General features: G+C 43.0%; 4 protein-coding genes across 16 annotated transcripts in view; 3 read left to right on the forward strand and 1 right to left on the reverse strand.

The window, feature by feature from the left end:
• The first annotated feature begins 3602 nt into the window (after positions 1–3602).
• Positions 3603–158326, forward strand: KIAA1549 (KIAA1549 ortholog). Of its 3 annotated transcripts, XM_057549900.1 has the most exons (21): positions 3603–3964; positions 7845–7889; positions 69157–71862; positions 72955–73043; positions 74117–74294; positions 76170–76300; positions 78310–78493; positions 79640–79699; positions 80895–81043; positions 88416–88593; positions 91368–91552; positions 100653–100849; positions 102575–102690; positions 113753–113955; positions 116606–116829; positions 117810–117963; positions 123400–123717; positions 133917–133963; positions 139115–139275; positions 143958–144103; positions 152509–158326. In XM_057549900.1, exons 1-21 carry the CDS (start codon positions 3814–3816, stop codon positions 152758–152760), a joined length of 5874 nt encoding a protein of 1957 aa, XP_057405883.1. In that variant the 5' UTR covers positions 3603–3813; the 3' UTR covers positions 152761–158326. The 3 variants fall into 3 exon arrangements, with proteins under 3 accessions (XP_057405883.1, XP_057405885.1, XP_057405884.1); XM_057549902.1 differs by lacking the exon at positions 139115–139275 and having other exon boundaries at positions 152509–152648; XM_057549901.1 differs by lacking the exon at positions 7845–7889 and having other exon boundaries at positions 3617–3964.
• A 17061-nt stretch (positions 158327–175387) lies between these two features.
• On the reverse strand, positions 175388–182142 carry TMEM213 (transmembrane protein 213). Of its 2 annotated transcripts, none has more exons than XM_007177089.2 (3): positions 181946–182142; positions 178689–178757; positions 175388–177811 (listed from the first exon to the last, which is right to left on the reverse strand). In XM_007177089.2, the coding sequence occupies exons 1-3, from the start codon at positions 182088–182090 to the stop codon at positions 177642–177644; spliced, it is 384 nt and encodes a 127-aa protein (XP_007177151.1). In that variant the 5' UTR covers positions 182091–182142; the 3' UTR covers positions 175388–177641. The 2 variants fall into 2 exon arrangements, with proteins under 2 accessions (XP_007177151.1, XP_007177150.1); XM_007177088.2 differs by having other exon boundaries at positions 178689–178760.
• Positions 182066–255359, forward strand: ATP6V0A4 (ATPase H+ transporting V0 subunit a4). Of its 10 annotated transcripts, none has more exons than XM_007177082.2 (24): positions 182088–182142; positions 193923–194000; positions 195283–195340; positions 203949–204041; positions 207089–207222; positions 209250–209328; positions 209607–209701; positions 216378–216503; positions 217019–217113; positions 218321–218447; positions 220657–220739; positions 220948–221041; positions 223279–223491; positions 226705–226855; positions 227752–227891; positions 229915–230072; positions 233717–233810; positions 237602–237720; positions 239744–239960; positions 243046–243147; positions 247505–247633; positions 251247–251364; positions 252938–253109; positions 254946–255359. In XM_007177082.2, coding segments are annotated over exons 3-24 (2634 nt in total). In that variant the 5' UTR covers positions 182088–182142; positions 193923–194000; positions 195283–195339; the 3' UTR covers positions 255040–255359. The 10 variants fall into 10 exon arrangements, with proteins under 10 accessions (XP_007177149.1, XP_007177144.1, XP_007177141.2 ...); XM_057550524.1 differs by lacking the exon at positions 182088–182142 and adding an exon at positions 182300–182680; XM_057550526.1 differs by lacking the exon at positions 182088–182142 and adding an exon at positions 192665–192696.
• Positions 255360–256922: 1563 nt separating this feature from the next.
• The window catches only part of SVOPL (SVOP like), a 73296-nt gene continuing 41860 nt past the window's right edge, over positions 256923–288358 (forward strand). Inside the window, exons 1-9 of the mRNA XM_007177090.2 lie at positions 256923–257062; positions 265618–265733; positions 265911–266002; positions 267171–267269; positions 272326–272397; positions 273947–274071; positions 276266–276329; positions 280611–280736; positions 281790–281918. Coding sequence (XP_007177152.2) covers positions 265652–265733; positions 265911–266002; positions 267171–267269; positions 272326–272397; positions 273947–274071; positions 276266–276329; positions 280611–280736; positions 281790–281918 — 789 coding nt within the window. The 5' untranslated portion in view covers positions 256923–257062; positions 265618–265651. The remainder of the gene's footprint in view (positions 257063–265617; positions 265734–265910; positions 266003–267170; positions 267270–272325; positions 272398–273946; positions 274072–276265; positions 276330–280610; positions 280737–281789; positions 281919–288358) is intronic.

The following is a 288358-nucleotide window of genomic DNA, read 5'->3' on the forward strand; positions in this document are numbered from 1 at the left end:
ATACAAAAGCAGTATGCTTGTGTTAAAAATGCAAATGATGTAATATTATTATAGTCCGATGTATTCAGATATAGAGTAACAAATGAATGTTCCTCTCCATGAAAGTGAACATTTCTCTTCAAATGTTTACTCCTCAACCCCTCTCCGAATTCTATTTCTTTTTCCAGTGGGAAAGTGGATTTCCAATCCATACTTTTTTTTTCATTAATGGAATTACACTGTACTCTAATCTTGCTTTCTCCCCTCCCTCATGTGATAGATAGATCTTACAGGGAACAGAATAGAAAGTCCAAAAATAGACCCACATGTACGTTGTAATAAATTTTGAAAAAGTATAAAATTGATTCAATGGAGAAATGGTAGTCTTTTCAACAAATAGTGCTATAATAACTGGACACCTTATGCAAAAAGTTAACTGCAAACTTCATCTAGCAAAATATATAAAAGTTGACTCAGATGACTTGTAGAGCTAAAACATTACATTTCTAGAAGGAAACATAGGAGAAAATATTTGTGACCTTGGGTTAGATAAAAATTTTCTTAGATAGGACATAAAAAGCATAAGCCAAAAAAAAAAAAAAATTACAAATTGGACTCCATCAAAGTTAAAAACTTCTGCTTTTCAAAAGGTACTGTTAAGAGAATAAAAGATGGCTTCCCTGGTGGCGCAGTCGTTGAGAATCCGCCTGCCAATGCAGGGGACACGGGTTGGAGCCATGGTCCGGGAAGATTCCACATGCTGCGAAGCAAGTAAGCCCATGCACCACAACTACTGAGCCTGTGAGAGCCCGTGAGCCACAACTACTGAGCCCGCATGCTGCAACTGCTGAAGCCCACGCGCCTAGAACCCGTGCTCTGCAACAAGAGAAGCCATCGCAGTGAGAAGCCCGCGCTTCGCAACGAAATGTAGCCCCCGCTCGCTGCAACTAGAGAAAGCCCACACGCAGCAGCGAAGACCCAACACAGCCAAAAATAAATAAAATAATAATAAAAAAAATCTTAAAAAAAAAAGAGAATAAGAAGACAAGCTATGGGGACTTTCCTGGCAGTCCTGTGGTTAAGACTGTGCACTTCCACTGCAGGGGACACAGGTTCAATCCCTGGTTGGGGAAATAAGATACTGCCTGCTGCACGGTGCAGCTAAAAAAAAAAAAAACAAACCAAAGGACAAGCTATGGACTAGGAGAAAGTATTTGCAAAAATACTTATCTGAAAAAGAGTTTATATCCAGGATATGTAAAGATACCTACAACTTGATAATAAGAAAACAATGCAATTATAAAATTAGTAAAAGATTCAAACAGGCACTTCAAAAAAGAAATATTAATGGAAAATAAGCACATAAAATGTTGCTCAACATCGTTAGTCATCAGGAAAATGCAAACTAAAGACCACAACAAGATATCACTACATGGCTACTAGAATGATTCAAATTAAAATGACTGATAAAACCAAGAGCTAACAAAGACGTGGAACAACCATAACTCTCATACGTTGCTGGTGAGAATGTAAAATATTATATCCACTTCGGAAGACAGTTTGGCAGTTTCACGTAAAGTTAAATATACATTTGCCACATGACGTAGCAATTCGAATCCTAGGTTTTTAGTTAAGAGAAATGAAAATGTGCTCACACAAAGACCTGGAAGCAAATGTTTATAGCAGCTGTATTCATAACAGCCAAGACAAAACAGAATTGAAGACAACCCAAATGTCCATCAGTTGGTGAGTGGATAAACAAATGGTGGTATAGCCATTCAATGGGGTACTAGTTAGCAATAGAAAGGAACAAATTACTGATGTATGCAACAACTCGGATGAATCACAAGACATTATGCTAAGTAAAGGAAACTAGACACAAAAGGCTACATACTGTGTTATCCCATTTATATGAAATTCTGGGAAAGGCAAAGCTATAGAAACAGAAATCAGATTGGTGGTTGCCAGGGATTGGGGTAGGGGCAGGGGCTAGACTGTAGGCTGGCACAAGGGAACTTTTTTTTTTTTAAAGGGTTATTTATTTATTTATTTATTTATTTATTTATGGCTGTGTTGGGTCTTCGTTTCTGTGCGAGGGCTTTCTCTAGTTGTGGCAAGTGGGGGCCACTCTTCATCGCGGTGCGCGGGCCTCTCACTATCGCAGCCTCTCTTGTTGCGGAGCACAGGCTCCAGACGTGCAGGCTCAGTAATTGTGGCTCATGGGCCCAGTTGCTCCGTGGCATGTGGGATCTTCCCAGACTAGGGCTCGAACCTGTGTCCCCTGCATTGGCAGGCAGACTCTCAACCACTGCGCCATCAAGGAAGCCCCAAGGGAACTTTTTAGGGCAATAGAAATGTTCCATATCTTGAATGTGGTGGCAGTTACTCATGGCAAAACTCATTGAGCTGTATGTACACTTTAAAAACAGGTGAATTTTATCTGATTGAATTATTTGGCTGAATTTACCTGTCTGAATTAAGCCTGGCTGAAAAAAAAGAAAAGAAAGAAGAAAGGAAGGGAAAGAAAAGCAAAAGCAAAAACAAAACAAAGCAAAACAAAAAAAAAATATATATTTTGAAGTGGAATTTTCCGCACCAGATGGTGAGCTGATTTTAAATTCTGATAGATAAGGCTAAATCATCCACCCAAATGGCTATACCAATTTACACCTCCACCACTAGAATCTGAAAGTGCCCATTTTCCCATATTCTGGCACAAATGGATATAATCAATTTTTAAAAATGTCTGTCTATTTGATCGTGAAAAACCTTATGATTCTTGATACTTCAGTCATGCACTGCTAAGATCTTATCCTAATTGGTCTCTCCACTTGTAGTCTTTTCTCTCGCCAAATCATGTAATATATTGTTAATATAGGCCTTTCCCTAAAAGGGCCTAAACGTGTGTGGTTCTCTCCAGCTCTGCTTCAATTCGATTCTGCAGGCGCCTTCTGCAGGCCTACTACGTGCGCGGTTTGCGGGTTTCACAAACTCAGAGCATCCTGTATGTTCGTTTCCCAATGACCTAGACAGGAGGCAAGACCTCTAGACGGGAGACAGGATGGGTAAAGCTGTGTGAGCCTTTTCTCGCCTCCTCTACTGCACGTCGAGCTCCTGGGAAGGGAGCCCTACCTTTCCCTCGCTTTGTCCCCGAAGGCTGTCCTACCAACGCAGGCGCCCCACTCACACCTGCTGCCCCGCACAGACTCGAGCCAGAGGAGGAGCGAGAAGCCCGTCACGTTCGCGCCGGCCAGGTTTTCCGGCTCTGACCCCTCCTCGTGGGCCTCCCTCCGTGCGGGCGCCCCCGGGGGCGGGACGCGCCGGGCCATCAGGGCGGCGGACCCGGTGTTCCGTGCGGGTCGCGGCGGCGCCGGCCGCCGGCCGGGCCCAGGCCTCCAGCGTCCCGCGCGTCCCCTCCCAGGAGGCGGATCCCGGGGGCGGGCCGGGCTCTGACCCCGCGCCGCGCAGCCCCCGTGCGCCCGCGCCCCGCGCCTGCAGCCGGCAGCCCCGCAGGCAGGAGCCCGGCCGGCCGGGAGGTGGTGCTCGCCTGCCCGCGCCCGGGCCCGCGCGTTGCCGGGCAGCGGCTTGGAGGCTCCGAAGGGGGCGGAGCGGCGAGGCCGGCGTGCGGCTGGCGGCCCCCGTCCGTCCGCGGTTCCGGCCCCCGGCCAGCCCCCGCCTCGCCGGCCTCCCTCCGCGCCGGTGCGCGGCGCCCCGTCCCAGCAGCCGCCGCCGCAGCGGCCGCCCCTCCCGGGCCTGAGAGCGCTGAACCGCGAGGCCGGGCCGGGGCGCCGACCGGGACAGCCGGAGGCGCGGCGCCGACGCCGAGGCGCGGCCATGGAGGGGAAGACCCGCGCCGGGGTCGCGCTGGTCCCGGGGCCGAGCGGCCGCGGGCCTTCCGCCCGCCGCGCCCGCCGCCGCCGCTCGGGGCTGCTCCTCCCCGGCCTCTGGCTGCTGCTGCTGGCCCGGCCGGCCTCGTGTGCCCCAGGTAAGCACCGCGGAGACCCTCCGGCGCGACCCTGCCTTCCTTCATTGCTGCTATTTTCAAAATCCGGCTTTCCCCGCCCATCCTCTTTTATTCTCCAGCGCTCCCTCGCTCTCCTTTCTTGAGATGCTTTTCCATTCTTGTTGGGCCCAGCAAATAAAGACACGCAGAAAATAATACGAAAAAGCAAGCGGGTTCTGGCCAGTCTTGCTGAAGGTCTGCAAAGCTATTCTGTTATCCAGGGAGCCTGTGGCGGGTCTGGTGGCTTCATCTCAGAATGTGCCTTTATTTTCCCTGCAAAACGCAGGCACTGGAATTGTATTTGTGCGTGGCTATATGAATGTGGTTACATCAAATTTTTGGAAATACTTTATTGTCGGGGCGAAGGGGTACATTCGGTGTGTTTGCTTTAAAACAGTATTGCATTACTCTGGGTGGCCCTGCGTCCCCCCAGATGCAGGCAGCTGGCGGTGTCCCCCAGTGCACCAGGACACAAAGAACATTCAAAGAGTATCTCTTGGAAAGCGCCCTGGCCATGGATCTTTCCAGGGAAATAGCTATTGCTGTTACTTCTGCAAAGGCATTAATACAACAGAGTGTGAAAATATTGTGATTCTTAAGTGTCAGGGCATGAAAGGAGTAAGGGCTGTTTTTATAATAGATGCAGTTTACTGACTGTTAGCGTGGAATTAGGAGGCATGATTTATGAAGAAGCATGTGGGCGGGTTTTGTTGTTGAGGAAATGATTTAATTCATATTGCTTCTCTGAAATGTTTATTTGTCCACCCCGAGCCTACACACAGGATGGTCTGGAAACCATCTCTGAGATGACATGCTGCAAGCCAGTGATTGCCCCAGCACACACACACACTTGACCACTTTGGGGGCAGGAAAGGTGGAGTGAGCAGTGCGCAGAGCTGGTGCACACTGAACAAAACCAGAAAGCTGTGGAAGCAACTCCAAATCCTCCCTTCTCATGGGAGCAGTGCCAGAGGACTGGCAAGTGGCTTTGGAAGGAAATGGAACACATTTGAAGGTGTCCCTGGACCTCACTGTCGGAATTATAACCAGTGCCACGTAGAGGATGGGACAAAAAAGCATAGGAAGGGACTTAAGGGATCATAGAATGGAACTGCTCCTCTGACTGAAGAGGAAACTGACCGAGAAGTGACTTGCTCAAGGTCACAGGCTAGTTGGTGAAGACTCATCTCTTTTCCATTCTCCTTACGGCTCTTAACCCGTGGACTTAGGCACACCTGAGACCTCCTCAGAGCTTTCCTATAGCTGGGTAGAGCCCTGCTCAGGGAGTCACACCAGAGCTGGGGGGACAAAGTGGGTCTCTTTCAGGCAGTACACAGAGAGTGCAAACAGCTTTGTCTGACCTAGCCCCTCAGCTCTCAGTCCTGCCTCTGAGTGTTCTAGCCTGTGTGTCCAGAGGAGCAGAGACCCAGGGCTTTCCATGAGAAGAGGTAATCATGAAGAGGGCTCTTGGCGTTAGTCAACAAAGCAAGCCCATCTGATACTCATGGATTCATCTGCTGGGGGACACGGCAAGCTAATTGTTCCCATTTACTGAGTGCTTGCTGTGTGCCAGGTGCTGCATTTTACTTACATGATCCAATCACACTCATTTTACAGGTGAGAAAACTAAGGCTTCAGGAGTTTAGGTTAGTTTGACTCCAGACTCTACGCATGTAACCTCTCTTCAGCTTCCCCCTGTGAACATGGCCATCTGGATGTGCTGCAGATGTTGTGGATGATATAAGTAATTCTCTTGATAAATTTAGAATAAATGGAGCTGTTTGTACTGTCCCTCCATAACTTTCTCGTCGGGACAAGTCTGTTCCTGTTCCTCCTTAACCCCCAATACAAATATTCAACCTGGTGACTTGAAATTATATTTCCGCTCTAGAGCTGACAGCACGGAAGCAGAGACTTCATCATTTCACGGGTTGGTGTATTGGGCTCCCCTGGTTGAGGCATGCAGAAAATAAAAATAATAAAGCTGCTTCTAGGCTGGGTCATAGGATAGGAACTGAGAAGGGGAGGGACACAGCGCCTGTCCTCAAGGGTCCAGGTGGAGACCCAGAGCGGCGCATAAGCAGGTGCAGACCCCTGCACGGACTGTCCCCAGGCAGGAAAGGCAGTGAGTGAAAGGGCTCCTTAAGGAAGACCTCTTAAAGGTGGCCCCGATCCACTTGAAGGCTGAGAGGAGTGATATTGGTGGAGGGTGGCTTCCTGATGTAGGATAGCTGGGCATGGTGAGTGGCAGGTGATCCTGAAGAGATGCTGCATTTCAGTCCACGTCTTGTCTCTGTGCCACCAGGACCCTCTGGCTCCTCTTCCTGAGTGTTGTATTTTCACCATTGGAGTGGGGCTGGGGGAGGCTTTGCCGAACCTGCCGTGGTGGTTCTGTTTCTGAAGAGTAAGTGGTATTAGTCAGAAAGTGGCATGTCTTGCTCCTGCCTTGGGTCTCCTAGGTGAGGCTTTAGTCCCTTCTGTGGCTGCCTGCAAACTCGCCTCCTTCCGCAGGTTTGTCTTTCCTTGTTAACTTTTGTTAAATGGAGTCTACCCTCCAGTTGGTCCCCTTATTTTTTTATTTTTATTTTTTTTTATTTATTTTTTATTTTTAAATTTTATTTATTTATTTTTTGGCTGCGTTGGGTCTTCGTTGCTGCGCGCAGGCTTTCTCTAGTTGCAGCGAGCAGGGGCTACTCTTTGTTGCGGTGTGTGGGCTTCTTGTTCCGGTGGCTTCTCTTGTTCCGGAGCACGGGCTCTAGGCACGCGGGCCCAGCAGTAGCAGCACGTGGGCTCAGTAGTTGCGGCTCGCGGGCTCTAGAGCACAGGCTCAGTAGTTGTGGCGCACAGGCTTAGTTGCTCCGTGGCATGTGGGATCTTCCCGGACCAGGGCTCGAACCCATGTCCCCTGCATTGGCAGGTGGATTCTTAACCACTGCGCCACCAGGGAAGCCCGGTCCCCTTATTTCAGTCTTTATTTAAACTTCTATGTTTTATTGATTTCTTGTCTATTTCTATTTCATTCAGCATTTTGATTGTGCCCTTTTTTGTTTGCTTGTTTAAACATTTATAAGTTTGGTCTTGTGGAAACAAATTGTAGTATTTTGGACTTGTTTTTGAATGGAGTCCTTGTAGGAGATCCTACATCCACAATATTAAAAGAAAGGATTGTGCCCATTTCTTCATCTTATTCAGGGATAAGTCTTTCTTAAAATAAGAGTTATGAAATTGATAACTTAGGAAATTATTGGAAAGTACAGAAAACAGGTATCCATAATCCCATAACCTATAGCTAACACTGTAAATAATTTTCTTTCCTTTGTTAACATTAAAAAAAAGAAAACTGAATTATATGTATTTACTTTTTTCACTCAATATTTAACTTAAGCATTTCCCTACTCATTAAATATTGTTCAAAAACAGTTTCCAGGGCTTCCCTGGTGGCGCAATGGTTGAGAGTCTGCCTGCCGATGCAGGGGACACGGGTTCGAGCCCTGGTCTGGGAAGATCCCACATGCCGCGGAGCAACTGGGCCCGTGAGCCACAATTACTGAGCCTGCGCGTCTGGAGCCTGTGCTCCGCAGCAAGAGAGCCCGTGACAGTGAGAGGCCCGCGCACCGCGATGAAGAGTGGCCCCCGCTTGCCACGGCTAAGGAAAGCCCTCGCACAGAAACGAAGACCCAACACAGCCATAAACAAATAAACAAATAAATTAAAAAAAAAAAAAAAAGAGAGGACTTTGAAAAGCTCTCACATATTAAAAAAAAAAAAAAAATAAAAAAAAAAAATAAAAAAAAAAAAAAAAAAAAAAAAAAAACAGTTTCCATCCTAATAATTTACTTAATTATTCTCTTATTATTTCCAGCTTTTTCTGCTGTTATAAATAATGCTATGATGAATAGCTATGTAGGTAAGGCTTTGTCTATATTTCTTTGTGTGTGGGCTCTGCTGGGTGCCTAATACGTGTCTCAGTAGGTGGTTGTTGAATGAATCAACTTTTTATGTAAGGCTGTAATGCTGAAATTAACCCAAGCAGTTTATGCAGTTCACTGTTTCACTTCATCATAACCAGCATTGAATATTATTTTTAAAACTCTTGTTGCTTTAATTTTTTATTACTTTTGAGTTGAAATTTTTAATATAAATTTATTTATTTATTTATTTATTATTTTTGGCTGTGTTGGGTCTTTGTTGCTGCACGCGGGCTTTCTCTAGTTGTGGCGAGCAGGGGCTTCCCTTTGTTGCCGTGCGTGGGCTTTTCATTGTGGTGGCTTCTCTTGTTGTGGAGCACGGGCTTTCTGGGCTTTCGGTGCACGGGCTTCAGTAGCTGTGGCAGGTGGGCTCACTAGTTGTGGCTCACGGGCTCTAGAGCACAGGCTCAGTAGTTGTGGCGCACGGGTTTAGCTGCTCCGCGGCATGTGGGATCTTCCTGGATCAGGGCTCGAACCCGTGTCCCCTGCATTGCCAGGCGGATTTTTAACCACTGCGCCACGAGGGAAGTCCCTTGAGTTGAATATTTTTTGTGTATTTTGTATTTGTATTCTGCGAATTTTCTGTTTTTGCTTATTTACCTGTGATATATATATATATACACACACATATATATTTAAAATTTTTCTTTATATATTAAAGATAGCAACCTTTTTTTCTCCTTTTTGTTGTGTTCTCCCCCTCCAAATGGATTTTCTTTTAAATTTTATATAATCTTGAAATTTGATTATTTTGATTAGCAAAATCTGCCATTTTGTTTTTCTTTTTATTCATTGCATTTATGCTTCATGGCATGTTAAATTTTTATCTTACTTAATGCACTATTTTATTATTAGCTTTTCGAGGTGAATATTGTTATACTTTTTGAGTGGTTTAGTATCCTATAAACAAAGACTTAGATAAATGTTTCGAAGGTGTGATCCCTCGAGCCTCTTGGGGACGTGTGGGTGCTTGTTAAGAATTTAGATTTCTGCGGCTCACCCTTGACCTACATTAGAATCTTCCTTTTTAACAAGTTCACAGCTGATTTTTAGGCACTTTCACCTTGGAACCAATGATCCAGATACCATAAACCCCTAATTGAAAGTTAATGGCATTTTGAGGATATACCACTTAATATCTTGCAATTGTCTTTTAACTGTTAGAACAATTGATTTAAAATCGTGACATTGAAACTGTTTTTGGTTATAACTTGTTTGCTTGGTTGTCTTTGGGTTGAGAATCAAAGGGCATAGAGGACGTCATTTTAAATCCTCACCTCCTGGCCCCTTGGGAACAGCTGCTGCAGTCTTTGTCAGGAAATGCCTCATTTAATCCTGAAAACAGAACCCAGCCAGGGGTTGTGAAAAGTCACCGCGGACCTGGGAGCCACAGGTTTTCTCTCAGTGCCTTGGGTGCTAGAGGCAGCTAATTACTGTAATTATAATTACACTAGGTTGATTCTCCCAGATAGGAAGATGCTGTTCTCACTGATCTAATTTGTTTCCAAGTTGTGACCACCCACCTTTCATCTGCAGCTCACTGTGACATGATTTCTCTCTCATGTGCTTAGGCAGCATGATTTGTTGGAAAGCACATTGAACTGTGAGTTAACAAACCTGAACGTGCGCTTCTCAGCCAATGACTTGCTGTGTGACTGTGGATAGGTTACCGTGTCCTGGGTTATTTCATCAGTGTAATAAGGGGTCGCTGAGATGATCTCCAAGTTCCCTTTAGCTCTTATATTTCAGGTCCACAGGTTGGATACCTTGGAATGCACTTGTTATAGCAACTGTCCTGCTTCTACTGAATGTTTGTGAGTGTCACTGTCTCACTGTCCTGTAGATGTTATAGCCCAGTGACCTACTGAAGGCCATTGTGTTCAATTCTTTTTTTAAAACAATCCTCCTCCACTCTTCCCTCCTGCATCCCCCATGACACCCACCGTGCCCATTTTCTCCTGATCCCTTGCATCCTAGATCCCCACTCCCACCCCACCTCACAAACCTAGTACCGAGAGCACAGGCTGTGGAGTGAGACTCGGAGGCTCATGAGAACCATGGGAGCCCCTACAGGTGATTAAGCAAGAAGGAAGTGACGTGACCAGATTTGCCACCTGTAACTTCATAGTGGCGTGGGCTTGATGGAAATTTTGAAAACGTATAGACTTGGTCATGTTTATAGGCTTCAAGGAAGAATCAGTAAAGATACAGTGGTTGAAAATTTGAGAAAGAGTAGAAGTAACTGAAGGATAATTCCCCCAAAGTGAAGAAGTTCCTGTGGGCAGACTGGCTCACCATAGGGAGCGGGGGAGAAATAACAATGGGGGAAGGAATTGGAGGGGACCGGGGGAAGGTTGGGAGTGAAGCCTAAGGTGATGGGAGAAATCTGTAGTGTTGCCAGCGCACCTGTGATGCCGTTTGTCCTGTAGCGTCTGACTGGCCGTGTGTGGCCAGGGAAGGTGGGCGGTTGGCTGGAGTCAGGGTTGGGAATCTCGGGCAGGCGCGGTGAAGGGCCAAGGGGAGTGGAGGGATCTGTGGTGGGGCTGCCGCGGTGTGGGGTCTGGGCTGGATGGGGAAGGAGGGGAAGCAGTGGATAGAGCAGTGGGAGAAGGACTGAGAAAGGGGGTGCAGGTGAGATCGCAGAGCCAGGGGTGGTAGCAGTGAGGTGGCGGAGGGCTGGAGGGATTGAGGTTTCGGAAGTGGATCTAGTCTTGGTTAAGGAGCCCGGGTCGGTGTGGCTGCGGGAGGCCGTCGTTGGAGTGGACCGTGAATGCAGGCTTTGGGGGAATAACCTGTGGCTGCCGAATTTGGCGGGAGTGAGGTGAGAGGACCGCAGGCTGGGCGCTGAGTCCTCAGTGAATACAGGGAAGTGACCGCCGTGATGGGGAGGAAGCGGCTCTTTCTTTTGCCCACCCCTCTCTCCATCACCACTGCCGCCGCCCCCATTCAAGCTCCCACCATCTTTTCTTTTCTTTTTTTTTTTAATTTTTAGTTTCAAATCCTAGTTTTTTTTTTTTTTTAAGTTTTATTTATTTATTTATTTTTGACTGTGTTGGGTCCTCGTTTCTGTGCGAGGGCTTTCTCTAGTTGGGGCGAGCGGGGGCCACTCTTCATCGTGGTGCGCGGGCCTCTCACTATCGCGGCCTCTCTCGTTGCGGAGCACAGGCTCCAGACGCGCAGGCTCAGTAGTTGTGGCTCACGGGCCCAGTTGCTCCGCGGCATGTGGGATCCTCCCAGACCAGGGCTCGAACCCGTGTCCCCTGCCTTGGCAGGCAGACTCTCAACCATTGCGCCACCAGGGAAGGCCTGGAGGGATTCACTTTGGGGTGGAGGAGAGCAGAAGGAGAAATGGCGCTAGACCTGGGGGCAGAGATGGGCTGAGGGGCTGGTGACTGACCCCCCGTTCGTGGGGCTGGTGGACGAGGCCCTCTTCTGAGAAGAAGGCAGGTGTGAGAGGGGCTCGGGAGCTTGAGGAAACACCACTGGTCTCCGGAGGAGATCGAGAGGAGGTGAGTGCACGAATCGCCGGGCGGCGCACGGCCCGGCCGCAGTTGGGAGGCCTGTCTCGGCAGCAGGCTGGGCAGGCGCGCTCTGCTTGCCTTTCCTGCGGCCCTGGTGGCCCAGAGCCTCGGCGGAACGTGAGGGGGTGACAGCCGTCCTGGGCGGTGGGTGGCACGTCTCGGCGGGAGGTCAGGGCTCGGGGGCCTCCTCCTGGTGACGGGCAGGCGTTCGCGGCCCTGTGGAGCCATTGGGAAACTCTCCCCGCTCCTTTCTTTGTTCTCGTGTTGGGACCTGGGGAAGGAACCCTTCATCACCGTGGTTTTGGGTGCTGGGATTAACTTTGGAGCCAGACAGCCTGAAGGGCTGCTGTAAACGCTGGGGAAATCCTGCTGCGGAGCCTTCGAAGGGGGAAGACACACGCACAGGCACACAGACACACACCCAGACACACACACACAGACACACACACACAGACACACACAGACACAAAAAACTTTGGAGCCAGACAGCATGAAGGGCTGCTATAAACGCTGGGTAAATCCTGCTGGGGAGCCTTCAAATGGGGAAGACACACACACACACACAATCTTCCACAGCCAGCTTCTAGGGGAACTCGCACCGAGCCCAGGAGACAGGTGTGGACTTGGGGGGGGGCGCGGGGGGGGGAGGGGAGGTCGCTAGGCCTTTGCTTCTGCACGTGCTGCGCGGAGCAGCGTCAGGAGCACCCGCAGGAGCGCCTTAGAAAGGCACGCACCCAGGTCCCGCACCCAGGTCCCGCCCGGATCTACTGAATCTGCTTTTTAAGGGCCTGCCTTGGTGATTTGTCTGCACACTAAGGTTTGAAAAGCTCTGGCCTAGGCAGTGTCTCCTTGAGGTTGGGTGCATTGCCAAGACTTTTGGTGGTTGCCTGTTAGTGGGGAGTCTTTAGCTCGTAAAAATTCAGGTTTCAAGTTGGTTGGGAAAACTGAGGGAAGGGGCAGCCGTGGGTTCAGAACTGGGCTGGCGTCTGGTGGGACACGTCGCTCAGAGAACTGCTCCTGCTCCGTGTTTCCCCTCGGCTTGGGCGTGTTTGGAGGCCTTTCGTCCAGCCCTACATGGCCCTGCAGTGATCTTGGTGGTGACAGCTGAGGATTACAGAAGCACCTGGAGGCAGCTGAAGCAAACAGGTGTCAGAAGTGAGGTGAACGTGGAAGCAATTCAAGTGCCCATCAACAGACATGAACAAAATGTGGTCCGTCCATACAAGGGAGTTATTATTCCTTCTTACAAAAGAAGGAAGTTCTCACACAGGCTGCAACATGCATGAGCCTTGACATTAATGCTAGGTGAAGTAAGACAGTCACAAAAAGACAAAAACTGTATGACTCCAGTTTTGTGGTGTCTAGAGTTGTCAGAATCACAGAGACGGAAAGTAGAGGGGTGCCTGCCAGGGGCTGAGGGGAGGAGGGAAGGGGGAGTTAGTGTTCAGTGGGAGCAGAGTTTCAGTTTTGCAAGATGAAAAGAGTTCTGGAGATTGGTGGCACAACAATGTAAATGGACTTAATGCCACTGAACACTTAAAAATGGTTAAGTCAGTAAATTTTATGTTATGGGGGGTTTTTATTTTTTAAAAACATTTATTTATTTATTTTTGGCTGCGTTGGGTCTTTGTTGCTGTGCGCGGGCTTTCTCTAGTTACGGTGAGCGGGGGTTACTCTTCGTTGTGGTGCGCGGGCTTCTCATTGCCGTGGTTTCTCTTGTTGCGGAGCACGGGCTCTAGGCGTGTGGGCTTCAGTAGTAGTTGCGGCATGCGGGCTCAGTAGTTGCGGCACGCGGGCTCAGTAGTTGCGGCACGCGGGCTCAGTAGTGTGGCTCGCGGGCTCCAGAGCGCAGGCTCAGTAGTTGTGGCGCGTGGGCTTACTTGCTCCGCGGCATGTGGGATCTTCCCGGACCAGGGCTCGAACCCGTGTCCCCTGCATTGGCAGGCGGATTCCCAACCACTGCGCCACCAGGGAAGCCCCTTATGTGGGTTTTTAGAAACTACAGTTATTAAAAACCGAAGTGAGGCAGAGTAGGAACTAGCTGGTCGGGTATCGTCAGAGCTGGGAGCCACAGTGGCCTGGGGGCAGGGCAGGAACACAGGACAGGTGCTCGCGTGGGAACATGCCGGCTGAGGCAGCTGACAGGCTGGGTTGGGAAGGCCTCTGCAGACCATCAGAGGCCAGATCTGATGGGGGCAGGTCGGCAGCTGGTGGCTAGGACAGCAGCCACATTTCCGGCACTTGGCTCTGCGGCACCATCAGGGATCTCCAGGCCTCTCAGCCTCAGGACCACTTCACCTCACATCACCTCACATCACCTCATCCCTCATCCCTCACTTCTAACCTCACCTTTCACCTTACACTTTATCTCTCACCTCACCTTTCCCCTTATGCTTTATCTCTCACCTCACTTGCCTCATCCCTCATACATCACTTCTTACCTCACCTCTCACCTCACCTCACCTCACCTGTATTGTTGAGAAAGCCATTTGATGGAGGATGAGATGGGGATGGGGCTGGGGAAGGGGACTCTAGGAAGGGGTTGGAGTTTTCATCCTGGGCCTGAATAGAGTCTTAAGAATTTATAAAACTGAATTCTTCTTCCTCTCCCTTGGAATTGGGCTTTTAAATATTTGGATGCATTTTCAGACTTAACAATAGTTTTATTTTTTTTCTGATTGTAAAAATGGTATGTGTTCATTCCACTTGTGTGTACTTACTGTTCTCTCTGCCTAGAACATTCTTATCTCAGACATGATCTCCATGGTTTACTGCGCCCCTTCCTTCAGGTCTCTGCTCGAGTCTCGTCATCAGAGAGGCCTTCTCTAACTCTATTTTCAAGAAACAGCAGCCCCTCCATAATTCCTTGCACCTGACCCTGATTTGTCTCCACGGCGCTTATCACCATCTTACACGGGTCTGTTTATTCTCCGTCTCCCTCCACTAGACAGTCAGCTCCGCCAGGCCAGACTTGATCTGTTTGGTTCTGAGTTGTTTGTTTACCTGTGCAGCAAATCTTTCTGGAGCGCCTCCTCTGGGCCGACACTGTGCTGGGCCCTGGGGATGCATCAGTGAACAAAGGTAATTACATGATGTGTGACTAGGTGATAAATGCCGTGAAGAAATGGAGCAGTAAAGGGCTTGGGAGTGAGGGGCTGAAGTGTGAATCTGGGTGGTGAGGTAGGCCTCGTGGAGAGGGTGACTGTATTAGCTGCGGGGGCCTCCGTAACGAAGGGCCACAAACCCGGCGACTTAAACACCAGAAGTTTATTGCGGCACCGTTCTGGTCACTAGACGTCCCAGATCAAGGTCTGCAGGGCCGTGCTCCCTCTGAAGGGCAGGGGTGGGGAGGATCTGTCCGGGCCTCTCTGCTGGATTCTGGCAGGCCTTGGCTTGTGGCAGCGAAACTCCAGTCTTCACGTGGGGTTCTCCCTGTGTGCATGTTGGTATTCAAATTTCCCCTTTTTATAAGGACAGTCATTGGATTAGAGGCCCACCCTACACCGGTATGACCTCATCTTAGCTACTTACATCTGCAGTGACCTTATTTCCAAATAAGGTCACATTCTGGGGTATTTGGGGTTAGGACGTCAACCTATGAATTTGGTGGCGGGGACATGGTTCAAGCCATAACAGTGACATTTATTCTAAGACTTGAAGGAGACCAGAGGGTGAGCCAGACAGGTCTTTGGGGGGCGGTGTTCCCTGCAGATGAAGCAGCCAGCACAAAGGTGGGAGTGTACCTGTGTGGGGGGATGGGAAGGAGGCCAGTGCACCCAAAGTGGAGACATCGGGGTGGGGAGTGGGAGGAAGTGGGTGTTGGGTGGGAGTGTCATAGGTGTCACGGGACTGGTCATCACCCCAGGTAGGGTGGGAATTAGAATGAGAGGAGTGATGTGACGAGACTTAACACGTCAGATTTGTTGCACATTTAATGAATTCCGATGGTACAAAAGATGTGAGTTAGAAAGTGAAAATCACCCCAGATCCTTCCACTCCGAGATAACCACTATGACATTTGGTGTTTCTCCTTTCAGACTTTTTTTTTCACACATATAAGCACACACACATACACGTGAAGGAACAGTGCCATCTTCTACGTGTTGTTTGCTGACTCGCTTTTTGTCACTTCACAACTTTATCACAGAACCTTTCCCTTGTCAGGAAATATAGATCCACATCATGATTTTACTCAGCGTTGTGGATATTCTATCCTTTATTTACCCGGTTCTCTATTGATGGGTAATTATATTGCTTTCAACTTTTGCTGTGATAAAAAACACTGCTGGGCTTCCCTGGTGGTGCGGTGGTTAAGAATCCGCCTGCCAATGCAGGGGACACAGGTTCGAGCCCTGGTCCGGGAAGATCCCACATGCTGCGGAGCAACTAAGCCCGTGCGCCACAACTACTGAGCCTGCGCTGTAGAGACTGCGAGCCACAACTACTGAAGCCCGCGCACCTAGAGCCCGTGCTCTGCAACGAGAAGCCACCGCAATGAGAAGCCCACGCGCAGCAACGAAGACCCAGTGCAGCCAAAAATAAATAAATAAATAAATAAAATTAAATTAAAAAAAAACCAAACCAAAAAAACCCCACTTCTATGGGCATCTTTGTACATATATCTTGGCACACTTTTCCAATTATTTCCTTAGCATAAATTCCTGGAAATAGAACTATTGGACTAGGCAGTATTCATGTATTCCATCTTGGTATATATTGCCAAATTGCTCTCTAGAAAGATTGAAGCAATCAACATTCTTTCTAGCGATGAATCTGAGTGCCAGTTTTGCTTCTACCTTTCCATAATATAGGCTGTTACCAATCTGTATTATCTTTGCCAAACTCATAGGTAAAAAATATCTACTTTAAAAAATATCTCTTTTGCATTTCCTTGCTTGTTAGTAGGCACTCAGGCCTTTGATTGAGGTCCCCTTTGCCTTCCTTTCTCTGGTTTCCCTTGCAGAAATCTCAGGGCTGACCTGGGAATAATAATACCCAACAATTACAGAGCGCTAGCCGTGTGCCAAACATTGTGCTAGGCGCAATGTATCATGTTTAATCCATACAGCAACTCCATGAGGTAGGCACTATTGTTATCCCCATTTTACAGATGAGGAAAATAGAGGTTAGAGAGGCTCACAGACTTGCTTAAGGTCACACAACTAGTGCGAGTCCTCCTCACCCTGGGAGTTTCCTTCGCTCTGGGTCCATGTTAGAGAATGACTCTATGATCTCTGCCCTTGAAATGCCCACTCACAGGCTTTGCTTGCTTGGTAGAGTAAGCTCTGTGGATCCAGAGCTGCAGTCAGAGCCACCTGTGGCCCCTCGCCAGCCCCCTGCCTGTGTCAGAAGTCCTGGCTGTGAAGGCACACCCAAGGCCGGGCACAAAGAAGAAGGTGCTCATCAAATATTGGTTAAGAGAAATGAAGGAAGCAGGCTTTTGAAAGTTAGGGTATTATGTGAAGGTGCCATTTTGTTTTACTTCAGCAGATTAAAAATTAAAAATTTCAAAAATAGAAAATTTCAGAAAGTTAAAATTCATATTATGAGCCCATATTCCATATCCTCCAGCACAGAGGGTAATCGTTTTCCTAATACCAAGTGACATTATCTTACCGAATTTCCTCTGTCTTATCATGTCCTGGATCATATCCTTGTGGTTTTGATACTATTTCTACTTTGTTTCAACTGTACTATTTTTCTGTAGCTTGTTTCTGACAGCAGAGTGTGTGGTTGTGATACATCCTCTTTATTAATAAACTGGTGTATACCACCGGTTTAAAAATCAATTTCTCATTAACTTTGAAATTTTGGTGGAAGGAAGTCGATACCTTAAAATAAATACATTTAATCCCAACCAGTGCACCAAGCTGTCCTACTTCCATTGTTTTATATGCCCCTTGAGCCTTTTTAGTTCTTCATAAAACACAGCAGTCTTAACACCTTGAGTTCTTGCCTGGATCTGGTGTTAAAGTTTAACCTTCTAAATAATTTCCAGAAATCTTAGGCCTGAAACTGTTCTTTTTTTTTTTTTTTTTTAAATCACAGTGTATATAGACTTTGACCATTGACATCCTTCAAGTTCCTCTTCTCCCTCTTCCAATTTAGGGTTCAGCTCCTCATGAGAACAAAACAACATATAATTGTAGAATATGTATTCTATCAGTTAGGATAAACTAGTTGTGCTGCAGAAACAACCCTCAAATCTCAGTGGCTTTCAGTTTGTGGCTTCTGGCTTCACCATGCTGATCTTTCCCTTTATCTCTTTCCTGCATCTTTTGAATCCGGTTCTTGAAATTTTGCTTTCTTGGATCCTATGTTTTCTTCCATATTTGTCTTGGGTTTCCAGTGCCAGAATGCATGTCTGCAGGTAGACCAGATGTATGGAGGTCCCATTCATTCACACATGCATGCATTATTCAGCTAACACTTTTTTGAGCACTCACCACCACTTGCTGAGTGCGATGCTGGATGTGGGGATACTAAGATAAACATGGCAGTCAGTCATGGCCCTGAAGGAACTCAGTCCAGTAGGAGAGATAGTACTATACATAAATAACTATCCAGCAGTATGCTAAGTGTTATAATAGAGGACTGCAGTGGTGATATAAAGAAGTCAGTAACTGGTAGTAAATGTAGGATGGAAGAACTGTGTGGGATATTTTGTTTTAAGATGGGATGTACGAGGGAGCATTCTTTTAGTGCTGAAGGGGAGCATTTTTTCAATTATCTTTTACTGCATAACAAATCACATCAAGATTGAATGGCTTAAACCAATAATGGTATTTTATTTCTAGTGATTCTGTGGGTCAGGAATTTGGACAGGGCTCAGATGGGTGATTCTTCTGCTTCATGTAGCCTGGCCTGAGGTCACTGACTTGGCTGAGTGTGGTTGGTACTGGGACTGGGCTGGAAGGTCCACGAGGGTGTCCCTCACATGTCTAGTATCTTCGTGCTCTTCCATGTACCCTCCCTCTCTCTTCCCATGTAACTGTCTTGGGCTTTCTCAAAGAGAAGTGGTCTCAGGGTAGTAGGTTGTCATATTTGGTTTCCAAGAGGGACGCAGCAGAAGCTGCCGTCTGGGGCTTGAAAGTTCCCCTGCTGCATTGTCTTGGTCAGAGCAAGTCACAAGGCCAGCCCAGATTCAAGAGGTGGGAGGGAATAGGATCTACCCATTGGTGGATGGAAAAGCATGTGCTTATGAATTGATGGTGATCATCTTTGGAGATTATCTACCACAAGCACAAATTGGTTGAAGATAATGGGGAAAAAGGTGCAATTACCAGGGCAAGTTCTCAGAAGAGACAGAAATAAATGATAAAAGCAATAGGAATTATAATAGCTAACCAACATTTAATGTGCACTTACCATATGCCAGGCATTCTTCTAGCCACTCGACATGTATTAATTGCATTAACTTATTTAGTCCTGGCAACAACCCTATCAGCTACAATTATTAACTCCATTTTACAGATGAGGAAACTGATATACAAGGAGGTGAAGTAGCTCGCCTTAGGTCACACAACTAGTAACTGGGAGAGGAGGGATTCAGACTCCGGAGCATTCTTGGACAGGAAGAATGGTGCCTCTTCCGCTGAGACAGATGGGACAGAGGGAGTGATGGGTGCAGGTGTGGGTGGGTGCAGGTGAGGGTGGGTGCAGGTGTGGGTGGGTGCAGGTGAGGGGCGGGGGGATGATGCCATTGAGGAACTTAATGTCTGGTCGCCTCATTTCTTTTTTTTTTTTAATATTTATTTATTATTTATTTATTTATTTTTGGCTGTGTTGGGTCTTCGTTGCTGTGCGCGGACTTTCTCTAGTTGAGGCAAGCGGGGGCTACTCTTCGTTGCGGTGCGCGGGCTTCTCATTGCGGTGGCTTCTCTTGTTGCGGAGCACAGGTTCTAGGCGTGCGGGCTTCAGTAGTTGTGACACGTGGGCTCAGTAGTTGTGGCTCACGGGCTCTAGAGCGCAGGCTCAGTAGTTATGGCGCATGGGCTTAGTTGCTCCGCGGCATGTGGGATCTTCCTGGACCAGGGATTGAACCTGTATCCCCTGCATTGGCAGGCAGATTCTTATCCACTGCACCACCAGGGAAGCCCACCTCATTTCTTTTTGACAGTAGGATGGTCATCACTTCAGTGCGATGGGGCAGGAGCAGGTTGAGCTTTGTGCAAAAAGTGGTTTATAACTGTAGGGTCAGTGGACCATAGCAGAAGGAGTAGCGCAGGGAGCTGTAAAGTGATTGTGTGTGAATGGTCGAGGGCCCACGGAGGCGAGGGTCATTTGTGTACAGCAGCACCCACCCCCCCCCTCAGTCCTGTGGGGATTTCTGCGGCAGGGTTGTCAGGTAGAGAAGCTACATCTTGGGACTGGTTCTATAGTGGCTCTTTCAGCCCGTAAGAGTATAATAGATCTATTTTTTTTTTTAATTTTAACTTTATCTTGATGTATAGTTGATTTAATACATCTATTTTCTATCCAGCTGCTGCTATGATTGCTTCAGTCTTACAAGATTTCCCTGGTGGCTCTCAAAAAGCAGCATTTCCATCAATGATTTGAAAAAAATCCCCCTCCATTGACCCTATAGATGTTTCTTGCCCTTTAACTGGGTGCCTATTTAAAGTACCCTTCAAGTGCCAAACTTCAAGTCTTGAGACAGCTTTTAGGACAACTTAGAATTGGATTTCAGCCACCTGCTGTGCCCCCAGAAGAGACTCTGCTCTTTTTGGTGGGCTGAGGGGTGTGGGCATTGGCTGTCACCCAGGTCATAGGGAGGGGGAGATGGCTTTGGCTCTTGAGGTCATGCTGATGGCCTGCATGGGGCCCGTCTGGTTATGAAGGCACTGAGGGAGAGGCTGCATTGTGTGTCCATCCATTCCCTTTAATTGACCTTGTTGTATGGCGTCTGTAGTGCTCTTGCAGTTTCCCAGCACTCCGACCAATTATGTTCCTGGAGACTTTGACTGATTCATAGGAGTATATCTTCATAATAGTTTGATCGCTTTGGAAAGTCCGGAAGGCACCTCCACTTGTCTTCCTAGTTCTGCAGTGCCTTAGAAAGCATTTCTTGAGAAAAGCACAGTCCATACGGAAGAAACAGCTCTACCTCCAGGAGGGCTCTAGGTAAACTCCCGTGAGGTGCCTGCCACTGCTGCCTGGGCTGCAGCCTGAGTGTCTGGGAGGTTCAGCCTTCTGCTGGGATTGGAAACATTTTAGTGTGTATTTTCTGACACATCATCTGTACTATCTCCCATGCCACAGAGTTCCAGGGGTTAATTTCTGTTTCTCCTGGACCCTGGTAGCCCCCCTCAATTGGTCAGCCTTTGAGCAATTGAGCCTGGGACATCACTCTAATTCCTGCTTTGATTCACCCTATCTTGGATTAACTTTTTTTTTTTTTAAGAAATTCACGTTCTTTTATTTATTTATTTATTTATTTATGACTGTGTTGGGTCTTCATTTCTCTGCGAGGGCTTTCTCTAATTGTGGCAAGTGGGGACCACTCTTCATCGCGGTGCGCGGGCCTCTCACCATCGCAGCCTCTCTTGTTGCAGAGCACAGGCTCCAGACACGCAGGCTCAGTAGTTGTGGCTCACGGGCCCAGTTGCTCCGTGGCATGTGGGATCTTCCCAGACCAGGGCTCGAACCCGTGTCCCCTGCATTGGCAGGCAGATTCTCAACCACTGCGCCACCAGGGAAGCCCTTGGATTAACTTTTGAAGCTTCTGACCAGACCAGATTTTATCCATGTCAGGAAACTGGTAGTCTTTTCTATCTTTGTCCTCTAGTCCTGAGCACTGACCTGATACAACACAGCCATGACATTTGGAATTGAAAATTATTAGTCCTTGAGTGTTTAAAGACGGATCATGTCTGGCTCAGAGACACAGTTCTCTACACAGTTGCTCTGTGATCATCATATACACTTTGACCCTGCAGTTTAGCTCTTTGGAATTTACTAACTTGTAACTCTGACAGTAACATTTACATAATTTTATAAAGAGATTTGTTAATGGATCATCTAATCAAGAGAAAAATGTTTCTAATTTAACATAAATTTAAATAAATCTTATTTTGTAACCAAACATTCAAGACATATTTCATGCTGAAATAATTGATAGCCAATGTCAGCGTTAAAAATGATCATAACAATGATTACATTTTCTGCATTTATAAAATCTGGGTTCTAATTGCAGGCTTTTTATGGGAAATAAATACAAAGACTCTCTGCCCTGTGCAGTTTGGGCCCCTCGGCCACACACCTTCATTCCGTTTTCCTACGGTGGGGTCCCTGTTAGAGTCACGTGTATTCCACAGTGCCCAGCACTAGTAAATGAGTGAGTGAATGGATGGATCAATGGTACTTTTTCTAGTTGTTTATGGTCATGATTTCTGGTAGTCTTTTAGTTTTGATTGTTGGCTAATTGCCAAGAGGGAATACATTAATATACACCAGATTTTTATACTACTACTAAGGTTATTTGGTTAAAAAATTATGGGTTAGAACTTTTGGCCACAGTGCAAAAACAAATGTGTACTTCTCTAGTAGTGTAACTTATGTGCCTACCTGAACAGGAGCAGTTTCTGAGCTCTGCCACATTGTTTGGGTCATATTGGATTGTTGGTGAGTGATCCAGAAGTGTCTGCCGTCCACATTAGTTAAGGGTGACTAGGCAGAAGCCGGTCCTCTCTGGAGCTGGGAGAGGAAGAATAGCTGGTGGGAGAGTGAGGCAGCAAGAAACTGAACGGGGGAGGGAGAAACACAGTTTTAAAAATAATCCCGGGCAAAGCCGTTGTCATGGGAAGTGTGTGACAGGTTGTAAAATAGTTCCTGAATCACAGAACTTTACAGCTGGGAAGTTATGTAAATGTTCATGTGTGTGTCAATTCCTACTTCTGTGGCCCTGACAAGATGCCCCAGGGCCCATACCTTCAGGAACCAGGCTGTAGGAGTCGGAGACTGTTCCTTTAGGGCACAGCCAACAGGATGAATTTCAGCCTTTATTATAATTCTGTTCAAGATTCCAATTCTGGGGGGAGAGCCTGGGGCTTGGGTTAGGTGCCCATCCCTTGACCATGAGGGAATGGGCATCTTGGGTGACAATGGTACCTCGATCATGGTGGAGGGAGTGTTCCCCGAAGCAAGACTGGGGGAGTGGATGCCACGCAGGCTGAAGCTGCAGATGCCCACTCCTGTGGCCTGCGTGTGCGTCACATGCCCACTCATGCTCGGCACATCTGTTCAGCTGTATACACACGTACTCACAGGGAAACATGCGCGTACGTACACCCAGAGGAAGACATTCAGGCAAAGATGAGGAAGGACAGAAATATGTATTAACAGACATTTTCACAAATACAGCATACACAAAGACACGTGAGTACATAAAGAAGCCTCATGTGTACAGGTATACAGGTTAATAGCGGTACATACACCGATACACCTATAGATAGATACATGGAAATAAATGTTTAATTTTGTAGACAAACTCAGGAGTCCATGCCTTTAGCAGAGTGCCTGGGTGCTTGGAGATAAAATGCGCGGGGGAAGGAAGGCTGAATAGTAGAGGGTGGAAGAGGGAGAGAAAATAGAGGGACAGCAGAGATAAGGTCAGGGCAGCGAGTGATACAGGATGTGAATGGGGTTCAGAGTTACATGCGTTAACAACGTAGTTGGCTGAGATTTATCAGTTGACTTTGGGTTTCTGCTTGTGTTTTCGTTCATGGGCCTCTTGGCTCTGTTCCTAGTCAGCGTGTTCACTAAGTTCATTTGATCAGAAGGGCAGTGTGATGCCACAGATGGCAGTGTCCTTGGTTTGTTCAATCTTCATTTTTCTCGATCTGCCTATAATAGTGGAGCAGGCTTCCCCCCCTTTCCTGCCTCATTTTCTGCCTCTCCACCACACTGCTCTGGCCATATGGTCATTCCCCTAAGCGGAACTACACTGAGTTCTTTATGTCTCAGTGCCTTTGCACATGCTGTCCCTATGCTGTTCCTTCTGCTAGAATGCTTTTTCTCTTCCTCATTTGCCTGATTTTTCTCCCTCCTCAAAAATCTCAGCCCAGATATCACCTCCTTCAGGAAGCCTTCCAGAAATTCCAGAATGGTTTAGACGCCATCGGTCCACACGCACCCCTATAATGGCACTGACCACTCTGAGCAGTATTTGTTTCTAATTAGATTGGAAGCTTCTTGAGGGTAGAAAAATGGTGCATTTTTTTGTCTTTGTGTCCTCACTGCCTAGCACTATGCCTGGCCCTCAGTGAATGTTTGTTGACTACTTAAATGGGTGACTGAAGAAAAGAATGATCCTGTCAATGAATGATTGAATGGATATGTGATTGTATGAGCGATTGAGTGAACCAGAATAATGACTCAGTGAATGCAGTACCCTGGACTCATCAGCCGCTTCTTAAAGCTAGACTTTCTTTTATCTTTCACTGCTGCTCCCTCTTCCTGAATCCTAACTCAGAACTCTTTTCAGACCCTCTTTTCTTTCTTAAAGATTTTAATCAGTATCTTGGCCCTAGGAGTCACCTCTATACATTTGAGCCTCAAAACTGCGTCTTTGTCCCAGACCTAGTCCTTGAACTTAAACCCCTGTGGATGTTAAATGTCATTTTAAATTTAATACTGTCAATGTCCAAGTTTCCTGCATATCGTTGATTCCTTCTGTCTTGGGGTAAGAAAAGTATATTTGTCTCTGATGATAAATAATACTCATTTATATATTCTTTGGAAAATATGGAAATATATTTAGAAGAAAATAAACACCTTTATTTCTACCATCTAACAATAACTATAGTATTTCATGAACAGTTTGATATGCGTCTTTCTCATCTTTTAAAAAATGTACATACAGGTATATAAAATAGACTTTTTCATAAAATGGGATCATACTATCTATATAATTTTCCATATTGCAATTTTCATTTTCTTATAAACATTTTGCATGCTATTACATATTCCTTAAAATATTTCTTGATGGATGCATAGTAGTTCTTTGCAGAGCAGAATTTTTCAAGCCATTCTTGGTTTGGTATCTATATTGGCACTCATCCTTGCCATTTTATACAATGCTCTGATGAACCTTTTTGTACATAGATCTTTGAGCTTCTGGTTACTTCCTTTAGGATGGGTTTATAGAAGGAGAATAACTGGGTCAAAAAGGAAAAGCCATGTGTGTGTGTGTGTGTGTGTGTGTGTGTGTGTGTGTGTGTAAACCAGAATGCTTTCCAGAATAACTATTCCAAAATATGCCCTCTGTTTGGGGATTTTAGAAACAGATTTATAGTTTGTGTAGTTCAGCAATTTTCCAGAAGGAGAATACCTGGCCAGGACTATTGTTTCTTCCCAGCCGTGTTGTCTGGTTGTATTCTATTTCATCTCATCATGAACAGGTGTTCACCCATAACAGGGTCACTACCCTGTGCATACCTTTCAAGATCCAGAGCCCAGGAGTCAGAAGGTGTTTGGCGGTGGGAATCTTGGCCACACCGGGGATGATGTGATCCTGGGTGACTGAGGGTATGATCTGGGGGTGGGAGGATGGGAGCTGGAAGAACACAGGCTCTTTTCTTGAACATCCCCTCTGCTCAGCCTTCAGGGTCCAGCCCCAGCTGTCTTTCCTTTGTTAAGCACCTCTTTCCTGAGCCTTCTTTGTGCCACAGCTGTGTTCATTGTCTCTATTTGACTGTTCCCACCGGGTATTACAGTGATTGATTGGTTATCGTGGTAAGAATACATAAGATTTACTCTTTAACCATGGTTAAGGGTACAGTTTTTCAGGGTATTAGCGCTCCCGTTGTTGTGCAGCGATCGCCACTGTCTAGCTACAGAACTTCTCATCCTCTCACACAAACTCTTACAGCGGCTTATTTTTAATTTTGTTTTTACTGTCAGACTCGGAGCAACTCGGGGACAGGGACAGTGTCTCCAGATCCCAGAGGTCTGGTGCTGTCTCTGGCACATGGTGGGGGCCTGTCAGTGTTGGTATGAAGAGGTGGAGGGGCCACCCGAGGGCGCTTCAGAGGAGCGTGGAGTGGGTGGTGACTTAATGAGTCCTGGCTGATCTGTTTGGGGGTCTTTCCTGTGGCGTCATCAGCCTCTTGGGCATCGCAGCTCGAGTGCTCCATGGCTTTGTTGTCTCCCTGTTCTCGCCCTGGGTTGCTGGACCTGCCTTCCACCTGCGGCTTCTCCTTTTCCCCGCCTTAGTCCCCCATCTCCTGATCTAACACTGCTCAGTTTCTTCTGCACTACACGAATCTTCCTGTGGTTGGTTCTTGCTTTTCTTTTCCCCCAAAGTTCCTCTGCTGGAACTTGAAAGTTTGTTTATGATTTATTTATTTATGATTTATTATTATTATTTATTTTGGCTGTGCCAGGTCTTAGTTGTGGCACGCGGGATCTAGTTCTCTGACCAGGGATCGAACCCGGGCCCCCTGCATTGGGAGCGCCGAGTCTTACCCACTGGGCCACCAGGGAAGTCCCTGGTTCTTGCTTAAGGCCATCTCTTCCTGAAAATTGAGGAGCTCTGCCTGGTCCAAATCCCTTCCTGGAGAGGCAGAAGCTTTAGTGAGCCAGGAAGGGTGGTCTGGGACCACATCTGGAGGGGAAGCCGAAGTGGAAAACCCACTCTGGCATCCTTTGGGAATAGAGGGGCCCAGAGGCAGAGAAATTCCCTGAAAGACGTAGGGGAGGAAGCAGACCATTTTTGGCCAGAGGGCAGGCGCCCGGGGAATTTCCTTTGGCTGTTGCGGAGAGCCTGCGTCTTGGCAGGGGGTGGATGTTAAGGATGCCAGGCCAGCTTGTTCGATCAATTCCAAACTGCTTAGCCTGGCTGTTCAGGTTCTCAAGAGTCTCACCCCCTCTTCCACCCTGTCTCCCATTACATGAACGCCTGAACTGCCCACCTGACCCAGGTTAATTATGCCCCAGATGGGCCCTCTGCGTTCTGCGTTTAACATCTTACGCATGCTGTTTCCCCCAGAGGCAACACCTGCCCAGGCTTCCCCAGTTTGCTAAATTCTGACTATCTTCAGAGCAAAGTTCAGTGTTTATTTTTTACTGACAGAGTTCAATTGCACAAATGTCTTCTGCTTCATATTCTTTTAGCAGTTTCTGTTTATTACATCCATACTATATACAGGCCCTTGTTAAGAGCTAATTTTAATTATTATTAATCTAACTTTCTCTGCGTACATCCTATCTCTGTGATTAGATTATTGGCCCCTTGCTAGCATAAAGCCTTGCACATAGTAATATTATTTCTGATTCCTAGTATAATATTTCATTGAAGCTAAGATGCCATCAAGAGTGCGATGGACCAGTTATTTTCTGTACCTCTGAGGAAGAAGAATCATGAAGAAAAAACATTGCCACTTAAATGATGGTACACCCTTGGTCGCAAATGCATCCTAATTTCAGATATCTTAGAATGTGAAAAAAAACGCTCCTTTGAATGGATGAGTCATAATAGATGTGAAAAAAGTGTTTGTTTAGTTTATTTTGTTTCATGTGTGTGTATTTGTGTTGTGTGGAAGATAGATGAAATTACAGGAAGGTCTTGAAATTTTATTTCTTGAAAATTTAAAATTAAAGTCCCATGGATTCTCTTTTTGGGAGTGTGAATCACGTAACCTCCCCTTTTGAATGTAGCGCTACATTCTTTCCTAAGGTGGCTTTCCTCATTTTACTTCACTCATGTTTTCTTTCATTTTTTTTGTTTTTCACTATGGAGTTTTCAGCTTGTTTGTTGTGAGGTTTTTTTTTCGGCGGGGGCGAGGGCAGTGCTTCATGTAGGAAGGGTGATGCTTCTTCTTTTTTTTTAAAGCCTTATAGGACCTTTTAGAACTCTTCTTCAAGGAACCAAGAACCTTCTCAAGATTATCACAAAGTGACAGAAGTGATAAGAGTTAGTGTCTCTCAAAGTGAGAGAGTGGTAGTGTGTATATGGACATATATACACTACCAAATGTAAAATAGATAGCTAGTGGGAAGCAGTCGCATAGCACAGGGAGACCAGCTTGGTGTTTTGTGACCACCTAGAGGGGTGGGATAGGGAGGGTGGGAGGGAGGGAGATGCAAGAGGGAAGAGATATGGGGACATATGTATATGTATAACTGATTCACTTTGTTATAAAGCAGAAACTTAACACACCATTGTAAAGCAATTATACTCCAATAAAAATGTTAAGAAAATAAAAAATAAAAAAATAAATTACCAAAAAAAAAAAGTGTCTCTAATGCCAAGTGCAAATTTCAGTGGGTGAAACATACATTTCTAGACTAGCGTATAAATATTTTGCTAAAGTGGCCCATTAGGTGATTATTATATTAGTGGCTGGTTAGGGCTTCAGGCCCTGGGAGTTCACACCAACAACTTACGGTTCCTACTCCTTTACCCTGAGTGAGCTTCATGAACATCACTTGATATATAGAGTCCTTAACTTATTTCCGAGAATGACATTTTTCTGATTTTACTAGCTGAGAAGAGCAGAACAAACCTATTTCCCCCTTCAGGTTCCTGATGATTAAAATGCTCACTTGCCTTAGCCTGATTCTTTTATGTGCTTCATCTTTTTTTTAAAAAAATTAATTAATTAATTAATTAATTTTTGGCTGCGTCGGATCTTTGTTGCTGTGCGCGGGCTTTCTCTAGTTGCGGCGAGCGGGGGCCACTCTTCATCGCAGTGCGCAGGCTTCTCATTGCGGTGGCTTCTCTTGTTGCGGAGCACGGGCTCTAGGCGTGTGGGCTTCTGTAGTTGTGGCTCGTAGGCTTCTAGAGCGCAGGCTCAGTAGTTGTGGCGCACAGGGTTAGTTGCTCCGCGGCATGTGGGATGTTTCCAGACCAGAGATCGAACCCACGTCCCCTGCATTGGCAGGCGGATTCTTAACCACTGCACCACCAGGGGAGTCCCTATGTGCCTTCTCTTGTTTAGACCTAGAGCCCCGAATTCTTCTTTTCCCAAGCCATATTATGAATGATCATACTGATAGCTGGCATTTTGGCGGGATGGCTTGCCACGTGTTTGTTCATTGGTTCTTGACCTTGTGCACATTAGAATCATCTGCAAAGTTTCAAAATTCCAGTGTGTACCCAGAAAGTTCAGTCAGAACCTCTGGGAGTGGGGCCCAGGCATCAGTATTCTGTTCAGAGCCGCAGGCGATTCTGATATGCAGCTAAGGGTCCCCTGCGTTGTCTTAGTCTATTTAATGACACTCTGGAGCGTGTGTTCTTTTCCATATTTTATGGATGGAAACACTGAGGACAGGATTGATCAACCCAGCATTAGTGGAGATTCAAACCCAGTTTGTCTGATTCCAGAAACTGTTCTTTCAATACATATTAGTTAACGCTTTGGAGCCAGACTGTTTGATTAAAACAAAGCAGTGGGGCTTCCCTGGTGGCACAGTGGTTAAGAATCCGCCTGCCGGTGCAGGGGACACAGGTTTGAGCCCTTGTCTGGGAAGATCCCACATGCTGCGGAGCAACTAAGCCCATGCCCCACAACTACTGAGCCTGCGCTCTAGAGCCCGTGTGCCACAACTCCTGAAGCCCGCGCGCCTAGAACCCATGCTCCCCAACAAGAGAAGCCACCGCAATGAGAAGCCTGCGCACCGTAATGAAGAGTAGCCCCTGCTCCCAGCAACTAGAGAAAGCCCGTGCACAGCAACAAAGACCCAACACAGCCGAAAATAAATACATAAAATAAATGAAAATTAAATAAATAAATAAATAAAAGCAGTGGCATCCTGCAATATTTACAGAGGTAACTCTGTAACATCAGTTCATCAGTACTTTTAAATTCCTGGCTATTGTTCAGGCATCTATATTGTGTTCCTTTTTCCTGTAGTTTGCTCATCAGGAGGTATAGAATTTCTATCAGTTCAGGAGTGTTTTCCGATTAGCATTTGATTAACTCAGTCCCTGAATGATCCCAGAGGGATGATTTGTTCAGTTTTTGGTACTTTGTTAAAAGGTGTACTTATTTGGAGTCAGTTGTTCTGTGGAGAGAGCAGGTGTTATCTAACGAGTGGGTTTATAGCTTAAGCCCTTGCAGTTGCTCATTTGGGAGCTGCTTGAGAAACTGAGGAGATGGACGTAAACTGTCCCCTGGGCCAGCCTCGTGAGTGCAGAGCTAACAAAGAGGAAGTGCAGGGAGAGGAGGTCAACTGTGCGTTCCAGGAAATGCCCAGGGAAGGGAAGGGAAAAAGAGAAATAGTGCCTGGAGCAGCAACAGGGTTAAGGAGACAGTGTTCCAGGGAGAGAAGGCCTGTGATGGTAGAAGGCGAGAGAGAAGATCTGAGGAAAAGGGAGAGACGAAGAAGCCGGCGGAGGGAATGTCCTTCAGAGCCTGCATTCTGTGATGCCATGTTTGGGGTTCAGGTTATTCGGAGGAGAAGATGTGTAGGTGGGGGAGGGGAGAGGCACGCCTGACCTTGGGGATGAAGGAGTGATAGGGAGTAACTGTGGCGACCGAGTGGGCTGAGGTGAGGTTGAAGGTGGCAGGGACCTCGTGTGATATGCTGCTGATAGTTTCAGCAAAGTAGGAGAGATTATCTGATGGGGGTGTGAGGTTTCAGCCCCAAGGGAGGGCAGGAGCGCAGCAGCTGCGTTGGGGACCGGATCACCCAGCAGTGACATCAGCACAGTACTGGGCCTGAGCTGGGGCGCCGAGGCCTTCTCAGTGCAACTGGGGATGGGGAGTTCTGCACAGGAAGGTAAACTGGAAGAGATTATTCTTCCATAGTCTTTAAATGACAAGTCCCCCTACAGCGTTCAAATATAGTTCCGATCCCAGAGGTAGTTTTCATACAGCTTTTTGAGAATTCATCTCATAACCCAAATTTAAGCTCACAAAGTGTATTCTCTTTTCTTGAAGACTAGTAAAGCTAGACAGAGGGAAGACTGTAGGCAGCCTTTCCTTTTTCTAACAGTTTAGTTGAGTGGCTTTAACTAAGTGAGCGGCTTAGCGTGAGTGTTTGGATCTGTTAGAAGTGTTTTAAGGATTTTACAAATTTGATAGAAATTTAGCTTTTGAAATTGTTTGTATTTCTATCTCTACTTATCTATCTACACGTTTACTTGTAACTAAAAGTATACTGTATACACAGAAGTGCTCTTAAGTGTAGAGCCCGGCGAATTTGCACAAACAATACAGGCGTATACAGCGCTGAGCTCAAGCAACAGAGTACCGTCTGCCCTTCAGGAGCCCCCCATGTGTTCCCTTCCCTCAGGGTAATCCCTATCCTGGTCTAAGAGCTCAAACAGTAAATTAGCATGTGCACTCACGTCATACACAAATTTGGTCACAGCTTGTTTTGCCAGGGTAACTAGTTTCATGCAGATCTTGAAATAAGACGGCCTCAGCCGTCTTCCTGCAAATGTGGCGTCAGACAGGAGGCTTATGGCTAGCCGCAGGCCGTTGACTTCAGATCTGTTCCTTGCACTTGTGAACTTGTACAGGCTGTCCCCACGCCCCGCCGGGGGCTGGCTCAGCTGTGTTACTTGATGTGTGCGACATACCCATGGGTCTCTAGGAGCCTGGTGTGTTGCAGGCGGTTCTGGGATCTGTCCCAGGTCTTGGGCGCCCCTGGGCCTCTGCATTCATCGCAGGGGACACAGGCGATTCTTAGGTAACTTTAGGAACTCTTAACTTGATGCAAACATCTCCTGGTACTCTGCCTTCGAGCTTGAGCCTGGCAAAGTGGTTTCATTGGCTTGAAGATTTATTTATTTTTTCTAAATGTTGAAAGAATTGCCAACATTTAAAAATCGGGAGATTTCACATCAAAATGTAGATTTGTCTTCTCTTGGAATGACTGAAAACCTGGCCTCACCAAGCCTGCTTTCCTGAATTGCGGCGCTGGGCCCAGGATGAATCTCTGTGGTCCCCTTTCCTTGACCCTGTGCCCTTTATTTTGTGAGGTTCACTCCTGGACCTCTTCTCTCCCTTGCTTCTCTAGGCATTTGTGTTTAAGAGTCTCCTAAGATTGCAAAGGGAGAACTTTCAGAACCTCTGCAACTTTTTTTTTATAAATTTATTTATTTATTTATTTTTGGCTGTGTTGGGTCTTTGTTGCTGCGCACGGGCTTTCTCTAGTTACAGCAAGCGGGGAGCTACTCTTCGTTGCGGTGCGCGGGCTTCTCATTGCGGTGGCTTCTCTTGTTGCGGAGCACGGGCTCTGGGCCCGCGGGCTTCAGTAGTTGTAGCCCACAGGCTCAGTAGTTGTGGCTCACGGGCTCTAGAGCGCAGGCTTAGCAGTTGTGGCGCACGAGCTTAGTTGCTCCGCGGCATGTGGGATCTTCCCGGCCCAGGGCTCGAGCCCGTGTCCCCTGCATTAGCAGGCGGATTCTTAACCACTGCGCCACCAGGAAAGTTTTTGTATCTTTGACTGGGTTTTCTTAGTACCAGTGACTTAACTATTTTCCAGTAGGTATATTATCTAAAGCATGGATCCCAAGCTTCCAGCCAGAATCAGCAGGCATGCTATTGTGTTTTGTTTAAAAATTAAAAAAATTAATCTAGCTTTTATTATGTCATACTTTCACATGGTTCAGCATTTACCAATGGAGTGTGTCACCCCATCAGTTTGGAGACCACCGCCTGGACTGACCACAGGGATGAGAGGCACAGGGCTGGAGGCCCGCGTGCAAATCCCAGTTCCACGGCTGACCTAACAGCTGGCCTTTGCAGGTTCCCTGACCTCTCTAGCTTCAGTTTCCTCGTTTATAAAACGTGGTGTTGGGGAGATAAAGTGATACAATACCTGCAAGACACAGAGCGTGGCCCATAGCAGGCAGTCAACAGATATTAGCGCTCATTGATTCTCCAAGTGAACGCAGTGCTGTGGTTTTCTTACACTGGTTGGCAGTGGGGGTACCGCCGGGGGTGACTTGGGGGTTTACCACCCTCCCCAGGCCTCCCCAGTGAAGATGCAGCACATGGCAGTGGCTCTTAGCTGGGCCAGGATCACTGCAGGCGCATTTGTTGTCATTGTCAGAGTGGGGTGAAGATTACGGACAATGGGTGGGGTCAGGGATTCCAAAGAACTGGGGACCTCCAGGTGCCTCTCACAGGACTGCTGTAAAGCCTTTATTTTCATTTTTTTAAAGTTAAGATTCTGTCTTAGGGTATCTTTGGTCTATGAGAGACTTTTTGTCCCTATAGCCAAGCAAAAGAAGGAGTGATTGTATCATGACAGTAGAGTGGTTTAAAATTCTCACTGAGGATGCCCTGTGTTCCTTATTTAAATAGCATCAGTAATCAAGAGGCTTTTTCTCTTTAGAGGCCACTGATTCCTCTAGAGAAGTCGTCCAAGGCTTACATACAAGCAAAAAAAAGTTTTGTTTTGTTTTTTTAAAAGAACAAATTGTAACCAGTGTTTAAAAATGGAGAATAGAACCCTCCCTCAGTAAATGTAACAATGAATATACTTTATTATTTGGTTTCAAATTCTTATGTGAAACCAGTTGAGGAAGGGGAGAAGATGAGAGGCAGATAAGAACACAGGACTGGGGAGAGGCTGGCAAAGGATGGAGAGAGACTGGGGGAGGGGCGGAGTGTGGTGGGTTAGTGAGCTCAGAGAGGGGGGGACCAGCTTAAATGTGTTGTTTGCCACGTTTGCTGTTGAACTAGACTGTGGATATATTTTAAAACTGCCACTTACATATATTGAAAGAAACCCTTTATAATTTTATGTTAAGATTGGTGTGTTTTGAAGGATTTTAATATGCCTAGAAGAAAACATGTTAGCAATCTGGTTTTAAAGTGGGGATAGTCAGAAGTGAAACACAGTCTTTGGGTAAGATGGCATGTGTGAGTTCATGCTTTAAATATGGACAGTACTTCAAATACATAACATTGGTAGATGAAATACAAGCACAGAAAACCCAAAAGTCTCATCAGCCTCAAAAACAGGGTAGCCACCTCTGTGGACCAGAAGTGGAACAGAAAAAGAACTTCGAATAGTGGGGCTAAGGTCAGCTTCTGCCGGAGAAGGGGGGGGGTCTTGACCTGGAAAGTGCAGCTGAGCGCTAAACACAGCAGACGCTAATGGCTCAGAGGTGGTACCCAGACAGCAGCTGCCAGCAGGTGGGAAGGGGGTGATTAACACTTTCCTTTTGAGAAGCTTCAGCAACTGGCTTACTGGCTGGAGGGGCAGGGATGGGAGTCTTAGAGGTGGTGCTAAGGCACTGGGGCACGTGTTAAACTGTGCATTCCTGAGTCCCGCCCCCTTGGAGAGGCCTGGAAATCCATATTTTTAAAAGATCTTCAGGTGATTCTGAGAGCAGGACCGCTCTGAGAAACACTGCGCTGGTAGAAAGTAAAGACAGCTTGAGGATAATGAGAACTTACCAAAGGTAAGTCGGGATAAGAATGTTTACTTTGCACCTAGGAGTTTTTGTATTTGAGCCCTGGAATTGGTTGCCTTTTTAAAAAATGGTAGTAAAATACACATTACCTAAAATTACCATTTTAAACATTTTAAAGTGTGCAGTTCAGTGGCATTAAGTACACTTGCAGTATTGTGTGCGACCATCATCGCTGTCTAGCTCTGTTGCTCTCTCTCCAGCCCCGGCAACCGCTGATCTGCTTTGTGTCTGTCAGTTTGCCGATTCTGTATATTTCATGTAAATGGAATCATAACAATATGTGTTTTTGTGGGTGTGTCTGGCTGCCTTTCACTTAGCATAACATTTTCAAGGTTCGTCTGCGTTGAAGCGTGTATGAGTACTTCATTCTTTTTTTATGGCTGAATGATATTGCATTGTATGGATATACCACACTTTGTTTATCTGCTGATGGATATTTGGGTCGTTTCCACCTGTTGGCTATTGTCAGTAGTGCTGCTGTGAACATTCCTGTACAAGTTCGTGTTTGAACACCTGTTTCCAGTGCTTTTAAGTATATACCTCGGAGTGGAATTACTGGGTCCTATGGTAATTCTGTGTGTAACTGTGAAACTCTTTACCACAGTGGACGCACCAGCATTGTATGGAGTCCAGTTATTCCACATCCTCCCCAGCACTTGTTTTGCCTTTTCTTTCTTTCTTTTTTTTTTAATTCTGGCCATCCTAGTGGGTATGAATTGGTATCTCACTGTGCTTTTGATTTGCATTTTCCTAATGACGAATGACATTGAGCATCTTTTCTTGTGCTTTTTGGCAGCTCTATTGCTTTTAAGTTAAAATGTGTTCAGATGGGTGTTGCTTTCCTAATTCAGGGTCACAGTTTTGTGTGTCGCTGGTGCTGGAGGGTCCTAGTCAAAACTCTTGCCAGGCTTTGGGCAAACCAGAACTCTCCATGCCTGCCTTTGGTGAAACGGCAATGCTAACAGCACCTTCCCCGCCTGGGGCTTTGTGAGCGTCAGGAAGGACCCATTAAAGCATCCGGGCACACAGGGAGCCCTCTGGAGCTATTGTCCTCATCGTTGTCACAAGTGGGAAGATCTGTCATTATATCCCTGCTTCTTTCTCGTGGGTCTAGCAAGCTGCCTTAGCTTCCTCAACCTGGAGGATAGGCAACCTGGAGGGACACACTGTAGTTGCCCATCTGCTGTGTGAGGCCCCGGGGAGCCGTTTCTAGATTGCTGGGTGTAGCAGTCCTCTGTATTCATTGCTTGAGTTTTCCTGCTTCCAGCCCAACCTCCAGCTTACCCTGACAGGTAGGGGAGTGAATGTGTTACCAGCCCAAAGCCTAGGAAAGCCTGTCAGCGGGAAAGTTGCCGTGGACCTGAGCAACCTTGATCAGGTACAGGTCCTTCCGTGGCAGCACCTTCATGCAGTCCTGATGCAGAGCTGACCCAGGAGCTATCTTCATGCCCCTGTGGATTTTGTGTCGAGACGTTATTTTTCCTGTGTGGTTCTTTTAAATATTGTTGAACGCCCTCCAAGTTGATAGGGCTGTATTGGGATGCAGTGAGCATAGTTTTCTTTTCACATTGGGAAGCCATTTTTAATATATAGAATTCTTGTTTGCTGTGTAATTATGAAGATTTTTGTGTATAGCTATTCAAGAATGATGATTAGAAATGCCCCCTGAAAACTCTTGGGTGCAGTTCAACAGACCTCCCCAGAGAGGCAGCGTGGTGTTGTGAGACAGCAAGGGGCATAGGCGGCTTTCCGATCCAGGTTCAGATCCGAACCACGTACTAATTGTGGGCCTTGAACAAGTTAGTTCATCTTCTGGAGCCTCGGTTTCTTCACCAATAAGGTGAGAAGGATAAGATCCTAGCGGCTGTCACACAGTGGTGGTTATTGTTGACAAGAGCCTGTAAACCTCTCAGTTGACCATTGCAACATTTTGTTTTATTGTGGTAAAGTATACATAACATAACAGTTACCATTTTAATAGTTTTAAAGTATACAGCTCAGTGGCAGTCATTGCCACGTTTTTTTTTTTTTTCATGGCTGCGTTGGGTTTTCGTTGCTGTGTGTGGGTTTTCTCTAGTTGCAGCGAGCGGGGGCTACTCCTCATTGCGGCGCGTGGGCTTCTCATTGCGGTGGGTTCTCTTGTTGCAGAGCATGGGCTCTAGGCGCGTGGGCTTCAGTAGTTGTGGCACACGGGCTCAGCAGTTGTGGCTCCCGAGCTCCAGAGCACAGGCTCAGTAGTTGTGGCGCACGGGCTTAGTTGCCCCGTGACATGTGGGATCTTCCCGGACCAGGGCTCGAACCCGTGTCCCCTGAATTGGCAGGCGGATTCCTAACCACTGCACCACCAGGCAAGCCCCATTGCCATGTTTTTTAACGTTGCCTTATTTCTTCTCTTTGCAGAGATAAGCCTCTCTCTTCATCCTCCCTGGAGGTCACACCTGGGGACAGGGTGCCGTGTCCCCTCCCCTCCCGATCGCCCCAGGCTGGTGAAGTGCAGTGAACTGCACGTTCCATAGCGGAGGGAAACGCAGGCACCCTGGGAGGCTTGGCTGTTAATAGAGGCTTTCTCAGGGGCATTAAATGATTCTTCAGATGGTATTAACTCTCGTTGCCAGTTTTGGAGGTGGGGAGGGTTCCTGCTTCTGTCCACACAGGTATTACACTGTTTTATTAACACCTCTATGAGTATGGAATAGGGAAGAAAAAGATTCAGATTCTTTTTGGCTGTTTTCTAGAAACTCTAGTTAAGAGCTTTGGGAAGAAGTAGAAATTGAAACTGTTTAACCATCATGTCTTTTATGTTTTTTTAGATTAATTTAGTTTTGGCTGTGTTGGATCTTCGTTGCTGCACGCGGGCTTTCTCTAGTTGTGGCGAGCGGGGGCTACTCTTCATTGCGTTGTGCGGGCTTCTCATTGCGGTGGCTTCTCTTGTTGTGGAGCTCGGGCTCTAGGTGCGTGGGCTTCAGTAGTTGTGGCACGTGGGCTCAGTAGCGTACAGAACTACAACAACAGAACGCAACTACAGAAGCGTGTGGGCTTCTGTAGTTGTGGTGCGAGGGCTCAGTAGTTGTGGCTCGCAGGCTCTAGAGCGCAGGCTCAGCAGTTGTGGCACATGGGCCTAGTTGCTCTGCGGCATGTGGGATCTTCCCTGCCCAGGGCTCGAACCCATGTCCCCTGCATTGGCAGGCGGATTCTTAACCACTGTGCCACCGGGGAAGCCCAACCATCATGTCTTAAGGTTATTTTAGTACTCCATTAATCTCTCCTTTGGAAAGGGACTGAAATAAATGTACTGCTTTGGGAAATATTCTGCCATTTCTATTTCCTCCTCCCCTGCTCCTTCATAATTGGCGTAATTGCCAAGATTTCCTTTACTCCTTATTCGCTATCTTTTTGGAACTTTGAACTCTAGAGAGAGAGACAGACAGACATAGAGCTTTAGTCTGTGCAGTCAGTGATTTATAAGTAATCCTTCTAAAGAACAGTCTAGAAGTCAGCATGTTTGTATTGAATTCCTAATTAGGTGACTTAAGAAATGTTCTCAAACACACACAAATATGTTATTGTTTCAGATACCAAATAATAATTATTCTTTCTGTAATCGTATGTCTGAGCATTAGGAATATCTTTAATTAAGGCAGGGTTAAAAATCCCAACCTCCCTAATGAAATAATGGATTTAAGCAGTGATCACCTTGACTGCTTCATCATTAGGTAAGAAGATGATGGGAGCTTTAGAATGGCTAGAGCAGGCTGTCACCACCTAAAGCCCCAGATAAATGTTAGTATCACTCAAAGGGGGACAGCCAGGTATTAGGCACCTCCTGTGGTGATGCAGCGACAAGTACAGAGGACCACCTGGAAAGTATTCTTGCCAAAAACATTGATCCTGAATCTAATGAAGCCTCTTGATATAACATCCAGTTTATAGAAAATCCGAGGTTTGGAAGAACATGTTAAATGACACCATGAGAATACAGACAGCCAAATATAGAATGTGGGCTATCTACAGGGACAAAAGGCCTTTTTCTCTAGCAGGTAAACAGTGAGAGTTTAAAAAAAGAAAAAAAGGAGGGGAAAACTGTTACCGAGTAAAAGAGACTTGGGAGATACATCGACCAAAGAAATGTGTGTGCCTGTTTTGGATCCTGATCTGCAAAAAACAATTGTACAAAAATATTATGAGGCCATCAAGGACAACTAAGTGTGAAATGGATGATCTTAGGAATTACTTTTAATTTTGTTGGCTGTGATAATGATTGTAGTTACGATTTTTAAAAGTCCTGTAAGTGATACTGAAGTATTTACTAGTGAAATAAATGGTGTCTGGGATATGCTTTACTTTCATTTAAAAAAAAAAAAGCTGGGGGGTGGTGTAGATGAAGTGAGAATAGCAGAAAGCTGGTGTTCACACTGGGTAATGGGTTCCAGTCTTTCAGCTTTTGTGTATGTCTGAAAATTTCATAATAAAAAGTTAAAAATGCCAAAATTGGTTTATTGGTGGCATTTAAACACTTCACTTTAAATAGCAATAACAAATATAGAACTCTCCAGGCTGGTAGAAACCTCAGTTTTGGAAAATTGCCTTTTGGCTCATCTGCATATTTGATCTGGTTAGTTTCTTGGCAAATTAGTATTTGCATTAACTTCATGTTATTCCTCATCCTGAAGTCCCAAGGAGCCCTCAAACAAACCAAGAGTGGTCATAATTACAGAAACTTAGAGAGTTAACAATGTGGATAATTGCTAATCAGTAGGCTGTTCATACCAATAAACAGGCAGAAAAGGGGGTTTGGGGAAGACTGTCAGTGAATGGAAATAAATTAAGTCAGGATGAGAATAATTTGTGTGCTCGACTGAGTTAGCTTGTAGAGGTGTATGTAAATAGCGCTCTATTTGGTATGATTGCTAAAGGTGGCCCTTTCAGACTGCTGTAGAATACGGGGTTCTCCTGCCACCCCTTAAATGAACGTAGCACTGTAGAGTATGGCAGTCAAACTTTTGTCTCTCTCTGCCTTGATGGAGTCATTTGATTTCACTTATCATCTTTCTGCGGGTAATCCCCAAATCTGTATCCTTGGCCCCCATTACTCTGTTGGGCACCAGAATCACATTTCCACCCACCTGGACTTGGTTCCCTGCCTTCCACGCCAGCCTCGCCCGAGACAGGCCCCGCTTGCTGGCTGTGCACCATTTACAGCAGCTCTTTTCACATCTCTCCAGATCTTTCCCGCTTCAGGCCTTTTGTACATGCCATCCCCTCTGCCTGGAGCAGTCTCCCACTCTTCTTCTCCTGCCTCCTCGTTCTTCAGGTCTTGGCTCAGACATTACCTCCTCAAAGTCATCTTTCTTGACCTTCTTTGCCTGTCATCCTCAGCCATAGCACCTTGCTTGTTTCCTTAGCCGTCTTCTCAATTTATAATTATTGTCTCCCTTCTCCACTGTGAGGTCCGTGAGCAGGACACCTTTTTGTGTTGGTTGACACTTCACACCCAGCACTTAGCTTACATGACCAGTAGACATTTGTTGGATTTATGAATGAATGATTGATGAATGAATGGACACGTCAGGCTTTGGGCTAGACCTGGGAGGCAGACTGGTGAAAGATACAGTTTTTTCCTCCAAGCAGCTTATAGTCTACTAGGGGAGGGAGATGAACAAGCCAAGTGTTGCAATTTAAGTTTTATGAGAAAAGCACACACAGGGTTCTGGGAATGATGGAAAAATGAAGTCTGGGAGCCTGATAGGAGTTAGGGAAAGGAGGGATGGGTGTTTCCAGGAGAGGGAACAGCCTTTCTAAAAGCGTGGTGGTCAGAGAAAATGCTGAATGGTGGCAGTGTGGGCTGATTTGGGGGAGGTGACACCAGCAGGTCAGGCAGTGACCGGAAGATGAGGGCTCTTGTGTCCCAGCTGAGGACTCTGGATTTCTGAAGGCTCTTAGGAACCTGTGGAGGATCTTAAGACTGGAATGTCATGGAAGGATTATTTCTTTTCTTCCTTTAGATAAACCTCGGATATACAGAAATGGATTGATCGTTTCTGCATGTCAGAAAACTCTGGATGGGTTGGAGGCGCTAGAAGAGGCTTAGGGGTTTAGGGTGGGTTATGGCTTGTAGGGAGAGACCACAGCCTCGACTGATTTCCGTGGCCAGGAGCACACTTCTGATCAGGCAGAATTTCCTACAGTTACAGCATTTCCTAGCACAATTTCCCTTGGCCCTAGAGCCCTAGGGGCTGGGGCGCATGGGAGGGGGTAGTCACACAGCTCTAGGGATGCTCTGCACGAATAGAAAATTGTCATGTTGGAGGTGCCCAGCCCTTACTGGGCCACCACCCTTTGTACTGGGGTGTACCACACCATTCAAGAAGCACTTATCAACGCAGTCTCTTCTGTGTCATTGGGAGGACTGTTTACAGATGCTCTGGGTTCTCCTGGTTCTTGAACCAGCCTCAGGGTGAGCAAGGAAGCAGGGTCGGTGTCCAGGGTGTCAGAACGTCTCTACATCCTGTGCTGTGCAATACCTTGGAAAGCCCATCTCCTCACAGAGGCTATGAGCAAGCAGTGGTAGGGGCCCAGACTTTAGTAGTGGTGGGGATGAAAGGATTTGAGAGTTAACTATAAGAAGCTGACTGTGAGAAGGACTTACTAACTGGCACAGAGAGGGAGGATCAGGGTTTTTTAGGGGCCTGTTAGATACTCAAGTGGAATTGTCTATAGTGGGCAGTTGAATCTGTGACTCAGAATCTCCTTGGACTTTTTCTTCTTTTCTTGCCTCATCCATCTCATCAGTGGCTAATTTTATCACCGGCCTGCTGTGCAGTCTCTCTTGTAACATCTTTTCCATGCCCATCTGATCATACTCTCCTCATTCCTTGCCCCGTCGACCGTGTACCTGTGTGTGCGGTAGATCGATGTTTTGTGCCCCTCTGCGCTCTGCCAGGTTGATTTTTCTGCAGCGTAACTTTGATAAGAAGGCCACTTTGCCCCAAATATCCGGTGGCTCCCATTGTCCACCAACATTCTCACGCTCCTCAGCCAACTTTTCTAATATTCTCTCCAACCAAATGGAGACACTACTGTTTGTTATGCAAACACACTACGCATTGTCCAGACGTGGAGCCTTTGTCCACGCTGCTGCTTCCAGCCGGCATGGCCCCCCTTCTCTCTTTTAAGCCTCCTGCTCCCTTTGATATAAAATAAAAGCTTAATTTAGAGCTGAATTAAGGAATTGAGCCTGTAGCATAAGCTCCTGACTGTTTGTTGGGAGGAGAACCACCCAGGAGGCAGTGATGTCTCCTGGTCACTTGGCTTTGGGCTTGTGTGTTTGTGTGGAAACTACTGGCCTCGGGCTCCTGTGTCTGGGGGCGAAGTGCCTTCTCATGCTTAGTCACGGGACGTCATGTGCCATTCCAGCTCCGAGTGTAATTGGAGACGGAAGATTATCTTGAAGCTGGTGGTGTCCTTTTCCCTGTTGTTATGGGACTGTGTTTTGAATTAAATTATTTTAGAAACAGATGGCTGACTGAGAGTTTTTTCGCCTTTGTTCTTAGTGAATTGAGTATTTAGTTTAGTTTGTTTTGGTTACTTAAAGTGCTGACAGCCTTGCCTTCCAGGTTGGTGAAAGAGGATTGCATTTTATTTAGGAAAGAATGAAACAAAACAAAGCGCAACAGAACATCTTCCAATAAATACTCTGGAACATGCTTTGAATTAAACCAACATTTTAATATCCTTACCTCCTCAAATGAGAAAATCATGCAGAGATAGTGTCCCCAATCCCAATGGGAAGCCATCCTAGTGTTTTTAGCTATAATAGTATGAGTTGTTAAAAAGCTTCGTGGAACCATTATTTCAGTATTGTTTGGTTGCAGTTGTTGTTTTCTGAAGTTTGCTCATTAGTTCTCTTCATGGTTCAGTGAAGTCGCTAATCGTTATCTGTATCCCCATCTCTAGAGGAGGAAATGGAAGGTGTGACTAACTGCAAGAGATTTCTTCAGGGGAACCGAGCAAGTTTGATATAGAACAGGACCAGGACGCAGTTCTGTTATCTGTGGAAGGTTCTGGAGCTGTTGTCTCTCTCTCTCTGACTGGGATTGTATTATACCAGTGCTTTGCTTTTTATTAGCTTGGATTTTTCCAGCTAAAACTGAAGCCCCCCCGCCCCACTACTGATGTAATAGCCATTTGTCATTTTGGGGATCACTCTTTCCCTTTCTGGGGAATCCCTATCGTGTGAGGGTCATAAGGCTGCAGGGTTGACAGGCAGTGTGGCATGTGACCTGGGCGTGGCTAGCGGGACACTCCCAGCTGGACTTGGAACTTTGTGGGAGTGATGCTGTGAAGCAGGGGCCTGGAAGGTCTGCTGGCAGCTGTGCCGGCGGCAGTCCTGGCTCAGCGCGATCGGCAGTCCCAGCTCAGCGGATCGGCAGACGCTCCCTGCAGAGACCCTGCTGAGCCCCTCTGCTGCCCAGTCTCACTTGGTTCTCGACTCTCTTCTGAACCTGAACCACCTCGTCTGTTCTGTGGCCCCTCTGGTGTCCTCCCATTGAATCCCCTCCTGCGTATATAGCCAGAGTTGTTTATACTAAAGCAGAGAATCCTGACTGAGAAACCCTTACAGAATAAAGTAAGCATAGAGTCGCATGTCAGGCCTGTGCATGGAAAGTCCACACTTTAACACCCATTTTTCAGGTAGTAATTTTCAGTAACCCTGTATCTTATGAGCAGAAGAGGGACCTGAGGCCCAGGAATGGGCAATGAGTTACTCAGGGTCGGCAGTTAATGAACTTGTGGGAGAGCAGGGCTGGACCTGAGGCCCGCAGGCTCTTGTTTCCTGTAATCTCTAAGCCATCACAGAGCTTCTTGCTTGAACCAGGAATGAAAGATGTTGTCTTGGTCACTCGAGCTGCCATAGCAAAACGCCAGACTGTGTGACTTAAGCAGAAATTAATTTTCTTCGTTCTGGAGGCTGGAGGTCTACGATCAAGGTGCCAGCAGGGTTGGTTTCTGGGGAGGCTCCCCTCCTGTGCTTAGGGATGGTGTCTTCTCGCTGTGTTCTTTTTTTTTTTTTTTAAGATTGATTGATTGATTGATTGATTGATTGCTATGTTGGGTCTTCGTTTCTGTGCGAGGGCTTTCTCCAGTTCCAGCGAGCGGGGGCCGCTCTTCATCGCGGTGCGCGGGCCTCTCACTATCACGGCCTCTCTTGTTGCGGAGCACAGGCTCCAGACGCGCAGGCTCAGTAGTTGTGGCTCACGGGCCTAGTTGCTCCGCGGCATGTGGGATCTTCCCAGACCAGGGCTCGAACCCGTGTCCCCTGCATTAGCAGGCAGATTCTCAACCACTGCGCCACCAGGGAAGCCCCCTCGCTGTGTTCTTAGGTGGCCTTTTCTCTGTGCAAGTGCACCCGGGGCCAGCGAGCTCTGGTGTCCCTCTTCTTACGAGGGGGCAGGTCCTGTCGGATCAGGGCCCCGCCCTCACGACCACATTTAATCTTCATTACTTCCGTAAAGGCCCCATCTCCAAACACAGTCACAGTGTGGGTTAGAGCTTCAACATAGAATTCTGGGAGACACAATTCAGTTCATGCAGATGTGAACTGTGGCGATCCAGACAGTTTAATGTTGTCTGTGACTTAATAAAAGTTGAGAGACAAAGGACGTCAAAGGAAGATTTCTTTTTTTTTTTTTTTTTTTTGGCTGCGTGTAATGCGGGATCTTAGTTCCCTGATCAGGAATTGAACCTGTGCCCCCTGCAGTTGAAGCATGGAGTTTTAACCAGTGGACTGCCAGGGAAGTCCGCAAAGGAAGATTTCTAAAAGAAGTTTTTACATAGTGCTGTGGTCTTAAAATACTGGGGATAGGCCGTCGGTTACTCTTCATTCGCCGTGGGGTTGATTCTTTTCTGTGCGGAGAGCTCTTTAGTGATTGTTCTTTGGCTGAGTCCCTGTATCGAACTGCAGCTTAAAACACTGATTTGGGAACAACAGTTTTCCTTGCATGGGACCTGGGAAGCCTGCTCTCTGGTTTCAGACTGTAGCTCCCACTGTAGAGCCTGGCCATCTCATTTCATGTCTGGAGGCAGCCCCTCCCCTGTTTGTTTCACACATTCTCCACTGTCCTGGTCACTCTGCCGTCCCCACCCTGGACCAGAATTCCCTTAAGTTCTCCTCAGCAACTCTGTGCGGTGTGTCCTCTCTGCCCTCACCTTCTCCTCCAGGTGAGGATCAAAGGCCACTTCCCCTCTGGATCCCATTTCCTTCTTCCTTCCCTGCCGCCTGGGCTCATCACTCATCCTTTGTCTCTTCCACTTCTTCCTCTCTCCTGGATTGTTCCATCAGCATTGCTCCTAATCCGACCCTTTACAAAGAAAGGTCCTTGTACTCGGGTTAGAATTACCCGTGGCGTGGTTTAAAACACAGATTCCATGACAGTAGGAACAGCAGCAAACACAAATACACACACCGAGTCCTGAGCCCCAGGCCCAAGCTGCTGAATGAGAACCCAAGTTATCTTAGTTTGTATTTGGAAAGTGTTCCAGACATCTAGCAAAGTTGCAAAATTAACAGAGTTCTCATAAGCCGGTTACTCAGCTTCCCCTAATATTAACATCTTATAAAGTCATACTAGAGTTATTAAAACTAAGAAATTAACATTGGTACAATATTGTTAACCAGATTACAGACTTTACAGGATTTCACCCCTTTTTTCTCCACTTCTTCTGTGCTGGAATCCAGTCCAGAGCCCCATTGCATTTGGGTGTCCCATCTCATTAGTCTTCTCTAGACTCGTGACAGTTTCTCAGTCTTTCCTTGTCTTTTATGACCTTGAGATCTTTGAAGAGTCACATCTTTTTTTTTTTTAATTAATTTATTTTTGGGTGCGTTGGGTCTTCATTGCTGCGCGCGGGCTTTCTCTAGTTGCGGCAAGCGGAGGCTACTCTTCCTTGCCGTGGCTTCTCTTGTTGCGGACCATGGGCTCTAGGTGTGCGGGCTTCAGTAGTTGTGGTGTGCGGGCTCAGTAGTTGTGGCTCACGGGCTCTAGAGTGCAGGCTCAGTAGTTGTGGCGCATGGGCTCAGTTGCTCCGCGGCATGTGGGATCTTCCCGGACCATAGCTCGAACCCGTGTCCCCTACATTGACAGGCGAATTCTTAACCACTGTGCCACCAGGGAAGTCCAAGAGTCGGGTCTTTTATAAAACGTCTCTGGGTTTGTCTGATGTTTTCACTTGTTGAGGTTGACGTTTTGCATTTTTAGAAGCACCTTTCATGAGCTCCTCGGTGATTCTTATCTGTTGTCTGAGAACCAAACAACCTTCCCTGGACTCTCCACTTGCCATCTCTTCCCTCCCCTGTCCTACACAGCTAAACCACTCAAAAAGTTGTCTGCGCATAATCCCGTTTCCTCACCTGTCATTCACTCTTCAACCTGTGGCAACCTGGCTTCTGCCACCACAAGGCCAAAGAACCCTGCTGTCATATGTAGGGGGTGCTTCCTTTTCTCGACCTCTCAGGGCCATTCCGTACAGGTGACCCCGCCTGGCTCCTGAACACCTTTGCTCTTTTCTCGTCCTCGCACGTTCCTGGTTCCCCCACCTCTCGGACTTCCCCTTCTTACTTTTTTGCAGGTTTATCTCTAGGTGCAGATATTCGCTTGCAAACTTGATATTTCCACATGGATTTCTCTAAAATAAATCTCAGGCTAGTGCCTCCCACTGTAATGGGCGCATAAATCACCTGGAGCTCTTGTTAAAAGCATTTTTGACTCAGTGGGGTCTCGATGGGCCTAAGATGCTGCATGTCTAAACACTCCAGGTGATGCTGATGGTCTTCGGGCCACAGTCTGAGTAATAAAACTCTAAAGAAACCCACCGTAACCTAAGCCACCATCATCTGAAGCTTAAATTGCTGTGATCGCATAACTGATCTCTCCACATCTCCTTTTGGCCCTGGTTAACCCGTTCTTCACGCTGCAGCAGGAGGGACTTTTGGACCATTATTCTGATTGTGTCATTCTCATGCTTTTATTTATTTATTTATTTATTTATTTATTTTTAACATCTTTATTGGATTATAATTGCTTCACAATGGTGTGTTAGTTTCTGCTTTATAACAAAGTGAATCAGCTATACATATACATATATCCCCATATCTCCTTCCCCTTGCCTCTCCCTCCCACCCTCCCTATCCCACCCCTCTAGGTGGATACAAAGCACTGAGCTGATCTCCCTGTGCTATGCGGCTGCTTCCCACTAGCTATCTGTTTTACATTTGGTAGTGTATATATGTCCATGACACTCTCACACTTCGTCCCAGCTTCCCCTTCCCCCTCCCCGTGTCCTCAAGTCCATTCTCTACATCTGCATCTTTATTCCTGTCCCGCCCCTAGGTTCTTCAGAACCTTTTTTTTTTTTTTTTTTAGATTCCATATATGTGTGTTAGCATATGGTATTTGTTTTTCTCTTTCTGACTTACTTCACTCTGTATGACAAACTCTAGGTCCATCCACCTCACTACAAATAACTCAATTTCATTTCTTTTTATGACTGAGTAATATTCCACTGTATATATGTGCCACATCTTCTTTATTCATTCATCTGTCAGTGGACACTTAGGTTGCTTCCATGTCCTGGCTACTGTAAATAGAGCTGCAATGAACATTGTGGTACATGACTCTTTTTTTTTTTTTTTTTTTTACAAGAGATAAATAGACTGACACCAAGCATTGTACATGGATGACCACAACAAAAGCAACAACGATTGCAATTACCAAACGTGAAACACACTCATACTATGTCATAATATTGACATTCAGTCCAGTAATCCTCCACTGTAACAGCTCCTTTACTTTGCAGTGAAAATTGATTTGTATATTCTTTGCCTCTGAGTCCTTGTGGGATTTTTTTTTTTTAATTCAGACAGAAAGTCACAAAAATTATACTCATCCTCATCAGTTCACTCAGTCCCATGTAATTAATTTTTTTTTCATCTTGATCTTTTGTTAGCACTTTTATGAGTTCATCAGTTTTTCATTAGAGTTCTGAAAATGCTTATTCAGTTCAGCAGTACAGTCAGTTACCAGAAACCTGTACTTGTCAGAGTCTTTTCCATGAATTTCTTGAAGATGAAACCCTTTTATAGGAACATATTTGCAAAATCATCAGAGTACACCCAGAACTGTCTGTAAATGACAAAAGACTTAAAAATGACCATGGTTAAAGATTTGATGAAAGTTCATAATAATGCAGTTGACAAGAAAATTAGTTATTTCTGAGATATACATTTTAAAGTAATAACTAGGATTATTACTTATAACAATATACCAGAACATATAAGATTTTTAGAAGTTTCCTGTAGTGTCTGAAACATTTATATTAACATATTTCCATACATATTTCCATACAAATACAAATATAAGATTTTTAGAAATTTCATGTAATGTCTGAAACATTTATATTAACATATTTCCATACATATTTCCATACAAATACAAATATAAGATTTTTAGAAATTTCATGTAATGTCTGAAACATTTATATTAACATATTTCCATACAAATAACCCAATGAAAGTTTAGTATTAGTTGTTTTGTTTGTTTTTTTATACTGCAGGTTCTTATTAGGCATCAGTTTTATACACATCAGTGTATACATGTCAATCCCAATCGCCCAATTCAGCACACCACCATCCCCACCTCACCGCAGTTTTCCCCCCTTGGTGTCCATATGTCCATTCTCTACATCTGTGTCTCAACTTCTGCCCTGCAAACTGGCTCATCTGTACCATTTTTCTAGGTTCCACATACATGCATTAATATACGATATTTGTTTTTCTCTTTCTGACTTACTTCACTCTGTAGGACAGTCTCTAGGTCCATCCACGTCTCAACAAATGACTCCATTTCGTTCCTTTTTATGGCTGAGTAATATTCCATTGTATATATGTACCACATCTTCTTTATCCATTCGTCTGTTGATGGGCATTTAGGTTGCTTCCATGACCTGGCTATTGTAAATAGTGCTGCCATGAACATTGGGGTGCATGTGTCTTTTTGAATTACGGTTTTCTCTGGGTATATGCCCAGTAGTGGGATTGCTGGGTCATATGGTAATTCTATTTTTAGTTTTTTAAGGAACCTCCATATTGTTCTCCATAGTGGCTGTATCAATTTACATTCCCACCAACAGTGCAAGAGGGTTCCCTTTTCTCCACACCCTCTCCAGCATTTGTTGTTTGTAGATTTTCTGATGATGCCCATTCTAACAGGAGTGAGGTGATACCTCATTGTAGTTTTGATTTGCATTTCTCTAATAATTAGTGACGTTGAGCATCTTTTCATGTGCTTCGTGGCCGTCTGTATGTCTTCTTTGGAGAAATGTCTCTTTAGGTCTTCTGCCCATTTTTGGATTGGGGTGTTTGTTTCTTTGATATTGAGCTGAATGAGCTGTTTATATATTTTGGAGATTAATCCTTTGTCCGTTGATTCATTTGCAAATATTTTCTCCCATTCTGAGGGGTTGTCTTTTCGTCTTGTTTATGGTTTCCTTTGCTGTGCAAAAGCTTTGAAGTTTCATTAGGTCCCACTTGTTTATTTTTGTTTTTATTTCCATTACTCTAGGAGGTGGATCAAAAAAGATCTTGCTGTGATTTATGTCAAAGAGTGTTCTTCCTATGTTTTCCTTTAAGAGTTTTATAGTGTCCTGTCTTATATTTAGGTCTCTAATCCATTTTGAGTTTATTTTTGTGTATGGTGTTAGGGAGTATTCTAATTTCATTCTTTTACATGTAGCTGTCCAGTTTTCCCAGCACCACTTATTGAAGAGACTGTCTTTTCTCCATTGTATATCTTTGCCTCCTTTGTCATAGATTAGTTGACCATAGGTGCGTGGGTTAATCTCTGGGCTTTCTATCTTGTTCCATTGATCAATGTTTCTGTTTTTGTGCCAGTACCATATTGTCTTGATTACTGTAGCTTTGTAGTATAGTCTGAAGTCAGGGAGTCTGATTCCTCCAGCTCCATTTTTTTGCCTCAAGACTGCTTTGGCTATTCGGGGTCTTTTGTGTCTCCATACAAATTTTAAGATGATTTGTTCTAGCTCCGTAAAAAATGCCATTGGTAATTTGATAGGGATTGCATTGAATCTGTAGATTGCTTTGGGTAGTATACTCATTTTCACAATGTTGATTCTTCCAATCCAAGAACATGGTATATCTCTCCATCTGTTGGTATCATCTTTAATTTCTTTCATCAGTGTCTTATAGTTTTCTGCATACAGGTCTTTTGTCTCCCTAGGTAGGTTTATTCCTAGGTATTTTATTCTTTTTGTTGCAATGGTAAATGGGAGTGTTTCCATAATTTCTCTTTCAGATTTTTCATCATTAGTGTATAGGAATGCAAGAGATTTCTGTGCATTAATTTTGTAACCTGCAACTTTACCATATTCATTAATTAGCTCTAGCAGTTTTCTGGTGGCAGTTTTAGGATTCTCTATGTATAGTATCATGTCATCCGCAAACAGTGACAGTTTTACTTCTTCTTTTCCAATTTGTATTCCTTTTATTTCTTTTTCTTCTCTGATTGCCGTGGGTAGGACTTCCAGAACTGTGTTGAATAATAGTGGTGAGAGTGGACATCCTTGTCTCGTTCCTGATCTTAGAGGAAATGCTTTCAGTTTTTCACCATTGAGAATGATGTTTGCTGTGGGTTTGTCATATATGGTCTTTATTATGTTGAGGGAGGTTCCCTCTATGCCCACTTTCTGGAGAGTTTTTATCAGAAATGGGTGTTGAATTTTGTCAAAAGCTTTTTCTGCATCTATTGAGATGATCATATGGTTTTTCTTCTTCAATTTGTTAATATGGTGTATCACATTGATTGATTTGCGTATATTGAAGAATCCTTGCATCCCTGGGATAAATCCCACTTGATCGTGGTGTATGATCCTTTTAATGTGTTGTTGGATTCTGTTTGCTAGTATTTTGTTGAGGATTTTTGCATCTATATTCATCAGTGATATTGGTCTGTAATTTTCTTTTTTTGTAGTGTCTTTGTCTGGTTTTGGTATCAGGGTGATGGTGGCCTCATAGAATGAGTTTGGGATTGTCCCTTCCTCTGCACTTTTTTGGAAGAGTTTGAGAAGGATGGGTGTTAGCTCTTCTCTAAATGTTTGATAGAATTCACCTGTGAAGCCATCTGGTCCTGGACTTTTGTCTGTTGGAAGATTTTTAATCACAGATTCAATTTCATTACTTGTGATTGGTCTGTTCATATTTTCTGTTTCTTCCTGGTTCAGTCTTGGAAGGTTATACCTTTCTAAGAATTTGTCCATTTCTTCCAGGTTGTCCATTTTATTGGCATAAAGTTGCTTGTAGTAGTCTCTTAGGATGCTTTGTATTTCTGCGGTGTCTGTTGTAACTTCTCCTTTTTCATTGCTGATTTTATTGATTTGAGTCCTCTCCCTCTTTTTCTTGATGAGTCTGGCTAATGGCTTATCAATTTTGTTTATCTTCTCAAAGAACCAACTTTTAGTTTTATTGATCTTTGCTATTGTTTTCTTTGTTTCTATTTCATTTATTTCTGCTCTGATCTTTATGATTTCTTTCCTTCTGCTAACTTTGGGTTTTGTTTGTTCTTCTTTCTCTAGTTCCTTTAGGTGTAAGGTTAGATTGTTTACTTGAGATTTTTCTTGTTTCTTTAGGTAGGCTTGTATAGCTATAAACTTCCCTCTTAGAACCGCTTTTGCTGCATCCCACAGGTTTTGGGTCGTCGTGTTTTCATTGTCATTTGTCTCTAGGTATTTTTTTATTTCCTGTTTGATTTCTTCAGTGATCTCTTGGTTATTTAGTAACGTATTGTTTAGCCTCCATGTGTTTGTCTTTTTTACGTTTTTTTTCCCTGTAATTCATTTCTAATCTCATAGCATTGTGGTCAGAAAAGATGCTTGATATGATTTCAATTTTCTTAAATTTACTGAGGCTTGATTTGTGACCCAAGATGTGATCTATCCTGGAGAATGTTCCGTGCGCACTTGAGAAGAACGTGTACTCTGCTGTTTTTGGATGGAATGTCCTATATATATCAATTAAATCTATCTGGTCTATTGTGTCATTTAAAGCTTCTGTTTCCTTATTTATTTTCATTTTGGATGATCTGTCCATTGGTGTAAGTGAGGTGTTAAAATCCCCCACTATTATTGCGTTACTGTCGATTTCCTCTTTTATAGCTGTTAGCAGTTGCCTTATGTATTGAGGTGCTCCTATGTTGGGTGCATATATATTTATAATTGTTATATCTTCTTCTTGGATTGATCCCTGGATCATTATGTAGTGTCCTTCCTTGTCTCTTGTAACATTCTTTATTTTAAAGTCTATTTTATCTGATATGAGTATTGCTACTCCAGCTTTCTTTTGATTTCCATTTGCATGGAATATCTTTTTCCATCCCCTCACTTTCAGTCTGTATGTGTCCCTAGGTCTGAAGTGGGTCTCTTGTAGACGGCATATAGATGGGTCTTGTTTATGTATCCATTCAGCCAGTCTGTGTCTTTTGGTTGGGGCATTTAATCCATTCACGTTTAAGGTAATTATTGATATGTATGTTCCTATGACCATTTTCTTAATTGTTTTGGGTTTGTTTTTGTAGGTCCTTTTCTTCTCTTGTGTTTCCCACTTAGAGAAGTTCCTTTAGCATTTGTTGTAGAGCTGGTTTGTTGGTGCTGAATTCTCTTAGCTTTTGCTTGTCTGTAAAGCTTTTGATTTCTCCATCAAATCTAAATGAGATCCTTGCCGGTTAGAGTAATCTTGGTTGTAGGTTCTTCCCTTTCATCACTTTAAGTATATCATGCCACTCCCTTCTGGCTTGCAGAGTTTCTGCTGAGAAATCAGCTGTTAACCTTATGGGAGTTCCCTTGTATGTTATTTGTCGTTTTTCCCTTGCTGCTTTCAGTAATTTTTCTTTGTCTTTAATTCTTGCCACTTTGATTACTATGTGTCTCGGTGTGTTTCTCCTTGGGTTTATTCTGTATGGGACTCTCTGCGCTTCCTGGACTTGGGTGGGTATTTCCTTTCCCATGTTAGGGAAGTTTTTGACTATAATCTCTTCAAATATTTTCTCTGGTCCTTTCTCTCTCTCTTCTCCTTCTGGGACCCCTATAATGCGAATGTTGTTGCGTTTAATGTTGTCCCAGAGGTGTCTTAGGCTGTCTTCATTTCTTTTCATTCTTTTTTCTTTAGTCTGTTCCGCAGCAGTGAATTCCACCATTCTGTCTTCCAGGTCACTTATCCGTTCTTCTGCCTCAGTTATTCTGCTATTGATTCCTTCTAGTGTAGTTTTCATTTCAGTTATTGTATTGGTCATCTCTGTTTGTTTGTTCTTTAATTCTTCTAGGTCTTTGTTAATCATTTCTTGCATCTTCTCAATCTTTGCCTCCATTCTTATTCCGAGGTCCTGGATCATCTTCACTATCATTATTCTGAATTCTTTTTCTGGAAGGTTGCCCATCTCCACTTCATTTAGTTGTTTTTCTGGGGTTTTTTCTTGTTCTTTCATCTGGTACATAGCCCTCTGCCTTTTCATCTTCTCTGTCTTTCTGTAACTGTGGTTTTTGGTCCACCCATGACTCTTTTTGAATTATGGTTTTCTCAGGGTATATGCCCAGTAGTGGGATTGCTGGGTCATATGGTAGTTCTATTTTTAGTTTTTTAAGGACCCTCCGTACTGGTCTCCATAGTGGCTGTATCAATTTACATTCCCACCAACAGTGCAAGAGGGTTCCCTTTTCTCCACACCCTCTCCAGCATTTATTGTTTGTAGATTTCTTGATGATGGCCATTCTGACTGGTGTGAGGTGATACCTCACTGTGTTTTGATTTGCATTTCTCTAATGATTAGTGATGTTGAGCATCCTTTCATGGGTTTGTTGGCAATCTGTATATCTTCTTTGGGGAAATGTCTGTTTAGATCTTCTGCCCATTTTTGGATTGGGTTGTTTGTTTTTTTGATATTGAGCTGCATGAGCTGCTTGTATATTTTGGAGATTAATCCTTTGTCAGTTGCTTCATTTGCAAATATTTTCTCCCATTCTGAGGGTTGTCTTTTCATCTTGTTTATGGTTTCCTTTGCTGTGCAAAAGCTTTTAAGTTTCATTAGGTCCCATTTGTTTATTTTTGTTTTTATTTCCATTTCTCTAGGAGATGGGTCAAAAAGGATCTTGCTGTGATTTATGTCATAGAGTGTTCTGCTTATGTTTTCCTCTAAGAGTTTGGTAGTGTCTGGCCTTACATTTAGGTCTTTAATCCATTTTGAGTTTTTTTTTTGTATGGTGTTAGGGAGTGTTCTAATTTCATTCTTTTACTTATTGAAGAGGCTGTCTTTTCTCCATTGTATATTCTTGCCTCCTTTATCAAAAATAAGGTGCCCATATGTGCGTGGCTTTATCTCTGGGCTTTCTATCCTGTTCCATTGGTGTATATTTCTGTTTTTGTGCCAGTACCATACTGTTTTGATTACTGTAGCTTTGTAGTATAGTCTGAAGTCAGGGAGCCTGATTCCTCTGGCTCCGTTTTTCTTTCTCAATATTGCTTTGGCTATTCGGAGTCTTTTGTGTTTCCATACAAATTGTGATATTTTTTGTTCTAGTTCTATGAAAAATGCCATTGGTAATTTGATAGGGATTGCATTGAATCTGTAGATTGCTTTGTGTAGTATAGTCATTTACACAATGTTGATTCTTCCAATCCAAGAACATGGTATATCTCTCCATCTGTTTGTATCATCATTAATTTCTTTCATCACTGTCTTATAGTTTTCTGCATCAGGACTTTTGTCTCTTTAGGTGGGTTTATTCCTATGTATTTTATTCTTTTTATTGTAATGGTAAATGGGAGTGTTTCCTTAATTTCTCTTTCAGGTTTTTCATCATCTGTGTGTATAGGAATCCAAGAGATTTCTGTGCATTAATTTTGTATCCTGCTACTTTACCAAATTCATTGATTAGCTCTAGTAGTTTTCCGGTAGCGTCTTTAGGATTCTCTATGTATAGTATCATGTCATCTGCAAACAGTGACAGCTTTACTTCTTTTCCGATTTGAATTCCTTTTATTTCTTTTTCTTCTCTGATTGCTGTGGCTAAAACTTTCAAAACTATGTTGAATAATAGTGGTGAGAGTGGGCAACCTTTTCTTCTTCCTGATTTTAGTGGAAATGCTTTCAGTTTTTCACTACTGAGAACCATGTTGGCTGTGGGTTTGTCATATATGGCCTTTATTATGTTGAGGTAAGTTCCCTCTATGCCTACTTTCTGGAGGGTTTTTATAATAAATGGGTGTTGAATTTTGTCGAAAGCTTTTTCTGCATGTATTAAGATGATCGTATGGTTTTTCTCCTTCAATTTGTTGATATGGTGTATCACATTGATTGATTTACATATATTGAAGAATACTTGCATTCCTGGAATAAACTCCACTTGATCACGGTGTATGATCCTTTTAATGTGCTGTTGGATTGTGTTTGCTAGTATTTGGTTGAGGATTTCTGCATCTATGTTCATCAGTGATATTGGCCTGTAGTTTTCTTTCTTTGTGACATCTTTGTCTTGTTTTGGTATCAGGGTGATAGTGGCCTCGTAGAATGAGTTTGGGAGTGTTCCTCCCTCTGCTATATTTTGGAAGAGTTTGAGAAGGATAGGTGTTAGCTCTTCTCTAAATGTTTGATAGAATTCGCCTGTGAAGCCATCTGGTCCTGGGCTTTTGTTTGTTGGAAGATTTTTAATCACAGTCTCAATTTCAGTGCTTGTGATTGGTCTGTTTATATTTTCTATTTCTTCCTGGTTCAGTCTCCGACGGTTGTGCTTTTCTAAGAATTTGTCCATTTCCTCCAGGTTGTCCATTTTATCGGCATAGAGTTGCTTGTAGTAATCTCTCATGATCCTTTATATTTATACAGTGTCAGTTGTTATTTCTCCGTTTTCATTTCTAATTCTATTGATTTGAGTCTTCTCCTTTTTTTTCTTGAGGAGTCTGGCTAATGGTTTATGAATTTTGTTTATCTTCTCAAAGAACCAGCTTTTAGTTTTATTGATCTTTGCTGTTGTTTCCTTCATTTCTTTTTCATTTATTTCTGATCTGATCTTTATGATTTTTTTCCTTTTGCTAACTTTGGGGTTTTTTTTGTTCTTCTTTCTCTAATTGCTTTAGGTGTAAGGTTAGGTTGTTTATTTGAGATGTTTCTTGTTTCTTGAGGTAGGATTGTATTGCTATAAACTTCCCTCTTAGAACTGCTTTTGCTGCATCCCATAGGATTTGGGTCGTCGTGTTTTCAGTGTCATTTGTTTCTAGGTATTTTTTTATTTCCTCTTTGATTTCTTCAGTGATCTCTTGGTTATTAAATAGTGTATGGTTTAGCCTCCATGTGTTTGTATTTTTTACAGATTTTTCCTGTAATTGATACCTAGTCTCATAGTGTTGTGGTCAGAAAAAAAACTTGATGAGATTTCAATTTTTTAAATTTACCAAAGCTTGATTTGTGACCCAAGATATGATCTATCCTGGAGAATGTTCCATGAGCACTTGAGAAGAAAGTGTATTCTGTTGTTTTTGGATGGAATGTCCTATAAATATCAGTTAAGTCCATCTTGTTTAATATGTCATTTAAAGCTTGTGTTTCCTTATTTATTTTCATTTTGGATGATCATTGGTGAAAGTGAGGTGTTAAAGTCCCCTACTATGATTGTGTTACTGTCGATTTCCCCTTTTATGGCTGTTAGCATTTGCCTTATGTATTGAGGTGCTCCTATGTTGGGTGCATAAATATTTACGGTTGTTATATCTTCTTGGACTGATTCCTTGATCATTATGTAGTGTCCTTCTTTGTCTCTTGTAATAGTCTTTATTTTAAAGTCTATTTTGTCTGATATGAGAATTGCTACTCCTGCTTTTCTTCTGATTTCCATTTGCATGGAATATCTTTTTCCATCTCCTCACTTTCAGTCTGTATGTGTCCCTAGGTCTGAAGTGGGTATCTTTTAGACAGCATATATATGGGTCTTGTTTCTGTATCCATTCAGCCAGTCTGTGTCTTTTGATTGGAGCATTTAATCTATTTACTTTAAAGGTAATTATCGATATGTATGTTCGTATTACCATTTTCTTAATTGTTTTGGGTTTGTTTTTGTAGGTCTTTTCCTTCTCTTGTGTTTCCTGCATAGAGAAGTTCCTTTAGCATTTGTTGCAAAGCTGGTTTGGTGGTGCTGAATTCTCTGAGCTTTTGCTTGTCTATAAAGGTTTAATGTCTCAGTCGAATCTGAGATCCTTGCTGGGTAGAGTAATCTTGGTTGTAGGTTTTTCCCTTTCATCACTTTAAATATGTCCTGCCACTCCCTTCTGGCTTGCAGAGTTTCTGCTGAAAGATCAGCTGTTAACCTTATGGGGATTCCCTTGTATGTTATTCGTTGTTTTTCCCTTGCTGCTTTTAATATTTTTTCTTTGCATTTAATTTTTGATAGTTTGATTAATATGTGTCTTGGAGTGTTTCTCCTTGGATTTATCCTGTATGGTACTCTCTGTGCTTCCTGGACTTGATTAACTATTTCCTTTCCCATATTAGGGAAGTTTTCAACTATAATCTCTTCAAATATTTTCTCAGTCCCTTTCTTTTTCTCTTCTTCTTCTGGGATCCCTATAATTCGAAAGTTGGTGCGTTTAATATTGTTCCAGAGGTCTCTGAGACTGTCCTCAATTCTTTTCATTCTTTTTTCTTTATTCTGCTCTGCAGTAGTTATTGCCACTATTTTATCTTCCAGGTCACTTATCCACTCTTCTGCCTCAGTTATTCTGCTATTGATTCCTTCTAGCGAATTTTTAATTTCATTTATTGTGTTGTTCATCATTGTTTGTTTGCTCTTTAGTTTTTCTAGGTCCATGTTAAACGTTTCTTGTATTTTCTCCATTCTGTTTCCAAGATTTTGGATCATCTTTACTATCATTACTCTGAATTCTTTTTCAGGTAGACTGCCTGTTTCCTCTTCATTTGTTTGGTCTGGTGGGTTTTTACCTTGCTCCTTCATATGCTGTGTCTTTCTTTGTCTTCTCATTTTGCTTAATTTACTGTGTTTGGGGTCTCCTTTTCGCAGGCTGCAGGTTCGTCGTTCCTGTTGTTTTTGGTGTCTGCCTCCCGTGGCTAAGGTTGGTTCAGTGGGTTTTGTAGGCTTCCTGGTGGAGGGGCCTAGTTCCTGTGTTCTGGTGGATGAGGCTGTATCTTGTCTTTCTGGTGGGCAGGACCGCATCCGGTGGTGTGTTTTGGCGTGTCTGTGACCTTATTATGATTTTAGGCAGCCTCTCTGCCAATGGGTGGGGTTGTGTTCCTGTCTTGCTAGTTGTTTGGCATAGGGTGTCCAGCACTGTAGCTTGCTGTTCATTGAGTGGAGCTGGGTCTTTACTTTGAGATGGATATCTCTGGGAGTGCTTTTGCCGTTTGATATTATGTGGAACCAGGAGGTCTCTGGTGGACCAGTGTCCTGAACTCGGCTCTCCCACCTCAGAGGCACAGGCCTGACACCCGGCTGGAGCACCAAGACCCTGTCAGCTAACACGGTTCAGAAGAAAAGGGACCAAAAAAGAAACAAAAAAATAAATAATGTAATTAAATTAAAAAGTAAAAAGTAATTATTAAAAATAAAAAGATTAAAGTGTAATGAAAGAAAGAAAGAACAACCAAACCAAAAAACAAATCCTCCAGTGATAACAAGTGCTAAAAACTATACTAAGAAAAAAAAGAAAAAACAACGGACAGACAGAACCCTAGGACAAATGGTAAAAGCAAAGCTATACAGACAGAATCACACAAAGAAGCATACAGATACACACTCAGAAAAAGAGAAAAGGAAGAAAAAGATATATCATTGCTCCCAAGTCCACTGCCTCAATTTTGGGATGATTCGTTGTCTATTCAGGTATTCCACAGATGCAGGGTACATCAAGTTGATTGTGGAGATTTAATCCGCTGCTCCTGAGGCAGCTGGGAGAGATTTCCCTTTCTCTTCTTTGTTCGCACTGCTCCCGGGGTTCAGCTTTGGATTTGGTCCTGCCTCTGCGTGTAGGTCGCCTGAGGACGTCTGTTCTTTGCTCACACAGGACGGGGTTAAAGGAGCAGCTCATTCGGGGTCTCTGGCTCACTCAGGCCGGGGGAGAGGGAGGGGTACGGATGCGGGGTGAGCCTGCGGCGGCAGAGGCCGGCGTGACGTTGCAGCAGCCTGAGCCGCGCCGTGTGTTCTCCTGGGGAAGTTGTCCCTGGATCACAGGACCCTGGCAGTGGCGGGCTGCACAGGCTCCCGGGAGGGGAGGTGTGGAGAGTGACCTGTGCTCGCACACAGGCTTCTTGGTGGCAGCAGCAGCAGCCTTAGCGTCTCATGCCCGTCTCTGGGGTTCGCGCTGATCGCCGCGGCTCGCGCCCATCTCTGGAGCTCGTTTAGGCGGCGCTCTGAATCCCCTCTCCTCGCGCGCAGCGAAACAAAGAGGCAAGAAAAAGTCTCTTGCCTCTTCGGCAGCTCCAGACCTTTTCCCGGAGTCCCTCCCGGCTAGCTGTGGTGCGCCAACCCCTTCAGGCTGTGTTCACGCCGCCAACCCCAGTCCTGTCCCTGCGATCCGAAGCCTGAGCCTGAGCTCCCAGCCCCCGCCCGCCCTGGTGGGTTAGCAGACAAGCCTCTCGGGCTGGTGAGTGCTGGTCTGCGCCAAGCCTCTGTGCGGGAATCTCTCCGCTTTGCCCTCCGCACCCCTGTGGCTGCGCTCTCCTCCGTGGCTCTGAAGCTTCCCCCCCACCGGTCTCTGCCAGTGAAGGGTCTTCCTAGTGTGTGGAAGCTTTTCCTCCTTCACGTTCCCTCCTAGACATGCAGGTCCCGTCCCTATTATTTTGTCAATGTTTTTTCTTTTGCCCTACCCAGGTACGTGGGGAGTTTCTTGCCTTTTGGGAAGTCTGAGGTCTTCTGCCAGCGTTCAGTAGGTGTTCTGTAGGAGTTGTTCCACATGTAGATGTATTTCTGATGTATTTGTGGGGAGGAGGGTGATCTCCACGTCTTACTCTTCCGCCATCTTGAAGGTCTCGGCCATTCTCATGCTTTTAAATGGCTTTGATGGCTTCCTGTTGCAGTTATGTTATTGTTCATTATCTTCAGCATCGTGACTTCCAAGCCTTACATGTTCTGATCCCCTACCTCCCTCTGACCCCATCTTGGAGCTCTTTATCTTTCCTTCCCTTCCCTCCCAAATTCCTGCTCTTCTCTGTGTTCTTCAGTGGCAAGTACTGCCCCCACCTACCCCACCCCACCTGGGCCTCATGCAGATCCCACATCCTCTGCCCAGAAAATACTGTGCAGCGAGCTGGCCTGCAAACCCTTGTTTCCATCCAAGTCAAGATAAGGAGCTTAGACCAGAGCATGAATCGACCCCTCATGGAACATGCTGCCTGGTTCAGCTGGCATATTTTTGTAGCACGACCTCCTCTCTGAAGGAGCAGTGCACACATGCGCACACACACACACACGTGCGTGCGCGTGCATGCACACACCTTATACCTACAGGCATATTTGACTTTAAATGAGAGAGGCAAAACCTTAAAACTTTTAGGAGACAATATAGAAGAATACCATTCTGGCTTTTAGTGTAGGGAAGAATTTCTTAAACCTTCCATCTTAATATACACACAAATCTCAAACAATAATAGAAAAGATTGGTAAATTTGACCATATTAAAACTGAGAACTTCTTTTCATCGAAAGACCACATAAAGAGAATCAAATAAGCCACAAACTGGGAGAAGCTATAACTGACATAGGATTAGTACCTAAAACCTATCAAGAATGCCTTTGGATCAGAAAGAAAAAGATAGACAACCCCATAACAAAATGGGCAGTAGAATTGAAAAGACACTAGAAGAGACAACGTGAGTGGTCAGCAGATAGGAAAAGGTGATCAGTCTATTGTAATTAGGGATATGCAAGTTACAACCATAAGGTTTCATACTGGCCAGATTAGTAAAAATGTGAACATCTAGGAGTATTAAGTATTGGTGAGGATTTGCAGCAGTCAAACGGGAGGATAAATTTGTTCAACTACTTTGAAAGATTATTTGGTATTATTTAGAAAAGTTTCAGATAACCATATCCTCTGACTGGGCAGTTCTCATGGGTGCATACACACGTACATACATGCACACACATTGATAAACACTCATACACACACATACCCATACGTATGCACCCACACCCCTCATGCATACACATATACACAAATACACACATATACATGTATGTACTTGCATGACACACATGCATGTACACACATATATATACCAACATGCAAACACACACATAAATGCACATATATACACATGAACATACATAATACTTTATATATACGTATGTGTGCCAGGAGATGGGTGAGAAAGGTCATATAAGAAATGTCTGGAATAATGAAAATTGCCAGTAGTCCAGCTGTCCATCAACAATAGATAGATAAATAAATTTTGGTATATTCATATAATGGAATTCATGTTGAAGTGAAAATGAATGAATTATAGCTTCATGCCAAAAAAACCCACTCACAGGTGAAAAACAATATGGAGTGAAAAAAATAAGTTGCAGTAGAATATATGCAGTATAATTCCATCTTGATAAAGTTTGAAAACATACAAAGCTGAAGAATATACTCTTTAGGGATACATACATATGGTAAGACTATAAATAAAAGGATATGAGAGATGCATAGTTCCAAATGGTGGTTCCCTCAGTGGGAAGGGAAGAGATGGGAAAGGGTACATGGGGGATGCCAGAAGTAAGGGTAATATTGATTTTCTTAAACTGAGTGATGGGAACTCAGGTGTTCTTTATATTATTATATATACTGCCTGATAAATATATCTTTATAAATAGTAGCTCTTATCTACTCGATATTTGATAATAAAAACAGTACCAGTTGGAGGAGAGAGTAACCTGGTATAATGTATTTAGTATACAGTTAGGGTTGGAGAACGAATGAGAAGAGAGACACTCTTTTCTAAACCAGGGAGATAAAAATGAAAAGTAGGAAAAGGAGAAGGATGGTTTTAATAATGGCACTAAAATCCTACTTCGGACAACCTGAGAACTAGAAGGATAAAAGTTGCTGAAGATTTGCCAAATTGAGTATTGGTTTAATTATCTGATTACTTTTGTTTGTTTGTTTTAGTATTTATTTACTTATTTTGGCTGCCCTGGTTCTTAGTTGCCTCATGTGGGATCTTTGCTGCGGTGTGCAGGATCTTTTGTTGCGGCATGCAGACTTTTTTAGTTGCAGCATGTGGACTTCTTAGTTGCAGCATGCTGAGTTTTAGTTGCAGCATGCATGCAGGATCTAGTTCCCCAACCAGGGATCAAACCCAGGCCGCCTGCATTGGGAGCATGGAGTCTTACCCACTGGACCACCAGGGAAGTCCCTGACTACTTTTGTTTTTAAACACCTAGAAATTCAAGCGGGCTCTTGTTTTGTAGTAGACTTAATATCCACAGAGTTGAGATGACTCATCATGTTTTGAAAACGCCACAGTTTAGCAGAGAAGCAAAAGTAATGGTTCTATTTGGGTTAAAGCTCTTTAGAGGTTTTTGATGCTGCTGTCCCTTGGGTTTTCCAGCCCAGCCCTCAGAGGATGTTTTGTTTTCTGAGCGCCCGTGCCTGCAACTGTGAGCTATCCCATGTGGACGGTGGGCCCTCACAATTCAAAAAGCATGCCTTGCATAGGTTTTGGTAGCACAGAATTTAGCATATGCTTTCAACTCATTTATAACATAACTTAGCATGTTTTTCAATGTAATTTATTCACTAGCAGTCTTAATGAAATGGGCTGATGTGACTAAACATGGTGTGGTGTGAAGAGCATTCAACCACTGAGGACTTACGAACCTGCCTTTCTAGCCTGGCTCTGCCTTGATGCTATTTTGAGCAAGTCAGCTTAAACTCTGAGCCTCGTTTGCATTGCGAGGGGATTGCTGAGGTCTTAAAGGATCCATTCAGCTTGAAAAGTTCATGATTCCATGATCGACTACTATATTTAGGGAAGATTTCCAGATGGAAAAATATGACTTTCAAAAAGGGTAACTATCAGTAAAACACCGAATTCTGCTTTGGGAGTGAGACCAAAGCATTCCTAGAGACAGACATCTCCCTCGTGAGTTTTTTAAACAAGTTTTATGGGGTTTTTTTTTTGTTTTGTTTTTAAGATTTCATTTTTTTTAAAGAGCAGTTTTAGGTTCACAGCGAAAGTGAGAGGAAGGTACAGCGATTTCCCATATACTCCCTGCCCCCACCCATGCTTAGCCTCCCGCATTGTTAACATCCCCACCGGAGCAGTACGTTTGTTACAACGAATGAACCTGCGCTGACACAGCGTTGTCACCCACAGTTTGTAGGTCACTTTGGGGGTTCACCTTTGGTGTCGTACTGTCTGCGGTTTTTTTTTTTTTTTAAAGTTTTTAAATTTATTATTTATTTATTATTTTTATTTTTGGCTGTGTTGGGTCTTCGTTTCTGTGCGAGGGCTTTCTCTAGTCGCGGCGAGCGGGGGCCACTCTTCATCGCGGTGTGCGGGCCTCTCACTGTCGCGGCCTCTCTTGTTGCGGAGCACAGGCTCCAGACGCGCAGGCTCAGCAGTTGTGGCTCACGGGCCCAGTTGCTCCGCGGCATGTGGGATCTTCCCAGACCAGGGCTCGAACCCGTGTCCCCTGTATTGGCAGGCAGATTCTCAACCACTGCGCCACCCGGGAAGCCCCGTCTGCGGTTTTGTCTCGTGAATTTTTAATCACTGTGAATCTGCAAGGCACCAGGGCAGTTCCTGCTCTGTTACATATAGCATGGCAGGGACCTAGCAAAGGAGGAGGTACAAGGTCGGCACTGGATACGTATGTGTCGTACCGTCTGTACAGGAGAAAGTGGCTTAGTGCTTGCTACTCAGAGTGTGGTTAGGCCTGGCCCCCCCCGGGAGCCATGCAGAAGCTCAGCGGAGGCCACCCCCCAACCCCAGCCCTGCTGGACAGTGCCTGCATCTTAACAAGATCCCCCATCACGCTCGCATCATCCCCATTCCTTTCTCTCTGTCGTCAGAGAGAGAACCTTTCACTCTTGTCTGACCTAATGCTTGAGAGCTTGAAAATCGATCTCCAGGGCTTGAAATTAGAGTCTCCGAAGCCTTTTCTGCCGGGAGAGACTCACCTGGGTTTTCTAACCTCTTCTTGAATTAACTACAGAAGTGATTCCCATGGCATTTCAGCAGCTGTCTCTTTAGAGTTGATTTCTCTCTCCTGGGGCTTGGCCAAAAGGAGGGGGAAGAAAACCTTCACAGCTTGGCTCACCTCACAGTTCTTAATAGAGGTTTTTGTTTCTCAGTTTTACTAGCTAGGAGGATTTTTCATTCTTTTGATCACTTTGCCTTTCCTGTTCCTTGTCCTTTGTAGGCAGAATTGATTGAATTCTAATTTGCATCAGATACTTGGGCTCATAAATTAGCCACTAAACGCTCCTTTCTTTGCTATTTTATCTCTTGCAGTTTTCCAGTGCACTTACGAATATGTTTGTGATTCATTTTAAAAGGGATCTTGCTCTCTGTTCAGGTCTTGTATTTCAAAATAAATCATATCATAGCAGAGTTTTAAAACAGACACATAAAATAATTTATTCTTAGGAAAACTGTAAAATCTTTATGCTACATAGTTGTACATATTGTAATTTTATTACTTCTCAAATTTATAACTTTTTAACCTTTACTGTAGAGAAGAACAGCTACTTTACTGTAGTTGTAATAAGTATCATTTTTACTTTTACCCATGCTTGGAATGTGGCAGGTAAATAGTAAAAGCACATAGACAAGAAATCCTAGAGCCAGGTTGTATGGAAGACAACCAATGCCTAATAATATTGCTATGAAATAACCTAAAATCTCTGAGAAATGGTTTTCTTCTTTTATTGTCTATTCATTTTTAAAAGTCATGTTCCATATGAAGGAATGTGACCCTTTAAAGTAAGCAGCTTCTAACATCTACCCTTCTGAAACTCTTCCAAAAAATTTCAGAGGAAGGAACACTCCCAAGCTCATTTTCTGAGGCCAACATCACCCTGATACCAAAACCAGACAAAAATGTCACAAAAAAAAAAAACTACAGGCCAGTATCACTGATGAACATAGATGCAAAAATCCTCAACAAAATACTAGCAAACTGAATCCAACAACACATTAAAAGGATCATACACCATGATCAAGTGGGATTTATCCCAGGGATGCAAGGATTTTTCAATATCTGCAAATCAGTGTGATACACCACATCAACAAATTGAAGAATAAAAGGAATATGATCATCTCAATAGATGCAGAAAATGTTTGACAAAATTCAACACCCATTTATGATAAAAACTCTCCAGAAAGTGGGCATAGAGGGAACCTACCTCAACATAATAAAGGCCATATATGACAAACCCACAGCAAACATCATTTTCAGTGGTGAAAAACTGAAAGCATTTCCTCTAAGATCAGGAACAAGACAAGGATGTCCACGCTCGTCACTATTATTCAACATAGTTTTGGAAGTCGTAGCCACAGCAATCAGAGAAGAAAAAGATAAAAGGAATCCAAATTGAAAAAGAAGTAAAACTGTCACTGTTGACAGATGACATGATACTATACATAGAAAATCCTAAAGATGCTACCAGAAAACTACTAAAGCTCATCAATGAATTTGGTAAAGTTGCAGGATACAAAATTAATACGCAGAAATCTCTTGCATTCCTATATACTAACAATGAAAGATCAGAAAGAGAAATCAAGGACACAATCCCATTTACCATCGCATCAAAAAGAGTAAAATACCTAGGAATGAACCTACCTAAGGAGGCAAAAGACCTGTACTCAGAAAAGTACAAGATACTGATGAAAGAAACAAAAGATGACACAAAAATATGCAGAGATATACCATGTTCTCGGACTGGAAGAATCAATATTGTAAAAATGACTATACTACCCAAAGCAATCTACAGATTCAATGCAATCTCTATCAAATTACCAATGGCATTTTTCACAGAACTAGAACAAACAAATCTTAAAATTTGTATGGAGACACAGAACACCCCGAATAGCCAAATCAGTCTTGAGGAAGAAAAATGGAGCTGGAGGAATCAGGCTCCCTGACTTTAGACTATACTACAAAGCTACATTAATCAAGACAGTATGGTACTGGCACAAAATCAGAAATATAAATCAATGGAACAGGATAGAAAGCCCAGAGATAAACCCACACACCTATGGTCACCTAATCTATGACAAAGGAGGCAAGAATATACAATGGAGAAAAGACAGCCTCTTCAATAAGTGGTGCTGGGAAAACTGGACAACTACATGTAAATGAATGAAATTAGAACATTCCCTAAAACCATACACAAAAATAAACTCAAAATGGATTAAAGACCTAAATGTAAGACCGGATACTATAAAACTCTTAGGGGAAAACATAGGCAGAACACTCTGACATAAATTGCAGCAAGATCTTTTTAGATCCACCTCCTAGGATAATGAAATAAAAACAAAAATAAACAAATGGGACCTAATGAAACTTAAAAGCTTTTACACAGCAAAGAAAACCTATAAACAAAATGAAAAAACAACCCTCAGAATGGGAGAAAATATTTGCAAATGAAGCAACCAACAAGGAATTAATCTCCAAAATATACAAACCGCTCATGCAGCTCCATATCAAAAAAACAAACAACCCAATCAAAAAAATGGGCAGAAGATCTAAATAGACATTTCTCCAAAGAAGACATACTGACAGCTCAGAAGCACATGAAAAGATGCTCAACATCACTAGTTATTAGAGAAATGCAAATCAAAACTACAATGAGGTATTACCTCACGCCAGTTGGAATGGCCATCATCAAAAAAATTTACAAACAATAAATGCTGAAGAGGGTGTGGAGAAAAGGGAACCCTCCTACACTGTTGGTGGGGATGTAAATTGGTACAGCCACTATGGAGAACAGTATGGAGGTTCCTTAAAAAACTAAAAATAGAGTGCCATATGTTCCAGCAATCTCACTCCTGGGCATATATCCAGAGAAAACCATAATTTGAAAAGATACATGCACCCCAGCATTCACTGCAGCACTATTTACAATAGCCAGGACACGGAAGCAACCTAGATGTCTGTCAACAGAGGAATGGATAAAGAAGATGTGGTACATATATGCAATGGACTATTACTCAGCCATAAAAGAGAACGAAATAATGCCATTTGCACCAACATGGATGGACCTAGAGATTGTCATACTGAGTGAAGTAAGTCAGACAGAGAAAGACAAATATCATATGATATCACTTATATGTGGAACCTAAAAAAAGCATACAAATGAACTTATCTACAGAACAGAAATAGAGTTACAGGTGTAAAAAACAAACTTATGGTTACCAGGGGGGAGAGAGATAAATTGGGAGATTGGGATTGATACATACACAGTACTATATATAAAATAGACAATAAGGACCTACTGTATAGCACAGGGAACTCTACTGAATACTCTGTAAAGACCTATATGGGAAAAGAATCTAAAAAAAGGAGGATATATATATATATATATATATATATATATATATATATATATATATATGATTCACTTTGCTGTACACCTGAAACTAACACAACATTGTAAATCAACTATACGCCAATAAAAAATAAAGTAAGCAGCTTCTATCTGCTGTAAGTTTGTAACTTTCAGATGCTAATGGAACCAGCTAGAAATATTTCATCTATATAAATATATGACTAAATATCAGTTACAGATTTTGGTGTATACACACAAAATCTGTTCATAGAATTTTGTCTTAACTCTTGATTTTCATCTCTGCTAGTGAGTCACAGATTCCTCTGGACGCCCCCGTTTCAGCTTCTGTGCAATGTAACAAGCTATTTTAATTCTATATTATGTCTTTTGTAACCTTACAAATTACATAGTATTATTGTTCATTTATACCATCAATGTTTGTTTAGATTTAACCATATTTTTATCATTTGTTTATTCTCTGTTTCTTCTCAGATCTTCGCTCTGGGATAATTACCTTTTCTTTTGAAGTATCGATGTATCCTTGTTTAGAAAGACTTCTGTTGGTATAACCACTTTTTTTAAATCTGAAAATGTCCTTCTTTTAACAAATGGAGAGTATTGCTGTTTATTCAAATCTAGATGTCAGTATCTTCTCTCAGCACTTTGAAGATGTTATTTCATTGTGAATTGGCCCCTAGTTCTGTGAAGTAGTTATCTCATGGTGTAATTGCCATTCCTTTTCTCTGACTGCCTGTACAATTTCTCTTTGTCTTTGGTGTTCTGTGGTATCATCACGTGTATAGGTATGGGTTTTGAAAAAAAAAATTCACGTGGTTTGGGATTCTTTGTCTTCCTGAATTCAAGGATTCATGTCTCTTACTGTTTTGGACAGTTCTTAGCACTGTCTCTTTGAATATTGTCTCTGCCCAATTCCCTCCATTATTGTTTTTTAAAACTTTGATCAAATATGTGTTGGACTCATTCTGTGTTCATATCTCTTCTCTTTTTTACGTTTCTCCTCTTTTTGTTTCTCTGTGGTACATTCTGAGTAATTTCCAGGTCTGTCCCCCAGTTCACTAAATCTCTCTTCAGCTGTGTCTAAATTGCTGTTTATTGTTTATTACATATTGTATATTGAGTTTAAAAATTTTAATTATTATATTGTTTCACTTCCAAATATTCTTTTGGTTTTTCAAATCTTTCTGACCATTTTCATAGCCTCTTGCTCCTTACTCATGTTTTCAGTCCCTTCTTTATTATTTTAAATGAATTAAACACACTTTCAAAAATGTATCCTATAATTCCAATATCTGAAGTCTTTACAGATCTGATACTGTTTGTGTGGGTTTCTTCTTTTTACTTTTGGGGGCAGTTTCTCTTGACTCTTTTTCATAATACCTTATTTCTTATGTGTTTTGTAACTTTGCAGTCATGCTTGACCATCAGGCTGTCTGGTCCAGTGTCCCTCTAAGCTCTCTGTTTCAGTGTTCCTCTAGGACCTGTGCCCTGGGCCTTCATCAGGGGTCTGGGCCATCACATTTCCTGCCTCTCTATACAGTATACCTGAATTACAGATGGAGATACCTAAGCCACTTAAATGATAGTGACAGCTGTCACAAGGATGAAGAATATGAAAGCTTGAGAGGATGATGGGATGCTTTTGGCACATATCAGAACTTGGTCCTCAGACACCATTCATTCATTCATTGATTTATTCATTCACTTAACAGATGTTTATCGAGCTCTTAGTATATGTCACTCACTGTGCTAGGCACTGGGGTAACAGATCAACAGTTTCTGTCCTCAAGAATCTTGGAGTATAATGAGCAGACAGTTCATTTCAGTGGGGCATGATCAGGGATGTGACAGGTAGAACCTAGGGAGAGGCACTCATCCAGCTTTGGAGTATTGAGGAGGGAGGTAGTATCTGTGCTGCATCTTCAGGGCTGGTAGGAGTAATCCAGGTGGAGAGCCTGGGAAGGGCATCCCAGGCAGAGAGAGAAGAATGTGCAAAACACCAAGCCACAGAGAATCTGGGTAGCTAATTCGGCCAGAGCATCGTTGGGAAGGCGTGAGAGTGGAGCAGGGAATGGAGAGAGGTGAGCCTGGAGGTAGTCTGAGGTCTTTATGTGGAAGGTCCTATAACTAGGAAACTGCTGAACCCTCTTCCCTGGGTGGTGAGTGATGCTGTCAGAGTGGTCATGATCATTTCTCGTAAGAGCCAACTCTTATGGAAGAAAAAGGACATGGGCTTGGGAGTCAAGGCAGGCTTATGTGCAGATTCTAGCTCCACCTCTGTCCAGGTGATCATGTAATTGATTTAGTTACCTTCTCTGAACCTCTCTTTCTCATGTGATAAATGAGAGAGAACAGACAAGACAGGCCCGTAAGGCCTCTTCCATTTACAGTATTCTGTGGTGTTGTTAGAAAGTAAGAGAAACATGTCAGTGTGTACACACACACACACACACACACACAGGCTTAAGTAAAAGTGGTGCTCACATTTACGACTATTCGCAGGTATTATGCTGACAGTAACTGTGGCAATTTCTGACTTCCAGTTGGTTGTTTAACGTCTAATTGTGAATCGTGGCTGTTCACAGTGAGTGGATATCTGTTGATTGAGGATATTTTTATATCTGAAACAAAATGTTAGCAGTATGACTTTCATTGCCTTGCAGCTAAACTCAGCTGTTATTTTCTTTGTAGATGAGCTCCCTCTGGAACAGCACAACCTTTCTTTATCCTCCTTGGAGTTCACGCCAAGGGAAAGCGCCGTGCACAGCACCGCACACGTGGCCTTAACAGAAGCCGCTCCAGGGTCCCAGCAAAGCAGTTCTCTCCACGTCAGATCATCTCCATCCCCCAGTACTTTTGATACAAACTTTTTTAACCAAGGAAAATGGACCCAAAGTACAGCAGATCACAGCATCTTTGTGGCAAATTATGTGTCCGTGACGAGCAACGAGGTCATAGATGATGATGAAATGGATAACTTTTTGCCAGAGACTTCCTGGACCACTTCCCGCATGGTTTCTCCCGTACGATACGTCTCACACAGTCTGCCAGGGCTGCTCAAAGAAACGTTAGACTCCGTGCCGACTCCATCGTTACCCATCATTTCTTTACAAGATGAAGAAGTTTCATCAGCCTGGCAAAACACAGTGCAACAACCAACAATGTCTGCTGAATCCCCCAATCATTTCAGTGCTTTTCTGTCAGCTTTTCCCACTTCCAAGGGCATAATTCCAACTCCTAGTAGGAACTTGGTGTTTTATCCTACTGACACTTACGGGCACGTTTCAAGTAGGACTTTGCCGGAGATCATGGCTTCGGGAGTAGAGGGTGCAGAAACCTTCCTTCTCAGCTTGCAGTATTCTGAGCCTCGACCGCCACGTGATGGTGTCACTCGGCAGCCTCCTCCCCCGTCCGGGCAGGTCTCACCGCCTCCAGAGGATGCTCTGGCCGCAGGTACAGACAGATACTCTGACGTGACTGCTGCTTTGGGTGGAAGTCTGGATGAAACCGTCTCTCCAGGCACACACCGCTCTGCAGCTGTGTCCCAGATGGCCCTTGCCTTTGGCAGCAGCAGTGCACATTTGGCTTTGTTTTCAACTCCTCTTGCGTCTGGATTGTTCTCTACTCAATCAGCCGGTGTTTCACATAACCCCTGTCTTCCCGCCAGCTCCAGTGAGGCATCAGAATTGCCTGGCCATTCAGCGGCCCCAAGTCGTGCGGGTGACACTCACGTCTGGAGCCCAGTGTCTTCGTTCAGACCGTACACGTGGTGCGTGTCCTGCACTGCGGTGTCGCCTCGGTACGTGCTGTCATCGAGCCTCACGGAGAAGGACGTGGGCTCGGGGGATGGTGCTGAGACCCTGTCCCCGACCCTCTCAAGGCCCTCAGAAGTGGGCAGCATCTCTCCACTGAGCAGTGTCACAGTGGACTTCTCTGAATTTGACGAAGGCCCTCAAGAATTTCATACACTTTTCCCCTCAAGACCGATGGTTCCCCTCTCTTCTCCATCTGTGGAAATCTCAGCAACGAGCGTCGGTATTTCAGCTGAGGGGGAAATGAGTAGTGTTATGACCGCACAAGTGTCCCCTCCCCAGGGCCACCTCTCTGTGCCTGTGTCACTTGACGCTGCTGCTTTTTGCTCCTCCTCTGTTGCCGAAACTCAAATAATGCCATCCAGTGTGACAGCCGTGCTTTCCTCGGTCACCCCAGGTGCTCTCCTTGACTCTTCTTTCCCCATCACAGCAAACAAAAACACACCATCGCTTGCTGTCAGAGGCCCAGGTCTTCTTACGTCTTACAGTTTGGACCTGTCGGCACAGCCTTCGCTTTTCCCTGACCGAGAACCTGCCAGTTTTTCCCAGCGTGAAAGTGCAAGTATTTGGGATTTTACATCCAGCTTTTTCTCCACTCCACCACTGGAATTCAGCAGCTGGGTCTCTCCATCTTCAGAAGTACTTGCTTCTCCGTCTCCGAGGTCAAGTGATCTGTCCACCTTCATTTCTCAGGCATTTTCTACCTTGGTTGAGACACTTCCGTTGACCAACTCTATCAATTCTCGGTCACCTCAGCTTTCTGTTCCCAATTCCACAAACCTTGAGTTTTCTCAGCTCTGGCCAAGCTCAGACCTTCTTTTAAGCACCTTCACTTTTCTCCCTAGTTACTCTGAAATGTCACTACTCTCCAGCTTTCCCTCCAGTTCTCCAAAGTTTTCTGAAGCACCCACAGTGTCACCCACAGATGCCGGAGCTCATTTTACCTCAGCTTTCACTGCAGCTACCTCCTATTTTGAGTTTTCACTCATGTCCCATGAATCTGCAGTCCCCACACTGGTGCCCTCCAGTTCTGAGCCCATTTTGACTGCTGAAACTCACTTAACATCACTTTTGACTGCTGTTCCTACTACATCCGTTTTAACGGAATCTTCTGTCTTTTCAACCCTGACACCTTCTGATGGTGGTATCAGTGCTATGAACAATCCCACGTCCGTCTTACCCTCTTTCTCTGAAGTCATCCCTGTCACCACAGTGCTGGCCAGCACTGGGTACCTGCCATCAGCATCCTCGTTTCTTCCCGAGGTGATCCGCTCGCCTCTGCCTGCAGAGCCGGATGGTACGCGTGGCCCATCATTCACACCCACAGATTTACCGAGGAACACCTCCACTGAGCTGAGCACATCTGACACCGGTGCTGCCCCGGAGAATTCTGTTCACACCACCCTGAACAGCAGAACCGTGAGTCAGAATCACCATGAGGGCGGCACGGTTCTCCTCCCGCCATCCCTTCATCCCGCGACCACCCCGGCTCCCGAAGCGACGGTTCATACTCCAGCGCTGGTCACCACCAAGTCGCCGTATGTGTGTGATATTACGGTTCCCGATGCCTATTTGATCACAACTGGTAAGGCCCTGCTTCGCATCACTTCTCTTGGTTGGGGTGATCTTCCAAAGGTGTTGATACGAAATGCTCATGTGATGTGTAGCATCGTGGCAAAGAGTGTGGGCTTTGGACCCAGACGACTCCTGGGTTGTAGGCTTCACTGCCTTGCCAGCTCCCCTGAGTTCTCCGGACAGTTAGGCAGTTAGGCTTCTCTAAGCCTCAGTTTCCTCAACTATTAAACAGGGATGATGGTGGCACCTACTCCTTTGGGTTATTGTAAAGATTTAAATGCATTAATGCATATAAAATATTTAACCCAGTGCCCAGCATACAAGAAGCGCCCACAAGATATTACAAATTAGTAGCAATGAAAACAAAGGAAAGATTTAAAGGAGCCTTAGAAATGTGTGTTAGGATGTTTGTCTTTGGAGCTCATAACCCATTGGATGCGTAGATGACACGGTTAAAGCAAAACGCCTTCACGTTTCGTTCAAGCAGTTAGATGGGCAAATGTGTAAGGGCCACCGTTGCAATTTCTTACTAATGTACTGTTCTGACTTTTCCCGGAAAAGAGGGGGCACTTTGTTCTTATATAGTCCTGTAAATGTCACTTGGAGCGGAGGAACATGGAGTGGCTCAGTATCCTCTGAACTGGGTCACAGACTTCGACCTTCTCCCCAGCCTGCAGTCCGAGTCACCAGCCGACAGGCAGCAGCTTCCCTTGCAGCTGCCGGCTGCTTTAGTCACATGAAACTGGAATACCTTTGATGTCATGTCTGAACAAGTCTGGTGACTGTGGCCCCTTGATCAGACTCTCCCACTTGTTCCTCCTGAGAAGTGGCAAGTTGTGCATAAAGTCGGTGCCCTGTTAATATGTACAGCATGTGGTTGATCAGTAACCTGGCTCTCTGTATTGGTGTCGATGGGGATGGGGGACAGAAAGGAAGAAGGGGGAGAAGATGGCAGGAGAGGTGGAGCAGGAATGCAGCGGACGGACAGGGCAGGTGGAGGGGAGGAGGGAGGAGAATGCGCTGGGTCCTTTTTCTCCGCGCTGAGACCGAGGAGGGCCGTGGGTCCTCTGCCTGTTCATAATGACACTGAGCTAATTTGCAGTGCTGGCCCGCAGAGCTGTGCAGGAGTACATCATTATGTCCATCAAAGAGGTGTTGAGGAGCCACTTCAACCGTGTGGTGGAGCTCAAGGTGGGTGCCTGCGGCACGGAAGTCTGGTGGGGGAGTCCGAGTCGAATGCACATCATAATGGGAGTGGGACATGTGCTTTCCTCTCTCCCCTCCCTTCTCCTGGTGGACACCTACTCGTCCTTTGGATCTCTGCTCAAACATTGCTTCTCCAGGGAAGCCCCTTCTGACCCCAGATGAGGCCAGGTTTAGTCCATCACGGGGATGTGCTGGCAGAGCTGGAACAAAGGGCTCTAAGACCAAAGTTTGGGGTGATGACCTAATGATCTCGTTTCCCTTTATTTACACGGAAGGGCTTGGATTAGAGTTTAGAGTGAGTGCGTATGTATGTTTCTGTACATCGAGTGAGATAGAGATAGATTTCTACATGTTTTTTGCTGGACGTCTGCCGGTGCCTTCTCTCTCCTGATAAGCTCAGAAAGCCCCGCTCTAGGCCTGCACCATCCCGAACAGAGCCACGAGCCACGTGTGGCTGTTGAGCATGTGAAATGGGGCTTGTTCCAAGTGAGATGTGCTGTCAGTGCAAAATACACACCAGATTTCAAAGACTTAGTGCAAAAAGGAATGTAAAATAGCTCAATAATTTTTTGCATTGCCTACAATTGAAATGACATGTCAGATATATTGGCTTAAGTAAAATGTTTTTAAAATTAATTTCACCTGTTTCTTTTTATATTTTTTTAATGTGGCCACTAGAAATTTAAAAATCGCATATGTGGCTCACATGTTTCTCTTGGACAGCTTTACTTAGTAGAGTAAGTGCTCCTTTTTATGGGGGGTAAGTACAGTAAAACACCTTGAATTCTCCTTAATTCCTTATTCAGTTCATATTATTGACTCTTCTTCTTTTTCACTGTCCTTGCTCTTGTAATTTTGTGCTGTTTTTGAGAAAGTTGACAGATATGTAAGAGGCATAACTAAAATAAAATTTTAATTATCTCTGAAGCAATACCCCTTCATTTAAAACTATTTATTTTTTTAACTTTTTTTTCTACTCAGTATGATTTCCTTTAAGTTTGAATTATGGTACCCTCAAATTTGGTAATTATCATCTTTTGCATTTTTTATTTTCATAGGTTTATGAACTGTTCGCTGACTTCACTTTTCTGGTAACATCTGGTCCCTTCGTTTACACAGCAATATCAGTCATAAATGTACTTATAAATAGTAAACTTGTTCGTGACCAGACTCCTTTAATCTTGGCTGTGAAACCCTCCTTCCTTATGCCAGAGTCCAGGTTCCAAGTTCAAACGGGTAAGAAAATTGAGCATAGTTGTTTTGATTTGTAAATAGAATTTCACTTTATTTTTTGTGTTTCAAAATAATTTGGGGAGGATTATGTTAAAATTTGTTATTTAAATTTCAAAAAACTTTATAATTATGGAGAATTTCCAGCATATACAAAAGTACACAGAATAGTTTAGTGCACCCCCAGGTACTCATTGTATGGCTTCAACAATTTTCAACTCCTAGCCACTTTTGTTACATCTACACCCCCATTGACACTCCCTCCTCTCATGTTATTTTGATATGGCATCATGTCGTCTCATTCATAAATATTTCAGCCTATGCTTCTAAAAGATAAGACTATTAAACATATATATACACACACATAACATATACATAGACATGCATACATACACATACATCTGTCCACAGTATCATTATCACACCCCCTAAAATTAACAGTGATTCCTTAATGTCATTTAACTTTTTTTTTTGGCCGTGCTGCACGGCATGTGGCATCTTAGTTCCCCGACCAGGGGTCAAACCCATGCCCCCTGCAGTGGAAGCGTGGAGTCTTAACCACTGGACCGCCAGGGAAGTCCCCTCATTTAACTTTTTATTATGGACATTTTTAAACATATACAGAAGTAGAGAGAATACCATATTTAGCCCACCTATGCCCATACAAACTTTAAAAATTATCAACATTTTCCCAATTTTGTTTCATCTATCTCACACAAACTTTTTTTGAGGAAGCTAGGGTGTTTTAAAACAATACCAGGTATCATGTTGTTTCACCCATAAATACTTAAGAATTCATCTCTAATGAATTTATTTCTATTTGAAATGTTTCAGTGTTGCATCTTTTGATGCTCCAATTATTATCTTAGATATTTTTCCATTTTAAAGTGATACAAGTCACCTTCACCTTGCATGTAGTCATTTGGTACAGTTGGCTTTCTACATTTCCATGATATGATACATATAAATAACACATTATAGACCCTCGTACACTGTTGGTAGGAATGTAAATTGGTGCAGCCACTATGGAAAACAGAATGAAGGTTTCTCGAAAAACTAAAAATAGAACTACCATATGACCCAGCAGTTCCACTCTTGGGTATGTATCCAAAAAAAAAAAGAAAACACTAATTTGAAAAGATACATGCACCCCAGTGTTCATAGCAGCATTATTTATAGTTGGCAAGACATGGAAGCAAACCAAGTGCCCCTCAGCAGATGAATGGATAAAGATGTGGTACACACACACACACACACACACACACACACACACACACTCACACACACACACACACACACAATGGGATACTACTAAGCCATAAGAAAAGGATGAAAATTTTGCCATTTGTAGCAACATGGATGGACTTAGAGTGTATTATACTAAGTGAAATACGTCAGACAAAGACAAATACTGTATGATATCACTTATATGTGGAATCTAAAAAATAAAACAAGCTAGTGAATATAACAAAAAAGAAACAGACTCATAGATATAGAGAACAAACTAGTGGTTACCAGTGGAGAGAGGCAAGGGGGGAGGGGCAATATAGGGGTAGGGGATTAAGAGGTACAAACTACTATGTATAAAATAAATAAGCTTCAAGGATATATTGTACAATACAGGAAATATAGCCAATATTTTATAATAGCTATGGATGGAGTATAACCTTTAAAAATTGTGAATCACTGTGTTATACACCTGAAACTTATATAATAATGTACATCAACTATACCTCAGTTAAAAAATAATATCTCATAGTACTTAATCCTGTACTATGGATCAGAGTTCCTTGATTTACACACTATTTTGTCCCTCTCCTTGTTACTTAGTACTAAAGAAACACCTTGTTCATGGGACTGTGATACTGTCCTTCTTTTCAGTACTGCAGTTTGTGCCTCAGAGTGTGGATACGGGCTTCTGCAACTTCACCCAGCGCATCGAGAAAGGCCTGATGATAGCTCTCTCTGAAGTGAGAAAACACCACCAGGGGACGTATAACCTCACGGTGCAGGTGAGAATAGCATCGAATGCAGAACAAGATGCTTTCTCTTTTAAAGAGGAACTAGTTTCATAATGTTTTGTTTAAGACACACTTAACTCTTACTAATTCCCTCCAGCAGAGGAGATTTAGTTCACATGGATTAGAAATCATCTCTTTCCATGGCCATATCAAGTCCACAGAGCATGAATAGTCTAAGTATATTTGAACGTTGTAGAGGAGCCCAGTAACAAGGGAGTTCAGATACGGTGAGCTGAAGAGAGATGAGCCTATGTAGGAAATGCAAGAATGTTCCAGAAAAGAACTTAAATATCAACTTTAAGTATCAACTTAAATATCCAATGGGGGAAATGCCTAAATACACTAGTGTTTCATATTATGGAATTTTGTTTCATGGAATACCATGAAATGCAGTTCTTCACTCTAAAAACATAGCTACTAATCAAAGGATAGGTTTTGTATGTATTACGTGGAAACGGCTGATGTTTTTACATTTCTTTGGTATTTATCCCTCCATATTCTTTGTTCTCTCTTTCTCAAATTCATTTTAAGTAGATTTTGGTGATCCTGGATTCACCCTCCATATTTCTTATTTTTTCCATTTCTTTTTTAAATTCCCTATTTTTACAGATTTCTAAACCTTGTCCTCTAAGTTATTAATTTAGTCTTCAGCTGTGTTCATTATGTTATTCAGTCCCTCTACTGAATTTTCTTTTAGCCATCGTTGTTTTTTCATTTTTATTTGCTCTTTTTTCATTGCAGCCTTTCCTGTTATGATGCAGGCTTATCTTGAATGATGATACGATATTTCCTTGAAAGTTTCTGGAGACATTAATTAGTATTTTTAATATGTTGTCTTCCATGTACTAAGTTGTCTCTGTTTTCTCTGCATTCTTTGCCATTGCTCTGTGTTGATCTTGGTCCTTCACTTTCGTGCTGTTAGGTTTCTGTAATCACCTGTGGACCATTGCTGGCTGTCTCTAGGAATGAGGAAGCAGGTGGTTAGTTTTGGCACCTTGTTCATCTTTCCACTTCAGCTGTAGAGTCTGTGTCTACATATGCATAAGCCTTGTCTCCTAATGGGAGGACTCACTGGAGCCCTGGGTACCAGGCAACGTGTGGTCACGGACAGGCAGCGTGGGCACCCCTGCCCACCGTGTGAGATGAGGAGCTTGTACCCTGGGGATGGAGCGAGTTAGTGTGTTTTTCATGGCAGAGCTGCTCATTCTCTCACTCTCTTTCTTTCTTTGTCTCTTGTGTGCACTGCGGTTAACTCCACCCACCTTCCTGCCTAGGGGGCCACGCCACAGTGGGTCTTCGGTCCTCTCAGGCAGGGAGCTCATCTTCCTCAGGGAGCAGTTCTTCGGGCTCCTGGGGTGAAGGTGGAGCTGCTAGCGCTTCTGAGTTGGCCTGGGTGTGAAGTTGGAAGGGAGAAGGGAGGGAGACAACCGACTCAGCTCTTGGCACTCAGTGTTTAATTAGTGACCCGGATCACGGTCCCGCAGCCCACCCTAGTCTCAGCTCCTGCAGATCTCTGCCGTGGAGGCCTCCTGGGGCCCCTGGGGGAGACCACTCTCAGTCTACTGTGGTCTGTGCCTGTGTGTGTTTGGGGTCTCGGTTCCCTCCGTTCTGGTTTGTATCAACATGATCCCACCCTCTCTCCATCTTTCAGTAGTTTGACAGAATCTCTGGTTTTCTTCCGTTCTCAGTGCTGTTGTGGATTTATTCCCCTTTGTTCATCTTGTTGTTATTTCAGTGGGATTTGGGGTGGGAAAGAAAAGGGGAGGGACTATAAATACATGTGCTCAGTTCCCCACTTAATGTAAGAAACATTTTCAATAAACTAAGGGTTTAAGAGTATTACAAAAGGGAACCAGGTTGTGAAGCCAATTAGTCTTCCTTTAAAAATGCTCCTTTTAAAAAAACTTGGTGAGGGAAATTGTGAGAGCAAAATCATAGTCAGGCTTTTGCCTAGACATTTTAATTTATTTTAGAAGCTTATTCTGATTTCTTTCTTTCAGATCTTGAATATCACCGTGGGGTCTTCAAGGCTGGCTCCTCGCCGGGGCCCAGTGAACATCGTCTTTGCTGTCAGAGGCTCGCAGGGGTTTCTGAATGGGTCTGAAGTGAGCGAAATGCTAAGGAACTTGAGCGTGGTGGAGTTCAGTTTCTACCTGGGATACCCAGTGCTGCAGATTGCCGAACGTGAGTGCCGCTCTCCTGGGGACGTGGCTGCGAGTGCTCGTGTTGGCGGACCTCTTCTTTTCAAATAAAATAGCTAACAGAAATCTGGAATATAAATTGGAGCTTCTCAGATCATGCCAGGGTGGGCCTCCAGAACCCTCCTCTCCCACTGGGCTTGCTCTATTATTCTCTTTAGAGAGCCAAGGGCACTATCAAAGATTATACCGGTTCTGGAAAAGGTGAAACCAGAGAGACTGAGAACAGATTTTTGGTTTCCAGGGGTGAAGGATGCGAGGAAAGCAGTTTTCAGGGGGGGGTGGTGGTGATGGGAATGTCTTGTATTTTTATTTTGGTGGTGGTTCCACATGTCCATGCATTTGTCAAAACCCATAAAACTGTACACCAGAAAGAGTGAGGTTCACTGTGTGTACACTTAGAAAGAAAAAAGAAACAGAAATGAAAACAAACAAAACCTTCCTTCCTGGTGGAAGCGATTTAATTCACAGTACAAATGGAGTGGAGGTAGGGGAAACGTTTACTTCAAAACGTTTAAAATACAGTAGATTCCACCCCAAATACAGTAGATTCCAGAGTTGAAGTCAGGCAAGAAAGATACCAGATTCTTTTTCAGAACGGAGCAGCCAGAAGGTTTAATGATTCTTGTCGTATTTTCGTGTACTGTTAATTAAATGGAAAGGAATAACTGGTAAAATGCAAAAGTAGACAGGGGTAAAATTGTTATTTACAAATAGCAACTTTCAGTGATAGATAGAAGATTGTCACTTTACCCTGCCTGAGTCCTTGCTGGGAAATTCCAGGGCTCTGAGGAGCACAGTGTGAAAAATTCATTGCTCTGGAACAGTGACATTTCAAGGGGAACTTACGGGTGAGCTCTCTGTGAAGTAGTGCCCCATCGTGTTACTTGAGTAAGCCCTTTCTTTCTTTTTCTCCCTCTTCCTCCCGGAGACTAAGGTGCTCAAGACCCTCCCACTGACCCTGCCTTCCCGCCAGCCTGGCACTTTTTTCTTCCATAGGCAGAGCTGATTAGTGTAGAAGAGGCAGTGTGCTGTGACTTACCCAGCGCTCCCTAGAACACTCACCTTTCTGACTGTTGCAAACAGGTTTTTTACGTACCTTTCTCCCTTTCTCACCCTTTGTTTTTTATAGCCTTCCAGTACCCACAGCTTAACTTATCGCAGTTGTTGAAGTCCTCTTGGGTAAGAACAGGTATGTTTAACTTACATAATGTTTTTGGGAACGGTAAGAGTGAGAAGTCTGTGGGGGGGTATTGAGAAGGATACTGCCTTTCCTGTTTCTGAGTCCTAAATTCAGGGCAAAATGTACCATAGATTCTTGGCAAAGAATGAATGAGAAAGGGATTCAGATTTGGCTGTGGGAATGTGTCCCACTGAGTTACGGCACAAAAAGGATTGGCTTTCTTTAAAATTCATACATCAAGTCCAGGGCAAAGTCTAACAGGAATTGATGATCTTCTGACCAGAATAGGACAGGGTTCTGAAGCAAGGATCTCTTTTTTTCCTAAAAGCCTCATATGTCTGGTTTTATAAGGACAAATAAGGTAACTTGGTGAGCCAATAAGAAGCATGTTTTAAAGCCTTGTGGGCCTGGGTCAGATATTTACAGCTATGGCGTTGCAAATAAAGGCTTTCTAACTTGGTATGCAGAAGTGTAAAAGAGAGTTGGTTGCTCAGCGGCTACCCAGCATGTAAGCAGCACAGTGAGTAAGCAACTGGTCATGGGGAGGAAACTTGTAGAATGGGGATAGTCACCACTGACAGGTTCCCGGACCCTGCCAGCTCTCGTTGCTTCACATACAACATCCCATATAAAGGCCCCACCTCTTTGCATGGTACAGTGGCCTTATTTTCCAGATAATTTGCATAGTGGTTAAGTGACTTGCCCGTGGTCCTATCTCAAAGGGGATTTGAGCCAGTTCTGGCTGGAAAGCACAAGCTTTTTTCTCCTGTAAAGGCTGACAAGATGTTGTCTGTTTAGATAATCTAGATGTCTGAAGACAGGCCTCCTTATCTCAAGTCAGTTAATGAGTCTAAATTTTGAGTCAAGATAAGATATGAACTCAAACCATTTCCAGAAATTTTGAAATAAGTGCAGACAAAACGTTTGATCTTGTGTAGGAGCTCTGAGCTCCAAAGCTTCTGCACTGCTGAGCTCCTGGGACTTCTGGCCACCAGTCTTTGTAGACTTTAGAGATAAGACCTGTGGGCTACCCTCCCTGGACTCTCCTGCACCCCGTCCAGCTTGCCTCTTTCCCCTTTTAATGTCTCTTCTCTGGGAACCGGCATTTTATAGTAATCCTGTGTTCATTTCTCTTGTGCACACATCCTTTTCTCTCCACTGCCAACTTGTTTTGGGGCCTGTGCGTGCTTCACCTTAAATGTAGTCCTCCTGGGTGTTGATGAGAAGCACCTCCAGAATGAAGTGTTTCAAGCTGAGATGGAGCGCAAACTGGCCCAGCTGCTCAGCGAAGTTTCCACCAGAAGGCGGATGTGGAGAAGGGCTACCGTCGCTGCCGGGAACAGCATGGTACAGGTAAGAAGAAGAAGGCCAAAGGAGTGGGGAGGGGAAGGAGAGAGAGCCGTCTAAAAACGGGCCGTATTTTCACGCAGATGGAAAATGCCAGGAGAAGGTGCTGCTACGTAGACTGATTGCTGTCGTAGGCAGCCACGGACTGTGTCAGCATTTCAGTTCCACTGGAGTCTAGACAGATGTTTCCTGAGTCCTTAGTAAGGGTCCGTACAGCAAATGGCCTTGTGGGGACCACAGCAAAGGAATACATAAGTGGGTTGCCGTACCACTGGATGACCTGATTTTTCAAAGAGTAGTTTTTTTTTTTTTTTTTTTTTTTTAATGAGGATCTTGAATCAGATGCGTATGTTTGATTGATTGATTGATTTTGGCTGTGTTAGGTCTTCGTTTCTGTGCGAGGGCTTTCTCCAGTTGTGGCAAGCGGGGGCCACTCTTCATCGCGATGCGCGGGCCTCTCACCGTCGCGGCCTCTCTCGTTGCGGAGCACAGGCTCCAGACGCGCAGGCTCAGCAGTTGTGGCTCACGGGCCCAGCCGCTCCGCGGCATGTGGGATCTTCCCAGGCCAGGGCTCGAACCCGTGTCCCCTGCATTAGCAGGCAGACTCTCAACCACTGCGCCACCTGGGAAGCCCTCAAAGAGTAGTTTTTTAATTACCAAAAATGTAGTCAGTTCTATGGAATGGTAAGCATTATTGATAGCGTCATAGAGACAAATCATTCAGCTGGAAGAGACCTTGAGAGGCCGGAAAGAGGAAAATGTTCTGCCCTCTATTCCGGCACTCTGTCCTCTCTGCCTCCTGCCAGCCCTGCTTGTCTCATGTTACCCAAATTGCCTTCACTACGTAAAGTGGCAGAGTTACAAATGACAGATTCATTTGAATCCCAAAGTGACCCCTTTAAAAATGCACACACTCAGAGAGAGCTGGAGGTTGGGCTGTAATTTCTTCCCATCTCCATGTGAATTACGTTATTTTGGATTTTTTTCTTTACCAAATGTTGACTTGTAGAGCTAGGAAGAGGGGATGTTTTGAGCTATGGCGTTTCAGAGACAGGAAGCCAGGGTGAGACCCTGGTGTGCAGGGGTGGGGAGGTTGGTAGTGTAGAGGCTTTAGAGAGAGAGGCGTGATGCTGACACTGGGTAGGGGAGCTGGGCAGTTTGTGGAGAGCTGGCATCAGCATCATCCCTCAATCCTTTTACCAAGTTTTCCCCTGCAAGTGTTACTCTTTATTTTCCTTCCCAGAAAGGTGGTTGTTAGGTTTCTAAAATAGTTGCTTTGCCGGATGCAGTAGAATATAGAGAAATTTAAAAACTCATTAAAAAACTGAGAGCAATATTAAACAAGTAACTATAAAACTAAGAATAAAAATGAAAATGAATTATAAAAGCCTTGCTTTATTTAGCAGCTCTGGGTGGAGGTTAATTTATGCACATAAAACAGTTATAGAGTACCATAAAACTACAGAATGAGATGCTTGATTAGTTCTGCAAGTTCCCTGAGATGGAAATGCGGGATTCATGGAAGTTAACCAAGCCATCCCAGACTAACAGTGCCATCTGATGGATTGCTTAGAAACCGTGCCCTTCGTCTCTTCCCCTTTAGAATGACCAAACACGAAGATGTAGATAAGAATTTATTTACAACGGTACAGGACTCTTCATCAAAACATAATGTGTAAAAGTGAAAGTATTGGAACAACCTAAATGTCCAGCAATTGGAGAATGGGCAAAAAAATTGTAGTGAAATCTTTATATGTTGGAAAATCCCATTATCATTTTTTTTAAATTAGGGAATATAGAAAAAAGCTCAAGTGAAGAGAGGCTACAAAAGAATGTGTGCAATATATCCAAATATTAATATACAAATCATGAAAAAACAGGAGGAAATATGCCAAAATGCTTACAATGATTTTCTTTCTTTGATTGAATTTCAGGTGATTTTTGTTTTATTCTTTATAATTATTTTTCATGTTTTTCAAAATTTCTCTAATGAGCATATAGTTTGTATAGTGAACACGTGATTTTAATCAGAAAATATTTTAAAAAATGAAATTGAAAATGTTGCCCCAAATGATGACTCCATCATACCATGGTTTTATGGATTCTAGATATGAATCTGATAAGAAGTCATCTAGAAAGGATGCTGGGATTAGATTTTACTGACTGTTACTTTCAGATTGGAGAAGCTTATAGAATTAAAAAAAAAAAATTTATTTGGCTGTGTTGAGTCTTAGTTGCGGCATGTGGGATCTAGTTCCCTGACCAGGGATCTAACCCGGGCCCCCTGCTTTGGGAGCGTGGAGTCTTAGCCACTGAACCACCAGGGAAGTCCCTAGAATCTTTACTCGAGGTGGCTATCACTGGATATTTGGGTATGTGGTTTCTGCAAGAAGAAGCATTTCTAAAACTTATCAGAACTTTAAAATGGAATAAATAGGCATGTAGGTAGAGGGACAGGTGGATATAATCTATTGCTTTTCAGTAACCCTTTATAGTATTTCATTCTGAAGGCTAATAAAAATTAACCACTGCAGCACAGTTCCAGGGAAAGAAGTAGGTGGTTAGGGAGCAGAAGTGGTCAAGGAACTAGCCTAGAAACAGCAAACAGAGGGCTGGACAGGCCCTTGAGCCGTTCTCAAGATATAGAGTTGTAAAGAACAGATTTTCCAGGGATGAAAGTTTGGACCTATGTTAAGGATCTTTATACATGATCTGGAAGTAGGCATTCACAATGAAATCATGAAATAGTTGATTTGCCAAAAGTTTCCAGTGAGTGGTGAAGAAGGAGACCAGCAGCTGTGTCCAGAGCACAGGACACTATTACAGTTCTGTACATGTGGCTAGAAAAGTAGCAGCTGCATTTTGCCAATGGCAAATGTAGAGACCAAACATTCAAATTACATGTACAAAATAGAGGGGTTGGAGTTATCGTTGATCTTTCTCTCGGAACGTCAGTCCACCATTTTGCTGCAGTCTAAAAGGGGCCATAAAGTTGTTGCATATTACTAAGAGAAATAGCAACAAAATAGAAAGCTATATTTATGCAAAACTGTGATATATCGAGTGTACTAGATTCTAAAGTACTAATGTAAGAGTACTTCACTGTTAACACCAGAGAGATATAAATTTTGGGACAAATCAGAGTACTGTTTGACCCAGCAGATTATGAATTTATGAAATTTTTTCCAGCTTGATTGTGATGTAATTGACATATAACATTGTGTAAGTTTAAAGTGTACAGTGTGATGATTTGATATATGTATATATTGTGAAATGATTACCACAGTAAGATAACATATCCATCGCTCACATAGTTATCTTTTGTGTGTGTGTGTGGTGAGAACTTTTAAGATCTACTCTCAGCAGATTTCAAGTATGCAATACAGTATTGTTAACTACAGTCACCATGCTGTACTTTAGATCCCCAGAACTTTATGGCTGGAAGTGTACCCCCTTTGACCACCATCATCCATTTCCCTTACTCTCCACCCCTGGCAACCACCAGTACACTCTTTCTGTGAGTTTGGCTTTTTTAGATTCCACATATGTGTGAGATCATACAGTATTTGTCTTTTTCTGTTGGACTTATTTCACTTAACATAATGCCTTCAAGGTTCATCCTATGTAGTTGCAAATGACAGGATTTTCTTCTTTTTTATGGATGAATAATATTCCATTGTGTGTGTCATGTGGGTATGTATCATGTATCATATCACATTTTCTTTATCCATTTGTCCATAGATGGACAGTTAGGTTTTTTCCATGTCCTGTCTGTTGTAAATAATGCTACAGTGAACATGGGGTGCAGCTATCTTTTCAAGATAGTGATTTCATTTCCTTTGGAAATCCCAGAAGTGGAATTGTTGGTCCATATGCTAGTTCTAGTTTTAAATTTTTGAGGAACCTCCATACTATTTTCCACAGTGGCTGTACCAGTTTACATTTCCACCAACAGTGCATGAGGGTTCCCTTTTCTCTACATCCTCACCACCACTTATCTCCTGTCCTTTTGATAATAGCCATTCTAACAGGTGTGAGGTGATATCTCACTGTGGTTTTGATTTGCATTTCCCTGATGATTAGTGATGTTGAGTACCTTTTCATGTACCTGTTGGCCATTTCTGTATCTTTGGAAAAATGTCTGTTCAGATCCTATGCCCATATGTTACTCAGATTTTTTTGCTGTGGAGTTATATGAGTTCCTTAATATATTTTGGATATTAACCCCTCATCAAATAATGATTTGTAAGTATTTTCTCCCATTTCATAGGGAGAAATTCATCATTTTGTTGATTGTTTCTTTTGCTATACAGAAGCTTTTTAGTTTGATGTAGTCCCATTTGTTTATTTTTGCTTTGTTGCTTGTGCTTTGGGTGTCTTATCCAAAAAATCATTGCCAAGACGAATGTCAAGGAGCTTTTGCCGTATGTTTTCTTGTAGGAGTTTTACGGTTTTAGGTGTTTCCATTTGGAGTTAATTTTTGTGAGTAAGATGGTGTCCAATTTCATTCTTTCGGATGTGAATATCTAGTTTTCCCAACAACATTTATTGAAGAGACTATCTTTTCCCCATTAAGTATTCTTGGCTCCTTTGTCACCAGGGTCTTTTGTGGTTCCATATGAATTTTAGGATTGTTTATTTCTGTAAAAAAATGCCATTGGAATTTTGATAGGGATTGCATTGAATCTATAGATAGCTTTGGATAGTATGGACATTTTAACAGTATTAATTCTTTTGATCCATGAACATGGGATGTATTTTCATTTATTTGTGTGTTCTTCAGTTCCTTTCATCATGTCTTATAGATTTCAGTATACAGATCTTTATCTCCTTGGTTAAATTTATTTCTAAATAGTTTATTCTTTTTGAGGCTATTGGGAGTGGGACTGTTTGTTTCTTTTTCAGATACTTTGTTATTAGTATATAGAAATACAACTGATTTCTGTATGTTTATTTTATATCCTGCAACTTTACTGAATTCATTTATTCATTCTAATAGTTTTTTGGTGGAGTCTTTAGGGTTTTCTATATATAAGATCATGTCATCTGCAAACAGAGATGGTTTTACTTCTTCCTTTTCAGTTTGGATGCCTTTTATTTCTTTTTCTTGCCTGATTGCTCTGGCTAGGATTTCTAGTAATGTGTTGAATAGGAATAGTGAGAGTGGACAGTCTCATCTTATTCCTGATCATAAAGGAAAAGCTTTCAACCTTTCACCATTGAGTACAATGTTAGCTGTGGGTTTGTCATGTATGGCCTTTTCTATGTAGAGGTATGGTCCTTCTCTACTCAATTTGTTGAGAGTTTTTATCATGAATGGATGTTGAATTTTGTCAAATGCTTTTTTTGCATCTGTTGATATGATCATGTGGTTTTTATCTTTCATTTATTAATGTGATGTATCACATTTATTGATTTGCATATGTTGATGAATCTCACTTGATCATGGTACGTGATCCTTATAATATGCTGTTGAATTTGATTTGCTAATGTTTTGTTGAGAATTTTTGCATCTGTATTCCTTAGAGATATTGGCCTGTAGTTTTCTTTTTTTATAGTGTCTTTACCTGGCTTTGGTATTAAGGTAATGTTAGTGTCGTAAAATGAATTTGAGAGTGTTTCCGCCTCTTCAATTTTTAGGAAAATTTTGAGGATTGGCATTAATTCTTCTTTAAATGTTTGGTAGAATTCATCAGTGAAACCATCTGGTCCTGGGCTTTTCTTTGCTGGGAAGTTTGTGATTACTGATTTAATTTCCTTACTCATTATTGGTCTGTTCAGATTTTCTATTTCATCATGATCCAGTCTTGGTAGGGTGTATATGGCTAGGAATTTATCCATTTCTTCTAGGTTGTCAAATTTGTTGGCATGTAATGTTCATAGTAGTCTCTTTTGATCCTTTGTATTTCTGTGGTATCTGATGTAATGTCTTCTCTTTCATTTATAGTTTTTGAGTCCTATCTCTTTTTATTGGTTAGTCTAGCTAAATTGTCAATTTTGTTTATCTTTTCAAAGAACCAACTCTTAGTTTTGTTAATCTCTTCTATTGTTTTCCTATTCTCTATTTCATTTATTTCCATGCTAGTCTTTATTATTTCCTCCCTTCTGCTAACTTTGGGCTAAGTTTTTCTTTTTTCTAGTTTCTTGAGGTGTAATGTTAGGTTATTTATTTGAGATCTTTCTTTTTTCTTGATTTCATTTATAGCTGTAAACTTTCCTCTTATAAGTGCTTTTGCTGCATCCTGTAAGTTTTTATATGTTGTGTTTCCATTTTCATTTGTCTCAAGATATTTTTAAAATTTCCCATTTGATTTTTTTTTTTTTTGGTTCACTGGTTGTTCAGGAATGTGTTGTTTAATTTCCAAGTATTGGTGAATTTTCCAGCTTTCCTCCTATTATTGATTATAGTTTCATACCGTTGTGATCAGAAAAGATACTTGATATAATTTCTATCTTTTTGGAATTGTTGAGACTTGTTTTGTGGCCTAACATATGATCTGTCCTAGAAAATGTTCCATGTGCATGTGAGAAGAATGTGTATTGTGTTACTACTGGATAGAATGTTCTATATGTTTGTTAGGTTCATTTGGTCTATAGCATTGTTCAAATCTGCTGTTTCCTTATTGATTACTGTCTAGATGATCTATCCCTTTTTGAGAGTGGGATATTAAAGAATTTATGAGATTTATTATTTCAAGAGCAGTGGTTCTCACCTGGGGATGATTTTGCCCCCCCAGGGTACATTTGGCAATGTCTGAAGACATTTTTGGTTGTCACAGCTGGTGAGGAAGGACGTGGCATGGCTGTTGCTACTGGTCTTGAGGGAGTAGAGAGCAGAGATGCTGCTAAACATTCTACTATACTTGGGATAGTCCCCCACATCAAAGAATTATCTGGATCAAAAATGGCAATAGTACTAAGGTTGAGAAGCCCTGCCCTAGAAGAACAGGGAGAAAATGCTAATAGATTTGAGAAAGGATTGGCTAGAACCATCAATAGTTTCAGAGAACCAGGGATGTACCTAACCATTATGGTTGATGTTGTGAGGACAACAGTGCCCTCCCATGACCTGTTGGAGCTGGTTGATGGCTATTCTAGGCTGGACTTGGTATGTTTTGTGTACCCTGCCTGCCCCTTAGTCTCAGAGAAGACTTCGAGCAAGACAAAGCACATTTGTTATTCTGCACAGAGGAACTTTCATTTTGACTGTTCTTCCCATCAAGAGAGCATCTTGGGCATTCTGGGATCTGGAATGGTGTAATGACCTTATTAGGGATAGGAATAAATCCTGAGTAACACAGTCAAGATTGAGTGCCCCAAGAAAGGGCATCTGGAAACATGAGCTTCTAAAATGCTGATAGTTTCTGTTATCTTTCAGGTGGTAAATGTGTCGAGGCTCGAGGGAGATGATAATCCCGTGCAGCTCATCTACTTTGTGGAGGATCAAGATGGAGAAAGACTCAGTGCAGTCAAGTCTTCAGATCTGATTAACAAGATAGATATCCAGAGAGCAGCCATCATCTTGGGTTACCGAATTCAAGGAGATGTTGCCCAACGTAAGTGTGTGAGGCGTGGCCCCTCACAGTCATCTGTGCTGTGCTGGGGTTAAAAGCCAGTCTTTTTCTGACAATAAACTCTGAATTTAAAGCATTCTTATGTGTGCATAGTAGATATAAGAGGTCAGTCATTAAAATTAATTTGCCAAGACCTTCTTTATTTTGATTGCATGCAGTTGTAGCATTCGCTGTTCTTTTTCCTACCCAGCATTTTATATTCATAGTGTTATAGTGAGTTTTAGTAGCTTGAGTTAACTTTAATATTTTTCCCCTCCTCCTGTACTATTTTAAAAAATTTTTGTCTTAGGTAAAATAATGTGTTTTCTCTGTATATATTCCAAAATCTTACATGTCATATTTTGAATGTTGATGGGGAAAGTGAGTCACGCAGGAAGCTGGGAGGTGCCCTCTGCATTTATTGGCTTCCTTCTGGGTCTTTTAACACAAAGAAGTCCTTGATTCTTACTCTTTTCAATCCTGTTTCTCTCCCACCCTGTCCTCACATCACTCATAATTTAGAAAGAGGTATTTTGATATTTCTTTATTATTGTTGGAAGAGTCTAGGCTCCTACTCCCCTGGCAATGGCTACTCTCAGTGCCATTTTTCCCCAACTCACAGATTTTGGGTATTTAAAATTTAGAAAAGGAGAGGCATGGAAGAGTATATTTCTCTAAATATACCTTTATGAATCAGACTACTATTTTAATGTGGGTGTTTTTCCTTTATAATCCTGGGAGCAATCCTTGTAAGAGCTCAGAGAAACTTGCTCCCAACAGTAAAGGGATAACTAAATGTTTAGAATGAATTTAGCATAAGAGAGTGTTGAAAAACTCCCGAGAAACTTCGGCGATGAAGGCAGGTTTTAACAAATGACAGCTTTGAAATTATCCTCCATGATGGAATGTCCTTTGTAAGAGCTATACTTGACCCTGGAAACTAACCAGGATGAGGGCTTTGGGCACACTTTCTCCACTTTATAGGTGATGATGGGAGAGTTGAAGCAAATAACCATTCGTGCTTTGTGTTTGTGTGTTTGAGATATGATTGTATATTAGTGTGTTCTATTTCAAAGCAGTGAGAAAAAAAATAATGAAGCATTTACTTGTATTTCTTCATATATGACATTTCTGATTGTTGGAGGAGTGCCCCACTCCAGCTAAGCACTTCACTTTTTAGAAAAGATTCATTGCAGTAGGCTCTGGGCACCTTTCAAGACTACTTTCATCTGCTCTTGCACTCCTCTTGCCTCAGTTTCATGCTGAAAACCAACAGTCCTGGGATTGGGAGCCTAAGCCAACACCAGGGCCAGCCCCAAAACAGCTGCGGACTTGATGTCAGGCCCTCGTTTTGACGAGTCACAGGGTTTTACTAGGTTAGAACTAAGAAGAGTACCCAGTTGTCTCAGCTCCTCAGTTTGGTTGTGTCACTCCTATATTGTCAGCTGTTTTCATGCAAAGTGAACTCCATATACAAACTATATTCAGGTCAAATGAAAAAATGCAAAATTTTAACACTTTGCCACTTTCTCCATTTCCCGCATAGTCTTCGCTTTGTGATTTGTGCTTCTTTTCATAGTGCTTGTGCTTGAGAGGGCCTGCTCCCCTCCCTGGTCACTCTCTAAGGGGCCTAAACCCAAACTTAAACCAGCACTAAGCATCTTTTTATTGTTACATCTTTGAGTAAAAACGTTCTGATCCCGTAGCACGTGTTAACCATTACAGGATATGAAAAGAGCGTAAAAGTCTGTCTCTGCTCAGGAAGACTGATATATATTTGAAGAGACAAGGCTTAGAGTCATGACCATGTTAACGAGCAAAGTAGTACCGTATACCAGGATGGTACATTTATGTAATAAAGTGCATTGTAGAAGAATAACAAGGTGCCATTTACAAGACCAAGACAACCAAGGACAAAAGAACTTAGACAAGGGGAATCTAGCGTGGTCATGGAGAGGTCGTTGTGAAGTGGCCCTAACAGAGGAGAGAGTTGGGCAGGGAAGGGGGGCATTCTGGTTTTCAGAGCCTGGTGATTGGAACCTGAGCTTTAAGAGGACCAGGGAAGCAGTTTTAAGAAGAGCCGAATCTTGCGAGAGGATGAGTACGGAATGAAGAGGATGCGGGCCCAGAACTGGGAGGCCGGGTTAGGGAGAGGAGCTGGTGAAGGAAATTAAGGAGGACAGAGTAATTGAAGCATCATCGTCCAAGGCCGTGAAAGATGGGGGGCTGAGGCAGGGGTGGGAGTGGGGAGGTTGGGGAGTGGAGGATTCAAAATAAGTAAGTTGATTTAATGTCATTTAAAAATGGACAACTGGTACAGCAGTTTCAGTTAAAGGTCATGTTTTAATTGAAGGGTTGAGGGAGAGATCTGGGTAAGGAAGTGAAGGCAGTGCTCACAGACTGCTTACTGGGACATCTAGTTTTTGGTATGGCAACATTCCTGCAGTGAGAATTTAGAGAGGGACCTGGTAGAATAAACTGGACATCAGGAGACGTGGAATAAACCTCACTTTGCCGTTGAATTAGCCACGTTCCTTTAGACACGTCATGTATGTTACCGTGATCCCTACTCTATTGTAGGTGGAACGTGTTGTGTTTGTTTACTGTGTCCCATTCCCTGTCATCAGGAGACCATAGTCTCTCCCCAGTTGTCTTGAGCTGAAATGACAGGGACTTCCGGGGTTTCTCATGGAAGAGGACACATTTACCGCCCAGAAGGGCTGTCCAGTAAAGGAGTGCAGAGGACTCACTGAGAGGCCTTTCTTCCTTGTCTGCAGCTGTGGACAGGGTGAAGAGACCGTCCCCTGAGTCCCAGAGCAGCAACCTCTGGGTCATAGTGGGCGTGGTCGTGCCGGTGCTGGTGGTGATGGTGATCGTCATCATCCTCTACTGGAAACTCTGCCGCACGGACAAATTGGACTTTCAGCCTGACACCGTGGCCAACATTCAGCAGCGTCAGAAGGTAAGGGACAGACCCCTGCCCCCGCGTTCACGTGAGCGTCTTGTGGACTGGGGTAGGGCAGGTCAGGCTCCTGGTACTGAAGGACAGGGGAGAGAGCTGGTCAGGAAATCTTTTGGCTTTAGTGGTGGTGTCCCTTTGCCTCCATGTTTGCTTAGAAACCCAGGTCTTCTGTAGTATTAAATCCATGCCCAGAAGATGAAGCTGTGTAAAGGCTCAGCAATGCTGTGGGCTCTGAGTTCCACTGTGATTTTATTTTTGAGATGTTCAGTTAGAAGATCACATCCATTCTGTGTATGAATTCTGATCTATTTTAACCCTGGATATTTTCAGAGAACAAGAGCCAAGGAAGATTTTCTTTGATCTGTGTATCTATTTCTTTCATACGCAGCTCTGCTGGCTGGCTCCTTTATTTTCCGTCCAGCATATTGCAAGACTAGTTATCCACCTTGATCAAGACCACATAATCATTAAAAAATGGTAACACATGCCTTAAACATTTTAACTTTATAGATATATATACACAGACACACAGACATATATATATATATATATATATACACATACATACATATATATATATATATATATATATATAAAAAATTAGTCTTTATTTGACAATCTTTAAAAAAAATTTGGAGTGTCAGTCTACCAAAAGGAATTCTGTGTGGTCTTTCTTGTGAAGAAACAACACACATAAGGCATCAGCTGCAGTTTCCAGTTTGGGTTTCTTTACGAAAGAGCAAAGCAACCCTGAGTACAAAATTTTCTAGATTTTTTTCAGTATCCCCCCCTCCCACCCTACTCTGCAGTCTTTTAGAGTTAATTCTCGTATGCCTAATTTGACAGCAGTTTCTTTTTTCTTTCTTTTCTTTATTTTTTTTTAGCAGCTCCTTTTCCATGTTTTTCCAAGGCATTCAATTTAGTTTTTATGGTAACAGCAGTTCCCTTCTCACACTTAGGTTTCGACAGTGTCTGCAGTATTTGTCACATACAAATTTCAGAGCGAGGACATAGCCTCTTGGTTAGCATCCAGCTCCGCGGTGAGCAAGAACGTGCCAAGTAAGAGAAGAGCTCGTTAGGTGCAAACACTGAGCTCAGCACGCTCATCAGCCACACCCAGGGCGTGGGAAGTGGTGGTCGTGGACTCTGTTTATTAACATGTACCCACTATGGGTCTCACACATTTAGAGGACTCACTTGACTCTAAAAGTTTGCTAAGAAAAAGCAAGCCCGGGGCAGAAGAACAAGAAGTAAAGGATCGCCCTATTAACCTTTTAATTTTACTCTGATTTTCTGGGTATAAAAAAATTCTGCACATTATCAACCTAGACCTGATGGATGAAAAAAATGTGTTATTTTAAAATTCATTTTGTTTGTAAAAGTAAATGAAGAGCATTCTTTTTCTTACAAATTAAGAAATGCAAACTTTTTTAAAAAAATAAATTTATTTATTCATTTATGTAATTTTTTTTGGGCTGCATTGGGTCTTCGCTGCTGCACGTGGGTTTTCTGTAGTTGCTGAGAGCAGGGGCTACTCTTCGTTGCGGCGTGCGGACTTCTCATTGCAGTGGCTTCTCTTGTTGCGGAGCACAGGCTCTAGGCGCGTGGGCTTCAGTAGTTGTGGCACACAGGCTTCAGTAGTTGTGGCTCGCGGGCTCTAGAGCGCAGGCTCAGTAGTTGTGGCGCACGGGCTTAATTGCTCTGTGGCATGTGGGATCTTCCCAGACCAGGGCTCGAACCCATGTCCCCTGCATTGGCAGGTGGATTCTTAACCACTGCGCCACCAGGGAAGCCCCCAGAAATGCAAACTCTTGATTAAATTGCAAGCTTATGGTTACCCAGTATTTTGGAAGCAGTTTCTACTAAGGTTATATTTATTACCTATCTTCATTTATTATTTACATAGTCTGCTAAGGTCGTTTTGTTGTTAGACTGGTGAATAGCACGGAAAAAACCTGGAAAAAAGTCCTTACTATACTAAATGATTCACAGTGTGAATTTCATCGTAATGAGATCAACAGTAGGTTTGGAAATGCTTTTGTTCTGGTGAAAGAGTGTTGTTACAGAGAGATTTAACCAGTGTAGATGGTTATATATTTAGGTCAGTAACGTGCCGTGCTTCCTAACATAAACACTCCTGTGGAAGCCCATCCATTGTCTGTTACTTCAGTAAACTATCAGAGGACAGCATCCCTTGAGTTCACAGCAGACTATTCCACAAGCTTTCGCCTTCTCCCACTTTTACTTCTGAAAGAGTCTCACGTCCCAGATGTTGCTGTACATCGAAATGGACAGTTTCCAATAGAACTTCAAGCCTTTGGAGTCCCTCTTCTGCAAGAGCTGCCTGGATTTGTGCATTCCCTTTTACAGCATCTTTGCAGGAAAGGTCTTCTGCATGGAGGACTCCCTGAGAGAACAGGTGTTTTCTGACCCTGTTAGGAGCGTAGCAGGGTCTTTGTTTTGCTGGCAGAGGCACTCACCATATAGATCTTGTCAGGCTTTTATAGTAAGAAAATGATGATTTCTATTTAGTTTAAAAATAAATATCTCTACTTCATAAGCGTTTCTTCTAAGATTATCTGGCCATAGTGAAGGGCCTCCAGCCCGTTCCTTGGGGCACTTTGCAAAGATGCTGTCTTCCCTGTGACTGCGAGAGCTCTTTTTCCTTCTTGTGCGGCTCTGTGTTTTCTCTCTACGCTCTGCTCACCCCGCCCCCTGACAGCGCTTCACCACTGCTCTCTGAAATCTTCTAGCAAATCCCAGAGCTGCAAACATCTGGAAACGATAAATCTGCTGACCCAAAGTCCACACCCCCTTCTTCTTGTAAGCAGAAGGAAACCTCTTCATATTGTCTGGGAGTAGATTAGTTTTGAAATATGATGAGAGAGGCCATTCTGTCTTATTCTGAAGCAGGGTCTTTTAAAATTTCTAATGATAAAGAAAAAAACCCCTAACCCATGTCTTTCTTTTATCTGTATTCCCTTTAATCTGTAGCCCAAAGGCATCACTTTTTTACTGCTCCCAGTAAAATTGCAGCTTGGACCCGCCTCGCCCTGTTGAGGTTCTATTTAAAGACATGAACGGCATTGGCTAGATGCTGCCGGCCCTGCGGAAACTTGTTCCTTCTGCCGGGGACAGGCCACACCCCCTGGTTGGCCTAGGACCCTGGTTCCTAGCCGCCTGGCACTGGGGGCAGCCAGATGGAGCTGCCTCAGCCGCTGATGTTCATTCACCGGACGCTGAGCGTTCGCTCTCAGCCAAGCAGGGCTGGGCTGGGTGACGAGCACAGATAACACGCGGTCCCTGCCTTCGCGGGCTTTCACACGGGGGAAGGGCAAGCAGCTAAAAGCTGACACGCAGCAGCGGAAGTCTGTCCAGGGCGCTGAGGGAGTACGGGCAAGGGGCGGCCGCTCCTGCGTCTGGACGTTGAGGAGGTGACGTGGGCCCAGGCAGGAGGGACAGAGCAGAGGTGAGTGGGAGGACGGGCACAGCCAAAACCGAGGCCACAGAAGTAGGCAGAGCCATTCTTGGAGGGGTTTATGGGACACGTCAGGGGGCGGAGGTGACGCTGTAGGCCCTGGCAGCCACTGCGAGGGTCTCGGGGGCGGGGGGAGGAGCTTGGACACATCTGTGTTTGGAACCGCCACTGAAGGGGCTCAACGGGTTGAAGCGAAGCTCCAAGAGCGTTTCTTCCATCTGGGCCGAGTTCATCTCGTCCGTCCCCCTCTGCAAGGATCCTGGTAACAGCGAAAGTGTTGGTGGTTTCCGTGCACCCACGTGATTTGCTGCCGCCTGGGGGGCGGGAGAATCTTGGAGGCCTGCTCGCCACCTCCCGGACCTCAGGGTGACCAGCGGCGCCATGCTGGGCCGCCGTGGAGACCCGCAGATGGCAGTAGGTCCGCCTTGTCTTCACCTCCTGAACGGAAGCAGCGTGCTGGCTGTAGTGACTTTTCACACACCGCACCCATCAAACAGCAAGCGCTTGAACAATGGCTCTCTCGTCAAGGCTGCGCATTTTTATTCAGCCACTTTGGGGATTTGCTCTGTGGTTTCTCTTGTCATCTTAACTGCTCCTTCCCAGGGGTTCAGGCTAACCCGAGTACTGGGGACTTCACTCTTTCGTGTTCCATCTGGGTCGCATTTATATTTATGGCTTACGTGTTTTAAAATTCATCAGGCGTCTCTCCTGTTACTCGGCTGACCTGCTCTACCAGCCCACCCTGACTTGTCAGCGACATATTCCGAGGAGATACAGACAACGGGGTCTGGCCCTTCTGTGATATATTAAAGAAAGAAGGAACGAAAGAGCCATGTTTCCTCAGAAAACCTGGGTCCTAATGGGAATATTGAAGGCACTAATGAACTGTGACTCTTTTATAAAATGCTGACTGACGTTTATTCTGCACGTGGAGGCTGGAGGCACAATACAGCCACACTTAACTCTAGATTTTTTTTAAGACTTGGAAAAACTAGAAAAAGTGTTCCAGAAAATAAGGATGAAACCAAAGGAGCCAGTTCCGTAAGTGAGGAGGACAGTGTTTTCTCTAATTTTTTCCTTCTGTGTAGACGGCGTTTGTTTTGTGTGTAAGCAAAAAAACTTCTGTTGTTATAAAAGGAGGTGACTCACCCAGCCTGAGAGATGTCAGGGATCTAATGAACGTATTTAAAGATATTAGTCGGGGGGCTTCCCTGGTGGCACAGTGGTTAAGAATCCACCTGCCAAGGCAGGGGACATGGGATTGAGCCCTGGTCTGGGAAGACCCCACATGCCGCGGAGCAACTAAGCCCGTGTGCCACAACTACTGAGCCTGCGCTCTAGAGCCCGCGAGCCACAACTACTGAGCCCACGTGCTGCAACTACTGAAGCCCGCACACCTAGAGCCCGTGCTCTGCAACAAGAGAAGCCACCACAATGAGAAGCCCACGCACCGCAACAAAGAGTAGCCCCTGCTCACCGCAACTAGAGAAAGCCCATGTGCAGCAACGAAGGCCCAACGCAGCCAAAAATAAATACATAAAATAAATAAATTTATTTAAAAAAATAAATAAAATAAAGATTAGTCGGGGGGTTTCCCTGGTGGCGCAGTGGTTAAGAATCCGCCTGCCAAGGCAGGGGACACAGGTTCGAGCCCTGGTCTGGGAGGATCCCACATGCTGCAGAGCAACTAAGCCCGTGTGCCACAACTACTGAGCCTGTGCTCTAGAGCCTGCGAGCCACAATGACTGAGCCCACATACCACAACTATTGAAGCCCGTGGGCCTAGAGCCCGTGCTCCGCAACAAGAGAAGCCACCGCAATGAGAAGCCCATGCACCGCAATGAAGAGTAGCCCCCTCTCGCCGCAACTAGAAGAAAGCCCGTGCACAGCAATGCAGCCAAAAATAAAAAAATATAATAAATAAATAAAAAACATAAAAAAAACTAACCGCATTTCCATAAAGACAAGCCAAAAAGAAAAAAAAACTTACCAGAAAAAAAGATATTAGAATTAACGAAAGCCAGCAGGACTTTAAGGCTATAACGGATGTATATTTCATATGACATCTACCCTTTTCTTGGTTCCCCACAAAATCCAGTAAGTTTGATGCTTCAGCTGACCTTTTTGAAATTCATTCAGTCATCAGATATTTATTGAGGGTCTACCACGTGTCATGTCCTGTTGCTGAATTACAAAATTTTGTATCTAAATTTGTATCTATAGCTTTATCTGGTCTCTGAGAACTTTCAGCTGACTATATTAACTGCTTGATGTTTCATTGACCAACAGCAATAACATTGCTGTCAATCTCATTTGCATGGTGCCTTGGCATTTATGAAGCATTTTGACATTGTCAGGGAGGAAGAAATTTCTAGGTTTTCCTGGCTGGTCTACAAATTAAATTGACCTGAGACAGGTTAACAGGAGAAAATCACAGAAAGGTTTAATAACATGTATACATGGGAGAGACCCATGTATAGAACTGAGTAACTCACCAAAATGACCAAAACCCTCACCTTAAATATCTATCACCTTCAGCTAAAGACAAAAGAGGATGTTGGTGGTGGTTTGGGACTTCAGAGGGGAGGAAGGCAGTTCACATGGAGATGGAAAAGCAAATGTTTGCTAAACAAATGCCTGCTGGGCCAGTCAGAGACAGGGGACGCAGAGAGGAGTGGTGATAGCTCTCTTTCTGGAATAGGTCCTCTGTCTATATTCTGTTAGGCAGTTGGTGGGGGAAGGAAATATCAAACTTTCTTCCTGAGTCTTTTGGGCCTTGATTGTTTTCAGCTTGAAATAATCCGCATGCCAGAGAGACATTTGGGGGTAGCAAATTTTGTTTCCCTATGACGTATACATATGTACAATATGTTTCTTACATGAACCTGAGATCGTGTCAGGGAAGGCATTTAGTTCCTGGACTTGGGTACAGACTGCACCAAGAAAGCAGTGCTGTCCATCCATATTTTTCCCTTATCACTTTGGAGACCTTTGCTTAGAGGAGGCAGTCTGGGGCTCCTCCTTCAATTTTGGTAAAGCAAATCATCTAAGTTGCAAAAGAGGTGATGTTGATGAATAAATGACTATTGATTATATCTGTTATTCTTTCACTTACTTATTTAAATATTTATTTATTTATGTACTTTTGGCTGCGTCCAGTCTTATTAGTTGCAGCGCTCGGGCTTACTTGCCCCGTGGCATGTGGTATCTTAGTTCCCCAACCAGGGATCGAACATGCACCCCCCTGCATTGGAAGGTGGAGTCTTAACTACTGGACCACCAAGGACGTCCCTATTCGTTCATTTAGAGGCACCTTATGGAGCTAAAATGAGGTGCAGCTGGGGTAAAAGCAGACATGGATGACGGTGTGCTTCTATGAAGTAGAAGAAGGATTCTTCAGAAAGGAGAAACCAGAAGTTTATATACAGAAGTTGTCTGTTTGGAATTTGATTCCTTTAAAAGGGCTACATGCCCCTAGGAAGGTATACACCCCCAGAGATTTGGGGAGCCCAGCTGAAGATGGCTGGTAGGTTGTGGGGAGTCATGGAGCTGCAGGTTTGGGCTCATTGTTGGGAAACAGCGTTTGTGAGCCGAGGACTGCATGCCACTCACAATCTGCCCTTGTGTGGTGAAGTAGACTGCTGGTAACACGATATCATTAACTTAGAAAATAGAGGCACGCCAGTCTCTGCCTTTTGTTTCTGAGCAGTATCTTTGTGAACTCTATTTATAGTAAGTTCTGTCCCCCTCTGCTGGCATAAGCCATTATTGCAGGCTACTTTCCTTCTACCCATCCAGCCTAGATTTTTAGTGCTAAAAGACCTTAAGAGATCACAAATCGAAGCCATTGACGTTGTCACTCATCTGTGCATAAAGTTAGCACAAATACGCCAAAACCTTTCACTTCTACATGCAGTATATTGTCTAGAACAGCTCCTTAGATGGGTTAGCCTTTGTCTTTCGACTGATAGGACTCTCTGTGGGTGTGGAATTCAGCCCGATGGGACTGCATGTGGGGCTCCTCCCAAGGAGACCCTTGGTACAACTATTAATATGTGGTTTATTTTCCTCTACTTTGTAAGCTCGAATAAAGGAAACGGCTAACACCCACCCCTCGCACTTTCAGTGTCGCCAAAATAGTGCCTCACCTTTATTGCCCACGTTCCTGTACCTCTTCAGACCTCTTTCTGTCTTAGCAAAGGCCTAGAAGCTGACCCTGGACTCTGTGGTTGCAGGGCTCATAGGGTTTTTGTTGTGGGTTTGCTCTTGGTACCCTGTATCCCCTGGTAGGGCTTCTGCATCCACCAGTGTGAGGGGTGCACTTGAGAAGACTCCTCTCTCCTTCATCTCTGTGCCCCCATTACCTCCGTTGGCCACTCCTTTCTAGAAATTCTTTATTCCCTTGGCTTCTGTTACATTGAAGTGTCCACATTCTTCTGTTTCTTTGAAGTCACCTATTTTGTTCCTGGCTTCCTTTTCCTCCTCTTAGCCGCAAACTGTTAGATGTTCTCCAACGTTTTATCCATAGGCTCTGTTTTCATCTTGGAAAATCTCAACTCCCCTACGTGTCACCTTCTATACAGATGCTCTCAAGGTCACACCTCCAGCCTGAGAGTTCCCCCAACCTTGTCCTCTGTTTCCAGCTACGCTGAGCTACTTTTCTTCGGAGCTTTTCCTGCCATCTCAAACTAAGCATGTGTGGAGCGAAACCTGTCTTTTTACCTCTTTGTCATCATTCCTTCGCAACTCACCTTTTTCTCTTAATGTCACGTCTACCGTTCGGGATACCCCGAATGCAGCTGCATGTCAGCACTGGAGTCTTTCTCCCCTTTGCCTCTCGAGTCTGTGTTCAGCTTCCATGTCCTTCTGCCTGGTCTCTAGAGCTGTTCATTCCTTCCCATTTTCCAGAACTTTTCATTTCTTCCCATTTTCATTGCTGAGGTTTGGGCCCAGGCTTTTGTCATTTTGTGCACATAGTACTGTTGGGCCCTCTGACTGGTCTTCTTTTGTCCTAAATGCTTGCGTTTTAGAAATCTGCCTCTTTAGAAACATTTAGTGGTTTTCTGCTCTAGCAGCTGGCACGTGGAGTCGTCTACGTACAGCCTGGCCTTCTCTCATTCCCCTACATCCTGACCGTTCGAGTGCAGCTAATGTAATCTTCTCCCAAACCTCAAGTCTTCTCTGGTCCTTGACACAACTTAGAACAATCTCTGTGTAGCCACCTCTTTTTATTTCCAAGTTCGGCCTGTCCTCTGAGGCCTGGCACAAGTCCCCAGTCTCTAGGAAGAATATCTCACCCCACATCACCCTCTGGAATTGTGTAGCTGCTGTGACAGTGGTCAGGGATTGTCTTGTGATGTCTTTTGTATTATGGTCTAAATATTTAATCCTTGTACTTGAATCTGTAGCAAGTATCTGTCTTTTCTGCAAACTCTAGGTATAAACCTTGCACAGGTCAATGCTTTAGAGATGCATGTTGAGCCGGATGGGTAGAATTGCAAGCACAGTCTTGGGTCAGAAGCTGGCACTCACAATCTTGCCAGCCCTCACAATCTCATCTTACAGTCCTCGGATTCAGATTGATTTCCCGTGTGTGTGTGTGTCTGTGTGTGTCTGTTTCAGTTGCAGATCCCTAGTGTGAAGGGCTTCGACTTTGCTAAGCAGCATCTGGGTCAGCACAATAAAGATGATATACTGATCATTCACGAGCCAGCACCGCTGCCAGGACCTGTGAAGGACCACACCACACCCTCTGAGAATGGAGATGTGCCGAGCCCCAAGGCAAAGATCCCTTCCAAGAACGTCCGTCACAGAGGAAGGTTCTTACTGGGCTTTCTGTATTGTTCTCTATCGTGGCACGCGTTTCTGTTTTCCATATGTCAGTTTCCAGTAGCAGAAAGGCTGATGGTGAGTGTTGTCCGGGTCTGCAGCCTGGAAGACTGACAACATTTGCCCGAAGTCAACGAACCTGATGGCTCTTGATCCACTCTGATGGACTCTCAAAGGAGGCCTGTGTGCTTTCCTTCCCCAAAGTGTTCAAGATTATAAATCACTGTCCGTCATGGTTTGGTGGTCCGCCTGGAACTTCATTAGGGATTGACCAGCTCTAGGGTACATGCTGTGGGGTGACCATGCCAGCCCCTCTGGAGGTGATATTAGGAATAATGTATAAAAAAATGAATGGCATATGATACACACTCAGCCAGTATCAGCTTTGCCCTTGCCTGTTATGCCAGCCACTGCAGCTGTGGCTTCCTTGCTCGGTCTGCAGGTGACCTTCATCATATCCTTCTTTCCTTGCTTGGCTTTTCTCCATGTGCTCCTCTTGTCACCCTTGTTAGCATGTGTGCATGGATTCTTCATCGCCTCCCCCTGCCCAGCTCCCCATTCCCAGTTAATTCCCATTCCACTTATCAAAATTAAGCGCACAGAGAACTGCTTGCTAACAGACTACCTACCGTGGCCCTGTGACCCTGTGAGACGGGCTACAGTTGTGTGAAGACACGGTTCAGAATCAGGTTTTATTAACTTGACTTTAGATCAAAGCATGTTCAGGCTTTGGTGTTGAAGCCTCAGATTATCAGCTTTCCTTTGAGCTTTGGAACTCCAAATCCCGATTTTCTGCTGAGAAGGGGAAAGTGTGTGATCATACCAACATTCAAAATGATCTTATAATTTCTGACTTAACAAAAAACCTGCTCCAGGGTTTCTGGCCTAGTTTTAAGAATTTAATGAATGTTAGAACACACTCTTTACAAAAGAAGATGAATAATGTAGAGAGAGATCATTTGCTTCATTACTTTGCAGAGTGAGAGTAAATCAAATCCTTAAAGATGATTGAATATGCTAGTACAATATAGCAGGGTCTTTTTTTCTCCTCATCCTAAACATTTAGTCACAACATCTTAATGTTCTGCATGGTTAATATCATATTTTAGCATGTCTCTGGGGCACCAGAATGTCTCGGCATTTCAGGAAGCCCAAAGAGAAGGGGTGTTAACTGATTAAGGATTTTCACTAGCCTGGTGCAACCTGGGCTCTGTGACACCCTTGCTTTTTATATATAGAATCAAATCTCAGCGATAATCATTGCCTTTGTATTGTAAGTGTAGGCTTCTTCCAAAGATTTGGAGTTATATGGGGTGACTGCAGAACTACCCTGGCTTCCTAGGAATTCTGCAGACCCAGCTAACGCCTAACCAAGCTTGAACTCCAGATCCTCTAACCCAACCCACGCCAGCCCCAGACTGCAAGTCCAAGCCCAGGGAGCTGGGGGACCATCCTCCACTGGGTACCTGGTTTCCTACCATGTGTTGAAATCAGCCCACTGAGCCATTTAGTCAGCTGTATCAAGCTGTCTTCACAAGGTGACTGTGTGCTATTAATGTGGTCCTTGAAGATGCCATGCCACGAGACAATGTTTTGGACTGTTTGATTTCTCCCACTTTTGCCTGGAAGCCTGACTTCCACATCCAAATGAATGTGACCTTTCCCCCAGCCTTTCTTTCTTTTTCCTAATGTTTGTATTTGTTTTGTGTCTGCAGAGTTTCTCCCTCAGATGCTGACTCTACAGTAAGTGAAGAGTCCAGTGAGAGGGAAGCAGGGGACAAGACTCCAGGAGCGGTGACCGATGGCAAGTCCCACAGAGCCCTGCAGAGTGGTCTGTGACCCTTCTTGTTCTCCACTTTAAAAGTAGTAATTATGAGGGAATTCCCTGGTGGTCCAGTGGTTAGGACTCCGTGCTTTCACTGCTGAGGGCTGCAGGTTTGATCCCTGGTCAGGGAACTAAGATCCCACAAGCTGTGTGGTGTGGCCAAAAAAAAAAAAAAAAGAAGTAATTATGAGGTTCCAGTAGACTAGGGTTTTATACTACAAATGCAGAACATTAAAAAAAAAACAAAATCTGTGCAGTAGAATATTCATCGTTCGTTTAGTGAATTTCTCAGATTGACTGTCACCATCTAACACTGTTTTTGTGTCTGCATTGGGATGGGGCCATGCTAGAAGTTAGAGATTCACCGATATATTTTGAGGTTAATAGTCACCTTCTTTTTTTAAATTTTTATTTATTATTTATTTATTATTTATTTTTGACTGTGTTGGGTCCTCGTTTCTGTGCGAGGGCTTTCTCTAGTTGCAGCAAGTGGGGGCCACTCTTCGTCACGGTGCGCGGGCCTCTCACTATCGTGGCCTCTCTTGTTGCGGAGCACAGGCTCCAGACGCGCAGGCTCAGTAGTTGTGGCTCACGGGCCTAGTTGCTCCGCGGCATGTGGGATCTTCCCAGACCAGGGCTCGAACCCGTGTCCCCTGCATTGGCAGGCAGATTCTCAACCACTGCGCCACCAGGGAAGCCCTTAACAGTCACCTTCTACTCTAGTGGCGGCTCCTAATGATTTTCCTCTCTGAAGGACAAGGAGGAATCAAACTAAAACCAGAGTCTCAAAAACTGCATCCAGGATTCAGTGACCTTTTTGGGAGCCTGTTCAAGTGTCTCACAGTTGTCACTGTTAGAAAGTTGATTATTTCTCATAGGTCCAAGTGCATTTACATTTGGTCCTGGTCCTAGATCTGTCTTCCGGAAATAGTTGAGTGTGATTAGACGGTTTAGCATATATTTACATGTGTTGTCAGATGCTGTAACTCCTTAGGCCACGTATGAAATGTACTTCACTCCCCTTCTAAAGAGTATTGTCATAAAAGTTATGCCCTGCGGTAGAACTAAGCCCATAGGTCTTAGTAGACTTGGAGCATTTTTTGGCCTGATGACAAGGTAGCTTGGTTTTAGTTGAATAGATTCTGTTAAATGTGCTGGTACAGCTCTTATACTTGCTGGAGCTTTATTTATGCTTCAGGGTTGTGTTTTAGTAATGCAAAGAAAATTGGGGTGCCTCAGGATATCATTTTTATTTTTATTTATTTGGCTGCGCCACTTGCGGGATCTTAGCTCCCCTACCAGGGATTGAACCCAGGCCCTTAGCAGTGAAAGCGTGGAGTCCTAACCACTGGACTGCCAGGGAGTTCTCAGGATATCATTGTTAATAGTAATTTTTATACTTACATTTTCATCACAAATTTCTTTCTATAAAGATGCAGTAGAGAGTGAACCATATTCTGTAAATGAATAGATTCTGGTTGGAAGCTGGAGGGCCTGTTCTGTCACTGTCATGTTTGTGACTTTGTATGTCCCTTAGTCTTTGGGGCTCCTGTGGGACTAAACTAGCTGGTTTTTGAGATTCCTTCCAGTTTCTTCCAGTTGTTTCTTTTATAATGTTAAAAAAATACCCCTTAGAATAAGGGAAGAATAAAGAATTTTTTCTTTAGCTCTAATTTCATAGAATCTTAAAAATTATTTAGCACTATGGTAACAGGTGTACTGTTTCAGATAGACAGGATTAAAATCTAATTTTCATTCTGGGAAAGAAATATTTGGGGAAAAAAATCAGCTCTGGAGTTTCTTAATTTCTGTTAATTGCATATCTGAGAAAATCTTGCTTTTAGTTCCTGTTTTTAAGTCCTTACTGATAGTATTAGAACCAGTATATTCTACATGGCTAACAAAAATCAAATATCACTCTCAACATATATTTAAAATCCAAGTAGTAAGCATGTCAGTGTTGGGACTCGACTCAGAGTTGACCATGGAAGGAGACAAGAGGGCTAGATGTTCTCGTGGGTCCTAGAAGCTCAGATGCTGCTATTTTGACTTGAAAATGCACCAGAATTTGTACATTATTTTCATGCTTTAGAAAGATGGTTTTCTCACTACAAATATTGATTCACCTGTAAAACTTTGTTTACTTCTTTAAAATTTTAATGCTGCCATAAAGGTGTTTTATTGCTTGCCTAGAACTTAGTTAATTAAATACCCTATAAAAATATTCTGAATTTTTATTCATAGCTTTTAAATTATTTTGTAATTCACATAAAAATCCATCTTGTGTTGCAAATCCTAATGAAATACAAATTAATGGAGGCGGAAGATTGCTTGAGAACCATTCTGGGTCCCTCCTGCATGCTGCCCTGGGACCACTGTTGCCGCTCACGACAGCGGGTGGCGTGGCTGCTGGGTCTCTTTAGACTCCTTGGCAAGGCTGTCGATGGCTGTCACAAGTCATCCAGCATTTTCAGGGCCCACCTTGCAATGGAAGCTGAGAAAAGACCATTGTTTTGGTTTGGGGTCAATTCAGGGTTGTACTTTATTCCTTCCCAGCTAACCAGTTTTGGAAGGTGGCTAGACCATGTTGCATACCTTTACAACCTTCGAGACCCTTATGAGGTTATTCACTCTGTTTTCAGTGTCCCTGCGTTCACAGTTATTGAAGTTTTAGAATAAGTCACATCATTACCACTGCTTTCCCTTAGCAAAGTTGTGAAGACGGCTGAGGTTTGGAGTAACACACGTTCCTTAAGTGAAGGCAGCTACGTTCAGGCTACCAGTGCTGTGTCCAGGCATAATTCTAGTTTTCTCTGTCTCCTCTTTATCATCAGGAATAAACCACGTAGGTAAGGATGGCTAAATGCTGAGTATTTTCTTTATGCTCTCCGTAGGTTGCATGTATGCAAGGCTGTGATTTTTAAGTAGTTAGAACTTCATTAATTTGAATTCAGCAAATCCAGATTCTGGAATCTCACATAGGAACTAAGCTGACATTTACTTTTGCACATGCTAAAGAGTTTGCAAAGCAAATTAAAATTTTAACAACATTGTAGGGTGACTATTTTGACTACATATAACATCAGAGTTTTTCAAGTAATTGTGGAGGGCACATTTATAAAATGATTGAGACCATAAATTATAACTCTCCTCTTTTCATTATAGTGAATTCCCAGAGGCCTCTTCGAGGTAGAATTTTATAAACTTAGTTGAGATGGCTAGTCATTTACTCATCCAGTTAGCAAATGTTTACTAAGGGCCTGTGATGGGTTAGGTGCTGGGATAGGATGCAGACGAAAAGACAGATGTGATCCCTGCCTCACAGGATATTAATGTGGGTCACAGGCCTTAGTATTAATGCAGTGTGATGTATTTACCTATAGATAATGAAATTAATATTTCTTTAAAAATGTTCTGTTGCTTCGGTATTTCAGTAATTCAGATTGCCTTTTCCTGTGTCATTCTGCTTTGTGGGCATTATCCTATACTGTAATTTCTATCATTTTATATATATATATTTTTTTTGTTTGTTTTATAATATTTGAAGAGAAAGGACTTTAATCCAAAGTCCCTACTTGCCTTAAGGCAGGATTCACACAGTATTGATCTCTACGTAGCTCTTGTACTTTCCATTGGTCGTTATTATCCAGGTAGTTTTTTTAAAAAAAAATTGTGCAGTGCGTAGCAAACAATAAAAAAAACTGTGTTTATAATATGTATTATATATATATTTCTATATATAATAACCCAGTTTATTTATATATATGTATGGAGATATATGTATGTGTGTATATATAATATATGGATATGACAAATAAAAAACTGCTCTTTTCAGCTTTTTGGAAGGGCTGGGTTCCAGGCAGTATAGAAGTTGAGGGTTTTCTGCATGTCCCCTGCTTCTCCTGTTGCAGTTGGTGAATTATAGAGCGAGGATCCAGGTGGGGAGTGGGATGGGGCATGGACAGGAGTCACTCACAGGCCGGCAGCTCCCTGGACCCAGGCAGGCAGACAGCACGGGGGGAGAGGCCTTTCTTCCTGGTCACCTTTGCACCCTGATCTTGTTACCATCCTGGAGGAAAGCAGTCTCAGCCTTAGGTATCAGTAGCTTAATGGGACACCCTTTGTGACATTTGCTGTCACTTTAAAAGTTTGGGTTAGCAAGGCTAGCCTTATCTGGTGAAGCTAATTATCTCCTTCTAGGCTTCTTGCCTGTAATCTGAGTAGCTGCAAGGATGAATGGCGGTGTCTGGCTGTGCTTGTACTGTGCAAATGGTCAGGCTCCCTCCAGGCAGGGAGAGAAAGCTGGAGAATAGCCTGAATCCAGACAAGTAGGCCTCCTCGACAAGAGAGATGTCTTCATTCACAGAGCTATGCACATAATTTCTAATCACTTGGGATAGCAAATGCATATAATCCAAATTGAGAGGAAGTACAAAGATTTATGTGCCACTGATGTGCATTCCTTCTATACAATATCAACTACTACTCCTTACTGCTTTGCTCAACACTTTTAAAAAAAAATTTTTAATTTAAAATTTTTAATTTTTTTACACAGCAGGTTCTTATTAGTCATCCATTTTACACACATCAGTGTATACATGTCAATCCCAATCTCCCAATTCATCCCACCACCAATCCCACCCCCCCTCCGCTTTCCCCCCTTAGTGTCCATACGTTTGTTCTCTACATCTGTGTCTCTGTTTCTGCCCTGCAAACCGGTTCATCTGTACCATTTTTCTAGGTTCCACATATATGCGTTAATATATGATATTTGTTTTTCTCTTTCTGACTTGCTGCACTGTGTGTGACAGTCTCTAGATCCATCCACGTCTCAACAAATGACCCAATTTTGTTCCTTTTTATGGCTGAGTAATATTCCATTGTATATATGTACCACATCTTCATTTTCCATTTGTCTGTCAGTGGGCATTTAGGTTGCTTCCATGACCTGGCTATTGTAAATAGTGCTGCCATGAACATTGGGGTGCATGTGTCTTTTTGAATTACGGTTTTCTCAGGGTATATGCCCAGTAGTGGGATTGCTGGATCATATGGTAATTCTATTTTTAGTTTTTTAAGGAACCTCCATACTGTTCTCCATAGTGGCTGTATCAATTTATATTCCCACCAACAGTGCAAGAGGGTTCCCTTTTCTCCACACCCTCTCCAGCATTTGTTGTTTGCAGATTTTCTGATGATGCCCATTCTAACTGGTGTGAGGTGATACCTCACTGTAGTTTTGATTTGCATTTCTCTAATAATTAGTGATGTTGAGCAGCTTTTCATGTGCTTCTTGGCCATCTGTATGTCTTCTTTGGAGAAATGTCTATTTAGGTCTTCTGCCCATTTTTGGATTGGGTTGTTTGTTTTTTTAATATTGAGCTGCACGAGCTGTTTATATGTTTTGGAGATTAATCCTTTGTCCGTTGATTCATTTGCGGATATTTTCTCCCATTCTGAGGGTTGTCTTTTCGTCTTGTTTATGGTTTCCTTTGCTGTGCAAAAGCTTTGAAGTTTCATTAGGCCCCATTTGTTTATTTTTGTTTTTATTTCCATTTCTCTAGGAGGTGGATCAAAAAAGATCTTGTTGTGATTTATGTCAAAGAGTATTCTTCCAATGTTTTCCTCTCAGAATTTTATAGTGTCCGGTCTTACATTTAGGTCTCGAATCCATTCTGAGTTTATTTTTGTGTATGGTGTTAGTGAGTGTTCTAATTTCATTCTTTTACATGTAGCTGTCCAGTTTTCCCAGCACCACTTATTGAAGAGACTTTCTTTTCTCCATTGTAATTCCTTGCCTCCTTTGTCATAGATTAGTTGACCATAGGAGCGTGGTGGGTTTATCTCTGGGATTTCTATCTTGTTCCATTGATCTATGTTTCCGTTTTTTTGCCAGTACCATATTGTCTTGATTACTGTAGCTTTGTAGTATAGTCTGAAGTCAGGGAGTCTGATTCCTCCACTCCATTTTTTTCTCTCAAGACTGCTTTGGCTATTCGAGGTCTTTTGTGTCTGCATACAGATTTTAAGATTTTTTGTTCTAGTTCCATAAAAAATGCCATTGGTAATTTGATAGGGATTGCATTGAATCTGTAGATTGCTTTGGGTAGTATAGTCATTTTCACAATATTGATTCTTCCAATGCAAGAACATGGTATATCTCTCCATCTGTTGGTATCATCTTTAATTTCTTTCATCAGTGTCTTATAGTTTTCTGCATACAGGTCTTTTGTCTCCCTAGGTAGCTTTATTCCTAGGTATTTTGTTATTGTTGTTGCAGTGGTAAATGGGAGTGTTTCCTTAATTTCTCTTTCAGATTTTTCATCATTAGTGTATAGGAATGCAAGAGATTTCTGTGCATTAATTTTGTATCTTGCAACTTTACCAAATTCATTGATTAGCTCTAGTAGTTTTCTGCTGGCATCTTTAGGATTCTCTATGTATAGTATCATGTCATCTGCAAACAGTGACAGTTTTACTTCTTCTTTTCCAATTTGTATTCCTTTTATTTCTTTTTCTTCTCTGATTGCCATGACTAGGACTTCCAAAACTATGTTGAATAATAGTGGTGAGAGTGGACATCCTTGTTTTGTTCCTGATCTTAGAGAAAATGCTTTCAGTTTTCACCATTGAGAATGATGTTTGCTGTGGGTTTGTCGTATATGGCCTTTATTATGTTGAGGTAGGTTCCCTCTATGCCCACCTTCTGGAGAGTTTTTATCATAAATGGGTGTTGAATTTTGTCGAAAGCATTTTCTGCATTTATTGAGATGATCATATGGTTTTTATTCTTCAATTTGTTAATATGGTGTCACATTGATTGATTTGCATATATTGAAGAATCCTTGCATCCCTGGGATAAATCCCACTTGATCATGGTGTATGACCCTTTTAATGTGTTGTTGGATTCTGTTTGCTAGTATTTTGTGAGGATTTTTGCATCTGTATTCATCAGTGATATTGGTCTGTAATTTTCTTTTTTTGTAGTATCTTTGTCTGGTTTTACTATCAGGGTGATGGTGGCCTCATAGAATGAGTTTGGGATTGTCCCTTCCTCTGCAATTTTTTGGAAGAGTTTGAGAAGGATGGGTGTTAGCTCTTCTTTAAATGTTTGATAGAATTCACCTGTGAAGCCATCTGGTCCTGGACTCTTGTTTGTTGGAAGATTTTCAATCACAGTTTCAATTTCATTACTTGTGATTGGTCTGTTCATATTTTCTGTTTCTTCCTGGTTCAGTCTTGGAAGGTTATACCTTTGTAAGAATTTGTCCATTTCCTCCACGTTGTCCATTTTATTGGCATAGAGTTGCTTGTAGTAGTCTCTTAGGATGCTTTGTATTTCTGTGGTGTCTGTTGTAACTTCTCCTTTTTCATTTCTAATTTTATTGACTTGAGTCCTCTCTCTCTTTTTCTTGATGAGTCTGGCTAATGGTTTATCAATTTTGTTTATCTTCTCAAAGAACCACCTTTTAGTTTTATTGATCTTTGCTATTGTTTTCTTTGTTTCTATTTCATTTATTTCTGCTCTGATCTTTATGATTTCTTTCCTTCTGCTAACTTAGTTTTGTTTCTTCTTCTCTCTCTAGTTCCTTTAGGTGTAAGGTTAGATTGTTTATTTGAGATTTTTCTTTTTCCTTGAGGTAGGCTTGTGTAGCTATAAACTTCCCTCTTAGAACTGCTGTTGCTGCATCCCATAGGTTTTGGATCGTCGTGTGTTCATTGTCATTTGTCTGTAGGTATTTTTTGATTTCCTCTTTGATTTCTTCAGTGGTCTCTTGGTTATTTAGTAACGTATTGTTTAGCCTCCATGTGTTTGTGTTTTTTACATTTTTTTCCCTGTAATTCATTTCTAACCTCATAGTGTTTTGGTCAGAAAACATGCTTGATATGATTTCAATTTTCTTAAATTTACTGAGGCTTGATTTGTGACCCAAGATGTGATCTATCCTGGAGAATGTTCCGTGTGCACTTGAGAAGAACGTGTAATCTGCTGTTTTTGGATGGAATGTCCTATAAATATCAATTAAATCTCTCTGGTCTATTGTGTCATTTAAAACTTCTGTTTCCTTATTTATTTTCATTTTGGATGATCTGTCCATTGGTGTAAGGGAGGTGTTAAAGTCCACCACTATTATTGTGTTACTGTCGATTTCCTCTTTTATAGCTGTTAGCATTTGCTTTATGTATTGAGGTGCTCCTATGTTGGGTGCATATATATTTATAATTGTTATATCTTCTTCTTGGATTGATCCCTTGATCATTATGTAGTGTCCTTCCTTGTCTCGTGTAACATTCTTTATTTTAAAGTCTATTTTATCTGATATGAGTATTGCTACTCCATCTTTCTTTTGATTTCCATTTGCATGGAATATCTTTTTCCATCCCTTCACTTTCAGTCTGAATGTGTCCCTAGGTCTGAAGTGCGTCTCTTGTAGATAGCATATATATGGGTCTTGTTTTTGTATTCATTCAGCAAGCCTGTGTCTTTTGGTTGGAGCATTTAATCCATTCAAGTTTAAGGTAATTATCGATATGTATGTTCCTATGACCATTTTCTTAATTGTTTTGGGTTTGTTTTTGTAGGTCCTTTTCTTCTCTTGTGTTTCCCACCTAGAGAAGTTCCTTTAGCATTTATTGTAGAGCTGGTTTGTTGGTGCTGAATTCTCTTAGCTTTTGCTTGTCTGTAAATCTTTTGATTTCTCCATCGAATCTGAATGAGATCCTTGCCGGGTAGAGTAATCTTAGTTGTAGGTTCTTCCCTTTCATCACTTTAAGTATATCATGCCACTCCCTTCTGGCTTGTAGAGTTTCTGCTGATAAGTCAGCTGTTAACCTTATGGGAGTTCCCTTGTATGTTATTTGTTATTCTTCACTTGCTGCTTTTAATAATTTTTCTTTGTGTTTAATTTTTGCCAATTTGTTTACTATGTGTCCTGGCATGTTTCTCCTTGGGTTTATCCTGTATGGGACTCTCTGCGCTTCCTGGACTTGGGTGGCTATTTCCTTTCCCATGTTAGGGAAGTTTTCGACTATAATCTCTTCAAATATTTTCTCTGGTCCTTTCTCTCTCTCTTCTCCTTCTGGGACCCCTATAATGCAAATGTTGTTGTGTTTAATGTTGTCCCAGAGGTCTCTTAGGCTGTCTTCATTTCTTTTCATTCTTTTTTCTTTATTCTGTTCTGCAGCAGTGAATTCCACCATTCTGTCTTCCAGGTCACTTATCCGTTCTTCTGCCTCAGTTATTCTGCTATTGGTTCCTTCTAGTGTAGTTTTCATTTCACTTATTGTATTGTTCATCTCTGTTTGTTTGTTCTTTAATTTTTCTAGGTCTTTGTTAAACATTTCTTGCATATTTTCGATCTTTGCCTCCATTGTTTTCCCGAGGTCCTGGATCATCTTCACTATCATTATTGTGAATTCTTTTTCTGGAAGGTTGCCTATCTCCACTTCATTTAGTTGTTTTTCTGGGGTTTTATCTTGTTCCTTCATCTGGTACATAGCCCTCTGCCTTTTCATCTTGTCTATCTTTCTGTGAATGTGGTTTTTGCTCCACAGGCTGCAGGATTGTAGTTCTTCTTGCTTCTGCTGTCTGCCCTCTTGCTTAACACTTTTTTTACACTGAGGGGAAACCTGTATATTTTTCACTTATGCTCAAGGTTTCAAACCTTATGCTTTTGTTTAAAAACAGTTTCGGCATGCCTTCACTCCTTCTCTTGGCCTGTTGGCCATTTATTTTCAAGCAGTGTCCAGAGCGTCCAGAGGTGACCTGTGGCTTAGAGGGAGGGCATCAGGGATCTTAGTGTGTCTAACTGGAGAGTTCTTTCTATCCATTCAGCCCCTCTTCATCTCTTTCTTTGCCTTCAAAAAAAATTATTTTTTTAAAATTTATTTTTGGCTGCATTAGGTCTTCATTGCTGCATGCGGGCTTTCTTTAGTTGCGGTGAGTGGGGGCTACTCTTCGTTGTGGTTCGTGGGCTTCTCATTGCGGTGGCTTCTCTTGTTGCGGAGCACGGGCTCTAGGCGTGTGGGCTTCAGTAGTTGTGGCACGTGGGCTCAGTAGTTGTGGCATGCGGGCTCAGTAGTTGTGGCCTAGTTGCTCTGCGGCATGTGGGATCTTCCCCGACTAGGGCTCGAACCCGTGTCCCCTGCATTTGCAGGCGGAATCCCAACCACTGCACCACCAGGGAAGACCTTCTTTGCCTTTTTAAAATTAAAGTTTATTAGGATTATTTCTTTTATAAAAGTAATACTGACTAGAGAAAATCCACATTACAGAAAATAAGAAATTAGAGAACATTACTCATTATACCAAGATCCAGTCTCTGTTAATAGTGTTTTTCTATCTTTTTTTCTATAAATTTGAATATTTTTCTTCTTTGCAGGTCTGGTTACTTAAAATAATTCATTGTGGTAAAATATACATACTATACAATTTACCCTTTTAACCATTTTTCAGTGTTCTCTTCATCTGTTTTTAAAGTGGGAACTAATTCCGTGCAGGCAGCAGCTTTTTCTTCTCCTGACTCTTCATTTTCTTTCTTCATCAGAACTGAAAAGCCAGAAGCCTTAATCATTCACCGGTACTTGCCGGCAGGTCCACAATCCCCTGGTCTTTTGTTATCTCAACAGTATAATTGCCTTGCAACTAAATTTATATCACTTCAAATGAGCATGGACATTCAGAGCTGCCATAAGTGTTGTCCTCCAAGTTCTGTAAATTGCTACTGGCCTACCCACGTCAGGCTTCTCCTGTCCTTTACCCTGTCTTACTGAAGACTTTGAAACACCTTTAGACAAAACAGGACCCTTTCGGGCACAAAATGTCATAGTGGTTTTCATATCTTGCCTACGGATATTTGTAATTTGTAATAAGGCTGAAGGAGACACTACTTAACCCAGACAATTTAAGCTCGAATAGTGACGTTTCAAGTACTCTGCCATGGAGTTGGGGATATGTTTCTGGTCAGGGGCCCATCTGACGATTCTTTAAGAAATCCATAATTGTGATGATTTGCTCTTTCTTTACAATGACTTTTATTTCTTAACTTTGCTTTTCCTTCTGGTCCAGGGGCAGCACCCAGCTCGGGGAACGAGCAGCATTCGTCAGCCTCTATCTTCGAGCATGTGGACAGGATCTCCCGCTCCTCGGAGGCCAGTCGGCGGGTCCCCAATAAGATTCAGCTGATCGCCATGCAGCCCATCGCAGCACCTCCAGTTCCGCACCCCATACTGGCCGACCGAGTGGCAGAAACCAACAAAATTAACAAAGAGGTATTTGGTTTTATGAAAAAGTACATTAGTAAAAAAAAAAAAAAAAAAAAACCTTAGATCCTGATTTGGTGGTCACTGCTTAAAAATGAAAGTTAGTGTCAAAAATATGAGCTAAAGATATGAGCTGCTCACAGATGTTCTTAATTTTAAATCTGGTACTCAGTGTTTTTAGATCAGATACCATTCAAGGACACTAGTAGGCCCACTGGTGGATGTGCAGATTAAAGACCAGGGGCGGCTATCCGTAGAAAGTCCGCCTTAGCCCATGGCTGGGGTTTGGGGATTTGGATCTTGGAAAGATTCCCACCATTCCCAGAATGGAGTGGCTCGCCATGCCTAAACTGTTTGTACAAGCAACATGATTTATGCTGAACAACTCTTTCTTCTGGGAGTCTGGAATTTTGGTACCTGCTAGGCAGAGGGTGCCTATGTGACCGGCCTCCAGTAAACGTCCTGGGCACTGAGTCTCTAATGAGCTTCCCTGGTAGACGTTTCACATGTGTTGTCACAACTCGTTGCTGGAGGAATTCACATCCTGCGTGACTTTTCTGGGAAAGGACTCTTGGAAGCTGTGCCTGGTTTCCTCCAGACCTCACCCTATGTGCCATTCCTCTATGCTGATTTTGCTTTGTATCCTTTTGCTGTAATAAATTGGACTTAACATTCTGAGTCCGGAGAGTTCTCCTAGTGAATCGTTGAATGTGGGGTAATCTTGGGACCACAGTAGACTCTGTGATCCCTGATAGATCTGCTCTGGCCCCAAACATCTAGGTAAGTCTTGGGAAGAAACTGTTATTTCCAGTGACTCCTGGAACAGTGAGTTAGATCTGCTTTCCTCCTAAGATTTGGGGAACCAGAAGGCCAGGTCAGGTCACTGTTAACTTGAACTTGAGGAGTTTGACCTGGGCTGGACCATGAGTGGAATGAATGCTGTTCAGGGTTGCACACATGGTAGCATCATGACTGTCAGTTTCTTGCCTCTAAGAAATACCTGCTGCTCTTGTGAGTTCTGCCAGGTGAAGTAATAATGGATACAATTGAATCCTTAAAGTGGATCATCTTACAGAAGTCTTAGCAAGAGTTCTTACACATTCTCCTCTCCACACCTCATTGGCTCCTTGCCAAGGACGTGACCAGAAGAACGTGCGTCATGGGTTCAAGGTGACACGTGCTGTCCCTTCTCATGGATGCTCGGGAGCCCTGGCTCTGCAGGACCCCGGTCCTAGCCTAGACCTCTCCCCATCAGTCCTGCGTTGCATGTGCCTCACACGGCCGTGAGTAAGCACCCTGGAGTGGGTTCTCCGTGTGGCCAAAAAATAAGAGAATGAGCTCACCAGGCCTCACAACTGGATAGCACTCATCGCCCCTTTTTTCTTTTACTATCTTTAACATGTATTTGATGCATACATATGGTATAGGAAACATATATATTGATTATAAAGCATAAAGTGAAAACCCAAGTTAAGAACAAGAGGCATTATCAGTACTGGTGCACCTACCTATAGGCTCCATACATCCCAGTGGAAATGTTTTCTTATTAGGAGCTTCTGGTGCAGATTCCTAGCATGTCTTGGTCCTCCTATGGGGACCTCATGTATTTTAAAGAACAATTAGATCCTGATAGAGTAAGAGGGGCTTGCTGAATTCTCCTGCTGGGCAGTTGTCAAGAATCTCCTCCACCTGACCCTCCCTCTCAAGCAGTCTCAAGGAATACGTGGCTTCTCGTCCACTGTGGCGTGGCCAGGAGCCTTCCGCCTTGTCTTAGACGTTGGTCCTGCTCTCTTCTCCCAGTCGGGTTCCTAGTTTGGTTTCCCTTTTTTCCCACTGTCTCCATCTCGCTTGCTGTTAAGTCCTCTGAAGCAGGGCTAAGGGCTTAGAAAACGAGGGGATGCACCTCCATGAAGGAAAGCATTCCCCGTCTGCTCCCCCCGACAGCTCAGCCGACCTGCCGCTCCCGGAGCTGTGGCCTCGTTCCCCCAGACCTGCATCTGCATTCCTGCTTCTGGCCCTCAGCACCTTGGTGCCTGCCCTGCACACCCTCTGCCCACTTCCCTCCCTCCCCTGCTTCAGAACCAGCCAGCTCTTGGAGACCTAGGTCAGGCCCCTTGTAGCCAGCGAGGGTGTGTTTCCATACGTGTCGATTTTGCTCTTTGAAGAGGGGTGTCTCATGGCAAGGGGCTTGTTTTGGTAACACTAAACATCATTAGTAAATGGGTATTTCATTGTATAATGCAAATACCTTCTTTCACTCTGTCTTAATTTTAAAATCTCTAAAGTAGGGATATTATTGGGTGTGGAAAATATTTACTCTTTTCTCGGAGAGTATGACATACAGTTGTCACTGTTCCTCAGTATCTTCAGAGTTGCCACTGGCCTGTTTCCCGGGTTGGAGTTCTTTTGCCCTGTTTGGGGGCCGATACCACGGCTTCCGCCGTCACACCCACCACGTGGAGTGTGGGGATACAGCTCCGGATGATGGAGGTTCCCCGCGCTCTGTGTGGGTGTGCCTGTCCCTGTCACCCCTTCGGGGCCTCGTGGGAGCCTAGGGCAGCCGGGGGCAGGGGGAGGAGAGTCGCAGGAAGGCCTCCCAGCTGCTTTCTCTGCGTGGTCCCAGAGACCGTCAGAACGTTCCGTCTGTCTCGTTTCCCAGATCCAGACAGCGCTGCGGCACAAGTCGGAGATCGAGCACCATCGGAACAAGATCCGGCTCCGCGCCAAGCGCCGCGGGCACTACGAGTTCCCGGTGCTGGACGAGCTGTCGTCGGGAGACACGCGGGAGCGGCACCGCGTGTACCGCAGGGCGCAGATGCAGATCGACAAGATCCTGGACCCCACGGCCAGCGTGCCCTCCGTGTTCATAGAGCCCAGGAAGAGGTGGGCCCCGAGCCGGGCCGGGGGCCCCTGCTGCAGGGGTACAAGGGCTCGGCTGTGGAGGGGGCGGGGAGAAGTCCCTGGAAGGGACTCCAGGCTGTGTAGGCTGGGAGGCCGCCATCCCGCCTGGAGGTCACCTGTGGTGAAGGCTGCGTTCATTCCGCCCCAGTGGCGCCGGATCACTTCCCTGGGTTTCGTGTCTCCTGGAATTCAGACTTCTGAGAAGGTGGCGCCTTCCTTCTCAGAGGCTGCTCCACGGCTCCCTCCCCCTGCCTCTCTTCTTCAGCTCTCACCCCCAGCGTCTCCACCTCCTGTGCCTGGTCTCCAGTTCGGCCGGGCGAATCTCTCATTTCTTTTCTTTTTTTTTTTTTTTTTTTGAATCTCTCGTTCCTTATCGCACAGCCGCCCTCAGAGTCTCGGTCTCTTGGTCTCCCAGGCCCTTGCCCCCTAACGCAGAGGCATTTTCTGTGAGATCAGCTCTCGTTTGTGTCTTGCTCTGCTCACACCTGTGCTGGCTTGGGCTGCCTGCCGGCTGAACCCGGGGCTCCTGTACCTAGCGGGGCGCCGCCTTTCGCCCAGCTGCTCCCCACCGCCCAGCAGCACAGAGGAACTGCCGCCCCCTCGGCGGTGGCCTCATTGCCCCCCAAACATTCATCTGCATTCCTGTTTCTGGCCCTCCACACGGTCCCCACTTCCCTCCCCATCCGCAGATCCTACTCATTCCTCAAGACCTAGATCAGGCCACAGGTAGCCAGCGATGATATTATTCTCTGTTGTTCCCTGTGTTTAGTACAGTCTGCCCAGGTGGACCGTGAGCTTTCTTAGAGCAGAGACTGTGTCTTACACATTGTTTATATCCTGTGGGGTGCTTACTACAGTGGCTAGCGGGTCCTAGGTGCTCAGACAATACTTGGCGTTGAGTTGATGAGCCCATGGCCGGAAGGTTATTTCCTATGAAGATAACCTCTCTTTTCTCCCGGCAGCTCCAGGATAAAACGTTCTCCTAAACCACGCCGGAAACATCAGGTCAATGGCTGCCCCGGAGACGCTGAGAAGGACAGACTTATCACCACAGACAGCGACGGCACTTACAAACGGCCCCCTGGTGTCCACAACTCTGCCTATATTGGTTGCCCGGTGCGTAACGTCGAGCCTGGCTTCTGGTCGCTCTTAGGGAGAGGTGGCTGCTGCCCTGGGTGGTGGTGATGCCCAGCAGGTGATGCACCAGGGCCAGCTAGGCTGTGAGGCACGGAGGGTGGGGAAGGGGTGGGCAGTTCCTCTGAAGAGAGACTTGAGTCATAGAGACCAAGGGGCTGCTGGGGGAGCCCTCTGGAAACACACTCAGTGTTTTTGCTTCCTATAAGCAAACCCTGTCCTCTCAGGCTTCAGAATGGCAACTTCTCGAGGTTAATTGGAAAACAGAGAGAAGCGTCCAGAAAGTTTCTTTTTTCTTCCCTTCATCAGAGAGTTGTTTGGGTTTCATGGTGGTAGGAGGGACATTTAGGGTTTTGTCCCATCTTCTGTTCTTGGAGTGCTAAGAGGATATTACATTTGCTAATATATATATCTAGTTTTAAGATGGAAGAAAGAGTTTAATGGAAATTAAGAAATAGGGAGTTAAACAATTTTTTCTAAAGGAAAGGGGCACAGAGTTGCTTGTAGTGTTAAAGCAGACGTTGACAGCATTAAGACACATACAGACCTCACTGAGCAGGGAAGAAAGGGCCAGCCTCCCCAAGGGGCCGTGAGAAATACAGACACAAAGACACTCCAAGACAGAGCAGGAGCCCCACGTTCCCAGTGTGTCTGGCAGCACCAGGACACACAGTGCACGTCTGTAGCCCTGTGCCAGGGTGAAGCCCTTTCTCGTTGCACAAGACCACCTTTCTCCTTCTGGAGGCAGAGTTACAGACCCATCCTTCTTAGAGAGAAATTAGGAAAAACACATCCTTGGAGAAGGAGTTTGTGATGTACTTGATCACTTCAGTTAGAGCTTATGTAACCAGTGATTTCTTCTTTGAGTTTTATATTTTATCTCTCAAATTACACAAATAATTAACACTGAGAGACACTAAACATGATTACACATATGTGCCAAATACCATACTGACATTGGGGCTAAATATAATTGAGTCATGATCATCTGAAAGAACCAGGCTTTTCCTTTGGAGCTTACTGTGTTTCTGGTGTCCTGAGACTGACCATCCCTTCGTAACTGGCTCATGAGGATTGGTGTGATTCCCGCGGGTTGGAAGGTCTACAAATTAGGCTGCTTTGCTCCCCAACAGAATGAAGGAATCCTTTCTGAAGGCTGTGAATGAATTCCTCAGGTGGGGGAACCTCAGGCAGTTCTCACAGTAGATGGCGCTCCTGAGCCACTGCCGTGTTTTTGGACAGGTGTTTGGGCGTCTGTGGTGTTCGGCTTGATCTGGGGAGGGCTGTTCCCTTGGCTCCCCAGGATGGTCCCCTGGAGCTTTCGTTTTTGTCTCCTCTGGGATCTCAGAGATCCTGTTGTGTGAAACCAATGAGCAGAAGAAGGGGGAGCATTTCTCCTTCCCTCTTGGCTTCCAGAGCCCCAGGGCTCCTTCTTTGAGACGAATCTGTAGGAGAGCCTTTGCAGTCCCGCACGTTCTTTTGTCAGTAGCCCTGAGTTCCATCGTCCAGTGCCACTGAGTTTTGTGAGGGGATAACCTGTTCTCCCCTTGCCCCCTCAATGACCATAAATCAGGCCTCTTTCATGGTGGCCCAGACTGTCCTTTTTCTCCTTGCCTTTTTTCTTAGCAGAAAGCACAGAGGTTCCTCCCTCAGCTGGTGGGAAGAAGCCCTTCCCTGGAGAACACTGCCTCAATCAGCTGCTTCATCCCACGTGGCTCCGTTTTTCAAAGATTCCCTAATAGGAAATTCTTCCTCAGATGGACTTTCTACTTTCTCTCCCTAAAAATTCTGAAACATATATTTTCTTTTTTTTAATGCTTATATTGTATGATTTTTGTTTAGTATAGTTGATTTACAATATTGTGTTAGTTTCAGGTGTACAGCAAAGTGATTCAGTTATACATATATCTATTCTTTTTCAGATATTTTTTCCCATATAGGTTATTACAGAAGATGGAGTAGATTTCCCTGTGCTGTACAATAGGTCCTTGTTGTATATGTTAATCCCAACCTCCTAATTTATCCCTCCCCCCACCTTTCCCCTTTGGTAACCATAAATTTGTTTTCTAAGTCTGTGAGTCTGATGAAACATATACCTTCACAGATAATGCCTTTTTGGGAACTCACCTTTTCTTAGGTAGTATTTCATCTTGAAGGTTATACTAGACATACATGTTTTTGAACTATCTTGAATTTTATGCTTTCGCCTCAAAATATCTTCTTGAGAGCTCTGTTCTCCTGAGGTGAAAGAAATATTTCTGGATTTCTTGTAACTAGGGCTACTATTGTAATTCAAGCCTCAGCAGACATTGACCCTCAGGCAAATCCGGCCTGCTGTCTGCTTTTGTAAATAAAGTTTTATTGGAACACAGCCACACCCATCATTTTTGTGTTATCTATGGCTGCTCTTGCTACAGTGGCAGAGTTGAGTAGCTGTATGGCTCACAAAGCCTAAACTATTTACTCTCTGGCCCTTTATGGAAGTTTGTCAATGCCGATATAATTTATTATCCAAGCCAGACACTTGTGAGGGTGAAAGGAGATGCTGTTAATTATCCTAGGACAACAAGCATGAACTGAGCTTGTCCTGGGCCAACCATGGTGCATGATCACTCTCTTATAATACAAAGGATTGCAAAGAGGCACCAGAATACATCATCTCTGATGACTAAAGGTAAAAACGTTCTCCTGTATTTCTGAGGAGTGATAGGTGAACATGTATCTGTGCAAAGGAAACAAGTTGAATATCAAAGTCATCAAACTTGGGGGCTTCCCTGGTGGCACAGTGGTTAAGAATCTACCTGCCAATGCAGGGGACATGGGTTCGAGCCCTGGTCCGGGAAGATGCCACGTGCCATGGAGCAGCTAAGCCCGTGCGCCACAACTTCTGAGCCTGCGCTCTAGAGCCCGCGAGCCACAGCTACTGAAGCCTGCGCGCCTAGAGCCCGTGCTCTGCAACAAGAGAAGCCACCGCAACGAGAAGCCTGCGCACCACAAGGAAGAGTAGCCCCCACTCGCCGCAACTAGAGAAAGCCCGTGTGCAACAACGAAGACCCGATGCAGCCAAAAATAAGTAAATTAAATAAATTAAAACAAAGTCATCAAACTTGGATTCAAGAGAATGGAATTCAAATTCCAACTCAGGGATCCTGGGTAAATCTCAGCTTCTGAAGATCACAGTTATTCATTTCTTATTAATAAGTACCATCTACGTGTGAAACACTGTGCTGGATGTTGGGACATAGGAAAATGAACAAGACCCCTTCTTGGCCTGTAGGTTGCTAACAGTGTAGCCTGCAAAGTGTGGAGGCAGCAAGAAGACCAGAGAACGGGAAACTCTGACATCACGGCTCTGTAGTTCTTTGCCTTCTTGGCAGGATTCATGGGATCAGTGAGACTCCAAGGGGACCTCACTTCACACCTTCACAACATGTCTCTCTTGCTGTAAAAGTTAAACCTTCTTTAAAGTTATGACTACTGAGGGTGAGGCTGGCAGTGGCTATAGCTCTTAGGGACTCTCTTCAAGTGTATGTAGGGTTTGTCCCCACCTTGGAATCTCGGTTTAGGCTGCGGCCACACGGCTCTCTTCCTTGCAGCGCGGTTACCCTGTCAGCTACTGGAACCAGCGGCAGGAACATCGCTTCTGGCTTTGGAGAGACACTCTTACTTACCAGCAGGATGTTTTTACAGACATGCTTCTCTGCTTCTCCATGAAGTGTTAGGTTGGGGGCTCTCTACTGACTACATTCTTCCCCGTCCGCTCCTCGAGAAAACCAAGAACAGAAGAAGGGCATGCGTGTGGGCCCTTTTTTGCACCTTGTAAGGAGAGGAACACAGAGTCTTTCCAATGCTACGTCATAAACCAGAGACCTTTGGGGCCCCAAATCCTTACCTTGATGACGAAGTCATTTAGTAGAACTTTACTGGGATATTGTGTTCCGGAGAAACAGCCTCACAGGACTAAGTGTGGATTGTACCTTGGAGTGAGACCATCCACTCGCTGTTGTGAAGGGCAGAGCACCTGCCCGTCTCGGGGGGGGGGGCAGTCTCTACCTAATGGCACTTGTTTCTGTAGAGGGTGAGGGCCCAGTGATGCCAGGGCTTCCAGGTCTGCCAAGAGAATCCGGAACTCTGAGTTTTAGTAGGAAATTTTCAGATTTTTAAAATATTGGCCATCTGTTTTTTAAAGACTGGTGCGGGCTAAGCAGAACAGGTCTGTGAGCTGTTGGTGGGTTTGCCAGTCCGTTATCTAGTTTTCTCTCTGTTTGGAGTTAAGCAGCTGCTGCTGTTAAGTGTTTGACGCTGGTGTGAATAATAACGGATCATTGCTGGACAGACCATAGCCATTAGGAAGCATTTTAGACAGTTGGCTAAGAGGAAGGATGTGTCTCTGCAATAGAGATTTTCTTTGTAAGAGACTCACTGATCCAAACAGATATGGGAATGCCTTCCTTTGGCCCTCATGTAGAGTGATCCAATGAGCAAACCTAAACCGTGGACGAGTAGGGCAAGCAGAGCATTCCAGAAAAAGGCACCCACCCTTCTTCATGGAGGGCATGGGGTCACCAGCCCCTTGAGCAGAACCTCTTCTCTTTTCAGTGTGTCAGTTGTAGTCATTGTGATGTTTGGGCTTCTGGGGCCACTGAGACCAGAAAGGCCTCTTTTTCCATTGGTTCCTTGTTTTGTCTCTTACAGTTTACCGAGTGTATATTATGACAACATTTGGCTCAGAAGGTAGTATCAGGAAATAAGATTTTTAAAAAATCTTAATTGTTACTTATGTCCCTGCCTCTTAGACAGTGGGTATAGAATATAATTTAAACTTTTCTTGTTGACTCATGTTATCCAGGGATACCACCATTTAAAAGAAGTAGTTTCTGAACAAATAATTGACACTATTTACTGTTTGTAAAGAGTTGTCGTAATAGGTATTAAAATGGTTTATACACACATAGTTGTAATATTGTGGTGCCTTTGAACTCTTTTGTGGGTGTATAGGGCTATTCTTCCTATTATTAATAGTCAATAGACTGCTTTAGTTTTGGGTTTCTGTATCTAGGGAAAGTCAACTAGGTATTTTAGTATATAGACTCTGACACATCGTTTTTGGTTGCTAGGGGCTTTCAGGAAAAAATGTGCACTTCCAGGTACTGAGATACATTTCAGGGAGTTGATTGAGTTTTGCTGGACAAATGACTGTTGAATATTTTTACTTTTTTTTTTCTTCTGATTCAAACTTTTTGCCCCCCTGAAAGGTAATGCACATTCTTCAGCTGTGATTTGAAAAATTCTTACGGTAAACCCATTCCTCAACGTCAGTGAAAATTGTTAAATTCTTTTTTAGTCCTAGAGTTTTGTTTTTGGGTCTCCACAGAAGCTCGTGTCTGATTCTTCACTTTGCTTTTTCCCCCGCTGTAGTCTGATCCCGACCTCCCAGCAGATGTGCAGACGCCGTCTTCAGTTGAGCTGGGGAGGTATCCAGGCCTGCCCTTCCCAGCATCCCAGTACGTCCCACCCCAGCCGTCCATCGAGGAGGCGCGGCAGACCATGCACTCCCTCCTGGATGATGCTTTTGCCCTCGTGGCCCCCAGCAGCCAGCCCCCTAACACTGCGGCTGCAGGCCCTGGGGTCCCAGCTGGCCTGCCTGTGAACAGCACCCCTTCCCGGGAAGAGAGACGAGCCACCCAGTGGGGGTCCTTCTACAGCCCAGCCCAGACGGCCAACAACCCATGCAGTGTAAGTGTGGACCTTCTAGAATTCTCTTATGGGCAAGATGTCAGAGCTTTGTTGCCTGACTGCCTCGTTTTCAGGATCCCTGCAATACTCTTGTTGGATTTGATTGGAATTAAAGCTTGGATGATGAGTCTTAGTTTTTATTATCTTCTAGGTTAATTCTCAGTGTTGAAAGCATTCTTTTGTGCAACTCACGTGTTTTGTGGAGGTATCTTCCTAAGTTCCCTTCATTGCCATGAAATATAGGTGGAGTATGTGTCAAAATATATTCTCATTGATGTCTCCATAAGAGGTACAGTTAAGAATGTACTAGAATCATTAAACTTCTTTGTGTAGCCCATCTGGGACTGAAGAGGTGAGGGTCTGGGAATGTAGGCAGCTAGTCCACAGGTAGCCAAGCACAGTCATTTTCAAATACCAGATTTCCATCTTGGGAGTTGACATTTCAGTGTTTCATCTGTCTTTGTGATCCTTTATTTTTTTCATATTCAGTCAGACCTTTCAAATGTACCTTCTCAAGTCACGGAGAAGAAGTAGAACTCAAGGATGTAGCATTAAATATTATTTTTTGCTAATTTCAGATTAAACGATCAGACTGAAACATTTGACTCTGGAAAGATGTTAATAGGTTACAATTTAAATTTCTTCTTCAAGGAGTGTTTATACAGGGTGCCTCTAATTTTGTTAACCATATTAAGGTTAAATTGGGTGATAATAAACATATGTTAAAAGAATTTTCATCTCTGAAATTGGTATGAATTTTGAAAGTATGCTCTTCGCAATAGATTGTTTCCTTCAAGGCATGGTGGGCCTGAGGTATAGATAAAGGCTACCATGCAGGGGAAAAATATTCAATCTAGTCATTGTTGTCTTAAATATAAAAATATAGATTGTTTCAACAATAAATATTAAACTACTTCATATTTACAGTTGGTATATAATTGTGACTGGTAGTTTATAATCTTTAAGGAAATGGATGATACAGGACAAAACTCGGTGATAATATGAATTTGACTGTAGCTGCTATCTGTTTAAGCTTCTCTCATTTGTTTATTCATTCAAATATATTTATGGAGCACCTGCCATGTTCTGGGTGCTCGGGATACAGAGGTGCATGATGCACAACTCCAGCTCCTACATCCCAGTGCGGGTATGTGGACAATTGAAGCAGTGACTTAGTACAGCACAGTGTGGCAGGTGTCATGGCAAGAGGAAAGTATGTGGGGGGAGTACTTGACCGAAAGTGCTTGGGAAGGATTTTATAGACAAAATGAAATCTAAGTGGAAGTCTGAGGGTAATTAGTGGTTATCAATTAAAGAAGAGTATTTCAGGTAGTGGGGAAGCTATCAGAGACACAGAAGTGAAAGTGTCTGGTACAAACTCCCTCTTCTGGACAAGATGGAGGAAAGGATCTAGATTTACCTTCTCTCCAGAAACAGCTAAAATAACTGAACAAAATATATGGGTTTTCACAACATTGGACGTTAGAGATGAGTAGAACCCTACAGTCACCCCAACTGTCTTGAGAGAGTTTCTAGTCTTGAGAGAGTTTCTAGCTATGGTGCAGGGCGGAAGACCCCAGGCAGAGCTCAGTGGTCTCCCTGAGTTGAGAAAACAGAGTTGAGAGTCTGGGGAGGAAAAGGCAGCTAGAGTTCACAATGGACAGTGCAGGAAAGCAGAGAGATGCACAGAGAGATAATTCCAGAGAGCTGCATGGAATCTTCATTTGAGTACTGACCAGTTTTAAGTACAGAACTACCCCAGAAGATTAGTGGGAACAATCCTCAGAGCTCATATAAACGTGGGAATATGTTCCTGCTGTGGACTGAATTGTATTCCCCCCAAATTTGTATGTTGAAGCCTAAACCCCCATGCGAATATATTGGAGATAGAGTCCTGAAGGAGGAAATTAAGGTTAAATGAGGTCATAAGGTTGGAACCCTGATCTGATAGAACTGATGCCCTTAGAAGAGCAAGAGACGCCAGAGCTCTCTCTCCACCATGTGAGGACACAAGAAGGCAGCTGTCCACAAACCATGAAGAGAACTCTCACCAACAACTGAACCCTGCTGGAAACTTGATTGTGGATTTTCCAGCCTCCAAAACTGTGAAAAAGTAAATTTCTGTTGTTTAAGCCACCCAATCTGTGATATTTTGTTATGGCAGCCTGAGATGACTAATACAGTTTCTTTTGTACCAGTGTGAAAGACCTCATAATTCATGGAGCATCGATTAGAGTACTCAGAGCTGCTCTCATTCTACCTAACACAGAAAAAAGTAAGACCTGAACCTGAACAAAGCTCAAGAATATTTATAAAGAAAACAAAAAATATACAGTATCCAACAAGGTCAACTTAATAATCAAAGTCTGGCATCCAATCAAACTAACCAGACAAGCAGAGAAGCAAGAAAATGGCATAGATGGTACCATGAGTAGACAAAGATATTAAGAGAATTATAATGGAGTTCTGTATGTTCAAGAAACTAGAGGAAAGAGTGAACATATTAATTAGAAGCATTGAAAATATTAAAGGATACAAATCAAATTTTGAAATGAAAACTATAATGTCTGAGATGAAAAATATGTACTGGATGGGATAAATGGTAGATTAGATTTGCAGAAGAAAAGATTAGTAAGCTTGAATGCATAGTAATAAAAACTATCCAACATGAAACAAAGAGAGTAAATATTACACTAAAAGATGAATAGCTCATTAGTGAGCTGTGGGGCAACTTTAAGTAGACTAATATACATGTAATTGGAGTTCTTGAAGGAGCAGAGAGGGTGTCAGAAAAAAATAGAGGAATAATTTTTTCTGAATTTGATTGAAACTGTAAATCTGCAGATCCACAAAATTTGATGAACCATATGCACAAGAAATATGAGGGAAACTATACCAAAAATATGATGAAATTGCTTAAAATAAGTGATAAAGATCTTTATATTATCCAGAGAAAAAGGGCAGATATAACATACAGTGGAACAAAAGTAAGGATGACAGCAGAATTCTCATTGTCCAGAAAACAGTGGAACAAATATTTAAAGAACTGAAAGAAAAAACTGTCAACCTAGAATTCTATATCCAGTGAAAACCTCTTTCAAAAACTAAGGTGAAATAAAAACTTTTTCAGACACACAAAAGCTGAAAGAATGCATCGCTGGCAGACCTGCTTTATAAGAAATGTTACAGAAAGTCCTTTAGGCAGAAGTAAAATGATACCAGATAAAGATCTGGACCTTCATAAATGAATGAAAAGCACTAGAAATGTAAATATGTGGGTAATTATAGGAAACTTTTTTCTTCATTATTTAAATCTTTTAAAAAGGTAATTGACTATTTAAAGCAAAGTAGTAACAAAGTATTGTGGGGTAGAAGTAAAAATGTATGAAAACTATAGCACCCAGACCAAATGGGGAGAAGTAGAAGGGGACTGTTTTAATGTTCTTATACCATGCACAAAGTGGAATAATAGCACTTGAAGGTAGACTGTGATAAGTGAAAAATATATAAATATACCCTAAAGCAACCACTAAAAAAATAATAATTGTAGCTAATAAGCCAATGAAGGAGTGAAAATGAAATAAAAAAAAGTAGTCCAAAAGAAGGTGGAAAAAGAGGAAAAGGGGAACAAGGAACAGATGGGACAAACAGAAAGCAGATACCAAGATGGTAGATTTAAATCCAGACCTGTTGGTAATCATATTAAATGTGAACAGTTTAATATCCCTATTAAAGGGCAGAGATTGTCAGATTGGATAAAAAGCAAGATCCACTTATCCACTGCTTACAAGACACCCACATTAAATATAAAGGCACAAGTACGTTAAAAGTATGAAGAAGGATATACCATTGCTAATGCTAATCACAAAACCTGGAGTGGCTATACTAATATTAGCCAAAATAGTTCTCATAGTAAAGAATATTACCAAGGATAAAGAAGATTATTTCATAATAATAAAGTGGCCAATTCATCAAGAAATCATAAAAATCTTTGAAAAGACAACCCTCAGAATGGGAGAAAATATTTGCAACTGACAAAGGATTAATCTCCAAAATATTCAAACAGCTCATGTAGCTCAATATCAAAAAAACAAACAACCCAATCCAAAAATGGGTGGAAGACCTAAATAGACATTTCTCCAAAGAAGGTATGCAGATTGCCAACAAACACATGAAAGGATGCTCAACATCACTAATTATTAGAGAAATGCAAATCAAAACTACAATGAGGTATCACCTCACACCAGTCAGAATGGCCATCATCAAAATATCTACAAACAGTAAATGCTGGAGAGGGTGTGGAGAAAAGAACCTTCTTGCACTGTTGGTGGGAATGTAAATTGTTACAGCCACTATGGAGAACAGTATGGAAGTTCCTTAAAAAACTAAAACTAGAACTACCATATGACCCAGCAATCCCACTACTGGGCATATACCCTGAGAAAACCATAATTCAAAAAGACACATGTACCACAATGTTCATTGCAGCACTGTTTACAATAGCCAGGACATGGAAGCAACCTAAGTGTCCATCGACAGATGAATGGTTAAAGAAGATGTGGCACATATATACAATGGAATATTACTCAGCCATAAAAAGAAACAAAATTGAGTTATTTGTAGTGAGGTAGATGGACCTGGAGTCTGTCATACAGAGTGAAGTAAGTCAGAAAGAGAAAACCAAATACTGTATGCTAACACATATATATATAGAATCTAAAAAAAACAAAAAAACAAAGGTTGTGATGAACCTAGGGGCAGGACAGGAATAAAGATGCAGACATAGAGAATGGACCTGAGGACATGGGGAGGGGGAAGGGTAAGCTGGGACGAAGTGAGAGAGTAACATTGACATATATACACTACCAAATGTAAAAGAGATAGCTAGTGGGAAGCAGCCGCATAGCATAGGGAGAACAGCTCCGTGTTTTGTGACCACCTAGAGGGGTGGGATAGGGAGGGTGGGAGGGAGACGCAAGAGGGAGGGGATATGGGGATGTATGTATACATATAGCTGATTCACTTTGTTATACAGCAGAAACTAACACAACATTGTAAAGCAATTATACTCCAATAAAGATGTTTTTTAAAAAGTATAAATAAAAAGAATTTTAGAATAAATGGATCTTTTTAAACAAAACAAAAAAGAAGTCATAAAAATCTTAAATGTTTATGTGCCTAGTAATAGAGCTTCAAGATACATGAAGCAAAAACTGACAGAACTGCATGCACGTATAAACAAATCTACAATTCTGGTCAGAGATTTCAACACTCCTCTTTCAGTAATTGATAGCAGGGATGCAGTCAACCCTTGAAGTTAGTTCTGGGGAACTAAGGGGAAGTGGGAAGTAAAAGTGGTGAGATGTGAGGCAGGAGAGGGAAAGGAAGAAGCGGAGAGGTTAGGAGCCTAGACCTCATCCTGAGGGTAGTGCCTGGATACTGAAGGGTTTTGAGCAGGCTAGAGACATCATTAGGTGTGCCTTTTGGAAAGATTGCTCTCATTTTACACTGGAGAGTGGTTTGTCACAGTGCAAGAGAGGAAGAATCAACATGGCTTCAGCATGTTTAATTGCTGATGGCACTGAGCCAGTGTAGGAGGAGAGCTTGCTGATACAGGAAAGGGGGCCCAGAGTACCGGTGGAGGAATTATCTTTAGAAATGAAGGGATGTATTTCTTCCAGTTTAATGGGAGGGAGAAAGAATTGGGTGCAAGTACAATCAGGTTTGTAGTTGGGTGGCAGTACATTGCAGGACCACCCATCTCACGGTTTCTATTCTCATAGTAGAGAAAGCAGAGTCATCTGTTGAGAATGAGACAAGTGTGGCAAGGCAAGGCAGGAGGGTTGAGGGAGAGTAGAAACTTGAAATACTCTTTGTGGAGAATGAGAGAAAACAGATTAGGGACGTGGGAGTAATCACTTAGCATTGAGGCTGCTGTTCAGACTGACGATCGTGAATTTATAGTGGCACAGATTAAAGTTCTGTAGTTTTGTTTCTCAGCATTCAGATACCCAGGTGTAGACAAGGAGAAAACAGGCAGTTGGATTGATCTGGAGCTGGGGCTTTATCAGGCATATGTGATGAAAGGACAACTGGGAAGAGATGTGCAGATCAGAGGGTGCATTTGAGGTGATGATAGACCATACACTGAAAGGGAAAGTAGTGGGCAATTAAACGTGCTGGAGCTTTGTAGATTCTTCCTCTCAAATCTACCCACTGCATTACACTGGTTGGAGCCATCATCATCTCTCACCAAGATTATTGGAAGATTTCCTAATCATCTCCCTGCCTGTGGTCTTGAAAGTAGGATGTCAGGGTGGTGGCTGACAAGTAAAATGCCGTTTATTGGTGTTGAGCAGACCAAGAAGCTGAGAGGCTAACACAGTAGATGCATCCTATGGGTGACAGGAGGACTTGGAGTGAAGAGGGAGACCTTCCAGGCGCCTTTTTGCTTAGTCGCGTTCTTCCAAAAGGAGAGCTCTCATCTCACTTCCCGACATGAACTTGTTCGCTGCTGGCATCTACCTGTTGCTTGTTTGCTCCTTGAATTGTTCAGCGCAGAAATTTGTGGCCATCTTAATTTCTCCCTTTCTGATAGAAGATGTATATGTCCTGTCCTCGTAAATAGTTCTTGGCATTCAACCAGTTTTTCTGAATCATTTTCCGCCCTGAATAACCAACGTCCATTTTATCTTTGGATTCAATTCTTTCATTCACCTCAGGGAATTGTCTTACTCTGTTCTATTTATTGGAGTTGAAGGTACCAATTATTTTTATGTTGGCTCATCTTTGTCTCTTTTCTGTATCTATCATTTATCTCTAATTGCTTTGGCTACTTTGTTCTTTTTTCTCTGCCTTCGATTACGGTTATCCTGGGCCTTTTCTCTGTGGCATTGATTTGCTTTTAAACCATATCTATTCTTTACCCCATTAGTTGATCTCTTAAAGTCATACTGGCATTGTTTTGGTCCTCACATTATTTCCATAGTTCTGTGGTCTCTCATTTTGTTGTTTTATTACCACATCTTTGAAGTTAAAAAGAGGAATGGCTATTCTTACTAAGTTAGGGGTCACATTGTGCTGCCAGAGTCTTTCTTTCCCCCCCCCCCTTGGCCACTGCTTTTCTCAGTTTATGGCATATTTTACCCATTTATTTACTTGTTTGGTATCTGCTGATCAAGTGGAGCAGTAATTTTTGACAGATTTGTATTACTATTTTTTATTCTTTCCTCATTGTTCATGCGTGTTGCAGATTAACGATTCCGTGATAATGCCTTACTCCTCCATCTTAACCAAGAACTCAGACGCATAGCAAGATTTTTATAAATACTCTTATTGCATGGTTTTGATGTGAACTTTTGATGTTACCCTTCATATTTTGATGGGAGTGGTAGCAATTTAATTTAGTGGAAAATCAGAATCATTGGTTATATTTGGGCATATCTAATGTAACTTCAATGTGTTTATAAATTGGTTGTAAAGTTACTGTTTGTTGCCAGGAGGAACCTGATCACCTTTTATTTGCTCTTGCTGACTACGGTAAAAAACCACAGGAATGTGGATTTCAAGGTGCCTTCAGTTACCCCATGAACCTTTATTTACCATCTGATGACATTTTTATTTCTTTTTTGCCAGCGTAAAGATGTTAGTTATACATTGGTGAGTCAGGCCACTTAATAGGTGGTATTTCTGCTTTCCTGAGTCAAGTTAACCTCCGTGGAGTTGTCCTCTAAGTAGCAGGTGTGAATACCTGAGCTAAGATATTTTACGAGCAGACCTTACTGTCTGGTTGCTTTACCTCAGGCCCCTCCAGACTCCACTCACCACTTGCCTTTCTTGCTCTGTTGGCTTGTTTTATACTGTATAGAAAGAAAGGATGCATTAAAATGGGATTTTTATTCACCTAGCTGATTGAAACCTTGAAGTTCTCTTTTGTCCTCCAAACTTTTTTACACGTGTGACCCACTTAAAGGAAATGCCTGCCGTCTGTCTGCGATTTTTTTTAAAACCTTTTCACTGGGGCAAGTAGTCTCTAGAAAAATAGTATCCTTTTTCTGACTACAATAGATTGGAAATGCCTAGCACTACAATAATAAAACAGTTAAAGAGTAGATAGCTATTTTGCATTGATTTTCTTTTAGTTTATCACTTATTAGATCTTTTGAAATCCTGATAGGTAAACTGTGAAGCCTTGATCCTTGTTTTTGGTTTTATTTTGCATGTGACTATGTTTAAAAAGTCCAAACTGTGCTGAAAGCACAAGGGCCACTGTAAATAATCTTTATGCAGTCTCAGATTTCTATTTAATTATTTGGAAAAGGAACTGACACTCCTTTTTGTCCTATTTCTCTCTTCTTCCATAATCCCCTTTGGCTTTTTTACCTCAGTTGAGGAACTCTACAGGGTTCTAATCTCTCTCCCTTTGCCAAGGGAAGGGAAGCAGTGAGGGTCAGAGGTGAAGTAATTTGAGCACAGTTTCATGTGTATTAATCCCTTCAGAATTCTATGAGGTACAGAGATTGTTCTGTACTTCTTGGCCTAAGGAAATATTCCAAGGGAAGTGGAGTAGCTTGGTCAGTGTGTCTGACTCCAAAGCTCCTACTCCCCCCCAAACCCCGCAAAGTAGCGATTTATTCAAGAGGGAAAGTCTGGTTTTAGGAATTATGGGTGGTGCAGCCCAGTGGTTAAAAGCATGTCAGAAAGATAAATTAGGAGGAAATTGTTTAACTTCCTTGTGTGTTGGTTTCATCTGTAAACAGAGATAGTCAGCACTTTTTTGTGTTGCTGTGGGCCTGAGTTAGTGTTCATATAGTGAATAACAAAATAATCATTCAGTAAATGGCAGCTTAGAAAAATAAAGATCTAATATTAGAGCAGGTCCAGAAGCAAGGCTGACTTACTGACTTAACTTGGAGCTCCTGATCCTGGACAACCTATTGGTTTAAACTGACTGGAGTTGGACGGATGCTGTCCAGAGTTACTATCCTGCTAAAATACCTGATTCCAAAATAGTGATTCATAGTTGTTGAAAAGAAGTGTTAAAATCCGAGTCCCACGTATGCTAGGGTTAAGATATGTTGATTTCATGAGGAATGCAACATAGGTCTAGGTTTCTTTACATCTGGGAGACTTCCTTGGTGGCACAGTGGTTAAGAATCTGCCTGCCGATGCAGGGGACACGGGTTCGATCCCTGATCGGGGAAGATCCCACATGCCGTGGAGCAACTAAGCCCGGACGCCACAACTGCTGAGCCTGCGCTCTAGGGCCCAAGAGCCACAACTACTGAGCCCACACGCCACAACTACTGAAGCCCATGTGCCCTAGGGCCCATGTGCCGCAACTACTGAGACCGTGTGCTACAACTACTGAAGCCTGCGTGCCTAGAGCCTGTGCTCTGCAGTAAGAGAAGCCACCGCAATGAGAAGTCCGAGCACCGCAATGAAGAGTAGCCCCTGCTCACCGCAACTAGAGAAAGCCCGTGCGTAGCAATGAAGACCCAACGCAGCCAAAAAAAAAAAAATTCTGGTGCCATCTTGTTTCAGTCAAAGAACACTTGGTTAGTGCAAGTTAGTTCAAGTAAAAAGAGTTGATTGAAGGATACACGGACACCTTATGGAATTTAAGGGCAGGGAGTATTGGCTGGGCCTCCTTGGTACTAGAAAACTGTCAGAAACTGAAGGTTCACTTCACCTTTTAGGGTCTAACTTATGGTTCTCTTTATATTCTTTCTCTTTTTATAACATTCTACAACATGCTACAGCATTTGCATTGTTTAGTTTCTTGAGTGTATTTGAATTGCTATTGGGCACCCACTAGATCTGGTGACCATTGTGGCCCATGTTGATAGAGTCATTTGTACTAAATGTGGCCATTTAAGACCCACCATTTTAGCAGAAGATACAGGTTTGTAGAGGATAAGCCTACAGAGAAGAGCAGGTGCAGAAACCCTGTCTGTTATTAATATTTTCACAAAAGAAAGAAAGGTCTAGAAACTAGTTGTGTGTTTATTAGCCCAGTTCCCCAAACTGAAACTTCTAGCATTACTTGATGGCAGAATGCCCTGATAGCATGCTAACTTTTTATGAGAAAATAATTCTCTTGGAAGTTGATCCTGCAAATCTAAATTTGTAAGTTTGCTGTTGTCACTTTATAATAAATATTGAATGTTAATCTTCGTCTTGTTTTGAATTTCCTCCAGAGATATGAAGACTATGGAATGGCTCCCCCATCAGGCCCATTACCAAGGTAAGGTTTTTAGGAGAAAAGGTATCAGGACTTTCTCACATACGCTGTTTCTTATATTTTGCAAATTTGTTTCTTTTAGCTAATATGAGCAGATGAAAAACTCTTTTGAGTTGTGTGTTATTTTGATCTAACCAGAAGAGGAGGAAAAAAGTTGGAATTTAAGTCCTGCTTCCAGTAGTGACAGACTAGATAATTTGCTGATGATAAGTGGAAAAGCTAGACAAGATTTAAAAAATAAAAACAAAAAACCAGGTGGCTAACAGGGCAGTGAAGCAGTATGGGGCCAAGATCCAGCAAATCCAGAGAGATGAGCCCTGCCTTTCTCCCACGGATACCTGCTGATTCCAGAGGAGGTGACTGAGAAGCTGAGCAAAACTTTTGACAGGCTCATGAGGCTTGGAGTCTTGAAAATGCACCATATTGAAAGTTGTGTGGTACATCTAAAGCCATGTTAGTGGGGCACTTTGATGCCTTGAAAGACTCAAAATATATTTGAAAAGAAAAATGGCTGAAAATCAATAATCTAAGTGTCTGTCTCAATGTTAAAAAAAGATCTAATAAACCTAGGGAAGTAGAAGGAAGGAAATAATAAAAATAAGAATAGAAATTAATGAAGTAGAAAACAAATACCATACTAGAGAAGATCAACAAAGCTGAAAGTTATAGTTCTTTGAAAAATTCCTAGAAAGAGAAAACCTGAATAGTCCTATAACTATTGAGTTTAAAGTCATTATTAAAATTCTTCCCACAAAGGAAACTTCAGGGCCAGGTGGCTTCAACAGTGAATTCTACCAAACACTGAAGGAATTAAAGATACCAATGTCATACAAACTCTTCTAAAGAACAGAAAAGAGAAAACACTCCTCACCTCATTTTATGAGACCAGCATAACCTTTATACCAAAGACAAGAAGGACAAGGACATTGCAAGAAAGGAAACATTAAGGGCCAGTTTCACTCCTGAACATAGATGCCAAAAATTTGAAACTACATATTAGCAAGTATATCCAGCAATAAAATCAATAGGATATCTATCATATCATAATCAAACTGGATTTTTTTCCAGCAGTGCAAGAGTAATTTAAAATTTTTAAAAATCATTGTAATTCTCTACTTTGCAGTGAATAAAGGAGGAAAATGTTCTCATTTCAATAGATACAACATTTGATAAAGTTCAACATCCATACATGGTAAAAATCTTAGCAAACACAGGATAGAAGCAGACTGATAGTAATCTGATAAAAAGGTATCTTGGCAAATATTGCTTAATGGTGAAATGTTAAAAGCTTTCCCTTTGAGAGCAAGAGCAAAACAAAGATGCCTGCTTGCATTACTTCTATTCAGCATTGCCCTGTGGGGTCCTAGCCAGTATAATAAGGCAAGAAAAAGAAACAAAAGGATTAAGGAATTCGAAGAGAGAAATAATACTGTTATTATTCACAGATGATAGAATTTTGTAGTAGAAAAAACTAAAATGTCAACACATGAATTGTTAGAAGTAAGCGACTTTAGCAAGATGGCTAAATAGCAAGATAGTTAAATTACAGGGTAGCTGGATACGAAGATTACAAAGATCAGTATACAGCATTGTAAGACCGGTATACAAAAATCTGTTCTGTTTATGAGCAGTTACAGAAAATAAAAAATTTTAAAGATACTATATAAAATAGCATTCAAAAATATAAAATACCTCAGGATAAATCTAACTAAAGATATTCAAGCCTTCTAAAGAAAGATATTCATGGATTGTGCAACTCAATATTTTTTAAATGTCAATTCTCCCCAAGTGATCTATAGATTTATTGCAGTCCCATTCAAAATCCCAATAGTTTGTTGGGTTTTTTAATACATGGAAACTGACAAACTCACTCTGAAATGTATGTGGAAATGCAAAGGGCCAAGAACAGCCAAGACACTTTGAGAAAGAAGAATAAGATGTTAGCACTGTTCTAAATGTTATAAATTACTGTCAAGGAATTAAGAGTGTGGTATTGTTATAAAGCAAGACAAATAGACCATTAGAACAGAAGAGAGGGTTGGTAATTCAGGCCCACGTGTGAATAGACAGTTGATTTATTTCAATGAAGGAATTGTAGATAAACAGAGTCTCAGAAATTATATTCAACTATCCCTTTAATGATCGGAAGTCACACAGAGGTAAGAATGTTATCTGCTTCCTCCTTACTTTTTCTTTTTTTAAAATTTTATTATTTATTTATTTTTGGTTGCATTGGGTCTTTGTTGCTGTGTGTGGGCTTTCTCTAGTTGTGGCAAGCGGGGGCTACTCTTTGTTGCGGTGCGCAGCTTCTCACTGCAGTGGCTTCTCTTGTTGTGGAGCACGGGCTCTAGGTGCGTGGGCTTCAGTAGTTGTGGCACGTGGGCTCAGTAGTTGTGGCTCGCGGACTCTAGAGTGCAGGCTCAGTAGTTGTAGCGCACGGGCTTAGCCGCTCCGCGGCATGTGGGATCTTCCCAGACCAGGGCTCAAACCTGTATCCCCTGCATTGGCAGGTGGGTTCTTAACCACTGCGCCCCCAGGGAAACCCACTCTTTCTTTATTTTTCTTTATTTGCCCTCATTTTCAGCAGGGTTTCTTTTATTTTTCCCCAACCCTCCTCCCCCACCAAGGCAGTGCTTTGTGGTCCAAAAGCAACAAAGTAAAGGGAACAGGTGGAGACTAGGTGATCCCGGGCAGAAGCTAATGATAGGGGGACCAGGTGATCTGATTTGCCCAGTTCAGTCCTAATTTACACCTGTTGCTCAGCATAATTATTAATAAATTTCACTCTCAAAAGTGTTCTGGTTTGGATGATAAATTTTATGGTCACCCAAGATAAAAGATTCTAGAGTATTTGTAGTGCACTGAACTATCTGAGCACACAATTTAGGATTAAAAGGATGCAAGTGTAGGCAGGAGGGTGCTAAGTGACTGGGTAAAGCAGAAATAATTAAGTAAAGGGCAAGAGATAGTTCCTGGGTGGATGGTCCAGAGGTTATGATTAGGTTAGATGAGCTCCAGTTTACAGATCTGGAAGGAGTGTGCATTGGCTAAGCTCTTAGATATGTAAGGCCAGAGAGGTCAGACATCTGTTTCCGAGGTCAATCTAAAACAGCAGCAGTTATTTAAAGAGATTAATATAGGTAGACTGAGTTTCAGTTTATGAGCTGTACTCCAGAAATGACAGTATAGAATAAGGGTAAGTTGGTGTACTTCCTCATCGAACAGGTATAATCTATTAATTACTAGTTAACTGTCATTTGCAAGAAACTGTAATTAAATTATCATCTTTTTTTATTCTTAAATTTCTTTAGAAGAGTGGTTCTCAGGGTGAGATTCTTAGATCCCTAGAAGGTCCTTGAGAACCGTTCAGGGAGGTCTGTCAGGTCAAAACTATTTTTATAATAATATTAAGTTGTTATCTGACTTCTCTCATTCTGCTGACCCTTGCACCAAGGTGCGAAAGCAATGGTGGGTGAAACTGTGGTGCCTTAGCAGGACCCAGCCGGTGGCACCCAGCTGTTGAAGGACTTGCTCCAGTATTCTTCACCGCTGGGCAATCACAGCTTTTTTTTAAATGCCAGTTTTATGTTAGTATGTCATTGATGAAGTAGTAAAAATTAATTTTATTAAACCTAGACCCTTGAGTCTCTAACAGTCTGGGTGACAAAAGAGGAGATGCATATAAAGCACTTCTGCTGAATATGGCCTTTTGAAGAAAGGCACTTGTTCAGTTGTTTGAGTTGAGAATTGAACTAACTGGTGCTGTGATTTTTCTTGAACAAACAGCCAGCGGACTTGGGTGTTTGGCCTCGAAAAAGAACCTGTCACTTGAAGGAAAACAACTGGCAGCATTTGTTGCCAATAATAAAATTGAGCTTTCAGGTGAACATTAGAATTTTGGAAACTTGTCTGTCACCGTGCAATTGACAGCTTCCTAGTACTTAAAGCCTTCTCTGATGAGCTCAATGGTGATATTAATGAATGTGATTTGGGGTTACTGTAAAATAAAATGTGTCAGTAAAATAAAAGTCTGCATGACTCATTGAACCAATATTTTCCAAATGACCAATGTCATAAAACCATGCATAGGTCTATTCAGAGTGCAAGAAGGACCAGTGGTTTTAATGTAGCAGAGATGAAAAGTTCATTGATACTGTTTCAGAGTCTGTATTGCCACTCACCCTTAAGGAAGTATTGTTGAGTTCTGGTGTGGTTTCAAAGAAGAATATTTAACCGAAGTACTACTTGAATATTATCTGGAAAGGCTATTAAAATCTTCCTCCTTTTCTCAACTACATATTTATGTGAGGTGAGCTTTTCTTCTTAAAATAACTGATGGCAACTGATTGAATACAAAGTATATGAGAATCCAGATGTCTTCTCTTAAGGACATTTTTTTAAAATGTAGAATTCTTCTCATTTAATTTTTTTGGGGGGGGGGAAATATAGTTAATTTTATGAAAAATGTTGACATGTAATAGGTTTAATATTGCTATTTTTAAGTGAATTTTTCATTTTTTCAGTTTTAATTTTCAACATGAAAACTCTCTATCGATACGGTCCACATAAAACAAAAGCTCTTGGGAGCCCTCATTTTTATGAGTGCAAACGGGTCCTAGAACTAAATAGTTTGAGAACCACTGCTTTCGAGCACTGGTTTTTAGCCTTGATGAAGCTCAGGGTCATCAGTGGAGCTTTAGAAACTACCAGTGTCGGGTCCCACGTCTAAAGAGTCTGTTTTCACTGGTCTCGGGTGCAGCATGGGCTCCCCAGGTGACGCTACCGTGCAGCCAAGGTTGAGAACCACCCCTTTAGTTGGGCGCTGGAGGTGAACGGGCCCCGGAGCTTGAGCCACACCCTCTTTGGGTCTGTAAACTGGAGCATTTCTTCTTCAGTCATCCAGCGGATTGGACAAGCATCAGCTGTGTTCCAGCGTGTATACTGGACGGTATATATACTTTTCACAGCACTGGAGATCTGTCAGTGAGCACATAGAGTCCCTGCCCTCGGGGAGCCTGTGTTCTGGGAGAGGAGATGGATAATAAGCCAACAGACAAATAGGTCTTATTTTTCCTTAAGGGCTGAGGGTGGACCTAATAAAGTGCCAGAGTCAGGCAGGTGTGGTCCTGACGCTTGGGTGCGCTTCGCTTTCAGACCAGGTTTTGGCCCCGGTTTGCTGCAGTCTGCGGAGCTGCTGCCTGCCGAGCCCCAGCAGCCCCAGGCCTCGTCCGAAGCCACCTCGTTCGCTGCCCGAGGGATCTGCTCTGAGGAGGTGCCATCGGTGGCCCGGCCTCGGCCTGTCGGGGGCACCACAGGTACATGCGGCTATTTACCTTGCGTCTCCTCTTAGCTAACTTCCGCAGAGGTCATTTTCGACTTCCCGGAGTATCAGCATCCCGTTACTGGCCTCTTCCGCCGGTAAGAGCCGCGTCCCCTCGGATCCCGGTGAAGATGTAGGGCTGGGGAGGTAGGAAAGGAGAGAGTGGCTGAGATCCCAAGACTGACGGCCTCTGATTTGTTCCTGAGTAAGTGTCTCGAAAACAGTCCCTTCACATGGAATTCACACCCACACCTCTTCCAGGGAAAACGTTTCTGAAGTCTTACAGTGAACTGAAAGACCTATTTCTGAGTGCTTGCAATGGCACGAAAACAAGCGTTTATCTTAAAGAAGGCACTTTTCCAGTTTGTAATAAGCAACCTAAAAGTTGATGGAAAGTGACCAGAGGGAGATTTGTGTTGTATTTGGTCACTTCTGGGAGGGTATAACCACTGTTTTCTCCTCGAGCCTTACCTCCTTCATTTTTTCCCTTCTACCTTTATTAATAATCATCTTTTTCTCGTTCTAAAATGTCCTTGTCATTTTCCCATGCCTCTATGCCCGTCCCTTCCCTGCTGTCACACATGGGCAGAGTCGGCAGTGGAGGGCCTGGGGAAGCTGGTGGCCACATGGAACTGTTCTAGGTTTTTTTCCACCTCCTCTTTCAAGTCATCATTAAAAGAACAATCTTAGTGTCATTTGTGAGTAACCAGTGCAGTTCTTTACTTGGTAATTCAACAGTGAAAGGTCACATTTTCTGAAGTTGTCTTCTAATTCATTACTAAACTTTTAAGTCTTTGCACACTGCTTTTCTTTACTTTTAGTATTTAGGTTTGCTTTAATTACCTGTTGGAATTCAAATAAAAATCTATACCAGATTATCTCCACATAGGAAATAAAAGTTCTCAGTTTATGTTCTTGAAAGAACATAAAGTGCCCAATTTCTGGAGCTCTTGAAGCCAGAGAGAAAGTATGTTTTATTTTTAAAGGATTCTAAAATATATTTTGATTTGTTGTTTGAGAAACATTACACATAATGTGGTTTACTTGTAAAACTACAATATTTAGTATATTCAATGTAAAGACACAGGGAATTTTTTTTCAGACCAAAATTAAAATTTAGGGATTAAAATTTTTTCATATATTCAGTTTTGCTTTTTTAGAAAAAGAGCTAGAAATACCAGTATTTTAACAATCTTTTTTGTCACTTTTTGAGATGCATGTAGAGATTTGAGGAAGAGCCCTTAGAATTTTGGTAAAGCAAAAAAGGTATAATGGTTTCTGAATTGAGTATCCGCAATAATTATACAGATTAGGAATAAATTTATTTTCAGAAAATGAGAAGAAAAGAAAAAGGTCTTTCAGTTCACTGTAAGACTTCAGAAACGTTTTCAGAGTGTCCTGGGAATTTTGTGATAATAGTTGAACCCACAACAAATCCTCATCAAGTTCAGTAGATGCTTGACGTTTATGAGGGATTCATTCTGAGATCTTTGTAAATCCCCAAATTTTCAAACACTGCTAGACCTCATAGTTGATTTCCCTAATCAGTCCAATGGAAGTGTAAGTGGACCAGCTAAGAGACCCCTTCCAGACCCATAATGAGAGACACTGCTGGTCATTGACACACAGCATCCAGCATGGCTGAGCTGATATTCTGACAAGGCAGTTGGCTGGTCGGCCTCCACCAGGTTGCCTGAGACCCAGTATTGTGCCCCAGATTACAAATCACTGTTGTATGTCATGAAACTTCATCTCATGAATAGTTGATACTATGAACACTGGTTTGTGCATATCACTCAGTGTTCCCAAAACATCTGTGTACTTTAAGATCCTGAGCTCTTTCCATTTCTTTCTTTTTTTTTTTTCTTTCTGTTTCTTGTACAGCTACTCTAAAAAGTCCTCGAAGTTCATTATTACTCCGTCTTACTGCACTTTATTACCAGGGCTCAGAGCCCATCTTTTATTTTCCCTGTTCATTTCCTTCCTTTTGGAGGCTGATGCTTTAATAAGAGGAGCCATTACATGTTAAATAATTTATTTTGCTATTTTCTCATTTTCTGGAGAATATACAGTTTTATAATGTCATCAAGTAACTAGTTTAGGCCAATTCCAAATTTACAATAATTGATGGATAATTATCCAGTGTGGCAGTTCTTTTTGGCAGTTCTTGTATTTTGCATTGTCTGTCAAGCAACAAAGCAAAGAATGTATCCTGATAGCCTACACAATTTCCCATACCTTGCAGGTGCTGTGCTTTGCAGTGCGTCTTGTTTCCCTTATTAATTGTTTCGTATTTGAACCTTGTTGCATAGCACTTATACCAAACAGAATATTCAGACATATTCATTTTTAATCTGGAGGAATATAGAAATTATATGTATGAAATATTTGAAGAGGAAGTTATTTTCTAATAATTTGCCATAAGAGATTAAATGGAAAAAATACTAAGATATACTAGAAAAGTTACTTTTCTGACTATGTAGAATTATCAAATATGTTTATGTCTAAAAATTACCAAAAGCAAAAGGAAAGTAGTACCTAGGAAGATTTACAGCAGATATGACCAAGAGATAGTCTTATTATAGAGAATGGCTCATAAATTGATAAATGGGCAAACTGCAAAAGATAAACAGGCAAAGGACAGAAAGAAGGAATGCACCAAAGAAATGTGTGTATATCATATGAAAGTAAACATGAAAAATGTCCAGTTTTGAAAATGATTAAAGAAATGCAAATTAAAACCATGATGAGCCACCATTTCAATCATGAAATTGTTTTTTATAATAATGTTATGTGGTAAAATTAGCATTCGGTTTCTTTATCTGTACAATGGGGATAACATTAGTACTTACCTCTTATGGTTGTTTGATGATTGAAGAAGATAACAAATGTAAAGTGCTTAAAATAGTGCATGGCATATAACAAATTTTAATAAATATTAGCTGCCATTATTATTATTATTACTATTGTATTATTTCCGGTGATGGTGTAAATCGTTAAACTTTCGGAAAGCAGCTTGGCAATATAACTTCATGAGCCTTTGATTTGGTAAATTTGGGAATATAGGCTCCCCTCACCGAAGAAATGCAAAATACTGGAGAAAAACCACATGTACAAAGATGTTTATTGGAGCATTATTCAGAATAACAAACAACTGTGAGCTCCCTCAATACCCAGTTATAAGGGCATCAGTAGTAAACTGTACAGCTATTTAAAATGAAGAGCTCAGATAGAGCCAGAAAAAGGGAATTTAAGATTTCCTGGTTGCCTCCTATGCATTTGGTACTTGACCTATTTTATCTCTTTTAATCCTTGAAATAACACTGTGAGGTAGACTTTTTAACTTCATTTGAAAAGTGAGGCATTGAGGCTCAGCTGGAGTGATTACTGGGTGTCCAAGGTCACGGGACTTGTCAGTGGCTGAGCTGCAATGCAAACCCAGGCTTGCTCGGGGTGATGGGCCACTTGAATCATGGGGGAGCTTGTGCTGTCTCCTTAAGTGAACAAAGCAAGATACAGAATCCTGTCTGAACTACGACCTCAACTACTGTTACAATTTTAACACAAAGGTATGCTTTTCTCCCTGTGCAGCTGTCTGAACCTTTATAAGTGATGGGGAACACTGTACTGCATTTCTGTTCTTTGCAAGATTTGCTCAAACAATGTCTGTTGGGTAAACAGTACTGATAGTTCTAATAATTTTAATACTGTTATGAATCTTCAGTAACTGACAAGCACTCCTGCAGAGTACATTTTTTAAAATGTATTTGATTAACGGAGGCCGTTAATTAGGCAACTAGAGTAGGAGTGGACTTGAAGACGGAGGGGGCCACCTCCCTTATCTCTGTGAAAACCCTGAACCTTTGTGGGACCAGTCTGAGCATCACAGATGAATTAGATGATCCTAGGAGCATTTGGAAATTGGTATTTTATTTCACAGTGTTTAAAGATCTGTTTTTCCTCCCTCCGTCTGTTGAAAAGGGGTATTTCCGTATGCCAAAGTTGATGGGGGAGAAAAATACGTTTTTTAAAGCCTGGCTTTCATAGCCACACAAGGCTATAGCAAGTCTGAGTGTAGAATGAGTGCTGGAGATCATCTGTCTTTGCTATCAGTATACCTCAATGAGAAGGCTGGGTGGGTGGCTTTAAATTTTTAATTATCATATGACAAAGTTATGAAAACAATGTGAATGTAACAAAAATGTACTTTAACATTCCAAATTCACACTCTGCCTGTTAAGGAAACAAAAGCATATTGTATTTTCAGCTCCTTGTGAGTCTCAAAGCCATAAGCAAGAACCAGGTTTCAACTTCTTTGTGGCTCCAAAACCTTTCACTCCTTTTTTCTGAATAGATAAGGTCATCCTTATTTGTAGCCTCTACAGAAATGAATGGAAGGGCCCTCTGTTATGCCCTTTATTCCCAGTCCTTTGATGGCTGGCTGGGAAAAGAGGAACACCACTATTAGCCACTGTATTGAAAGGAAGTAAAAGCCTGCAAACCCAGAAACTCATGGTCTGTTTTTCTTAGGCAATGTCTTCTCTGGAGGTAGAATTGGTGCCACGTTTGAGCAACGCTCGTATCCCCAGGGCGTGCTGTGGTCGGAACCGAAGTGTCTTACTGGGCAGCCTCACCCCCCTACCAGTGTTCACTGGGCCACTCACTGTGTTCCTCCAGGCTCCCAGATCCAGCACCTGACACAGGTGGGAATTGCCAGCAGAATTGGAGCTCAGCCAGTGGAAATCCAACCAGGCAGAGGCAGCCAGTATGGGGGACCAGGCTGGCCTTCGTACGGGGAGGATGAAGCCGGCCGGAGAGAGGCTGTGAGTACCTTGTGTTGGGATCGTCGTTGAGAATTCAGACATGATCACTTAGCGTAGCTGCTGCTGCTTCTGCTTGGGGGATCTCTTTTTAAAACCTACATAAAGTTTTAACTTCTCTCACTTTTTTTCCTCTTGAGTGTGTTTTTTTCTTGCAGTTTGTAGATGGTGAATTCCCTCTGACCAGAGTGGGAGGGTACTGGCATTGAAATTTTGGAAAGTATATAATTTTTCTTGAGGTAGCTTTCAGGCTTGAAGTAATGAGTTTTAAAAAATAAGAGGGCGGAGTCAACATGGTGGTGTGGGAAGACACCAAGTTAGCGTCTCCCCACAACTAGGGCACCTGCTGGCTGCTGGTGGGGGACCCTGGCGTCCAAGGAAACGGGAGAAACCCCCAAGTGAACCGGTAGGACGTGGAGGGACAGAGGGGGGAGGAGAAGTGGAGGCCAGACAGGATTGGTGCCCCTGAGGCTGGGGAGATCAGGAGGGGCAGGTGGGAGGGGCCCTCCAGGAGGTGCGGGAGAGGAGCAGAGGGCAATCGCCCCACCCACTCGGGCATGGGGAGCCTGCTGGGCTCCCAGGTGAGGCCCCCCATCCTCTGAGACCAGGGTTGGGGGGCACGCCTGGGCCCCTTCTGTTCCTTGAGCCTAAGCCCTGCCCCCCACAGCCCCCAGGGCCTTTTCCAGCCCTGTGGGTCCTCAGCATAGGCCCTGCCCACTGCCCAAACCTAGCCCTTGCTTAGGCCCCACCCTCCACAGCCAAGACCTTTTCGCTGTTTTTGTTTTATTTTTTCCTTTCTTGCTTTTTTTTTTCTCTTCTCCCTCCTCCTCTTTCTTACTGTTGTGGTGCCGTTGTACCTTCCGGTTGTTGATTCATCTATATTTTTAGTTTTATATTCTTTCTAACATATCTGTTAGTTTCCTAGTCTAATTTTATTTTTTACTTTGTTATTGTTCTCTCTCTCTCTTTTTTTTTTTTTGCCACCCCGCGTGGCTTGTGAGATCTTGGTTCATGAGCCGGGGACCCGGCCGAAGCTCCTGCGGTGGGAGCTCCATGTCAGAACCACTGGACTAACAGAGAACCTCAGACCCCAGGGAATAATCATTGGAGTGAGGTCTCACGGAGGTCCTCATCTCAGCACCAAGACCCAGCTCTACCCAATAGCCTACAAACTCCAGCGTTGGAAGCCTCAGCCCAAGCAACCAGTAAGACAGGATCACAATCCCACTCATTAAAAAAAAGAAAAAACAAAATGAGACAGCAAAAAAATATGTCACAGATGAAGGAGCAAGGTAAAAACCTACAAGACCAAATAAATGAAGAGGAAATAGGCAATCTACCTGAAAAAGAATTCACAGTAATGACAGTAAAGATGATCCAGAATCTCGGAAGTAGAATGGAGGCACGGATTGAGAAAATACAATAAATGTTTAACAGAGATCTAGAAGAACTAAAGAACAAACAAACAGATGAACAACACAATAAGTGAAATGAAAAATACATTAGAAGGAATCAATAACAATAACTGAGGCAGAAGAACGGATAAGTGAGCTGGAAGACAGGATGGTGGAAATAACTGCCGAGGAGCAGAATAAGGAAAAAAGAATGGAAAGAAGACATTCTCAGAGACCTCTGGGACAACACTAAACGCACCAACATTCGAATTATAGGGGTCCCAGAAGAAGAAGAGAAAAAGAAAGGGTCTAAGAAAATATTTGAAGAGATTATAGTTGAAACTTCCCTAACATGGGGAAGGAAACAGTCACCCAAGTCCAGGAAGCACAGAGTACAGGATAAACCCTAGGAAAAACGCACCAAGACACATATTAATCAAACTAACAAAAATTAAATTCAAAGAAAAAATATTAAAAGCAGCAAGGGAAAAACAAAAAATAACTTATAAAGGAACCCCCATAAGGTTATCAGCTGATTTTTCAGCAGAAACTATGCAGGCCAGAAGGGAGTGGCAGGATATACTTAAAGTGATGAAAGAGAAAAACCTACAATCAAGATTGCTCTGCCCAGCAAGGATCTCATTCAGATTCGATGGAGAAATCAAAAGCTTTTCAGACAAGCAAAAGCTAAGAGAATTCAGCACCACCAAACCAGCTTTACAACAAATGCTAAAGAAACTTCTCTAGGCGGGAAACACGAGAAGAAAAGGACCTACAAGAACAAACCCAAAACAATTAAGAAAATGGTAATAGGAATATACATATATTATACATATCGATAATCACCTTGAAAGTAAATGGATTAAATGCCCCAACCAAAAGACACAGATACAAAAACAAGACCCATATAAAATGGGTCTGAATGGATACAAAAACAAGACCTATATATATGCTGTCTACAAGAGATCCACTTCAGACCTAGGGACACATACAGACTGAAGGTGAAGGGATGGAAAAAGGTATTCCATGCAAATGGAAATCAAAAGAAAGCTAGAGTAGCAATACTCATATCTGATAAAATAGACTTTAAAATAAAGACTGTTACAAGACAGAGAAGGACACTACATAATGATCAAAGGATCAATCCAAGAAGAAGATAAAACAATTATAAACGTTTATACACCCAATATAGGAGCACCTCAATACATAAGGCAAATGCTAACAACCATGAAAGGAAAAACCAACAGTAGCACAATAATAGTAGGGGACTTTAACATGCCACTTAACACCAATGGACAGATCATCCAAACAGAAAATAAGGAAACACAAGCTTTAAATGACACGATAGACCAGAGATTTAATTGATATTTATAGAACATTTCACCCCAAAGTGGCAGAATATACTTTCTTCTCAAGTGCACATGGAACATTCTCAGGATAGATCACATCTTGAGTCACAAATCAAGTCTCGGAAAATTTAAGAAAATTGAAATCGTATCAAGCATGTTTTCTGACCACAATGCTATGAGATTGGAAATCAGTTACAGGGAAAAAACTGTAAAAAACACAAATACATGGAGGCTAAACAGTGCTCTACCGAATAACCAAGAGATCATTGAAGAAATCAAAGAAGAAGTAAAAAAAATACATAAAAACAAATGACAATGAAAACACAACGACCCAAAACCTATGGGACACAGCAAAAGCAGTTCTAAGAGGGAAGTTTATAGCAATTTAATCTCACCTCAAGAAACAAGAAAAATCTCAAATAAACAATCCACCCCTACACTTAAAACAACTAGAGGAAGAACAAAGAAAACCCAAAGTCAGTAGAAGGAAAGAAATCATAAAAATAAGAGCAGAAATAAATGAAATAGAAACAAAACAATAGCAAAGATCAATAAAACTAAAAGCTGGTTCTTTGAGAAGATAAACAAAATTGATAAGTCATTAGCCAGACTCATCAAGAAAAAGAGGGAGAGGACTCAAATCAATAAAATCAGAAATGAAAAAGGAGAAGTTACAACAGACACCGCAGAAATACAAAGCATCCTAAGAGACTACTACAAGCAACTCTATGCCAATAAAATGGACAACCTGGAAGAAATGGACAAATTCTTAGAAAGGTATAACCTTCCAAGACTGAACCAGGAAGAAATAGAAAATATGAACAGACCAATCACAAGTAATGAAATTGAAACTGTGATTAAAAATCTTCCAACAAAGTCCAGGACCAGATGGCTTCACAGGTGAATTCTATCAAACATTTAGAGAAGAGTTAACACCCATCCTTCTCAAACTCTTCCAAAAAAATTGCAGAGGAAGGAACACTCCCAAACTCATTCTATGAGGCCACCATCACCCTGATACCAAAACCAGACAAAGATACTACAAAAAAAGAAAATTACAGACCAATATCACTGATGAATATAGATGCAAAAATCCTCAACAAAATACTAGCAAACAGAATCCAACAACACATTAAAAGGATCATACACCACGATCAAGTGGGATTTATCCCAGGGATGCAAGGATTCTTCAGTATACACAAATCAATCAATGTGATACACCATATTAACAAGTTGAAGAATAAAAACCATATGATCATCTCAATAGATGCAGAAAAAGCTTTTGACAAAATTCAGTTCAAAATTCATTTCTGATAAAAACTCTCCAGAAAGTGGGCATAGAGCGAACCTACCTCAACATAATAAAGGCCATGTATGACAAACCCACAACAAGCATCATACTCAGTGGTGAAAAACTGAAAGCATTTCCACTAAGATCTGGAACAAGACAAGGATGACCACTCTTGACGCTCTTCTTCAACATAGTTTTGGAAGTCCTAGCCATGGCCATCAGAGAAGAAAAAGAAATAAAAGGAATACAAATTGGAAAAGAAGAAGTAAAACTGTCACTGTTTGCCGATGACATGATACTATACATAGAGAATCCTAAAGATGCCACCAGAAGACTACTAGAACTAATCAATGAATTTGGGAAGGTTGCAGGATACAAAATTAATGCATAGAAATCTCTGGCATTCCTATACGCCAACAATGAAAAATCAGAAAGAGAAATTAAGGAAACAATCCCATTTACCATCGCAACAAAAAAAATAAAATACCTAGGAATACACCTGCCTAAGGAGGTGAAAGACTTGTACTCATAAAACTATAAAACACTGATGAAAGAAATCAAAGATGACATAAACAGATGGAGAAATATACCATGTTCTTGCATTGGAAGAATCAATATTGTGAAAATGACTATACTCCCCAAACCAATCTACAGATTCAGTTCAGTCCCTCTCAAACTACCAATGGCATTCTTCACAGAATTAGAACAAAAAATTATACAATTCGTATGGAAACATAAAAGACCCCAAATAGCCAAAGCAGTCTTGAGAAAGAAAAATGGAGTTGGAGAAATCAAGCTCCTTGACTTCAAACAATACCACAAAGCTACAGTAATCAAGATAGTGTGGTACTGGCACAAAAACAGAAATATAGATCAACGGTACAGGATAGAATGCCCAGAGATAAACCCACACACATATGGACACCTAATTTACGACAAGGGAGGCAAGAACATACAGTGTAGAAAGTACAGCCTCTTCAATAAGTGGTGCTGGGAAAACTGGACAGCTACATATAAAAGAATGAAATTAGAACACCACCTGACACCATACACAAAAACAGACTCCAAATGGATTAAAGACCTAAATATAAGACCAGACACTATAAAACTCTTAGAGGAAAACATAGGAAAAACACTCTTTGACATAAACCACAGCAAGATCTTTTTTGACCCACCTCTTAGAGAAATGGAAATAAAAATAAACAAATGGGACTTAATTAAACGTAAAAGCTTTTGCACAGCAAAGGAAACCATAAACAAGATGAAAAGACAACCCTCAGAATGGGAGAAAATATTTGCAAATGAAACAACAGACAAAGGATTATCTCCAAAATATACAAACAGTTCATGGAGCTCAATATCAAAAAAAAAAATCCAATTAAAACAATGGGTGGAAGACCTAAATAGACATTTCACCAAGGAAGACATACAGATGGCCAAGAGGCATGTGAAAAGATGCTCAACATCACTAATCATTAGAGAAATGCAAATCAAAACTACAATGAGGTATCACCTCACACCAGTCAGAAAGGCCATCATCAAAAAATCTACAAACAGTAAATGCTGGAGAGGGTGTGGAGAAAAGGGAACCCTCCTGCACTGTTGGTGGGAATGTAAATTGATACAACCACTATGGAGAACAGTATGGAGGTTCCTTAAAAAACTGAAAATAGAACTACCGTATGACCCAGCAATCCCACTACTGGGCATATACCCTGAGAAAACCATAATTCAAGAAGACACATGTACCACAGTGTTCATTGCAGCACTATTTACAATAGCCAGGTCATGGAAGCAACCTAAGTGTCCATCGACAGATGAATGGATAAAGAAGATGTGGCACATATATACAACGGAATATTACTCAGCCATAAAAAGAAACGAAATTGAGTTATTTGTAGTGAGGTGGATGGACCTAGAGTCTGTTATACAGAGTGAAGTAAGTCAGAAAGAGAAAAACAAATATTGTGTGCTAACACATATGTATAGAATCAAAAAAAAATGATGCTGATGAAGCTAGTTGCAGGGCAGGAATAAAGAGGTAGACATAGAGAATGGACTTGAGGACACAGGGTGGGAGGGCAAAGCTGGGGCAAAGTGAGAGTGGCATTGACATATATACGCTACCGAATGTAAAACAGTTAGCCTAGTGGGAAGCAGCAGCATAGCACAGGGAGATCAGCTCGGTGCTTTGCAATGACCTAGAGGGGTGGGATAGGGAGGGTGGAAGGGAGGCTCAAGAGAGAGGGGATATGGGGACACATGTATGTGTATGGCTGATTCACTTTGTTGTACAACAGAAACTAACAGTATTATGAAGCAATTATACTCCAATAAAGATCCGTTAAAAAAAACTTAAAAATAATAAAAGCAATATTCATTATGGAAAATCTGCACAGAGGCCTAAGAAACAGTTACTTTTCCTACCATTTTTTTCAATTATGGTAAAATACACGTAACATAAAATTTACTGTTTGAACCATTTTTAAGCGTACACCTCAGTGGTTTTAAATACGTTTGTAATATTATGCAACCATCCCACCATCCATCTCCATAGGTCATTTCATCTGAAAAACTGAAACTCTATACCCATTAAACCCAAACTCCCCATTCGCCGCTCCCCCCAGCTCCAGGCAACCAACATCCTACTTTCTGTCTCTATAATTTTGACCTTTAAGGAGTGTGTTTGAACCTATAAAATCTGGACTTGATCTTTGGTGTGATCACTGTATAAACATTCATGATCTCACATACCTCCTTGCTCACCATTTGAGCTTTATTGTGGGTTTGTTAATGTCATTTCCATTATAACCGCCATGAGTAGATGCCTTTGCCATAAGCAAACTGTTTGGGACATTGCAATGCATAAGTCATCTTTTGGAGGCTTCTTATCACTGTGGTCACTCCTTGATAAGAATGGAATCAATATGGGCACCGGTAATTTCTACAAATGCTTTCATTTTCTCAAGAATTTTATACCAAAGGGGATTAAATTAATGAATTTGAAAACACAAACCAAAATAATATTTTTTGTTTTATCCTTATCACTCTGCCTCAACTTTTCGTTGCACTTACATGCTTTTCCAGCAGATACACTAAATTCCCTTTGTGACTAGATGCTTTTACTCAGTGGAAAGAAATTAACTTTAGAATATAATGTTCCCCTGAAAGATACATGGCTATCCTTATAGTCTCAGGTCTCTGCTTTACATTTGCTGACATTTTGCTTTTTCTGTGCCCAGCTTCGTTTCATGAGGTGTTCTGGGTTTTCCCATCAAATCCGACATGCACTTTTAGAGGGCCTCTTGGTCATGATTTGGAGAAGTGAAATGTAGAAGTTTTTCTAGGGCTTGACTGTCATGTTGACCAGGCTATCAGGTTGCTCTTCGCACAAGTGAAACCACAGACGTAGTGTGTGTGTGTGTGTGTGTGTGTGTGTGTGTGTGTGTGTGTAAAGAGAGATTTTTCACTGAAAAAATATGGGAAAAAATCACTGAAAAGTATGATTCTTGTCAAAGGAATGCTCAATCTATATTTTGCCAATGCCAGCAAAACTACTGTATGTTTTAGCGCAGATAGCTTTTTAAAGAAAAGGCTCTACAGGGCACTGATACACAGACACACGGACAGATAGGATGGAAGATGACTTTGTGATCTCGTTGCTGCCCCGTGGGCCCGGTCTGTGTTCTCATCATGCCTTCCTTGGGCTCTGGACTCTGAGCAAAGGCAGTTACTGTTCCCGTCGGTCCGTCTGCCAGTACGTGCTTATCCCTCTGAGCAGACATCTTCCTTCGGCCCTCCCATCCGTGGGCTGCTCTGGCCTCCCTCTCTGTCCAGCTCTGCAGGGCCCTTCCTGGTTCCCCAGCAGCCCACTCACTTCCACACACGGCAGCGTAGGGATTAGCCAGTGGGGCCGACTGCACATTCATTCTTTCTGTCTGTCTTTAAGCAAGTGTTTATAGGCCCTTGTTTTTTGGTTTTTAAAATATTTATTTATTTATTTATTTAGGCTGGGCCGGGTCTTAGTTGTGGCATGCGGACTCTTAGTTGTGGCATGTGAACTGTTAGTTGCAGCATGCATGCGGGATCTTGTTCCCCAGCCAGGGATCGAACCAGGGCCCCCTGCATTGGGAGCACGGAGTCTTACCCACTAGACCACCAGAGAAGTCCCTAGGCCCTTGTTAAGTTCATGGGCTTCTTTATGGTACTGCTTTCCCTCGAGCAATTTGTCTGCAGTTACTTCTCTCCATTCCTGTCCAGGGAGGCTGAGTTGTCGGGTGGGAGACGGGCGGAGCACGTCCAATGCCAGTTTGCATCTGATCTTCCCTCCTGTTTTCACGTGGGAAGTACAGTAACGTTTGCCGTGTTTTTCAGACACACGTGCTTGGACATCAGGAGTATTCGTCACCGCTGTTCCAGGTGCCAAGGACTTCAGGGCGGGAGCCCTCGGCTCCTGCTGGGAACCTCCCGCACAGAGGGCTGCCGGGCGCCGGGCTGGCCTACCCTACCAGCTCCACGGAAGACCTCCAGCCCGGCCACTCCTCAGCCTCTCTCATCAAAGCTATCCGCGAGGAGCTCCTCCGGCTCTCCCAGAAGCAGACCACCGTGCAGAACTTCCACAGCTGATTGGCCTCACCTTGCACATTTGCCAAGTATCCGCTTCCCGTGGAAGCAAGACTAAAAGGAAATCAACTGAGCAGGTGTTTGTAAGAGGACAAGCATCTCCTGGGCTAAGGGCCCAAGTAAGGGAACAAGTTGCAATTTTAAAAGATGCCATAAGTCACGTGACAGCTCATGATGCTTTTAATACGTTGGCAATTTTGTGACCACCTGGGTTCAGTTGAAATTTATGTACTTTTGGCCAAAAGCCAGCAGCACTTCACGAAAGACAAACCACAATTCTAAGCTAATGAAATTACTAAGTTAGTCTCTTTTTTAAAGGTGAAAGATGAAAATGTGTAGATGGTGTAGGGATTAAAGGAATCTAGTATTTCCGTGGGAAGATGTGATTCAGACTGGTTTGTACAATGAACCTGCTGCTTTGTTTTGTGAGAAAAGAGATTTGAAGACATTAACAACTTAATTTCCCTCTTTTCCTCCATAGGAACTTACTTTAATAGTAATATTAACAACATGAATACTAAGACTATTTGGGAATTTAAAAAGCTACTAGTGAGAAACCAAATGATAGATCGTAGAGCCTGATGATTCCAAACGAAGCCATCAACTGCATTTTCCTTCTACTTCTGGTGCTACAGCTCCAAGAGCCCTTCACCTCGTCTGTGAAATGCAACTTTGGCTTTCTCAATGGAAGGATATGTGGAAGGTTTCATTTTGTTCTAGAAAGGGAAAAAAAAAAAAAGCCTCCCAAAATGGAAAAAGCTTAATATTTATTTGGTTATTCAAAATACATATCAAAGTTTAGATTTACATTCTTAATTGTATTTGTGGTTTGTGAATCGGACACATGCAACTGCCCATTGCGTCTCATTTGAGTACATGTCTTCATCCAGGCCAGGCCTAAAGAATGAGGCTTTCAGGAGGTCCTAATGAATCCTTGCACTTTGCTGATGAGTTGCTCCCAAATTATGTTTGAATGAGAAATCTTACATAAGCAAAAATGATCTGTCAGAATTCCTAGGACCGCTGAATGGTTGGTTATCCATGGATGCATTCATGGTAATCACATTCCCTGTGTTCGAGACCTGGAAATGAAACTGAGTTCTGTTCAGCCTCTTCGTAATGAGTGAAGAAAGGAAAGAAGAGCTTTGAGACCATGAGGGAGAAAAAATGTTGCTTCTAATTTCTGATTTTATTGTCCCTGACTCCGTCTAGTGACTGTTAAAACTGTCCTTGGGCCCAACAGAGGGGTCCTCCCACTTGAGATTGACCCCTGAAGCAAACATTTCTCCCCTTCCCAAAGTGGAGTAAGGAATAGAGTAACAAGGGCTGTTCTGTTTTCTGGGACCCGAGTGAAATGAAGAAGAAAAACAGACTTAGATAACAAATTTCCATGAATCCTTTTTTAGTAGATCAACTAATATCTTTAATTAAATATCAGATACACAGGCAGAATTTGGGGTTCTGACTGGTCAAAATCTGTGTATCTGTGTCAAATTTTAAGAACCCTGAAGCAGCTAAAATAGGTTCCTAAAGTGTAATCATTGGGTTTCAGAGTCATGTTTCAGCCCTTCTTTAATTAAGCCTGTTGTGTAGACTCAAGAGTCTCACAATCCAGGGAAAGTTGGTTCTGGGAAATTAAAATGTAGCCATTTTTCATCTTTGCACCTCTGAAAAAGGGGGAGTGCAGGAAGACAAGTCTCTTGAAGATGCTAAATAAAGGAATGGGAACTCCTTTTTAGGCGACCTTCACAGGCTCCAAAGAGCGGGGGAGAGAAGACCCCGATCTGGGCTTGATTTCTTACCTCTTGGTCTTGGTTTAATACCAGACTTGCCCAGAGTGGAGATTCTCCTTGCATGTCATTCAAAAATACCAGGTTTCTTGAATGTGTAATTAAGAATTTCAGAGATCCAAGCAGCATTTTATTATGGACACCTTACGGTGAATTCAGATTGAGTGCCAGCTGCTGGGGTAAATGCTGGCCCCTCTCCTCCCATTCTACTCATTGTCCTAAGTGTTCACACGCAGATTGTACGAACATGATTACCTCCTTAGTACATGGCAGAAACGGGCCTCTGTTTTAAACAGGGCTGCAGTAGCAGTTTTGATGCCTTTCAGACTAGCATAAGGGGAGTCTACCTGTATTTTTCTTCTTAGAACCGATACACTTTTAAACCGACGTCAAGACCAAAGATGACGTGTAATAAACAGCCGGTGATGTGTGGTGGGTGTGAGCAGGCCGGTGGGATCCCCGGCACTCTTGCGTTGGCCATAAAGCATACTCAGTTTGCACTCAGTTTGACCGTCACCAGGCTCAGAACAGACTAGCTGTCGTGGGGAGCACCACTCAGTCAATGGAATCTACGTAACGAGAGGTCCTCGTGGCAGTCGCGTGGCTCTGGAGTTCCATTTATTGAAAGACCACAAAAGGAAAAGTTAAATGTTACGTCTGTTCTTTTTCCCTCTTTGAAAAGTTCTAGTGGTAATAACAAGAGCTATAAGTTTGAGTCAGAGTTTTGGAGAAGATTGTTTGGAGAAATGATCATTTTCGGAATCTACACAGTCACTCACTGGCTGTGTCAGGTCCCTTCTCTGAGCCTCATTTTCTGCATCAGCCAAACAAGAACAGGCCTCCCCTGCCCGCCCCCGAGGAAATTTCTCATTGAGAGAATCAGATGTGGTCACATGTGCAAACGTCCCTTGAGGAGGGAGCACAAAGCACTGTGAGAATGTAGACGATATCTGTGTGATTGCGGTGGGATGGGTGATCTGATCTGCTATGGCCTCCCAGTGAGCGAGTTCACGTGGAGGTAACCAGAGCAAAACTAGAGGCCCCGTGTGACTCCACTTCCTCTCTCCTGCTTTGCTTTAAATTCACTTCCTTCACCGTTAACTTTCAATCATCATGCGTCTTTCTGCTCCTGATTTTCTGCTGTTGCTGGCACCAAATCAGTCAATAGGAGCCCTGCCTTCTGAGATCTTAGAATCTGAATCAGACAATGCCCATGACTGTAAAAGATGGAAGAAAAGGAAGAATAACGTGGTTTAAACATCAGTAAGATTCACTGAAAGTACACAAGTGCATTAGGCACTCAGAAGGAGGAATGGAAGTTGCACATAGGGAAACAGTGGGATCCTGGGGAGAACTCAATGTCAGAAGCTACTTTAAGGAAGACAGGAGCTTCCCAGGCGCATGGTGAGATGGTGTGGGAAGAGCCGGATGGAGAAAGTGGGTGAAGCTGCCGTTGAAAATAACCTTGATCCTGATCCGCTCCAATATGGGGACGAAATCCCTAACTGCACGGTTGAGGGAGTTTTATAAGAGGAGGAAGTGATGCTGTGAGGATACATTTGCAGGAATACAGCGAGAAAATGACCAGGCTTGGGAAGAAGGTCGGCAGAGGAAGAGATCCGTTCTGAAGGGGAGGGGAGAGTCCCAGGAACTGCTGGATGACCAATGTCAAGTGTGAAGATAGTGAGACTTCCACCGAGGTCTACTGCTTAGAGCAGATCTCAAGGGTCAGCCATTCGGCCACATTTAATCCTTTGTGGAGCATAGTGGATTATAAATAAATATATTTGACTTCTTTGCAGCTACCTACACATTTTCCTCCAGATTATACTTAATTTCAGAGCGTGTTTTCATTTTGGTGGTACGTGGCTTTTGAGCAGCAGACTAAGCTGTTTTTTGCCAACCAGATTTTTCGGGGCATGAGGCCTGTGATGCAGGGCACAGGTGAAGGGACACCTGGAGGCTTCGGGCTGAAACACGTAATTCTGTGCTTTATGAGCCTCCTGTTGAACTGTGTACAGGGTCAGTGTTTACTGCGTTTGCACAACTTAGTGCTCCAGTGACCAAACCAGTCACTTGGACCCTGATTTGCATTTGCAGTACTTCAGGAGTTAATCATTAACTACACTTCTCTATCCCTCTCATGTGAGATTCCTAGACATGAATGAATCTGTTCGTTGGAAGGAGAGCTGGTTAAGGGGTGGGTGGGCAGGGGGCTCCAGTGTTAAGTACCACGACCGCTTTCACTGTAGATGTTTTAGCCATTTCATTTCTACCTCCAGAGCAAGTCCCCAAAGCCAGTCTCCAGAGCCCACTTACCCACCTTTGTTCCAAGCAGGAGCGTGAAGAAGTCTACTTCCGCACCTGTTTGTAGACCATTTGAACACAAACCACGTTTTTTTGGGTTTTTTTTTTTCAAAGCACGTTTTTATGGGACGATAACTTGAACTTCATTTTTACGTTTAATCCAGCACCGTCATGGATATTCTCGTAACAGGTGAGAGGGGTTTCTCTGAGCAACTGCTGTAACACACTCGTAAACTGTATTACGCTTACACTTGTTACCTAGCGAACAAGGAGTTTGTGTGTTTCAGGTTTCTTTTGATATCCTTGGTGATGTTCAGTGTTTAAACTAGGACTCCTTTCTCTCATTTTATGAAAAAGACTTGAAAACCGAAACCTCACGGTACGATCCTCATTCCATGCTGTGTGTGTAACAGAACACTTGACAATTTATCTTAACACGCAGCGGCATTGACATTTAGGAAAAGAATATCAGATGCCTTGGAAACATGAAACAAAGTTGGGAACCAGTGAGCAAGTGAAAGAAGGAAGGAATGTCTCCCTCTGAGGCACTCAGTCCGAATTCCTTTCCCACAGGGTAGATAATCATGCAGGCTCTTTGCTTTTCCTTCTTCCTCTGGGTTTTTCTACTCTGGGGTCACTTCACATTTAAAGAAAGAGTGGATAAGTAGAAGGGACAGCGAAAAATTGAAGTGATTTGGGTCTCGAGGTCCCTGATTCCACGGAATCTTTCTGGACAATTTGGAACGTCATGAATAGCCCCTTCTCATGTCCACCAGATTTCCAGCATTCATAACTTGACTCCCTAAGTGTGCAAGGTCGGAATAGTACAGAGCCAGCTTCTAGCCAGGGTCCCTGTACTGTTCCTTCTGCAGATGTGGGGAAGGAGGAGGGGGCGCTAGGGGGAACGGAGGCTCCACCAATGGGCTCGGTTGCTCTAAGCAACAGAGGGTTAATTTCAGAAAAGGGCAGTAGAAACTCTCCACTTTGCCCTCCTCCGGGTCACAGTCTAGGGAGCATGGGGGTCGGGTGAGCCTCGCCCTTACGGGAAAGGCTGCTTAGCCGAACTGCTCTGAGATGCCCACTTGTCTCCTCCGACTTTGTCAAGGTCCATGGTCTTACGACTCTTCCTGCACTCTCATTCCTAGATTATGAGTATTAATGTACGAAAATATGCAGAGTAAACTGAGGACACTCGTGGCCTCAGTACTGCAATTTGAACTTGACAATCATGGTTTGCTGGTCTCAAACGGGCCCTTAAATTTCAGTAGGGGTATATGATTTAGTAATCGAACCCTCCCTTCTCTTTGCTGGTTATGTTTCTACCCTTCAATTAGCTGCACTGTTTTCTAATGTGCTGTAGAGTTTTTGAGATAATTTATGCAAGTGTTTGGTTTCCATGTTTACAATTTATACAGCTTTCCTAGCATTTTAAATGGAAATGTCAATAAATGCTATGAATTGGTGTCAAGTGATATTTTCTGTTTATTTCCTTTGCAACATGATAATTCTCTCATTTGCAAAATGTGAAAGTTGCATGAGATGTTTTTCTCTAATTTTCGTGTCCCTCGTGAGAACACCTGGTACTTTCATTTTCCAAGGAATTAAGTTGAAAGCAGTCTATTCAGTGTGTGGAATTTGCAGAATTGTCACTCACATTGGTTGGTGCCACTCCTTTCTACTCAACTGTTTTGCTTTACGGCTCCCCACTAATCAGATTGATGCTTCCATTAAGAGCAGATGCATTTTGGAATTAAAAGATTAGGACTACAGTCTAGAAAGATAACTGAGAAGATCGAAGTTTGTATAACCTTGAAAGGTAATAGGGTAAACCTGGAGTTGTTTATGAAACTCAAGAAAATAAAAACCCCTTGAAAGTGAGAAAAACAAGAGGAACTACAAAACACAGTGGAACACAACAAAGGAATGAAATGTGGAAACCTGGATAGGATTCTAGAACAACAACAGAAAAGGTTATCAGTGGAAAAAATGGTGAAATCCAAATACAGTCTATAGTGTAGTTAGCAGTATTGTACAGAGGTTCATTTATTGATTCTGCTAACTTAATACTAGGGGAAGCTATGTAAAAGGTATACAGAAACACTCTATTTTTGCAATTTTTCTCTAAATCTAAAATTAATTGAAAATTTAAAAACTAATCTGGTACAGATAAAGCCCATAGGCCCCTGCAGAGGCTAATAAGAGCCTGCCGTGGGCATCCATGACCCAGAACTTGCCTTGCTTCTCAAGACAGTCAGCTCCTGCTGAAGTGGAAACCACAGTCAACAGTTGCAAGTCTTGGCAGAAAATAAGCCTTCACGAAGGAGAGTTCACAGGATCAACCAAAAGGAGAATTTGAACCTAAAAATTAGAGAAAGCAGACCACTATGAAGAAACTAATGTGTGTTTCAGCTGTTTACAGAGGTTAAAAAAAAAAAAAACTAACAAAACAGAAGGACAGGATATCAGGAAAGTTTAAGCACATTTGGCAAAACGAAAAATTAATCCTTGAAAGAAAAATAAAGGGATTTAAAAACATACATATATTCACACAGTGGTGTCAGATACTCCAGTATTTTAGACATAGCTGAAGAAATATAATAGTTTTAATATATATTATGTTTTAATAAGTATCCTTCAGATTAAAACCAAAAACGCAGTGTGGACTACTTGGTACACCTCGTTCCCCTAAGAGATTTTACATGCTCGGAATGTGAAAAGGTTCAAAATGGTGGAAGAACAAGGAGTTAGGAGAAGCAGCTAAGGCTTAGGAAGAAGGTCAGGCTGGTCCCACACCCAGAGCCTGACCACTGGGTTGATGTGAATGTGAACTTAAACCATAGTTGGCATTTTTTGTCCCTCTTTCTCCTCTTCCACATTGCACCTGCCAAGCACGGTTTAAGGTAAAAAGCAAACAAGAAACAATAACAAATAAGAGAGGTCCTTTGGTCCAGTGCCTGGGTTAGATAATTAATGAAATGTTTTTATTGTTGTTGGACCATGCACTATTTATCCAGTAACTTTCTTCCTCTAAAGATCTCCCACACCTTCCTTGCTACACCCACCTGGGGGAATAATTAGCGGTGGTGTGTGTTTGATCTCTCTGGTGTTGGGAGACTGCAAAAGTTGTAGTCACAATTCTAGGTAACCCATATTCATGTAGTTAAACTACTATGTGTCATATTTGTGCCAAAGGATAGCATTACAGAAGCATGAAAGAGAACATATCTGGAAAGCTCCTATTGTAAAGTTGTTTTAGAGTGACTGGTTCATAGGTGGTTACATCAGTACCCTGAAAATATGCATTAGTGTAAATATTTCGACTTTGATTCTGTGATGTGATGATATGCCTCAAATCAGTGGTGTCTTTCATTCAGGATTTTACAATTCTGAGATTGTTCTAAAGAAAACATTAGTACAAAGAGTTGGGGTTTTTTTGTTTTTGTTTTTTAAACAATGGCTTAAAAGCTAAAATGGAGTTGCTGCATTTTAGTACAAATGAATGTTGGTCTTTTTCCCCCAGAGTAATTTGGCGTTGTGGCTGCTTTTGAAGAACAGCAGGGATGTTCTATTTGTAGCAGAATTCAGAAGTAGCTATTCCCTTTAGAAATTCCTAAAGCTTTAAGTGAGAGCGTGAATAATCACTGCCTGGATTTGAGGTCCAAGAACCGGTATGTGTTTAGAATGCTGTTTTACATTTCCCTGCTACTGTTCTTTCTGGATTCCTTGCAAGACAAGTTTAGGAGTAAAGTTCTTGAAAAAAGATGCAGTTAACCAAATTTAAATCAGAACATCATATTTTTGGGTTGGCCAAAAAGTGCCTTCGGTTTTTAAGTAAAAATACACACATTTTTCATTTTCACCAAGAGCTTTATTGAACAACATATTCACCCTTTTGTTCCACTACCTTCTGCCATTTTTCAGGCAACTTCGTACTTCCATCTTCCCAAAACTTTTTATCTTTTTGAGCAGAGAACTGTTCCAGGTGCCTTTACAAACTTCCAGGGAATTGAAATTTTTTCCATTAAGAGAATTTTGTAAAGACCTAAATAAATGGAAATCTGAAGGTGAAATGTCTGGTGAATACAGCAGATGAATCAGAACTTCCCAGCCAAGCTGTAACAGTTTTTGCCTGGTCATCAAAGAAACATGCAGTCTTGTGTTATTCTGATGGAAGATTATGTGTTTTCTGTTGACTAATTCTAGACTCTTTTCGTCGAGTGCCGCTTTCAGTTGGTCTGATTGGGAGCAGTACTTGTTGGAATTAATCATTTGGTTTTCTGGAAGAAGCTCGTAATAGAGGACTCCGTTCCAATCCCACCGTATACACAATATCACTTTCTTTGGATGAAGACCGGCCTTTGGTGTGGTTGGTGGTAGATCATTTCACTTGCCCCACAATCTCTTCCATTCCACATTGTTGTACAGTATCCACTTTTCATCGTCCATCACAATTTATTTTAAAAATGGGACGTTTTCATCACATTTAAGGAGAATCACATGTGGAAATACAGTCAAGAAGGTATTTTTCGCTTAACTTATGTGGAACCCAAACATCAAAGCGATTAACGTAACCAAGCTGGCGCAAATGATTTTCAGCACTTGATTTGGATATTCTGAGTATGTCGGCTATCTCCCGCATGGTATAACGTTGATTGTTCTCAGTTAATGTCTTGATTTGATGGCTCTCAACTTCAACTGGTCTGCCCGACCTTGGAACATCGTCCAGCAAGAAATCTCCAGCACGAAACTTTGCAAACCACTTTTGACATGTTCGATCAGTCACAGCACCTTCTCCATACACTGCACAAATCTTTTTGTGTGTTTCAGTTGCATTTTTACCTTTCTTGAAATAATAAAGCATAATATGTCAAAAATGTTGCTTTTTTCTTTCATCTTCAATATTAAAATGGCTACACAAATATTCACCAATTTTGATAAGTCTTTTTTTAAATGCATGTTCATATGACAGCTGTCACATACACTCTAACAAAATTGTTTTGAATGAAGTTAAAGACAACTAAGTGCTACTAGAGCCATCTTACGGAAAAAAACGAACAAACCTTTTGGTCAACCCAATACTATAGGTAGCCCATTAAACCTAATCTATTTAATTTTACCTTTTCTGGACAAATTCAGATTAGCAAAAAGAAATAAAAACCACTATAACTCCACCATCAGAGATACTGCTATCAAAATTTTAATTAAAAAATTTAAAATAAATTTCAGCCAATTTAATCTTTTTTAAAAAAACTTTTTATTTTATATAGAAGTATAGCCGATTAACAATGTTGTGATAGTTTCATGTGCACAGCAAAGCGACTCAGCCATACATATACAGGTATCCATTCTCCCCCAAACTCCCCTCCCATCCAGACAGCCAATTTAATCTTGTTTGTTGATTGGGACTGATCACGATGATTTGCTTTCTAATTGATCTTATAATGTATTGATTTGGATTCCAAAGTATACAAGGGCAGGGGGAGGGTCAGGAAGAGGGCAAAAGGATTAGAACTGGTGCAGGATGTAATCTGGGAAGAAGGATGGGGGAATGTGTCTGGGGTTCTTCAGCTGCTGGAGGGAAGTGGCACCATGACCTTGAGAACCCCACCCCTTTGTGGCTAATTCTGTGCTCCACTGGGGGGCACTGGCCGATTGACCTCCTGACATATTTCATGGCATTTTGCAGGGACTTCCCAGTGCTTGTAGCTGAGATAGAGGACTTCATGGACAGGGAGGCTGGGTCCAGAAAGCCGTATTCCATTTCTAGCCTCGGCTTTAACGCAGGTAACTTAAAAGCTTCTGCACACTGCCTTGGGGGGACCCTTGTGAAAAGTGTTTGCCTCGATGTCTTTCCCTTCACTGGCACACACATCAACTTTCCATAACGCATTTCCTGCCCAGGCTGCCTACCTCTTTCTCCCCAACCCATTGATGGGTGAACCAAGAGTAACATCTCAAGTATCTCTGCAGGGTCAAAAGTCTGCTTTGGCCTATGACAAAGTCCTCCGTGTCTCAACCCCTTTCTGGATAATTAAGGTTTCTGTCTTCTGAGGTTACTGTCCCCTGGACCTCAGAAGTTAGGGTTTGTATGCTCTTCACATCAATGAGTTCAGAGTGACTTAACTGAATTTGATATGCCTCAAAATGTAGAAGGATGGTATTGTGATGGGTGGCAGTCAGAATTACAAATGATATTGATAAGCTAAAACACAGGCAAAGAACATCAAAGTTTCATTTATTCCTACTAAATTTACCTACGTGTCTGTATTTTTATTTGCTAAATATGGCAACCTTAAAATTATGGATACCAGACATGTTGTGCACTGATAGTGGTGGCCCATGGAGTGAAGACAGAGAAGAGCGTGAGAAGGGCTGGGATTCAGAGCATAATGGGGGAATTGGTGTTCGGAGGAGCAGGGATATTTCCCATTGCGCAAGGAGGGAAAACAACACAGCCCAGATTCATGTCAGTCTGTAGAGATGCGAAAACTGACAACCTTTCTGCTTCTGAGAAAAATTGATTTCAAGTGAATATATTACCATTTCTTTAGACTTATTAGCTTAGGGGTTTTTTTTAATAGGCAGCAAAAACATTATTTCACGGTAGATTGTCTAATTTTGTGCTTTTTAAAAGACGAACTTGGCTTCATTTACCATGGCTAGAAAGATACATTCAAATTAATAGTGTCTGTTATTTGGGGTAACATAATGACTGAGTGACACGGAGCTATTTCTTCTCTTTAATTTGTTATGTCCCAGAATATAGTCTATCTTGGTGAATATTCCATGTGAGTTTGAGAAGAATGTGTAATCTGCTGTGGTTGGATGGAGTAGTCTATAAATGTCAATTAAATTCAGTTGATTGATGGGGCTGTCCTGTTTAACTATGTCCTTACTGATTTTCTGCCTGATGGGTTTGTCAGTTACGGATAGAGGGGTGTTGAAGTCTCCAGCTATAATAGTAGATTCATCTGTTTCTCCCTGCTGTTCTATCAGTTTTTGCCTCACGTATTTTGTTGCTCTGTTGCTAGGAGTATACACATTAAGGGTTGTTATATCTTCTTGGAAAATTGGCCCCTTTATCATTTTATAACGCTTCTCTTTATCCCTGATAAATTTCCTTCTTTGAATTCTGCTCTAAAATGAACATAACTATGCCAACTTTCTTTTGATTAGTGCTAGCATGGTATATCTTTCTCCATCCCTTTACATTTAATCTATCTATGTCTTTATATTTAAAATGGGTTTCTTGTGGACAATGTATAGTTGGGTCTTGTTTTTTTTCTATCTATTTTGATATTCTTTTAATTGGTTTATTTAGGCCATTCACATTTTATTTTTGAATTTTAGTTTATTTATTTTTTTATACAGCAGGTTCTTATTAGTCATCAATGTTATACACATCAGTGTATACATGTCAAGGCCATTCACATTTAAAGTGATTGTGGACATGTTTGCCATATTTGTTACTGTTTTCATTCATTGATTGTGTTGTTTCTGGGTTTTTTGGTCTTTTTCTGCCTTCTCTAGTTTTATGAACATTTTATGTCATTCCATTTCTCTCCTCTCTTAACATTTCAATTTTTCTTCTATTTTTATTCTTTTAAGCAATTGCCCTAGAGTTTGCAATACATACTTATGACTCATCCAAGTCCACTTGCAAGTACCTTATAACAGAGTTTCAGCTCTTTACAAGTTTTACTGAAGCTGGAAGACATGGTGGTATTTAATTCACAATTAAACACATATACATGTGCTACCCAGACATACATATTGCCCCGTATTTTGTTGCCTGAGGTTACTATGCAGCTTATTCAAGCAGCTCTCAACATTTGGGTGAAATTCCTTCCAGACTTTTCCATATGCCTCCTATTTTACCTAGTTGAGGGATATACTCTATATACAATGTTTTATTCTGTTTTCTTAAGCATTGTCATAAACATTTTCCCATGTCACTGAAGACCTATTTTTACCCATCATTTTATGTCTAAATAGACATTTCCCCCCAAATTCTTGTATAATTCATTGTCTTATAGCTTCCATGTATCTGAGTTAATTTCTTTACTAAAAACATTTTTTCCTTTAGCAACTTGATTGTATTTGTTCCTTTGTAAAGTTTTGTGGTTGGCACTTGCATTCCCTTTAACTCTTCAACAGAAGAATTTCTGGTTCCTTCACCATTCTTGCTTAAATATGAAAAGCGTAATTAGTTATGGAGGTGGAACTCATAGAGATCAGTGTGTCAGCCTACTGGGGTGAGGCACCCCTTCTGGGTTGCAGACTTCTCATTGTATCCTCACATGGCGAAAGGGGCTATATATATATATATATATATATATATATTTTTTTTTTTTTTTGCATAATATTCCTCTCTGTGCATCTACCATAATTTAATCATTCCCCCAATGTTTAACATTTGGTTGTTTCTAATGTTTCGCTCTTGTACATAATGGTGTGCTAAATATCTTTGTGTATAAACTGTCTAATTTTCAGATCCTTTCCTTAGAATAAATTCCTAGAGATGAAATCACTGAGGTGAATGGTCTGAATAGATTTAAAGGGTCTTATTCCATATTATCAATTATTTTTCAGAAATCCTGGGCCAATTTATATCCTCAAGGTCCACTTTGAGAATACATCTCATTGTACCCTCACCAGCATTGAGTAATAGAGTATTTTTATATATACTTAATATTTTATAATTTGACCAATAAAAAATTTCCACATACTTTTCATAGTTATCATTTTACATCTATATAATATTCCATAGTCGTATTATCTTTCCTTGACCTTGTTCTTTGATATTTAGTATTCTTTTCTCAGTAGGTTCCATTATCTAAAATAGCAAGTTACTGGAAACAACTACTACTTTCCCAGATTATTTCCTAAGCTTTTTTTTCCTTTGAATTATTATGTTTTCAATATACATGGATTTTAAGGGGCCCTTTCTTTCTTTTTTTAAAAAATTTTATTTATTTTTGGCTGCGTTGGGTCTTTGTTGCTGTGTGCGGGCTTTCTCTAGTTGTGGCGAGCGGGGGCTACTCTTCGTTTCGGTGTGTGGGCTTCTCATTGTGGTGGCTTCTCTTGTTGGGGAGCACGGGCTTTAGGTGCATGGGCTTCAGTAGTTGCAGCACAGGGCTCAGTAGTTGTGGCTCGTGGGCTCTAGAGCACAGGCTCAGTAGTTGTGGCGCACGGGCTTAGTTGCTTCGTGACATGTGGGATCTTCCCAGGCCAGGGATTGAACACGTGTCCCCTGCATTGGCAGGCGATTCTTAACCACTGTGCCACCAGGGGAGTCCTAAGGGGCTCTTTCGTAGTGCAATGAACATCACTTCCTGGAGGTCACCAAGCAGACAGGTCATCTTTCTTGAGGTATGGTTAAATGCATGTGTGTGTGTGTGTGAGAGAGAGAGAGAGAGGAGATAAAATCTGTTGGCCTCTAAGGTCCCTTCCAACTCCGATTCTGCGACTCATTACATTGTCCCAGTATCCCAGGCAGTCTTGCTGATGAGGACTTAAAGCAGAGAATTCCAAGCCTGGAGAAGATCAGATTTATTATTATTAATATTTTTAATCCAAGCTGAGCTACTTAGAGTGATGTGACTTTGGTCAGCTTACATTATCTCCTTGAGTTTCACTGAAACCCACAGATGCCTGTAAAAATAATTTATGTAGATAACATTAAATGGTAAGCTAAACATCTCCAGGCAAAAAATTTAAAAATATTGTCACATTGTACACCTTAAATATATACAATTTTTGTCAATTATACCTCAAGGAAGCTGAAAAAAATGTTACCATCCTCAGACCATCATGGAGGTCTGATTTGCCTTACATGCAAATTCCTCCCATTGCACAGATCTTATCCACCTGGCTCCCTGCCAACCCCACCCTAACCTCTCACCCCCAGGGTTCTTCAAAGGGAATTGCCCTTGGAAAGCTGGAAGTGAGAGGTTTATTTGCTCCTATTGAGCTAGCTGCCTTCCACGTGGCTTTATCCAGAGATGGGCTGGAAGGCTGACAACTCTGAATGCAAATTGGAGATGTTGGGATACCCTGGGAGGTTCTGTCTGTCCCCTGGAAAATTTAACTCTTGCAGTGGTATATCAAGTCTGTGGAAATTATTTTAATATATGAAAAATGATTCTTAAGGGGCAGAGTCAAGATGGTGTACTAGGAGGACCCAGAATTCACGTCTCCTCACAATTAGGGCACCTAGCAGACACCAGTGGGGTACCACGGACACTTAAGGGGATGGGAGGAACCCCCAGCGACCAGGTAGGACGTGGGGCAGACATAGAGAATGGACTTGAGGACATGGGGAGGGGGAAGGGTAAGCTGGGACAAAGTGAGAGAGTAACATTGACATATATACACTACCAAACGTAAAATAGATAGCTAGTGGGAAGCAGCCGCATAGCACAGGGAGATCAGCTCGGTGCTTTGCGACCACCTAGAGGGGTGGGATAGGGAGGGTGGGAAGGAGACGCAAGAGGGAGGGGATATGGGGATATATGTATATGTATAGCTGATTCACTTTGTTATAAAGCAGAAACTAACACACCATTGTAAAGCAATTATACTCTAAAAAAGGTGTTTTAAAAAATGATTTAAAATTATTAAAACCCCTGCCTCTCTGGCATTTACACTCTAGTGTTTTATAGAATCTGAAATACCCTCAGTATAAGCCTTGTAAGTCACGATATCTGAGGTTTCCTCACCATCTTAGCCTGGAACACTGTGTCATCCAGCTTCACAGCCCACTCTGCTGGCTGTTCTCGCTTCTGGGACAGACTTTCAGAACTGACCAGTAGAAGCTACGTTTTGGTTCATTTCTGGGAAAAACACACTGAGGTCTCATCATAGTTCTAAAAAGGTCCATCAGAATTGCTCTCTTGAACAAAACAGCTTCTCCACATTTCCCCAATCTTGGCACAAACCTGGTATATCTGAAGGTGAGAAATCTGCCCCGGAGCCAGGAACAGAGTAACAGGGCAGTAAATTTTATTTTTCAATTCAGCTAAAATGCACACTTGCCTAGAATTTCTGTTATAGCTAACCTTTAAAAAAATCACATTTAAAAGAAAAATGCTAACTCTGATACAAATCGATTAGCAGTGCTGTCTTCATATTCAAGATAAAGTTGAATTCAATAAAGCAAATTCAATATCTAACAGTGGGAATGTTATGTGTATTATTCTTGGATGAGGCGTGGATATGATTGATGTCTATCCTGGAACAGGGAGATAGAAAGAAACAAAAGTCAGTTTCAGTTTCTGGGACAAAATGAAATATCTGTATGTTGATTTAAAAAACAAGTTATCCTGTAACACTTAGTTTAATTAAGAATGTGTTTCTCCTGTGACCCTGCGTTACTGCAGCTGGCAGATTGCCCTAGGGAATACATTCCCAAGCCCATAATGGGGGCCTCTGAGGATTTTCGTGGAAGTGTGATGTGGAGGTGGGCTTGGAGCCAACCTGGGCGTCCATCTCCCCGGAAATGGTGAGGTGAGGCGTGATTGCTCACATGGTAGAAACCTGTGTAGCAGCTAGAAGCTCTGGACCTATGGACATAGAAGTATAAACAGATCTTCAAAACATTACTAGCAAGTGAACAAAGTAAGAGGCAGGATGAAATCTAGCTTATGTGAATTCAAAGTACCTAAACTTATAATAATACTTCATATTTTATAGGAGACCATATAGGGACCAATATGGTTGCCTTAGAGGGTGGGCGCAGGAGAATGAGAGAGAGAGAAATGGGGGTAAAAGTGAATAAAGAGTAAAATGAAGAAAAGCTGGGTTGACCATTGGCTGTATATCAGACATTTTCCCCCAAATAAATAAGTAAATAAATGAGTACAGTTATCTTAAGAGTAAACAAGTACTTACAATTTTGATTTATTCAGTGATCCTAAGAATGGACTTGATAAACTAATTTAGGCATTAAAGTTTGGCGCTAGTGCATACAATACGGAAGTTATCCTTGTATAAGTAGTCTTTTGTTCAAGATTTTAAACTCAAGGATATTTAATTTGATGCATAAAAAAACCACCCTTCTCTGGAGTGAGTACTAAGATTCTCCCAGATACTTGTAAATCCACTTTTAAAAATAGACTTTATTTTTTAGGTTAGGTCTTTAGGTTCACAGCTAAATTGAGCAGAAGATGCAGAGATTTCCCACATACCCCCTGCCCACACATGCATAGCCCCCCCAGCTCTCAGCATCTCCCACCAGAGCAGTACATTTGTTACGATTGATGAACCAACACTGACACATCATTATTACCCGAAGTCCATGGTTTACATAAGTGTTCACTCTTGGCGTACATTCTATGGTTTTGGACAAATGTGTAATGAAATGTATCCTATATTATTGCATCATACAGAATAGTTTTACTGCCCTAAAAATCCTCTGGGACCAGCCAGCCTATTCATCCCTTCTCACCCCCAACCACTGATCTTTTTTACTGTCTCCATGGTTTTGCCTTTTCCAGAATGTCATATAGCTGGAATCATTTAATAAGTAGCCATTTCAGATTGCATTCCTTCACTTGGTAATATACATTTAAGGTTCCTCTTTGTCTTTGCATGGCTTGATAACTTATCATTCAGTTTTTAAAAAGAATATTTGATCTCAGCATCTTCAAAGTATAATTTTTCTCTGTATTTCATACACTGCTTATAACAGTACAAAATTTGAGAAATAAGCTACTTGCTCAACCAGTGAAAACAGAGAAATAGTTGCTTACCTTTATAGAACCAGTTTAGCTCTCATTCCTTCTTGAGAGAAATGAACATGTCACAGAAGAAATATGATAATTGCATTTGTGGGCCTGGCTGCTTTAGTGGGGAATAGGAATGGCTTCTTTGCCCGTGGAAATTGCATAACTGCACGTTTGTAGTCTACCGGACAGTGTCGCATCTGTGCTGTGGCCTTTTTTATCAATGGCGCTTTATCAGTCTGGCCTTTATGGAGTATTGTTTGTAATCAAGTTTTGTGGGTTTTTTTAAACTTTAGCCTTTTCTTTTCAGTACAGTTTGTTTTTGTTTTTGTTGTTGTTGTTGTTATTTTTGGCCGCGCCATGCGGCATGTGGGATCTTAGTTCCCCCACCAGGGATTGAACCCATGCCCCCTGCAGGGGAAGTGCGGAGTCCTAACCACTAGACTGCCAGGGAATTCCCATTTCAGTACAGTTTAAACAATGCATTTACAAATACGCTATATAGCAAGTGTGTTTTGTACCAGACAAGCCTGTAATTGAAGCCAAATGTTACATCTTATGTGTCATTTCTTTTTTCTGAGGTTTTCGCAGCCCTTAGGCCACCTCTATGCAACTTTTAAAGGGTGCCCATTCCTCAAGGAAACCTGAGTAAGTGCGTATGAACAACCGGAGCTACTCTAGAAGAGCTTTCCAGATCCCAGGGGGCAGCAGCCTCGGCCCCATACTCGCTCTCCCGCTTATGTGTTCCCAAGGCGCCCTGTGTTGGCTTCTCAAACACTCCGTGTTCCTCTGCCCAGGACCATTCAGAGTCAGACGGGGGCAGTGGGGCGGGAGGGGACGAAGCATGGCAGTGTCAGGCAGTAAGTAGGGAGTGGGCCGGTGAGGGAAGCGAGCTCAGGAGTCCCAGGTGTGGCCAGAACAAGGCGACAGTGTGCACAGCCATGGGTGCAGTGTGGGTTTATTATAGGGTTTTCTAGAAGGGGGCTTCCTGCTACCCCAGGACTTATATGAGAGCCCTCAAATCCTGCATTCTCCACCCCTGGCCACTCCCAGCCCTCACGCAGGTAAGTCTGGATGGAATGGCACTTTTGTGCTGTGCACAGGATGTGTGTGACCCTGGGGCTGGCATCTGCCACCTCTAGTCGTCCCGTCTTCCAAGGCATCATCTCCACCCTCCTGACCTGTTCTTGAACAGGTAGTGTGTGGTGTGGGAGAGGAGAGCCGTCCTGGGCCATGGGGAGGTGCAGGAAGACGGCCTGGGTCTCTGGTCCCCCAGTGTGACTCACTCGCTCCACATGACCACAGCTTGAAGCTCCATGGGAAACCATCCTGCCTGTCTGTTCACGTTCAATCACTTCATGTCTGTGGTCCAGGCATTGCAAACCCTGGGCACAAGACTCTCCTTGGTTTCAAGTTGAAACTGCTCTTTTTTCAAAAAACCATACTCCTTGTATTAGTTTGCTATGATTGCTCTGATAAAATACCACAAACTGGGTGGCTAAGACCATTAGAAATGTACTGTCTCACTGTTCTGGAGGCTGAGCCTGAGATCAAGCTGTCGGCAGGGTTGGTTCCCTCTGAGGGCCGTGGGGAGCATCTGTTCCAGGCCTATCCGCATCCCCCCAACTTCTGGTGGTTGCTGACGACCTTTGGGATTCCTTGGCTTGTGGATGCATCATCCTGATCTCTGCCTTCATCACATGTTGTCCTCCGTGTTTGTGTGTGTGTGTGTGTGTGTGTGTGTCTGTGTCAAAAAATCTTTTTTATATAAGGACAGATCAGATTAAAGGCCCAATAGAGGTCTGTTCCAGGGTAACCTCATCTTAATTAATTATAATTGCAATGACCCTATTTCCAAATAAGGTCACATTCTGAGGTACTGGGGGTTAGAATTCCAACATATGAATTTTGGGGGTCATGCAATTCAGCCTAACACTCCCTCTCGATAGCTCCCCTCATTTTGACCTGGTAACAGGAATCTCCTAGGTAAAAAGATCTCCTGCAGGGTACAAAGAACAGGACAAATGTTTAAGCAAAGAGTTCAACAAATAGTCACTGTGGAAATAAACAAAGACCACCCAACTGAGAACAAGCAAACGCTATTTATTCGGGGAGTCGGCCACCATCATATACATTTGGCAGAGACTCGAAGGCAGGCAGTGGGGTGGGAGAGCTTGATGGTGAAAGGGGGAAGACTTCAGGTCTTCAGGTGTGCCCCATCAGAGGCTGTTGGCATGGGATGGCTGTAGATGGGCTAAGTAGGAGCAGGGCATCCTGTGTGATTGGTCAGGGGTACTTATTTGGCTTTCTGTGGTTGGTCCCAAGTTGGAAGTTGGGGCAAGAATTGATTAATTAAACTGTCTGAAGCTGTCCATTATTAACCAAATCCTGGCTGTCTGGACCGATTGCTATGGAGGTTGTTTGACTTCCTGGACTAGTTGCTGAAGGTAGTGGATTGGCTTCCTTGACTGGTTGCTGCAGACTCTGGGTTAAAGTTCTATTTTTATATATGGTCTGGCCCTTGTCCATTTGTATATTTAGTCTCATCATGGAATCAACTTCCTGGGGAGGTCTGCCAGATACTTGTTTCCACAAGTGACTTAATTATGTATACTTATGAACTTATGAAAACAATAATTTAAATGTTTCCCAACCTTGAAACCTCAAGTTTTCCCAAGAGCCCCTTTCTTTGTCTTCACAGCTCTCCTGCTTCACTGTGGTTGTTTGCACAGGCCACATTCGTGGGTCTCCTCTGATTCACTAACTCATCAGATGTTTATTGAGTTTTTGCTGCACACTGGTTAGGCGGAAGGAATCAGAGGTGAAAGACACAGTCTCTGCCTTCAGAGAGACCAGTGGGAAAGGCAAGCATGTAGATACTATAGTCCAAAGTGCTCAGTTGTCAAAGATAAACAAAGCTGGACACTAAGGTGGTGAGGACAGATCTGAATAAGAACTATAACTATTGCCATAGAGAAGAGAGTCCACTATGAACTGAACTCAACTGTACAGAGGTGGCTGGGCATTTTACAGGGAGGACGAGGGAGAAGGGAGAGGTGAGTGGGGCTCAGGAGAGTCAGGGAATTGAGAAATTACAGAGTTGGTCAGTGTAAATGCTGATCAGGCCAGCTCTACCTGCTACCTGGCAGACAATGAAGCTAGGATTCTGTCCTCCCACAGAGACCGGGGGACAGAGGGCCTATCCTTCTTGATGAATAAATTTTAAAGGAACAGGTTTCAGGTCCTGAGTTGTAGGAGATATGGATGGATGGATGGATAGGTAGATAGATGGAGAGAGAGATATCTCGAAGGGACAGTGGAAGGACTCACAACTAAGCCCTTTTTAGTAAATGTTCTAAGAAAATATGCTCAGGGGCCTATTGTCAGGCATTGGTTAGAACAAGCAGCAAATTCTTTTGGCAGCCTTGAGAAAAGAGAGGCTAGGGTCATCCTAGGGATGCAGCCTTGAGCTGTTAGAAAATATGTTAGTGTTTGTTCAAGCCTTTAATGTGGGGGGACGAAATCATTTGTGTTGAGAGTCGGTGGTTTTTATAGGCTAGGTTGAGGTCTAGTTGACAAGAAGGCACAAAGGAGTTTGGTCAAGGAGAGAGTCTTTGTGTGTTTTTTTTTTAAATTGAAGTGTAGTTGATTTACAGTATTGTGTTAAAGACGTACAGCAAAGTGATTCTGATATATATATATATTCTTTTTAAAAATTCTTTTCCATTATATGCTCTTATAAGATACTGAATATAGTTCCCTGTGCCATACAGTAGGTCCTTGTTGTTTATCTATTTTATATATAGTAGTGTGTATCTGTTCATCCCAAACTCCTAATTTATCCCTCCTCCCCCTTCCCCCTTTGGTAATCATAAGTTTGTTTTCTATGTGAGTCTGTTTCTGTTTTGTAAATAAGTTCATTTGTATTATTTTTTAGATTCCACATATAAGTAATATTATATGATATTTGTCTTTCTCTTTCTGACTTACTTCACTTAGTATGATAATCTCTAGGTCCATCTATGTTGCAGCAGTGGCATTATTTCATTCTTTTTTATGGCTGAGTAGTATTCCATTGTATATATGTACCACATCTTCTTTATCCAGTCATCTGTTGATGGACATTTAGGTTGAATCCATGTCTTGGCTATTGTAAATAGTGGTGCTGTGAACATTGGGGTGCAAGTATCTTTTCACAGTATGGTTTTCTGCAGATATATGCCCAGGAGTGGGATTGCAGGATCATATGGCAGCTCTATTTTTAGTTTTTTAAGGAACCTCCATACTGTTCTCCATAGTGGCTGCACCAATTTACATTCCCACCAACAGTGTAGGAGGGTTTCTTTTTCTCCACTCCCTTAAGGAGAGAGTCTTTTTCACAGTGCTGCCCTGGAGGTGAGCACAGGCCATTGAGGTAGGGTGTGCATGCGTGCGTGCTTGCACATGTGTGTGTGTGTGTGTGTGTGTGTCCATCCAGGGAGGAGGGATAACTTGACTTGGAGGACCAATCTCAGTAAACCAAATGAATCCAATCAGGAGAGGGAGAGGGGAGGGAAGAGCAAGGGCAGGTCCAGTTTTACGACCTAAAATGTATGCAATTAGAGTTCCCTCTTTAAAAAAAAACAAAAACATACAAAATTCGGAATACAAAATTAGGTAGAGGACCTTGGGGTGGAGGGCATGCAAGAAAGGGGACCAGAAATTTTAGCTTCTCTTGGTTCATGGAAAATCTGCCTCTTGGTAAGCGTATGTTCCAGGCTGTGTGAACAGCAAGAACGAAGGTTTGGAGGATAGTGAGAGAGCTGAAATAATTCAGAACTGGGTGTGTGTGAAGAATATAGAACAGGTAAAGCTAGAGAGGGTCTTATGGGTCAGGTAAGAGTATGGAGTTTCCTCTGTCAGATGTGAGGAGTCACTGGAGGATTTTAGGCAGGGGAGAGTGACTCGATCCCTTATTTATGGATTAGAAAGATCACTCTGGAAGGAAGTGTGGAGGATGGGCTGAGCCAGGTAAGGCTGGTTGTAGACGCTGGGTAGAGGTTGTCTACAAGGCACTCCTACCACACACTGATGAAGACCCATGGAATGTCACTGTATGTATATGTGACTTCAAAACAGAAGCCAGGGCTCCAACAGAAAGAAATGTTCTTCATCAAAAAAATTTCTAGATAGTTCTTTCTCTAAGTTTAAAAATATGCCTACATATATTTTTGTGGAAAAGAGGCCCAAGTTACCCTAAGACTTGTTTTTAATTAATCTCGCATGGCATAACGTTTCTATACATAAAAGAAAATAATATATTTGGTTTATTTGTCCTTGGGTATCATGCATCTAAAAACGAATAGATTTAAAGATGATGATTTTAAAAGCCAGATAATTGCGTCACACCTTAATGTTTAAATATTCTATTTCTGTGTAGGGCATTTTGAGATATTTAGAAATGCCCCAAACTGGATGTGCCCTGTGTCACACAGTCTGTAATGGTGCTAAGGACAGCACTGGCTACTGAGGGCAAAGTTTTTAAATGAAAAGTACATCTACTGTTAGGCGGGTCCTGCTGCCTTATCCCAGGAAGCTCTTAGATAGATGTTAATCCTCAGTTTTCCCCCTCAGGTTTTCCTTTTTAATTTACTGACAAATCTTTGCTTTGCTAGAATAAAGAGATTCCATGTGGAGGGTGGATCCGAGAGACAGCATCTGGGTAGCATAACCATCAAATTATATAACCATCTTTCTTTCCAGTCTCAAAGAAAAAAGTGGTTGTTTGGATTTGATCTATCCTCCCTATTGTGAAAGAAAAGCAGTTCACAAAATGCCTAAAGTTTATTGTGACAGTGGCAGCAACTACACACAATTCATTTCAGTGTAGTCAAAGAATCTACACGTTGTCCCAGGCGCCAACTGGTGCTCTGACTGCCCGTTCTTTAAGGCAGCAAATGCAATCTTGCCACGGAGGTCCACAAACGTGTAAAAGAGATTAGACCCCTGCTGCTCTAGTTGCAGGGAAGGACCTCACGCCCACCCACTTTCACGCAGCACCTTGAATAGCTCCCTGAGCTTTTGGAACCTAGTGCAACCATGTATTCGGTCCAGTTCTTACATTTTCCACTTAGAAAGTTGAAGCTCAGCAAGGCAACATGTCACAAGTCAATTCTATTCACATTCGTTAGAAATAAATCTTAATTTCCCTTCTTTTTTTTTTTTCTTTTCTTTTGTGAGCCCGTGCTCTTATCACTATTGCACACTGATTTATTTCAAAAATGTTCGCAGATATTAAATCCAAGTGAGCTCCACACTGAATCTTTTCATCTCAAAGGAATTAAACCATTCATGTATTGTGGAAACTCTTTCCTTCAATTTCTAAAAAAGTGGAACACACATCCACGTGTATGTCCATGACATCGCTCGGGGCTTACATAGACACTTGCGTCCACATGATTAACCCTTAGGAACAATAAATCCATCCCGTTTCACTGATTAAACAACTGAGATTCTGAAACCATCTGGCTCTTCAGAAGATAGCACAATGTGCCAGGCAATCCTTTAGTTCCCATGGTCAGGGAAATTTATTCAGACTTTCTGAAAGAGCAATCGGTCGGCTTTGGGTCATTTGCCACCTCTAGAAAATGTTTCTTCCTATTTCAGAGGCCTCTGACTTTTCTTTTTCTTTCTGTATTATGATTATTTAGAGTTTATCCGTTCGAAATACATATTTGCTCTCAAAGGGCAGACATGTTTTCATAAAGAAAGAGTCAGTGTCCTTTCTTCCTTCTCATGAACCCACCCTCCTTTCCTCCCGACTCCCACTGGAAGAGTGCACAGTCATGGGGACACCCTGGTCCTGAGGGATTCCCTGAACGAGCAGGAACCAAGTACTTTCTCCAGAGGTCAGTTGTGTCAACCACCTATAGAAAAACAGTGGTTCTGAATGCAGAGCGATGATCATAAATTCATCTAGGGCAAGAACTTATTCATTGGCTTATTCATCCGTTCACTGGAAAACATTATGCCCCAGAGCGTGAAGAGGCCCATTCACAATGGCTGTGCTCAGGGCAGCACAGAAATGCCCTAAGACCACCAGCTTCTGGTCTCCCAAAGACGAGCAGAGAAGGCTGCAGGCAGAGCAAGCATTAGAGCTGGACTTGGAGGAATGGCCTTCATTCTGGAGGTGGAGGTGGAAGTAGCCACCCTAGAAGAGGGAATGACAGCAGAGAAGTGGAAGACATTGGGATGAGGGGAGTGACCAGCTGGGGGTGCAGATCCTGAAGGCAGTGAGAATGAAATGAAATATTCCTGACATGATGGTCGGACGGTGTAGTGAAGGCCAGAACTAGGGTGCCGGCAGGGAGGATGGGTAGGACAGCCATGGGAGATGCATCAGAGAAAGAACAAGAGCTGGAGAAGCATCGGACATGGGGGTGAGGAAGCTGGGGGTGTCCAAGGTGAAGTTCACATTTTGAAATGACAGTGACGCCCTTGACTGAAGTAAGGGACAAAGGACAACGCCTTGTTTTTGGTGAGAAGGTTCTGAGTTTTGTTTCGAATGTGTTGACTGAAAGACTGAAGCTTATGTTTCTCGTGTACCACACCCTTGGAAGCCAGAAGAAGGCGATGGTCAAACTACAAGCAATTCCCATGGGGGCCATCTTGAGAAAGGAGATGATCAGGGAGATATCAGATTATAAAGGGCCCAAGTGCTTTTTGAAATTAGGTGTGATGGCAGCAGCACTGGTCTTGTCTTCCTTGGATCCCCATTTCCTTCTTCTTTCCCTTTTAAAATTAACTGAAGCTTAAGGGTGAAAAGACTTTGGGAATTCCTTGGAGGTCCAGTGGTTAGGACTCCGAATTTTACTGCCGAGAGCCTGGGTTTGATCCCTCGTTGGGGAACTAAGATCCCACAAGCCGCATGGCATGGCCAAAATAAAAACAAAAACAAAAGCAAAAACAAACAAAAAAGGATTAAAAAACTTTAAAGTAATGGAAATCACATTAGCGCTATCCCTGCCTGCTATTACCTACAACTTGGTGGTGATTGACATTCTTGGGACAAAGATTCTAAGTGTCATGCTTGCAAGTCCTTGGGCTCATCTGGAGTTAGCTTCATCAGTTTGTCCACACAGAGCAGGATGAGGGTGAGAAACAAGAGACTCCATCCAACGGCAGCCGCAATCCAGCCGTATTCATCCACTCCGGTGTGGCAACACCGGGCTGCTTGTGGGCAGAAGTCGACATCTGGTGGGAAGAGAGAGCAAGAATGACAGCATCACACCAACCTCCCCTCCCCCGAGCTCTTCTCTAATATTCATAACATTGGGACCAGTAATAATAGAATAGCCACCATTTAGCACAAAGCACGCCATGTACTAGGCTAAGTGCTCTACGCACATTACCTTATTTATTCCTCACAGAGTGCTAGGCACAGTTATTCCCACTGTTTGACATGAAGAAACTGAGGCTGTCACCTGCGCAAGGTCACGAGATGGCAGAACTAGAATTCAAACCCAAGCCTGCAGGAGTCCAAAGTCATGTTCATAACCTCTACATGTTATTGCCTATTACCCTCCTTTGTAAGTGCCCAGAAGTAAACACATTTGGTCATTCGATGAAGGCGGAATCAAGGAGCCAAACTTTGAATAAGGCAAACTTTCTATTAATTAGACACGCATAGCAGTGGTGGCTTTATGAAGCAGTAGGCTCCTTGCCGCTGGAAGTCTTCAAGTAGAGGATGAACACAAGTATGCAAAGGGTACCAGAATGAAGCTCCTGCATTGGGCATAAGTCGGACTGGCTGATGTCTAGGGTCTTTCCGCTTCCAAATTTCTATAAGCATTGGAAGTCAGGGGGGTTTTTGACTGCTGTCCCGGGGATGGGCCATTAAAGCCACCTGCACCGAAGAGTGTGAGCTTAGATGGGGACCAAGCCCAAGAGAGCTTTTTAGACGTGCTCTGCAGACAGTTCTGGGGCTGTGAGCAAACCACACCGGTGCACAGGAGGGCCAGCCAGGCTCTCAGCCGCCCGATGCCAATGAGCGGAAAGCAAGGAGGCTTAAGTGTCCCTGCCCGCTCCAGGGTGAGCCCTGGGGTTAGGGAGGTTGCCAGGAGAAGCTTACTGGGGCACTGCGCCAGGGTCTCAAGGCCTGGATGGTGGACAGTCAAGGTTGAGTTGCTGCTGCTGCTTGCTTCTGGAAGAAAAGACAGAAGATAGTCTCAGGCACTAGGAGAAGCCATTCTCAGGCATAGACTTTGCCATCTTTTTTTGAATCAGTAGTGAGTATTATGAAAGTGTTATAGAAGTTCCAGTAGAGGTACATTGACATTTCATGCGACAAAGCTAACCCTCCGTTATAGCCTGCACTATGTCCCCCAGATTCGTAGGTTGGAGTCCTAACCCATTTTCTGGAAATAGGGCTTTAAAAAGGCAATTGAGGTTAAATGGTTAAATTAATCCAATATGACCGGTGTCCTTGTAAGAAGAGGAAGAGACACCAGGGATGTGAACTCATAGAGCAAAGACCACATGAGGACCCAGCGCAGAGGGGACCATCTATAAGCCAAGGAGAGGGGCCTCAGGAGAAAACAAACCTGGTGATACCTGGAGCCTCCAGAACTGTGAGAAAAGAAGCTTCTGTTGTTTCAGCCACCCAGGCTGTGGTATTTTGTTGGGTAGCAAACTCACACACTCCCTTTTTCCTATCACTCCCTAGTCCCATTCAGAGATGCTTTATCTTCATATCTCATGTCCCTTCCATCACCAAGGGCCTCTAAACATTCTCTTTTAGCTGCTTTCCACGCAGATAGGTACATCTATAAGCTTTTTTTCTAGTATATATTAACACAGTCACTTAAAAATCTGGAATGTCTTTTCGTAACTAGCTTCAATTTCCTTCAAAAACTTGAACTAATAAACATTGAAGTCTGACCTTGATTCCTTATTTATGATGAGTATGATGTTATTACTCAGACAGAGGCTTAAAAAAAAATTAAACACCCTACAAGCAAGTTGAGAGGTTTCTAGAATATGCAGCCCTTAGAATTGTCCCTTGATTAATAAGCAAGGAGCACAATGATAAAAAGCACTTTAGCAGAAATATCAAAGTTTGGGGGGTGGGGAGGGGTTATGGAGATGAACATAAGGATCCCCAAGGGAGAAAAACCATGGCCCATGTTCCCTCTCATCACTGAGAATAAGAAGGTAGATGATTGGACTTCCCTGGTGGTCCAGTGGTTAAGACTCCGCCTTCCAATGCAGGGGGTGCGGGTTTGATCCCTGGTCAGGGAACTAAGATCCTACATGCCATGGGGTGTGGCCAAAAATTAAAAACAAAAGCAAAAAGCAGAAGGTAGGTGGTCTCGGTCTACTCTGTTCAACACGGTGACCACTAACCATTGTGGCTGTTTAAGTTTCTTAAAATTAAATGAAAAATTCAGCTACTTGGTCATATCAGCCACATGCCAAGTGCTCAATCACCACATGTGACTAGTGGCTACCATATTGGAAGCACAGCATAGATATGGAACATTTCCATCATCAAAAAAGTTCTGTTAGACAATGCTGATCTAGGTAGAGCAAAACCAAGAGACCATTTAAAAGAATCTTTCTGGAAATTATGTTGTTGTTCAATCTGCTTCTTTGGGAATGAAAATAAAAAGTTTGGAAACTCTCCAGGCCCCACTGACTCTAGGTTAACATGTCCTTCAAAACTGCTTGTTGTCACAGAGCAGGACGAGTCAGGAGGAAACTTCTGGCTTAGCCAAAGCCATGAAATTGCTGCTCAGACTAATTTTATGCCACGCACCCCCAGCCACTCCAGTGTCCTGCTTAAGTATAGTAATTACCTTGATGCAATCTGATTGTTACTGTAAATTATTTACAGCTAAATGCCTTAGAGCTTGGTCTTTATTTGTTTTGGAAAAATTGATTCCTCAATGTTTTAATTTCCCTTGTTACCCAAATAACTTCCTTGACCCTGACTTTCATCTCCCCTCTACCCTAGAATGGAAGTGGTCCCGGTGTAGAGCTAGTGAATGGAAAAAAACCTAGTTAATGAAATACTAATATTGGGTTCAACCATATGAAATTGCCATTTCTGTAGGTCAAAAATTATTCAGTATCAGAAATTTTATATGGTTCAAACTAAATACCGTGTTACAAATTCTTGAGAATTTAAACATCACCCACCTCCCTCATAAGCAAAGCCAGCCAGGGACTGGTCCCACTTGGAGTCACTTCCAAAGTAAAGGCTGCTGGCAAGAACCAACCATTCAGTGCAGTTAAATTTGTCAAGTGTTTGAGGCCCTCTCTTAAGCATGGCCAAGTAAACAGAAAACACTCTTTTATCTGGGGAGGGGTGATTTGGAAAATAAAAGGAATGTGTTAACATTCGTTGAGGGTTTACCGTGTGCTATTTTATTAAAAGTTGTTTACATTCAGTAACCCATTTCATCTTTACAACAAGCCTATATATCAGCACTGTGATTATCTCCATGTTCGAAATGAGGAAACTGGAGCACAGAGAGGGTAAGTAATTTGCTCAAGGTCACACATCTACTAAGTTGTGGAAGCCAGAGTTGAGTTGAGGCTCAGTGGCTTGAGAGCCCACGCTCTGAGCCTCCATAGGAGAGACCGTGAGGATGGGAGAGATAGATACAGGCTGGAGGGGGGACGGCGAGGATTGGTTTCAGGAGGGGGAGAATCTGTCTGTCAGAGAGGAGGGCAGACTGTTCTGAGGAGCCAGATCAAAGCCAGAGGCAGAAACCAGGAGCATGAGAATGTGACCGAGGTCCCTGATGTGCAGAGCCCAGCCTGGGAGAGCAAGACAGGGGAGGCCACCTAACATCCCCCTTCAGCCTCCACAAGAAAATCGGGACGCAACCCAACATCTCCTGAGCCGGGCAAGGTGGGAGAAGGTTAAACAGCGTACGGCAGCTTTGTGTGTTGAGGTTTTGTGAAAGTTGCAAAGGGCGCACAGGGTCAAGGGAGGGACAGAGGTCCTTAGGTGAGAGGAGGGCATGCAAAAGCAGGATGACAACCGCAAAATATGGGATTGCAACACAATTATGCTGGCAAGGAGCCGTTGAGAAACAGCAACCCAAAGATGTCATTTTAGGCCAGTTTGGTCCCCTGATGGGAGAGCCTCTTTGTGGCAAAGGCCAGCAGAGGTGGCTGCTCGCATCCTGGCTGACGTTGGTCTCAACTCCCATCCCACCCTACCCTCTCTTGCCTAATCCTTCAGATGAGAAAGGACTGTTTCCTCTTTCCTCTGTGCGGGACCAACCCTAGCCAAGGAATCCTTCTCCGACCTCCTCCTTTCCCCCCTCCCCTCCCTTCCTCTTCCCAGCGTGGCGAGAATAAAGCTCACAGTTCTACCTGCCAAGCAAGCCGGGTGGAAAGAGGCAAAGGCCAGGCTGAGGACCAGGGCGGCCCAGGGCGCAGAGCTGAGGTGCTTCATGCTGAGGAGAGAGGCTTCTGTGACCACGGTCCCCGCAGAGGCGAGCTGAGGGCCGCCTGCCATGCGCCCTGTGTGTGGCCCGTCTGGCAGGAACTTGCAAACAACGCTGGCCGAGGTGAATTTCTGTTCTGTGTTTGGGGGAAAGAGAGGGGGTGGAGCAAAGGGAACCTGGGCTGTCACACACCTGGCTCTCACCTCTCCAGGAGGGAAGCCAGGGGAGGAATGCACGGTGACTTATTTGGTTCTTCCTTAGCTCACATTTTGTCCCTGCTGAGAAAAAAGGGGACAGGGGAGGAGATCTGTGTCCTGCTGGTTCCTTGAAGATGAGTTTACTGCCTCTTCCACCTTCAGGCATAGTGCTGGATTCCCCAGTCGTCCTGCCCAGTATTTACCGAGCACCTACTGTGTGCACCACCCTCTGCTCAAGTCTGGAAACACCTGCCCTCCAAGTGCTTTATTACCAACACACATCATTAAAGCACAGAGCAGTGTTTCAGGAGTGAAGGACAAAGCACTTTGCTTCTCAGCAGTAAGAGGCCTCACCTCCTGATGGCTGCTTCATGAGGAAGATGGCATTTGGGTTGGGCCTTGAAGGACGGAGAGGGTTTTGACAGGCAAAGAGGAGAAAAGGGCATCGTCTGCAGAAGGGACAGGTGAGCAAAGGCCCGGAGGTAAGAGGTGCTCAGAAATCCACTGTGACCAGGAAGCTGAGCATCCGACGTGCCAGGCTGGGGGTGGAGGGTTTGAAACAGTCAGGAGGCCAAAGGGAGGCTTTGTGAAGATTTTGAATTGAGTAGTAACTTGACTGAAGCACTGCCTTCAGTCTAAGGCATTTGTTGAATGCCAACCACGTATTCGAAAGGCACCATCCCAGGCATTCGAGACTCAAAGATGATTAAGATATGACCCCTCCTCTTGATTCCTACTCAGTACAGCAGTGAGACCAGGCAGTGAAGAAAGAACTGGGAGGCAATATGGTAGGACTCAGTATGGATATCTTCCCCAGGGATGGGGATATAAAAGAGGGAGGGGGAAGTCTGCCCGAGAGCAGTGGAGGAGAGATTCACAGAGGAGGTGACCTTTGGGCTGGGTATTGAAGTTTGCATATGCAGGTGGGAGGTGATGGGCCTTCTGAGTACAAGGAATAGCAGGAGAATAGCAGCATGTGTGCATGCTGGCCGGCTACCACGTGTGAATACGTATATTATGTTCCTAAATAAGCTTGGGTCTGGCTAAGAGAGTGAGGGATGAAGTATAGCTCATTCAAAGCTCAGTGGAAGTGTTGCAGGAAGGGGGACCCCTTCCAGGGCCCGAGAGTGGGCTCTTGTCTAACACTCAGAAATGAATTGTCCGAGGAGACACACATGTTGCCAAAGCAAGAGACTTTATTGGGAAGGGGCGCCTGGAGGGAAAGCAGGAGGGTAAGGGAACCCAGAACTGCTCTGCCACGTGACTCACGGTCTCAGCTTTGATGGTAAGGGGGTTAGCTTCCGGGTTGTTTCTGGCCAATCATCTTGCTTTGCCCGTAGTTGGTCTGACTCAGGGTCCTTCCTGGTGGTGTGCGTCTCTCAGCCAAGATGGATTCCAGCGTGAGGGCTTCTGGGAGGGTGGCAGGACATATTTTCTCCTCCCTCCTCCTTTTGGCCCCTCCTGAATTCTTCTGGGTTAGTGGTTAGTTTCAGGGATGGTTTCGGTCCTCGGTTCCCTAACAGAAGGACGTATAAGCCATGTGTAAGCCCAGAATAAAGATGTCTCATTGTTACACGTCAGCCTGGAGGGGGCACTTTTTTCTAATCCGCCCAAACGTACTAATTAATGGTGACCCTATACACTTGGATTTGGGGATCGGGGGCAGAAGAGCTTTAAGAAGGCTGATCTTCAGGCAGTGTACAAAGGTCCAGTTTAGGCCTACCACTTGGTTGAATATTCAACGATTACCAAATAGCTGGTGTATCCAGGCCCTTGGTATGAGGGAGGGAGTTTGACATGGGTAAGGCCACAAAGCCCCTGTCCTCAAGGAGCTCAGGGTCCAGTGAGGAAGATGGACAAATAAGTAATGACAACACAGTGAAATAAGTGTGGTGAGGAGGGGTGGGGACTAGCGGATCCTGAGAACATTTCACAGTGGAAGTGGCATCTCGACCTGAAACTTGAGAGATGTGTAGTTCGCCAGGCACGGGAGAAGGGACCAGTGTGTGCCTGGTCTCTGAGGCATGACCGTGTGCCCCTTGTCTGGGGAGGAATTACTGTCCTTGGGGCATGGACTGGGTCATGGTGTGTCTGGTTAGACTAAGAACAGATTGTAAATGGACCTGCATGCCAGACTAAGGAAACTGGACTCTCATCTTATGATTGGGGCACGCTATAAGGAAATTGTAGCTGTGGCCACCTTTGTATTTCAGAAAAATGGAGGAGAGAGGGCAGGTCTGTATTAAGAGAGATTATCGAAGAAGCTGTTGCAGAAATCCCAGACAGACATCAAAAGAGCCCTGAAATAAGCAGCTGGACTGAGGATAGAGGAGGGGGGGACAGAATCAAGAGGTATTTAGCAGGCCGAATCAACAGAAAGGAATCCAGGAAAAAAGCATCCAGGATGGAGGCAAGGTTTCCAGCTGGGGTGAGTGGGTGGCCATGAGGCCAGTCTGGGCTAGAATCACAGCCTTGCGTTTTATTGGCTGAGGGGCCCTGGGCAGGTTACTTTATACATCCAAGCCTCAGGTTCCTCATCTGAAGAATAATAGGAGGCGCTCCTATCTCAGGAGTTGTGATGACTTAATGAAGTAATCTACGTGAAGTGCATTGCCCAGTGCCGGCTGATGGTAAGTACTCAGCCAGTGGTAAACATCATTATAATAGAAGGGTCATCGTAAGTAGAAAGTATGGGAGAAAGCCACTTTTAAGGAAAAATAATGCTATTTATGCATTCATTTATTTATATCCTGCCTTGGTCCAAAAGGGTTTAAGGAAGCTTACATACATTAATTAAGCTAGGTAAAATAAAATAAACACGAAGAAATGAGGCAAAGAGAAAGTTAGGATAGGAAATATAAGATGGATCCATGAGTGAGGTTAGAGCACAAAAATGGCATGCATGTTTTCTAAGCTTTCTGGTAGCCAGCGCGAAAAGGGTCACATGATCACATACATGATTCATGAGCTCACAAGACGAAAACAACAGGGGAAGTACAACTGCTATTCGTTAATTCATTATTAAAGTATAGTTGATTTCCAGTGTTTCAGGTGTACAGCAAAGTGATTCAGTTACACGCATATATATATATATATATATATATATATATATATATATATAGTCTTTTTCAGATTCTTTTCCATTACAGGTTATTACAAGATATTGAATATAGTTCCTTGTGAGATAGTAGGTCCTTGTTATTGAATATAGTTCCTTGGGATATAGTAGGTCCTTGTTGTTTATCTATTTTATATACAGTAGTGTGTATCTGTTAAAAGCACAACTGCTCTTGATACCAAAACCAGAGAAAGGTTCTTGATACCATTTCCCCTTGGGTGCCCACAGAGATGACATTACTTAATAGGATGAACACTTTCTTTAATTTTTTCTCCTATCTTTTTTAAAAAAAATTAATTAATTTATTTATTTTTGGCTGCATTGGGTCTTTGTTGCTGCGTGCAGGCTTTCTCTATTTGTGGCGAGCAGGGGCTACTCTTTGTTGCAGTGTGCGGGCTTCTCATTGCAGTGTCTTGTTGTGGAGCATGGGCTCTAGGCACACGGGCTTCAGTAATTGTGGCACGTGGGCTCAGTAGTTGTGGCTCGTGGGCTCTAGAGCACCAGCTCAGTAGTTGTGGCGCACGGGCTTAGTTGCTCCGCGGCATGTGGGATCTTCCCAGACCAGGGATTGAACCTGTGTCCCCTGCATTGGCAGGCAGATTCTTAACCACTGCACCACCAGGGAAGTCCCTCTCCTATCTTTTGATCTCTGTTTTCGACATTCTCCTCACAGTACACCCCTCAGTGAGCTTCACAGATTAGGGCTGATTTATCCAAAGGGCAGCGGAGATAACAGCAGTGTGTGTGGTCCACGGGATTTTCAAGGGCCCCCAAAATGTTTGAGACCTGAAAAGTGTTCTCAGGTCCAAAATATGAACAACAACAGCAACAAAACCTGTGCAATCCAAAAAATTTATTTCGGGACTTCCCTGGCAGTCCAGTGGTTAGGACTTGACGCTTCCACTGCAGGGGGCATGGGTTCGATCCCTGGTCAGGAACAAAGATAACATAAGCTGTGGCATAGCCAAAAAAAAAGAAAAAAAAAAGGAAAAAACTTTATTTCAAAAGCAAAGTTATACAATTCATTTCAAACATTTAAACAGAATTATTTAATGTAGGATGTTGGGTGTATTTTAATATATTTGATGTGAGCAGAGCATGTCCCTCCAAAATAGTGAGGGCCTGGGACATAGATTCGAAACAGCCCTGTGTGGGGTTGTTGTGATGGGGGTTTTAAGAGCATGCACCTGTCTAAACTGACAGCATCCTATCAAGTCATACAATGGAAAGTAATTCTGGGAAGCAGTGGATGTAAAGGGGACGGGCAATGATCTGTCCTCTCTCTCGCTCTTCTTTTTTTAAACACATTGTTAGTTGATTGGGGGCTGTTTTAGATTAGGTGTTTGCAAGTCAGTTTAAAAGACAAATATTCTCTTATTGACAGATGAATGGATTTTATTATTCTAAAATAGGATGGACTTGACTGGTCTCTGATCACTCGTTAATTCCCAAAGGAAGGGCCGCGGGGCAACTGTGTTACAGGTGTCACCATTATTAGCTGTCTTTCATTTTAACATGTCTATAACTAGTAACTCCATGCAGGTGGTTACCTCACCTGGTCTTTCATTTTACATCAGGTTTCCTTTGGAAAGTATACCAGGAAGTTGCATTGCTCAAAGCTAGACATTCTGTAGGAACTTTCTCAAGATTTTTTTTTTTTTTTTTTAATGGTTGAGACAGGTGTTTGGTTACATGTACTTTAAAGTCCAAGTTAAAATGTCTGTGACCAGGCTGCATGTTGAGGTTGGGGTGGCCTAGAGCATGGGGTTCCAGCGCCCTCACTGCCTCCAGTTTTATCTGTTTTCCCTGATATAATTTCATGTGAAAAAGAGAAGGAGTGGGGCAGAGGGTTTCCTTGTGCTAAATGATTGAAAACCAGCATTCTGTGTCCTGGAATGGCCTTTGCCTTCCGGAAGGATATTTTATGTTGAGGGAACTTCGTCTGTGATTCTTTTTATTTGTTTTTTTATATTTATTTTATTAAAGTATAATTAATTTGTCATACAGCAAAGTGATTCAGATATATATATATATACACAATCTTTTTCATATTCTTTTCCATTATGGTGTATCACAGGATATTGAATATAGTTCCCTGCGCTATACCGTAGGACCTTGTTTATCCATCCTGTATATAATAGTTTGCATCTGCTAATCCCATACTCCCAATCAATCCCTCCCTAACCCCTCTTGTGATTCTGATCGCCTCCTCTAACCGCCTCTCCATCTCTGGGAAGAGACCACTGGCTTTGAACTTGGGACTTTCATTTCCGGTTCATCCACTCTGAGAATCGTGGCCCTGACCACGCCTGTGCCTGCTATTCCCTAATTTCTGAGCAGAGATGGGGTCTGTGGCTCTTCCTGCGTGCAACTTTTTCAGGATACGTTTTCACAAAATAATGTCAGTCTCTAGTTGCTCATGCGACTGAAACATCTAGACCTTCCCCTGAGCAGCAGTTAGTTTGTGGAGGAGCTTAACCTCACCCACTGCCACTCAGTTATAGGTGTAGGATTTGGAGAGAATGAGGAGTACCCTTGTAAGAAAAATGGAGAACTACGTAGCGTCCAATTTGAGATCATACCACAGAGCTGATAAAAGGAACAAAGTGACCAAGACCTGGAGCCCACCATTTGGAACCATTTCTGAGCGGTTCCAGGGTGACTCAGCTTGCCCTTAATCCACAGTTGCACTAGGGGGCAGTGATATGGTGGCCAGGACAGAGGTGGGTTTAATAAAAAAGAATGGAACTTCCGCTTGGCTAAGGCCGTATTCCGCCTCCGCCCTGGATCTCATTATTTCACATCTTCTCAGAGTATATTTCTGAATTTTCAAACATATGGAGGTTTTCTAGTTATCTTTTTGTTATTGATTTCTAGCTTAATTGCATCGTGATCTACAAACACACTTGAATGACTTTTTTTAAAAAATTTATTTATTTATGGCTGTGTTGGGTCTTCGTTTCTGTGCGAGGGCTTTCTCTAGTTGTGGCAAGCGGGGGCCACTCTTCATCGCGGTGCACTGGCCTCTCACTATCGCGGCCTCTCTTGTTGCGGAGCACAGGCTCCAGACGCGCAGGCTCAGTAATTGTGGCTCACGGGCCTAGTTGCTCCGTGGCATGTGGGATCTTCCCAGACCAGGGCTCGAACCCGTGTCCCCTGCATTGGTAGGCAGATTCTCAACCACTGCGCCACCAGGGAAGCCCCACTTGAATGACTTTTATTTTGTGTATTCTTTAAGAACCATCATATGGTCAAATTTTATAAATGGTTGATGGTGCTTGTAAAGACCGCATAGTTGTGGGGTTCAGTATTCTGTGTAGGTCTATTAGAGTACTAATTGTGTGGTTCATATCTTCTATATTTTTCCTGTTTTTTTGTTTGTTTGTTTGTTTAATTCTGTTGACTACTGAGACAGATGATTGTGGATTTCTGTCTTTTCCTTGTAGTCTTGTCTATTTTTGCATGAAATATTTGAGGTTGTAATTAGGCTTCATACAAACACAGAATTATGACACCTTCCCAGTGAATTGAACCTCCTTTAAAAAATAATTTTGTAACATCCCTTTTCATCTCTAGTAATGCTTTTTGCCATAAAGTTTACTTTGTCTGCTATTGCTATAGCTATCCCACTTTTCTTTTGCTTAGTTTTTTTTTTTAATTGGGATATAGTTGTTTTACAATGTTGTGTTAGTTTCTACTGTACAGCAAAGTGAAGTAGACTTCCCTGGGCTATATAGCGGGTTCTCATTAGTTATCTGTTTTATACATATTAGTGTGTATGTGTCAATCCCAGTCTCCCAATTCATCCCACCCTCCGCTTTTGCTTAGTTTTGCATGCTATATCTTTTTCCATCATTTCTTTCAACTTTCCTAAATTTTTATTATGTTTTTAGATATGTACCTTATAAAAACATAGTGTAGGATTTTTAAAAACCGTTTCTAACCATCTTTGTCTTAATTTGGCCACTGGATCTATTCCCATGGACTGTATTTACTGATTGGTTTAGGTTTTAATCTACCATCTTACCAAGTGCTGTCTAGTTTTCCCATCTCTTATGTTCCTTTTTTTCTTTTTCTTACTAAGTTTGGATTAAGTTTTTTATTATTCAGTTTTTTAGAGGTTACAGCATGCATTCTGATCTTATCAGAGTCACTATTAATTGATACTTTTACCTTCTTCATAGATAATGCAAAGACTTTGGAGCTTTACTTATCAACTCCTGATTTTTATACCATTATGGTCATGTATTTTTAGCTCTATACATACACTTTAACTCTAAGTCATTACTACTATTTTATAAAATAAATTAAATTTATCCCCATATTAGCCAGTTTATTGCTCTTGACTCCTTTCTGCATGTCTGTTCTTCTATCTGCGATCATTTGCCTTCTCCTTGAAGAACAGCTTTTAGTATTCCCTCAATGTAGTGGTTAATGCTCTCAGTGTTTGTTTATCTGGATATGTTTTTATTCTTGAAGATATTCTTGAAAGATATTTTCATTGCGTGTAGAATTCTAGGTTGACAGATATTTTCTTTCAGTGCTTTGAATATATCATTCTATTTCTTTTGACTTTTATTGTTTTTGTTGAGAGCTGTCCATCTAATTGGTGCGTCCTTGTAGGTAATTTGTCTCCTTTTTCTTTGATTGTTTCTAGGCATTTTGCTCTGTCTTTGGTTTTCAGCAGTTTTATTCTGATGCGCTCAGGTATTGATTTCCTTTTATTTGTCTTGCTTGAGGTTTGTAGGCAATTGAATATGGAGTTTGATGTCTTTCATCAGTTTTGAAAAGTTCTCAGTCATCAAATACTACTTCTGTCTCATTCTTTTCTCTCCTTCCAGGACTCCAATTACACATAAGTTAGGCTTTCCCATAGACTCTTCTAGTTCTCTACCCTCTTTTCTATTCTCCATCCTATTGTTTTCATGTGCTTTATTCTAGATATTTTCTTCTGCCCTATCTTTTATTAAATCTCTTGTCATCTGTGTCTAATCCACTTTTATAACTACCCATTGGGTTCTTAATTTCAATTATTTTAGTTTTAGTTCTTAAATTTTCATATTGTACTTTAAAAAATAGCTTTCTGTTATTCAGTCGTGTTTTTCATCTTCATGAACAGAGTGAACATAATTTTAAAAAAAATCTTTGTGTGACAATTTCAATATTTGCCCACCCCCATTGGTCTGTTTCTATTGTCTATTATTTCTGTTGGTTTCCATTCATGTTGTTGTGCTTCCCTGTGTGCCTGGTTATTTTTTATTGTGTGAAAAAATTGTAATTACATACAATTGTTTGTAGAAATAACTTGTGACCTAGGATGACCTAGGATGAGACATGATTTTTTTTTGTTGGTTGCTTTAATCAGGTGCTTGAGGCAATAACAATGTGCCATCATGTCAGTCCAGGCTCAGTAATTGAGATGATTTATAGCTAAGTTGTAGACTTTGTTAGGGTCAGCTTATTTTGGTCACCTTTCCTTCTATAGAGCAGCTCTTTGGAATTTTTTTTTTTTAATAAATTTTATTTTTATTTATTTATTTATTTTTGGCTGTCTTGGGGCTTCGTTTCTGTGTGAGGGCTTTCTCTAGTTGTGGTGAGCGGGGGCCACTCTTCATCGTGGTGCGCAGGCCTTTCGCTGTTGCTGTCTCTCTTGTTGCGGAGCACAGGCTCCAGACGCGCAAGCTCAGCAGTTGTGGCTCACGGGCCCAGCTGCTCCGCGGCATGTGGGATCCTCCCAGACCAGGGCTCGAACCCGTGTCCCCCTGCATTGGCAGGCAGACTCTCAACCACTGTGCCACCAGGGAAGCCCTCTCTGGAATATTTTTCCCCAAGGAAATAGTCAGAGATGAGCACACACATGCACAAAATGTATATCCAAGGTTCTCCATCTCAACATTACAATATTTGTAAAAATAAAAGCTTAGAAGCAACTTATAATGGAATAAAATGTTAAACAATGTTTAAAATTAATATTATGTTTGGAATAACATTTATTATTTGAGAAAACACTTGCTATATAATACAAAGCAGAAAAAGCAGGATATAAAACTGTATATTCAGTATCACTGCAGTTTTGTAAGCACACACATATATAAAGAAAAAAGTTTGGAAAGCGTCTTACCAAGATGTTAGCAGTGGTCATATCTAAAATTACACTTTGATGATTTTAATTTTCTTTTTTATACTTTTTTATGTCTTTCAAATCCTCTACAAGGAACGTGTATTACTCTTATAGTCAGGAAATAAAATCAAGTTAATACATTTTTTAAAAGAGTAGTTCACAGGAAAGCAATGTAGTCACAGTGGAGCAGATAGACTACAGTTTACAATGTCTGACTGCTTGGGGAAAATTTCAATGTCAGGAAATCTTCTCCATTAAAAAAAAAATCTTAATGAAGTTTCAAGTTGCATATGGTACAGAGAACTGCTTATTGACAGCCTCTGCTCTTGAGGTGCCCAAGGTGTATAACAGAAAGTGCAGACAAACCCAAGAATGTCAGGACAAGAAGAAGACTAGAAATAAGACAGGGGAAAAACAACAACAACGACAACATGGAATCTCAATGTTGACAAGGTACCTAGAGACCGCCTGGCCCAATCCTTAACCCGTAAGAATTCTCTCCTACAAACAACGTAGTAGGTTAGACTTTGGTATTGCTGCATTTGACTTCTCAAGGTTGTTACTTGGACTTTGCTAAAATGCCTTAAGTGACAGGTTTATTACTAACTTTTAAGGCAGCCATGTCCACTGTGGGATAGCTCCAGCTGTGGGAATGTTAGTGAGTTACTAGCATGAAGCAGGGAAGGGCATTTTAAGGTGAAGTTAATCAGCAATGGAGGGGAGATCCTGTTCAGCTCCGGGCCTCTGTGATTGGCAATTTCTGGCTCCCTTCAGTTCCCAGTCTGACCATTTGTGCAAAATGTTTCTGTTGGTACAACAGTGTTTGTGGTCAGATTCATCTTTTGTTTAATAAACAGAGATGTGTGTTCCCAAAAAGTAATTTTAAGCTAAGGTTTTTGGGAAATAAGCTGCATGTTTGCAATAAACACTCGGCCAATTTTTCTTCTCCAGTTTTGTCCACATGAAACTAAAAAGGACCAGGTAGCCAAGTGAGAGATTGTTGGTCCTCTCTTCCCAACATCTAACTTCTCTCCTCCCTGGCCTTCCAGTCTCTTCTATGACTTTCCTTCACTCTCTCTCTCATTTTCTCATCTCTCCTGTCCAGGCTGCCCAGAGCCCCTTGGGATCAGCAAAACCAACCCTGAGTCAGGAGTCCTGGATTCCAGTTTTCATGTAGTCACTTCCCGTGAGACCCTGGGGGAGTCACTTCACCTTGCCGATGATGTTACCCGAGAAAGATGGTGGGCGTCTCTCTGGGAGGGGGAATACGGGGGGGGGGGGTAAAATCTAGGGAAATGCTGCCTTCAATCCTGTGTGGGAAGACCTTTGTCTGGGGTCCTCCGGACTCCCCAGAGGGGATAAATTATCCCCAGAAAGGGTTTTGCTCCATATGGTGCCTACACAAAGGGATGTTAACTCCCGTGAGAAACAAACTGGGAAGCTACAGGGTTGAAGCGAAAACCCTATGTCCGGAGCCCTGGGTTCTGCATCCAGCTTGGTCACTGATTAGCTGTGTGACCTTAGGCAAATTCCTTCACCTCCCTGGGCTTGTTTCCTTACCTCTGAAGTAAAGGGACTGGATTAGACCTCTAAGTTTTCTTACAGTGGCACGATTCTATGACTCTCTGCTCAGTATTGTATATTAAATGGAGAAAGAAGAGAAATGAGCTAGTAAAGTCTTTTTTTTTTTTTTTAAGAAAGTAGAGGTAGAATCATGCTGAAAAGAAACTCCCTAATAGAATTTAGAGTAAATATTATTACAGAAAAGGTGAATAACTGGGGAAATGCTCCCCAGTGAAAAACTTGGAGAGGTGATGGGTAAAGTTGGCCAGTGACAAACTTAGAGGCGTTCTGTTCTCTTCATGATGAAATTTTGTTTCCCTAAATCTCACTCCCAGTCAGCCTGTGGCTTGAAGTGAAGACAGGAACGAAAGGGATGTAAAATAGTTCTGCTCTGGAGAGAAAGGAAACAGAGACAAGACCAAGGCATGTTGAGATGGAGAAAAGGGAGCCGGAGGGCGCCATGATGGAGGGTCTTCTCCTCGGGAACGAGGTGGCCATGTGCTGAGGCAGGGAGGTGGGATGGGATGGAGGGTGGAGGAGAAAGAGGCTGTCCCTGGGAGGGCTCTTTCTCTCCGGGCGTGATCTAGAGGATGGAAAGCTGTAGAACAACAGTGAGGGCCAAATGGACATTGGATGGCACCAACGCACCCTGAGACCCATCACTGGAGAAGGTCCGAGGCTAGGAGGGAGTGGGGATGCTCACGGCAGGGGACGGTCCTGGCTCCAGCATACATAATATCATCCTCAGTGTGCTGACAGCATAGACTCGTGAACTCATGAATGTTACTGTCAACAAACTGCACCTCATCGTGTGTGTGTGTGTGTGTGTGTGTGTGTGTTTGTGAAGCTGAATGTCATTCTCTCTCTTTTGAGCAACCTCAAATCATTCTCTTTCTGTCTCCAGCACTTTCTCTGTTAGAGCCTGTTGTGAAGGCTCGTGGATGGTGAGCTCAGTGCCTGGCCTGTGGTGGACAAGTGCTAGGTAAGTGGATGGGAAAATCAGTTCTTTGAATGAAGGTGATCTGGCTGGGATTCAGTTTAGAAAAATTAGAAACTGTTTTAGAAAAATCAGGTTGTTAGTGTTGCAGCTTACCTTTTTTGGAATTGCTGACGTAAATTTCTTGCAAGGATTTTGGCTTGCTTTCCACTTACCCCTTTTCATTTTTTAAATTATGTGACGATCTCCTGTAAATTGATCTTGTACAGCTGAACATGTGGTTGTTCCCAGTATCATCCTAATCCCAGGTCCAGGGCTATGAGAACAAAGGAGGGCCTTTGTTGAAAGGAATGTCCACTTCGAAGTGGTGTAAGTCGAGTGCTTCCCTCTTCAGCTCCTCAAGAGCCATTTTATAGACAGTCCTCAGGGCACAAAAGTGTCTTGCCAGAATCCTGCAGGGACAAGTGTATAGTGGCCGCAGCTGGCACTGTGCCCCAGACTTGTCTAGAGAATGGGGACTGTGGTATTAAACACTCGGTATCATAAACAATGTTCATTTGGATAATATAGGGGATCGATTCAGCTCTAAGAACGTAGTTTCTCTCAAGACCTAATGCCAAATTTAAGTGTTATTGGGGATTCTGAGAGTATATTAAAAATATATAGTATTTAATGATTAATAGGAAAATGACTTCCATTTTTTAAAAAGTCAGTGACACAAATAATTAAAGAAATGTGAGTGTCTTACGTGGCTTTGGTAAATCTTTTAGCTTCACAGGCCTCCGCTCCAGTGAGTGGATTGGAGTAAATCTCAGTCTCTTTTCTACCAGTCACTGTAAAACCCTTTTAGGGCCGGAGCTGGGCTTGGTTCTTCTCTCACTCTTTCTCTCCTTCCTTCACTGTGGAGATTTACAGTATGGCTAGAGAATTCAGGAAGTTTACTTTGGTTTTAGACTAACTGGGCTGTGGTTGCTAACACCTTCTCTTTCAACTTCCCATGAGTCAGCCGTGCTATGAAAAGTTGCCTGTAAAATATTGAGCTCAATCAGGAAACTTCCAGAGAAATTTAAGCGATATCCTTGCATGGTTCAAGGTGATTGTCTCAAATGTGCTTAGTGGGTGAGGAAAAGTAGAAGCTGCTATTTTCTAGAGTGCAACTAGAGCTCACAGAGTTCTCTTGGATTGTCAACTGTCTCTGCCCTTAAAAAAATAAATGAAACCTCCCATGATGCTTTAGTTTCTCATCAGCTACTGCCCTGGTCCCTCTTTCCCTTTCAATAGCCTGATATTTTGAAAGAATTGTTGTTATCTATCTTCTCTTCACCAGCCGCTGACTTCCCAAGTCCACAGTCTACTTTGAATTCTGAACCTTTCATTCCACTGAAGTAAGTCCATTGGGGTCATCAGTAACCTCCAGATGCTTCTCAGCCCTCCTCTGGCATGACCGATCCATGGTTCTTGAGACACTTTCTTCTCTAGAATTCTCCTTCTTCGGATTATCCTTCTTCCTCTCTGTTTCTTGTCCATCTACTCTGTCCTGTCTTGAAACCTTGAGTTCTCCCATGCTCAGGCCTGACTTTATTGCTTCCGCCTTTTTATGGGCTGAGTTGTGTACACCCCCAAATTCATATGTTGCAGTCGTAACTCCAGTCCCTCTGAATGTGACCTTATTTGGAAATAGGGTCTTTGCAGAGGTAATTCGTTAAGATGAGGTCACACTCATACTCAAGTAGGCTGGGCCCCTACTCCAGGATGTGTGGTGTCCATGTAAAAAGGGGAGATTTGGACACAGACACATGCATGTGAAGATGAAGACAGAGATCAGTGATGCTTCTACAAGCCAAGGAACCCTAAAGATTGTCAGCAAATCACCAGAAGCTAGGGGAGAGGCATGGACCAGATTATCTCTCACAGCCATTAGAAGGGCTGATTCAACCTTGCTCACACCTTGGACTCTAGCTTCCAGAACTCCGAAATGATAAATTCTGTTGTTTGAACTACGCAATTTGTGGTACTTTGTTCAGGCAGCCCTAGCAAGCTAATATACCCCTCTGTTCTTTCCCCAGGCCAGTTCCAATGTTTTGGTCTAGGTGGCCCTTTATACCCTTAAAAATTCTTGAGAACCCCAGAGAGCTATGGCTTATGTGAATTCTATCCACTGTTATTGATCACACTAGAAATTAAAACTGAGAAATTCTAAAAATACTTAGATATTAGCTCATCTAAAATAATATGAAACCTGTTGTATGTTGTTACAATATATAGGTTAATGAAAATAACTCTATTTTCCAAAACAACAATTTAGCAAGAAGAGTGACAATTGTTTTATTTTGCAAATCTCTTTAATGTCTGACAATAGAAGACAGCTTTTGTCTTTTGTATCTATTTTTGCATTCAATCTGTTGCTATTTGTTATTTTTGTTTGAGTATATAAAGAAAGTCTGGCATCACATAGATATGTAGTTTCAAAAAGGGGGAAAATGTTTTACCAGCTTTTTCAGATAGTTGTGGATATTTTTCTTTAATACTACACCAAAACTTAACAAGTAGTAATTTTTATTTTTATTTTTATTTTCTTTTTAAAAAATATTTATTTATTGGGCTTCCCTGATGGCACAGTGGTTAAGAATCCGCCTGCCAATGCAGGGGACACGGGTTCAAGCCCTGGGCCGGGAAGATCCCACATGCCGTGGAACAACTAAGCCCGTGCACCACAACTACTGAGCCTGCACTCTAGAGCCCGCGAGCCACAACTACTGAGCCCACATGCCACAACTACTGAAGCCCAAGCACGTAGAGCCCGTGCTCCGCAACAAGAGAAGCCACCGCAATGAGAAGCCTGCGCACTGCAATGAAGAGCATACCCCGCTCACCACAACTAGAGAAAGCCCACACGCAGCAATGAAGACCCAATGCAGCCAAAAATAAATAAATAGATTTTTAAAAAATTTATTTATCTATTTATTTATTTGGTTGTGCCGGGTCTTAGTTGTGGCTTGCTGGCCCCTTAGTTGCAGCACATGGGCTCCTTAGTTGCAGCAGGTGGGCTCCTTTAGTTGCAGCTCGAGGGCTCCTTAGTTGTGGCTCGTGGGCTCCTTAGTTGCGGCATGTGGGTTCCTTAGTTGTGGCATGCATGTGGATCTAGTTCCCTGGCCAGGGATCAAACCCAGGCCCCCTGCGTTGGGAGCACGGAGTCTTAACCACTACACCACCAAGGAAGTCCCTTAAATTAGCTTTAATACTGAATATTTCCCCAGGTCATGTGAACCTGAAATTCATTTAGGTTAGTTTCTATTATATTTCTGAGAGTTTCTATAAGCACTTATTTGTTTAAGCCAATTAAATAGAGCTCTTTTACAAATTAATTTTGGCCATACCATCTGGATATAGACAGACACAACCAGAGATCTCATAGTTTTCATTTTAAAACTTTAGTCATTGGTGGACTTCCCTGGTGGCACAATGGTTAAGAATCCACCTGCCAATGCAGGGGACATGGGTTTGATCCCTGGTCCAGGAAGATCCCACACGCTGTGTAGCAACTAAGCCCATGTGCCACAATTACGGAGCCTGCGCTCTAGAGCCCACGAGCCACAACTACTGAGCCTGTGTGCCACAAATACTGAAGCCCGTGCGCCTAGAGCTGGTGCTCCGCAACAAGAGAAGCCACTGCAATGAGAAGCCCATGCACTGCAACGAAGAGTAGCCCCCGCTCGCTGCAACTAGAGAAAGCCCGCGTGCAGCAACGAAGACCCAATGCAGCCAAAAAAAAAACAAAAAACAAAAAAAACTTTAGTCACTGGGGACTTCTCTGGTGGCGCAGTGATTTAGAACCCTCCTGCCAATGCAGGGGACGTGGGTTCGAGCCCTGGTCCAGGAAGATCCCTCATGCTGCAGAGCAACAAAGCCCCTGCACCACAACTACTGAGCCTGTGCTCTAGAGCCCACAAACCACAACAACTGAGCCCATGAGCCACAACTACTGAAGGCCACGTGCCTAGAGCCCATGCTCCATAACAAGAGAAGCCACCGCAATGAGAAGCCCGCACACCGCAATGAAGAGTACTCCGCTTGCTGCAACTAGAGAAAGCCTGTGCACAGCAACAAAGACCCAACGCAGCCAAAAACAAATAAATAAATAAATAAATTTAAAAAAATAAATAAAACTTTAGTCATGAATTGGTGCACTACAAAACTCACTAGTTTATAAATAACAGTTGGAATAAATTAGATAATTAGATTACTTGCTCAGATGGCTAAAGTCTTTTATAGTTTATGGAGAAGACTTTTAAGATCTGTCTTTGCCTTTGGCAAGCAATTTTAAGGGGGCTCTTTGGGCAAGAGGGTCCTTTTAGAAGTCTGTGTTTAAAACGGTCTCTCTCCCTCTTTTTTTCTTTTTAGTTTTGGGTTCTACTGATTGAGCTAAGGCTGCAGTCTCAGGTGATGTAGCTGTGTTTACATTTCATTGAAATGATAAGATTTATAACTTTATTGGACAGAGAAAGAAAATGTATCTATTATTATAAATCTTAGGATGATGATTATTTAAAAAAATTTTAAAAGTACAGGACATTTTTTTTTCTGATATCCTGATCTTTTATAATATCTCTAATCAATTTGAGAGGAATAGGTGAGGCCTTGGGGCTGGTGAAGGTAGGTGGGTAGTAGTAGTTTGTAGTAGTTGTAGAGATTTGCAAAACAAAAACAGTTGCTTCTATTAGCCCTTGAATATTGGCTTGCAGCTGATTTATTTTCTGATTACTTGTAGGAAGGCCTGGGGAATTGCTGAGGCGCTAGGGCAGGTCTTTTCTCTTGTCCAGAGGGCTTAGTTTTAAAAGGGCCTGCCGGGAGAGGGGTGGGTTAAGGAGGAGGAGGAGGAAGGGGGTCAGGTGGAGAAGGAGAAGGGAGGGGGCATCTTGCAGATTAAAAAAAAAGAGTTTGGAAAAGGTGCATAAAAGGATGGAGAAGATGCAGACTTTGGGAGAGGGTAGGAGGGGGGCAAGAGAGTTCATTCAACTGATTTTTCAAGTTTAGAGACAGTCTGAGTCAACTTTTCATTTACAGCTTGGAGGGAAGCAGTTTTCTTGATGTTACATTTAGAGGCCTCCAGACACTAATTAAAATATGCTTCCTATTATTTGTCTGTTTCTGAAACATTTTTAGTCATGCATGAAGATAGACTAATTTGGGAATTGTGAAAGTTCGCCATTTCGGCCAATGCAATGTAAATCATCCCAGCTTAAATGGACCCATTTTGATAAGTAGTTACAGGATGAGGGTCCACAGATGTTAAACATAAGGCCAGCAGGGGTTTCTGGGGGTGGGTGTGTCATCTTTCTTTGAATTTCTCTCTGTAAGAGCATCCCATTATTCCGAATACTCGTGGAAACATGAAACCCACATCTCAAGACAGAAAAATAAACAAACAAGAAAACCCCACTCTCAGAAAGGGAGGGGGACTAGTGTCGACACCAATAAAACCCCCAAATAAAGGCCTGAAGCTCAACCGGAAGGACCTCGGCCAGGAGACCTGATGCAGCTGAAGAGATGGCTGGACACAATGGGTCTGTGTAGGTCCTTACACCAAATCTGAGGAAGTGCCTATTGCCACTGAATCCTGCCGGCTACACCAAGTATATTCATTGTAGAAACAGAAAACTTTAGAAACAGAGACCTGATTGAAATAAAAAGGTGTTGATTTGGGGTTTGTTAGGACTGCAGCTTGGGAGACACAAATTCAAGAAGCACGTGAATTGTGTTCTGCTGGACTACAAAATGGGGGAGACTTAGGCAAAAATGGCAAGGTTACAGTGGTTTATCAAGAATTACAATCGGAGCTGGCAAGAAGTAAGGGTGCTTGTTAACTAAAGATTGCTTGGAGTCCAAAATGGTTGCATAGTTACAAGGGGAGACCTTGAGACCATAAGGTTGCAACTGGCAGGTGTTGTTTGGAATATAGCTGGTAGTGTCCTTGGATCTGGTATAGTTCAAAGGAAGTTCAGGGTCTCAGTGGTACAGATACATGTCTGAGACCAGATCCTCAATGGCCACCTGGCTCCATTTTTGTCTGCCCGAACTGTGATCACTCCATTATAATTTCAATTTGTCATCAGTACTATATATACACTTCCATAAAATACTTTTTCATCAACAGGGTACCAAGAAGAGATTTCCTTGTCTATAGAATGCTTTTGGTGCTATTTTCATAGCTGCACTCTATTCTATCACACAGCTGCGTCATAATTTATTTAGCCAGTTCTGTAATGTTGAACATTTATATTGTTTCTAACTTCTTAAGATCTCTTTTTCCCAAAGTTTTGCAATTTGTTTTTATAAAATTATATATGCCTATCACAAAAAGATTAAATAAGCAAAAATTCATAACATGACAGCTATAAAGACTGCATCATTCTTTCTACCAATTATAGGGTAAGGACAAACCACTTGCTCTCACTGAAATCATTTCAAAGTTCTTCCTGACAAACTAGCTTCCTCTCTTGTCCATTACTAATCCTTTCTTCATGCAGCTTTCAGAGTAATTTGTTTTTTATTTTATTTCTCTCCCCACCCTGCCCTAGTTTTCATACTTCTTTTAATGAGGAAATTCTCTGTTCAAACAGAAAAAATTATACAGCAATACCATAGATAAAGGTGTTGCTCAGGATGAAGCAGGGCATCTTGACTCGTCCTTTCCACTTCCCCAAAATGGGGCCTGAAGAGGGCTGTGCAAAATCCCTAGGGTTGTGTGCCCCAGTTTAAAAACCACTCATCTGGCTCAACATCTTCATTTTGCAGCGAGGGAACTGAGTCTCATGGTGGGGACTTATCGTTTGAAGGTTGCTCAAATCTCTTGGGCTAGCTTGATCTAGAACACACATCTCCAAAATTTTTCTCTGCTCTCTCTCTTAGGATGCCACCTAAGCACCAGTCATCTTTGCTCTTATTGAAATCTTTAAAAAAAAAAAACTTTTATTTTGAAATAATTGTAGATTTCACTGAAAGTTGCAATAATTGTAGATTTCACTGAAAGTTGCAAACATAGTACAGGGAGGTCTCATATCCATCACACAGTTTCCCCATTGGTTACATCTTACATAACTATAGTACAATGTCAAAACCAGGAAATTGACAATAATATAAAGAGTGTATGTGGTTCTGTGTCATTTTATCACGTGTATAGATTCATATAACCAGTGCCACAATCAAGATATTAAACTATCCTATCACCACAGAGTTCTCCTTCATGTTACCCCTTCATCATCACACATACATGTCACCATCCCTAGTCCCTTGCAACTACTAATCTGTCCTTCATGTCTATAATTTGTGTCATTTAAAGAATTTTATATAAATGGAATCATCCGGGGACTGCCCTGGTGGTCCAGTCGTGAAGACTCTGCGCTTCCATTGCATGGGGCACGGGTTCGATCCCTGGTTGGGGAATTAAGATCTCACATGACACACGGTGAGTCCAAAAAAATAAAGGGAATCATCCAGTATGTGACCTTTTTTCACTAACATAATGACCTTGAGATCTATCGGAGTTGTGTTTATCAATAGTTTATTGCTTTTAGTGCTGAGTAGTAGCCTATTGTATGGATGTATCATAAGTAGGAAATTTTGGTTGTTTCCAGGTTTTTGGATATTATAAATAAAGCTGCTATGATTGATGTATGGATATTTTGGGGAACATAAGTTTTCATTTCTTTGGAGTAAATGTCCATGAGTGTGATTGCTGGGTTATAAAGAAAATGCATGTTTAGTCTTTAAAAAAACTGTCAAACTATTTTCCAGAGCGATTGTACCTTTCTACATTCCCACCAGCAATGCATGAGAGATCCAACTTCTGTTCCTTTTTGCCATCATTTGGAATTGTCAGTATTTATTATTTTAGCTCTTTTAATAGATATATACTGATATTTCATTATGGTTTAAATTTGTGTTTCCCTAATGGCTAGTGATGTTGAACATCTTTTCAAGTGCTTATTTGCAACCTGTATATCCTCTTTGGTGAAATGTCTTTTCATGTCTTTGGCCCATTTTCTAGTTGGATTGTTCAGTTTTTTTCCTGTTGAAGAATGAGAACTCTATAAATGCTAGATACGGGTTCTTTATCAGATATGTGGGTTGCAAATATTTTCTTCCAGCCTTTCTCTTGTCTTTTCATCCTTTTAACAGGGTCTTTTTGTTCAGCAAAAAGAAAAAAAATTAAATCCATTTAATTCTTTTTATGGATTGTACTTAGGTGTCCTGTCTAAGAACTCTTCACCAAACCCTCAGTTCTGGAAGTGTTCTACTGTGTTTCTTCTAAAAGTTGTAGAGTTTTATGTTTTCAACTTATCTCTAAACCATTTTGAGTTAATTTTTTTAGAAGGTGTGAGACAATACCATGCAGTGGTTGTAAACAAGGACTCTGGTGTCAGATGACCTGTCATAAGTGACTGTGTGACCTCGGGCAAATGACTTAGCTTCTTTGTGCCTCTATTTCCTCATGTGTAACATGAGAATAAGAACACTGCCAACCTCATAGAGTTATTAAGAAAACTAAATGGGCTAATACACGTAAAGTTTTTTTTTTTAATTTTTTTTATTTTTGACTGTGTTGGGTCTTCGTTGCTGCATGCAGGCTTTCTCCAGTTGCGGCAAGCAGGGGCTACTCTTTGTTGTGGTGTGTGGGCTTCTCACTGCGGTGGCTTCTCTTGTTGCAGAGCATGGGCTCTAGGCATGTGGGCTTCAGTAGTTGTGGCTCGCGGGCTCTAGAGCGCAGGCTCAGTAGTTGTGGTGCACAGGCTTAGTTGCTCCGTGGCATGTGGGATCTTCCCGGACCAGGGCTCGAACTCATGTCCCCTGCACTGGCAGGCAGATTCTTAACCACTGCCACCAGGGAAGTCCACACGTAAAGTATTTAATTGTGTTCTACAGTCATGAGAACAATGCCCAGCACATGGCAAGCACTCAATAGATATATTAGCTATTGCGATGATGTCACACCCCTGCTCTTGCCTTGGGGTTCCTGCTGCCTAGAATACCCTTCTAGCAGCTTCTTTTTGCAAAACTGGCTCATTTAAAAAATTTCCACACCTCAGCTCAAATGCCACCTCCTCTCAAATGAGAGAGGTCTTCCCTGACCATTTGTCTAAAATAATCTCTCTTCATTTCTCTAAAGCCTATCTTTCTTTGATTGCACTTTTCATAATCCTCAATATCTTGCTGACTTATTACTTGTTTACTGTTTGTCTCCTTCCATCTGGATGTAAACTTCATGAGGGGAAGACCTTGTCTCTTATCTACCACCCTATCCTCAGAGCCCAGAACAGAGTGGCACATAATAGACTCTCAATAAATATTTATTGAATGGATGAAAGAATTCAGGTCTTTTACAATTACATGCTTATTACAGACAATACTATGATAGACATGATTGTAGTTAAATTTTGATTTACATCCTTACTTTTTTTTTTTTTAGGATGAACTTCCAAAAGTGGGATTATTGGGTCAAAGGACAAGCAAACTGACTTTCAGACAAATTGTACTTTATTTATTTATTTATTTATTTATTTATTTATATTTTTTGGTCTTGCTGCGTGGCACATGGGATCTTAGTTCCCCGACCAGGGATCGAACCCACGTCCCTAGCAGCGGAAGCTCGGAGTCCTAACCACTGGACAGCCAGGAAGTTCCCCAGGTTGTACTAATTTAGAGTCCTGCCAGTGTCATATGAGCATGCTGGCCTTCTGCACCTTTGATTTGGGGCTCTAGGAGAAAAAATAGCAAACCTGAAAATAACCTCTCCCTCCTATATTTCCACATGCTAAATAAATATCTAAGATCCTATTGTATTTTACAGATAAGGACACTGAGGCCCTGGGGCTAAATAGCTTCCCCAAGGTCACACATGTTAAAAGGCAGAGATGGTCTCCTGACCCAGGCAGTTTGGATCTTGACTCTGCTCTTAACCATCAAGATGTACTTTTTTCTCTCTATGCTTCTCAGTGACTCCCGGGCACGAGGACCTTTGGGAGCTACTGTTCCACCCACTGACTGGAAGACACAGCGCTCCCAGCTGGGGTGAAGAGCAGAACGGAGGTGGGCAGGGGGAGGAGCAAGCAGAGGGAGGCACTAATTGGGGCAGGGGCTCCTCTTGCCTCCGGAGCTTATCTGATGGGGGAGGCAGAGTCAACACTGATGATGCCTTCCGAAGTTTTCAGTTGTAATCTTCCTGCTCTGCTTTGCGAATCCTGAGTTCAGTCTTTGAAACTTTGCCCAGGTGAGTCTGGACTCGAGTGGATCTGCCCTGTTGAGATGGGTGGGTGTGGCAAAGTTTGGCTTCTTAATACCGGTCCTCCACTGCCCCAGGTGCAAAATAGCTGCTTCTTCTCAGCTGATTGTTTCCAAACTGCCTACACCCTGCTTCTCTCTGCTTCCTCCCAGGCTAAAGTTAGATTTTTCACCCTGTGTTCTCAAAAGCAATGGTTCTAATTTGATCATACACAAAAATCACCTGAGGGGCTGACTAAAAAGGCAAATCTCAGACAACCTGGGAAATGTGAACACTGATGGGATATTTGATATGAAGGAATTATTGTTGAATTTTAGGTGTGACCGTAGTATTGTGTGTGTGTGTGTGTGTGTGTGTGTATAACATATACACGGAAGAATCCTTATCTTTTGACTATTTTGATATTCAAATATTTTGAAAGAAAAATGTGATGTATGAGATTTGCTTCAAAATAGCCCAGAGTGGGTAGGAGAAGTGGGTGGGAATTAGATGATACAAAATTCAACAACTGTTGCTGCTGACTGGTGTGTACATGGGGGGTTCTTATACTATCCTCTGTACTTGTGCAGTTGCTTGAATTTTTCCATAGCAAAGTGTAAAAAAACAAAAAGCACCCCCCTCATTCTAGGGTACATTTTACAGGCACCCAGGGCGTCCCTGGAGGATCTGCTCACCTCACCAAGTGAACTCAGGTGGCCCCTGCAGAGAAACACATCTAATTGGCTCACTCTTCTGCCCCTCACCCCTCCGCCAGATAAATGGGAAAGACAGCAAACCTCAGTAGGAAAAGAATAAATCTCTCAACTGGCTCTGTCTCTTTACCTGGGCCACCTGGAAGCTGAATTTTAGCCATAGGCTATATAGATGGATTTGTTTGTCTATTCTCCTTTGAAAGTAAGTGTTTTTGAAATTGTTGGTAGGGTAGTGAGTGTTTGTTTGTTTGTTTTTCCAAAACCATTTTTTAATGTTATTTCATTTCTCCACCGAAAAGGAGGGTTTTAATGTGAGCACTAGATACGCAGAAAGTTGTCTCTGGGGCCCTTCTGAGGCCTCGAGCAACCTCTCCCCAAACCCTCCGCTCACTGGGGGATAGGTTTCTTCCTTAGGGAAGAAAGTCACTGCTTCCTGGTGGGGCCGCAAGGTCATGGCCGAGGGCACAGGTGGGGCGGGGAGAGGGAGGGGGTTTGAGCAGGGCCGGCCGGTGGGGCAGGTTTGTCCTTGCTCCGGACGGGTCGGTGTTGGTACAACAGAGCCGCCTCCCGGCCTCTGCGGGCGCCCGGGGAGGAGAAGCCGCAGGAGGGGCTCGGCCGTCGCCGCAGGGAGGCCGCCTGCGGAGTCCCCGGCCGGGCTGGTCCCGTCCGGCCCGCCGCTCGCCAGCCCGACACACCCGGCCCGGCCGCTGCGGCCCGCGCTGCCTGCTCGGGGTCCGGCCAAGGAAGCCGCGGGAGACCCGCGCCCAGGACCTGCTCGGACAAGGCTGGGTAGGAAGGAAGGGTCTCTACCTTGTGCTCTTTGGTCTGCAAGAAGCTAATGTCTTCCGTCTCTTTTCTATGAAAACATCACCGTACTTACCAGAATGGGCAGGATGAAAAATTCATTCATCTCGGTGTGAAAAGGCAAAAATGGAAAACCAGACTCTGCATTCTGGAGGGAGGAATGAGGGTCAGCCTCTAGTCAATAAATGGGGAAACGTTTTTTGAGCACCTTCTTTGGCATTGAGCTAGACTGGGGATGGAGTGAAAGACACAGAGTTCTGACCTCATGGATTTTTCTTGTTAGTGGGCAAAACAGACACTAAGCAAGTAATTGCAGCTGATTATATTCTGGGAGGAATATATAGGAGGGGGCTAAGTTCACTGGGAGTGCTGGGGGTGGGAAAGCTTATGGAGGAAGAGGGTCCTGACACGCAGAGGGAGGAATGACAGGAGTATTCGCGGTGTGGGGAATGCAGGGTGGGGAGGAAGCAGTTGAGGTTCTAAATCTAGGGTAAGAAGGAGAAATTCTTTGAAGCTGGAGGGGAAGGCTGAGGCCGGACGATGCACGAAGCCCTTCGTTGGCTACGTCAAGTGTTTTAGACTTTATCCTGTGGGAAAATGGGACAATGGAAGGATTAAAACAGGAAGGATAAACCCAGTGTCTGGCAAATAGTAGATTATATATTATAAAATGATAAGGAAAAGGGACTCCCTCTGGGAGGTGTGACAGTTCTTCCAAAAGGTTGGACTTCGAGGAAGACAATTTGGTTTGGCAGCAATAGGGCAGTCTGTTGGGTCTTGGATGAGAGTGGATTCTAGGTGAATATCCTTTTTCCTTATAGAGGACATACAGATTTTTTTTTTTAATTCCTGCTGACTGAACAGGGTTCTTGTTGTATCAGTTGAATCATTCCCCTGTTGATGGATATCTAGGTTAGGTCTATTTATTATAATTAGTATACACAATGTTATCAGAAACATCCTTGTGAGTCTATTTCCCCATACATCCCCAAGTTTATCTGGGTGAAGAGCAGTGGAAATCTTGGGTCAAGGATATGAGTAATATAAAGTTTGGTAGATATTGACAAATTGCTCTCTAAAAAGCTGTACAAATGTAACACTTCAAGTATTAAGTGTATGAAAATGCCTGCTTCCCCATACTCTCCACAAACATGAGTTTTTAATCATATCTTTTAATCTTTTGCCAATCTGATAGGTGGTGAAAAGTGCTACCTTGTTTTTGTTAATATCTTTAAAGTCAGGAGTGATTCCTGTTGCATTTTTTAGTTCTGTTGGATTTTAATTTGACGCAACTAAAACCAGTTTTCGTCCTAAGGTTTTCACCCATTTGGTACCTCAAATACCTTTGTCTCCTGCAGACCAAGGCTGGGTCAAGATGGCGTCCGTATTCCGAAGTGAGGAGATGTGTTTGTCACAGCTCTTCCTGCAGGTTGAGGCTGCATATTGCTGTGTAGCTGAGCTTGGAGAGCTTGGATTGGTTCAGTTCAAAGATGTAAGTACTGCATTCTTTGGAGACCAGAAGAAGGTGGAGTTTCCACTTCTTGGTAGTGAACAAAGTTCAGGGAGAAGAGCCCTGGGCTGGAAGAGATGGAATTCGGTGTTTCTAGTTCTTCTGGCTAGGATTTGCGATAACACTGGGCAAGTGACTTGCAAACATGTTCTCCCTTCCTCCCTGTGTGTCTCCTCTATAGGAATGTTTTGAAACTCTAATCACAGAGATGGCACTGTATTTTACTTTCTGATGTACCATCTTCAAAACATTTGATATATCCAATGGGCGCATGGATTACCAACCTTGTTCTCAGGGCAGAAACCAATTCTTCCTGACTAGTTAGTCTGAGGAAAAAGTATCCTGGAGTCCACAGTCTCTGCAGAGTGACATTCTTGGGCTAGACTGTTTCTTTCTTTTTTTTTTTCTTCCAGTTTTATTGAGATATAATTGACCTATAACTGTGTAAGTTTAAGGTGTACGGCATAATGATTTGACTTCCATACATCATGAAATGACGACCACAATAAGTTTAGTGAACATCCATTATCTCCTGTAGATACGAAATTAAATAGAAAAAAATTTTTTTTCCTTGTGATGAGAACTCTTAGGATTTTCTCTCTTAACTTTCATATATAACGTACAGCAGTGTTAGTTATAATTTACCATGTTGTACATTACATCCCTAGTACTTGTTTATCTTATAGTTGGAAGTTTGTACCTTTTGGCTATCTTCATCCAGTTTCTGCATTCCCTCACCCCCCACCTCTGGTAACCACAAATCTGATCTCTTTTTCTATGAGTTTGTTTGTTTCCGTTTTTGTTTTGTTTAGTTTTTATCACACACATACACTGTATTTTATTTTTACAAGAGATAAATAAACTGACACCAAGCATTGTAAATGGATGACCACACAAAAGCAACAATGATTGCAATTACCAAACACGAAACACACTCATACTATGTCATAATATTGACATTCAGTCCAGTAATCCTCCACTGTAACAGCTCCTTTACTTTGCAGTGAAAATTGATTTGTATATTTTTTGCCTGTGAGTCCTTGTGAGATTTTTTTTTTCATTCAAACAGAAAGTCACAAAAATTATAATCATCCTCATCAGTTCACTGAGTCCCATGTAATTAATTTTTTTTCATCTTGATCTTTTGTTAGCACTTTTATGAATTCATCAGTTTTCCATTAGAGTTCTGAAAATGCTATTCACTCAGTTCAGCAGTATAGTGAGTTTGTTTGTTTTTGAAGTATAATTGACCTACACCTATGACTATGTTAGTTTCCTGTACACAATGATACCAGGATATTGATATTTCTTTTCATTTCAAAATGATCACCATGAGAAGTCTGTTTACCATCTGTCACCATTGGACTGTCTTGAGTATGGTGTTGGGTTATCAATTCCCAGAGGCAGTTTAGATCCTCACCAAAATCTTTTGAATCCAATTTAGAAAATTGAACTCTTTATTTTCTCACTAAGGTCAGGGTCAAAAGTAAGCCCTGCAGAGAAGGGTCATGTCTTGTTCTTTGTGGCCCTAGTTCCTAGCTCAGGACCTGACATGGGGCAGTTTCTCAATAACATTTGTTGGGCTGAGCTGTGAAGTCACCACCACAAGGACGCTGACTTTTTGTTGAAGACAGGGATACACTGCAGGGAGCTGTGCAGTTTTCAAGGTCCTGCCATATGCATGACTCCATTGAGGAATTCAAGGCAATTTGGTTAGTCAGTGCAGCTAAAAATAAGGAAACCTTAGCTACAAGAGGACTCTTAGAAGTATAAGAAGGCCAGAGCTTAAGGCATTTGGGGGATTGAGTGTAAGAACATCAAGGTGTGTTTTGCCTGGAACTCTCCTGTCTTGTGCACAGAAGTATCTAGTCCTAAGACGATTCCAGCAACATTCTCCAGCATTAAAAAAAATAAAATAAAATAACCAAAGAGAATATGTTGGCAGCAGTTGCTACTAATGTGTGCCTTGTGGTTTCACGTGCCTTGTGGTTTCTTCCCCCCGCCTCTAGTTAAATGTGAACGAGAGCCGCTTCCAAAGGAAATTTGTGAATGAAGTCAGAAGGTGTGAATCGCTGGAGAGAATCCTCCGTGAGCCAATTTTCTGCTTGCTGTCTAAAAGTGAACTGGCAGGGAGGGAAATGGTTTGCAGGGCTGGTGTCCTGCAATATGCCCCTATTTGTAATGCTACTCTAGGTGATCCTGGAGATGGGTCAGGGAGGTTAGAGATGGGATCCAGGTGCTGTGGCAGGTCCCCAGGGCAATACAGGCAGCTGAGCTGGGAAAGGCACCTGTCCTGCTTGACCCCATTTCGTAGGTATGAGAAAATGCAGTCACCTCGGGCTCTCTGGTGGGGTTTTGTCCCTCAGGTTTTCTGGAAGATCAGATGCAAAATGAGATTGAGATTCAGGTGCCTGAGAAGTCCCCGTCGACCCCTCTCCCACGGGAAATGATTACCCTGGAGGTAGGTTCTTTGCGACTTTACTGAGGACAGTCACGAAGTCTGTCTCTTGGGGACTCTGCAAGCCTCTCATGGGTCCTTTACCCCCTTGCTGAAGGTGTGGAGGCGGATTTATGTGTTGGTCCACTTTTCAGTGTTACTCCCCCAGGAAAATCCTATGGTGCAATTTTTAGAGTCACTCTTCCTGATCCAGGAGAGAGCTCTCTTTCTCAACGTGGCCCTAGGGAAGCTCACCCCACTTCGAGGAGTGGTTTCCTTTGGGACATAAGATTCTTACAGGTAGCAAAGTTTTGTCTATATGATGCCACTGAACAGACCTTACGCTGGCACGGTGGGATGTTTTCTTTTTTTCTTTCTTGTTTTTTAAAACGACAGTCATCATGCTGTACATTACATTTCCAGGACTTATTTTATAACTGGAAGTTTGCACCTTTTGATCCCCTTCACCCATTTCACCCACCGCCCTCACCCTGCCTCTGGCAACCACCAATCTATTCTCTGTATCTCTGAGTTTAGTTTCTTTTTAGGCTCCACATTCTACATGTAAGTGAGATCATACAGTATTTGTCTTTCTCAGCCTGACTCGGCTCACTTAGCAGAATGCCCTCAAGCTACATCCATGTCGCAAATGGCAGGATTTCCTTCCCCTTTTTTTTATGGCTGAATAATATTCCTTTGTGTATACATACCACATACTCTTTATCCACGCATCTGTTGGGTGGACACTTGTGTTTTCCATGTCTTGGCTATTGTAATTCTGCAGTGAACGTGGGGATGTCATTATCTTTTTAAGATAGTGATTTCATTTCCTTTGGATAAATACCCAGAAGTGGAATTGCTGGATCCAGTGGGTTGTTTCCTAATTATCTGTCTGGTGGGAAATAGCTGATGCATTTGTTCCAGTCTGGATTGAGGCCTCTCCTCAGACTGACTCCTGAGGTCAAGTGTGAGAAGACAGCAGTTTTCTTTAGCCAAGGTCACTGTGGCCGGTGGGGACCTTTCTCTTTCTTTCCCCTCTCTGTCTATTTGCTTTTATAAAACACTGAGTACCTGCCATGCACAGGGCACCTTAGAGAGAAATGAAACATGGCCTTGCCCTCTAGGAGCCCTCTAGAGTGGGTGGTGGAGAAGGCAGGGTGAGGCAGAGGGAGAGGATGCCAAAAGGTAGGCAGGGCCAGATCCCGGAAGGCCCTGTAGATCTTTTTTTTTAAAATAAATTTATTTATTTATTTATTTTTGGCCGCATTGAATCTTCGTTGCTGCGCGCGGGCTTTCTCTAGTTGCGGTGAGCGGGGGCTACTCTTCGTTGTGGTACGTGGGCTTCTCATTGCGGTGGCTTCTCTTGTTGCAGAGCACGGGCTCTGGGTGTGCAGGCTTCAGTAGTTGTGGCACGCAGGTTCAGTAGTTGTGGCATGTGGGATCTTCCCAGACCACGGCTCGAACCTGTGTTCCCTGCATTGGCAGGCGGATTCTTAACCACTGCACCACCAGGGAAGTCCCAGCCCCGTACATCTTGTTAAAAAAAAATTGGAATTTTTATTGTCAGAGGAGGAAGGGCTCCCTAAGGGAGGCGGGCAGGTAAGGAGGAACTTCACTGAGTTGAACCTTATCTCTGGCTGGGTTTTCTCATTTGTTTTTTGTTTCCTTTTAAGATAACTTAAAATTCTTGAAATTGTTGAAGCCATCAGTAGTATAAATCTAGATTCTCTAACAGAAATATGAGACTGGCAACTCCCCTAGAAAATATTTTGGATCTTGTCTTATTAAAATCTGGATATTTTGGGAGAATGTTTTTAATCCATATGAATAGGATTTCCATAAAATCATCTCCAGTTTCAGTCTTATCACTAGTCTTCTGATACCAGCCCTGTTAATTATCCCCCTCACCTTCCTAAACACCTAGAGCTGATCTTGTGGACTGTGAGATATCTTAATGGCTCATGTTTTTACCATAATCTTTTTTTTTGACGTATAGTTGATTTACAATGTTGTGTTAGTTTCTGGTGTACAGCAAAGTGATTCAGTTATACATATACACATATATATTCTTTTTCAGGTTCTTTTCCATAATAGGTTATTAGAAGACATTGTTCCCTGTGCTATGTAGTAGGACTTTGTTGTTTATTTATTTTATATATGGTAAGTGTGTATCTGTTAATCTCAAATTCCTAATTTATCCCTCCCCCCCTTCCCCTTTGGTAACCTTAAATTTGTTTTCTATGCCTGTGAGCGTAAATAAGTTCATTTGTATCTTTTTTTTTTTTAGATTCCACATATAAGTAATATCATATTTGTCTTTCTCTGCCTGACTCACTTCACTTAGTATGATAATCTCTAGGTCCATCCATGTTGCTGCAAAATCACTCTAATCTTATTTCTGAGTTTTGGCAGAAGTTTTCCTAGTTTTCCAACTTTCTTCTTAACTATTTCATTCTTCTTTTTTTTTTTTTACAATGTTGTGTTAGTTTCTGGCGTTCAGCAGAGTGGCTCAGTTATCCATATGTATAATCTTTTTCATTCTCTTTTCATTCTAGTCCATTCTACCTCCCTACCGCCAGCCTAATTTTTGTCATGGTGTCGCTCTATCTTGTCACTTCCCTGCTTGAGAATGTACGATGGTTCCCTTCTTGCCTATGTCAGGCCCATCCTGGCAGCAAAGCCCGCTCTCCTCAGCCCTGTCCTACCTCTCAAGTCCTCCACCGTCCTCGGGCAGGTCCCGTGATTGTATGCTCTTATACGATATTGAGGATCCCGAAGAGCTTTATTTATGAGGGTTATATTTACTGATATGACTGCATTAGGAACTAAAACTGAAAAAAAGCAAAATATTTATTACAGTGGGTCCCCTACATACGAACCTTCAAGTTGCAAACTTTCAAAGATACGAACGTGCATCTGGTTCCAGCAAAGAACCAGAACCTGTGCCATCAGTGTCAGGCATGAGTGAAATTGCAGCTTGCCCTCTGTCTCCTGTTGCTGACAGTCTTTCAGCTCTACCATCTCCCACCTCCTCTCCCTCCTCCAGTCAGGAACTCTTTTGTCCTGTTCACTCAATGCCAGCCTCTGTATGCCAGCTGTTGTACTGTACAGTTGTAACTTTCAAAGTGCTATACTGTGAGATTAAGAATGTTTTTTTTTTATTTTTTATGTTTGTTTTTCATGTATTATTTGTGTGAAAAGTATTATAAACCTATTACAATACAGTACTACATAGCCGATTGTGTTGTTAGTTGAGTACCTAGGCTAATTTTGTTGGACTTACAAACAAATTGGACTTACAAATGCGCTCTTGGAATAGAACTCGTTGGTATGTAGGTGACTTACTGTAACTCATTTAAAAATAACAATATCTCATTACATGTTAACTTTTTTTTAACGAAAAATAATTGTATTTTCCAAAACAAAAACTTTAGTGAAAAGAGTGACGTTGTTTGCAAATTTCTTAAATGCATGGCTTAATAGAAGACTGACTTCTCGTGTCTGTTCTGCTTTGAATCTGTTGGGATATGTTATTCTCATTGAAGTATGTAAAGAGAATTCAGCCTTGCACAATAGGTAGTTGGAAAAAGGAGGACAATTTTAATAGCCTTTTCAAATAATTGCAGATATTCTTTGATATTACATTGAAACTTGACATGCATGGAGACTCTTGCTTTTGTTAAACAGGTAACAAGTATTTTTATTTCCAAATTGACGTTGGTTATATGTTTTAGACAGTACCTTAAAAAATCACTTCATCCCAATGAGTTTGTTATTGGCTGACTGGTTGGTTTGAAACTGTACACATTTGTAATAATAACCAGTTAGATAAGGGGCAATCAGATGTGTGCCAACAGTCTTTGCTCAGTATTTTCCTTCTAGGTACTATTTATTGTAAAGATGAAATTAAAACAACATGTGCTCATGAGAGTAATATCTGTCTTACCATTGATCACGGGGATTGGTTAATTGATTCAGCTGATCTGGCAGTGACTTGAGTGTTCCTCCCACATTCCCAGAAAGGAGAATCCTGGCAATAGTACACAGTGGCTCGGGCCCTTGCCTTGTAGAATTTCTAAAGAGGCTTTCATAGCAATCCTAGAGGGAATAATAATTCAGGAAAAAAAATCTACCCACAAATCTACCATCTCAGCATAAACTGCCTTAATTTTTCTGTTTTTATTCTTGCCAGCTGTATTTTTTATAACTACATATCCATAATATACATTATAGTTTTCTACTTTTCCATTTACTATCATGTTGTAAACCATTTCTTAGATACTGCATAGTTCTCCAAAATATTTTTAACGGCAACGTTACTTTTAATGGAGTCATTAAATGGATAGAGCAGATGGTTAAGAAATGAGGATTTTGGGGCTTCCCTGGTGGCGCAGTGGTTGAGAGTCTGCCTGCCAATGCGGGGGGACACGGGTTCGAGCCCTGGTCCGGGGGGATCCCACATGCCGCGGAGCAACTGGGCCCAAGAGCCACAACTACTGAGCCTGCGCTCTGGAGCCCGTGAGCTGTGACTGCTGAGCCCACGTGCCACAACTACTGAAGCCCGCGCGCAGCAATGAAGACCCAACACAGCCATAAATAAATAAATAAATAAATTTATAAAAAAAAAAAAAGAAATGAGGATTTCATTTTTTCCCCCAACTTGTGCCACCTATAATCAGTGTTCAGAATTCAGGGTAGTGATTGTTTTTGAGAGGGGAAGGAATGGGATGCAGTTGAAGCTGGGTGATCAGTGTGTGGGTTCATTATGTAGTCTCCCTACTAAAGTATGTTTGAAAAATGTTAAATATTCAATTTTGTCTGATATTAAGGTGCTTTTTTTAGAAGATAGGAACTAACATTTGCATGGTTATCTTTTTATTTTTTATTTTTTGTTTGTTTAATTTCTTTGGTACGGGTGTCTCTTAGATGGATTTTTAAAACATCTAGCATGATACTGTCAGTCTTTTAATAGGTGACCTTAATCCATTTTCATTTATTGTGATTACTGAGTTACTGGCTCTTTGTTATACCATTCCTTTGTTTTTTTTTTTCTCCCCTTTCCTGCCTTTCTGTAATACCCTTCAACCCTTTTCCCCCTTCTCTTGGGTTGAAAGCTATAGATTATAGTTAAGCTTAACATCTGGAGATACATGCTTAGTAAATTTTTCCCATAAAATCTGCTGCTGGTTCAGTGCTCCTTCCTTTGTGGATTATATGTCTTTTTTCCCCCTGATGGCCTTTAAGGTTTTGTCTTTGTTCTGTAGTTTCACTACAATGTGTTTAAGTATGGATTTATTTGTAATTGTTTTCATTAAATAATTGGTGTATTAGGATTTCTAGAAATACATGTATGGTACAAAGAATAATGATACAGCAAATATCAAGTGTCACCACCCCGTATAAGATGAAAGGTGACCACAGTGATGCTCTTAAAGCCCTCTGTGTGCCCCTCATCACCCCTCCCCTCCTCCCTTGGAGATAATCACTACCTGAATTTTGTATTTTTCATGTTTCTGAAATTAATTCATTTTCACTGCTGGGTAGTGTTTCTTTTATTGAATGGACCACACTTTATCCATTCTATTGTTGATGGATATTGGATGAATGAGAAATGAGCTTTCATATTTTAACATTATTTGCTAAATCTCAAATTGTGTCCAGTAGAGAGTTGATCCTCACCTGTTGGATTTTTTTTTTTTAATATTTATTTGGTTGCACTGGGTCTTGGTTGCGGCTCGAGGGCTCCTTAGTTGTGGCATGTGAACTCTTAGTTGTGGCATGCATGTGGGATCTAGTTCCCTGACCAGGGATCGAACCCAGGCCCCCTGCATTGGGAGTGTGGAGTCTTAATGACTACACCACCAGGGAAGTCCCTACTCACCTATTGGATTTTGAAGTTCAGTAACTGTATGTTACATTTTTAAGATTTCTAAGTACTTTTTTAATACTTCCTGTTCTTTCATTTTATGACGTTTGTTTAGTAATTTCTTGTTTTACTTTTTAGTGGAAGTAATACCTTTGTTTATCTCTTCGAACATTCAAAACTCTTTCAGACTATTCTGTAAAAATAATTCCACCCACTGCGATTTTGTGTTCTGATTGTTGATTTTGTTGGTGACTTTTCCTATCATTAGATTTCTTCATGAGCCATATTCTTTTTGTAGCCTCAGTTGAAAGGGAGATTGGTTTCTTCTTCGTTTTTGTCATCTTGCCTTCTGTGCTCACCCTTCTCTGTGTCGCCTTTTTCACTTGCTTGTACCTGGTTCTCCAGGCCCCCCAACTCAGAACTGGTGGTTTCTCTTTTTATATTTTATGAGAAAATATATTTTGTATTTTATTACTACAACGTGTTTGGGGCAGAAGGAATTCTCAACATGTAAATTTAATCCAGCTTCCCTATTCAGTGTTTAAAATGGGGGAAGAGACGTGATTTGCTGAAATGCCTTCACTTCCTCATGCAGCTAACGTCCCTTCCCCCAGATTGTTTTCTGATCCTCCCCATTTGATGAGAGAACTCCTGAGAGTGGCTTTACTTACAGCTCTACAATCTTGCTGAGTTTGACTGAACAGGCCTCTCAACTTCAAGCTACCTTGTGATGCACTGAATACCACTTTGATATTTAGTTATCCGTTACGGTTAATGTACAGTAAATGTCATAGTGCTTTCTGCCTGGCTTACTTTCTTTTCCCTCCTGCATAGACTGCTCTAGAAAAACTGGAAGGAGAGTTACAGGAAGCCAATCAGAACTATCAGGCTTTGAAGAAAAGCTTCCTAGAGCTGACTGAATTCAAACATCTCCTGAAGAAAACCCAGGACTTCTTTGAGGTTGTAATTTGGGGACTATTTATTCAAGGGCCTTTTCCTCCAGAACCTCAAATTTCCATATTGACAACTGGCTGGTTTGGAATATGAATAAATTGCGCTGTTTCTGTCACATGGCTGGGCCGAGGGGGAGGGGGAGGGTTAGGGTGGCATGTGGCACTGGTCGAAATGAATGCAAAAATATTAAGGTGCTCACTAAAAAGTATGTGCCCCAAATGGCCCAGACAGAAGTGGAAGTCAGAAAAAAGCACAAGTTAGTTTGAGCAGATTTGGGATTTTGGTAGGAAGAGACTGGGGAAGCTTTTTGATGTGGCAAGGAGCACACTACCTTTTTTATTTTTGACACACATAAATCTTTATTTAAAACAGAAAAATAGATCACTCTAAGCAGTCTACCTTTTGAATTCTAACTATCTGTGGAAAATTGAAATATCATTAAAAGCAGACAAAACCATGAGGTGTGGTTTTAAGGTAGTCTAAATACATTTAAATGAAAATAGTGATTCTTTGACTTTCAGACGGAAACCAATTTAGCTGATGATTTCTTTATGGAAGACACTTCTGGTCTCCTGGAGTTAAGACCTACACCTGCATACATGAGTGGAAAGCTGGGGTTAGTGAAACTCCCTGCTCTGAAGGTTATGTGTAGATGGCTCCCTGGTCCGTAGCTCAATGCCTGGCGCGTGGTAGATTTCCCTGAGTGTTTGAGTGAATGAATGAATGGACAAATAATGACTGGCATGAGGACTCTTTCACATGACTGTAAGGCCTCCATCCAGTAATAAACCCAAGTCTAACCTGACCAGGTTGGTGGAGTTGCAGGTAGTGTTACCTTGTTTATGGTGATACTGACCTTCTTGAGTCTGAAGAGTGTGATGTGTGTATTGTCTCCACATGGGAAGGATGTAGTGATAATTGTTTAGATGGGGTTTCACAACTCTTCCCTGGCTTTGGAACGAGGCTATGGGATACATGTTTTTTTTTCCCCTTGTCTCTGAAATACTGTTTTGGTAATAAAATAGATTTGGAGTGTGAAGTTTGAGTGTAATTAGCGATGAGGTAGTTATGCAATCGTGTCTTCCACAAGTAGAGGTAATAGGATGTGATAATACCCACCAAAATGTGTGGTGATTCAAAATGGTGGGATTTCATTCAGTGTCCAAGTAAAACTGATGAAAGTGAGTTTTAGAATTCTAGTTTTTTATTCAATAGGTACTTGGGGGCCTGCTATTTGAGGCACTAGACATTGGATTTGAAATGGCAAGGAAAATATGTATGGAAAATATTTGATCAGAAGGTAATACAGAATCAATGTACATTTAAAGTAATAGGCCAGTGAAAGTAACCATTCTAAAGTTCATTTGAAAAGTTCGGATCAGAAATTATCTAGATACCTAGATGGTTGTAAAAGCAGAGATGTATAGAAATCAATATATATGTTTCAGTTTTAGTACCTTATTTGTATAAACGCATAGAGACCATTGTTGAGCATATTGAACACTTGCTCCCTTTAGCTACAATGCTATAATGAATGGTCTATCATATTTTTAATTGCAAATAAGTGAATGTATAGTATTGGGATGATTAAGGAAACCCGGACATGTCAAAGGAAACAGGAGGTCAAAAGGGACTTGGGGAAAGTTGGGGCTGGGATCCAGGGTGGCCTTGTGGCCCCTGCCCATCAGGGCTATGTCCTTACCTCCTGCTTAGAGGGAAGGTGGTCCTCCACCTTGTGGTTGCACATCTTCCTATCCTACAGGGCCTTCTCCCTGCACCCCGCTCCCTGTGCCTCAGTAATATGTCCTCTTCTGACTGCCCAGGTTCACGGCTGGTGTGGTCAACCGGGAGAGGATGGCTTCCTTTGAGAGGCTGCTGTGGCGAATTTGCCGAGGAAACATCTACTTAAAGTTCAGTGAGATGGACACAGTTCTAGAAGATCCCGTTACAGTGGGTATCTCAGGCTGCAGGAAATGTTTTCTGAAGTTTTTTGTAGCCCCACCAGAAGGGTTTCATTCTCTCAAACACTGAGTCTTTAGCTCTATGAAGCTAATATCTATTTCCTTTTTTTCTCCTTTCTTTTCTTTTTTCCTCCCCAACCCCTCCTTTTAAAAAATACCCATGAAAGGACTGAGTCTTGTTAACACCTCGTAAGTGTTCATTCCTCCAAATACCATAGCTGTACCAGTTCCTGGAAACTTAGCTATAGTAGTGCCCCATGGAATGGCAGCCGTGTCTTCATCACAAAGCACTGAGAACTGATTTAGGTCAGTGGGTCCCAAGCTCCAGTGTGCATGGGAGCATGAGATCTTGTTCAATGTATAGACAGATTCTGATTCAGTGGGTGGTGGTGCCCAGGAGCCCGAATTTCTAATCAGCTTGCAGTTAGTTGCTGGTAGTCAATGGACCACACACTTCGAATGAAGATTTTGAGGGTCCCCTTCACTGAGTGTCACACGGTTATCGCTACTAATTCCGTAGGGTATGCTTCCTCCACCCTTCCGGTTAGTATTTAAATCCACTTACTTTTTAATTCCAAGAAGCTGGGCTTATTTCTAAAAGAGTCATAATCTTGTCTAGAGTAGAGGCTAAAAAATGTAATTTTAAGTTTTATTTCATGGAAAACAACTTCATTGTTAAAACAAATACAATTTAAAATAAGAAAAAAGCACTTGTTTAAAAAAAAACCAATGCATTACCATTCTAATGTCTTTATTTTTATTTTTTTCTTGTCCTCTTTCTCTCTAGTCCATAGCCGTAGGCAGGTGTAATTTAATATGGTTGTAGTAATAGCATGGAAATCTTTTTTTTTTTTTTGCCCTTCTCTTGATTTTAGATAATATAAATGCCCACCTGTATTACTATGTGCCATTTATAAATATTATTTTAAAATTCGACATTGAATCATTACTTTTCACAATCATGTTTTGACATGGAATAGTCGTGGTGGTAGAGAGTATTTACAAAGTAAGATGACTTTAGCCTGATGACATTGAAGATCACTGAACAGATAGCATGAGATCAGAATGGATTCCTGGTTCTGGTGGATCAAGAGACAAGAAGATCTGAGAGGTTCAGCAAAGGACTAGGGGTGAACTCCATGGTTGAAGGAACCTTTGTTCCTTCAAATAATGTAAAGCAGGCAGTTCCCCAAATCCTGAAATACGCCTTCCCTGCTCCCATGAGCAACTACCAAAGAGACAGTTCGTTCTGATATTATTTTCAATTGGTGCCTCATATTTCCATTGAGTTGATGTAACATTTACTGTCTATTATTAGACACTTTATTTCCAATTTTTCTCCAGAATGTAGACACTATGATAAGCATCTTCATGCATGTGGATTTTTATTTTGAACTATTTCCATGATATGAATTCAAGGAAATAGGATTGCTGGCTTAAAGGGTGTGAGCATTTTCATGACCCTCGATAGGTCCTGACAAATGGCTTTTCAGTGGGGTCGTACCTGATTCCAAAGATACATGATACCTGAGTGGTGTGTGATGAGTGCGTTGGATTTGTTACCACTTTTCCAACAATGGGTTTCATCATTTTGCCTTTACTCCCCATCCCAAACTAAATAAGAGTAAAACAGCACATTTCTTTGCTTACAGTAAAAGTTGAACTTTTCCATATATTCTTGTGAAATGCATATTTTTTCCTTTCTTGTGAAATGTCAAACTTGGACTTTTAAATTGCATTTAATCAGGGTTCTTACGGGCATACAGTGAGTGTGTGAGTCCAACATTAGACCTGGCTCCGCCTTTGTTAAATATCAAACACCCACTCCCCCCTGAAATGTAAATGTTGTGTATGAGTTAACTCTGGTGAGCTAGGTCGGCTATTTTTATTTTAAGCCTTGCAATATCCTGGTCCCTCTCTTCTGGATGTTTTCTTAACACATCTCTTAAGCACAGGGCTTAGAGCTGAATACAAGGCTCAGCTGTGATCCAAATAGTGTAGCAAACAGCAAGGTGGTCCCTTTAAGGCTGTATCAGCCTTCCTGGGGGCCCCGCCCAGCCTGCCTCAGTGGCCTTGCCCTCAACCATCATGAGTTACGAACTTGAATCAACTGGGAGAAGTTTAAGTTTTCCAATTTTAAATTTAGAAAATTTAAAAATTTTTCTAAAAATATATTTTTTACTGTTTTGATTTTCCAGAGAGAAGGAATTAAAAAGAATATATTCATCATATTTTATCAAGGAGAGCAGCTCAGGCAGAAAATCAAGAAAATTTGTGATGGGTAAGTGGCTATATTAAGGGCTCTTTTCATCAGCAATTTAGGTCAGGATTAGGTCAGGGTGTGTGCAATACATTGAAAACAATACGTAGAACCTAGGGGAAGGCGGTCATCTAACCAAAGTGGGCAAATGATGGGTTAGCGGAAAAGGATGTGCAGAATGCTTCTTGGCAAGAACCCATGTGTGTCCTTTGAAATGTATGAAACACAGGTTTCGAGCCACCATATACCCCTGCCCAGAGCCGGCGTCGGAGCGCAGAGAGATGCTGGATGGTGTCAACATGAGGCTGGAAGATTTAATCACTGTGAGTGAGGCGTTCGGGCTGGTGACCTGAGCGGGGGCTGCCGATGGGCTACATCTGCCATTTCCTTATAAGTCCTGTCTCCCAGGGCCCTTGCTCCAAGGCTGGCTGGAATGTCTGCTATGCTCTTCTGGCTGTTGTGGCAGAAGGCTTCATAATTAGGAAGCAGCGTTCACTAAGCTCACGGTGATGATTCTGCATGTCAGTGATGCTTTGCCTGGGCTTAGAATTAACCACAGCCCTGGTCAACCTGCAGGTGCCCACCCCAGTCTGATAAAAGGAGCCTTTTATTGCCAGACTGGCCTCAGCCGCATCTGTGATGTAACTCACTAGCCAATTAAGTTGACCAGCCCGTCTTGCTGATTCTTTTTCCACGGAATTGCCCAGTTGTGTGAGCCAAGCAATTAATTCTGTCAAGACAGTGAGTCTAGTTTCACATATGAACACGCCCCCAGTTCATATCCTCTTGTCGAATCTGTCATCACCTAGGACGGCTCTCAACACATATGATTTTCTTCAATAAGCTTTGCAAGTAATCACTGAAAGGAGCTGGGCCTACATCAAATCGCCTCTCCCAGATCAGCCCTGTCCAATAGAACTCTCTGTGGTGGTGGAAATGTTATGTAACCTGCAAGTCCAGTGTGATAGCCATGGGCCACATGTGACCACTGAGCACTTGAAACGTGGCTAGTGCAACTGGGGGACGGGATTTTTATTTGTATAAAATGCGGCTGCTATATTGGTCAGCACAGTTCTAGGTCCTCAATGACTATCTTTAGAAATTAGGTGTGTGTGTTTTTCAAAACTCCTAGGCTAACAAACACCTTTATCTTCCCAGAAAAAGCTGTGTTTAATTGTTCTAATCTTCTCTGTTCCCTCTTTGTCACTTGTCAGGGAGACCATGGTTCCCTGAAGCAATTACCCTTGAAGTCTTTTCCCCCCAAATACTCTGCTGGATTTTATGAAAACTGCATGAGGAGAATGGAAGTTATGCTAAACTTATATTTCAGATGACTTGAGTAGCCCCGTGTAGAGGTTACTGAAGAGGGTTTCTGTGTTGTATCACCAGAACAAAAACTAATTCCACTAAATAAATTCTGTGGGGGCCAAATTGCCTATTCATTCCTTCATTCATTAATTCATTTGTCATTTATTGGAGAGGTTATGTATGTAAGGCATTTTGATAGGTGTATTTGTTTCCTATTGCTGCTATAACAAATTACCACAACCTGTGAGGCTTAAAACAACAGAACTTTATTCTCTCACAGTTCTGAGGTGAAAAGTCTGAAATCAAGGTGTCAGCAGAGCCAGGCTTCCTCTGAACGCACTAGGAAATGATCCTTCCTTGCCTGTTCTCCTATGGTTTGAGTGTTTGTATTGCCCCCAAATTTGAATGTCAAAAACTTAATGCCCAAGTTGATGGTGTTGGGAGGTGGGACCTTCGGGAGGTGATTAGGTCGTGAGGGTGGAGTCCTCATGGATGGGATTAGTGTCCTTCTAAAAAAGACCCCAGAGAGGTTGCTTGCCCTTTCTGCCATGTGAGGTTAGAATTTGAGGTCTGCAACCCAGAAGAGGGCCTTCACCCAACCGTGCTGGCATCCTGATCTCAGACTTCCAGCTTCCAGAACTGTGAAAACTTTCTGCTGTTAATAAGGCACCCAGTCTATGGTATTGCGTTATAGCTGCCCGAGTTGACTAAGGCGTCTTCCTAGCCTCTGGCGGTTGTCAGCAGTCCTTGATGGTCCTTGCTTTGTAGATGCATCACTCTGGTCTCTGCCTGCATCACACATATCTTCCCTGTGTACCTCCATGTCCAAATTTCTTATAAAAACTCCAGTCATACTGGAATAGCGCCCACCCTACTCCTCATTTTATGACCTCATTTTAACTCGATTACATCTGCAAAGACCCTATTTCCAAATAAGATCACATTCACAGTTACCAGGTGTTAGGACTTCAGCATATCTTCTGGGGAGGACACAATTCAATACATCGCAATAGTACTATAAGGAATTTAGAAGAAAAGGAAGAAATAGTTCTTGCCTGAGGGTTTTAACCTCTAGTGGGGGAGATAAACTGCTTGTGAGAGTTAAAGGCTGGGTGAGAGCTGCAGGCCAGAAGAGGGGGCCGGGAGCAGAGGACGCCTCCGTGGCCGATGAGCCTCCGTTGTTGCCACATTGTCCGGCATCTCCATTTGTCATTTATTGCCCCTCGTTTTGCTGTTGGTATTTTTTGCCCAGGTCATAACACAGACAGAGTCTCACCGTCAGCGCCTCCTGCAAGAAGCAGCTGCCAACTGGCACTCCTGGGTCATCAAAGTGCACAAGATGAAGGCCATCTACCACGTTCTGAACATGTGCAACATCGACGTCACCCAGCAGTGCATCATCGCCGAGATCTGGTTCCCGGTGGCAGACACCGTGCGCATCAGGAGGGCATTGGAGCAAGGCGTGGTGCGTGGCAGGTGGAGCAGGAGGGGGGATAGTCTCGTCCAGCCTGAGCAGCCTCTCTGCCAGGCGCTCAGGTCGTCAGCCTCCTGAGTCAAGCGAACCTCACCTGGTAGGATTTTCTCCTTTATCTTTGCGCCTTCGGTCCTTACCCAGCGCGTGGGCGCATGTCAGAAACTCCCGCTCTTCTCAGCGTTTGATAAACATGCAACATTTCTTTGATCTTAGCAAGTGTGTACTGGGCACTGATGTGCTGTCACTCTGCTAGTCATGCCTGTAGATACCACCTTTGTCTAGCTGGAAAGACAAATAAGCAGGCACCTGCAGTGACAGCCAGAACGCAGGGAGTGGATTGCTCCCTTGTGCCGGCCGCTGTGCTGAGCATTCAGCGCACCTTATGTAACTCTCACCACGCTCTAGGTCATCCCTCTAGGTGTTCACTGTGCCCCGGGAACTGATCTAGGGCTGTGCTGGCAGAACAAAGCCCTGCTCTGATAGACTTTCTCGAAAGGGAGATAGACAGCAGGCTTGTCTCTAACTAATGTGATTTCAGGCAGTGATGCATGGTGAACGGGAAGTAAAGCAGGGGGAAAGTGAAGGATGTGGGGAGTGAGGGGCCTGTCTGATCACCTATTCACCCCATTGGCGAAGAAGGGACCCTCTGCCCTAAATAGTGCAAGGTGGCCAAACACACGACACCTGATACTGGACAGATGAAGTTGGCCACAGTTTATTAGTCACATATACTCACAGCCCAGGGGAGGACACTGCACGTCACACAGGGCCACATGGAGGTTGCACTTGGGACCTGCACTTGGGAGCAGAATGAATCAGCAGGAGCTAGGGGAGGCAGGCTTTATAGTGACAGGAGGATAGGGGGACCCCTGTTTCCATGGGAGAATGTGATTATTAGCTTGTTTGAATGATTTTCTGGGGTGGCAGAGAGGTGAAACTCATCAGGTTGAAGCCTGGGCAGTGTGCTGTTGGTCTGGCTGCTGGGAGAACTGGCTAGGTGGGGAGCCTTTCCTGTTAAGTGGGTGGCATACCTGGTGGGAGCAGAGGAACGCATGGCTTGGCCTTTGGGGCCCTGACGCTTTAGGTCTTCCTAATACCGTTCTGGGGCTGTTGGGGAGACGGCCCCTCTGAGGAGGTGGCCCTGGAGCAGACTTTCCTGCACGTCATGGGAAGATGAGGCAGGGTGGGAGGAAGAGCTCTCGGGCTGAAGGGTCTGAAGGGACCCAACCTGGAGGTCGGGTTGGATGAGGAGATAGGAGCTATCTTTATCCCCTCTGTACAGATGAGGAAACTGAGGCACAGAGAGTGGAATTAACTTGACCCCGGTCCTGTAGCCAGGAGGTAGGATTTGAATGTCCCCACATTGTGGTCCAATAACTACCCAAATGGGGCACTTATACAGAGCGTTTCACCCAGACTGGGAGGGGCAGCTGCTTCCCGGAGGAATGCACGAGCTGAGCCGTGGAAGGGTGGTCAGTAAGCAGGTGGAGAGAGGTGGGGTGGCCAGTGGTTGGAGCTAGGGCGCAGCAAGTTTAAAGAATTCGAACAAGGTCGGGGAGAGGCTGCAGGGCAGGTGCTGGTGGATGGACTCTATAGTGGTGTACCTTCCTGTGCCGGAGTGACATGGTCCAGTTTGTGTTTTAGAAACATTTCACTGCCATGTGGGGCAGACAGCCGGGCTGTGGGAGAGGGCTGCCCTAACGCAGGGGTCTGAACCCAACAGTGACATCCTGTAATCGTGACGGGGCCAGACTCCTACAGGGCTACTTAGGACCATTTCTACAGCATCTCCAGTCCTCTGAGATAACTACTTCCCGAGATCGGAGTAGAGGACCTGTGTGGATAGGAGGTGAGGAGAGAAGTGGAAGGGGGTGGCTATCATTATCATCATCACATAAGCCAAAGACACTTACTCCATGCCAGGCATTGTGTCAGCTCCTGGAGGGCATGTTTAGAAAAAAGGAGGAAGCCACAGTCCTTGCCCTCAAGGAGATCATAATCACACATATGAAAAGGCATATAAAAATGGAGTGAGGATCCCCTCGACTTGCTGTGTGACCTTGGGGAAGTTACTTGATCTCTCGGCACCTTAGTTTCCTCATCTGTAGAGTGAGGCTTGTGGTGATAGCTACGTCATCGAGTTGTTAGGAGGATGGCTGAGCGCTCATTTAGTTGGTGCTAAGTTGTACTGAGTGTTCGGGTGGTAAGCACTGCTGGAGTTTGGAGTGACCAGAAGGTTCCTGGGGGGTGAGCTGGAGAGTTGTTAATACTTGGAGAAGGGAAGAAGAGAGAAGCCTAGTGTGGAGCTGGCTGATTTCCATGGAGAAGTAGTGCGTGAAGGTGTGAATAGAGGATTAAGTCAATGTTGTAAAGAAGTCTGGATTATAAAACCAAAGAGATTTGATTTCATTCTTTAGGTAATAGGAAGCCTTTGAAGATTTTTGAGTAGGAGGGTAACATGACTAAAGTAGTGCTTTTTGTTTATTTTGTTTTATTAAAAGAAGGATTGTGCAGTCTGGAGTAGGCACTAAATGGAAGGGAAAGAGACTGGAGTCCAGTGGTGAGGCTCGGAGCCAGGCTGGTGGCTGTGGGAATGGGAAGAGGAGGGACTTAAAGGGGACAATTAGCAAGATTTGGTGATTAATTGAATCAAGAGACGGGACAAGTCTCATGATTCCAAAGTTTCTGGACTCTGGAGACTGGAGATTACTGAGAGGTTGGGGGAGGACCTGGCTTTGGGGTAAGTTGGTGAGTTCAGTTTTAGGCTCCTGGATTTTTGTGGGGTTGCTGAGACATGAGTGTTTGAAAGCCTAGGCAGGCAATTAAAAGAGAATTGAAATTTCGGAGAGGGTCAGGGCCATTGGGAATATAGGAACAGAATTAGGAAAGTGAAGGAACTCTTGAGAGAGTAAGTAGGAAGGAAGGAAGGAAGGGTAGAGGGCTCAGAACTGTGCATAACATTTGCAGGAACAGGAGGGTGGAAATTGCCAGAGAATCAGGAGGAACTCTACTCTCTTGACAACTCTCCTGTAAGAGAAATTAACTAAGTACTAACTTCACAGATGAGATCATGAGTCTCAGAGAGGTCAAAAAATTGTCCCAAGTTCACCCAGTAAGTGATGGCAGGAGTTGGGCTGGGACGCACGTGCTGACACCTAGCCTATGGCTCTCTTCCTTACGTCTTCTTATATGTTCTTTTTGCAGGAACTAAGTGGCTCCGCCATGGTCCCCATCATGACAGCAGTGCAATCTAAAAGAGCTCCTCCCACGTTTAACAGGACCAATAAATTCACAGCTGGCTTCCAGAATATTGTAGATGCATATGGTGTAGGCAGTTACCGGGAGATGAACCCAGGTAAAGGGACCGATGTACTGCACAACTAGGCAGCTTGAAACTGAAAACTGGATAAGATTTACCCCTACGGTGGCCTTGGCAGTTAATCACTTTGAACGGTGGCATTCCTAAAATCTTATTTGGTTTCCTAATGCCCTGCCTTGTCTTTTGCAAATGGTGATTAGTGAAAGATTTGCTCTTTGTCAAGATTTCACCTGTTCTCCCTTAAACCGTAGATGTATCAGGCAGCCAAATTCAGTTCTTGTTTCCTTGCTGATTCAGTGAGGGTCATCTGTAGGCATCTGCACAGTCCCATAGCTGTTGTGTGGGAGAGATGGAGATGGACGTAGACAGGACTTGTAGTCAGAAGACTGGAGTCACAAGCTGTGTCACTAAGTTCATTTGTAAAATAAAGGGGATTTGTAAAATAGACCAGATGTCCTTAAGCCAAGCAGTTTATGGTGCTGTTCTTCTCCAGCCTGAGTCCCAATCTAATTTGTGACCCATACTGTAGGGTCCCCAGCAGGTTGAGGGTCCTGTGAGTACCTGCTGGAGGTGTGTGGTGCATGGAATGGTGGAGAAACAGGCAAAAGATGGTGGTAGAAAGAGTGTAGAAAGCACTTAGAGATAGGAAACTGGTTTAAAATCCCATCAAGCTCTGTGATCATGGGGAAAGTCACTTAGCTGCTCCAAAACTCAGCTCATCTTTAAAGTGGGGAATAATAATACTTACTCATTGAGGAGCTAATGTATGGGGGAGCTAAGTGAGTGTCAGGGGTGGGGATGGTGAGAGAAGACAGAATCAGAAAGACACAAGGAACCAGCTTGTAGATCGTGGAGCGTGGTAGAGAAATCTTTGATGTGGGGCCCAAAGAATGTTGGGAGGACTCAGGCTGTTGTGGGTCTCACCTCTACAGCTCCCTACACCATCATCACTTTCCCCTTCCTGTTCGCTGTGATGTTTGGAGACTGTGGTCACGGAATTGTGATGCTCCTGGCAGCCCTTTGGATGGTCCTTAATGAGAGACGCTTGCTGTCCCAGAAGACGACCAATGAGGTGAGTGTTCATGAAGTGTCTCGCCTCGTTTCTTGGAGGTTATAAGTAGAATATTAAAAATGTGTATATTGTTTTCACCATGCAAATAACATGTTGTTATAAAAAGTAAGAGAAAGATGGAAAGTAAAAAAGGACCAGAGTTCAACATAAAAACTCCTGGCCAAAGGTAAATCCTTTGGATGGTTTGGTGCAGTAGCATCTTTGTTTTTTGTACATTACTTGACAAGGCATTGATCTTTTCCTGTACTTTTTTTTCTTAACATTGATTTTTTTTAAAATTAATTAATTAATTAATTAATTTATGGCTGTGTTGGGTCTTCGTTTCTGCGCGAGGGCTTTCCTCTAGTTGCGGCAAGCGGGGTCCACTCTTCATCGCGGTACGCGGGCCTCTCACTATCGCGGCCTCTCTTGTTGCGGAGCACAGGCTCCAGACGCGCAGGCTCAGTAATTGTGGCTCACGGGCCCAGCCGCTCCGCGGCATGTGGGATCTTCCCAGACCAGGACTCGAACCCGTTAACACTGATTTTTTTCCTTTGATTATAAAAGCAATATATGTTCACTGTAAAAATTGGGAAAATACAATAATCTAACTACCTAGAGAAAATCACAATTAATGTTTTTTTTCTTGTGCTTATACACAGGTATATAATTTTCTAAAATTGGGATGAAATAGTGCATACTACTTTGTAGCTTCCTTTTTTTTTCACTCAAAATATCACAAATATTTTTTTACGGCAGAGCACTTCTCCTACGATCAGCCCATGATCAGCATTCTTATGAAATGCTGAGAAATCCTGAATATCGGGTCTTCACTTGCACACTTGCAGTTTCCACATTTTCTGTGAAGTCCCTTCATAGCGTTGTGAATGTTGAGACAACTCAAGTCTGCATTGTTTCAAAGTTAATCAGTTAACGTCACTTTATGTCCACTGTAATACATTTTATAAACTGGAAACATGCTTTTCACTCTGTTCTGAATTTTAAGAATATCTGCAATCTTTAATACAAGTTGACTTAAGTTGAGCTAGTTCAATGATGTCATAGCAAGTCAGTCATAAGCAGGGTTAGTGGGAGAATAAACCTGTGACCAATAGAGTTTTCCATGACAAGCATCTTAACAGCTGTGCTTTCCTATAATAAATATTTAAAGTCTCCAATGGGCACTTCAGCAGTTCTGAGAACGGCTGATACACATCATCCAGTCCTACGGAAAACGCTTTACTCTTCTTGGTGGATGTGCTTAGACAGAGACTCACTGTTATAACAAGACCCGAAATGAGTGTAGACTTCACTTGCTGTAAAACTTAGCAGCATAGGAGGCAGGTCCCAGAAGCACTTGAGGCAGCCGCCACCCACTTTCAAGTCCCTTCTGTTATAAGGGAGGCCTCAGCTTCTTCTTCAGTTACGTTTTCTAACCAAGGCTGAATTAAAGAATATGAAGCTTTGGAGGGCTTCCCTGGTGGCACAGTGGTTGAGAATCTGCCTGCTAATGCAGGGGACATGGGTTCGAGCCCTGGTCTGGGAGGATCCCACATGCCGCGGAGCAACTAGGCCCGTGAGCCACAACTACTAAGCCTGCGCGTCTGTAGCCTGTGCTCCGCAACAAGAGAGGCCGCGATAATGAGAGGCCCGCGCACCGTGATGACAAGTGGCCCCTGCTTGCCGTAACTAGAGAAAGCCCTTGCACGGAAACGAAGACCCAACACAGCCAAAAATAAATTAATAAATAAATTAATTAATTAAAAAAAAACAATATGAAGCTTATAGGGCTTTGTTTCCACAGTAACAGCTACCATTCTAGGACTTTTCTGAATCACCCGTAGAAGCTCAGGAAAATCAGGATGTGTGTGCCCTGTCTGTTTGGATCACTTTGGTGCCTGCCTGGTCGCATGGCCCCTCTGTGTGGGACGCCCGTGTGCCTTACAGTGGCTGTCCCAGTGGTGCTGGAGGCATCCTGTAGCACACGTCCCCGGGGTCTGGTTCAGAGCCCACTGACAATCGCCCTCTGTCTCCCTGGGGCCAGATTTGGAACACCTTCTTCCACGGGCGCTACCTCATCCTCCTCATGGGCATCTTCTCCATCTACACGGGCTTGATTTACAACGACTGCTTCTCCAAGTCTTTCAACATCTTCGGTTCTTCTTGGAGCGTCCAACCCATGTTCAGAAATGGCACATGGAAGTAAGTTGGGACAGAACTGGGTCACTCAGTGGCCATCCAGGTGGCCTCAGTGATGGTTCTCGTGGCCAGGGGATTCTACGCCTGGCTCTGCTCAGAGGTGCGCCCACCACTTCAACAAATAATTTGATTTTATCTATTGAGTGTGAGACCTTGTACCACTTCCTCAGTAACTGCGCAGGTAACTGTAACGCATGGAAAGAGTTTTTAAAACCTCAGCTGAATTAAGTAGGTATCCTGGAGTGCGTCCCATGTGCCAGGCACTGTTGCAAAAATAACGGTGGAGCAGGTATAAACTGGGCATCCAAGTAGCAGTTGTGGAAGTGAGGCTTCCGGGAGAAGGAGGTGGCGTTTGAAACATACCTCGCTTGGCAGGGAATCGGGGATAGAGTGAAATTATGCAGCCACATACTTCGGACAGAAGGCTTGGCTTTAAGAAAGGCTGATGCAGGTTTGAACTATATATAAGTGATTGGTTTCCTGTGTTCAAAGCCCCGGACTCACCAGAAAGGCATTTTTTTTTGACTGCTCAGAGCAGCTTGATTGAATGTTGAAAGCAAAGGAGGAGATGGTTAGTTTTGCGCTACTGTACTTGTTCCCTGTACTTGTGGGTGACGGGGTGAGGAAGGCAGAGGGTAGGGTGTGCTGGCTGGGGAGGAGGAGTTTGGGCTGCAGGAAAGAGAGACCTGGAAGCTCTCTGCGTGCCCCCCCCCCCAGCCACACCTTCCGCAGGCGTCCCCAGTTATTACGCGGTGTATCAGACACACAGTCATCAGGATGGAGACAGCGCTTCGGAATGGACACTTTTATAGGGAGGGAGAAAGATTTTCGAGTTTGAGGGGTGGGTCAGTGTGATGAATTGGGGGAGAAGAGGAGGGCAGTGGAGGAGCAGGGGCTTCGAGGGACACACGTGGGAATGTTGACTCCCTTGGGATCTTTGGGGCACCTTCGGCCGCCTGCCTCACACACTCGAGACAGCCACAGTGGTTTCTGGGTTACTTTGCGAGGCCTAATGTCCCAGGTGACGTTCCCTCATGTCCGCCCACTCAGCTGCTTCAGGGCAGCTTCAGGTTTCTCTGTCTCTTTCTGGAACATCCAGTGGGAAGTGTGACAGGAGAGCACTGTGAGAAACAGGAGGCGGAGATGTGTAACCGTATCTGCAACCTTGCTTCCATCTTTTCTCTCTCAAGCATGGTAGGACTTTCTACTTAAGGCACGTCAGGGGTCTTATCTGCTCACCAAAATCTGCACCACACATCGTAAGTGGGGGGAGAGAATACACCGTCCGTCTCATCTGAGGATTTCTCAGTTAGGAAAGATTCAACGCAGGGTTCCTTTCAACGTGAATGTTCCTAAGTGCATTTGGGGGCTTGGTGCTGACTGAAGGCCCAGGCGGGCTCAGGGGCTATCATAGTACAGGTGGGTGTGTCACAGAGACTCCGTGCATCTCCTTTTAGTCCCTTTGCTGGGTCCAAGTGCCCTGTAGTAGAGGACAGGAATGTTGAACAATAAATAAGTAAATAAAAATGAAGAAGAAAACATTTTGCAGGACTACAATTACAGATGGCTATGTCTATGGGGTTTTGTTTGTTTTTTCTCTGCAATGAGTATCCTAAAGAGATGCCTAGAGGAACAAAACTTTCATAACATTTGGAGAGAAATTACTGAGTTTTGCTCTTCAGCTTTAAACTCATAAGCACAGTGATGGATCCCGAAACGTGTTAAATCAGCATAACTTCAGCAAACTATTTACACAGAATTTCATTTGCCCTGGAGTGTGACGGAAAAGTCCGAGTCAACTGGTTTGCTGTCACTCTGCAAACGTGGGTTGGAATATTGTTCTTTTGTGTGCACGTAAATTACCCTGGCCCCAATTCCAGGCTGTGGAGGCCAAGCCTAGTCGGAGAGACCCCAAGCTCGGCCCCACGCCCAAGCATGGATGGTATGAAGCAGACCCTCTTCAGCAGGGAGGCGAAAGGAAATCGTAGGCATCCATCAGAGTGGCAAAGGGCACAGAGGGCTGATTTTGTCACTGGCCACAAGCTGGGTCCTGGGCCTGCTTTCCCTGACAATGGGCTAGAGACACTGTCACACCATCCTTCAGCCACAGACCACAAGAATCACGTGTGTTGCCACCAAAATTGGGTTGATAGACTCAGTGAGGGAGATGGTGCCCTCTGGGGATGGTGGGCATCTCAGTAAGAGGGTGTTAGGGGCTTCCCTGGTGGCGCAGTGGTTGAGAATCTGCCTGCTAATGCAGGGGACACGGGTTCGAGCCCTGGTCTGGGAAGATCCCACATGCCACGGAGCAGCTGGGCCCGTGAGCCACAACTACTGAGCCTGTGCATCTGGAGCCTGTGCCCCGCAACGGGAGGGGCCGCGATAGTGAAAGGCCCACGCACTGCGATGAAGAGCGGCCCCCGCACCGCGATGAAGAGTGGCCCCCACTTGCCGCAACTAGAGAAAGCCCTCGCACGAACCAATGACTCAACACAGCCAAAAAAAAAAAAGAGGGTGTTAGAAGGGCTTGGAGGATTTGGCCTCTGGGAGGATAAGGGGAATGTTGGTCATTTTTGTGGTTTGGACAACGTCCTTATTTTGAACTGTCCATATTTTGATATCAGATATGATTGTGGGGTGGTCTTGTTTTTGTCTTGATTCATGATGGTCACAGGGTGGCCTTGTCTGATGTTGTTCTGTGACACAGATACTATGGCTTAACTGTGGGCGCCAGGCCAGTTCCCTCTTTTTTCTTTGTTGACACACAAACACATCTCTGATCATCAGATCCAACCATTTGCACTGAGGCGTGCTGTTAGGACAGGGGTCTAGGTCTGAGATGGCCGGTCAGGGCCAGCTGTTTACACTGTCCCTGAGGGCCTGGTCAGCATAATCAGGCTTCCTAATTTACCCTGTGCTACCAAATACCCACCACACCCCAGCTGCAGGGGGGACGGAGTGTATTTCTAGGCAGCCTGTCCGCGTTGCCAGCGTTCTGTTCTTCATCCTTTCAAATACTCATCCTTGGGCCCCTCCATAGATGTGTGCTCTTAAAAAAAAAAAAAATTAAGCCCTAATGTTCTTGACCCCTTCAAGTTTGCACAGATGGTAAGAAATTCCTGCCCATTGACATTTGTGCTTCCGGGTGAGAATGGGACACAGATTTAAAGGCAGTTAATGGACCACAGCTTTCAGGGGCTGAGTTTCCCAGAGGTCAGGGGCCATGTGTGAAAGCCAGTTCACTCCTCCAGGATCAGTTCTCGTGCTCCCAGGGGAGATTTCCCAGGCTGGTCCCAGGGCTGGGTTTTATTTCCTCTATGCTCCTGTCACCCTTGCCCCCTGCCTCTTTTCTGATGTAATATAACTTTTTCTTTACTATACCCAGTCAGGCTGAGAGCCCTTTGGAAACTCAGACTGTGACCTCCTTGGGGGTCAGATGGTAATTTCTGTAGCTCAGTACCTAGGGTAATACTCAGCACATAGTAGGTATTCAATACCCATTTATGGATTGAATGAACCAATTGGTGAGTCGCACCAATAGTTAGGCTTTGATTGGCTTGCAAGTGGATGACTGATGGTACTATAGTATTTTTCCTACCTCTAGTTGATCATTGGTTTGGTTTTGTTTTTCCTTTCTCCCTCTGTAGTACACAAGTAATGGAAACAAATCCGCATTTACAGCTGGACCCAGCCGTTCCGGGAGTTTACTCTGGAAATCCATACCCTTTTGGGATTGATCCGGTAATAATGTCTTCTGAGATTAAATATTTATTATGTAAAATGTCTTGCTGAGGAGATCTCTGTGTGGAGGGGACGAAAGTGCCAGAACCTGTCAAATCCACCAACTTGTACTGAGATAGAATAGCATGTCCTGGAGGTTTTTGTGACACACTGCACTGGATTCAAGTAAATGTCCTACCTGCACCCTTTACCCAGCCCCTGGGTCATTTTCCATGCAATTTCCCAAACATCTGCCTCTTTCTTCTCAGTTATACCCCTGGTGGTTTACAATTGCTTCTTTAAAAGGCCCTTGGTTGCTTGGAAAGTATGCATATTAGATAAGCAATTTAGCATCCTAACCAAGTTCCCAACTTTGGCGTTTTCTTGCAGTGATTAACATCTCTCTTTTTCCTAGGAAAGTGTGGATTTGCTTTTATATTTGCTTTATTTTATTGCATAGAATTATACAAGTTTTAAAAAGTGTGTTAACTTTAATGGTTTGTTATATCTACCTCAATTGGATTTGCGCCAAACAAACAAAGGTGCTTCTTCGCCCAGCCTGCCAGGTACAAAGGGGTGTCAAGAAGACACACATCCCTATTTGGGTAAAACCCCTCACACGATGGCTTAGCACCATATTGCCACCAGGTGGCGGCCTTGTGCTCCAAATGAGCACAAGGGTCTGGAACTGAACTTGGCAGATGGGATTCCTAAAAGTTTCCTCTACGCTCATTTTGTTGGAAGAGAACCTGAGACCACAGTTTTACTTGCTGACAGTTGAGAGTAATATAGCACTGGCCCTAAAATTGGTCCTCTGGTCTCTCCTATCTTGTGGATCATCTCCTCTTCAGTTTTCCTGTTCCTCCCACTTGCTGCCCACCTCCTGTCCCTTATAAAAACAGCAAGCATCACCCAGGATTGGTTTATACTTGCCATCCAGGGGCACTTGCATTCTAAGTTTTATCAAAAGAGGTGAAGTCCTTGAAGTCCTGTTTGTAAGCAGCAAAGTGCTAAAAATAAATGCAAGTTGTTATTTTTTGTAGACTGGAAGGCTTTATTTTCAGTCCAAGGAATTTCATGATTAGCAAACAGGCAGCGGAGGAGTATTAGAGGGGAGTGATTTTTAGGGTCTGGTTGACCTTCCTTTCCTTTGAATCTCATTGCTCCTACTGTCCTGTCTCTTCTCTTCACAGCCCCCATGTAATGCATCGGCAAATCCCGTCTACCCAATTTTGCTCCTCATGGACAAAGGGAGGGTAGCAAATTTGACGATTCAGAATTGAGTGGTCCAGTCTTTACTCTGTGTGCAATTTTGTCATCTGCCCACTAGTTAGAAAAGAAAAATGTGAGGGTGAAAGGGAAGGTGGGGTGTTGAAAATAATTCATTTTTTCCTAGTAACATTTAGATTTTTAAAGATTTTTGGTCTTTTTAAATATTATAAAATAATAATATATATGATTAAAAACCCATATAATGGGCTTCCCTGGTGGCGCAGTGGTTGAGAATCTGCCTGCTAATGCAGGGGACACAGGTTCGAGCCCTGGTCTGGGAAGATCCCACATGCCACGGAGCAGCTGGGCCCGTGAGCCACAACTACTGAGCCTGCGCGTCTGGAGCCTGTGCCCCGCAACGGGAGGGGCCGCGATAGTGAGAGGCCCGCGCACCGCGATGAAGAGCGGTCCCTGCACCGCGATGAAGAGTGGCCCCCACTTGCCGTAACTAGAGAAAGCCCTCGCACGAACCGAAGACCCAACACAGCCAAAAATAAAGAAATAAATAAAGTAGCTATAAAATTAAAAAAAAAAAAAAAAGATGGGTAGAGGGAAAAGATTTAAAAAAAAAAACAAAAACCCATCTAAAAAAAAAAAAAAACCCATATAATACAAAAATTATTAAAAAATAAAAAGATAAAGCAGAAACTAACACACCATTGTAAAGCAATTATACTCCAATAAAGATGTTAAACAAAAATAAAAAAATAAAAAGAAAGAGTTGCCTTTCTTACCTTTCCTCTTCCTGCAATCTGATTCTCCAGAGATAATCTCTTTAATAGAACATTTCTGTGCTTATATTAGCACTTATATATATTAATGAAGGGTTTGATTTTTATATAATGTAAATTTCTACAGCTGCATTTATTAACGCTTTTGAGCATCTATTTGTGAATCAGATCACAAAATATTCGGGCATCAGAGCTGAGGGGGCTTTCTAAAGGCGTCTGTAAATATTTTATAATAAATGAACATTACACAATGGTTACAAGCCCATGATTTAGAATCAGATAGGCTGTGTTTAAATCTTGGCTTTTCTATTTACTTGCTATGTGATTTTGAGCAAATTATCATCTCTGGGTCTGTGTTTCCTCATCTGTAAAATGGGTATAATAATAGCCCTCATAGAATTGCTCAGAAGAGTAAATGAATTTTATAGGTAAAACACCCAGAAGAGTCTGGTGCATAAACAGAGTAAATGCTCCATTTGCTGTTATATTATTTCTCCTTGGGTGTGTAAGAACTTAGTCTCCCTGAGATTTTGATAAATGCCCTTATCTGTAAAATGGGAATACTTATAACTATCTCATAGAGTTTTTGTTAGAATTAAATGAGATAAATACACTTAAAGAGCTTAGTATGTACCTGGTACTTAACCGTGAACATTTTTTAGTTTTTCCAAGCTGGGTCTAAGGTGTACTGGTAACCCTGCCCTTACTGTGTTGAGTGATTCTGTGGAGACTGGCCAACCAGGAGGGCAAAGGGAAAAAGCAGAGGGTGGAGGGCAAGCCTGGTGCAGCTTCAATGCCAGGGCAGATGGGGAGGGTAGTGGAGGTGCCTCTGGGGTCTGAGCACCTGTTATAGGAATCCCTTTCCCCATCTTCCCAGCAGCCCCCTTAGTGATTGTTCAGCTGGCAGCCGCTCAGGACATTGTCAAGACAGAATTAGTGAGAGGTGGTTCCTGCATGGGGGAGGGCAAGGTAACTGTGCACTGAGGCTGAACTAGGTGGATGTCGACCCCTTAGCAGAAGCAGAGGAGTTTGGAGGAGGAAGTAGTTTAGGAGGAAAGAAAAGAAGACCCTGTGGCTTTGTTAGTTCTGAGGAGCAAACCCTCCAGATGCCTAAAGTTCCAGAGGGGTCAGAGGTAGGAGCAAGGACTTGAATCATTCACTTGGGGGTGGGTGTTGGAGATTTCTGCGGGGAAGAAGAGCGTTAGTGACGGGGGCCATTAACCAGGGTGAGACCACGACAGCCCCCCAGCCGCTGAGTGCTTGTTCTGTGTGCCCATCTTGTGTGGGCAGGACAGGTACACGCGTCCCTCTCTGTGCCAATAAATGTTGGCTACAGGAGTGGCTTCTTGAGAAGGGCCTGGGAAAATGCTTTGTAATGTAAAGCGCTATAGAAATGCAGAGTAAAAGGTGGTATTATTAAGAGGGGATTGGCTAAATTCATGGGCCAGAGATCTACACCATTAATGTGAGAGCCCAGGCAAGTTTGAGATCTCTCCATAATGTTTCAGAATGTCTTTTCATTTAGAACAGGGGAAAAATCATGTCGGTTTTTTTTTTTTTCTTCCAGTTACTTGATGTTTTACTAATGGTGCTATTGGTTAGGACACATTTGTCATGAGAGTTGCATTTATAAGGGGTTTGGTCCTTTTCTTTTTTTCTAAGCCTAAAATGCATGTGCTGAACTGGACAGAAATTTGAAAATGTGGTTCCCAGAGCGACTTTTTCAGGGGAAATCGAGCTCTAGCCCCTGACTCTGGGAGAACTTCTAGACTCTGGTCTCATGTCTTTCTTGTCACGTTTCCCTTCTAGATTTGGAACTTGGCTTCAAACAAGCTAACATTCTTGAACTCCTATAAGATGAAGATGTCAGTTATCCTGGGAATTGTCCAGATGGTTTTTGGTGTCATTCTCAGCCTTTTCAATCACATGTAAGTTTCACAGTGAACTTTCTGCCTGTCGGTCTGACCATGTCGGGGATGAGTAGCGGCAGAGCCACCAGTTCGCTCCCGTGTCCCTCTGTGCAAGTTTCCTTCCTACGGGGACTGCTTTCCCCGGTCTCTTGGCTTGAGCTCGGACAAGCCGGTTTGCCAGAAATGGCACCTCTGTTTCTCCTGAGCTGGGTGCACCTTTCACCGCAGAAATATTTGGGGGTTCAGCAAGAGACTGCAAGGCCGCAGTGCTGTGTGTCCTCCCAGCCTGCAGGGCCTCCGCTGGTGCTATATCCAGGCTTAGCTCCCACGGGCAAATGGGGACATAAGTACCTTTTGGCCAAAGTGCCCTCAGATTCTGAATTCCATTTGGTATAATTTCTTCCTGCTGGCAGCGGCCTCTCTCTCATTTCTTTGACTGTTAATGTTCTCCCATCTCTTCTTTCTGTTAAGATTGATCTCTAGAAAGCTTCTCAAACTTGCATATTTGTGCTAAAGTTGTAAGTGTTTGAAAACAGCCTCAAATCTGCCTATTTAGAGATCCTTTTGTGGACATGGCAGCTTGTAGGTATTGCTGAAACCCACCTGCCAGGAGGTCAGCACAGTGCCAAAGAAATGGTACAGAGTTTAGAGTCAGAAATTTGACTACTGCTTCTAACTCTTTATAGCTGTGTGATCATAGATGTGTAGCTTAACGTCTCTGAGATCGTTTTCTGCTGTAGAATGAGAACAGAGGAGTCAGGATGGGTCGGCTATCGTGCAGTAACAAACAACTCCCAAATCACAGTGGCTTATGACCGTGACGCATGTCATCGTGGGCCACCGGGGGCGCTGCTCATCTCGTCCTTACATTGGGACCAGAGCTGATGGGCTGCCACCACCAGGAAGCTGCCAGTTTCTGTGACAGGAGAGTGTGGTCAGTTACACACTGACTCTTAAGCTTCCACCTGGAGTGACACATGCCACCTGCATTCCCATTTCATTGACCAGAGTCAGTCACTTGGTGACCTCCAGTCAGAAAACCAATAGATGTACGATTCTACATAAAAAATAAGAACTATTTAGGGAGTAAACGAATGACAGAGCCTTGGTACTACTGCCTGCCTGAAAGTGCCGTGAGAGTTAAATGAGAGATAAAACCAGGAAGTGCTTTCTGGGCTATGATTGACATCGTGTGTCAGGCTGGCCTCAACTATCTCTAGTTAATCCTGCTTTATCATGCGATCTCCATTTTTCCCTCCAATAACTCTTACAATTAACAAAGGGTCTGGGGCCCTTTTCTGACATTTTAACTGGGTGTCCCCCAACTTAGTCTCGTGGGACTCTCTCTATGTCTTAGAGCAGAAGTTGGTAAACTTTCTCTGTAAAGGGCCAGATAGTAAATGTTTCAGGCTTTGCAGGCCAGATGGTCTGGGTCACGGCTACTCAATTCCGGTGTTGTATTGTGAATGCTGCCACAGACTATATGTAAACAAACAAGTGTGCATGTGTTCCAATAGAACTTTATTTATCAAAACTGAAATTTGAATTTCCTATAATTTTCACGTGTCATCAAATATTCTTTTGATTTTTTTCCCCCCAACCATTTAACGATGTAAAAACCATTTTTAACTTGTAAGCTGTACAAAACTAGGTGATGGACTCAGTTTGGCCTGTGGGCCATGACCCCTGTCCTAGGGCATCCTTAGGGTAAAAGCTGCCAAGCCGTGCTTCTATATCCTTGTACCATTAACTGTGTCGATATGAATTAGGTCTGCGTGGGAAGCTGTGTCCAGATCATCACTTGTCTATGTGAGCCTGCCCTCTGCCTCAGACTTTATCTTCTAGACCCTGGTTCTCTCTGAACCTTTCGTGCAAAAGCACCTTTCTTCCTCATCTTCTCCAGCCATGCATGATTGCCGCTTGCCTGGGGAGTGGATGCAGGGTTCAAAGAAATGAACATTTGGTGATTTGGAGAGAACAGTGAGTTGCTGGTATTCCTTCAGTGTTCTGTCTTATATGTGTGTATGTTTCCCACCCTCAGATTCTTCAGAAACACTCTCAACATCATTCTGCAGTTCATCCCTGAGATGATTTTTATCCTGTGTCTTTTTGGATACCTGGTTTTCATGATCATTTTCAAATGGTGCTCCTTCGACGTCTCTGTGTCCCGACAAGCCCCAAGCATCCTCATCCACTTCATCAACATGTTCCTGTTTAACTATAACGACCCTTCGAATGCACCCCTATACAAACATCAGGTACGTATGGGGTTTTTTTCTTCCTTTATGCACTTGATTATGTTAAATCTCTCTCCTACTCTTGGGTATTGCAGAGAGTAATTATCTGCAAGACCGAGCCATCTCAGCACCCGATGTGTTAGGTTCTTCAAATTTCAGAAGATCTTATTGGATGAATGTCTGGGCGCTGAGGGCAGTGCTGTGGTGTGACTTCAGCCGTTCCTATCTGGGTAACACATGGGAGGGATTATTGCTGTGGGGTTGAAAATTAGCTTGTATGTTGTCTGCGAAGAAAGAAAAAAATAATCCTTCAGATTGATTGGCTTGAAACTGTAAATGCTCTAAATAGCACCTTAAAAGTGAATAATCTTTTATTATAAAAGTAAACTCTAGGTAAGGTTCACAAGAAAGAAAATTGAAATAGAGTCAAGAAGAAGCATCCCTCTGTTCACATGGGGAGTGAGTTTCTGGAAAACTGAACCAAACTCATGCTGTCCTATGAGCTTCCATGGCTAATTGGAGATGCTTTCTTTCTTTTTTTCTTTGGGCTCTTCTTCTATGGATGATACCTTCCAACAGTTGGATGGTATTGCCATTCTGACTTCTGTTTCTTTCAGCCTCATTATCAACTTAATATTTTATTTTAAAAAAGTATAAATGTCCCATGAGAGGTGGGTATAAAAATATCTCAGTGGCTAATTTCTGGTAACACAAATAGTTCTTCTCCTCTGGCCTCTCCCAGTGATAACCTGATCATATTGTTTGCTGGTAGATTTTCACTACGGGAGGACCCACTTATATAGGTTCTCATTCCTCTGCATCAAGCTCTAGGGCTAGATTCCCAACACCAGGTGGCCCTTCGGTCGTCCTGGGTCCCAGTTACAGCCGTGCTCCTCCTACAGCTGCACACGTCCTCATGAGTTTGAATCCTAGTTGTGTTCTCCTCCCCTACAGAAGCAGCAAATAAGAAGAAGAAAAAGTAAGGAATGATTTTAGATAATAATCAGAGACGACATATAGCTCTGAAAGCTCTCTTGTATCCCACCTTACTGTTGTTGCACCTGTTTGTTATACATCTATGGTGTAGGAATCATCCCTAGACTATTGGCATTAAACGCATGTATCTGGAAGGTTCGTTTATGCAATGCTGGAGTCTAAACGAAAGTTCACTTGGATTTCCCAAACAAGTCTTCTCTTTGAGGCACGGTACTCAGATTCACCACATAGTTCATATGCTAATTCTTTTCCTAAAGACCAAAGTCCTGTCTTAGTGCGCTGAACATTGAACAGCGAATGCCTTTTCCAGCTTTTTTCCATTCAAAAATGTTATTTGGAGTTGGCTGGTTTCCACACCCTGGAATGAAGATTAATTATCTAGACACAGTTTGCAGTTTCCATAACCTCATCTTCCCATCATACAGCTGGAAGAGGCAGTGTAAGTTACTAACACAGCCTCCTCCAAACACTGCCCTGGTTGCTTCGTGCCATGTTTCAATACCAAAGAAGAAGAGCAACAGATAAGTAGACATCTCTGGTTGCTTTGTACATTGTGAGGGGAAAAGCATGATATCAAAATGGGCAAATGGCAATGAGGTAGCTTCGAGGACAGAGGCCTGGGACTGGCAAGTGCAGTGTGTGTTCCCGTGGATCTCCCCCTTCTTGGGAGCAGTTAAGAGTGGAGGAGGGGGCTTCCCTGGTGGCACAGTGGTTGAGAATCCACCTGCCAATGCAGGGGACTGGGTTCGAGCCCTGGTCCGGGAAGATCCCACATGCTGCGGAGCAGCTAAGCCCGTGCGCCACAACTACAGAGCCTGTGCTCTAGAGCCCGCAAGCCACAACTACTGAAGCCCGTGCGCCACAACTACTGAGCCTGCGCTCTAGAGCCCGAGAGCCACAACTACTGTAGCCCACACGCGTAGAGCCCATGCTCCGCAACAAGAGAAGCCACCGCAGTAAGAAGCCCGCGCATCACAACAAAGAGTAGCCCCTGCTTGCCGCAACTAGAGAAAGCCCACGTGCAGCAACGAAGACCCAACGCAGCCAAAAATAAAATAAAATTAAATAAATTTATTTAAAAAAAAAAGTGGAGGAGGGTAGGAGATGGAGAAGATAAAATGTTTCCACTGTTATCGGGGTAAATCTTGTTACAATTGGGGTGATAATAAATTGTCTCACTGGGAGCTTGGCCAGAACAGGTAAAGAAATGTGAGGGCTCAAGAAACGTTTTCCCTTTTACTCTGAGCACCCCATTTCCACACTTTTTCAATGGCTCTGATGAAGCCTTCCCAGGAGTCCTGGTTCTTTAGACCATAGCAGCTCTGGGTCAGTCCTCAAACCCAGTGACTCAGGAGGGTAGGGAAAAGAGTTGGTGGTGAGGATGTGAAAGGAGATATGTAACATGATGAAATGGGATGGCTCCTGGGCTTCAGCGAGGCATGAAGACCACAGACGCCTCACTCCAAAGTGAATTGTGACAGAGAGAGAGACAGCAAAAGAGAGTTCAGCCCAGGCGTCCCAGGACCCGTTAGGTAACTCACCCACAATGAGACTGTGCGCGTCGGGGACGATTTTTTTGAAAAAGAGAGCAAGAGGGCTTAGTAGTACTGGAAATATAAGGTTACTGATGGGGACAGTAAGTTTGTGACTTAAAGTGACCCAAGGACTTTTGGTCACTCCAGAGTGACCAGTGCAATGCCAGCCCTGCTCTTTGTCCAGGGCCAGGGCTGACTGTCCCCACGGAACAGAGTCAAGGGGACGAGGGACAAATAAAGTTGCCTTTATGATGTGGCTCATGAGCACTTCTGTCCAATGACAGGCTCCATCCACATGGTGTGGGTGTATGGTAAGGGAGCACTTGGAGAGAAAGGAATAAAGAGAGGGAGACTCCCGTGTCCACCATGATTGGCCCCCCTGCACCATCGGACTGACAGTTCTCTCTCTGCACTGGGAAGAGCCCAAGATGGGAGGGTGAATGGGTCCATTGCAATGCTTTAGATCACTCCAGATAAAGTGCAGCTGAAATGATACGTATTTACCATTTGTATCATATGAAGTGTGCTGTGCAATCACCTTGAAATGATAGGATCTTACGGTTTTGGTCTTGCAGCAAGAAGTCCAAAGCTTCTTTGTTATTATGGCTTTGATTTCTGTGCCGTGGATGCTTCTGATTAAGCCGTTTATTCTTAGAGCCAGTCATCAGAAATCCCAGGTAAGCACCATCCACTTCCCTTCACTCACTGTGGTTAGGAATGTGGGTTCCCTGCAAATGTAAGTTGGGGTTTAGAGAGAACACCGTATTTACCAGGGCCTGAAGGACCTGGTGAGGTGAGGAACTGGCCCACCCCAGGTATGCTTCCTACTGTAGAGCTCAGCTCTTCCTTGGGGCTTTCTTGATTCCAGAATAATGGTCACATTTAAATCTTACGTGCTGCAAACTGTGCTTGGGGTGTGTGCTGAGTCAAGTGGTAGTTAATGACTTTTAAGGCTCTGAGTGTGGTTGTTTTATTAGTTGAAAATAAGAGTCTTTTACTATAGTTTTAGTGTGTTAATGAGTATTGAAAGTTGTTTTCATCAGGATTCTAAAGTTGTGGGGAAAAAAATAAAGTTGTGGGCTTTTACTGTATTATGTTACAGATGGTGAGAGGGAACTAGAGGAGGAAACACGTTTAAATAAGTCCGTTCTTGTTTTTCTGATTTTCACCCTATTGTCAAACACCAGTTTCAGCCCACTTCCTCCTTTTGTCTGAACTTCTCCTGAGCCTCAGGTTTACTCAGGGGGTGACGAAGTGTTTACTGTCAGCCTAAATCAAATAGGATTTGGGAAGATTAACCTTCCAGGGAGCATTAGAGTCTAGAAATGACACATAGGCACTGTTTGAGATGATCGGTCTCTGCTTCCCTCTGTTAGTGCAAAATATTAAGTGGGCTATGCTGAGATCACGTTTGTTTTATGTGGTTGGAAATATTTTCAGATAAACCTTTTTTTCTAAACTTTGACGTGGCTGACGGTAGAGTCGGGGACCTAGGTGGGTCCAGGCTGGAGTTCAGGAGGTTCGTCTCTAGGTGGCGCTCTCTTTCTAAATCACCTGCCTCTCCCACTATTTCCTGCCAGCCTTGACCAGATCCAAAACCTGTCTGAAATGTAATTTGTGTGGGATATAACTACACAGGAAGGCAAACCAAAGAATACTTGTTTATTGTTTGGTTAATAGGTGAGAGACCAAGATGGTTAAGGAGAGTTGAGGTGGACCATTGTCCAAATACGTGACTGGTGTTTCAAAGGAAGGTGGCAAATACCTTTCTGCAGAAATAGATGCAACTGTCTTTCTTAGAAACTCAACCTGTCCATAAGTCGAGGACCAGGTTACTGCTGGCTCGCCTGAGTCCCAGGACTCTCCAACCATAGCTTGTCTTATTCTTTGCTCCACAAAAGCTGTTTAAATAGTGGCTGAGCCCAAAGTGATGGATTTCCCCCTTTTCCCCACGGTGACTTGTATGACAGGGAAGGCAGTAGAGGTGCTTTTGTAGTCTGCCATCGTGGGCGATACCTCCTAGACTGACTCTGGGGAACAGGAGCTCCCAAAGACTGCTTGGAGGCCTGCCTCCTTGGCCCCTGGGATGTGTAGCTGTCGATTGATTCCTTAGGCTGCTGATTAGATGGTAATCTTTCATGTTAGAAACATTTCCTTCCACCTCCATCCAAGAGGTGATTCCATAATGGAATTATTTGGCCTCCTCTCAATTCCCCCTGTGAAACCTTAAAGAGGCCCAGTATATAGAGATTATAAACAGACTTGTTCTGATGGGCCTCGGGGGAAATGAGCAGAGGTCCCATCTCCTCAGGCTCCTCTGTAACCCTATAACCCTGGGTCCCTGCAGGGCATGGTTTGGAAACCCCTTCACTAGAGGGCCACCTGTGATGTGGCCATTTTGGCACGCACCCTGTAGGCAGCCAGTGAGCACACATCTCCTCCCCAGAGCCACTCATGCCAGCCCCCTGGGCCGCCTGGACCACCCACATTCTGCTTCCTCTTCTGACTTGCTGCCGTGGACCCAGGTCTCCTATCACTCTGCATCCCAGGTCACAGTGAAGTAACTTTGCATTTCTATTTAACATCTTTACATTTACATGCGTGTTTTCTATGCTAAAATTCATTGAAGTATAACCTACATACATCAAAGTGCACAAATGATAAGGGCACAGATCAGTGAAGTATCGTAACATGAACACATCCGTGTGACCAGCAGTCAGAGACACAGAACGGCATCAGACCCTGAAGTCCCTGTGTGCCTCCTTCCGGCCACTGTCACCCCAAGGTCAACCATTATCCTGACCTCTAACACCATAGGTTAGTTTTCCCTGTTCTTGAACTTTATGTAAGTGGAACCATACACCACGCCTTCGTTTGGATCTGGCTTCCTTCATCCGGTGTTATGTTTGAGAGACTGTGTGTGTGTGTGTGTGTGTGTGTGTGTGTGTGATAGCCATGTATTATAGTATTCCCTTGCATGAATATACCACAATTTGGTTATCCATTCATATATTGATAGTTACTTGGCTTTTTTCCAGTGTTGTTAGTAATTACAAATAGTGCTGCTGTGAACATCCTTGTGTCTGTCTTTGTGCACATGTGTTTTACGTGTTTTTAGAAAGTTGCAAGTAACTAATTTAAAATTGATTACTATTTTATTTCAGACGGTATCCAGCTCAAACATTGTGAGATGTTTAGTTAGGGGGATTGCAAAGTATATTTTGAATGGGAAGAAGAGTCAGTAAGATTCACAAAGTCCCAGTGTCACGCTTCTACACAGTTGTTTATGCTCATTTGAACCAATTTCAGGATATGACCAGAAAAGCCTAGCATTTAAAGATGGAAATGGAAAAACTGTCTTCTGTTTCTTCTTTGGTATTTTCTTCCTTAAGTTGATGGGGAGAGAAAATAGGATTTCAAGAAGACAAAGTAATGTTAACGTGAGCCCCATTCTTCACCATGGGGCAAGGAACCATGGGCCAAGGGGACAGCCTTACCCAGAGTCCCCTCTTGGTACCCGGCACCCTGGAATTTCTATCCAGATGGACACAAGCCCACTTGCAGGGCATAAAAAGGGCCAACCACAGCACTGGCCTGGGTACCACTGACCCTGGCGTGGCCAAGGGGCAGCAGCACTCCCAAGGAGGGAGTGTGGGTGGAACGTAGACATTTGGGTGGGAGTGTCCACGCATGTGCATGTGAGGCCACGGCCCTTGTGCTGTGAGATGAAATCACAGGTGAGAAGGGAAGGGTCACACACCGGGGTGCAGGGCCAGCTCTCCCGTGCTGCCGTGTCCTGGTGTGGGATGCTGAATTTGAACCTGGCCTTCCAAGTTCTTGTGAGAATTTATTTATCAAGACAGAGGCCAGAACGTATTTTATTTAGGAGTTTGTTGGCTTGATTTATAACTTTTAAATATTTAAACATATGGCATGTGGGCTTTCATTTGTACCTTTGCCCAAAGATCTGCAAATGTTAGGTGCTGAACCTGCTGTAGGACCTGCTGAAGAAAGAAAGGTAAAGATACTTTAATGCCTAATTTGCAATATGCCACCCGTGAAATCATTCTAGGAAAAACTTTGGGTGTGGGACATTAAATTTCACAGTGACTTGAAAGAAATATTTTCTTCAGATTCAAGGAGAAAACCAGGCCAAATTGAATGGTGACTACACCTAGATTTTTTTTTCCTTGAATTTTTTTCTTAGCTATTTTCATAAAGTGATGTTTTTATTTTAAAAAGTATATATGTGTTGGAAAAGTCATTGTCTAGTCCGTTTGGGCTGCTGCAACAAAATACCACACACTGGGTGGCTAAAACAACAGAAATTTATTGCTCACAGTTCTGAAGGCTAGAAGTCCAAGATCAAGGTGTCAGCATCATCACCTTCTTATGAGGCCCCTTTCCTGGGAAAGGGAAACTCCCCTTCTGGCATCTTCTCTCTGTGTCCTCATCTGATGGGAGGAGCTCGGGAGCTCTCTGAAGCCTCTTTTATAAGGCACTAATCCCATTCACGAGGGCTCCACCCTCATGACCTAAGTGCCTTCCAAAGGCTCCACTTTCTAATACTTTCATCTTTGGGGGTTAGAATTTTAACATGAATTTTGTGGGGGGACACAAACATTCAGACCACAGCAGTCATTAATCTCTCCTAATTTTGCTTGTAGAAATCTGGCTGTTTGGGTCACACGACAATTGGTTTACTGTAAAGAGTGTGATTAATTTGGCACGTTCTGGAACACTGTGGAGAAAAGCACATGCCCTGGAATTAGACTGCCTGGATTTGAATCCTGGCTCTGCCACTAACTAGCCTTACCAGCTGTGCAGTCCTGGGCTCATTTCTTAATCTTTCTGTTACTTAAGTTTACTTCTCTGTAAAATGGGGTGATAATTGTGCTTACATAAAAAGATTGAATAGAGGGTTTAGAACAGTATCTGGGACATAGCTAATATTTAATGAGAGCCTTTATTTTATATAGAAGTTTTGTCATTCTAAGGGTGAATTTGACACTGCATTTTCTTATTTGCTGAAAGCTACAGGCCTCCAGGATCCAAGAAGATGCCACCGAGGACATTGAAGGTGACAACTCCAATCCTTCCGTGAGGCCTGGTCACAGGGCTTCTGCAGGTGCCCATGGGGCTCAGGATGACCATGATGAAGAGGTATTTGGGGGATTTCCTTGGTGGCCTAGTGGTTAGGATTTGGTGCTGTCACTCCCGTGGCCCAGGTTTGATCCCTGGTTGCGGAACTGAGATCCCACGAGCTGCATGGCCAAAAAAAAAATTGTTTATCTAAAGAAGAGGGAAGAGGTATTTGGGACTTGACACCCTATGAAGACTTCCAGTTTGTACAGATTCTAGAAGCCAGATCTAGTCAGGGATGATGCTCACGTATTTAACAGCCAGTAGCGTGTGGGCACCAGCCAATCAGAATGGACTTAGGCAGTAGAGCTGGGAGGGTCGGGAGGACCCTGCTGGTGGCAACTCTGTCATTGCTGAGTCATGGGAAGTTGGGGAGGTCCCAGGAAAGGGGGGGCACTTAAGCTTACAGCTACTTACCAACCAATCAGGGAGCATTTTTAATAATTTCGCCCAGGTGCCGCTCTATCTGTGAGTATGAGGTGAATATCAGCCTCACGTTTAGTGACATAGAAGGACCTAAATGTTACTGAGGTCTCCTTGGCTCAGAACTGTGCCCCTGGGAGTCTGCTAAATATATGATGATCTTTCGCATCAGTGACCCTCACTCATGAGAGCAGAGGCCAAGTCTGGTCCCTTATATTGAAGCAAGAAGTGGGTTATTTATTCCCAGTCCTCCTTCCCAACATAAGCACACTCAGACGCCATCGCCGCCTCTGGCCTCAACCCTGGCTCAGTCTCTTCTTTGTTCACTTATCTTTGTAACATTGTCTGCCTCTCACGTGAAGTCACAAATTCATGTGTTCTTCTATCCTCCCTCCCTGTCCCTTTCCATCCAAGGGCAACCACTCCCCCCTCAGGAATGTACCATGTTTTCCCAGACAAGACGGCTGGCTGTTTTTATACCATGACTGAAGTCACCCACAGTCCTGAACCCCGGGCTGGGGGTTTTAACCCGAGCTCTGTTCTAATTCTGGAGTGGGGACAGGGTTCCTGAGGCCTGAGAAATGCTATAAATAACTCTGTCTGTGGTGTTAATTACTTAAAAAAAAACAACAAGTATTCATCTGCACCATTGAATAGTCAATTAGAATTAATGAAAAATCTGGATCACGGAAAGTTTTCCCAACAAGATTCCAGGTACAGAGAGTAACCCATATTCACGGCGATTGGTATTACTAAGTCTGTCAGACCTGCTGGAATGTTTTAGAATCCAACCCACACTTCTTCTGACTCATCAAGTCCCAGCCTGTGCAGTACAACCTTCCTCATCCATCCTCCTTGTGGCCTCGGTATATATCCGGTCAATGATCACCTGCCACCTCCTTCGTGAACCAGCTGCCTTCACTGGGGGCAGCTTCGGGCTCCATTTGACGGCTCCTTCCCCCAGTACAATCATGCCTGGGTCTCCCAGCACAAGACACATACAGGCTCGACTCTGCTTCCCCCTCCAGGTCCTGTCCCACTTCCGTCCGCACCCGGAGTTAGCCAAACTCCAGGTTAAGGGCCCAGTTCTCCAGACTGCCAAGTCTACCCAACACTTCTGACACCAGCCACAAGTTTGGGGGTCCCCTCAGACTCCCTCATGTTCAGTCATTTGTAGACAGCTCACAGAACTCAGGAGAATGCTATACTTTCAATTATAGTTTTACTTACAACAAAAGTCTACAAATCAGAACCAGCCAGAGGAAGACACAAGTAAGCAGAATCTGACACTGGGAAGGTTCCAAATGCAAAGCTTGTGTGTTCTTAGGGTTGCATGACTCTCCCGGCATTGACATGTGGCAGTAGTATCATATTGTTAACTCAGGACGCTCCCCTGAGCTTCTGTGTTTGATGTTTTATTGGGGTGTCATTATGTAGGTGTGATTGACCCAAGTGCAATCCAGGTGGTTGTACTCAATCTCCAGCTCTGTCCCCTCCCTGGAGATGGGTTTGGGTTGATAATGTGTGGCTGAAAGTCTCAACTCTCTAACCACGTGAAGCCAGCTCCCACTTAAACTACCAAGTGCCCACCATAGACACCTCATTAGCAAAAGTGGTGAGGTGTGGTCCCACGGACGGACCATGAATATCAGTCGTTTCTTTCACTTGGGAAATGCCAAGTGTTTAGAGGTTGCCTCCCAGGAGCCAGGGCAAAGCCAGACCTCTCTTTGGCTGAGGTTAATTCTTCACCAGACATTCCTCTGTTACTGTGACTCTCTCTACCCACTCTCTCCATCTCTGCCAATCCCCACCCCTTCAGTTCCTCCTTGCTGTTTTCACTGATGAATGGGAGGGGGAGGCACTGATTTTGGTCTTTTCCCCATAGAATCTGACTACAACCCCCAGTGACCACAACCCCCATTTCTTCCTGGATATCCCTCCATCCTTGACGTCCTGGACCACAGCCCTGTGACCCCTCCCAGTTCTTTGACCTTTTCATTTCATCATCAATCTCCTTCTTTCTTATCTCTGAGTTGAGATGTTTCCTAAGGGTGGCAGCTCTTCTTTTCATGATCTTCCCCTTGTTCATCTTCTCGGTCCACGTAGCTCCTACTCTCACTCCTCGCACAGGTGTGGTCCCAGGTGTCCCTTTCCAGCCCAGACTTTTCCTCTGAGCCTGTTCTGCCTCTGCTGGTCTGTGCTGAGAGATTCAGCCTGTATGGCCAGCTATCACCTGTAACGCAACACATCTGGGAATCAGCTACTTCCCTTCTCCAATTTATTCATTTCTGCCAGTGCCATTCTTTCACCCATTCAGGCTCAGGGACCTCAGAGCCTTGTATGACCCTGGCCCTGCTGGGTGAGGGACCCTTCCCTGTGTTCCCACGACACCCCTGCATTCTTGGTTATTTCAGTTCCCATGCTGATGTGTGCTAACTGTCTGTCTGCATTTTCTCCCTGCTGGGCCGTGAGCTGCTTCAGGGCAGGGATGGTGCCGGTCAGATTGTTCCCCTCATAACATCAGAGTACGTGAAAGAAAAGAATGATCTATTGCTGTCTTTGCACTGTTCCTTTTCCCCTCATACCTGGATTACTAACGTAATCAACAAGTTGGTTTTTTTTGCTTATGGGCTACCCTTTCCCTGATCCATTTTTCTACCAGATTAATCTTGCCTCCAATATTTCTTTATTTTATTGAGATACTTTTACTGGTTCCTTATGACTCCAGGTGGTTTTCTCGATTGTGTCCATCCTTGCCTTTCCCACAGCTTCCACAGCTGAGTCTCTCCTCACCTCAGCAAGCTCCCTGTCGAGCCAAATGGTTTTTCTCCCAAACTTACCTTCATGATGTTCCCAACCACCTGCCTTTTCCTTACCCGGAGTCATTTTCTTTACCAGGAATGATCTGGCTTCTCTTTTTCCCTCCCTGTTCTTCACGGCTCTGCACAAATCTCAGCTCCCCTTACCAACCAACCACTCTGCTGCTTTGAGCTCTTTTCAACCAATTCTGGGAAATGTTACTGCACACACACCATATCCTACTTTGGGCTGCTCATTCTCTTTCTACAAGTATATTAATACCTATTTCCCCCTCATTCAACTGGAAATGTCTTAACAGCAGAGTCCAGGCCTTATTTGTCCGTTGTATCATTTGTAATACGTTCGAGTAGAAAGTACTTAATGAAATAGCATTACAAATTCTCTCTTTCAGTTCAACTTTGGAGACATCTTTGTGCATCAGGCCATCCACACGATTGAGTACTGCCTGGGCTGCATTTCCAACACAGCCTCCTACCTCCGGCTCTGGGCCCTCAGCCTGGCGCATGCACGTGAGTGAGTGGGCCGCCTGGCGGGGTCACCATCACCTGTCCCTTTGGAAACAGATGCAATGTACTTGTAGGTGAAAGTGCCTTCTGGGTCATTTCTGGTGTGCTGGCCAGAAGAATGGCTTTTCTTTCATAGTAGAAGTGACTTTTTTCAGTAGGTCTGGCTTTATCTTGCTGGAATGGTTACCCTCTGTATCAGCTTCCAGTTGCTGCTGTAACAAATTACCACATATGTGGCAGCTCCGAACACTGTGAAATTGACTCTCTTACAGTTCTGGAGGCCAGAAGTCCTATAAACAAGGTGTTGGCAGGTCTGTTTTTTCTGGAAGCTCTTGGGGAGAATCTATTTCTTTGCCTTTCCTAGTTTCTACAGGCCCCTTGCATCCCTTGGTATAAAGATTCAAGCCCCAAGAATGACTTAAGTCTGGAATCTTGACTCATCAACTTACTTTGTAAAACCCCTCTTGATTTCTGCCTGCTTCTCCAGTCTTGTCTCTTGGTATTTCCCTCTATGCCCCACCGGCTCCTGATTACCCCCACCCGCTTCCCCATTTCATGTGCAGTGGCCACAAGGAACTGCACTGAGGCTCCCGAAGATGCCACACTAGCTGGGCCCCTCTGTGTGTTTGCCCCGCAGCTCCCTTGCCTGTAAATTTCTTCCCTTCTTTAACTCTCTCCCCACCTGATGTCTCATCCTTCCTTCAGAACTCAGCTTGGCTAGCACCTTTCCCGGGTAGTCTTCCTCTCTGGTCCCCAGTCTGGAAGGTGCCCTTCCCCTGGGTTCTGGAGGTGCCCCTATCCTAGCACCGATTGTAATTCTGTCTCATTAGCCTGTCTCCCTACTAGACTGTCAGCTCCTGAAAGGCAAGGACCCTGACTTTTATCTCTGCATTCCCAGCACTGGGCATAATGCCTAGAATAGAGAAGCCAGGCCAAAATGTGTGCTAAAGGGATAGAAAGCAAAGCAGTGAAAGTGAGCCTGATTGTTGACTTACAGCAGAAAAGCAAGTGCTCAGCGTTAGTGTGGTCTTGACTGCTCTGGCTGTGTTTGTTTCCTTGCACAAACTCCTGTAATTACAGTATCTCCCTGGAAGGGGTGGGAGGTTCTCTGGTATCTCTTCTTATAAGGGCACTAATCCCATCATGAGGATCCCACCCTCATCTCCGAAGTACCATCACTTTGGGGTTAGGGCTTTAATATATGAATTTGAGGGGCTGGGGGAGAAACAAACATTCAGTGCATATCAAATCATAGTACATGTATTCTTTTGTGTTTTGCTTCTTTGGCATAAGATGATGTTACTCGGATTTATTCACATTGCTGCCAGTAGCTATGGTTTGCTCACTTTCATTGGTGAATAATATGCCATCATATACTTGTCCTCTTGATGGAAGCTCCTCCAAAGCTGCGTAGACAGTCTCACGCAGGTACCCTAGGGCAGACATGACCGTGTTCTCCACCTGGGAGTGGAGTTACTGAGTCGTAGGGTGTGCAGGTCCAGGATTATGGTGTAAGAATAATCTGCATTTGCCAGATAAACCGTGTGGTTGAGAATGTTTCTCTTGCATCTTGCAGAACTGTCTGAAGTGCTCTGGACCATGGTGATGAACATTGGCCTTCGCGTGCAAGGCTGGGGAGGACTCATTGGGGTCTTCATCATTTTTGCCATATTTGCTGTTCTGACGGTAGCCATCCTTCTGATCATGGAGGGCCTCTCCGCTTTCCTGCACGCCCTGCGGCTGCACTGGTAAGAACTGGTTGTAGGGTAGATGCTCTCAGTGTGCTCTAGGGAAAGAGGATGGGCTGTAGGGCCAGCCAGCTGGGTTCAAATCCTGACCTACTGTGTGACATTAACAATTCACGTACCTTTTTGGAACCTTAGTTTAGTTCCTTTGTTGGTATGATATTAAATGATGTAATACCTGGGAGCATATATACATACAGTGACTGCTCTGTAAGACATGTTAGAAATGTTCATTTGTTATTATAATTGGCTTCAAAATAACAAATGTTCATTTGTTATTATAATTGGCTTAAACTGTTGGTAAGATGACAGATCTGAAAGGCTCACAGAGGGCAATGCTGAGCAAATCTGGGCTGTCTGGCCTTTGTTGCTGAGTGCTGGAGTTATACCAACAGAACAGACAACTAAACTCTTTCTTTTTTTTCTTTTTAAATTATTTGTTTATTTGGCTGCGTCGGGTCTTAGTTACCACTTGCGGGATCTTCGTTGCGGCATGCAGGCTTCTCTAGTTGTGGCGCGTGGGCTCCAGAGCACGTGGGCTCTCTAGCTGTGGGGTGTGGGCTCAGTAGTTGCAGCGCACGGGCTTAGTTGCCCTGCGTCATGTGGGATCTTAGTTGCCCGACCTGGGATCGAACCTGCGTCCCCTGCATTGGAAGGCAGATTCTTAACCACTGGACCACCAGGGAAGTCCCGCGACTAAACTCTTGAAAAGTGGAAACAGAAGGAGGGTACCCAGCAGGAGGAAGGCGGTCACTGGAGGCCCTTGACATTCACAGATGTGTCCAGAGACTGTCAGCCATCCCTGGGCTGACGAATATGAAAACATTTGTTTAGGCTTCTCTCTCTCCCAAGTCACATTTCAGCCGAGAGTTTTTTTGTTTTTTTTTTTTTCACACACACACAAGCTGTATTTTATTTTTACAAGAGATAGATAGACTGACACCAAGCATTGTAAATGGATGACCACAACAAAAGCAACAATGATTGCAATTACCAAACATGAAACACACTCATACTATGTCATAATATTGACATTCAGTCCAGTAATCCTCCACTGTAACAGCTCCTTTACTTTGCAGTGAAAATTGATTTGTATATTCTTTGCCTCTGAGTGCTTGTGGGATTTTTCAGCCGAGAGTTTTGAGTGTGCTGTGCACACTGAAGCATCAGGGCCCCTGTGCATCCTGAACCAGGCTGTCCTTAGCAACCCTGGGGCTTCCTCCCTCCCTCTGTGGCCACTGTTCAGAAAGAAAAGGTTTTACACTTCACCTGTTGAGTTGAGAGAATCACAGGGTCCCCCGCCCGAGGCTATAACATCATTTCTCCCCATGTCATTAAAGAAATGAACTCTGCAATATAATAAAGCAGAAATGATCATACATGATATCTGTTATGTAAGTTATAAAAATATAAAAGTCAAGGCTCTGGTGGTTCTGCAATCACGTAAGCCCCGCAGTTTAAGATCAGGATGGAAACGAAAAACCTCATACGACCTGGTGACACGCTGTCTCATCACCAGCTCCTCGGACTGTACTGCCTAGCAGGGGCTTCCCGGCTGGTGGGAGCTGGGGGAGGTCATGCTCTGGTCCTTGAGGCCACTAGCAAAGGCCTGGAAGAAGCGGGGTCGGGGGAGGGGAAGGTATAAGAGGGAGGCAAGAGAAGGATTTAAAAAAAAAAGCTTCAGAGGATTCCCGTGGTGGCTGATTCCCGTGATGGCTGCCAGCCTGGGGCGCCTTCGTCACCTGGCGCTTGATTTTTACACATGCTCAGCTTCTCCCCTCCAGCTGCCAGCCTCTCGTTTATGTGTTCAATCCCCCTTCTCCTTGCCCCTAACAACAGGGTGGAGTTCCAGAACAAGTTCTACGTCGGGGCTGGTTACAAGTTTTCCCCATTCTCCTTTAAACAAATCCTGGATGGGACAGCTGAGCAGTAGCTGCACGTCTGATGGCCGCAGTCACCTCTTCCATCGGTCACCTCCTGCACCGGTCTCTGTGCCAATGGAAGGAGTTTCGTCTTGTCTTTAACGTCAGCCTGCATAAGACAGTCGATGGAATGATTGTTCTCGCTAACCGGAGGGAGGAAGCCATGTAATGTTATCTGTAAGCCTTGGGATTTGATATGACTTAACCATGTCGTAGAGAGACTACATAGGCAAGTCATTTCAACCTCATGAGGGGTCTTAATTGTCAAATCCTAGAATGATTGAGAAATGGGGAGAGGGGAGTGCCAGACTGAGGTTTTCTTGTAATTAAACTTCTGGGCCATTCACTTTGGTATTAAGGTGTCTTTTTTCAACATTAGTCTGTAAAATTTAACCTTGATAATTATAGACCAAAGCTAACCAATAGAGTTACACAAAGTAACCCTAGAGAAAGGTTAGGGTTTTTTTATTCCTCATTTCCTCCTTCCTCAAATACCTTTTTTTTTCCTTGTCTGGGGCTAAGTTTTACAGGATTAGGGACTTTCTCAAGAATTTTTACTCCAGGTGAGGAAAAACAGATAATGTTCTCTGTTCAGATGGAGGGCTGGCCCTGGCTCGAATTGTTAAATCCTGCGGAATGAAGTGTGACAACATGATATCATCAGTGATTTTGTTTATTCTCAGTGCACATTGTGCTGGAGTTAACTGGAGAAAGACATCTGTAGGCTTCAGCAAGTTCTGGAAAATGGCTTGCCGAAAAGGAGTCTGCCAGACAGTCTACCCTGAGGCACTCTGGGTCAGTCGGCCCCGGAGTCACTTCTTAGGCATCTTCACTGGCAAACTTCCAAGAGCCAGATGTAGAAGAAGATGTGTTCCATCGACTAGTCTGAACAGCCTGTATTCAGGTTAATTACCATCTTTATGGTAACTATACTGGTAGAATGAAGTGTCATTAACATTGGTGTAGTGCTTTACAGTTTACAAAGCAGTTTCACATAGTATCTAGCTTGTAATAAGTTTCTAGAAGATCTGACCAAATGCAAAATCGCCTTTTGGACAGATCTCTATTTTTTTAAAGCTCCCATCTGCCCCTCCGTGTAGTGGGGTTGACCAGGGTTCATGTTCAAGTGTTGTTGTTCAGACCCAAGGAAACGTCCATGTCACCTTCCACGTTGGTGTCCTGACTTGTGCAGCACAATTTAAGGCACAATCAGGTGCTCAGCAAGTATTCCTTTAATGATTAAAACAGGTTGAGCTCAAGAATGATATAGTTGGAGTCAGAAGACTTCGTTATCTATGAGTTCCAACTCTGATACTTTATCACGTGTGCCCTTGGGCAGGAACTGGAGTGTCCCACACATTGCTGGGGGTCAAAGAGCACCAAGCATGGATGAGGTACTCAGCCAATGGCATTGATCGAAGAAAAGGACAGACTAAAGTAGTATGTAAATGGTTCTTGTAAGTCCATAAATCCCCATGCTGCCAAGGTCACCAGAGAGTTTCAGGGTTCTCTCAGCTCATCACTGCCCTTCTCAATGGCTATCTAAAACTACGCTATGCCTAGATGGGTCACAGCCTTTTGCCGTTTAATTCTAAACAGTGATGGCTGTGAGAAAAGGCATGAAAAAACAAAGCTGCCCTCTGCCCCTTGCTTGCCAAGACCCCTGTTCTTTCAGAAATCCCCGGCCTTCTTGAGAACGACATAGTAGTTTCCTCTAAGGATTGGCAGCCTCTTTCTGTCTCGATGAGAGATGTAATTTCCCCTTTAAAAAGGGATTGGGTGAAGGGCTGCTGAGAAGAGGGTGTGACCGGCATGTCACTCAGTCGCCCAGGATGCAGGGTTGTTTCTTAAAGAATCCTGTTCACAGAACTAAGCTGAAAGGGGAGGAGAAGACCTGCGAGCCAGGCTTCTTGGGAAGGGAAGTCCAGAAGCCCCCAAGAGGCCATCAGTGGTCCAACTTCTGTGTAAGACTCAGCTGCAGTAAGGAAGAGCGGAAGAGCCCGAAACTGGAAAGCTTTCCAGGAAATATAGGAGGTAAGAAACTCCGACAGGCAATGTAGATCTGGATTTACTTTTTCTGCTCTGGGGACCAAGGGGATTTGACCGTTAGTACTTGGCTGAATACAGATGGAGTGTAAAAATTTCGCTCTTCTTACTGATGATATTGCAAAACAAATTACATCACACACACACACACACACACACACACACAAGCTCAGTTTTAAAAAGCTCTACATCGCCCAATTATTTTTGGCTCAAAAATTAAGTGTAGCAAAATGCAGTAGAATAAAATGTCCATCAGTTCCTTAGAAATTGTTTGAATGAAGCCTGAACTCCATCTGAGCCCTGGAGTTTCACAGTAAATCCCCAATATGTCAGTTCCCTGAAGGCAGGCAATGGTTACTTTCCTATTGTAGTTTTTCAGGAATGATAGTGAGGGATGAGGAGCGTTCTTCCCCATGTTAGTCCCTATTTTCTTGAATTGGTCTGACTGGTTATCCATCTATCCATCCCTCCATGCATTTATCCATCCATCCATCCTCTTCCTAGGCTAGAAGGGATTTAGAATGACTTAGGGAGCCAAAGAACTGAAGATGCCAGCTCAGCTTTTCCAACATTCTATTTCAGTGTTGAGATTACAAGCTCTGTGTCTCAGTAACTTTCCTCATATTCATCTCCGAAATATTTTGTCCTGTTTATAAAAACTTTTTTAATGAAACTTTTGGCTGAAACTCAAGAAAATATAGTAAGAGAATACTTTTCATATCTGTTAACTTTGAGTTAGTATTCGAGTATCCTCTTAATGACTTGGAATGAAAGCCCCTTTATTTTTTTTACTTATTTATTTTTAATTAATTAACTAATTAATTAATTTTTGGCTGCGCTGGGTCTTCATTGCTGCCCGCAGGCTTTCTCTAGTTGCGGCGAGCGGGGGCTACTCTTCGTTGTGGTGCGTGGGCTTCTCATTGCGGTGGCTTCTCTTGTTGTGGAGCACAGGCTCTAGGAGTGCGGGCTTCAGTAGCTGTGGCACGTGGGCTCAGTAGCTGTGGCATGTGGGCTCAGTAGCTGTGGCCCGTGGGCTCAGTAGTTGTGGCCCACGGGCTCAGTAGTTGTGGCACGCAGGCTCAGTAGTTGTGGCACATGGGCTTATTTGCTCTGCGGCATGTGAGATCTTCCAGGACCAGGGCTCGAACCCGTGTCCCCTGCACTGGCAGGCTGATTCTTAGCCTCTGCGCCACCAGGGAAGCCCTGTAAGCCCCTTTATAATTCACAGATGTGAATAACAAAATCCTGATAATATCCTATCAACAACCCTGCACCCCTATAACCAACATGCCCCCACCAAGGAATCCTGTGGTTGAAGGCCCCGTATAACCTACTAGGGCAGGAATGAGGACTTTCTCTGTTGCAGGTAGTTTATATGTTTGTTTTTTCCATCCCTTGGCAACCTCCCCTGACATTGGGAATGCACCTGAGCCTTGACCATCTTCAAGGGCTGGGCATGAGAAAGATTGATGTTACAGTTGGCGAAACTGAACGGGTTTGCTCCTCTGAGTGGAGTCTGGGTCACACGTGACTGCCAGCTTTTCTGTCCACCAGCACCGCACCCCTGCACCAGCCAGGCCATTCCACGTTCAGAAGGTTTTTCTTTCTGTAAAATACGCTGGTTTTACAATTGAAAGCAATGTAGAACAAGCGCGTTTTTAGTGAAAATTACCCGTTTTTTTGTGCTCTTCATAAGTGTAAGGTGACTGGGTTGGGTGGGTATCACTGTTACATATCTGATGAGAGAGGTTATTTTCGGTCTTATGTTCCAACAGGCATCTGGCACCTGTGAGGGCTTCCTAACACCACTTAAGCTGACCCGTGAAATTTAATCAATCTATTTTAGAAAACAAGCAACTTTCCCCCCCCCCCCCAATTTGGGTGGTTTCTTATTTGAGTCCAAGGTGTTTTCATGTTGGCCAAATATTAGCAATAATTGCCTTTGGAGAGATATACACTTGATAACTCTGTAGATGCTTAAAAACTTACCCTGAGTGTATTTGATTTGTGATTATGGTGAAATTTTGGAAATTTAGTTGATACCTTTATTCAGAGATGAGAAACAGTACTACCATGAGTGCTTATGTTGCAGTGAGCCCTGTGCCGTATTATGCAAGCATTATCTCATTTAATCCTCAGAACACACTTAAAAGAAGGAAGTTTATCAGTTAAAAATCACACGTACCTGGCTAGTCCGAGCGTAGTGGTGTTTACAGTTGATCACAGACAGTTACAGATTTCTTTGTTCCTTCTCTACTCCCACTGCTTCACTTGAGTAGCCTAAAGAAAACACACACACACACACAAAGAGAGAGAGCTTTATTTTTCCCCCATGGGAAACATGTCTGGAAGTGAACCGTTCAAGGTTGTAGGAGAGCTCCACATCATTGTCGTCAGGTCCCAGGCTCTTTCTAGCTTACGCTCTGCCAGTCTTAGCCGAGAGTTTCCATCTTTCCAACTTCACATTTGTATCACCACCAAAAATGGCTGCTGAAGCGCCAGCCATCATGTCTCCATGATCCGTGGAGAAGGCAAAGGGGCAAAAGAGGTCTTTCTTAGAAGCTCTCCCTAACAACCTCCACCTGTATCTCGGTGGCCACCCCATAAGCAAGGTCCAAGGGAAGACTTGTTACTGGGAAGGCAGCAAGCTATTTCTCCCACAGGTAGCTGGTATTATTTTTATTTTCAGATGAGGGAACAGAAGAGTCTCAGTCGCAGTCTCACCATGGCCACTGACTTCCTTCCTTTTCTCCCTCCCTCTCTTCCTCCCTCCTTCCTCTCTCCCTTCCTTCCTCCTTCTTCCCTCCTTGTCACCTCTAATTCCTCTTCTCTCCTCTTTTCCTTCCTTCTCTCCCTCTCTTCATCCGTCCCCTTCCCTTCCCTATTCCTTCCCTCCTTCATCCCTCCTTTTCTTCTTCCTTTCTTCCTTCTTTCCTTCCTACATTTATTAATTTAGTAGGGATAAAAGGATACCTAAGGATTTTTATTACTCTAACTTTGTCAGTTATTACAGAAGATGAACAGTTTTCCAGTTTTGTTTGCAATTTCTATATCCTTTTGTGAATAACCTGTTCATATAATTTTCCCATTAATCCATTAGGATCTTAATTTTTTTTCTTGTAATTTGTGGTTTATATCTACTACAGACATCTACTGCATATATAATGGCTATTCTTGTTCTTTTACTTTTCGAAATTGTGGTAAAATACACCTAACGTAAAATTTACCATTGCGGCAATTTTAAAGTGAACAGTTCAGTGGCATTTAGTTTTACAATTTAGTTGCACAATGTTGTGCAACCACCCACCGCTAGCAAAGGTTAGGCACCTTGTGGACTTGTGGCCAGTCAGTGATTTGATTGTTTCCGGGTCAAGTGCCCATCCTGACCCAGTAGGTCCAGGCCAATGATAGAGGGCAGGCGGGGCTCATGGCACAGGGGACAGTGGCTTACGGAGCACTGTGACACATCAACTGTGCGTCTTCATTGGTTCATTTCTTCCAGAAGGAATTTTCATAGTAACAGACATAGCCTTTCTAAAAATTCAAACAATGCAGAAAAGTATAAAAGAAGAAAGAAAAAGCCACCCCAAATTCCATCTGCCAGGTAATTCTTTCCTTACCTTTTTCTCTTGGTCAAATCCTCCTCTTCCTTCAGGTCTCAGTTTTTCAGGAGTCGCCTCCCTGGGTCCCAGGACTCGGCAAAGCAGGGCATCCCTTACGTTGCCAAGCAACCTCTGCTACCCTTGGGACATGTGGTTCCCACCTGAATACTTGCCTTTATCCCCCATTAGACTGTAAGTGCTTTGGGGGCAGGAACCCTTTTCATGATATTTTATTGTCTGATACATAGTAGTGTTCCATAAATATTTGTTGAAAGACAAAACACAGTTTCAGACATCTCTCCTGAAATTTCTATGCAGGTATGTATTTAAATGAGATTTTATGAATTGGGATCATTGTATACATACATTAGGTACATACATATTGGAAAATGCTTTTCAGCGCCAAATAGCCTTTCACCTAAGAGCTTTTAAATGGCATTCTGTTGCAGGAGTGTATTATAATTTGTTTGGTCACTTCTCTACTGGTGGGCATTTAAGTGGTACCCAATTCTTTCATTGCTGTTGTCAAAACAACAGTGTGTTGAGCTTTCATACACCTTTATCTTCATTCACCTTTTTGATTACCTCACTAGAATGACTCCTAGGAGTGAAATTGCTTAGTCAACATTCTTTCATCTTTGCCTAACTGCCTTCTGGAAGAGTTGTAGCCATGTACCTTCCCACCAATATCAGTGCCTGTTTCCCTTACAGTGGGCACAATTGATCTTTAAGGTTTTTGCAAATCCAATAGAGGAAAATAACCCACTTTAACTTGAAGGCATAGTTCTCTTCATATTATGGAAACCAAATAATATGAGTCTCTTCAATCAAGAAACATGAAATCGCAAATGTGAGCCTCCCTTCCTGTGATCAGCTTGTTTCTTTTCCTTTTTTTTTGGCCGTGCCACTTGGCTCATGGGACTTTACTTCCCCGACCAGGGATTGAACCCTGGCCCTCGGCAGTGAGAGCGTGGAGTCCCAACCATTGGACCGCCAGGGAATTCCCTCAGCTTTAAAGAGAAACTGAAGCAATTATCTTGGACCTAACACCTTTCTCTCCAGGCGCTCTGTGATGAATCACTTCTCTTTGCTGATAAGAGAAGGAAAGTATGTAGGGTATTTATGACCCATGGAGCTACCTAATCAGTTAAAACACACACATCAAATTAAAACTTAATAGTAAGTGGCAGATTTCCTGGGTTTCTTTTCTTGCCACTCAATACTTTAGCAAGCAGACTTGCTGGAGATTGTTTTATTACTCTCTAAAACGTAAGCCTTTATGATTGTTAAAATTGTAAAACATGTTTAGACTGCTATGAGAAGTCATAAAACTTGACTGGTAGAAGAGATTAAGTGTTGATTGAATATTGAACTTACTGTTAAGCATTTTAGTTGTAACTGAACTTAAGATGAACTTACTGGGATTTTAAAAAATTATTTTCCCACCAAACTAAATTATTTTATTCTTTAACACTAAAAATGGCCAGAATCACTTTTGGTTTTTACGTCGGCTACTGCGATTGGCATGGCTATTCTTCAGGAAAAAAATGGATATAATTTATATACGATAAGATTCACCATTTTAGAGTGTATAATCCAGTGATTTTTAGTATAGTCACAAGGTTGTGCAATCATCACCACCATCTAATTCTTACTGAATGACCTCATTTTCATATTTTGTTTAAGTTAGTAGTTTATCATCTCGAAACATGATAGAGCCAATTTTTAATGTGTACTGAAGTCCTTTTTATAATCAAATTAAGCTGATTTTTCTCGTAACTACTTTATTTTAAAAGTTACCAGATAAAGAACACCCCTCCAAAGGGTATTTGGACAACTTCTGGAAAGGGAGCAGTAGGAATTTCTAGAACAGTGTATCTTTGTGAATTTCAGCCTCTCAGATGGGCTGAGAGACCAATCATTTTTACTTTTTCCACTCTGTGAAGATAACAGCTTTTTGTACTTTTCATGGTCTCCCTTGGGAGAGGGGATTTCATGAACTCATTTCTGAGCATTATTGATTTCTCTCCCATCTGGGAATATTTGTGTCTCTGTGACAGTGTTTTAAGAAAACAAATAATATCTACTTTATAGTATAGTTGTTTTTATGTGTATCTTTTGTGTCCCCAGCTAGATTAAAAACTTCTTAGGGAAGGGAACACTGTCAGACCCTCCTACAAAGTCTTCACAGGAGCCCACACAAGATACAGAGCTGGCACTTGGCAAACATTGATGACCTTGACGTGCTTCTCTACAACCTCTCTGCAGCTATTTCTATGTTCTGGGGAAAGGGGATCTTTGAGTTCTGATTCTGCTGCTTCCTAGTGGTCTGACATTGGAAAAGTTACTTAAGAATCTCAGAACCTCATTTTTTGAAGTATTTATTTTGAAAAATATTACACATCTTCAAAAGCAGAGGATAGTCAAATAAACCCCCATGTATCTGAAACAGGAGGGAAGGAGGCAGGGCACAATCTTTGAAAGAATGACATAGCCCGAGGACATGACATAAACTGATTAGAACCAAATGGGTCCAAGATGGCAGACAAGTTGACTGCACTAGACCTTGAGCCTCAGTACACACTCACATCAGCAAGCTAAATGACACACCCAAAGGCGCCATGACAGTTCCAAGACCGACCATAAGGGTCAAAAAGTGGGCAGTGGCCCAGTTCCTGGAAATCCCTGCCCCTTCCCAAAATAGCTGGAATACTCCTCCCACTCATTAGCCTATGAAATTACCCACTCCTATAAAAACTGACAACCCCATACCCTGGTGCCTTTCTCACCTTCTGAGATGGCCCACAGTCTATGGAGTGTGTTTCTCTCTAAATAAGTCCACTTCTTACCTATCGCTTTGTCTCTCCGTGAATTCTTTCTGCCATGAGACATCAAGAACCTGAGCTTCATTAAGTCCTGAGACCAGGAGTGTGATCTCAGTTGGAAGACTGTGGGTTTTGGCTGGGTTCAAGTCCCAGCCACATGGGTTCAAGTCCCAATCTGAGGTGCACGGTTTCATACCCCCTATCCCCTACAATAATTTTCACCATATGGCCATTCTTTTTTCATCTATACACCCATCTCCTTCTTTTGCACTCTATTCCCAACCCACCACTGAATTATTTTAAAACAAATCCCAGACATCAAATTTCATCTGTAAATATTTCAGCACGTATCTCTAAAATATAAGGATTTTTTTCTACTGTGGCCATAATATCATCGTCACACCTAATGATGTCATCAGTAATTCCTTAATATCATCAAACTTTCAAACTTGCTTGCATTTCCCTGATTTTCTATCATCTCTCTTTCATCTCATTTGCTTTCTTGTTGTTGTTTTACAATTGGTTTGTTTGAATGAGGATCCAAACAAATTAACTCATTTATTTGGTTGGTTTGTCTCCTTTCTGTTAGTCTGTAGGTTCTCCTTTCCTCTTTTTTTCTTGCCATTTATTTATTGAAGAAGTTGGGTCATTAACCTGTAGAACTTCTGGCATTCTGGATTTTTCTTATTGCATCCACATGGTATAGTTTAACATGTTTCTTCATCCCCTGTGTAAACTGGTAGTTAGAGCTAGGGGCTTGTTCAGATTCATGTTCAATTTCTCTTGATGAGACTACCTCACTGGTGATGTTGTGTATTTCCTTCCTCCTGCATCTCATCAGGAACAACATCACATCTGATCATCTCTTTCCGTGGCATGAGGAGCCATTGTTGGGTTCAGGTGTTATAAGTCTTATCCATCGGAGTAAAGTTCTCCCTCAGCCTTTCACCTAGTAGTTTATCAGCCGTTGATGATCATTGCCTGGATCCATTATTTCTTTAGGAGTTATAAAATCATAATTTAATTCTATCCTTCTTTAGGATGTTTTAGCTGAAATTAAAAAATACTTTTCTTTCACCAACTGTTTGGTTACCCTGAAATACAGACAATCTGTACAAGAAAGGCAAGATATTTACTAGTTTTCAGAATAATGAGTTGGTTTCTTAGTATTCTCCAAAGATGATCAGTGAGATTATCATTTTAGTAATCCTAAAATTTTGATGTCTTTGATGGGCTTCAGTTCTTTGCAACCATTCTTCTTTGTGTGTGTATGTGTGTGTGTGTGTGTGTGTGTGTGTGAGATACATAATGAACTCATATTGCTATTTGCAATTCAAAATTAGGATATAAAGTCTTTATATAACTTCTTTGATTTTTGTATCTTCTTTTTCTTACACTGAAAATCTTGGTTCCTAATAACAGTAACATAATTGCTTTATCTTACAATATGTACTAGTATCAAAATAATGATATCAACATTATTACTAACAGTATAATTACTGAGAACAGATTAGGATATCTGTTTATCCCACTAGGGATGTAGAGTTAAATTACTATGTTAAAGCCATTTGAAAAAAATTTTTCACTAATTTCAGCTTTCCTTGTTTTATTTTTCTCTCGATTTTTAGGGTTAAGATTTTTTTTAGGATTAAATACCCAAAAAAGGGTGGGGGGGGGGAGATAAAAAGAAGTGCTCCGTGGGTTTCTGTCAGAATTAAATGAAAATAAGGTGAGAAAGCACGCTATAACATATGATTACACTGTAAACTGTAGGATCTATGAAGATGTAAAGCATTGGCTATTGTGATTATTTTTCTGTAGCAAAGCCTACCTTCATTCCCAGTCAGAGGACACTATTGGTTAAACTGTCAAGAGCTCACCTGGCCCCCCTCTCCAGGCTGATTACTAGCCACCAGGGCCCAATTCTCTCATTTGGCCATTCAATCTCTCCATGATTTAACTTGTCCATGTTTCAGGTTTTTCCTTGTAAAATAATGATAAATTATAATACCTACTTCACTGATTTTCTGTGAAGATTAAAGGAGAATATACACTAGATTTTATTTCCTTCTTCCTTCCCCTGTTTCCGGCATTTTCCCTCCCCTGTTTCCTGCAGGGAAGCCGTGTGGGGAATTTGAACCATTTAGAAGATGGCAGCCAAGCAGACAGAGCCGGTCACCATCATTAGCCTTTGGGAGTTGAGCCTGGGGACCCCAGAACCACAGCCAAAAGGTAAGGGGATCATAGAAGTCTCTGGTCCTCAAGTTACCGTTTAATTCCCCCTCTTCCCTGTATTTACTATTCTTACAATAACAAATTGGTTTTCCAACATCCTCTGGGGTGAGTGATAATCTGCAGACATTCCCTTCCCACAGAGGTTGCTGCTTTCACTTTGCCTTTCCTTGTTAGAGTCAAAGACATTCACCGTGGAAGACGCCGTGGAGACCATTGGATCCGGATGTTTCCACGTTGCCCTCTTTCTGATCATGCGCAGCACGGGGGTGAGTGCTTGGAGATCCTCTGAGTCTCCAAAGCTGATTCATCGTTGGACATGTCGGGTCTTCTACTTGCCTCCAGCTCGGGGTTGTCCGCTCAGGGAGGGATGTGAGAGGGAGCAGGAACCCTGTGGGGTAGATAATCCGCAAATACTTTTCTTCCACCTTTGGCAGTTGTTTGGTTATGAGCAAATGAATATCTGTGTTCTATCTTCTGGGAATTCAATACCCTTTTTTTTTTTTCTTTGCTAGCTATAGAACTTTTATTTCTCCTGTAGTCTCTGTTGGGTCTGACATTTAATTTTTTTTTTTTTTTAATGGAAGTATAGTTGATTTACAATGTTGTGTAAGTTTCAGGTATACAACAAAGTGATTCGGTTTTATATGTATTATGTATACATATGGGTGTGTGTATATATATATGAACATATATATTCTTTTTCAGATTCTTTTCCATTATAGGTTATTACAAGATATTGAATATAGTTCCCTGTGCTAACAGTGGGTCCTTGTTGTTTATCTGTTTTATATATAGTATTGTGTATCTGTTAATCCTGAACTCCTAATTTATCCCTCCACACTCCTACCCAGGGTAGCACTAATTTTAGCACTAATTTTGCTCTACAGCAAATTTTGCTCTCATTCTTTCCTGATGATGAACTCATATTGTTTGGTACTCGTTGCTTTTTTTTCTAGCTTTCATGAATCTTGCTTCTCCATCCCAGCTTCTTGAAATCAGGGACTATTTCAAAGATCCATTTGCAAGGGATATGCCCTGAGATCTTGATGATGATGAGTATAAAACAGCAATGCTGGGTTGACGTGGATGCTGGTGGCTAGCTAGGGCCACCTGCCAGCTAAGTGGCTCCCACACAACACCTTCATAGTGTTAAATGCAAAAACACGGATCAGCAACATCACAAGGGAATACGTGTCATAAATCTTGAGGGATACTCTCAAATTGTTCAAACCATAAATATTACATCCATGAAAGCCAAAGTTCTTCTGTACTTCTTTATCCAACTAGCAGTGCTGAATGGGTACATAATAGGTCCTCCCTACGTGGGGTAGGGGAAGGGGGAGTTTAGAACTAGAAGGATGATGGTCAGACAGATGTGGGAAGAAGTGATGACAAGCTAGCACTTTGACATGGTGTTTTCCCTCCTTCTTTAAGGTCGCTGAGGCCATGGAGATCATGTTAATAGCGGTCGTGTCTCCTGTCATCCGCTGTGAATGGCAGCTGGAGAATTGGCAGGTGGCGTTAGTGACCACGGTAAGTGACTGTTTCCTGTGCTGAGAATAAACCAGCTGAGGACCCAGGGCTTCTGCTTCCTTTCCGATCCCACTGGCCTGAGAGTCACAGGATCCATCTCCACTTGGTGTGTTGGCTTCCCAAACTCATGCGTTTGCAGGCCCAAACTAGCATTTGAGGCCTTTCTCCTGTTTCCCTTTTCCTCTAGGGAGCATAACCTTGAACTGCTCATTTTCCAGACCCTAGCGAGAGCCCAGAAGAGGCAGATGCAAATCAGAGAAAGTGAGCCTGAGCCATGGGTTAGTTAGGGTTCAAGTCAGATCACGAAGAGCCTACTCAGGCCATAGTGACCTGACCAATCACCAACTTACTCTCAATGAATTGTGTGTGTTATGCATTAAATTTTTCTCAAAGACCATCATGAATAGCTTTATGAATTGGACACTAAGTTTTGCTACGAAATGGATTTAAGGATGTTACTCATTATTCTTTCAAGAGGTATTTATTAAGCACCAATTAATTGCCAGCAGACTCTGTGTGTATGTGTGTGTGTGCATTGATTTACTTAGTATTGAAGCTGGTTTTCATGAAGGCGAGACTTAATAGAAATCCCATGAGCCAGATGCCAACTCCTCGCTGAAGAAGGGGAACGTCTGGGAGGTAGGTAGTTGGTGATGGGTAGAGGATGACAGTCAGATGGCAGAGGCCTTGAAGGAGGGTAAGGCTGCAAGAGACTAGGACCTCCCTCGCCCCCAACCCCTGGGGGGCTACAGAAGGCTGTGGGGTAAGGGGGACCCCTACCCTCTCACTTACTGCCTTAACCAAATTTTACCTGGGAATTCTCACCTGTATTGGGTACTAGGAAAAATTCCCCCTCACCTGAGGAACTGTTCTCTGTTCTCCTCCCAGATAATGTATATTATACACCCAGCTGTGTTTATTTCTGTGTCCTGGAGACCAGGAAATTTGGAGCCCAAATTTATGCCTAATCATGGCAGCAAATGTCCAAATCTGCCTTTGTTCTTTTAGCTCTGTTTTCTTCTTTAAAATTGCACTTGTTTCGTTTTTTTTTTAATTAATTAATTAACTTATTTATTTATGGCTGTGTTGGGTCTTCGTTTCTGTGCGAGGGCTTTCTCTAGTCGCGGCGAGCGGGGGCCACTCTTCATCGCGGTGCGCGGGCCTCTCACTATCGCAGCCTCTCTTGTTGCAGAGCACAGGCTCCAGATGCGCAGGCTCAGTAATTGTGGCTCATGGGCCTAGTTGCTCTGCGGCATGTGGGATCTTCCCAGACCAGGGCTCGAACCCGTGTCCCCTGCATTGGCAGGCAGGTTCTCAACCACTGCGCCACCAGGGACACCCACTTGTTTCGTTTTTAAGTTTTCCTAATACTTTTAGAAGAGAGAGAGGGTATAAATAAAAATAACTAAAGACCTTATTAGGGCTTGTACCAATAGTTAAGTGACTCATTGCATTTTGTTTTCTTTTACGTATAAAATATGTACAGTTTTGAAAGCATGCCTTGTCCATCCTTGTAGCTTTAGGGTCACTGCTGTAACGTTTTGTGTAGTTATCAGTGCACCACAGCTGGTTTGTAGGTCTGCACATCTTCATTCCTGAGAATGTTGGTGGCCCAGGTGTGGTGCTTGCATCTGTCACTGTCACGAAACTATATTTTATGGTACCATTTCTATATTTACAGCTCACATCTCGTTGGTTGCTTTTATGTTGTTCCTACTGGTGCCTAAAGAGGCTCCTTGATGTCAGCGGTGACATGGCTTCACTTGTTAGGTGGGTCACAGCTCACAAGTCTTTTCTCTAGGTAATTCAACTCACCCAAGATGTGACTGCTTCCTGTTCCAAGTTCCTTGCCTCCTCCTGTCATTTAGTCTCTGTCATCCTGGCTATGAGTCCCATCTGTCCCCTGGGCTCACTGACCACAACCTTGCTGACAGGAGGGGCTCAGACTGGTTTAGCAAAGAGGCAGCATTTTCACCATCTCCCAGGCTTCCCATCCCCCAACTTCAGCTCCACTTTCTGGACGATCTGGCCATGAAGACTTAAGGCCTTAAGGTTTGTGGGTGAATTATGTCCCTCACATTTTTTGTGAATAAGGGAGTTAGTGCTGGAGAAACAAAACTGTAGAAAAGAGCAGACCCTCCAAGGAGGGGGAAGGGGAGGGGGAGGGGAGAGGAAGAGGGAGAGAGAGATTAATCCACGTCTCTATGTGGTCCCCAGGATTAGAGTTCACAAGCTTTGGGGTTCACATAGGCTTGGAGTTAATGTTTATTCTCTAGACAGGCTTAATAGTAAAGAACCCAGCCTTAGGAAAGTCACTTTTTTACACTGAATGGAAAGAAAGCAAGAAGGAATAAAAATCTGTCACTTATGCGAGAGAACAGAGTAAAATTTGAATTTAATTTTACTGGACTCTTTACTTTTTGTTGTTGTTGTTGCTGTTAAAGATTTTTTTTTTTTTGATGTGGACCATTTTTAAAGTCTTTATTGAATTTGTTACAATATTGCTTCTGTTTTATGTTTTGGTTTTTTGGCCACGAGGCACGTGGGATCTTAGCTCCCCCACCAGAGATCGAACCCGCACCCCCTGCATTAGAAGGCGAAGTCTTAACCACTGGACCGCCAGGGAAGTCCCTGTTTCCTTTACTTTTATTAATCAGCTAATTCACTTTAATACAGTGTTGTTAACACAACACAGCATCTCAATAAACAAAAGTATTTTACGTCCTAAGAACTAATTTCCTCCCTGCCACAGGCAGTTTGTCTATTGTTTCCTATTATTCAAGTTGATTAAAAAGAAAAAAAAAAAAAAGTTAGTTCAACTTTCCCTTCTTGGAGGGAGTTTGATAATTTCAGGTTCCACAATAGAAACTGCTTATATCAGGAGACCCAAAGTTTGGAGATTCACCAACTGATAGGACTTTTCAAAAAAATTGAGTGGCTGACATAGGGTTAAGATTAAAAATATATATATTTGACAAGGAAGGCCATCAGAAGAAGAGGAAAAGGGAGCAGAATATGTGACCCCAAAATATGCCCCTTTGGCATGTGGATTATTTTGAGCTGAAGGCAATCAAGACCCAGACGACTCAAGAAAAACTTTTACATTTCCCTTAACTACCTAAAAGAATTTGGAGGGGCTTCCCTGGTGGCGCAGTGGTTGAGAATCTGCCTGCCAATGCAGGGGACACAGGTTTGAGCCCTGGTCTGGGAAGATCCCACATGCTGCGGAGCAACTGGGCCCGTGAGCCCGGTTTTTACTGAGCCTGCGCATCTGGAGCCTGTGCTCTGCAACAAGAGAGGCCGCGACGGTGAGAGGCCCGCGCACCGCGATGAAGAGAGGCCCCCGCTTGCCGCAACTGGACAAAGCCCTTGCACAGAAACAAAGACCCAACACAGCCAAAAATAAATAAATAAATAAATAAATAAAGGAGTTCCTTTACAAAACAAAACAAAACAAAACAGTATCATGACCAAATTACTGATAATAGCAAAAACAATAGCAAAACATTAAAAAAAAATTTTTTTTGGATGGGGGCCTGGCTCAGAGAGAGAGAGTTATAGCCAGAGATGACTTTCATCTGACTGACCTATCTGTGTGGCAGGGCAAACATCTAATTACCAAACATCTGCTCTTCTTATTGTCCTGTGAATTACCCCCCCCCCCCCTTTGAAGCCCCAGGTCCCCTCCCATTCCTCAGCTCAAGGTGGCATATAAGCCTCAACTGTCCAACTTGCCCTTGAGTCTTATATTTTTATGGGACTCCTGTACATACAAACTTAAACTTGCTTTTCTCCTGTCAATCTGTTGTACATCAATTTAATTATTAGACCAGCCAAAGAATGCAGAAGGGTAGGAGGAAAATTTTAACCCCCAACCAAGAGAAAGAGGCAGAAAATCTTGCCATCAACTACCATCATCTTTCAAAAAATAAAAATAAAAATAAATAATAAGGGCATGTTAATACCAACAATCAGAAAGAAAATTATTCCAGAATAAAAAGAGCCCTTCATAATGAATAAATTTGGATTTATGCAAAATGTGTCCCATTGTCCTTATTTTTATCATTTTGCTGAGGACTGACTAGATTTCATTACGGTGCGGCATCTATCCCAGGCTGGGCATTGAAAATATTGGCTTTTCCTTCCTTCAACTCTATCCTAGAGAGAACAGTGCACAGAGGAAAAGTATGGCTATTGTTGTTCAAGTATAAATATGATTTTTTTTTTTATAGTTCCCTGTAGAAGAAATGCTTTTGAGTCTTCCTTATGAAGAGTAAGGGGGAAAAAGAAAAAGCAAAGCAGGCAGCAGAGAGAAAGAGCTTTTTCACTGAAAAAGTGTTAGAAATGCCAGCTAACACCTTTCCTTTGATTACCCTGGAAGCAATCAGTCAGGGATCTTACTAGAAAGGAGAGTTAAGTAAAGCTCGGAACTGCTGAAGGCAGAAAAATAAGTCACCTAAAGGCATACACATAAGAGTACAGCTCAGGATGAGTTACATCGCTGGTATCATACCCAAGTTGAATTTTATCACGGAAAAGCTATTGTGAGAACAAGTAAGGAAAAAAAGTAGGTTTATATTAGTGATGAAGAATGTTTCTAAATGGATGACTGGTTTTGGTGTTTGTTGAAAGTTAAGTTTCCCTGTAATAACCTAAAGGAAGACTGCTTCTAGACGTCTCAGCTTGTGTGAGGAATAAGGCAGAGCATGCATGAATAGAGTTTTTGAGTCTTCTTATTAAAATGGAAATTCAGAATTGTACATCTGAGTAGAATGAGGCCAGTGCCGTCATCTTGGATCAGAGGCAAAGCAGTTACCTGCTTCTAGGACCCCTGTTTCTACCTGGTGTCAGTGACTTCCGGTGTGGGAATCATCAACCTCTGAAGCCCCGAACGTGTTAAACAGGAGTCAGGGGAGAGCTTTGTGAAAGCCTGTTCTTCAACTTCCAATCCTCCCACGTTTCCACGTTTAGTTCAGGTGGGTGAATGCTTAATGTAGTAATTAGCATGTTATAAAAACGCCGCTTAGAGGATAATTTCTTTTCGCCCCGCCTCCAGATGGTGTTTTTCGGCTACATGGTGTTCAGCATCCTGTTTGGCCTCTTGGCTGACAGATATGGCCGCTGGAAGGTAGGTTGGCTTTGAAGGCTGATTTGGAATTTTCTTTTGTGTATTCTTTTGTGGTGACATCACATGTCACATCATGTCTTTTGTGGACATTTCTCTATCAATACCCAGGCTTGTCTTCTTGCTTTCTCATCCTTCCCCGAGATACCTGTCCCCATACCTGGTCCCCATAGCCCAGATGTACAGCTGATTGGATGAGCGTAGTTAGAACACAGCAGATTGAATGTGAGAATTGCATGTATAAACATAAGCAGTTTCACATTAGTTAACTTGGGTATAACTTTGAAACTAACCCACTTGCTTGATGTCACACATGTATTGAGATTCAATATCAAGACATAAAACTATGTCTTCTGATGATGAACCCAGGTCTCTCTCCTCTTCTTGTCTGATTTCTGGTGGTGAAGACCTCTCTAGGTGTAAATACAAAGGGAGAAGTCCCCCACAAAGCAGTAATAGGCTTGGATGTATGTTTTGAAGTGCACAAAATATCACAGATTCTTACAAATTAATATGAAACCACACGTATCTCAAAAAAATGTGGAGAGCACAAAAAGGCATTTTACAAAAAGAGACATACAAATGGTCGAGAAACCTTGAAAAACGTTCAATCACAGGAGTTATTAGAAACAAAATTACATAGCAAGATACCATTTTTTCCCTGTTATCAAAGCCATATCAAACATCAAATCCATAAGGAATTTTTATTTTTCTTAAAGAAATCTGCAAGTGTCTAGACACCCTCACATACAATTGATGTAACTTTTCTGACCATCAATTTGGTAGCGTAAGCCAAGAACCTTGAGAATATCCATTCTCCTCATCTGATAATTTGTCTTCCAGAAATCTAGACTGTTTAGGTCATCAGAGAACCACAGAGATTTATGCACAGACATTGTCTTAGCTGATTTTAATAGAAAATGTGAAACCACTTCAACATTCAACCAGAGGGGAAAGGTTTATGCATTATATTACATGGATTATAGTATGTCTTTTCACTGGAATATTTTGCAGCTGTTAAGATGATGTTTTCCCTTATAATCAGTGAAAATAGGATAACACTGTGTTAATAGTATTTTCTCTGGGTTGGAGAATCAAAAGTGATTTAAATGTTTTTATATCTTTTTCTTTTTTCCATATTTTCTACTCTAAACTTGTATTGTTCCTACGATTAGAGAAAAAGCAAATCCTTACATTTTCTCCTTATACCCATTCCAGCACAGTGCTTCGTTGTGCTCCCAACATCCCTGTAAGCAGGGAGGACAAGTTTCTGCATTCTGATTTACAAGTTCAGGTTCCTGCCACCTGTGAGGGCGGAGGCTGTGGGGAGTTTTGAAGAATGGTCTAAACTCGGAATGTCTGGGCTTTCAGACAATAAAATGATATGGATTGTATTGTCTGATGATTGTGAGTGATTAGTAAGCTCGCTAAAGATTAGCTCCACAGAGAAGCAAACATCTGGATGAAATTAAAAGTCACCTTCAGAAGTTAGGTTTGCTTCCTGACCTTCCATGGGGGCAGGTCCCATTAATGTCTCCTCTTGTTGCTTCAGATTTTGCTCATCTCGTTCCTGTGGGGAGCCTACTTCTCCTTGCTGACCTCATTCTCTCCCTCGTACATCTGGTTTGTCTTCCTGCGGACGATGGTGGGCTGTGGCGTGTCTGGCCATGCCCAAGGGTAAAGACATCACCTAGAGGACCCCAGAGGGAGACATGTGAACACCCAGAGACACATTCACTTAGTCTGTTAACCACATTCACTGTGGTTAATAGACTAAGAGCATCAATAAGTTGCAAATTTATAGACTTCACTTGTGCTAATCATTTTTGAGTTTTTCTTTTCCCCCCAGTGATGGCTGCTTATTCCACTAGGAGCTCTTTGCCCATCAAAATGATGTTTGATGGTGAGGCTAGCAGGGTGCTAGATTGAGCATGTGTTAATTTCTTTGTTCCTAAAGCTGATCGGCATTTTTTAGATAAGTAATATTTTGTTAGACTAAATGCTAACAAAATGTGCCGTACGAGGTGGGTAACAAAAATGTCAACCCAGACACAATCCATTAATTTCTTGAGAATTTCTGGAAGACTTTAGTTTGACCATCAGCACCTTTAACATTCAGGAATAACTATTTTAAAGTGCCATGGCCCTGTAACTGAAGACTGTGTCAAAGTGAATTTGCAGAGCAGGTGAGACGGATTGAAACAGCTATGCTGTTGCTTGTCTTTTTTCTGCCCTGGGATAAGTGTGTAATACCTCATCATACAGGGACATGAAAGTCGTTATGCTAAATGTTCAGCAACTTGGGACCCTCCCTTCAATTAACAAGGCTCCTTAAGCTATTTTCTCCTGGGTGCCTTGGAGCAAGTTGCCCTTAGAATATATTAGGAGATGTCAAAGCACCGAATTATTACCCTAATGTGTTAGGGAAAGAATCGTTCTTCCCTGGGGGCATAAGTTAAGTATCGCTCTGTGCTCTGGAGTCCTAAAGGAGGAGAAGTTAAGTAGAATTTGGAAACATCCCTTAGGAAGCAGCTCAATAAATATGTTAAAACTCCAAACCCTGGTTAATAACTGCAACAGAGAAGAACAATTAGAAAACAGATGAGATATAAGTCCATTTGTTCTTCTATTCAAAAAATTCGTATGTACTTAATTAGAAACCTGTGCTTTGACTGTCATCATTAGTTGGAGAAACTATTTGCTTTCTCTTGGGCGTATTTTAATTTCCCACATATGTTTTAGAAAAGGGAATCAGGCTTGGCAAAATATTTTGACAGTGTTTCTCTTGGTGAAAGAAATGAGGCTAATATCCTTAAATGGTTGAAGGTTTAAAATAACTTTGGAAATAAAAATGTGAACAGAAGAGCACTTAGAAGTTTATTTTATATTGTTCTCTTATATGGGTTAATAATTGTATTTTGGTGCATGATCGTACAGGGAAAATCTCTCTTCTGTTTTTCTTTACACACTCCCTCAATAATTCTGCCAATACTTCACTTCTGACACCAAACGTGTGGATTTCTTTACAAGCCAACCAATTCTCCAACACCAGCTGGGTGTCCTATAATTCCATTCAATGCTGACCCTCGCTGGAGTTTGCGTAGACCCTGCAGGTTTAGGGCTCAGTCCCACAAGACTGTCCCCCACTTCAGACAGCAATCACAAGTAGTAGGTCCCCAGGTTACCCACAACTTCTGTCTGACTTGCTACAAATTGGAAGTTCCCACCAACGCTTCAGGTTCAATAATTTGCTAGAGTGTCTCAGAGAATCCAGGAAAACAGTCTACTAATTGCAGATCTATTACAAAGGATATTTTAAAGGAAACAGATAAATAAGCAGCTGAGGAGATATACACAGGGCGAGGTCCGGAAGGATCCCAAGAACAGGAGTATCTGTCCCCGTGGAGTTTGCGGTGCACCACCTCCCAGCACACAGCTATGTTCACCAGCCTGGAAGCTCTCCGAACCCTGTATGTTAGGAATTTTTATGGAGGCTTCATCACATAGGCATGATTGATTATTAACTCATTTTCCAGCCTCTCTCTTCTCTCCAGGGGAATGGAGGATAGGGCTGAAAGTTCCAAGATTCTAATCATGCCTTGGTTTTTCTAGACCAGCCCCCATCCAGGGCTCATCAAGGGTCACCGCATTAGAACAAATGATGCACCTATCACCCAGGAAATCCCAAGGTTTCCAGGTTAGCAGGAACAAGGGACAGAGACCAACACACCTATTTCTTATCATTTTACAATGATGAATATTTATGTTTTTGAATTCTTTATCCCTGTGACAAGAAAAATTATGATTTTTTTAAAAAAAAGTTATTTGGTTTTATAAAAGCATGATTGTATTTTTCCCCCTTCCTGTTTAGGCTAATCATAAAGACTGAATTTTTGCCTACAAAATATCAAGGCTACGTGCTCCCCTTGTCTCAGGTAAGGTGAAATGGGAATTCTTCGGATCAGTCTTCTGATCCTGTAGGATGTGGTGTACATGGTGTTTCTTCTGGTTGGTTGATTGTTCTTTGATTAGCATACTCCTATTACTTGGTACCAACCAAAGAGCATTAGGGATGCTTGACGCCAGAAGTCCAATTCCAAGGTTTTCTGAGCCAGGATTTGTATCACCCAGCAGCAGCGTTTAGAACACAGTAACCCCTTCCTCAGGAAACATTCTGCTGGCTGGTTTCACTAGAAGGACAGAAGCTCAGGAATGCATCTGGGATGAACATTCTCTCCCCACTGGGTCTTCAGTGGAGGCTACAACTACCACCCCTTTCAGAGTCTCCCTTGTGGATACTCGGGTCTGCAATTCCATAACTGGCTCATGCCTGTGGGAACTTCTGTAATTGTCTCCTCCCAGCTGAGCCATTTATCCAGGTGAGAAGCTGGGGGAGGCTCCCACACCCTCCTCAGACCCCTGCTGGCTACTGACTAGAGGTTTTGCATCCAGAAGCTATGTCAATCTAGGTGCCCTTGTACCATCTTTGATGTCATCATTATCCAAAAGCCCTGACTTTCAGAGCCCAGGAAAGTGATGACCCTTCCCACTGAAGCATTATGTATTTGGCAATAAATAAGGCAGTAGGAGAACATTTTAAATTTTATGTTTAATTTTTCTGACACTAAATTTAGGCAACAAAAAAAATTAGAAAGACCCTAATAAATACTGAATGCTAACTCTTTACATTCTTCCCAGCTTTCTTCTTCTGATCTTTGTTAAGATGAACACCCATACTTTCAATAGTTAGGGGTTAGATTTTACACTTAATGTTATTTAATGGGCATAATCCTGTTCAAGCTCATCTGTGAACATTGTCTCTTCCACCTGCTACTCATTCTTTGTCATGCTTCCTGGTTATGCCTTCTCCTTGCTGGTCTTATTTTCCAGGTCTCCTGGGGTCATCTACTGATAATTGAGGAGTTCAATGGTTTTAGCTATCTATGTACCTATTACCTCCCCCAAATTTATCTACAACCAAGAGCATCTCCTTGAACTTCAGATCCAGGTGGCCAGTTACCTGATAGCCACTTGAATAACCTGCAGGCTCCTCAAATACAACATTCATAGACCTGATCTCTTCATCTTCGTCTGGAGCCTCTTCTGTCCATGTTTCCACTGTCAGTTAAGAGCAAGCTCTGTCCCCTCAGTTGTCTGAGCCACACATTCAAGAGCTGTCCTGGACCCCTCCCTTTCTGTCATCACCATTCAACCAATCACCAAGCCCCACTGACTCACCCCCTATTAGTGGACCTACAACTGCAGTGTCCATCAGCAAATCCTGTTGCCTTTACCTCCAAAATGTGTGCCAAATCCATCAGATAAAAAAATTTTTTTTTTTGCCATTTCACTACTAAAATCCTTTTCAACACCACATCACCTCTTACCTGATCTACTGCTACGGCTTATTACTGGCCTCCTTACACGTTGCCTCTTCAGAAAGATCACCCCTGATCATTAAAAGTCACTCTCCATCACATTACTTTTTTTTTTCATAGCCTTATCACTTTCTGAAATATTCTTTTTTTTTTTTTTATAATAGAATTCTTTGGTGATAAAATAGTCACCCCTTAATTAGCCCCCCAAAGGGTCTTTTTTTTTTAACATCTTTATTGGAGTATAATTGCTTTACAATGGTGTGTTAGTTTCTGCTTTATAACAAAGTGAATCAGTTATACATATACATATATCCCCATATCTCCTCCCTCTTGCGTCTCCCTTCCACCCTCCCTATCCCACCCCTCTAGGTGGTCACAAAGCACTGAGCTGATCTCCCTGTGCTATGTGGCTGCTTCCCACTAGCTATCTATTTTACATTTGGTAGCGTATATATGTCCATGCCACTCTCTCACTTTGTTCCAGCTTACCCTTCCCCCTCCCCGTGTCCTCAAGTCCATTCTCTAGTAAGTCTGTGTCTTTATTCCCATCTTGCTCCTAGGTTCTTCATGACTTTTTTTTTTTCTTAGATTCCATATATATGTGTTAGCATACGGTATTTGTTGTTCTCTTTGTGACTTACTTCACTCTGTATGACAGACTCTAGGTCCATCCACCTCACTACAAATAACTCAATTTCGTATCTTTTTATGCCTGAGTAATATTCCATTGTATATATGTGCCACATCTTCTTTATCCATTCATCTGTCGATGGACACTTAGGTTGCTTCCATGTCCTGGCTATTGTAAATAGAGCTGCAATGAACATTTTGGTACATGACTCTTTTTGAATTATGGTTTTCTCAGGGTATATGCCCAGTAGTGGGATTGCTGGGTCGTATGGTAGTTCTATTTTTAGTTTTGTAAGAAGCCTCCATACTGTTTTCCATAGTGGTTGTATCAATTTACATTCCCACCAACAGTGCAAGAGGGTTCCCTTTTCTCCACACCCTCTCCAGCATTTATTGTTCGTAGATTTTTTGATGATGGCCATTCTGACCGGTGTGAAATGATATCTCATTGTAGTTTTTTATTTTATTTTATTTTATTTATTTATTTATGGCTGTGTTGGGTCTTCATTTCCATGTGAGGACTTTCTCTAGTTGCAGCAAGGGGGGGCCACTCTTCATCGCGGTGCGCGGGCCTCTCACTATCGCGGCCTCTCTTGTTGCGGAGCACAGGCTCCAGACGCGCAGGCTCAGTAATTGTGGCTCACGGGTCCAGTTGCTCCATGGCATGTGGGATCTTCCCAGACCAGGGCTCGAACCCGTGTCCCCTGCATTGGCGGGCAGATTCTCAACCACTGCGCCACCAGGGAAGCCCTCATTGTAGTTTTGATTTGCATTTCTCTAATGATTAATGACGTTGAGCATTCTTTCATGTGTTTGTTGGCCATCTGTATATCTTCTTTAGAGAAATGTCTGTTTAGGTCTTCTGCCCATTTTTGGATTGGGTTTTTTGTTTTTTTTGATATTGAGCTGCATGAGCTGCTTGTAAATTTTGGAGATTAATCCTTTGTCAGTTGCTTCATTTGCAAATATTTTCTCCCATTCTGAGGGTTGTCTTTTCATCTTGTTTATGGTTTCCTTTGCTGTGCAAAAGCTTTTAAGTTTCATTAGGTCCCATTTGTTTATTTTTGCTTTTATTTCCATTTCTCTAGGAGCTGGGTTAAAAAGAATCTTGCTGTGATTTATGTCATAGAGTGTTCTGCCTATGTTTTCCTCTAAGAGTTTGATAGTGTCTGGCCTTACATTTAGGTCTTTAATCCATTTTGAGTTTATTTTTGTGTATGGTGTTAAGGGAGTGTTCTAATTTCATTCTTTTACATGTACCTGTCCAGTTTTCCCAGCACCACTTATTGAAGAGGCTGTCTTTTCTCCACTGTATATTCTTGCCTCCTTTATCAAAGATAGAGTCAAAGGGTCTTTTTAAATATTACCTTCTCTCAATCCCTGTGAGGTAGAATGGAGTTATCATCTACTTCTCATCTTCTGATGGGAAAATAATGCTCAGAATAACACTCAGAATTGTTCTAGTTCCAAACTCATGGGGCCTGGTCATAGGTGGCTCTCATGTTATTTGTTGATATAAAATGATCTCAAGATAAATTTTTCAGTCCAAAAAAACAGTGTTGAGAAATATTTTTACTATGTTACCATTTGTGAACAAAGAACAAATATCCTTATTAGCTTGTGTATGTTTCGAACAGCTTTGGAAGGATATAAGAAACTGGTGATATTGGTTTCTTTGGAGAAGAGGAACTGGACGGCAGGAAACTAGGAGTAGAGAAGGGTCTGTTCACAGTGCTCTCCTTTGTACCTTGAGTTACGAACCAGTGAATGTATTATTTATTCAAGAGAAAAAAATCAATGTCTTGGGTCCCAGATTTTTAAAACTTGGGTGACATTGCTGACCCCATCTTGCTGAGTCTTCCACTTATGGACAAGCAAACAGAGTCGTGGAGAAGTGAAGTAACTTCCCCAGTTCATCTGGGTCCTGGAGGTGGTGCTGCTCCCAACCAAAGCCTCTCTCCCATCTCACCTTCTTTCGTTCTTTCTTTTCTTTTTCTTTTTGGGGGCGCAGCTTGTGGGATCTTAGTTCCCCGACCAGGGATTGAACCTGCACCCTTGGCAGTGAGAGCGAGGAGTCCTAACCACTGGACCGCCAGGGAACTCCTCCCATCTCACCCACTTGCAATTACAATGCAGAACATGGTGGCTCCTGGGGGGGTGTGTGGAGCACCAACAGGAGGACTTTATACCCTTCCCTCTCTCCGCCAGGTTTTCTGGCTCACGGGCTCCCTGCTCATCATCGGCCTGGCTTCCATGGTCATCCCCACCATCGGGTGGCGCTGGCTCATCCGCATCACCTCCATCCCTGGCATCGTCCTCACCGTGGCCTTCATGGTAACCAAGCTCATGGGCTCCCTCTTGGCCTCCCCTCCAGCTGGCCCAGTGGCCTTGTTGCCCCACAGATATCTCTCTCATGTCCACCTCTCTCCTTATGTAAGTATCTGTCTCAGTCGGCGCACGTGGAAAGGGTGTTTTGGCAGAGTTAATGCACAAGCCCTGTCACGAAGGTGTGAATGCAGAATATGTCTGGGGGAGAGCAGGCAGGCTGGAATGGCTGGAGTGTGGGGCGCTGGTGGGAGGCCGGCTGGAAAGACAGGCCTGTGTGCAGATTACAAAGGGCCTTGAGGACCGGGGGCACTGGGGGTGTGGAAGGGGTTATGTACTGGGAAGCTGGCACATGGCTGTGTGGAGGCTGTAGGAGGGAAGACAGAAAAGGTCAGAGAAGCAGTTAGAAATGATCAGATTAATCCCAGTGGGTGATGAGGACGACCTGAACCGCCCCCTGGCTGGGGAACGGTGAAGAGGATGCTGCCGGGGAAGGTGCTTTGCTGGGGAAGAGCCTGCTGGCCTTTGCTGCGTGGAGGTACCAATGTCCCGGCATCAAAGGAGGGCTGTGCTTTCTGAGTGTGGTGTTCAAAATATGCCGTAATCAGTGGGTTGTAGGCCTCTACAGTCAGGCTGGTTCCTCCACTCGTGGGTGCTGGAGGCCCTGCCATGGTCACCCTTTAGGTTCTTGCACTGTGGGAGGTCCTGGGATTCCTGGGGGAGTGGCCGGGTGATGGAGGAGTGGAGAGGTGCCAGGGACCCCGGGCAGCGGCTGTTTACACATTGGATGTAAGAATCTCACTGTGTTAAGTAGGTTGGGTCAAACTGGTGTGAAGCTCAGTATCAGTCCACTGTCGTCCGAGATGGGACAATGATAGGAGAAGGTGACTTTTTGCTCCGCTAGGATTGCGAGAGTACACCTGCTCTATTTGTGCTGTAAAGCTTGCTATATCCTTTCCCATCTCGGGGAACTGGGACAGTGTAGTGTATGGAACCGTGATAGTGGTACCTCTGGGGTCCACAGCAGTTGCAACTCTGGTGTTCTTTGTCATCTGTGCCCAGTTTATTCCTGAATCTGCTCGGTTCAATGTCTCTACCGGGAACACTCAGGCTGCCCTGGTTACACTGGAGCACATCGCCAAGATGAACCGCTCAGTCATGCCGGAGGGGAAGCTGGTGGAGCCCATCCTGGTGAGTTCTTCTCCCCCAACCAGGGGTCGCCAGAAATCCCCTTAGTGGTGGAAGACTAGAGGGAAGGGGAACTGGCCCCTCCAATGCAGAAAAGAGCCGAGGGAACTGATACTAAATCCAGCTCCACCGTGAGCCAGGTAGCGCTGTTACCTACTACCACTTTTTAAAAACAATTTTATCGAAGTACAGTTGACTTACAATGTTGTGTTTAATTTGTGCTGTACAGCAAAGTGACTCAGTTATACATATATATATATTCTTTTTCATAATTCTTTTCCATTATGGTTTATCACAGGATATTGAATATAATTCCATGTGCTATACTGTAGGACCTTGTTGTTTATCCATCCTATAGATAATAGTTTGTATCTGCTAATCCCACACTCCTAATCCATCCCTTCCCCTGCCCCGCCCCCCATGCTTGGCAACCACAGGTCCGTTCTCTATATTTGTGAGTTTGGTTTTTTTCATAGATAAGTTCATTTGTGTCTTATTTTAGATTCCACATATAAGTGATATCATATGATATATGTCTTTCTCTGTCTGACTTACTTCACTTAGTATGATAAGCTCTAGGCCCATCCATGTTGCTGCAAATGGCATTATTTCATTCTTTTTAATGGCTGAGTAGTAATCCATTGTATATATATACCACATCTTCTTTATCCATTCATCTGTTGATGGACATTTAGGTTGTTTCCATGTCTTGGCAATTGTGAATAGTGCTGCAGTGAACACTGGGGTGCATGTATCTTTTTGAATTATAGTTTTGTCTGGGTATATGCCCAGGAGTGGGATTGCCGGATCATATGGCAACCCTATTTTTAGTTTTTTGAGGAACCTCCATACTATTCTCCGTAGTGGCTGCATCAGTTTACATTCCCATCAACAGTATAGGAGGGTTCCCTTTTCTCCACACCCTCTCCAGCATTTATTATTTGTAGACTTTTTAATGATGGCCATTCTGACTGCCTACCATCACTTTTCTCATCAATGAAATGGAAATAATAACACCTTGCAGAGCTAGTCACATGATTTAACCCCACTGTTTATAGGGGAGAGATTGTTTTATAATTTTATTTTCCTTGTATTGGCCTTGTCTTATTGATATCAAATGTATAAACCTTATTAAATGATTTTTAAAAAATAAAATTTGGCACTTAAATTCTATTGGTTCCAGGACTGTCAAGGTCAATCTGCAATCATTTCTCACACCAGCCCAGACCACCCACTTCACCCATCTGCAGGCAACTCAGTCACAGGCTCCTGGAAGAGCTTTCCAGCACTGTCCTGCCATCTCCAAGACAGTTTATGTGAGATAGGAATTAACCTCTTGGAATGTTTGGTAAAACTTATCTGTAAAGTAGTTTATCCCTAATATTTATTTTAAGGTGAGTGGTAACAGAATAATTGGGGGGTATCAGAAAGAGGAGTTTTAAAACTATCATTCAGTTTGTGTAAATGTTAATGCCTACTTAGTTTAATACTCTTGATTGAGTCAATTTTGGTAATATATATTTTAGAAAATTGCCCAGTTCATCTGGGTTTTCCAATTTATTGGTATAAAATTATTCCCAGTGTTCCCTTTTGTTTCAAATATCTACTGTGTATGTCTTCTTTTTCACTTTTAGTATTGTTTATTTGTGCCTTCTTTTTTCTGTGGTCCTCTTACTAGAGGTTTGTCTGTTTTATTAAACTTCAAAGAATGAGGGCTTTTTTGTTTTTGTTGTTTTTCTCTTTATTGGTTTTTTTGGTGGTCTCATTAATTTCTACTCCTTATTTTGTTTACTTCTTTGGCTTTTTATGTTCTTCTAGCTTCTTGAGTTCAGTATTTAGCTCATTTATTTTCAGTCTTTTTGATTTTTAATAAACCATTTAGTTGCATTCAGCAAGTTTTGTTACAGAGTAATTTTATTTTTATTTCTATTTTGTAACTGCTATGAGTTTCTCTTTAACCAATGACTTATTTGTTAATGATTTTTTAAATTCTTTGTTTCTAATTTAATTGCATTTTGACCAGAGCATGTTGTCAATTATTTGGAATTTATTGAGACTTCCTTTGTTCTCTACATAGTGACTTTTTATTAATATTCCATGTGTGCTTAAGAAGAACATGTGTTCTCATTGAGCATATATATTGTTATATTCAGTATAATTGTGCCATGTAAATATCTGATACCTGTTCTAGATTTTGCCAGGTTCAGCTAACAGTTTTTCAATAAGACGATGGTTTTGTTAGTTTCTCCTTATAGGCCTGACAGTTTACTCCATACAGTTTGAGGCTATCTTGCTGCATCCTAGCATAAGATTGACTTATTCAGTGTGTGGATTGATCTGACTACCTGAAATATTTCTTTACAATGCTTTGGGCCTTAAATTTTATTTTCTTTCATACTAATATGTCAGAACTAGTTTGGGTTAATGTTTTCCTGGTGTACCTTTTTCTAGCTCTTCATTTTAGCTTGTTTATGTTGCTTTGCTTTAAACATATTTCTTATAAATAAATAGCTGATCTTGTTTTTCATTCAATCTGATAGTATGTATCTCTGAATAATGAGTTTGATCCATTTGTATCTATTGTGATTACTGACATACTTGCACTTACCTCTGTCGTTCATTTTCTATTTCTTCTTAACTGTGTCTTTCCTTTTCTGCTTTCTTTCTCCTTTCTCCTTCTATTAGATTGATTCAGTTTGCTCCACTCGCCAACCCCTACCCCCATATTTCCTTCTACTGGCTTGGAATTTATGCATTCTATTTCTTTTATTACAGCCCTTAAATAGTGAAAATGTGCACCTACAATAGCTAACGTCGTTTGGTATCTTTATCTGCCTTCTGAACAATACAAGAACCTTAAACATGTTCATTCTGATTTGCCCATCTCATCTTCCAAATCATTTTTGCCTGGTATTTTAATTTCATATTGTTCTTAAGTTGCCCTGAATTAGACATTATTTTAAAGTCAGTATCTATTTAGATTTATTAATGTTTTTATTACTTTTTTATTGGTGTCAAACTTAATTTTTACCACTGCATTCTTGTATCCCTCTCCTTTTTGTTGGGTTAATTTGGTTTCACATTTAATATGTAAATGTTGGATCTATGTCAGTTTAATTGGATATAAGAAGCATGGTACAGATCTAGCTTTGTCATATCCAAATAGCTAACCAGTTGCACTTATGTATTTTTATTGAATAATCTGTCCCCTATATATTTGAATCTATTGTTGAATATTATGTTCTAATTGATAGGTTTGTAGATTCAAATATATATGAGATTTATTATATAATAAGTAGAGCATTTTATATTTTTGGGAAAAGGATACAGGTTAATTGTTGGTCTAATATAGCACTCTTAATTATAGTATTTTATAATACAATTTTCATATTTAGTAAGGTACTTACCCCTTGTCAAAGTTCTTTTTCAGAATCTTCCAAGCTATTTTCTCAGTCCTAGTTTTCTAGAACAACTTTGAAGTGAAGTGGGAGTAAAGATCTCTTTTTGAGATCCTATTTTCATTTCCTTTGGATATTTACCCAGAGGTGGGATTGCTGGATCATACAGCAGTTCTATTTTTCATCTTCTGAGGAATAGCCCTACTGCTTTCCATAGTGGCTGCACCACTTTATGGCAGAGCCTCTTCTTGACCCAGCTCTTGCTCCATGCCTGAGCCGGGTCCAGAGCAGCAACAGCTGTCCCCACCCACCTCCCCAAATCTGATTCTCTCAGGGATTGTGGGGCAACAGCAGGACAGGTGATGTCCAAATGTACAGTTCTTAAGTGTCCTACACACAAGTGAGAGGTAGGCTTTTCTGGGTGTTTCTGACTGGTTTCCCAGGACATCACTGATGACAAAAACACTGTAATCGCACTGCCACCTGGCCTGCTGCTGGACGTGTTAAGTGTGAGATAGAACGTGCTCAATAATAATGCAAAAATGAGGATTAAATGTCCCAAACTTCCCCGCACTCACAATTGTAGTTTGGTAAGGTATTCTCACTTTGCTTTGTGGAGTGTTTCCCCTAATTATTACACATGCCTCAAAACCTAATTGGGAAATAAGAAACTCAGACTTTTGGGGAGCTCCCTGGCGGTCCAGTGGTTAGGATTCTGTGCTTCCACTGCAGGGGGCACGGGTTCAATCCCTGACTGGGAAACTAAGATCCCGCGTGCTGTGTGGTGTGGCCAAAAAAAGAGAAAGAAACTCAAGCTTTCTTCGAAAGAATTAAGGATGATTCTGTTATTCTAATTTATTTTCTGGAGTTTGGAAATAAGCTCTTGTGGTTCAGAGGTCAGGACCCTACTAGTAGGCAGTATCGGATAACTCCCACCTTCCTACCAAGATACTGACAATTACATCTAATCATGCAAAGCATAGTGGGAAGACTAATTAGTTGCTAGGCAACAATGATTAAATGAAGGAAGTGATTGTGCTTTGAAGAGACTGGCACATAATCTTTAAGTGGCTATGAAATTTTGATTGTCAATATATAAAAAATAAAATTGGTTGCAGAGAGAGAAAAAAATCTTAGCAGAGACAATTAACTCAAAACCACGGACAGTTGAATGATCATGAGGGTCCAATTCCAACCATTTTTGATGCGTATTTTTTCCTTTGAACCCAGTAGTTGTTCCAAGACTGAAGAGCACCGAGGTTACTTCTCTCCTCTTTCCTTTTTTCCTCCTCCTTTTCCCTCCCTCTCCACCCTCCTTCTCCACCTCCTATCCCCCATCCCTCATCCCCGTCCTCCCTCCCCCACCTTCCCTCTGCCACTGTGTATTAGTTCACTTGGGCTGCCATAACAAAATAGCACACACTGGGTGGCTTAAACAACAGAGATTAATTTTCTCACAATTCTGGAGGCTAGAAATCCAAGGCCAAGGTGTTGCAGAGCTGATTTCTTCTGAGGTCCCTTCCCTTGCCTTTTAGATGTCCATCTTCTCCCTGTGTCTTCACATCATCTTCCCTCTGTGTGTGTCTGTGTTTTAATCTCCTCTTTTCATAAGAACATCAGTCATAATTGGATTACAGTCCACCCTAATGACCTCATTTTAGCTCAGTTACCTCTCTTTTTTTTTTTTTGGCTGCACCATGCAGCTTGCAGGATCTTAATCTCCCCAACCAGGGCCCCGGCAGTGAAAGTGCCAAGTCCTAACCACTGGACCTGCAGGGAATTCCCCAGTGACCTCTTTAAAAGACCTCATCTTCAAATACAGCCCCACTCTGAGGGTTAGGACTTCAACATATGACTTTGGAGTAACACAATTCTCATAAGAACTGCCCTCCCTCCTCCAGCCTCTCTATATTCTCAGCCGTCCCTCAACATTCCCCTTCCTCCCTCCTCCCTCTCACTGTACATCCTTCCCCTTTCTCCTCCTCCCTTCTTCCTCCCACTTTACTTCTCTTGACTTCAGCTTGTTGCCTCCATCCATCATGCCCGTTAGATGATCTTGTTCTTCTCCATGGTGGTCTATTGAGCAAGGCCCTGTGGATACAGAGATATAAACAATAGACCCTGCCTTCAGGTCTCTTAAATCTGGTTAGAGAGATGAGAGGCACGTAGGAAAGAATCAATAACAAAACAGAGCCCAGATGCTTAGAACCAGGTGAGTGGCCCAGGCAGCAGAGTGTGTAGGATCCGAGCGGAGAGGTGACCGTAAGCCAGTGGGAGCCACCTTCAGAGAGAAGCGGGGCAGACACTGCGCACTGAAAGGGGAGGCAGCCTCAGGGGAGGAAGAAGGCCACTGAGGCAGGAGGAACAGTGTGGGACCAAAGGTGGGAATGCGCAGTGAGTTTGGTCACATTGGTGGCCGTCAGAGTGCCATGCAGAGGAGGCTGGGCAAGATGCTGAGGGTAGTGGGGCCTCTGCAGCTTCACTCCCAAGACGCTGAGATGAAAGGCTTTGGGGGCTGAGGACGGGTCACACCATGCAGGAGGTGAATAAGTCCACCCATTTGGATTGCAGCCAAAGGTTCAGAACCAAATGACTTATTAGGATAAAATGTATATATATTTTATAATGACATGACTCTCCAATGACACTTGGGGTGGTGAGGGGACCATAGTCACATCTAAACCCAGGGGACATGGCAGAGAGGCAGATGGGCAGGACTCAGGACTGGTGCACAAGAAACTGGGAGTCCAGACTGGCTCTGCCTCCAAACAGCTGTGTGATCTTGGGTAGGTCACTTACCCACTCTGGGCCATATATTCTGTGTTGGAAAATGGGAGGATAGGCTAGATCAGAGGTTTTCTAAAGATGAGTAACCAGAGCCCCGATACGTAAAGCAGATGAAATTGGAGTGTCAGTTGCTCAAGTCCTCCCACAATGAAATCCAGGAGCTGAGCCTGAAAGTTGGGGGCGGGGGGTGCGTGGGGCAAAAGACCTCTAAGTTCTCTGCAAGCTCTTTCAGTGACAATAAAATCCAGGACTCCCAGA

This window comes from Balaenoptera acutorostrata, chromosome 7 (assembly GCF_949987535.1).
Source record: "Balaenoptera acutorostrata chromosome 7, mBalAcu1.1, whole genome shotgun sequence".
NCBI lineage: Eukaryota > Metazoa > Chordata > Mammalia > Artiodactyla > Balaenopteridae > Balaenoptera > Balaenoptera acutorostrata.

Bases quoted from the DNA above. Each gene is read 5' to 3' on its own strand.
- KIAA1549 (XM_057549900.1), top strand. From the start codon at position 3,814: ATGGAGGGGAAGACCCGCGCCGGGGTCGCGCTGGTCCCGGGGCCGAGC. The intron at 74,295-76,169 runs GTAAGAAAATTG...CCTTCTTTTCAG, and splicing joins CAGGTTCCAAGTTCAAACGG to TACTGCAGTTTGTGCCTCAG. The intron at 113,956-116,605 runs GTATTTGGTTTT...CTCGTTTCCCAG, and splicing joins CCAACAAAATTAACAAAGAG to ATCCAGACAGCGCTGCGGCA.
- TMEM213 (XM_007177088.2), bottom strand. From the start codon at position 182,090: ATGGCAGGCGGCCCTCAGCTCGCCTCTGCGGGGACCGTGGTCACAGAA. The intron at 178,761-181,945 runs GTAGAACTGTGA...CTTTTCTTCCAG, and splicing joins CCACCCGGCTTGCTTGGCAG to AAGCAAGCAGCAGCAGCAAC. The intron at 177,812-178,688 runs GTAAGCTTCTCC...TCTTCCCACCAG, and splicing joins GACCCTGGCGCAGTGCCCCA to ATGTCGACTTCTGCCCACAA.
- ATP6V0A4 (XM_007177082.2), top strand. The intron at 207,223-209,249 runs GTAAGTACTGCA...CCCCGCCTCTAG, and splicing joins GATTGGTTCAGTTCAAAGAT to TTAAATGTGAACGAGAGCCG. The intron at 230,073-233,716 runs GTAAGTTGGGAC...CTCCCTCTGTAG, and splicing joins TTCAGAAATGGCACATGGAA to TACACAAGTAATGGAAACAA.